Raw genomic sequence first — 265,442 nt, 5'->3', positions numbered from 1 at the left:
TCTCTACGTCTTTTGTATAAGCCTTTCGTAACCACAACGGAATGCCACGTGCGAAAAAAAATATCGGCATACTCTTGCTATAGCAATAGGAACTAGCTGTGTAAAATGATTTACACTTTTTATAATCCGTCGATATTTCATTTACATATCAAAGAAATCTGCTGAACCCTGGAAAAAATCTTTGCATTCTATTGTATTTTACATAGATCCATACAATTTTTTTTGGGGGGGGGGGGGGGGGGGGCTGCACCCCCCCCCCCCCCCCCCCCCCCCCCTCCCCCTCTTTAATCCGCCAGTGAGGCATGAAACAATTGTTTTGTTACCTGAATAATCCACAAGGTTTCAGATATAGGCTACTTTATTAAGCTGAGGAACGCGTAAAATGTCTCCAGTAAACTGTTAATTCCAGCTTTAGTGCATTTTCGAACTCTAAAGTTGACGTTCTTTTGGCCTCGCAGTACGCTATAAGAATTCTCTATATAAATGTAAATTAAGTATTTTCGATTGTTGACCGGTCAATATTTTTGACTGTTAACTGGCAAGGAACATCCGCACGCGCACAGACATCTAAATGATAACGACGAAAAATCTTTCTGGTCGCGATTGTAAACAGTTCCCATAGCAACGCTTAGCGTTGGCTGCTTATTCAACAACAGAATGTTTAGAAGAAATCTCCGATCAGGATGTATTGTATCCAACTGAAAACAGGGATTCGGCTACCACATAAAATGTCTTAAAAGGGTCTGTAAGAATTCTTACAGCGTACTGCGAGGCCAAATGAAAGTCAACTTTGGAATTCGAAATTACACCAAAGCCGGAATTAACAGTTTACTGAAGAATCTTTAAATATACAGACTACTTCCGTTCCACAGCCGATGCATCGTCGGTTATCACGATCGCTTTTGATCCATCTTTTAATCTTTAAATCATTGCCATACGACAAAAGAATAACATGCAATGATATTTAAAGATTGTCAACCAAGGTACGTTACTGAAATTTACGTGCATTTGATATTTGAATCGGTTGAACTTAAATTCAAAGTGAATCAAAGCTCACTCCCTAACTTCCGGTTTCTCGAGTGTTACACCTTAATGTTGATACAGTATCAGTAATGTCTATTTTTTCTATTAATACTAACCAGAAGCAGGCGCCTGTGGTCTGTTTTAGGGTTACATTATTGTCGGGCTGGAACCATTGCGTTTAAATATAATTTTTTATTACTTAACTAATTTGACATGATGCGCTAAAATGTCAGTACGCCAACATAAGTGTGTTTGCAGTATAAAGAAATAAACTTCCAATCAAGTCACCCCACTACCATGTATCTTGTCGTTTGACTTCAGCGACCAGAATAGTCTCGTATTTTTTTATTTTATTATTTTTTTTGTTGCTTTAGTGATGACCTTACCGAGTGGTACTAATGACGTCAGTGTAGCACAATTAATTAACAACTCCTAACGCCGGCATCGTGACTACATCCAATACAGACGAAAGAAGAAACCCTTATGTCTGTCATCATTGGAATGTGTTTATTGTGTATAAGGTATCTGTGATCAACAGATTTCAGTCGATCTGGCAGCAAAAATATAATTATGGGAAGAACATCTAATGCATGAAGAGTCATAAAACAGTGTTGTAGAATACATGTAACCAGGTTATGTCTCATTGTTAATATTCAAAATCAAAATAAGACGAAATTATTATTGTACAACGTTGTATCCTACAAGATCTCCTATTAGATATTTAACGATGTTTAGAAATGTCAAGATCATCCAAAACAATTTTAATGGGTAACTACGAAAACAACAAACCAAAATCACATGAGCGTCTGTCCCAATACACCGGCTATCCTGCATTATCGTTACCACGTAAGGTTTGCGTAGCACAGAGACTCGACAAGTTCCAGGTATATTAGATGTACCGCATATCAAATTAAAATTAATTTTCTTCTGTAGTTACAAAATAAAACTCGAAGAATAGATCTCGATAGCACAGATTGTTTAATATGTGTTCTCAAATAGAATGGAAATGTATAAAATTTAAACGAATTGGGAGATCGAGACTGAGAGTGAATGCCTTCTACCGACGGGTGGGGCCGCGGTGGCCGAGTGGTTAAGGTGTACCGACACTTTATCACTAGCCCTCCACCACTGGGTTGCTGTTCGAAACCTACGTGGGGCAGTTGCCAGGTACTGACCGTAGGCCGGTGGTTTTTCTCCGGGTACCCCGGCTTTCCTCCACCTCCAAAACCTGGCACGTCCTTAAATGACCCTGGCTGTTAATAGAACGTTACACAAAAACAAACCAAACCAAACATACCATACCGACGGATATGCACAAAACGGCAATATAACCGATCGGTGGCAATTATGCTTATAATTAGGTTTTGTATCCTTTATCGTCCTATTAACATCTATTGTCATTTAAGGACGGCTCCTTTTGTGTGCGAGAAGCATACGAGTGGCAAATGTGTGAGGTCTGTGTGAAGTTGTGGTATGTTGATGTCTGTCTCCTTGTGATATTCAGTGTTTAGAGTGCTACCCCACTGAAACATCTAGAACGAAACATCTGTCAAAAATTGTCCATCCGTCGTGCAGAGCTCCGTTATCGCAGCTATGAAACATCCTGCCGAAAACACCAAACAGAACACCTCATTTGGTCATTTTATACTGACAACAGGCGAACCACTGCCATTTACCAGTTAAGAAATAGTCAATTAAGATGGCGAACCAGTCGTCCCACTCCCAAAATCCTGAGTGACAAACTGGCGATACTAAGACATGTAACATTGGGACACAAACTGACGATACTCAGACATGTAACATTGGGACAGACACTGACGATATCGAGACGTGTAATATTGGGACAGACACTGGCTATACCGAGATATGTAACATTGGGACAGACACTGGCGGTACCAAGATATGTAACATTGGGACAGACACTGGCGATACCGAGACGTGTAATATTGGGACAGACACTGACGATACTGAGACATGTAACATTGGGACAGACACTGACGATACTGAGACGTGTAACATTGGGACACACACTGACGATACCGAGACATGTAACATTGGGACAGACACTGACGATACTGAGACATGTAACATTGGGACAGACACTGACGATACTGAGACATGTAACATTGGGACACACACTGACGATACCGAGACATGTAACATTGGGACAGACACTGACGATACCGAGACGTGTAACATTGGGACAGACACTGACGATACTGAGACGTGTAACATTGGGACACACACTGACGATACCGAGACGTGTAACATTGGGACAAACACTGGCGATACCGAGACATGTAACATTGGGACAGACACTGACGATACTGAGACATGTAACATTGGGACAGACACTGACGATACTGAGACGTGTAACATTGGGACAGACACTGGCGATACTGAGACGTGTAAAATTGGGACAGACACTGGCGATACCGAGACATGTATCATTGGGACAGACACTGGCGATACCGAGACATGTAACATTGGGACAGACACTGACGGTACTGAGACATGTAACATTGGGACAGACACTGGCGATACCGAGACATGTATCATTGGGACAAACACTGGCGATACCGAGACATGTAACATTGGGACAGACACTGACGATACTGAGACATGTAACATTGGGACAGACACTGACGATACTGAGACATGTAACATTGGGACAGACACTGACGATACTGAGACGTGTAACATTGGGACAGACACTGGCGATACCGAGACGTGTAACATTGGGACAGACACTGGCGGTACTGAGACATGTAACATTGGGACACACACTGACGGTACTGAGACGTGTAACATTGGGACACACACTGACGGTACTGAGACATGTAAAATTGGGACACACACTGGCGATACCGAGACGTGTAACATTGGGACAGACACTGACGATACTGAGACGTGTAACATTGGGACAGACACTGACGATACTGAGACATGTAACATTGGGACAGACACTGACGATACTGAGACGTGTAACATTGGGACAGACACTGGCGATACTGAGACATGTAACATTGGGACAGACACTTGCGATACTGAGACGTGTAACATTGGGACAGACACTGGCGATACCGAGACATGTAACATTGGGACAGACACTGACGATACTGAGACGTGTAACATTGGGACAGACACTGACGGTACCGAGACGTGTAACATTGGGACAGACACTGACGGTACTGAGACATGTAACATTGGGACAGACACTGGCGATACTGAGACATGTAACATTGGGACAGACACTGACGATACTGAGACATGTAACATTGGGACAGACACTGACGATACTGAGACGTGTAACATTGGGACAGACACTGGCGATACCGAGACGTGTAACATTGGGACAGACACTGGCGGTACTGAGACATGTAACATTGGGACACACACTGACGGTACTGAGACGTGTAACATTGGGACACACACTGACGGTACTGAGACATGTAAAATTGGGACACACACTGGCGATACCGAGACATGTAACATTGGGACACACACTGACGGTACTGAGACATGTAACATTGGGACAGACACTGGCGATACTGAGACATGTAACATTGGGACAGACACTGACGCTACTGAGACGTGTAACATTGGGACAGACACTGGCGGTACCGAGACGTGTAACATTGGGACAGACACTGGCGATACCGAGACATGTAACATTGGGACACACACTGACGGTACCGAGACATGTAACATTGGGACACACACTGACGGTACCGAGACGTGTAACATTGGGACAGACACTGGCGATACTGAGACGTGTAACATTGGGACAGACACTGACGATACTGAGACATGTAACATTGGGACACACACTGACGATACCGAGACATGTAACATTGGGACACACACTGACGATACCGAGACATGTAACATTGGGACACACACTGACGATACTGAGACATGTAACATTGCATTAACATTAATTTCAATGCATCGGTAAGCCGTCGGATTCTGCCCGATCCTGTAAATCGTCCAGTGTGACAAAGTACAATATTATGTGAAAATGTGTCAGTATTTGGTATCACTTTGTTGGAATTAGTTCATATTTTTTTCAGTTTTACTATTTAGTAACAAAATATTAGCATAATCACAGTTAAAGACCCGATCGTGTCTGTGAGCCGCCCGATTCTGCCCGATCCTTAAAATCGTCTTTTAGTCCAGTGCGTGCAGTGCATTTATGTGAAAAATATCAATAATTCATATAATTTTGTTATAATTAGGCAATAATGTTCCAAATATGCTAGTTTAAAATCAAACTAAATACATTACTAATAATTTAAAGTTCCGATCTTGTCTGTGATTCGTATAATTTTGTTAAAATTAAGCCAGAGACGTATATACAAGTCTCTGATTAAGCCGTAACATTTAAAATATGCTCGTTAAAAATCAAACTAAATGCATTAGCATAGCCGAAACGGTCCGATTCTACTCCGATCCTGCCCGTTTCTGCCCGATCCTGTAAATCGTCTAACCGAATTATATGCACTTTATAGCACTCTATACTAGGTAGCAAATCGCAAAATATAAAGTATCTGGATCTTCTGAACTTGAGATTTTTAAAGGCATTTTAACGCGCAGCCTTGAAAATGGGTCAAGGTCATTGGTATTAATATTCTCTTACTGCATTCTCTCCAAATAATGAAGATTTCATAAACAGAATATGTACATGTCCACACTTCTGACATAACATCTCCGTTCAGATTTATTTTACCTGTAAACCCAGGGCTTTTTACGAAGCGACTACGGTAATCACACCTAGTCGTCTATGCCCAGGGCTATTGAGACAACACTCTCAGTGAATCCCATTGTAACACCGTCATGCTTGACCGCCGACACCTTTCCGACTTCCAAACAGGTTTTGCTGGTGAGGTACTGCATGTTTTAATTCACTGTCCATTGTATAATGAAATAAGAGATGCTCTGTTTTTAAGAGCCAGTCAACTAGAATGTAATTTTAATAATTTTTGTGATACGGATAAATTTAACTTCATACTCCACAACAGTGATATGTGTTTTTACAGTGCCAAAGCCTGCAAACAAATTTTAGATAAAAGGAAAAATGTGTTTTATAGGATTTAATCGTTTACTGTATTTTTTTTTTTTTTATCTTAATCATGTTTTTATAGTCTCTCATAACTCTACATAGAGTGGCCTCTATGTATTTTTTTTTTTTTTTTTTAATTTTGTACATGTATGTTGATATTCTTGTTTATATGTAAATATTTTATTGAGGGTGAGACTTTAATAAACTATTTGAATTGAATTGGGTATTTAACGAAACTGAAACACGTTGTTACATAAGATTCCATTGAAAATGTGTACTGTACCCGCAATGGACCCCAGGTTACCTTGCACTTTTACAATCCAAGGACATACTATCTGTGTATTTCACCTATACATTGCCCAATATTAGCAAATCCAATGGCAAAATTTATTTCCTTTCAAAAAAATCCAGAGCCATTTCTGGAACTAGCATCATTACGAAAATAAAACAAGTTGTTTATCAATTTGTCTGAAAGGTACTGCTATCAATATTTTACCTGAGTATTGATTATAAATACCAAACAAGAGGCCCAGGGGCCTTAACGGTCATCTGACTCTAAATTAAAACCCTTATATTATTGTAGTATGCATTCTCTGTAGCAAGTATATAGTGGCACTGTTGGCCATGGTGGCCATCTTGGATATCTGACCGACCCAATAAATAATAACACTTGGTCTGGACCATCTAAGGATCATTTCTGGTAAGTTAGCTAGAGCTGAATCCCACCGGTGGAATTTGAGAAGAAGTTTGAAATAGGTGTTGTTCAGGAAAACCATGATTGCGCAATCATGTTACAAAATGGCCGCCATTGCTGCCATGCCAAAGTTTTTACAAGGCCGAAAAAATAACAACACTTTGTTGGCACTCCTTCCTTAACATCCTCACCAATTTCGAGCTCAATGGCACCAGTGGAACTGGAGAAGAAGTTTAAAATGGGTTTTTTAAGATGGCGGATATGGCGGCCATCTTGCATTTCAGACCAATCTAAAAAATAACAACACTTGGTCGGGATCATCTCAGGAACATTTCAGGCAAGTTTCAGCCTAACAGCACTGCTGGAACTTGAGAAAAGTTTAAAATGTGCTTTTCAAGATGGCGCCTATGGCGGCCATCTTGGATTTCAGACCAACCCGAAAAATAACTACACTTGGTCACGATCATATCAGGATCATTTCAGGCAAGTTTCAGCTCAATAGCACTGCTGGAACTTGAGAAAAGTTTAAAATGTGCTTTTCAAGATGGCGCCTATGGCGGCCATCTTGGATTTCGGACCAACCCGAAAAATAACAACACTTGGTCACGATCATATCAGGATCATTTCAGGCAAGTTTCAGCTCAATAGCAATTGTGGAACTTGAGAAGAAGTTTAAAATATGTTTTTCAAGATGGCGGCTATGGCGGCCATCTTGGATTTTGGACCGACCCGAAAAATAACAACACTTGGTCGGGATAATCTCAGGATCATTTCTGGCAAGTTTCAGCCCAACAGCACTGGTGGAACTTGAGAAGAAGTTTAAAATGTGTTTTTTTTTTCAAGATGGCGGCTATGGCGGCCATCTTGGATTTTGGACCGACCCGAAAAATAAAAACACTTGGTCGGGATCATATCAGGATCATTTCAGGCAAGTTTCAGCTCAATAGCACTAGTGGAACTTGAGAAGAAGTTTAAAATGTGTTTTTCAAGATGGCGGCTATGGCGGCCATCTTGGATTTCGGACCGACCCGAAAAATAACAACACTTGGTCGGGATCATCTCAGGATCATTTCAGGCAAGTTTCAGCTCGAAAGCACTGGTGGAACTTGAGAAGTTTAAAATGTGTTTTTCAAGATGGCGGCTTTGGCGGCCATCTTGGATTTCAGACCAACCCGAAAAATAACTACACTTGGTCACGATCATATCAGGATCATTTCAGGCAAGTTTCAGCTCAATAGCACTGCTGGAACTTGAGAAAAGTTTAAAATGTGCTTTTCAAGATGGCGCCTATGGCGGCCATCTTGGATTTCGGACCAACCCGAAAAATAACAACACTTGGTCACGATCATATCAGGATCATTTCAGGCAAGTTTCAGCTCAATAGCAATTGTGGAACTTGAGAAGAAGTTTAAAATATGTTTTTCAAGATGGCGGCTATGGCGGCTATCTTGGATTTTGGACCGACCCGAAAAATAACAACACTTGGTCGGGATAATCTCAGGATCATTTCTGGCAAGTTTCAGCCCAACAGCACTGGTGGAACTTGAGAAGAAGTTTAAAATGTGTTTTTTTTCAAGATGGCGGCTATGGCGGCCATCTTGGATTTTTGACCGACCTGAAAAATAAAAACACTTGGTCGGGATCATATCAGGATCATTTCAGGCAAGTTTCAGCTCAATAGCACTAGTGGAACTTGAGAAGAAGTTTAAAATGTGTTTTTCAAGATGGCGGCTATGGCGGCCATCTTGGATTTCGGACCGACCCGAAAAATAACAACACTTGGTCGGGATCATCTCAGGATCATTTCAGGCAAGTTTCAGCTCGAAAGCACTGGTGGAACTTGAGAAGTTTAAAATGTGTTTTTCAAGATGGCGGCTTTGGCGGCCATCTTGGATTTCGGACCGACCCGAAAAATAACAACACTTGGTCGGGATCATCTCAGGATCATTTCAGGCAAGTTTCAGCTCAATAGCACTGGTGGAACTTGAGAAGAAGTTTAAAATGTGTTTTTCAAGATGGCGGCTATGGCGGCCATCTTGGATTTCGGACCAACCCGAAAAATAACAACACTTGGTCGCGATCTTCTCAGGATCATTTCAGGCAAGTTTCAGCTCAAAAGCACTGGTGGAACTTGGGAAGAAGTTTAAAATGTGTTTTTCAAGATGGCGGCTATGGCGGCCATCTTGGATTTCGGACCGACCCGAAAAATAACAACACTTGGTCAGGACCATCTCAGGATCATTTCAGGCAAGTTTCATCTCAATAGCACTGATGGAACTTGAGAAGAAGTTTAAAATGTGTTTTTCAAGATGGCGGCTATGGCGGCCATCTTGGATTTCGGACCGACCCGAAAATTAACAACACTTGGTCGGGATCATCTCAGGATCATTTCAGGCAAGTTTCAGCTCAATAGCACTAGTGGAACTTGAGAAGAAGTTTAAAATGTGTTTTCAAAATGGCGGCTATGGCGGCCATCTTGGATTTCGGACTGACCCGAAAAATAACAACACTTGGTCAGGACCATCTCAGGATCATTTCAGGCAAGTTTCAGCTTAATCCCACTGGTGGAACTTGAGAAGAAGATTGAAATGTGAAAAGTTTACGCACGGCGCACGGCGCACGACGCACAACGCACGGCGCACGACGACGGACGAAGCATGATGACTATAGGTCATCCTAACCCTTCGGGTCAGATGACCTAAAAATCATTGACACATGTACCTACCCCTCTGAAATGGTCTGTTGATACATAGGGTAGGTGAGTTTACAACACTGAAAGTCAAAATCTAAGATGTATTTTTAGAATTCAAGCATAGGAGTACCTTTGCAAATACCATATGATTATCCATAGAAAAGTATAATTTCGTACCCGTTACCTGTTTTGAGATAGATTTTTTTGAAGTTTCTACTTATTCTTGCAATAAACGAACCAACCATTTGGTTTATTAGGAAGAGTTGGTAGGCATTTGTGAATACAAGAGTGTTCCATTTTCAAAAGAAACACAGGTAAAACCATAGCTAATCTATCAAACACCCTGGTGTTTGTACAAATTATTTCAATAGCAAATAATATTTACTGGAGGTCTGGTCATGAACCTTAAAGTACAAACATGCAGAACAGAAGGAAACTGCACAGTACTAGGTAGCAGAACCCTACTGAAGTACCTCAAGTCTTCCAGAACTCCAGGGAAAAAACGGAAATGAATTCTGAACTTTTTGACTCCTATGACCTTGAGATAGGCAAGTTCATTTATGATGAAACATAACACTCCATCCCACATACCTGCTTGCAAAAATCGGGCATTTTTGTTGTCTAGAACTGGAGAATATTCTCAAAAACTTTTCTCTAATTGACTCCAGTCTTTGGAAATTGGCTAAAAAAAACTAAGAGCACTTTTCTATAGAGCCACTGGCAAAATATAAGGATCTTCTGAAACTTAAGATTATTTTTTTTTAAATAACTCTTGTGCCCTTAAGTCAAGGTCAATTAAATGAGGAATCTTTAAAGCAATCTGTTGTTGGTACAAGCTAGCAAAATATCTGGCCTGTGGGTCATCTGAAACTTCAGATTCGAGGTTTTTTTAAAAAACATATTTGTCCTCAATGACCTTGAGAAAATGTCAATCAATTAATATTATAAAGAAGTTTTCCTGTACTCCAGACAAAGTACCTCCTAGCCAAATTCTATACCATAAACTCACTGGCACTTTTTGTGCCATGTTAACAAAAAATAAACTGGTGTCTGGACACTTTTATAAATATTTACCACTTGGTGACATGTTTGGATGGAGACCTGCGATGTCATAGGCTGTCTGTTGGTTGTACACAGGTTTCAATTTTTGTTGGTGTTGCACTTTAATCTGTTGACAGATCATGGAATTGAAGGGAACCTGTAAAACTATTAAATGTCTGATAAACAAGAATGCTCCAGCTCCTATGAAAAAACCTTATAAGTATGGTTTTAAGTACCTTGCACAGGTGACAGTGACCTAATTTCAGTACACTGCACAGCGCCTGTGGGCAATATATATTTGTTTCATGCTTCATCAAGGTATCTTTACAATTGAAAAGTTATGTCCTGGTACCTTATTAGCACAAGGTTGCATTGACCTAATTCCATTTGGACGTGAAAAAATTTGGTCACCTGCCTAATCATGTGAATTTTTCTCGGATTCTCCTGTTTCCTCCCACAATAAGACCCCTCTCACACTTCCATCTAGGCCAACATGTGTGATTAATATAAGTTGATATAACTTGTTTCCCAATCGTTGTAAAATAAATAAATATCAAGTTTAAGTTAAGGTAATATTTACCTGAATATTTACTCATGATCGTAATAATCATATATAGACAGTGAAGTGATCAAAACATATACATGTATATACTGCTGTATAAGTAAAATCGAAACACAAAGGTGCCAAGTAAATGTAATACTTCATACTTTATCAAGTGGTGATAAGTAAAAAATGGTTTTTTTTTGTTTAACCTATTAATACCAGCCGGAGTAATTTAAGGACGTACCAGGTTTTGGAGGGTGAGGAGAGCCACAGTACCCCCCAAAAAACCACTGGTCAATGATAAGTAGCAGGCAACTGGCCCATGAGGGTTTCGAACTTGCGACCCAGAGGTGGAGGGCTAATGATAAAGTGTCAGGACACCTTAACCACTCCGCCACTGCAGCCCCCAAGTAACAAGAGGCCAATGGCCACGTAGCACGATGGTCCAGGAAATTAATGTTCAATGAATGGTATTGACTGGTTTCTTGATTTATTAATTTCTCAACAAAAACGTTTGTTATAATTGTTGAAATATTCGAGTAAGTGATCACTGAAATTACTAAGGTCATTGTCAAATTAACAACATACCGAATGATACCACAGCTTTAGCTTCAAAATACTCACATTGAAATTGTAATTTGATTACAGTAGATGTGCATAACTTGAGATATCCTGTCCACAAGGTGATTTTTCAGACCAGGGGTCACACTATAAGCTACGATAGACGAATGCTCTATTATGCTAAAAAGTGAAAAAACAAACTCTGCTGTAAGTATAGATGGTTTATTGACACGGCATGACTTTACGTAAGGACTACAAGCTGAAGGCAACCATGAGATGCAGTAAAATCAATGAATAGTAACGTAAATGTCAATCAGATACCCCGAGCCTTTACGGCATAAGGCTTATACATAAACGGAAGTGACATTGAGCAGTAAAGATTAACTAGATCAGGACTACACACAAACAGTTAGACCAATCTGTGTTTACATAACACTAACAAACATAAAAAACAAATTTAGACACAGAAGACAATGACAATGTGTCAAGGTCACAGAGATGTTACCATTACAGCAAGGTCAAAATGCCGTAACCACGGAAACCATTTCACAATGATTACTGTGATCACAATGCCAGCTGTCTGTGACCTTGAAAAACAAGCCAAAATCTCGTGACGATGTTTACCGAGCTGTGATAAAATAAATCCCTTTCAACTTGTGGATATCTGAAGTGCATACGATGTGTACTTTATAAAAAAAATTACATTGCATGTACAATTAAATGAAAATATAAAATGATAAAGAACATAAAAATCTACATTTTGTTTAAAACTTAAAACACATTGTTAAGCAGGTAAAATCAAGTTGATAATCGATTTATTTACAAGACAAACAGGACATCATTCATTTATAAAAATCACAGAACTACATTTGGCGCAAAAAAAAAAAAAAAAAAAGGCAGGGAATTGACAAATTGATGTCTATCACCTCACTACTGGGCGCGACCCTTTTTACTGAAGTATCCAATATATATATATATCCTGTATCACTACCATTAAGACTGATGGTTAATGTCATCAACACTTCAAGTGTTATTTAGTAAGTTTGGGTATTCTCTATTGTGGTAGAGTATTATATTAACAAGGCTGCATCATTTTTATGTAATATTGGTCTATGTTATACCATAGTTTATCTGGTTCCCAAAAATGTTGCGTTTTCCAATTTACAACAAGCTATTATGTAGGATTAACAATTGCAATAAAACCCGCCTTTTTTCCATTTCTATGACTGAAAATCTTATTGAATTTACTACAATAAGGCAACAAAATATATACATCATTGTTATCTTCATTATACCTATCTTAAATATATTTGTAAATAGTAAACAGTTTATTATTATAGTGGACTCACTATTTGTTGTGAGGTTACTCCAATGAGCATGCAAGTTAAGCTATTGGTATTTATCAATCACTGCCTGTTACAATATGAATATATTCATAAATACAATAAATATTCAAACTGGAAAGACAGTTAGTAGTTTGCTTTTATAATAAAGAAATCGGCCAGGATCCATGGCATTTGTAGAAGAAAATTACCTTCCTACAAGTGGCATGGCTTATCCTAATTTGAATTTTTTTTTCGAAAATTACTTTTACTTAACATCATGAAAAAAATATCTGAACAACAAAACAAGCTCACAAGCTGCCAGAGTTACTAAATATTCAACATATCCAACCTAATGTTAATTAGCGAGTTAATCATTTGACTAGTGGCCGATATTACATAAAAACAGAATACACTTTACAAGTCCATTTCTAAAATGGTGTGACTACACTTAATTACAGGTTTTGTTAATGTTGGTTTATAGTGAAACAAAAGATCAACTTGGATATTTAGACATTAAACAGTAATATAATGGGGTACAAGTTGATACGTCCACTGTGTCAGTGTCATGCATCCATCCATCCCCCTTCTCTACAGATCTATAAAATGGGCATTGCCCAACCATTACTCAACCCCACCTTATAACTCCCCATCGAAATTAAACATCACAGCGAACCCCACAAGCAGATTTATACTGATTGGTGATGTAAAGGGGAGTAATCTTTAGGTATATTTGGGTATTTTAACAGGTTTTATTACTTCCTATCCTTGCACAGAGACAAAACTTTGCTTGAGCAACCATGATTTACAGACATGACCAGTGTAAAGAGTATGGAAAATATACAAAAACAAATTGGCAAGACCAGATATCAAAATTTACCAACATCGAAAACACACCTACACAAGAACATCAGGATTTTCTTTCATCTTTGTACAGAATAAGCCATCATTTGTATGACATGATGCACAGGTGATAATTGCACATTAATGTGTGATTAAGATTTCAAATTGTTGATCTTATCAGCTTTCTTTCAGTATGAAAGAAACTTTACCGCTTAAAATGATTTAGGTGAAGTTTGTGTGATTCTTTCTACCAGCCACTGTTTACACACATACCACAAACTTACAGATAGTGTTCAAAATGATGGGGATCAATAACAATGGCGAAAATGCTCAAACTGATTTTATTGAACACAGTATAACATGGGATGGAAAGGGAAAAACATACTGAACTTATTTTTTTACAACATTTAATGAAAAAGGACTTTCTGTTTTTGTATGAATATGAAAGAGTGCTGCCTCCAGGTGTAATATAGTACCTGATCAAAGCAGGCGAACCACGGACATAGTCATGTGTCAATGTTACGATTTTGTTTGTTTTTTCGAGACAGAACTACACTTAAGGGACTTACACCTGACACAAAAACTCTTTACAGTCAGTACGTACAGTTAGTATTGCAACAAGCCTGGGTCAACATTCCCCCAATTTGAGAGTTACTTCCCTTTGAACACACGAAAATCCCTACAATCCCCCCTTCCCAACAACCCCTATATGACCTTCACCTTTACTTTTTTATCCTTGTTAATAAACATGAGCATGTGACACAAAAGAATTCTTAATGACAAATTTTGAAGTCTAATTATTCTGAAGCAATCAAAGCAGAATGAAGTTCTGATTAGTTACCAGCTCGCATTATAAGCTAACAACTTCAAATAAATGCAGAGATGTCATCTGGACATTGCTGGGATGCTCATAGATCTTTCAAAGTGAAATACATATATGATGGGTAAATGAATGGAAGAACATTTTATCATTGATAAGATTTCTTTTGACCAATGTATGAAATAAAAACAAATATTAAAAATCTAATGAAATTAAGGAGATGATTAAAAAAAATACAGGGAAAGCACCTATCTCCCTACCTAGTACGTCAACAAAAACATTTCTCTCACTCGTCGAGCACAAGAATATGGATAGTGTGGTAAGGTATTGAACTATAAGCTTTGACCGGTCACCATCATCAACCACCCACAATCAGCTCCAGGTGGGCTTTCTGCATACCCTCCACACACAATGGTAAATGGTATCGCCTACAATCAGTACTTTATCAAGTGTGACCATTTCTTTTCGTTCCAGAGAGTTGGACAGATATTGCCATTCGTCCCTTGAAAAATTGCCAGGCAAAAAAGAACTGCCTTTCATTGGGATCACACTTCACATATTACACTTAACCTTCGGAAGTAAAAAAAAAATGAATTATTCTTTTTTTACATCAAGCGGAGTTGAGTGGTCACATGCTGGTGGCAAACCTGCCAACCATTCAGCAGTTGGTTCCGTAGTAGTCTATCAGTCGAACACATCTACTCCCGGGCCAAGTTCACAACATTGCTGGCTGCTCTGTGCTTCATTCTCCGTTTCAATCCTTGGGGAAGCGTATGCATGATTAAGCTAGGGGAAAGTCTGCATATACATATTACTGAGTTAATCTGTCCACAGAGAGCTAAACGCTCCATCCCAATGTCAGTTCTAAAAATTGGACCAAAAATGTTTTAAAATATTACGTAGACACGTGTTTCTTTTCCAATATTTCTGTTCTTTCCAAACACAAGCAAACAGTCAGCACAAACATATGCTTCTGCTTTGTGTTATTATAAAAAGTTTGAATCATTCCACATCATAACAGATCACATGACTAAGTCACATGTCATTTTTTCCTACTCTCAGACTAAATGGCACTTTCTTTACTTTCTTTATTCTTGGCCTTGCCAAAGGAAGGCATACGGAATTTCTTCTTCTTTTGCTTTTGTTTATCCTTTGATGGTGAAGGATGCTCTTTAGTGGGAGACCCCTGTAAAAAAAGGAAGAAATGTTTATATTTTCAAACACAAATTACTTATTTATATTATAAGAAGACATGAATTTTGTGTCAATAACAATCTGTCTTTTTGAAAATGAATTTCTAAAACCAACCAACAACTAGATTTTTCGGACGGGTATAAAACATAATCTATGATCTCCAGTGTTAAATCAAAAGCTGGTTGCTATCAAAACAACAATCTGCTATTCCTCAATTTTAAACCAACTATATTTTCAGGACATGTAAAAGATTTTACAGCGGAACTTCTCTAAACTGATCAAGCATGGTACATGAATATTTGGCCAGTTTAGAGAGCTTTATAACTCTACATGTTTTTTTAATGTTAAACAGATCAAACAGCTTTGATGATGCATGATGATTTGGCTTCCACAAGACTGTGTTAATTAGTACACAATTAAATCATGATGCTCCTTAATTGTAAGTGTTGTGTACCAATTTACCTATTACATGTCTATGCCCCAAGATAAACGTTCACCCAAAAATCGCCACAGATGTTCGCTCAGGTAAGGCTGGTTTACACAAGTAATTTAAGGTATATTTTAACCATTCTGGATACAAAATTGATTCGGAATTCAGAATTCAGAGGTCGGTATTGGGAAGTTTTCATTACTATAATAAAGAAGGATTGACTCTGTACATCGCTGTTTCGATCAGTGTCAAGAAGTGATCGGTTTTGAGAAGGATTGGTTTTCGGGAGTTACACTGTACCATGACCAAGTTCAATTAATAATTCTTTATCGACTATTTGTCTGAAATTTTTGTGAGTACACTGTGATCTCTCGACAAACTGCATCATGCCTTGTGCCTGAAGCATTATTACTGATGGGCAGACCTATATCAATGAGTAAAATTTTTTCTTGAAATCAAGGCCTCATGAAACATTCTTATGAAGCCAAATAATTTTGTCCAAGATGTTAACTACTCTGTCATAAGCGAAATGAAAACCTTCTATAAAAGAATGAATGTGATTGGTCGATTATCTTCACCTCTTTACTGCTACGGTCCTCCAGTGTTTCTCCGCCACTAGCGCTGTCTGTGGACTTCAGTGTGTCAGATTTCGCTGGGGAAGACGGCTTCTCATCACCATTCAGTTTACGATCTGAAATGAACAACAGCAAAATTGGTTTAACAGTAGACCAAAGCAAAATATATTCAACATCATATCACAGACGTTATTTTGATGTGGAGATTTTTTTGGTCGTGTCTGGATGATTCAAATAATGGAAAAATAACAATCATTACAAAATGTGTTAAGTACGTGCAGGGAAATATGATCAAACAACATCAAACTATTGGGTTGATGTAATATAACTGGGGAGTCAACAAACTACAACAATTATAACCAAACTGTATCATTCAACATATTACATCAAAATGAACAAACCACACTTAATGTTGAAAATATCAGTCAATTCTTGATAGAAATTTGCTGGAATAGAAAAACATGTCAACCAAACCAAATCCATACCCATGTCATGCACATTAGCCCAGTAGAAATCTAGGTAGTAATAGCATTTCTAAAACTGAGTATCAGTTTACAAGCCAAATCAAAAAGTTTGGCGCAAGAAAAATAGTTCACTCAATTTGTGAGCAAAATTTTATTCTCATCTGGCAATAAAAGCAAATACATCTTTTATCAAAATTAGGGAACGGGCTTACAACACCAAAATGAATATCTATTGGCATTTAAACTAAGCTGTAGTAGCATACTGGCTCAGGTAAGCTAAAAACCCTATATTCAGGATTCAAGGTATGTTGGGTGATGTTAAATGTTGAAATATATTACACCAAAATTATTCACAATGTTATTGATAAAGGTTACAAAATAAATGGTAGACTTTGGGTAAAAACAGAAAATAGCAGCCCAAGGCCAAGCATGACAGCTTTGACAAATTGAAATCAGTGATCCTCATACCAGTCAGAACAATTCCGAGCACAGTACCTTTATTTTCTATGATAAGATCATCTAATGGACTGAAATCCCTGTATCAGACGGGGATAGGTCTTCACAAATATAACGTCAATGCTTCCCTTTCAAAATAAATATCTTAACAAGATATCAACCACAACATTAGGTGAAGGATTGTTTGTATTTGACAAGAACCCAATAGCCTTATTAATCATTATACAATATTTACCCCCACATGATATGTTCATCATTACAGACTATATCAAAGTCCAGTACCTTTCAAATTGATATTTATTTGGATCAGGAGCACTACATACATGTTTTACTGGGTAAAAACCAAGTTGTGACCTTGACCTTTGTCTTCATATTTTGCAAAGGTTATTTCTTTAATCAAAATATACTTATTAATTATCTTATACAAGGTCTTTGGTAAACTCTCTATTATCATTAAATCTAACTATTACAGAGAAAACAAGCATATTGGGATATGGGGTATCGCTGTACAATACATGTCCCCTACCGAACCCCTGTTTATATAGTAACAATGACCTTGACCCAAAAACACTGAAACCCAAACTTGTCCAAGATACTATGGTCCTTTATCATTGTGTGAAGTTTGATCAAAATTCCTCAAGTAATGGAGCCCCTAGATCACTGACAAACTTTGGTGTTACGTACGTACGTACAAGATGGATGGAGAGGAAAATATCTCCCAGTGGCCAACAAGATATTAAACTAAATACTGTTGAAAAATTAAATACCCCTTGAAAACCAACAGTAAAGAAAACCAGTGATCTGCTTATGGATCAGGACGATTTTGCTATCTTTTGATTTAATTTCTAAATGCTACCACATGTAGACAAAGAATAAGGTGTGTTAGGTTGTAGAAATAAGTCAGTATTTCTATTTAGTCAGAGATATAAAGAAATGAACATTAATGTTAAAATGTTAAACAAAACTTCCTAATCACAGAACAGAATGGAAATAAAGCATGCCATATTAAGGTGGTTTTTTTTTAAATTTTATTTTTAATAATTATAAAATAAACAAGATCTTTTTTTTATTACACTTTTTAACTAGAATGATTATAACACAGCAAACATAATATTTCCATATCAAACAAAATAATTTTGAAAGGTTTAAACAATGAAAATGATTGTATCTGCATATTCTTCTTAAAATTTCTATCCTGTTAAAGACGGTCTTTTAAGAGTTATCAAAGTTAATGAGTACCCAACACCAGTACTAATACATGTCCAATCTAATGAACAGTTAATTATGCAATTAGACACAGCAACAAGATGGTAGTAGGATTCAGGATGTGAGGAATGGATTTAGCTACTGGGTAAAGCTTTTTGGCTATTGAACAAACTGTCCCATTAAAATGGGATAGTGAAATTATTAAACGATTAGCTGAAAAAGAGATCTTTATATGACCTCTGTTTCATATCACAGATTCTGAGTGGCTCAATTTTCAGAATGTATAAATGCAATTATAAATATATGCAATTAAATTCAAAATTGGATTTTAATAAGGAACAAAAATATTTTCTTCCAATTTTTCAATAAATATTCTCCTCAACCATGGATGTTTGTGAGTTTGTTTAGGTTACAGAATGCAGAAAGAATGTGATGAAATTTGAATGTTCTATATTGTCCATGTAGGCACTTTCTAATAATAGACAAGTAAGAAGCATGCAGATGTAAAAGTAAGCAAAATGGAAACAGGTTAATCTGCCATCCCAAGTGGGTAGAAAAGTCCACGATCCCCATAGAGTGTGGTTTTAGAGATTTCCGTCTCAGGGGATTGCGTGTATATCCTCCGTACAGGAGGTGTCCGCTTACCTTTGCCTTTAGCCTTACGTTCAGACTTAGAGCGTCCAAAGTTAGACTTAGTGAGTTCCTGAATTACTGTGAAAAACAGTGATCCTACGTTACAACATCTACGACTTCAGACAACTTATATTAGTGAGAGACATGGGAGAAAAAACAGAGAGATATAGCTGATCAAATTGTGAGTTACAGTGAACTGGTCTTAAAACCTGAACCCACATTATGTCTGCTGTAAACAATGCTACCAAATGTGTACTCTTATCTTAGCACTTAAGGATACTCTTAATTCATAAATGCTCTTTAAAATATTTGCTATCTCCAAATATACTTCCAAAACAAATTTCTGCAATTAACATTGCAAATAAAATTTCTTGTCAGACAGAGCATAGATTTAGGCACAAAAATAAGAATACTACAGAAATAGGTACGCTTACAGCATATTGGTTTGTATGAATTTGAAATATAAATTTCTAAAATTGCTACTTCTTGAAAGGTAAATGACTGAGTTAGCTAGAATTTTCTTCTGGTAAGTCCAGTAATCCATTAAACAGTAGCTTGTAATTAATGAAGAACTCACTATTGTCCTCCACCGGAGTGTTATTGGGATGTCAATGATGTGACAATTAAATGTGAATCACATTGTAACAATCGGTGAAACAAATTGTTAAAGACTGATCAATGAATTACAAAACTATAGACATCAACAGAAAAACAGCAAACACCAAAAAACTTTATCATATCACTTTGTTATCTGACTGTAACAGCTCACATTAACATGTACGGACTAGCAATTTTATCGTTTAATTTTACACAACACATGGGGCCTGAATTCCATTTTTGAAATATACTTTTCCGGCTTCAATTACTCAGAGTTAATAATTCCAAAAAGTTTACTAAAACAATAAATCAAAATGAATGTGCTGTACAGTGGTAACAAAGTTCAAAGGTCAAGGGGACACAAGGTCATATAGCATGCTTACGTTCCGGACTTTTGGGGGGTTCCCGTGTGGACTCTGATCGCTGCAGTACGATGGGTGCCGGGGAGGTTGGAGAGGCAGGCTCTGTTACACATGCAAAAACAACATCAAACATGCTTAACCTTTCCTCCCCTACCCAGCCAGTATGAACCTTACAGCCAAATGTTATTGACCAGTCCATTGGTGGTTGGTAGGGGTGTAGGAAAGGTTAACTATGATACACAAATAAACATACAAGATGTACTGAAGCATTTCAACATATAACTAACACACCTGAAAAAAAAAGTCACAACATCGAAAACTACATCACAAAAGGCAAATAAGAATGTGAAAAACTCAAATATCTGATAACCATATTAAATAAAACATTATGATATGTAGAATATACTTTGAATTACCTTCCAGGTAATACGTGATTTCAATCAGGCATTTACACATAAATGTACAATCATGAGGGTCAGACTTAGGACATTGAAAACATTTTTTCCCCATGAAATATTTACCTGAACATGTAATTAACATAGTGTGTCTGATTTAATCTTTCAAAAGTCATGCAATATATACATGCACAAGAGTGGGAAAATGAAGACATATTTTAATATCGAGCCCATTCAGAGTGCATCAGATTCCATGCAGTTTTTGAACTGTCCAAATGTAATGTTTCAGTGTCAATATAACGCTATCTCTCTGAAAACATTAAGTCTTTATTTTGTAGATTTGTGAATCTTAATCTGAGTTAATGACACCCAAAACCGGTATAATTCCCATCAACCCAGACATGTATTATATCTTTTCAACCTTCCGTGCAGTGATTGTAAAAAATTAAATCTATTGCCACAATCAATGTTAACTCTGCAGACAAACAAACAAGCCTGTATGACTTATATCCATTAAGCCAAGATAATGTGAGGTTTTTTATTATTCACTACTACATGCATGCAAGCCTGTGCCAGTATAAGAGGAGTTGCCTCCCCTATTACATGTAGGGTTGCCTCCCCTGAAACCTACATATCTAGTAACAACCTCCATATTATCTTGGTACCTGATCACAATGTCAACCAACAGCAAATCAAATTAGTGGTGAATGGATTAGTGATAAGAATGATGTTATGAGGTGCCACAGGAAATCTATTCACTTCTAAATGTCTCCATGTCTTGTGTATGTGAGCTGAAATTCTAAAAAGAATTACGGTGGATGTGGTGTCTTCATCTGATAGAAATGAGGCAATGACAGATGTGAATTCCAAAGACCACAGTTTCAAAGATCTTCATATCAATAGTATAAAGTGAAGCAATGTTCATTACAATTCAGCTGCCAATCTCAAATTTTTCATAAAATATTCTCTCTCTTCAAAGAATATGACTACAACGATGAAAGTAATATTTTCAAAAACATTTTCTAGTTTGGAGTATATTCTTCATTTTCACACTGGATGCTCTAAAATGGATTGTTTTCTCTGTAAACATCGCAAACATTTCCTAAAATGCTTATTTTAGTTTTCTGACATGCCTCCGTTTTTGGTGAATAAAGTTTAAACCTTGGAAATGTATATCATAAACTCTGAAGGAACTCTCAGAATCTGTGGTCAATCTACACTACAAAATGTGAAGAGGTACACAATGTGTCACTTTAAAGATGGAACCACACAATGGGATCTGTACCTAACCGCTGAGAGGGAGCAACATATGCGTCATCTATGGCCGTCTCCTTCCAGGCGCCCGATTTGGGTCGCCGACGTGCTAAAAAGGCAACAAAAAATAGGGGATCGCAATGAAACCAAGCGTGAAAAAACAAAGGAATAATGATGAAAACCAGAAAGGGAGATAACTCTAAATTATCAAAAGCCAGGGACATTATTTCTTTTAGTAAGTGAATCTTCTAGGAAAGAAAATGTGGATTTAAAGCATTTAATTAATACAGTAAATAAATCTTCTAGGAAAGAAAATGTGGATTAAAAGCATTTAATTAATACTAAGGGATCTATTGATGATCTTTTGCAAAATATGTTCTGAAAAGCTTTACAGGAAACTGACAAAATGTAAAATGTAGAACTTTTTCATTATAACTGCAATAATATATTTAGCTGTGAAGATATTAGAATTGTAGTTAATTCCAGATATAAATATATGACGTTCATCCGGCCTGTTCTTGATTACATAAAATATGTCAATAATGGAAGGATTTCATATATTTACACATGTATATACCCGTACATGCAAGCTAGATTTGAAAGCGCACAATCCTTTTTTTTTTTTTTTTAAAGATATATTCTAACGGAATCAGAATACCTCACTCTCATTAGGATAGGTCTACAAAGATAAAGATTGGTCAGTTTTAACTGTTTAATAATTCTACTCAATTTCAAATCCTTATTTTCACCTCAATGTCCAAGTACAAATAATAATTTTGCTGTATATATTCTTGGTTAGTTAGTATATGTGAATAATATTTGAGTAAAAATCCAATTAAAACTTCCATAAATATGTACATCTGTCCTGATAATCATAAATATTGGGTCTGATTAACACAATATATCCGGCCTGAGCAGATTATCAGACCTATATATATATCCAACCTTATCAAGCATCCCCTGCTCTGGTTCTTCATTCAAGGAAATCTTGTCTATAAAACAATATATGTTTTGAATTTGATAAAATATTTAATATACTCAGTAGTAGTAATCTGATTGATGGTTACAAATCATTCTTTCAAGCACATTTCTGATTACAAATATTTTCTTCTATGTATCTATTTGAACTGACCAACAAGTTGGTGGATGGGATTGGCATCCGATAAGGAGCTTACTCCATCTGCAAATCAATGCAGGATATGTCATTGAGAGGGATACAATATTTCCTCAGAATCCAGAGCACCTGACATTTTAAACCATTATGACTCTAAATAGTACTTCGCATTTGTAGACCTGTGAACAATTTGATTATACAAACTAAAGCCTGTCCTTTGCATACCTATATAAGGATCATAACCTAATTCCCTTGATAACCGATGAACACCAAATTTGAAGTATGATCTTATAATGAACAATGAAACAAAATGCACAAACCCTGCTGATGAATTAAAAACGATTAAAAACTATAACCAACTCCACAATAAAACCCTGCATACAAATATGGAGCAAGCGCATGACTACACGAGAACGAAAGTGAGGCTGTCACCCACCCTGATACTTATCGTCCGTGCTGTGCATGTTGCTAGGCGGTACATAAGGGTCTAGTATATCATCTATATTGGTTTCCTTCGACATTCGCTTCTTGCGAGGTGCTGAGACTGCGAAGAAAATGTTGTTTTTTATGTATATAGAGGATACCTGGGGCAAACAAATGTTTCACCACTGTGTGATACATGCCACACATACATTCGTTGCCATCTCAACTGATTAAATCTGATTAGTAAATGATATCTCGTATATATACAAACATGATAAACAAAACATATAAACAAAAACTTAAAAGGACTTGGATAGGAAAATTCTATAGCAAAACTTAAAAGACAGAAATTAACATGATGAATACATTAAGTTGTATACAGAGAAAGCAAATGATGAATGACAGAGGTTGCAAGGCATTGTATGTGTGAGGATTTTTTGTTTACCTTATATATGAACCTACATGTGTGTATCTTGTTACTTATGTATCAACATATATAATATGGTGGACATTTCAAAATATAGAGCGAGGGAGTATATTTCAAAATATAGAGCGAGGGAGTATATCTACTAGATAAATTAAAACAGTAAATCTCAGGTAAGTCTTTGTTTTGATCCTGTAGACCTGAAAATAAATTGATCTAAATGTGCGAATGTCTGTTGGTGAGAACATGATGATGGGTAGCTCAATGCCAACCTGTTGAAGTCACAGACATTAAACATCCTCCTTAATAAAAGTAGATAAACACATCACTGAAAAGGTAGGTAGATCTGTCACCGAGGTTATAATTGATGACATGCACTACTTCTAACAATTACATTACACTGTACATGTATGTACCACAAAGCCAATATTTTCTGGCTCCACCATGGTTAGTATATATATATATATACATGTATAATAAGCATTTAAAGCAGTGGTCTATATTACAAATGTACACAACACTTATTTACCATCCTATGTCAACCTTTTAAAATTGTCCATTTTTTTTCATTCTGTACTGACCATGTAACTTGTAATTCAATATCTATTTTTTTAACATACAATGTAGCCATGCTATTAATCATGACTACAAATTATCAGTATTTTGGGTACATTAATACCAAGATATAAACTGGTAGTCAAATATCCATGCAGTATGAACAAAATACAAAACTGAAACGTGCTACATTGCAGCATACCAGCAGTAAATTTCAACATGAAAGAGCTTTATCTTATACATATGATGAGTTTTTTCAGTAGCAAGAAATTAGTATGAAACACAACATAATCAAAACACCTAAAAAGGAATACCCTTTCAAGTTTAAGACTTAAATAGGTAGTACATTATCAGCATGAAATGGAATGTAAGACATTGTATAGGAAGTGTCATTATTAGCTTTTGATTCCATAGGGAGTATGAAATCAGCATGAAACAGAAGGTAGGACATATTGTATAGTAACTGTTTTTATCAGGTAAGATATACTGAAAGGAGCATGAAATCAGCATAAAACAGGATGTAGGACATTGTACAGAAAGTGTAATTATCAGTATAGGATTCCATAGGGAGTATGAAATCTGCAGTGTCATTATTAGTAGAAGATTCCGTAGGGAGCAGGAAATCAGCATGAATCAGAATGTAGGACATCGTACAGAAAGTGTAATTATCAGTATAGGATTCTGTATGGAATAAAGAAATCAGCATGAAACAGAATGTACATGTAGGACATCATACAGAAAGTGTCATTTTCAGTATAGAATTCTGTAGGGAGTATGAAATCAGCATGAAACACGGTACATATCACTATCTATATGGAGCGTGAAAGTACAAGTACACGCTACTAAAGACAAGAGATCCCAGAGGGATCTTGGCGCCCACCATTGAATGATCTTCATAGGTTCCATGTCAGATTGATCTTTTCTCTACTTTTCCCTTCATTTTACTAATCTGTGCAAATTGAGACATCCCTCCAGTACTTTTCAAACAAGGGAATCCTAGCTATATAAGAAATTTGAGATTTAACGATAATGGCTGTTTGTTTGCCAGGTTGTTTTCAGGACAGACTGGTCCAAAAATGCAATACAAGGGACCAAGGGGAACCTACTTATGAAATTTGAGAAAGATCCATTCAGTAATTTGAGAAATAGAGATAACAAACTTCAATTGTCAAAATCCAAGATGGCTGCCTGTCGGCCATGTTGTTTTCGGATTGGTCTCAAAACGCAATATGCATAACTAGGCACCAAGGGGAACCTTCATATGAAATTTGAGAAAGATCCCTTCAGTACTTTCTCAGAAATAGCGATAACAATCTTCAATTGTCAAAATCCAAGATGGCTGCCTGTCGGCCATGTTGTTTTCGGATTGGTCCCAAAACGCAATATGCATAACTAGGCACCAAGGGAAACCTACATCTGAAATTTCAGAAAGATCCATTCAGTACTTTCTCAGAAATAGCGATAACAAACTTCAATTGTCAAAATACAAGATGGCTGCCTGTCAGCCATGTTGTTTTCCGATTGGTCTCAAAATGCTATATGCATAACTAAGAACCAAGGGGAACCTATATATGAAATTTGAGAAAGATACCATCATTACTTTCTCAGAAATAGCGATAACAAACTTCAATTGTCAAAATCCAAGATGGCTGCCTGTCGGCCATGTTGTTTTCCGATTGGTCTCAAAATGCAATATGCATAACTAGGCACCAAGGCCAACCTACATATGAAATTTGAGAAAGATCCCTTTAGTACTTTCTGAGAAATAGCGATAACAAACTTCAATTGTCAAAATCCAAGATGGCTGCCTGTCGGCCATGTTGTTTTCCGATTGGTCTCAAAAAGCAATATGCATTACTAGGCACCAAGGGGAACCTACATATGAAATTTCAGAAACATCCCTTCACTACTTTCTGAGAAATAGCGATAACAAACTTCAATTGTCAAAATCCAACATGGCTGCCTGTCGGCCATGTTGTTTTCCGATTGGTCTCAAAATGCAATATGCATAACTAGGCACCAAGGGGAACCTACATATGAAATTTGAGAAAGATCCCTCCATTACTTTCTGAGAAATAGCGATAACAAACTTCAATTGTCAAAATCTAAGATGGCTGCCTGTCGGCCATGTTGTTTTCCGATTGGTCTCAAAATGCAATATGCATAACTAGGCACCAAGGGGAACCTACATATGAAATTTGAGAAAGATCCCTTTAGTACTTTCTGAGAAATAGCGATAACAAACTTCAATTGTCAAAATCCAAGATGGCTGCCTGTCGGCCATGTTGTTTTCCGATTGGTCTCAAAAAGCTATATGCATTACTAGGCACCAAGGCCAACCTACATATGAAATTTCATAAAGATCCCTTCACTATTTTCTGAGAAATAGCGATAACAAACTTCAATTGTCAAAATCCAAGATGGCTGCCTGTCGGCCATGTTGTTTTCCGATTGGTCTCAAAATGCAATATGCATAACTAGGCACCAAGGGAAAGATACATATGAAATTTCAGAAAGATCCCTTCATTACTTTCTGAGAAATAGCGATAACAAACTTCAATTGTCAAAATCCAAGATGGCTGCCTGTCGGCCATGTTGTTTTCCGATTGGTCTCAAAATGCAATATGCATAACTAGGCACCAAGGGGAACATACATATGAAATTTCAGAAACATCCCTTCAGTACTTTCTGAGAAATAGCGATAACAAACTTCAATTGTCAAAATCCAAGATGGCTGCCTGTCGGCCATGTTGTTTTCCAATTGGTCTCAAAATGCAATATGCATAACTAGGCACCAAGGGGAACCTACATATGAAATTTGAGAAAGATCCCTTCAGTACTTTCTGAGGATTAGCGATAACAAGAATTGTTTACGGACGGAGGGACGGACGGACGGACGGACGGACGGAGGGACGGACGGAGGGACGGACGGACGACGGACCACGGACGCAGGGCGATTTGAATAGCCCACCATCTGATGATGGTGGGCTAAAAAGTGCAATATCGGTCACCGATTCAGTACAAATGTTTTGTATCAATGCACTGCAGGGAGTATATCTGTAGAGAAAATTCTATCAGTACCTGCTACTGCAGGGAGTATATCTCTCCAGAGAATCCTGTCAGTACATGCCACTGTAGGGAGTGTTTCTCTAGAAAGAATCCTGTCAGTACATGCCACTGTAGGGAGTACATCTCTAGAGAGAATCCTGTCAGTACATGCCACTGTAGGGAGTATATCTCTAGAGAGAATCCTGTCAGTACATGCCACTTGTTTACGGACGGAGGGACGGACGGACGGACGGACGGACGGAGGGACGGACGGAGGGACGGACGGACGACGGACCACGGACGCAGGGCGATTTGAATAGCCCACCATCTGATGATGGTGGGAGACTTAAATAAGTAGTACATTATCAGCATGAAATGGAATGTAAGACATTGTATAGGAAGTGTCATTATTAGTTTTTGATTCCATAGGGAGTATGAAATCAGCATGAAACAGAAGGTAGGACATATTGTATAGTAACTGTTTTTATCAGGTAAGATATACTGAAAGGAGCATGAAATCAGCATAAAACAGGATGTAGGACATTGTACAGAAAGTGTAATTATCAGTATAGGATTCCATAGGGAGTATGAAAACTGCAGTGTCATTATCAGTAGAAGATTCCGTAGGGAGTACGAAATCAGCATGAATCAGAATGTAGGACATCGTACAGAAAGTGTAATTATCCGTATAAGATTCTGTATGGAATAAAGAAATCAGCATGAAACAGAATGTACATGTAGGACATCATACAGAAAGTGTCATTTTCAGTATAGAATTCTGTAGGGAATATGAAATCAGCATGAAACATGGTACATATCACTATCTATATGGAGCGTGAAAGTACAAGTACACGCTACTAAAGAAAAGTGCGATATCGGTCACCGATTCAGTACAAATGTTTTGTATCAATGCACTGCAGGGAGTATATCTGTAGAGAGAATCCTGTCAGTACATGCCACTGTAGGGAGTATATCTGTAGAGAAAATCCTATCAGTACCTGCTACTGTAGGGAGTATATCTCTAGAGAGAATCCTGTCAGTACATGCCACTGTAGGGAGTATATCTCTAGAGAGAATCCTGTCAGTACATGTCACTGTAGGGAATATATCTGTAGAGAAAATCCTGTCAGTACATGCCACTGTAGGGAGTATATCTCTAGAAAGAATCCTGTCAGTACATGCCACTGTAGGGAGGATATCTCTAGAGAGAATCCTGTCAGTACATGCCACTGTAGGGAATATATCTGTAGAGAGAATCGCGTCAGTACATGCCACTGTAGGGAGTATTCTCTAGAGAGAATCCTGTCAGTACATGCCACTGTAGGGAGTACATCTGTAGAGAGAATCCTGTCAGTACATGTCACTGTAGGGAGTATATCTCTCCAGAGAATCCTGTCAGTAAATGCCACTGTAGGGAGAATATATCTCTCCAGAGAATCCTGTCAGTACATGCCAATGTAGGGAATATATCTGTAGAGAGAATCCCGTCAGTACATGCTACTGTAGGGAGTACATCTCTAGAGAGAATCCCGTCAGTACATGCTACTGAAGGGAGAATATCTCTAGAGAGAATCTTGTCAGTACATGCCACTGTAGGGAATATATCTGTAGAGAGAATCCTGTCAGTACATGCCACTGTAGGGAGTGTATCTCTAGAGAGAATCCTTTCAGTACATGCCACTGTAGGGAGTATATCTCTAGAGAGAATCCTGTCAGTACATGCCACTGTAGGGAGAATATATCTAGGAAGAATCCTGTCAGTACATGCCACTGTAGGGAGTATATCTCTAGAGAGAATCCTGTCAGTAAATGCCACTGTAGATAGTATATCTCTAGAGAAAATCCTGTCAGTACATGCCACTGTGGGGAGTATATCTGTAGAGAGAATCCTGTCAGTACATGCCACTGTAGGGAGTATATCTGTAGAGAGAATCCTGTCAGTACATGCCACTGTAGGGAGTATATCTGTAGAGAGAATCCTGTCAGTACATGCCACTGTAGGGAGTATATCTGTAGAGAGAATCCTGTCAGTACATGCCACTGCGGTATATGTTGCCGTACTGACCTGTGGTGTTGGGAAGGGGAGAAGTAGGGGAGGGATCATTGAGGAATACATCGTCGTCGTCATCTTCCATCACCTGGGACTTTGAACTAGTGGTCAGTTCACCGGTCACTTTGGCTCCAGACTGACCAGATACACTGCCAGCTGTATGCACTAACATGCAATTACAACAAGCATGCAAGATATAGAATCTAAAATCTAAAGGCACATCTAGTCAGGCATGGGTTTGTTAACTCACTGATTCATTAACATACCCGGGTATGTTGTTCCAGAGAAATATTGTCAAACATCAAACTTACTATCAAAAGGGGATTTCTCACTAAATTAATTTGGTTCATAATATTGCCAACTGATGAACAATATTAAGTTGCCTTTATATTTTCTTTAGAGTAAGGCATCTCAAAAATAAAGAGAAGATTTTATTTTCATTGTGCATTTATCATAACATTACTTTTTTTTCAAAATTTTTGAATTGGTAATTGAATACTTTTTAAAAATTACACTGACAAAAACATGCCCAATATAATGAATACACTGTAATATTTGCTGCAATATCCCAGGACATTATTTATAGATTTTGGTGTTATAACTTTATTTTGTGAAATACAACTGGGTAGTATTTTTGGAAAATGAACATTTACTTTTCAGTAAGTGCTAAATGGAGGATGGAGTTATAAGGGCATTTATATGGGGAAGGGTAATTATTACAGCAAATACAGTATAGCTACTAAATTTGTTAGTATCAACCGAACAGATTAAATTAATGATAACATACTTGTAGACTTGGATCAATTACCAACTTTTCATTTAAAATTCAAACTTTGTAAAATACAAATATAAAATAAGCCAATCCAGGCTGCTAAGATGCTAAAATCCCACCTTGGTTTTTACTAAGCTTTGAATCATATAGAAAGTAATTTCTCCAAGTCAATTTTCTTAGTGAACTCTTGTTCAAAACAAAATTCATGAAATAAATACTTCATTATTTTATTACAAATAGTTCACTAAAAATATTCCCAAATATTGAACAGTTAGTAGAATCAAATACAGGTTAATACTTATAACAAATTACATCCGATATTATATCTAATAAACTTATCCACCACCAAAGTATATATTTCTTACAATAACGACTAAACTGATACAGAACTATGCAAACAGAATTATACAAAGAACTAAAAGCAAAGCCGATGATATATCTAGGAGTGTAGAACACGACGGCTGACCTATTTCTGTTTCTACATCAACAAGAAATAAAAGTCCTGCAAGAACCACAACCTGATTGTCACCCTGCCAAATCTCCAACTTCATTTTAGACATTTTAGATTAAAGCAAAAGTCTTGTGCTTTGCTTAAAGTCAATTACTTTACTATAGTATTGTGTAGTTTTATTAATCTGGTCCATTGGCATCATTCCTTTCCAGACATTTTCAAAGATTTTTTTTCAAAGATTTTGCAAGTTTCTGTTCCGACTACAAATTTGAAAGGCTGTTTATACTAGGAAACTAAAAGTTGTAGAGATGATGTTGAAAGTGTTCAGCTGACTTTTCCATCCATGACTAAATGTGTAGATATTTTTTTCACCAACAGAAATAGATCATCAGAAAATTCATACAAATCACTCAACAACATCAACAACTAAGTCCGACTCCGTACACTACCGCACAACAGCTTTAGAATAATAAGTAAGGGGAGGTAACACACCCTCTTCAGCAGGTCTTGTTTCCGTCAGTGAAGATTGCGATGACTTCTGTTGCTGTTGTATGGTCTGCATACGCTCGTCTGTGGAGATGAGCTTTCCATCTGGGCCAGGCTCGATTGTATCTTCTAAAAATAAAATTAACTAATTAGAAAGTATTTTTCGATATTGATACAAGATTAACATGAGGCCAAATACAAAACAGGTACTGCATTATGGTACATGATGTGCTTGAACTTTTTACAGATAAGTGTAGTTATGAATTGACATAGATACTTATATATATGCAATAGAAAACAAGAGCTGGTGTAGAACAGCATATCTTGTCTCACAAATATTTGTCAATAAATAATTAAACTATATAAATTAGTATTGTTTAGCATATTGGATACATAATAAATTATAAAGTAATGTGTTAATGCCTTTCAACACTTTCACCAAAAAAGTTTTTTAGAGTTTTTATCCGCATAAAAAGTCTGAGTCCAAAATATGTCCAAAAGCAGGTTTTCCAAAAAAATAATCTTTTCTATTTTGACTCCGGGAGGGGATAGTATAACCCTGCATGGACCCCAATACCAAATATTAAAATGCCTTTCAACACTGGAACAAAAATGTTAATATTAGAAAACCAACGCCAATGCAGACACCTTGGCGACAGACACGAGCAAATTATACACAAACTGCGATTAGTACATCATAATTCATTGTTTCAATCGGCATGTAACTAGCTCTTTGTATCCTTACCTGGCTCACCAGAACCTACATGTCCTCCCTGGACCTCAATCTTATACCGCTCGATCTCGTCCTCGGTCATCGACTCGAAGGGGTTGGCCTGGTACTGTGATTTGTACACTTGTACATTATGTTGCTGGTCACGCTGGATAATGCCCTTGGATGCAGCTCCAATCACAATTACACTGTCACCCACCTGACTTAAAGATCCGTCCTAAAACAAATAATTTTACTTTCATTAGATTTATATTATTATTTCTTAATGGTATGATGATACTGTATTCGAATGAGTTATTTTCCAGAAAATGTCCAAATTCATAAAACATATTTTAATGTGTAAGGATTAAAGATGGAACTTTTTCAAAATGATTAAATGAAGTTTTATTTGATGTTTAATGAAAAACACAATAATGTCAGCAAAACAATTGAAAATAAATCTCATTTCTGATGTGTTTAATTATTTTTTACAACCATATCTATCTGATGGACAGAGGTACTTATGGAAAATTGTTTGATGAAAATTTTTAATCTGGACACATTTAAAGTTGTTTAAATAATGCTCATAATGCAGATTTAGAGTTTACCAAAATTCTACTGAAAGAAATTCCTTATGAAGCATAGAATTACACAATATACTTCAAGTTTAACTCCACCATATAAAACAGTACAGAATCAGTCCTAGGGACAAAGATTTACTATCAATTGAATTTGCTGTCAGGGATGATTAGGAAGGAAATTAACTAGTGAAATGATCACATAAACGAAAAGCTCTTTTTCTCAAAGAAAAAACATTTCAATGATATCTATATACATGTATATATGAATAACTGATTGAAATTACAATTTTGTGACACTAAAACTGGTTTTGAACAGTAAAGCTAGCTATAAAAGCAGCTACCATAGTTATCCACAAATAAGCCCCTTTTTCATTTCTGCAGAATAATCAATTTCAAGATAGTAAACTGAAAAAGTGGTTCACAAATAATCACTACATTAACTAAACTCTTCATTAGGATAGAGGGCTTATTTGAGGATAAATATGATATGTAATATACATGATACAACATACATCACAAATGAAGGCAGCTATAATATTTATTACTACAACATTTCAGCAAAACTATAGCATATTTCCTGATCGTCAATCAGCAGGAAAAAAGCTGCTAAAGCCTCCTACCGGGGTCCGTCAAGCATCAAACTTTTTATCATGCTCATTTTAAATTCTATTGAAAACTTCAGACAGTTATGACACATTTCATCGTGCTCATTTTAAATTCTATTGAAAACTTCAGGCAGTTTCACAGTCCATAACACTGCTGACGTGCATCATGCTTCCATTACAACTCCTTGTTATCATAATTTAACTACAAATTCTTATGACAGCTTTAAAATTTCCAAATTAAGTGAAATCAGGTGAACTACAAACTTGCCTGTCTCGCAATATTGAAAACCTCGTTTCATTTATGATTAATCTTATTTATATTAGTTACAAAAAAATGTATTAACAGTATTAGGTATAATCATGTTAGTATACAAGGTAAACTACTGGTTACAAATATCACTACGATGTACAAAAGGGACAATATCATATATTAGTGGTCATCAACATGGGGAAACTGGGATAAAAATTCTGTGGAGATGGAAATGTTAGTTCAGACAAACGACTGCAGGTCTCTGTAACCTAGTGAACAGCACCATGAAACAACACTCCCACTCCAATGAATTTTTCATGCAGGGAAACTTTCAAACTTGTCTTTGTTTTTATGCCAAATAATAAAATATTACAAGTCAATCATTAATGAGAACTAAATGTTATAGATCATTCAGCACCAAACGAAGTTTTACTAGGACTGTTTATCTACTGCACAATTAATACAATTTCCATGTTGTACTTTCTCACATCTTAAGAATTTTTCAAAAATATTTTTTGTCATCAATTCTTAAATATGAACCTGGGTACCGTTAAGGTTCGGAGAAGCAGAAATAAAGTACATCTACAAACACCTACCACTTGTCTCCCATAGAAAATTATTACAGTATCTTAATTGATTGTACTAGAAACAGATTTACATTAATGTTTCATGTGCCTTGGTTGAATCCTACTAGAAGTACATGTCATTTCTATTATTTCTACCCAGCTTATTTTTTTACATGTCCAGAAATATATGAGATTTCATGTAACTAGGATAAGACAAACAGCCTAGCTATTCTAATAAAGCTAGGAAACACAGTCTCCTTTAAAACTAAATTTCTTACAAAAGCTGTTGTAAACATCAAGTTTATATATCTTATATCAATGGAATGGTCAAAACTGCCTAAGTGAAAGGCAAGTGTGTTACCACAGTGCCACTCGACCAAAACAGTTGTTCTTCTCTATGCCAAAATTATAAGACTCTCAAAAATTGGGATATGTTCACATAATGCATATGAGTGGGGAAAATGACAATTGTTTTTTCATTCAATATTATGTGTTCTTTTTTTCTGAATTTGTGAACTCTACAAAACTCTCTAAAATACATGCACATTGGAATTCAAAAATCTTAAGTACTTGAGAATCTAAAAGTACTAAAATATGTCCTCCACCAAACCAAGTGCCCTCCACAGTAATTTATATATATCACCTACCACAGTAATTTATATATATCACATACCAAATATATTCAATGTAGGCCTGCTTGCTGACTTTTGGACAAATAGAATAGTGTATTTTATGGATTTTTTTTTCAAACTAATAGCAATGAAACTATAACTTTCTTTTAGGTTCAATTATTCTTTTTTAAATTATTAAAAAAAGATTTTTTTGCCTAAATGTTAGGTCCACAATCAGTGTCCCTCCTAAATAGGGATGGTTGACTAGTGCTGTATAGTTGGTAATATTAGTAGGCATTTAAAATTCACTACATTTGCAGTCATTGAATATAGCTCAAAACATAAAGACACAGTGAATACTTATATAATGTTTACAAGGAAATTCAATACCCGGCACCAGGTTTGACTGAGAGAGTCTAAAATCATTAACCCTGTGATAATTAACTGTAAAGTATGTACATTACTAAATAATGTACCAGACAGTGGTTGGGTCTTTGTCATACATGTAATACTGTGTATATATTGTTCTGTCTTTATATTAATCAAAGAAGGAAGGTATGATTCAGAAAGTAATAATTTCATCACATGGCTATGTTTACAAGCTAAGTAACACCAACACCAATGGGTTAGGGCTAGGCTAAATTTAACCCTAACCTGACAATTGTACATCTGTACTTAAATAATACAATGTAGATTAAAATGATCTAATCGTGCGGTAGTGTTGGGATCATATATAAACAGTCAATTACTTACTGAGGTATCCTGTTAATAGTTATATATGTGGCTTTACCTAACACTGACACATTCTAGATACATATATGTATGGTTATAGGGATACATTGGGCAGTACCTGTTACATCTCAATTAAAAGTCAGGAGATCCCAAACATCACATCAGCTACAATGATCACTTCCTATTAACTTCATATTTTTTTGAATATTTTTTTTTTTTTGAATTATTGATGAATCATTATTTTGTAGATATTTAATTATGAGTGACAAGTCTGCCTCTTACCTAAGGCAGGTCATCAATATCTTCCTTCGGAATAACATTTTAACATTTAAAACAAATTAATCCAAACTGTGATCATTGTAGTGGATGTAATAATACCAAAGGGAGATAACTCAAACCAAGATGTAGGATCTGGACACTTACTAATTTTCCTTCAGCCTGTAGTAAAGAAAACAATGCAAGAAAAGAACTCAGTAAGTATTTATGTTAAAATGATCACGCAAGCACAGGATCTGTGCCAGCGTAATGTAAAACAGAGGCAACAAATCTGTGTAAATGGAACAACAGACACACACAAATGTACAAATTACAACACATCATAATGGTCACAAAAAATAACGAAATCCATCAAAATACCAGTACAATTAATATCCAAATTAATCAAACACAAATCTGTTTAATATCAAACACCAAAACAATGGTGCAAAGTTAATCTCAAACAGCAACTTTTCACTGGAAGCATAATAATACACCATGGTGGAACACTTAAAACAGTTTCACTACGGAGCCCGAGCAACAGAAAACAGCAGGCATGCTTTGGATGATAATACGAAAAGAAATGAGGAAATGATAATGGTAGATGTAGATGGTATGTATATTGATGATGGAATGAAATCAAAATGTTCTTAAAACACTGGTCAGATGTTTTGTTTAATTTCAAAAGTAACTCTTTTAAAACACTGGTCAGATGTTTTGTTCAATTTCAAAAGGAACACTTTTAAAACACTAGTCATATGTTTTGTTCAATTTCAAAAGGAACACTTATAAAACACTAGTCAGATGGGTTTTTTCAATTTCGAAAAGAACATTTTACAAAACACAAGTCAAAACTTTTTTTGTTCAATTTCAAAAGGAATATTTTGTAAAACACTAGTCAGACTGCTTCGTTCAATTTCAGGGTAACCTGCTCCAATATGTATATGTGAATAAGTGAAATGCTAGGAGGATCTTATACGTGAATTTAACTCTATAAAAGGTTAGAGCCAATAGGAAAGTTGTATATGACAAAGGTGTTTCCCTATAACTGGTCAGTTTACTGTCACTGCTAGTGTTCCCCCCACGGAGGGTGTGGCCTGCAACCAACGAGGTTATAATTCCACCAGGCGTGTCCTAATATGGCGGTTGATTTCTCACTAAGTGTAGTGTGTTGTGACCTACCTTCAGCTTCTGTGCCTCTTCCCACGTCATTCCCTCCAGCACTCGTGACTGAGGTCCAGCGCTCACCTTATCCTCGTAGTAATCCTTCCTAATCTATAAATAGATTTTCATGGTTTTCATACTTACTATAAATACATTTTCATGGTTTCCATACTTTATATAAATACATTTTCATGGTTTTCATACTTTATATAAATACGTTTTCATGCTCAATATAATACCTAACTTTACTTCTGTCTGTATCCTTTATCAAATTTATAATCGTTCCTTCATTATTTATATCGAATGCATTTCAAGATTAATATGTTTCTAACCATTCCTTATCTCGTGATATATCTTAAGGCTTTATTAATTATTCCAAACTTTTAGTCTGATTGTAAGTGTTGCCTTGAATGTTCACCATGAAATAAAAGTCAGATAAAAAAAATTAAGTTAGACTCATACTTTAATACATTTTTAAAGAAAATCTGAAATCCTCTCTGAACTGACCACCCGACCCATCATATCACATATTATAACAAAATTATATCTATCCAATATCTCTTGAAGTACTTTCTAACCTTTAGCTGTATACTAAACCTGTCCAACAACACTGATGTCCATTACCTGTTTTTGTCTCTGCTTGAATTCCTTTGGATTGTCACCTAGTGGTGCGAATTGATTAGGATTTTCTACTTTCATTGACATGGCCGCTCGCTTAGGAGAGTCTTCGTCTTCTTGTACCCACTATTAATGGAAAGCCATCAAATTAATTTTACACAATAAAAAAAAAATCACATTATTTTCTTTCATTTTCTGTACCTGCCATTGCATGAAATTTATATAACAAGCAATATTGATATCAACTGATTAAGCAATGATGTACTATCCATATTAATAGCATTTAAGGAGACAGTGGTCCAGTGGTAGAATGCTGGGCTATCTAACAGTCTAGGAGATATGAAGGATATGTGCAACAGGAACCATTTCCCCCCATGACGGTCAATGTTCATAAAACAGGATGTGGTGATCCCCTGCTATGTAATACAGTCTCCCCATGGTGTAGCCACAAAAGATCATTTGTGATCCAATATTGCATGACAGTTATACAAATTAATACACAAACATTGTTGAAATATGTGGACTTGGATCACTATGCCAGTATCTGATTAGGTCTCAAAAGATTTATGTATAATAACAATGTAAACAAGAAGAAATCACACGTAAAGTATTTTGAACCTGTCTGTTGACTAAGATATGAAATACCTTAAGTATTGATCCTATATCTTCTGTGATAAATAATTCTTAGATAAATTCCGATTTACAAAATACAAGACTTGGTTTATGCAACCATACCCAAATTTATCATCTTAAACTATATATGTGAGTGTACCAGTACATTTTTACATTTCGTTTTATTTCATATTATTTGGTATCATACACCATTCTTTAGGTAATAAACCTTGTCAGTGTTGATTGGCAGATAACAATAAAATAACATGAATACTGGGTATTGCTCAAGTAATACATGTTCTCTACCAGCCTGCTAAAAATAGTAACAGTGACCTTGACCCAAAAACCCTGTAACTCAACCTAGTCCTCTATTATGATGTGAAGTTTGATAAAAATCCCTAAAGGAATAAAGCGGCTGGAGTTTTGTCAATCATTGGCGTTACGCATATATATGTACAGGACTGACACCTTTAGTCCCCCTGGTTTCACCAGTTGGGGACTAATAATAACATTAGTTTACTATCTTGTTAATATGTAATCATAACATTACATCAATTGAGGACAAGATTTTATCTAACACACTAAAACCATTACGTTACCTTGGTTATTTTTTTAGGGTTTGATGTGCCAGTCTCCTCCATCTCTTGTTTGATGTAGTTATTTGGGGAGTTGAGCCAGCCAGCCTTGTAATGTTGCTTTTGTCTCTCTATTGCCACTTTGTATGGGGACCTGAAGAAAACCATGTCATTCTTAAACTGTAATACAAGTAATAACGAAACCTGGTACTTAGACTCTAGACCTTCTCTTAGAGTACACTTTTTTTTATTCATGTAACTGTTAGAGTACATTTTGTCATCCATACAACTGTTAAGAGTACGCTTTGTCATCCATACAACTGTTAGAGAATGCTTTGTCATTCATACGACTGTTAGAGTACACTTTGTCATCCATACAACTGTTAGAGTACACTTTGTCATTCATACGACTGTTAGAGTACACTTTGTCATTCATACAATTGTTAAGAGTACATTTTGTCGTTCATACAACTGTTAGAGTACGCTTTGTCATTCATACGACTGTGAGAGTACGCTTTGTCATTCATACAACTGTAAGAATACGCTTTGTCATCCATACAACTGTTAGAGAACGCTTTGTCATCCATACGACTGTTAGAGTGCGCTTTGTCATTCATACAACTGTTAGAGTACACCTTGTCATCCATACAACTGTTAGAGTCCGCTTTGTCATTCATACGACTGTTAGAGTACGCTTTGTCATTCATACGACTGTTAGAGTACGCTTTGTCATTCATACAACTGTAAGAATACGCTTTGTCATCCATACAACTGTTAGAGAACGCTTTGTCATCCATACGACTGTTAGAGTACGCTTTGTCATTCATACAACTGTTGGAGTACGCTTTGTCATCCATACAACTGTTAGAGAACGCTTTGTCATCCATACGACTGTTAGAGTACGCTTTGTCATTCATACAACTGTTAGAGTGCGCTTTGTCATTCATACGACTGTTAGAGTACGCTTTGTCATTCATACAACTGTAAGAGTACGCTTTGTCATCCATACAACTGTTAGAGAGCGCTTTGTCATCCATACGACTGTTAGAGTACGCTTTGTCATTCATACAACTGTTAGAGTACACTTTGTCATTCATACAACTGTTAGAGTACGCTTTGTCATTCATACAACTGTTAGAGTACACTTTGTCATCCATACAACTGTTAGAGAGCGCTTTGTCATCCATACGACTGTTAGAGTACGCTTTGTCATTCATACAACTGTAAAAGTGCGCTTTGTCATTCATACAACTGTAAGAGTGCGCTTTGTCATTCATACAACTGTTGGAGTATGCTTTGTCATTCATACAACTGTTGGAGTACACCTTGTAATCCATACAACTTTAACACAAGTTCTAACAAAACCTGGGACACAAGACTCAAAATCTTTTTTTTGCTGTTAAATGAATACTTTAGGTGATAATTTGCACTTCTATGTCAAATTCTTTTTCATGAGTCAAAATAAATATCATTTGACAAAAAGCTTTTATGGAACAGCTTCAATTATGGATATCCTTTTTTTTCTTTTCTGTACCTGTATCAAAGTGTTACATTGCCCTAATGTGAACCAAGTAAAATATGTAGTTATCTCATACATTGTGTTTGGTTAGCTTCATCTAAAGACAATGCAACGCATGTGTAAATATCTGATAATATGGTTAGCTGAATGAAACATACACATATTTACCAGTATTAACCAGAAGCATTTGATTTTGTCTTTATAATTAATCCTTAAGTTGGTTTGGTTTGTTTTTGTTTAACGTCCTATTAACAGCCAGGGTCATTTAAGGACGTGCCAGGTTTTGGAGGTGGAGGAAAGCCGGAGTACCCGGAGAAAAACCACCGGCCTACGGTCAGTACCTGGCAACTGCCCCACGTAGGTTTCGAACTCGCAACCCAGTGGTGGAGGGCTAGTGATAAAGTGTCGGAACACCTTAACCACTCGGCCACCGCGACCCCTTAATCCTTAAGTATCAGTAGATGTAAATACCAGAAATGCCTATATATTTATACCTGGGTCAACAATTACTCACATGTATTTAGAATTTTCATAATCTCCATCATACATGAATGCAAGGTTACTTGATGCTGGAGGTTCTGCCACATCATTTGCACGATCCCGTCTGATTTCTTGTTTGAGAATTGGCTGTTTATAAACATAGCCTGTTCTGTAACCCTAGAAACCACAAAAAAACAACATAAATGTTTATTGTATATCACAAAGTTTCTTTACTTCTCACTGCTTTTCCTCAATTTGTTACTGATCTAACATGTTCTCTGATAAAGAAACACAAGTTTGTTATGACTATGTCTATTCACTTTTTCATTTTGTACAGCCTTGAATGGTCAAGACCATTTGTGTTATCGAACTGAATGTAAAAGATCAATTAATATGTAATCTAGTACCATCACTAACTCAGGTCCATACTTTCAAGAAGCAGCCTGGAGAAATTTATATTCACTCTCATTAAAACTTCATGTTCAGAAACAATTGAATATTAACTATATCAATACACATCATTTTTAAGTTGAAATATCCTGAATTTTCACAAAAAGATATCTACTGAGTCCTGTATGGTTCCTTGTAATTTACATAAATTCTCATTTCTCATATTTGAACATGTGTACTTACAACATTATCTAGCTGTCTCATTTGGGCCTCAAACTCGATTTCTCCTGGTCGCCATTTCTTTCCACCAGTGTCCACTCCTCCGCCTCCCTGGTTTCCTAACATATATGTCTTCTTACGAACTTCAGAGTCAATAAGGACTAGGTTATCCATTCCTACAGGGACAGCCTTCACCTGGAACAAATCATAAAAAAGTGTTGTCAACAAGAATTACACCTTATTTCATGTCTCGCTGCAGGAGACACAAAAATCACCAAATCTATAGATATTTAGTCATATTTAATCAAATAGCATTAACAACTTCAGATTTAGAAAAGGCCCAGAACTAAAATTGGCCTGGTTTCATCAATTAACTTAAGGAATCTTTTCCTTAACAAGAGGCCCACGGGCCTTAAAATCTGTAGCAAAGCATCAATGTGCTTAAGGAAAAAATCATATTCAAAGAGCTTTCATTTAAAATTTGTAATGCTATTCTATGGAAAATTTCTAAATTTCCTTAAAGAATATTGAAAAAAAGTGCCTTATTGTACGTACAAGCTATTATCTTTACCGGTTATAGACACTGTATGCAAGTCTTGCTATAATCAAAACACATTCACTATAATCTATCTTTACTGTACTTGATCAAGAATAATCAGCATTTTCAGACCTGAACAGGTGAATTATCAACATCTTTATTTAAATTCAATACTGATTGAACAGGTGTGAAGGTAATATTTTACAAATCTGGCAATATTGATTTAATCTGGCTGTTCATTTCTACCTGTCACTGTAAAAGTTTACCTGTGATTCACATGCCATCATTACATTACTGGCGAAGTGGAAGGCCTCCTCTGTTGTTGCGCCGCAGGCCACCACCCCATGGTTCCTAAGGAACATCACCTGAATACAGAAAAATATTAAAACTTAATTATCAAAATCTCATCAATATAACATAATTCATATCCAGACAATAAACATGATGTAAGAAATACTCACCTTTAATCATTTATCTATCAAAACATTAAGACAAGTTAAATTTCATTTTAAAATAATTGATATTCATTATGTGTTCAATGTTTTATGTGTCTATAACTTCATTTTGTTTAAAATGCAAAAAGCTTTTTCATTGGTTTATGTATTCTCTCTATTAAGCAATAGACCAAAAAAAAAGTTAATCACATGTTTGGATGTTTGAAAAAAGAGTTTACCTTTAAGTTGTGAAATTAAAATCCAAATTTTCAACATTTTATATACATTTTTTTATTCAGAAAGAAAAATTGAAAATAAAAAATTCTGTTTTCAAAATAAAAAATTCTGTTGTCTAATGAAATTATCTCCCCTTTACCCAGTTACCAGGTGATATAGCTGGATTTTACGGTTTTGCTTTCAAATTCAAAGTACGTTTATATCAAGTTTCTTGGCACAGAATGACTGATTTGATCCCTGTTAATTCTTTCAATTGTATGTGAAACTTAAAACATTTCAATGCCTCATACCGAACTAGTAAACTGGCTAAAAGCATTGAACGCTAACATGTATTGCGAACCAGCTCTAGTTTGAATGGGTCTCAAGATATGTTATTGATTTGGAACAGGTCTCAGCGGATGGAAATGGGTAACACTATACCAACCCCCACAACACTACATGTATACCAACCCCCACAACACTACATGTATATCAACCCCCAACCTTTAAATGATGGGAGTATAAAAAACAAAGATACACCTTATAGATTGTTTATGACAGTATTAATCACTGACCTTATTTATTGGTCCTAGGTTTCTCTGTAAGGAATCTCGCTCACTCTGGTCACATAAGATACCCTGGTAATCATGGTAGCTAACGTCTCCGCAAATGGCCGCCTCTTGCGACAGTGGTAGAAATCCACATTTCATTACAGATACAGCTACAGCCTCGGGCGTGTGTAGATGGATGATACACCGGATGTCGGGGCGGGCCTGGTGGATAGCCGAATGCAAGGTGAAACCAGATTTGTTGATACCTAGGGTTGTCGTACCCTGGTCAACAATCTCACCTTGCATGTCGACCTTGACAAGTGATGAAGCTGTAATCTCGGAGTACAGCAGGCCAAACGGGTTAATCAGAAAGTGCTCCTGCTCTTGGTTAATTCTCGCCTGCAATCAAAATAATCATATATTTAATAACATTTATATGTTGTCATTGCTAGTGTTCATTTAATGCACATTTCGCCAACATGAGTTGACAATATTACAAACACGAACATAAACACAGATAAACATTGATTTCATCATGGGAAACAGGATTTTTTTTACATCAAGTAAGTCTTTAGATTGTAGTTTTTGGCCTCCCATGTAAAACACATGGGTCAAAATGTCAGAAAGATCCTTGCAGTATGTACTTTAATGCTCGAAATTCAAAATGGCATCCTGTTGACCATCTTGTCTTCCAAACAGTCAGGTAACATAAAATGTAAATCATATATAGAAAATGTCTGTAAGATTTAATGCCACTGCTGCCACTTGACACCCCGAAACACAGTTTGGTGAGGATCACATCAGCAGTTCCTGAGATTAGCTAGTTACAATGTATCGGGAGGGGAGGGGAGGGGAGGGGAGGGGACGCGACGTGACAGGAAGGTGCGGATATGGGTAACACTATAATTATGCCCCCATTTCATGACAGGGGCATAGAAATTAACAAAGATATGCCTAAAGTATTTTCATAATTTGAAAATCAACCTGTGAAAGTTTCCTATACCAAACATTAAAAGTTTTGGGGAAAATGTTTTTTGAATGTTTCCTTGGAAATACATATTTCCTGTTTCCAATCAGAGAAACAGGAGTACCTTATCCTGTGGGTTATCTCATGGGTACTCCAGTTTCCTCATATTTTATTTTGAATTTTGATTCATTGATTAGCAGAAGTTAATATAACTAATTTCTCATATGTAATATGAAAATAAAGTTTATAAGTTAGGCAGGGAAATTGATGAAATGTTGACAGGTACCACATTATGACAAATTACATCATAATTCAAGGATTGACCACTCATTTCACACACAGACTGCTGTGTACATGTGGCCAAAACTGAATGATTTACCAACACTACTGATAGACAGAACGTTAGTACAACATATACTGTACTTCCGAATTTCAGTTTACGTTATTGTGATGACTTACACTGATGTGATTATAGATTCCCTGGGACCAGCCCTTCATCTCTATAAGTCTGTAGCATGATGCCACCTTACACCGCAGCAGTTTTTCCCCTTTGCAATACTGGATCGTGTCCGTGCCATGAATATCTGATATTGGAATGACGGGGCCAGAAGCTGCAAAGATCAAAGGAGACAATAACTAATTGTGTATGCTCATAATAAATCAATTAAAATGTTATAATTTTGTCAAACAATTACATTTATCTCTAAATGATGTTTCTTGTCTACTTTTGCTTAGAAAAAAATACAGTTCCAAGTTTCTAGATATAAAACTTTCTGTAGACATCCCCAGATTTGGACACGGAGATAGTGATAGATTGCAGGAATATTTTCCAAGGAGTTGTCCTGCCAGTTGAGAAAACACTAGTGATAAGGATGTAGACTGACAGTCTCTAGAATATCAAAATAATCAATAGAAATGAGACTTATAATACTGTATCCTAAGTTTCAAACTAGGGGGAGTAATCTAGTATTAAAGTTATCTGGAACGCCAATCTATACAGAATTCATTGGCTTCCGTTTTGTGTTATTGTGCTGTAGAGACTGCCTTACACTGTCTGGCACGGCCCATGTGGTTGCGAGGGAGGAGAAGATCGGAAATCTGCTGTAGGGCGAGGAGACTGGCAGGGTGTGGCCCCGACTTGATCTGCTCGTCCACGATCTCCTCCAGCTCCTTACGAAAGGCCTCACTGTTGAGGATAAGGGATACGCGGCTCCGGTCCTCCATGTGCTTCACATCTTCTCGCACATCTGCTGGGCGCATCATGCGTTTCTGATACTCAGGGTCATCTGGATCTGTGACGAAAATTTTCGTTAACCATATGATTGGATGTTACCTTATTTTTCTTTTTTTGCATACTTTATTTTTCTTTTTTTACAAAGAAATGATGATTTTCAGAAATGATCCAGATGAAATGTGACATAAAATGATATTTGTACGAGTGAAAACATATTTATTTCAAACTAAAAACTCAGATAGACCTAAGAAATCTTTCAAACCTAGCTTATCCAAGCCAAGAACTGCTCTTGAATCAAAATACAAATATTCTACAAACAGATAATATAGGGATAGCACCCAGATTTGCCAAACATTGACATAGCCCGCCCTTCACTGTGTCCTAGATAGTCTGTAACCCCTACATAATGATAGGCTTTAACCCTGTGATGACAGGTCCACAATCAACACTGTTGACAAATGACTTTTTAGTACAGTTCCCAATATGATTCATCACACCCCCATTCAGTCGGCCAGGTAAACAGCTATATTGCAGTAGTGCACTACACAACATACACTGGTACAGAACTACCAGGTGTAATTGTTGGAAGTTAAGTCAGCTTATCAAATCAGCCAGAAAATATTTATGCATCCTTATACATCAGTATTATATTTCTTACTTTAATTTGATTCATATAATTCTTGTTAAATTATCATATTTGTATTGATTATATATCCCACAAGGCACCTAATTAAACTACCAAATATGTGTAACCTTCTTGTATCATATATACCATGACGGATGCAACATATTTTCATTTTAACACAATACAAGAAATATGACACATCTATGATATAAGTTATTGGTTAAATAAACATACAAAAGTGAAAATAACTAAATGACTAAAATGACCATAAAATTCATTCATGAAATTCCTTCAATTTATTTATTTTATCTATTTAATAATTAAGAATAATTAATATATTTATGCATCACTAACTATCTACACATAACGATAATAAGATTAGGCCAACAGTAAATTCTAAGTAAGAAGTCATAAAACATTACTTACACTGACCCCAATTAGACCAGACCAAATTTACAATAAATTACCTCAATTCCAAAATACAGAATGAGTAGAATTGTTTTATATTCAAAAGTTGCGGGAGAGAAATCATATTATTCTCCCTCTGAAACAGATATTTCGGAAGAATAAATATAGGTTTATATTAGAGGGAGACACATGCCATGATCATCCTGTCATGTTTTTGTATAAAAGCCAAGTGAATACAAGTAAAACAAGCCCTAGTTTTAAACAGAAGTCGGTTATAGAGCATGACATACATTCTTGCTCATGTCTGGTTAAACTTTCAAGGGCATCTGGCAGAGTTGTACTCTACCGGGTCAACATTCCAATACTTCTATGCTTGGAACCTTGTCCCTCAAAATAATTTCCAGAAAGATTAAAATTAATGATTTAAATTGAAAAATTGTGGTTGAACAACAACTCTAGTGCAGACAAATCCCCTTTCCTGGAGGCTGTACACCCTGTAACACTCTATCAACCTATCAGAGCTTAATTGACTGCCAAACGAGCATGTCTGCTGCAATAAACCTAAATCAACGTTGGGCACTTAAAGTGCATATGGACAAGGTCTTATTTGTTCTCTGACAATTATAACCAAACTGTTACACAAAGAAAACAATAGATTAATGAATATATAGGTTCAATAATGTCCTAGCAACGATGCCTGCTTAACTATTCAAAGACAGGTTAAGAAAGGAAGCCCTCTAAACAGTTCAAAGACAGGTTAATTAATGTCCAAGACAGGATGCCATCTAAACTATTCAAAGACAGATTGCTGAATTTCAGAATATAAGATTACCGATAAAATATCAATGTACAAAGTCTCTGAGGAACGAGGCATTTTTCCGAAATAGGGGGGGTTGCGATGGGGTTAGGGTTTGGGGGTTGGGGCTAAAAATTACTTACCTATAGTATCTATATATTTCCCTGAGGGGGGGCTAGATGGCCCATTCGTCTGAGGGCCATTCTCCGTCATCCTTCCTTACTGTTGAATATCCTGCAACATACAAAAACATTTTCATATAAAACTTGACAAGTAGCACCATAAAAAAATTTGAATACATGTATCATATTATGTCCTGTGTTCCAATTACAACTCACATGCATCAAGACCTGTATTAATTAAATAAAAGCCCTTGTAACAGAAATGTATGGGATTTTTTTCTCACAGCCAGCTAAATATAAGTTTGTTTTTTTATCATATTGGTATTTATGGAATGAGAAAAACTGGGACAGAAATGTAACCTGTTGTATAATATCTGTCTAAAATGTGTTCCTATAGTGTGTGTTATTTGTCACATAAAACCTGCTGTATTCTGTACAACAGATACACCAAGCCTTACACTGACACTACCCAGATAAGGCAATTATGCAACATGTGTTAAAGTTGCATTAAAACAGCAAATTTCCGCAGTTTAACTCCTGTTATTTGTCTTTTTAAAAAACAACATCCTATATACACCATATTTGCCCTTTATGTGAAGGAAATAGTTAAATCCAAATTGTATAACCATATTTCAATGATTACAATAATCACAGACGTATACACTTATTATACATGATGTTTAGGTACCAACAAATTCCTTTTTTTCTAAAACTCCATCCTTTTCTACAATTTGTACAGATGATTGTCATGTTAATATGACAATTTCAGCATAAGCTCACTTGCCCTTGCATTAGCTCATTTGACCTTTCATGAGCTCACTTGCCCTTGTATCAATTAGCTCACTTGCCCTTCAGACAATTGAGCTAATAACACCATCAAATATTAATTCTGATACGGATTATGCTGAATAACACCATCAAATATTAATTCTGATACGGATTATGCTGAATCATCAATATAAATCTGCATGATACAAAAGTTCTGTGCTAGTACTGTTCAGTGATGCCAGGCTTTAATTTCTTGAGATGAAGCAGATAAGACTCATTCTTAATTTTTTGTAGAATGTGTTTTAAAGCATTTATTACAAAGACTGGGCTTGAAACTAAGCATGATAATGTCAACATGACACACTCCAGTAACTCAAATCATTCAACATGCTCTGGTAAAAACTGACAGGGAGACGTGAAGCAAAGCATTAAGTACTTAGTAGTACATATGATAATGTCATTTACATAAATCATTTTGTTGACATCAATGTCAAAGGTCGATGGATAAACAGATCTGCTGACATCCATCTTGTTGATCCCAGCATAGTGGTGGAAGAGTATCAATCTTATAATATCTAGCTCAATAAACTTTGAATCAAAACATGGGATGGGCTTATGTTGGGTCAGATGGAAGTGCATGAGGTCTTAATATGGGAGAAAACCAAAGTCAACCTGAGAAAACCCATTGGGGAAACTGATTGGGGAATTAAACCATGGTCACTTAGGTAAAAGGCATGTGTTTTACCACTCAGCCACCTGACCACCATATCAAATAAATCTCCTCTAACTCCCTTTCTCACCTATCACTCCATACTATATTCCTTCTCCTCATTTTCCTATCTTTTCTGGTCACTGAAAGGCCAAAAGGCCCTAATAGCAGACCCTAAACCCCTTAGTAATAATAACATTAAATAGCATTTGTTAATATTTTTACTGAACTGTAATAGACATGGATGGGCTAAACTGCTGAATAAAAATGTACAGTATGCCTATCAGTCCTACCTAGGCAATATGCTGATCCTAAGGTCAACATGGATATCACTAATTAGATTAAACCAAGCCCATTGCACCCAACATGTATAAGTAGAAACATTTCAGTAAAATCAATTTATGTCCGTCCAAGAAAAGCAAACGTGACATTCCTATCACTGCGATAACAAATGATTCACCATCTAGTAAAACATCTGAGGCCGCATATACATTACACTAAACCATATAGCATATCACCTTCTACCTCTTATATTGGTCAGCTTAATCCTTCCTCAGATTTTACTTTTAATAGTTTCTCCAGTAAAAGAAAAAACACCCAGTTTAGACGATATTTAAAAACTTAAAAATAACTTTTTTCCTAACCTATTTCAAAAATGCAAGGACAAATGTTGCCCGTTTTCAGTGTTTCTTTATTTAACAGAATATCTTATATGGCAGATTACCATAAGTTGAAAAACATCACTGTAACCTGATGTTCACTGGCATATCTCATTACAAAACAGAAATATTTACATCCTACATATGAAATAAGTCAACCATGACAAGCTGGCACAACATGGACTATAAATAAGACGGATGTTACATTGTAGCTATATGGAGTTTGATACAGGACCAAGAGGATGCCGTGTCCATGTCGGTCCCAGGGAGCTGTCCGAGGTACCGGAGGAGTCGACTCCCACGATGACAGTGAAAAGGGACACAAGAACAGTAAACAACCAACCAACATAACTCAGCCCTATATTAAACTTTTCCATTTTCAATAATGATCAACTGATGAAATACTGAGAAAGCGCAGGCGAAAAGATGACAGTGGTAAAATGGTTAATTACACTATTAAACCTTACGCAATAAGGAAATACAATTCTAGAGCAACATACGAGTTATATAATTATCTATAGAAGTGCTAACAGATGAAATCTGCTTACAACACAGCATTTAAAAATATTGTATGTACAGTATTTATCCAAATGTACATAGCCCACCTTGGCATGTATTGCAATTCAGCAAATACACAAACAAAATGCCATTCCATTGTCTTGCAATAAGCCCACCCCCTATACTACTACCTCAAGATAAAGTTTGTGTTTCATCCCATAGGTTTATTACAGGATAATTGTAATTCAATGCTACAGTTAATTGATCAGTATTGGCCACACACACATGGCCTATCCCTTATGATTTAGTGTAAATTTACAAAACTGAATCCTGGTTCCTTAGATCTTACATCAGTCCCATTCACAATATTGACATATCATAAATAAAAGTATTCCCAATGGACTGTTTCTGGAATTTGTTTAGATAGAATGTTGTTATTGTCTGCTAATAAGGATACATTTGGTACCCACTACAGCTGAACACATCATTCATATTCCATTTTCTTCAGTCGTTTTAATAAAATGATAAGATATTAAGTCAGAAATCAAACAACTTAACCTCAACTATCTAATCTGGTTTGCATTGCCACTTATATTGAGATTGCAGCCCAAAGTTATATCTATTCGTTAGTTGTATGATCAAACAACACTTTTACTACTCAGTTCCTCGTTTGTTCATAGACAATCTTTAAATCATGGATCCCAACATCAACAATTTCTATAACATATAGTATCCCCATGTACATTTGTACTTTGAAATTAAACAAATATCTCCATGTACATTTGTACTTTCAAATCAAACAAAATATAAGAACATTTTATGCATACAGTTATATTCGTCTATAAAGCATGACAAGGATGGCATTCATAATTAAATCAATATGGAAACATACAGAAAGGCAGATTGGGACCAGTCTATATCTTAGGTGATGTCAAGTCAGATATCTATCAGGACTGGGACCAGTCTATATCTTAGGTGGTGTCAAGTCAGATATTTATCAGGACTGGGAGCAGTCAATATTTTAGGTGATGCCAAGTCAGAATCTATCAAAACAGGAACCAGTCTATGTTTTAGATGGTGCTTTGTTGTTTGAGTCTATAGCCATAAAGCTATAATCAATAAGGTTTTCTCCTACTTTGTAACATTACATGTAGTCTGGACCATTAGCCATCTGCTGAGGGGAATGACATTGCTTCTGTAAGCTTCCAGCTGATCAGAGAGATGCTGCCTGTAGCATATAACCAGCAGTGTTCTGCTGGTCTGTTCAGTGTTTCCAATTTATTTTTATTGTCTTTTCCAACAGGAAGAATTAAAACCCTAACAAGTTGGTAAACAACACAACTGCAGCTAAGGTAACTCACAGAAAACAAAGTGTTCACCTACAGATTTTCCCCCCGGTTTTGCAAAGCAGACAAATCTGTAGAAAAGCTAATACTGAAAGCCATGAATTGTTTTTTAGTTTGCATTGCACAAAATTGATCACCAACTTGAAATATCAATACACTTTCTGTTACTGCTATCATTTATTACGCTTCTCCTTGGCGTGTAAATGTCGAGTTTCTGCCAATGGCAGTTGACATCACGCTAGGACTTTTTCTCCCGACGATCTTTCGTACTTAGTCTTAATGTTGTATTATTCAATACAAATGAAACACCAACCAGAAGATTTCTAATCTACTTCATTATTTAAGGAACAGACTGCATGTTCATTTGAATGATTTTTAAAAGTAATTCTGCTTTCTTTATAAAATTGCACAAAATGGCAATGAAATATTCATAGAATCGAATGTCTATATACAGGTATCAGTATTTTGATGTGTCATCAGATTTTATTATCCTTGCCTGCTGTTCCAGTCTGAAGCTTACAAAACAACATCAGCTATATGTGTGTACTCAGGTGTTAGAATATATTCTTGGCATATATTATATATACAGTCTGTCTAAATGGGGAGCTGAGATGCAAACAACAATTATATCACAAACACTACAGAGCTAATATTCAATATGTAGATCGTCATGTTACTGAGACGTACAACACAAACACTTCACAAACACTGTAGATCGTCATGTTACTGAGAGGTACAACACAAACACTTCATAAACACTGTAGATCGTCATGTTACTAAGACGTACAACACAATCTCTTCACAAACACTGTAGATCGTCATGTTACTGAGATGTACAACACAAACACTGTAGATCGTCATGTTACTGAGATGTACAACACAAACACTGTAGATCGTCATGTTACTGAGATGTACAACACAATCTCTTCACAAACACTGTAGATCGTCATGTTACTGAGACGTACAACACAATCACTCCACAAACACTGTAGATCGTCATGTTACTGAGATGTACAACACAAACACTGTAGATCGTCATGTTACTGAGATGTACAACACAATTACTTCACAAACACTGTAGATCGTCATGTTACTAAGACGTACAACACAATTACTTTACAAACACAGTACAAAGAAACAATACTGGACAGATGAAAATGAGTGTAATGATAATTGCAGATTGGACCATCGATCCAACACCCTTGAGATATATCAATATAGACTGAGTAACACAGAATTTAATCCATTCCATTCAGAATACAGCTGATTTTAACCCATTACATTTAGGATACAGATAAATTTAACCCATAACATTTAGGATAGATAAATTTAATCCATTACATTAAGAATACAGATAAATTAAACCCTGTACATGTAGGATACAGATAAATTTAATCCATTCCATTTAGAATACAGATAAATTTAACCCATTATATTTGGAATAGAGAATCATTTTAAATGTATTTCAAATATTTTCAGAACAAATAGTTACTAGAATCTATTGAAGTGTAGAGGCACTCATTGCCTTATATTTACATATAACACTAACATTCTGGCTGTAACGTTGACTGAACTGAAGAAAGTAGTGTAATCAGACTACCCAATCTAATCATTAATCTCAGCCATATCAACCTTATCAGCAGTATGGGATCCAGCTTATTGTGAAAGTAAATGGGCCACAAAATACATTCCATACAAATTTGTTTAGCCCTATTGAATTACCAAACACAGTGAACAGCCCCCTACACAATATGCCTGCACAATAATTTACCATCAAAATTCAATCATATATCCCACAACATGTTTAAAAGCCCACAACAACAGCATGTGTGACCTTACAAGGGTCAATTCTTTTGATGGTTTCCACTCACACATACTGAAATTGATCACTTTACTGGAGAGGCCAGATCCATTTCAATATAGGCAAGATTCATTTCACACCAAACACACAACAACTGGGAAGGAAAACAGGTCTATAATAGTTATTTACACAGATCCTTCCAACTTACTCTCCATTAGATGCTATGGTCATTTCATTACAATGACAATTTATTATTTGTCTTGATTATAACTAACTGGTCTCCACATCTTTGGGATATTTAGTAAATCAATTGGAAAGCAACATTCTGAAATTCAAAACCTTTTAAATATTTTAGAAATTGTAATACAATCATATTTTACATGGAGATACTTCAAGATTAGTACAATCAACTTTTGGACTTATCAGCACTTTCAGTGGGTTTTTTTTTTTTCTCAATAAACCCTCTTTACTCTTAAACCTTCCGGGCGGGGCCCCAGAGCAGTCAGTAGAAAATCTATGGAAAAACGTTTGCAAGATCCCGGGTGTGTGGTTTGATCCCTACTTGCAATTGGGGCAGATTGCATTTCTCAGAAAGCTAACATCAGCACAAACCATCCTTTGACATCACAGTTTTGTCCTTCGACAAAACACGTTTCCCCATTATCTCTGGACAGGACACAACAGACCTATTGTATCTATAATAGTTTACATATTGTTGAACTGTTATGTATGTTTGTGTATTACAATCAAATTTAACTTATGAAATTTCGAACTGTGCAATACACATGTGAATTGAATTATATGTTGTTCAGTGAGGTAACTACCAGCTACTACCAAAACAAAATCCAATCTCAAAATAATCCATGGCTGTTAATTATAACAGGGCATGAATTTGCTGTTTTTTCATTGTATATATAATTTCTGTTAAAGCATCAATTTTCATTCAAACATCTGAATACAAGTTAGATAATCACCTAAATTTGATTAAAATATAGTTCATATATTGACAAGATCATATCTTATCCAACATTACTGCATGTCATTAAGTATGAGCCTGGTGTCTGATTGTATAGGTATATGTATTTATACCAGGCTTGCAACAGATCGGAGCTGGTTATTACATATATACAAGCTTATACACCAGGTTCAAATGCTCTCAAATGGCATGTAAATTGACAATATCATGTTTTCTCTCTGAAGCAAATTGCATGCATCACTGCATTAAAAAAACACAATGTAATATAGATATTACCAAATGTCACAACATCATTTGTATTCAGAATCTTTCCAATAAGTAGCATCAAGTGCTGAATTGCTATACAGACAACCCTAAATTGCCCGTGACCTATTACCAGGACCCAATGCTTGTACATCTCTATATGGTAATTCATATAATGATGTTCTATAAAGGTTGTAGGCTGCCTAATGACAGGATGCTATGATCCTGGACAGCTTGCAGCAGTTTCTTTAGATTGCTTCCACTCCCAGCATTAGTCTATACATTGTGTCTACACAGAGACTCTGATAAAACTACAGTAGTTTTCAAAAGCGAACATGGTTATAAAATGTTATAGAAGTCTTTTAGTCAATCAAACTTCACTACTGAACACATATTCTGTATTTTGAGGAAATTTTGGTGTATTTCAAAAACATAATCATCACTAAAACACTTGTACAACGTGACCTGGTGGGGTGTCCTGCTGGTTGCCACCAGCAGTATACTTCAGTGAGGTAGCAGGAAGTTTGTATCAGATGTGTACTAACTATCACAATGACAGAAACAGGACAAAACCATACTGTCACAATGACAGAAACAGGACAAAACCATACTGTAACAATGACAGAAATAGGATGATACCATACTGTCACAATGACAGAAATAGGATGATACCATACTGTCACAATGACAGAAATAGGATGATACCATACTGTCACAATGACAGAAATAGGATGATACCATACTGTCACAATGACAGAAATAGGACGATACCATACTGTCACAATGACAGAAACAGGACCATACCGTACTGTCACAATGACAGAAATAGGACGATACCATACTGTCACAATGACAGAAACAGGACCATACCATACTGTCACAATGACAATAGGACCATACCATACTGTCACAGTGACAATAGGACCATACCATACTGTCACAATGACAGAAATAGGACGATACCATACTGTCACAAGGACAGAAACAGGACCATACCATACTGTCACAATGACAATAGGACCATACCATACTGTCACAGTGACAGAAATAGGACAATACCATACTGTCACAATGACAGAAACAGGACCATACCATACTGTCACAATGACAGAAACAGGACCATACCATACTGTCACAACGACAGGAACAGGACGATACCATACTGTCACAGTGACAGAAATAGGATGATACCATACTGTCACGATGACAGAAATAGGACCATACCATACTGCCGTCTCCTAAACACACACATACATCATAGGAATGCATCTCGAAAACAGGAGAGGCCATCCTTCAATGACCTTTGCTGTTGATAGGACATTAAACAATACCAAACAACACTCTCAACCCCACTCTCCCCTATAACTATATTATGTCTTGGTACAGAGAAAGCACAGCAATATAGTTAGCTTTGTCAAAATGTTCAAATGAATAAGTTTTTTTATATGGAATATCAATACTGGAAGCACAAAATCGTGCCTGTGGTGTTGAGGGAATTGAGCACTATAGCGACCTGTTGTGTGGTTGTTTTTTTACATCAGAATGCTCCTGGGGAGGATGACTAAACCAGACCTCAAATCAATATCTCGGTTCTGTACCTTTCGGTGACTAATATGGCCTCGGCTCACACTCAAAATAAGGACTACATCTGATGACAAAAGGCTTTATGAATTTATACTAACAAATAAATACTCTAGAATAGAACCCCTTGAAAGGTCACCCAAGAAAATCTATAATGGGCAACAGCAGCATTGTGTCAATACATTATGTCTCCAACATGCTAGTAATATACTTTACCCTCAATTTCATGTAATCCTAACAGACTATTACTATCTTGATCCACACAAATAAGTACACGATCTCAAAGAGACTCACATTATCAGTCTTTGACCCACATTATTACTGTCTGACCTAATTTGCTTGTGCTTGACCTATATCATTATAGTCTCTGACCTATATAATTAGTCTCTGACCTATATCATTATAGTCTCTGACCTATATAATTAGTCTCTGACCTTTATCATTATAGTCTCTAACCTATATCATTATAGTTCCTGACCTATATCATTAGTCTCTGACCTATATCATTATAGTCTCTGACCTATATCACTAGTCACTGACCTATATCATTAGTCTCTGACCTATACCATTATAGTCTCTAACCTATACCATTATAGTCTCTAACCTATATCATTAGTCTCTGACCTATATCATTATAGTCTCTGACCTATATCATTAGTCTCTGACCTATATCATTATAGTCTCTGACCTATATCATTAGTCTCTGACCTATATCATTATAGTCTCTGACCTATATCATTAGTCTCTAACCTATATCATTATAGTCTCTGACCTATATCATTAGTCTCTAACCTATATCATTATAGTCTCTGACCTATATCATTAGTCTCTGACCTATATCTTTAGTTTCTGACCTATATCATTAGTTTCTGACCTATATCATTAGTCTCTGACCTATATCATTATAGTCTCTGACCTATATCATTAGTCTCTAACCTATATCATACCTGAATCCACCAACAGCATGACTTATAGTTTTTGTTTAAAGGCTGATAAAGAACGAAATACAAAGTACATTTTCCTGTATTTTACCAGATGGTGTTATAGTTACTCCAGATCTTCTGGAGGATAACAACCCTTGCTTTAAGTACCTCAGCAGACATCAAACACAAAACTGCTTACTAGTGTGTGTGTGTACATATATATATATATATATATATATATTGCTGTTTCTCGTATATATATAAAATTCAATTTTTAATTTTTTTCTTGTATATACATTGCATTTATTTTAGACTAATTCTCATCTTTCAGACTTTTAAACAAGTTTCTGAATTAAAACCCTTCAAATTAATTCATTGAACCCAACATTGAATTTAACATACACCATGTCTATGTAAACAAGAAATTATGACTACCAACCACAAAAGGCATTTGTTTTCCCAGAGATGTCTGTCACACAAAAAATCTACTTTTCAAAAAGGGATGGATTTATTGGTGAAAAATCTGTTGCCTAATGTACATCCTTATACTTGATCATGAATAAGACCCTACCATCTTGAACACTGCCCTACTGAAGTACCAAAGGTGCGTGATTCCATATCAATTTGTGTTTCTGAGAATCTGGCTGATCTGTGCTGTCGTGGTTGTGTCCTTTTGCAAGATGCTCTTGTGTTAATGCTCTGGATGGCATGTGATGAGCCTCCAGTATGTTGTTCAGTGAGGTAGTCACCAACTACTACAAGGAGTCCCCACCTCAAAATGACCCTGGCTGTTCACAGGGCATTATACCCAGCAAACAAACAAGCAAACCTTAGTAAACTACATCCTTATGTTTGATCTTGAATACCCTGCCTATCTTTCTGCTAAAATTGTTGACTGGTCTGACAAGTTTAGTGAAGCCCATCGATATGTGTTTTCAAAAAGTCTATAAAAATGCTGAGCTTGTAGCCATGTTAAAACCATATACACATCTACCTTTTTAGCTATAGAATGTTTTACAAGTGAATGAGTCAGATCTGATAATGGTTACTACATGTAGTTGTGAAGCCAGTCAGACTTACCTGTTTTTATAATTTGCATAAGCTTAACACTTTAAATTCTTCCTACACTTCTACAGGTGTGCAATGATATTTTGATGATCTAATAAGGAAATTTTAAATTTTCAGTTTAATAACTTGATGAACGCCTCATGAGTTATGTAACGCCACCCACATATTAGCAGGTGATTGACACGTACATACAATTTACATTACTTTGAATGCAATAAAATGATAATTAATAACAGACATTAAGCTAGATCATCTCCTTATATCTCAAGATCTTATGTAGCACCACATAGAAAAGTAAAATCAAGAATACCCTAATATACCCCTGGTAGGCACCTGACAAGCTGGCTAACCAGCTAGGTCTCAATATTAGTGATACCACACAATGATAAAGTAAGATAGAGGGATAATGGTAAGGAATGGGAGGGCTCTCAGTTGGTCAAGAGTGATGAATCAGTTGGAGGTTGTGATCATTAGAAATTAAAGAAAATAAAGTTTGAAGATTATTAGATGGAAGGACAGACAAAAATGCCAGCACTGTTTTCTCTAAGCACTGTTCTTGAGGTATGAACACTCTCACACCTCATAACCAAGTCCCAAGATTTATGTACAGACAGAAAATGTAAACACCTATGTCCTATCCATTAATAGCATGGTGCATGTGTAAATGTTCCAAAAACAGACCCGAGGTCTTGAGGTATAATCTCAGCATTTATCCAGCCCGTGCCTGGTAATAAGTGCACCCCATTGATATTTGCTTTTCAATAAAATTACAAGCAAATTCTTTTTTTATTGTCCTGCCATAATCTTATCTCTCGTATGATTTAAAGTTAGTTTCAATAATGCACTCTAGGCTAATTACTACAGGAAAGATTAGTTAATTCAAAAGTTCTACAGAAATTCAAATAATGGTTTAAAAACATCTTGTCTGAATGGAAACCTTCTTCATCTTAAGGTTTATTTTTACACCTATTATGTATCATTGTCTTGTTACAACTAGAAATATAACTCTGGTTCTAATGATTATTTAATCTTGTTCATAATAGTGTTTAAACAAGACAATTTGCCTCATCTTTGGCACTTAACCAGCAGTATAAAGGCTGTAACATGGCAGTATCAAATCTGTGGCAGGTTCCAGTTGGATGTCTGTGTTTTGGCAGATCAGTCATCACCATCAAGTGTGTACATATTTTCTGTACCCCCATATCAAACAGATCAGGCCCTGGTACACACAAAACCTTGGAAAATCCACACTGCACAGGCAATTTCACATAACAATACACCAAAATCACTCTAATCAACTCCCTTCTTCCATGGTCTATACATCACCATATTGGAGGATATCAGGACCAAGCTTACTGTACAGACTACAAACCACAGTATTCATCACTGCTGTCCTGTCCCAGTCTTCATACCATGTTAAGAGGTTTATAAAGATAAAATCTTCTTTTTGCAGCATACCCCCCCCCCCCCCCCCCCCCAAGGTTATATAAGTATCATACTACTGACACTAGGTTAAAAACAACCCCTCCTTCAACACTCACTCCCAAGGTTAAGTATTATACTTCTGACACATTCAACCCCCTCCCTTCACATTCACTCCTAATGTCAATTACTATACCTCTAACACATTTAAGTCATTTTCTTTTTAAAACAAGCCTTCTTCCCTCACCATTCACTCTGTACCTCTGACACATTAAGCATCAAGTTTATTATCATTTTTTATTCGAACTCCTCCCTCCCCACTCACTCCCAAGGATAAGTACTGTTTGGCTGTTGACACCCCATCTCCCCATTTCAGTCTGTCTTCATAAGTCTCTGACACATTAGCTGATTGTTATCATCCGTTGATTCACCCCTCTCTGCCAACACCTACATGTTAATCTGTTAATCGTACTACACCCCCCCCCCCCCCCCCTCCTTCTTCTCCTTTTACCCATAGTATCAATTTTCAGCATCATCCTTGCTCTAATTAATCAAACCCATCACCTTCTTATGTAAATGAAATTCACTCTTTCCCAAATATTTTAATAAAGTATCTTAAGTGAATGACCTGACCAACCCATTCTGAAGTGCTTTCCGTTTCCTTTCCTTTACATTTTGTATCCGTTTTGAGCCTGTAATGCCACTCCCCCTTCCCTGCCCTAGTAGCTATCCTACAAATAGCAATGAGTTGTTTTTGACATATACCCCAACCCCCTATATATTGTATGCATATAGATCTCTGGCTGTACGCTGCCACTCCCTCCTCCCCAGCCCCATTTTCTGTTTTGAGCCTGTAATGCCGATCCCCCCTTCCCCTGCCCTAGTTGTGTTCCATATATAGCGATATGTTGTTTAGATTACACATCTATTGATATACCCCCCCCCCCCCCCCCCCCCCCCCCCCGATCTATTAAAGTCTGTAAAACCACTCCTCCTCCTCATATGCAATACCTCTGTGTCCGGGAAAAGCATGTTTCCCCATACAAAATTGTATTGGAGGCAGACATCTTCATCAAACACATTATCAACATCAGAGTTGCATGGAGATTTGATGGGCAATAACTACTCTACCTTACGTGTCCTGTATATTTTATGTATATCTTATGCCTATAGTCAGGGTAATTATCCCCAAAACACCACTCATCTGTACCACTTATCACGAGGTTATTTCTGATCTATAAGCATGACATTTGCTATGTATAATTGGCATACAACTCATCCGTAACATATAGTGGAATACACATGCATTAAGATGTAGCATTATGTAGATTTTCTGTGGTGCTGAATACGGGAAAGTTTGAGTACTACAATACCCATCATAACTGATCTATGATAGATTAAAACTCTAACATATTTTCTCAAGCTTTCATTTAAGTGTTAAATCAATAACATTGAATATCTGCAGGGCAAACAGATGTATAGAGCTAGTAAACAACATCAAATTTAACTCTGCTTTGTGAAAACATTACCCCCTATATAGACGACTCAGATTTGGAGAAGATTTTGTTGGTGATGCATAACTCACAGGAGAGAATTAACTACAGTAACAGAAATTTCGGTGCAGGAAAAGACATCATAAATAATCCGGGGAAAACTTACAATTTGAGAAAACACTATTTCTGCACTTGTTTCTATAGCGTAAAGGAGTCCACAATATTAATAAGCAGATGGAGCACACCGACAGTGGAATTACACATGAATTATTTATAGCTGTTGTTTGGTCAGCAACATCTCTCCATATTGACTTTGTAACATCCAAGCTTGTGTTTAATTGTGTTGGAGCACTGGTAAACACAGTATACTACATATACATATCCCAGACAGAAATACCAAGGTGTCAGCACAAAGGTATCACTGATGCACTATATCACATGTATATTCTCACTGGTATAGCCGCGCCCTCCTCAGACATCTAGCCTTCCCGATGATCAGCCAAATCCTGTATGGTGAGAAATATATATGTATGTGTGTGGAGCTCAGAAAAATTAAATAAACATCCTGTTTTTGTGTTGCGTTACTCACTTGGGTCACACGTTTCAGTAAGGACTCCCTTTTTCTCCACGCCCTGATGAACCGGAGAAGCAAGCCCACGCCCCAATGACCACACGGCACTATATACTGTACACTACTACTCCAGGCAGGGACTGATCAGGGAGGAGGCATTGCTACCAATGAAGCATGCAGTGGATGTACCAGCTGTACTGATAGTAGTTAGACAGCCAGAGAGAGGATGGTGGGATCCACTACCACACTGCTGGATACATTATGCTGATGCATTCCTTGAATCATTCCCAGCTTGGCCTGATGGGAAACATAGACTGTCTGCTTCTGTCACATTTAATCAATACTTAATTCATCATAATAATATTTCTCTACTGAGGTGTAACTCACCAGGTTCTAATGGATGAGACCGAGACAGCTATATAAAATGAGTTTTAAAAAAAAAAATATATTGTACCATTTCAAGCAGGCAAATACCTTTGAAGAAAACATTTCAATGTTTCTTCAAAAAGTAAAGGCAGCATTACCGAAATAGATAACCGATATACATTTATGCATCTGTCTGGTAGGTCAAATTGGTAAGTGAAATTTGAAACAGTTCAAATTTATATTAATTGGTATGTTGTTTTTTCTTTCACAGACAGGATTTGGAAAGGCTTAATTGTATGGAACTGGAAGGGAAAGATCAGAGGTGTTCATTAAAGGTACAGCCCAGTGAAGGCTTGCTGTAAACTCCGGCCTGTACCTGCTAATGACCAATTCTTAGAATGGTATAGACAGACCACTGTTTTTCCATTATCAATACTTAATGTTGTAATGGTGTCTCATTAGATTATCATTGTAAGAATCCATGACCACAACTTCACGGCCAACAAAGCATGCAGACAAACCAGTTAATTATTGATTTCTACCGATGATGAATACTGAAGTCATGGTTAGTATTGTTCCAATAACAACTGACCCGGCCTAGGACAATGACCGGATACTTTCATATTCATCAGGATAGCCTCACAAATACTGATTTGGGAAATTACTAAACCTGTCATCCAATAGAGGATGGATGACCATTAGAGGTGTATACTGCCAGGGTAGGCATGATACGATGCATTACATAGAGAATATTTAATAGGGTCACGGAAAGTTTAGGATAACAAATATATTTCCTGTGCATGGCTAATATTTGGTGCATTTCATGTGTATTCATGCATGAAAGATATTCCAATACATTTGCCAAACCAGGGAAATACTTAAGTTATATTTCTGTAGCGAAGGCACTATTGAATATTGTTTATAACATTTTCATTATCTACAAAGCCGTGAAAGGCAACATTTGTTCAAAATTATTTGAAAATTTATAACAATGCAGATGTGGTCCATATTCTTTTGTATCAAGATCTCTGATTGGTCAATTGTCTATGTTTTGGACTTTTATTGGTGATTGGCTGTTGAAGTGTTATCATTATACTGCAGTGAAAAGAAAACACTTTTGGATTAGATATTTCTCTATATTTCCCTGGTACAAATGTAAAACAATGCACTTAAATAGAATTCATCATACTACAGTTGATAATTTGTTTCCCCTTCTACTTATTCCTGAAAAATAAACATGCTGATTGTGAGTGCACATGTACCAAATGGAGGTTTTTCACTTATCAATGTTGAAGCCATTTAAACAAATTCTTACCATATATACCATTAAAAATTAAATATTGAGCAATGAGTTGAGATATATTTTGGTGCATTGTCCAGGAGATAAACCTGTCTCAAAATACATTAGAATCTGTCTACAGCCTCTTCTGAAACAAGACACTTAAACATGATTCTGTTGTTACCGCAGCAAATGTTTCCACACGTAAAAACTAAAACTACCTTCCAGGTGACACAATAAGATGCATCTAGAGAGACTACAACCTTTTACTAATAGAATAGTCAGGGACAAAACCTACTTGCAATTTGCACTTAAAGTAGCATCAGGGCAGGCGTCAAGGTTCCACCTCAAATTTCATCATCTGTCTTAAGTCTCCAAGTAATTAGTAGTAGCTCAGTCAATGCACTAACAGTCAGGGCTCTATTTAGTAAGGCTGTAGTGCACCTTCTCACAAACAGGAGAAAACTTTATCTCTTGCTAATTAAAGTGTCTTTAATTGATTATATAATGACATACTTTCATCATTCTTAATTGTGAAATAATGCTAATCATGATTTGAAGGGAGACAACTCTTACACATTGTGTAACACATGTATCATCCTTAAGCTATCATCCTGTATTCACTTTGAATTCTATAAATATCATGTGAACTTTTAACTTTTGAATCTTTCAACTGATGAATACTTGACAGAATATCTGCTGTAACCTATACACAATACACTGTTGAACAAAACCTCAGCATCTGACCAACTTTTAACTGCATAGTCAGTGTAAGGCGGTTTAACACACGCACACACACATATTCTAGCCTCCAGATCGGAGTAAAACTGGCGACCTTCCAGTTAAAATGATGGAAAGGTACAATATCCCTTCTTGTTGCTTTTCCATCAATGATAAAGAATATTTGTTATCAGATTTCTGCTTTTTAAGTGTCTCTGGCCTCCGCTGGAGGATCCAGTGAGGGCTACAAATTGATAATTCCAGCTTTGAATACTACCAGGCAATGTTGATCTCTCTTATCTCTCAAAGTCTAATATCTATGTTTAAATCTGGTCATTAAGACCCAGGTTAAACTACAGCAGGGGGAGGGGAATACCTCCGATATATCTGGGATCTAAAACATTACCAACATACTTTAGAGTTCTCATTCGAGACTGAATGGAGATATTTACTAATATCATTTATTAGGTGATCTGTAGAATTGAATAAGGAGGCGCACAGGTGGGCGGGGAGGTAATTCAAGTATATATACTAGGGAGTGGGAGGCTATTAAAAGATATATATATTTCAAAATTTACAAAGAGAGCAAAGATATTCATGTATTTCATCCAAAAAAAATTAAGTATTTTCTGAATTCATAAACAAATACTATTTATATTATGCAATCCTGAACAAACAAATCAATTAACAACTTTTAAAATCTTGAAAGTACACTACCCACCAATTAAATTTTGCCTTGTACTATTAGATTTGTTGGCAGAAATTAACAAGATCATAAGTTTATAAGAAGGTTAAGTATTTAAAATAAAACTTGCATACTTGGTTTGTTATTCTGGCATGCAAAAGGAAAAAGGAAAAAAAATATTTGGCTTACTTTTTATGTATCTTATAATCATCAAGATTTGAAGGGCTCTTAATGTCATTGAGATGAATCAGGACTTGAAGTTTATTGAAATGACAGGAATGTGAAGTAGTATTAACAACAATAACCGTTCCCCATTATAACTCTTATAGTAACTGTATACTGTAGTTATCCAATAATAAGCCCATCAATATCCTACTGCAGTTCAGTACAAAACAAAAAACAAAACAAATGAGTTTGGTCAGTTCACTGGGGTTATCAGAGGATAAAGTTGGTAAAAAAAACCAATTAAAACTGGCCATTCCAAGTAACAGTGGAATGTTTTATCAAAGTAACAAAATATCATTTGAAGCTACACCATCAAAATCCTCAGTAGCAACAAAAGGACATTTTATCAAACTAATATATTTTACCGTAGATCCATCCCAACCAACTATTACTCAACTCCTCAATAGTAGCCTTTTATCTTAATTTAATAACAAGCTAACACCAATTACCTGGTAACACCAATTACCTGGTAACACCAATTACCTGGTAACACCAATTACCTGGTAACACCAATTACCTGGTAACACCAATTACCTGGTAACACCAATTACCTGGTAACACCAATTACCTGGTAAACCCAACTTTCACAATACTGGTAACCACAACTCGAGCAATACTGGTAACCCCAATTCAAACAATACACGTAACATCAACTCTCAAAATACTGGTAACCCAACTCCAACCCACCCCTTCTCCAAAATACAGGTAACCCCAACTCCAACAATACAGGTAACCCCAACTCCAACAATACACGTAACATCAACTCTCAAAATACTGGTAACCCCAACTCTCAAAATACTGGTAACCCCAATTCAAACAATACACGTAACATCAACTCTCAAAATACTGGTAACCCCAACTCCAACAATACAGGTAACCCCTACTCCAAAAATACAGGTAACCCCAACTCCAACAATACAGGTAACCCCAACTCCAACAATACAGGTAACCCCAACTCCAACAATGCAGGTAACCCCAACTCCAACAATACAGGTAACCCCAACTCCAACAATACAGGTAACCCCAACTCCAACAATACAGGTAACCCCAACTCCAACAATACAGGTAACCCCAACTCCAACAATACAGGTATCCCCAACTCCAACAATACAGGTAACCCCAACTCCAACAATACAGGTAACCCCAACTCCAACAATGCAGGTAACCCCAACTCCAACAATACAGGTAACCCCAACTCCAACAACACAGGTAACCCCAACTCCAACAACACAGGTATCCCCAACTCCAACAATACAGGTAACCCCAACTCCAACAATACAGGTATCCCCAACTCCAACAATACAGGTAACCCCAACTCCAACAATACAGGTAACCCCAACTCCAACAATACAGGTAACCCCAACTCCAACAATACAGGTAACCCCAACTCCAACAATACAGGTAACCCCAACTCCAACAATACAGGTATCCCCAACTCCAGCAATACAGGTAACCCCAACTCCAACAATACAGGTAACCCCAACTCCAACAATAACTATCTCAGAAAAGTAAGGTGAAATGATTTTTCTACACTAGAATTACATGTCCAATACATGCCAGCCTTGTGTTAGTAGACTGTGAAGGGAGTACCACAGTGTGTGGTGTAGGAATGCTGGTCTTTAGATCCCCTACAGCCACAATGTAATACAGAACAGGAGGGAGGCAGAACATAGTTCACATAGCTCAGGGCACTCGGCTTCCTCAAACAAAACCAGCAATCTTCAAACGAACACCTTCTACATGGAAATGAGAAACAATATCTAACTTCTGGGATGTTGTTACAGCTTACCCATAGAACCGTTCAGTAAACCTTCAAACAAACAAAATCTTCTTGGATTCTTATCTATTAAACACCATTTAGTAAACCTTTAAATGAACACCTAGCTTCCTTGGAAAAGGAGTTTAAAAAATCAACCTTCTGGGACATAATGTTATTCAAAGATAGGAAAACAAAATACTACGGTATTACCAGGTTTTCTGACAGACTACACCTTAATTCCTAAAGGACTAAATTGGAACTCCAACATATAGGATATGACAATGAAGAGGCAGTATTGGATAAAATATGACTACGCAGCAGACCTGGAAGAGACCCTTAGTTCATATGACACACCCATGTTGCAGGGTGCTAGTGCATCCCAGAACTGAAAGGCAGGACTAAAGACTCACCGAGAGGCAGGGTAAAGGCCACCCCACCCCACCTCCTGCCCTTTAGACAGAGCTTTGACAGTGAAAGGAGATGTTAAAATGTACTTTCAGGATATGAAGGTCATAAAACTTACAGCTGATTTGATGCCAGAAGTGCTGACACCTCTACAATTACGATGGTAATTTTGTCACCTGTGTATCAAATCTGTTTAAAGGTAATTAACATATTTCACATAACATAAATATCATCAACCAACTTTATTTTAAAATGTTTGACAAATCTCTGTTTGCATTGTTCAGAATTAAGTTCAATCAACTATAGTATCTATCAAAGTACATTGAAAAATAATTTAAGATTTTAACAAGAAATCAACTGGACAAAAATCATACCACCACTAGAAGTTAAATCTGAAGTTTTTAAGTGGAAGCCGTATATTAGCTGAATGAAGTGGTATGGAAATTCATATTGCTATACACATACACCCAGTCGACTTTCCCAACAGATCTGTGGGATTGATGAATGTAGATCCAGTGATATCAAACGTGATGAATAATGGGTTGTATCAGTGATCAGTACAACTGATAAGCATGTCATTAGCTGTGGTAACAGGTAAGTGTTACAGGTAAAGCCAGCGGGACTGGTCAGCTGATAGGTCATTAGCAGTCTACTACGGGTTACATCACCTGTCTGGTCTATAATGTGTATACTGATAAATGCATCATAGACAGTTTCCTGTTAACATGGAGTATATGATAGAGGGGGAAACAGCGGAGAGGAGCAGCTGGGGGTTGCAGGAATGAGAGGGAAGTTTGGGGGGATAGGGATGGGGCAGAAGAAGAGAGATGTTCAGTGTACTAAACACAGTCAGAGAACAGAGAAAGCACAGGTGAGAATCTACAGAGGTTAGCTGGGGTTTCACGATAGCTGTAGTGAGATGGCAAGAATGAGGGAATGGTAGGATTTCATGAGGCTGTACTTTGGAGTTCAGGTGAGAAATCTAATTTTAATCAATGGCATTTTGATATTTATGAACTGGTGTCTTTTCATGTTTTCCCATCATAATTTGATAGGAAACTACTCCCAGAGATCAAACTGATGCAGATACCCTTCCAATTACCTCCCCATTAGCATGGACATGTCAGTTTTCTAGTCACAGCCTTCCATATTAACATATATATAAATATAACACTTCATGACACACATACTACTACATGGTGCTAAGCTAGTCACCATTACATGTTCCAGTGACCCAGCACACTATATATACACTGGACAAAAGTTCTGAATACCACCAGCTAATATAGCCAACGTTTCAATTACCACTGGAGTCAATCAGTATCTACCTGTGGTTTATAAACAATGTACCTGATACAAACAACAGTCCTACAGGTAACTGGCTCCAGTGGAGATGCCATTGGCTATTGTATGCCATGTATATAGACAAAGTCTCTCTATCTTTTACCTGTTATCTTAAAACATAACAACTCTATCTGCCCACACAATATACAGCCAACATTTCTAGGTGGCTACTTCTGTCGTATATCAATTATCATTACAGGATCTACATATTAAAATCAGCCTGCAGTCATCATAAATTGTACCTTTTGAGTCGGTCTATGTGATGTCAAAACTATACTGAACTTATAAATTATGTACCAGTAAGTAAGCAAATTGGATGTATCCTTGTACAAGTTTGAACCTCTGCATTTCCTGGTTCTAAGGAAAACATAATATTACTCCAGGCCATATCAACATTGTCTTCATATAATATTTTTAATTTTACAAACACTGCTGCAAATATGATTAAGTCATACCGACTTTGTCAGCATACAACCTTTTTTTTTTTTTTTTAAATTTTACAAACACCATACTGCAGTGAAAGTCCTATCAAGTTGGTACAATTCATTAGCAGTATCTTTTCACTTGGCCTTGAACATGTCAGCAAAGCTATAGCCCAATATTGCTTTTATCTGGACTCCCATAATTTTATGAATGTACACAATCAATCATTGATCCCATTTGTTGACGCAGTCACTTATGACATTACTGTATTGTGTCCAATAACCCAGTTTCTGGCTAGACATAACAAGTTCAAGTAGACAGACACCATATACCTCAGTTGTAGCTTATTTTGTATAAATGCATGATTAACAGGTAAATTAATTGATTGACTGATTTACCTGGTCATCATAATATGAGAGATAAGTTACATCCTGATGATAAGTCTACAGCCATAACACTTCAACATCAATAAACAATGATACAGGCCAACCTACCTGTGTCGGAAATCAATTTACCTGTCCTACAGACAGGTGAGACTGGACCAAGGGTATGGTCAGTCACTTATCTGACCATTAACTCACAGCTATCTGACAATATCAGCGGAATACAGCCACTGTCCAGGGAAGATAACATCTATGTCCTTTCAATGCTTGGCTGGTTAATAAGAGCTGTCGATTCAACAGATGTCAAATATTCTTGTGTTCATATCAGACACATCGGAAATTACTACAAAATTATCAAGGACTTTGCTTTCCCACAGCAGCAGAAATTTACAGATGAAACATTCCCATACCACCCTTTAATTTCATCAGCAGTCATAATTCAATTAGGTACTGCATGCTTTTAAGTTTGCAATATGAACACAATCACTACAGTCATGCGAAATTAATTGCATTCAAAATAGCACTAGAATTGCACTGCCCATGGTACATTAAACTGTTGATGGTTCTAAAATGAGGACTAGCCTAGCTAACCGAAACTGTAAACAATTATCACACTATGGAATACAGATGTTGATGCTCCATCCTTTTTTTTTTTTTTTTTTGAAGTTACTTGATATGTTCTATTATCAACAGTCATCAGTATATTCTTATGTACTGCAAACAATTAAAACTCTGGTAAACAGAAAGCTCTTCAAGAGAATGTATAGACCCACACCTTGGTCCAGGTTACCTTAAAACTTGGTGGTTGTGACCTCACAGCCAGGTAATATCTGTTGTCTCCAGTCCCTACTTAACCTCACATAAACCTGTTAGGTCAGGGCTAATTTACATGGCTGTCCATAGGTAAGTTGTGTGATTATCTCACCTGTAAACATTGCGATCTAACATGTAAATATCATAAAGTGTTAGCCAGGTGATAAGGTACCCTGGCTGTAGACGAAATGCTTCAGTGTACTAGAGTGGACAGCTGAGTGATGTATATCTATTCATATCACTCTCAATGGTGTTAACTGAGCTGTGTATTAGCCAGAATGACCAAAGACTGTCCCATTTTGTCAGCGATAAGCTGGACATTTCAGGTAATTCAAGGTATCATTTCAGATCACAGACATATAGGTATAAATCAAAGTAATATAATGTTTTATCTGAAGTGCAAATTTTTTCTTTTCCTTTTTTTTTTTTTTTTTCAAATATTCCATCCATGAATTCTGTTTCCATTCTCCACTTGCAAAAAATACACAAACTTAACATTATCTAAATCTGTAGATTTTCTGCTGGTTTCATTTGTAATAGTGTTTCTCTGACTTCCTCACTGATCTGCTGAAATCTATGTGTAAGCTGTACTTAACAAGCCAATTTCAAAAAGGGCTTCAATGACATTCAAATGAACTCAGGAGAAAACTGATATGTTTCTTCAGTAATTATAGGTTCAGTTATGACAGCAGAATAATGGCCTGCAATGATTGACACCTAAATAATTAACAGCACCATTTAGCAGACTATTTATACAATACAAATGTATCATTTATTTCCATTAAAGAAATTATGTACAGCTATCTGATTATATGGATATTTTAGCATACCAGGTGAATTTTCCATCTTGAATGTCATGAACATTACAAAATTCATGGAGGTTATGAAATCTAAAACATTAAACAAACTAATACACAAGTTTTATATACATCTTTAAGACCCTCATTCGTTGTAATAGATTAACATTAAGAATTCAAGTAAACTGATAATAAATAAATCATACTATCTAAACTACAGTTACACAAGCATATGATGTCCCCTAACCCCTCCCCCTTAAAAAGAGTTAGTGACCTTTACCCAAAAATCCTGACTGAGAGGAAAACTATAGTAACCTCCACCCTCCCCTCTTTAGTTTGAAACATAGGACATATCAGAGATCAAAATTATGATTTAATACTCTACAGACAGGGGCCAGTCTAGACTTCCCTGATGGCATCACCTATAATCAAGCTGTAAAAATTACATGTACATGTTCTAAAATAACAGCAAAATTACAGTTTATATGAATCATTAGATCTAGATACCCTTGGTATACATTCTAAGAAATAGCAATGGAAAACTTGACTAAATTTACATCACTTTCAGACAAGCTGAGTGTTAGATGACTCGGGGTCCCCAGTTTCATCACTTTCAGACAAGCTGAGTGTTAGATAACTCGGGGTTCCCAGTTTCATCACTTTCAGACAAGCTGAGTGTTAGATAACTCGGGGTTCCCAGTTTCATCACTTTCAGACAAGCTGAGTGTTAGATAACTCGGGGTCCCCAGTTTCATCAACATTGGTTAACTCAACAAAAGTCCTTTAACTTAAAATTTTCCCTTGGAAAGCATCACAGAATTCAAGGAAAGTTCCTTAAATGAAAATTTTATGTTTCCTAAGGAAACTTTTTAGTTAAGAAAAATTTATGAAACCATGAGGCAAACACCATCAGCAGGACGCTGCCAGTCTAACTGAACATATCCAAGTGTATATGGCTGTTCATCGGAGATTTCAAGTTTTATGTGGTGTGCCAAATCAATATGAAACAGGGAAGAATCAACAGGCACTGCACACAAACCAAGGATGCTAACACCAATCTCTCCTTTAATCAATACCTACCAACGTGCAATTCCAATGCAACATTACACAATTCTGCCACAAATTTTCTACATAATAATGTAAAAAGTTCTTAAAACACAACAATTCATTTTCATTTCCTTCTGAACAACTTCTTGTGCACAGCCCATACACAAACTACGATTTGAAATTAACCACATAATGAGTTTCTCTCAGAAAATCTGTTCCCATTTCCTTTATACACATCAAATACAAATATTTATGCTATAAATAAATTGCACTACCATTATCAAATGATTATCTCATTCCCTCATTGATATTTGAACATACAAACCATGCTCGTGTTGAAAGACCAAATCCCATTGGATAGCATAGTTTTTAAATCTGCTAATCCAATAGCGAAGCAAATATTTCATTTGAAGGTCAAGTCTTAGTAAAATATACAAACTGTACTACAATTGTCAAAAAGAAAGTGTTTATTTGTCCAAGAAATAAAAAAAAACTTTGACATAAATGAAAGTGAAAGAAGAATTGAAGCCCATTTCTTTTGCAGTACTCTAACTAATTAGAGTACCCATAAAGTTTAGATTTGAGTAAAAATAAACTAGGTGACATCGCCTGTAAGCTGTGTCAACATTGTCTGGGTTATGAGTCATACATGTGTAGTGCGTTGGATTGCCTATACAGTATTTACTCCCAAGCAGGTATTGTTGTATCCAACACTGTCGCAGTCTCCCGCACCATGCCACATGAACGGCCTTATCGATCAATACCCCAGCTATAGGGTCTTTTTAGATGTATAATATCTCAGGTGAAAAAGAGCTGATTGCATTCCCTAAAGCTTAATTCTGCCTTGGTAACCCACTCACTATAAAACTGTAAATTACTGCATTGATTTTCAGGATCAAACTCTGTAAGCCTACCTTCCTGTTTATTGTGCACAGGAGGATCATGATAACCTGCAGTATTCCACAAATGTACAGTAGACAATATTAGTCTGCATCATTTACAATAGTCTGGAAAATCTTTGCTGGACAGTAGTATTTATATAACTCTCTTGAGATTGTACATGAATTATCAGTCCATAAACATCTGTAGACACAGTAACAACAGGAAGGATAAGATATCATTTATTTACTTTTCTTTATGTCCATGTTGCACCACAACAATATTTATAATTTATTACAGATGTAACAGTGCCTATGGTCATTGCTATAGCCAATTTTACAGGTACCTCGGGTGTATCTCACTGTATCTACATCTGAGATGTTAAGAAAAGTTGTATTCTATATTATACCCTTTTCAGTTTGGTTTATTGGTTTATTTTGATTAACGTGCAATCAACAGCCAGGAGTCATTTAAGGACATGCCTGGTTTTGGAGGTGGAGGAAAGCCGGAGTACCCCGAGAAAAACCCTGAGAAAAACTCAGCCCAGAGCTGGAGGGCTAGTGATGAAGTGTTGGGACACCCTAACCACTCAGCCACCAAGGCCCTTATCCTGTTCAGTCTTGAAATCCTTAGAATGATATTGAAAGAAATGAATATCTTGAAAATAAATGAATATATTCTTCAACAATATATTAAAAATGTGCATTCCAAATTAGTGATGTGTGATTTAATTTGCAGGTGTCATATATGATTGGTAGATATCAGGTTCTATTACAAATCATTTATAAACAGATATGTTTTCTTTACTTAATACATTGTACTGTTTACAGTAGAACTTTCGTAAAACAAAACATGTTATGTTCTTAATTTATTAAACAGAACATTCATTACAAAATAATTTTCTGATGTTTCAAATAAAATAAATATATTAGCCATGCAGAGACTCAATATTCTCTGTCACAAATGTACTGTTTTAGGGCCATTGCATTATTGAGCTTAATAATCAGGAAATCCAGCAACTTTCAATTTACATCAAATTAAAAATACCATCCTTTCAGCCATACATGATAAATGTATCAATCCTCTATAGGTTATGTATCGCTTTTCATTGGAAATAGGACTTAAGGTGACACATATTGTACGTCTGCAAAGTGAAAATAGAAGCCCAAATATACAGAGATTTTTGCCTACAACTTGGATACTTCGAACTATCGCTTATTTTCTGAAGCATAATTTCGTATAATTCTGAACTATCGCTTATTTCTGAAGCACAATTTCGCATAATTCAAACACACAAGTGTCAACAATATTTATTTCATTCTGTTCGACCTGAACGAAGATTTACCTTATATCATACAATAATTATACATAGAACAATGTTCTAATTAGGTCAACATTGAGCCAACCTCCAGTAACTTACTAAGTGTATTCCGATGGGACTGTCTTTTTACATGTAGCAGCTAATATGTTTGATGTTGAAGTGATATTACCTAAAATACCTCAAGTGTTCCAAATCACCAACTCCAGGTAAGTGTTCCAAGTCACCGACTCCAGGTAAATCACATCAAGTACAAATGATTTGTAGATTAGGCATCACAACACATTCCACAGGACGAAAGAGTATTGGTTACACTGATACCCAGTTTATTATGTGGAAGGATATCCTCCAGTGCTTGGTAATAGGTATAGGTCAGTTTCTGATCGATTGTGTAACTTGTGTCAAACTTATGTGAAGACCAATTTCCTGTTTATATATTTGCATCGAAAAAGAGAACAATAACGAAAAAGTCGAAATGCATCAAGTGCATAACAAATGTTCAGAAGTCTTTTTAAATTTGTTTAAATTTGACAAGCTGCCAATGTTAGAATCATGAAAAAAGACCTCTGTAATTAAGTCCTTGATAGCAATACAACTCTGTAACTGTAGAAAGGTAAAGAGATATTAAACACTAATGAAAAGGGACAAAAAATAGCAAGACTTGTGTCAGATCAGAAACAGAAGTCTGTGTTACACTGACAGCAGGGTTGATTGTATTGCAGTACGATATAATCACCACTGGAAATCGGATTCATGCCAATTCAAAACCATTAGGAAATTGATCCACTCGACAAAAAATAAATACCTTATAAAGATGAAAGTAGAGTCTAGAGATGTGCTTGATTGATTAAAACACTAGATTCCACTGTAATCCTGGGTTATGTCTGTCGCCTAACTACACTACCTATTCTCAATCTCTGCTCAAGTCTATTATTCAGAGACAACTTTGTAATTCAATACTTCATACCAGAATAGGACTTCTGGTTAGAATTTTCATCACATCCAGTAATGATCTAAAATACGTCCATATATAAGCATGACTTGCTTAGTCATTCAAATGTGCAATTACGTATAATTGCTAACAAGAGAAATGCATTTTTTTAGTTCACAAAGGGCAATAACTCTGTCAAAAATATCTCAAAACTCCTAGTTGTAATTTACTTGGAATAAAATTCCTGTCATGATTTTAAAATCTAACATTAGTTTAAAGAATATTGTTTGAAACAAAAGTTTGGGAACTAAAATAAAAGGATTTTTTTTTTTTAAATAATCAAACCCAGTTGCAAATCTTCATTAAAATGTGATCCCCAGATAGACAGACAAAACTAACATTTTAATATAAGATTTTCATAAAAAAGTCTTTGTTATGTGTTAAAATATTTCTCACTGTCAAACCAACTGTTTGTGCCAACGACTGTTTGAAATGCAATAAATCAATTTGACAATTACCTTGCAGTCATTCCCCCTGATATTGTTATGATAAAATAGATCAACATATTGTATCAAGCCAAGATCATCTTATATGGTATGCTTACCACATTACAGGGCATAGCTTGAATTAACAAAGTTCATCAGCATATACTACAACACTGTTTAAGTTTAGTATTTAAAAGAAAATTAATAAAAACTCAGTTCGAAAGATAGAACATCTCTTGATCAACTCATTTCCTATCTTGATGATAGTAACAATGTCATGTTTTCAATGCTTTCATTTCACACGTGGAAGGAGCTGTAATTAAAGACCTACCAATCTAAAAATTTGTTTTTCTGTGGTGTCAAATTGATACACATTCAAACTCTACAAAATACAGGAAATTCTAGAGTTCCTTTGAAATTGAAAAACAAAATTATGAATGAAGTATGTGTTTCTTTTATATCCTACACTATCCCTCAAACACATAAATATGATATGAAGCACCCCCTGGTGGGCAGAGTGGAGTTAAGGTAATTAAAGGGACATCACCTAGTTGCTAAGAATTACAACAGCACAGCAGGAAAGGAGGATGGTACTGGGATGTGTGATGCCATGATAAGTGATTTACCAACTTTTACATAATAACCACTCTAGTTTTAAAACTTAAAATGAAATATTGATATTTCAAGTCTCTTTTTACTGATGATAGGAAGGTATCTATATGTCAAAGACGTGTTTTTTCCTTGCAAGTAAAACCAAAAGAATAAACATAAAAAGAACAAAGAAAAAGAAACAAAGGCAAAGGGACAAAATAAGAATGTTGATGCAAACAGAAAATGTGGATATATGGCTCTCACTCTCATGGGGCCGTGTACAGCCTCAGGTGAAGATCCAACGTTCCTTCAGTTCAGTGAGGTATTGAACAACTACTACAAGGAGACCCCGCCCCTAATAACCCTGGCAGTTCATGGGGCAATAAACCCAGCAAACAAACACACAAACAAATATGACTCTCAAATTTACTTTAAAAGATTTAAAATTTAAAATTTCAAACCCAGCTTACTAAGTTTAGATTTAAAATAAAAAAAAAAAAGTCTCTAGACGTTTGCCATGGCTGCTCATTAGGATAAACACTGTATAACAGGCCTTGGGAGGCTACATCACCTTGTTTTCATTTACAGGGGATCTCTAGTGAATCAGACAGTTTATCATAAACAACAAACTGTAAACTGACCCCCAGAAATGGACCAGAACTGTTTACATTCTCAGAAATCTCTGAAGACCAGACATTTGGACAGTCTTGCCAGGATCACCTCTAGCCTGTCAAGATAAGATTCCATGTAATCAATATATAGTTAGCATAGGATAACACGGACTATTCCTATAATGTCCATATGTCCATCTTTCTGCTTTTAAGGTTTCAGATATTTTTTAAACTTACATGAAACTATATCTTAATCTGTGAAACCAAAGTCCAAGGTTGATACAGCCGATCATTTTACTCATTCAATTACTTTTCTCTCCATGTTTTATGGGTGTGAGAATTTTATGGACACTTAAAATACCTTATTTACATGTACTTTAAATGTTCAGTGTAAACAAATCAGCATTAAAGATGCACTCAAGCATTCTCCTCAAGGTTCCATGTGAAAACCAATGTGCACTTCCTGTGGAAGCTTATATCTAACACAACATATTGGTGGAATGTGATCACAGAGGGAATAATCAAAACAAGTACTACAAGGCTATATCTGCTAGGTCAACCACAAAAGGAAAATATTCTCCAAGTAACCTCAGACTATATCAAGTTATTTCCTGGACACATCTCCAATCACAAATGTAAAACAAGTGGAGTCATATTACGTTGGCTCTCCGAGACAAGGAAACTCTCAAAAATATTCGTCAGTTTCTAAGGATTGTTAATTGGCTACAGAAATTGGTGAAACCTAGACAATCGGTCTGTCTTTGTGTGGGGGCTGGCTCTAAATGGTCTCAGCTGAAGTCTCTACTCTGCCTTCTGTGACAAAATGTACCTTATAATAATACGTCTCTGCTAGATTCTTATTCCCAAAACAAGCAACAAAGACATCTAAATAGCAATGGCAATCAGAGTACAATAAATTTCTTTTCGAGGCTGAAAACATGATAGAGTCCTTTCCATGTAATTATTACAAAGATCTTATATAATGTCTTTTGAAATTATAAATTTGCTTATTCTACATCTAAATACTACAAACTACATATACAGTATATAGTGTAGTTATCTATAGTGAAACACGAATCATAATTTGGTCTTTTTCCGCCAAATTCTCACTACAACATTCACATGTACAATTACCCATGAAAAACAGGCACTTTCAAACTTATATGGGTGTGAAACTGTATGTGAGGGTCCTAATTGCCTATTGCTTCCAAGACCCCTAGCTAATTGACCCCTTTAAAAGCATATCAAGAAGGCTCTCTATCTCTCCCTATCCCTAGCAGGCACGACACTCATATACAGTTACATTAACTTTTGATAAGATAATTTTTCAGTCTGGCAAGACATCTCATTATCTACAGGATGGGAATTTTAAGTTCCTGAACAGCACAAATCAGACAAGCTCTCAAATCTGTCAATTAACTGACAGTTATTACATTTTTCATTCCCATTCAAGGGTCAAATACTTCAGTACATACAGATCTTTGTGGGTAGTGACAAATCCACCACAAGAAATCATAACCCCCCCCCCCCCAAAAAAAGACATCATTTCTGAAATGTCTGTTTTCTCAGTAATAAATATGAAGAAATTCAGACCTATCCTAAAACATCAGGATGCACCAATATGAAATTGTGCATTTTTCCCTTCTGAAAGTGAAAGGCAACTATGAATAATTGATTCATTTATTCCACTGATTTAGGTGCATATCACAACGACCACTTTTTAATGATATAAAGCCCAGCATCAAAGCAACAGTAACTATATCCCAGCAAACTCAGCCTACCCATGTAGAGATTGGATATTAATCAATAGTCCATATCTGGTGTCCAAAGAGGATATCTGAATATGTCAAGTCATCATGACAATTTCCCTTTAACTGAATATTTCTCTGAGGTTGTCCATCATCTGAAGATATCTTAAATGGATCATACAACAAAGAGATACTGCAACATAACCTCAGCTTTTACAAAAAGTCTTTTTTTTTGCAACCAGTCTGATCAAAATATGAATTAGTTAGATACTATATTTAATTTTTCAAATGACAGGATATTGCCTACAAATAATTATACATTACAGGCTAAAAACAAGCATTTGTAACATGATCTCATCAAAAGCAAAAGTCCTGAAAATTGCTTTTGATATTCATTTTTGATATGGCAAAGTGAAATCTGAGGACAATGTGCGGACTAAAAACGATTTAAAAATTAATACAGATTGGCGACTTCTACAAGACTGTCTACTGGTTTTATCTCTTGTCAGAGAAATAATTTCAATACAATTCTCAATTCGTTACATTATTAATTAACTTATTTCAAGCTATTACATCAATTACAGATAAAATACTTGCTTATGAAATACAGGTAAATCATGGTAACATAAATATAAAACAAGAGACAGTCTTGACGCATGAAAAATATTACATTCCTGACATAATGGGGTGAACTAAATCTGTGGGGAAATTCACATTTAAAAACATCCTGAAGTCTTTATACAACATACAGTGTAATCATGAAAATGACTGCTGCTTCATATCAAATGACAGGATGTCATTTTAGGGTAAAAAGAGATATATACTAAGCAGGGCAAAAGAGTTAAGACTCTATAGTAAATTATTACAATAATAAGGCTATGTAATGAGGTGTGTGAATAACAAACCTTGACAAATCTTCTTTTTCACTTCTATAACTCTGGGTGAAAGTTCAAGGGTCAAATCAAAGGTGAAACATAAAATACATAAAAGTTCATGCATTGTGAAAGTGACCCATATCACTAAATACTGTTTTTTTCCCCACAACAAAAAATTTAAACTAGAATCAAACTAAACTGAAGGTCCTCTATTATTGTAACGGGACCAAAATGCTCCAAATTGGCTTTAATTTCTTGTAATCTAGTCTCAATGACCAAAGATTTGAATGCCCTCTTATTTGTATTCACAATGGAGAGATAATCTGTTTTAAAATCCCAATAATATACAAGATAATGGCCTACCTGATTCCCCTCAAGCTTGCCTTCTCACAATCCTTGCTCGACGACCAGATTCAATTTCTAAGCCTTGCCACCTATGCTTGGTTGCTCATGACCTGGAAAAAAAACAAGAAACAAATGTATTTTATTTTTCTTTAACTTGCCTTTGTTCTGTAAAATTAAGAGCTGAAAATTGGACAATTTGTCACAAACATCTTAAAACATATTCTAACCAGATAACTTCTATTGAAATTTCTTGTTATCTTTTGAAAGCAAGTTACAAGAAAATGTTTCATCCATACAATGTCTCAGACAGATCATCAAAAAACATTGACATTTTCTTAAACTAAAATAAAAATCAGTTTTTATCCTACTGTGTCATGAATATATTGACATTTTAATCTGTTCCACTCCAGATACTTGACTTACAATAAATAATTTACCCAATTTCCTATATATGATTTTATTAGGACAAGTACGGTATGTTTTACTATAGAATACAATGACCGTACAACATAAAATGTCTCTAAATCTATTGTCCTTTACACTGTCGATACAGAGGATCTGGGGACAAGGTTTGTTGTCAGATGTCACCTGCCTGACACCTTATATTGCCAGTCTACATCGTTTTGATAGCTATATGACCCCCACAGAGTTATACAACACCCACATTTCATTCCTACACTCCAACCCAAAATAACAGGTAGGACTACATTTTTGTTAAAAGTGTTAACATGATAAATCGTATTCTATAAATGTAACGAATGTTTTCTGTAAAGCTTTTCATTGGTGTAATATTCGAGAACTCCAAATCTGTTATCCTCAACATGAATATTAAAATTGAGATTCAAGGGAAGCTAATCTTTAATCGAATTCTACTGATGTTAGAAAACATTACCACACTTTAATAAATGGAACCTACATGTTGGTCACAAAAAAACCAAGTTGACAATACAGTAAGGTGTTATTTTTCCCACTCCACTGAGAAGTAAACAGACCGGCCAGGTCATCATAAAATACTATCCCTTAGGTTTAATATCCTCTAAGCTCCTCCATGTCAAATCGAAGTCATATCCTTGTCAACTTGTCATACAACTTCTGACAAAAATCCTCCTTAAAACCAATGGGTGCCTGAGTTACGACTTTGAGCAACCAGTATCTGACATTAGGTCTATTATATTTTCCATGTAATTTGTGTTAACAGGGCTTTTTCTCAATGGTTTTGGATGGGGCCTTTTGGTTTACAATGTGTACATGTATACATACTGTACACCACCAAATAAAGCAGTGGACACCATAACCAACTGATTTGTGTTTAACATGGTGACCCAACAAAATTTAACATCTCAAACTTAGTGATGGGACAAATCGACATCAGACACCTCAAGTTCTAAGATCAAAAGCTGAATGAAACATACCCATAATGGTTGGAAATGAGTCCATTACACACGACAAAAATTAATGTATTCTTCAATAAATATTGTGAGTAAATGTACTACGTTCATCCATGGTGTATGTCTACATTACTCTGCATCATTTTAAGACTGATACAAGCATACAATGCCCTGTCTGTTGCTAAATATCAAAATGTTGAATGAATTATCTAGCAATAGCGAATCTGATTACCCGATATTATGTCCCGCATTACCAAAATTTTGGACAGGTTTCTGGATGTGTTTAAACCACAATAGCTCACTTATGACCAGGTATAGCATCGATTCGCTTGGACTGATGGATCTAAGATGAAGCTCGGAGGTGTGTGCATTTCGAAGGAAGCTAAGATCATGTACCATCAGTCCTGGGCAAAACACATATACCCAAATTGCTCTGAATATACGCCTACAATTACCACAAGGAGACTCCACCTCAATATGACCCTTGCTGTTTACAGAGGCAATAAACACAGCCAACAAACAAATCCTGGAGTGATTTAAAACTTGTTTTTTGAAAGGAAATGCAAGATGTCATATACTATGATAACTACAGAAAAAATCCTTCAAAGTCGTAACATTTTATCTTTAATTTTATCTCGTTCTTATTATGCTCTGGGAAGAATGATATCAACATTTATAATACCTCATAAAATAATGTATCACATTATAAATATTCATGACAAACCCTAACAGAACATTCTGTAAAAACTGCACCGGCAAACTATATATATATTTAGCTACTGGAGTGAATTTAATATACAGTACAGTTTGGTTTATAGCTACTGTTCCGATCTGGGTCATATCTTGGACAACTTGTAGTACAGTATGTTCTTGTTTACTATTTGATATAGGTCAAATGTCAAAACATATTGGTTTGAGTGATCTAATTTTAACACATAGGTGAATCCAATTGCCCTAAGTATGAAGTGCCAGTGTCAAGTATTGTAGGAGTTAGAGCCTGACAAACTTTTTATTTGATGTAGGTCACAGGTCAAAATGTAGATCACAGTGACCTAATTTTGACACATGACACACAACCTCACCTAGGTGAATCAATGTCCCAGATATAAAGCACAAGTGTCAAGTAATGTAGGAGATAGAGCCAGGACAAGATTATAATGTGCAGAAATAAAGAGAAGACAGATTGACACAACACAAACCTTTTTTAATAGTCCCCTAGGCTCCAGTTCCTGATGGGGACTCTATGATCTGGTGTATAGTTTTAAGCAAAATCATTGCCTCGTCCATTTACATATATCTGTAGGCAAATTGTTTCACATGCTTTACTGATCTGATGGATATATTCCAGGTATACTGCATGACAGTATACAGCTAATAATTTACATGCATGAACCTGTGCTGTGAGAGTTTTATTGTATGTACAGGAGAAACTGAAGACATGCTGCCACAAATGAAACACTTGGAATCCTAAATATGTTTCGCTATGTCCGCTATGTCCGTTTTACTGGGTTCCTTTCGCTGGTGTCTTAGGCCTAAGGTAAGTGAAAAAATGAGGTCATGTTGCTGCAAAGCAGATAATCTATGGTTATATTCTTAAACAGATTTGTCACCTGGGGCTTGCAGATTTTCGAAAATATTAATGAAAATCTAATGAGAAGGTGGAACAATGCCTATGGTGATTTTAACAATAGCATTGATCAGCTAAATTCTAATACTAGATTATCTCCCCCTAGTTTGAAACTTAGTAATCAGGACATATCATTATAAGAGACCAAAATCATAAAATTCAATTTCATTTATGTTTAATATTCTAGAGACAGGGGCCAGTCTACAAATATACATGCTTTAATAGTTTATAGTCAGTTCATTAAGTTATTTAATTGCTAAATTATGCAAGAAAATATATTCATACAAAATTATATTATGCATATTAGTTGAAATGTTTATTGTGCAATTCTGTTATTTGATGGCAATACAATTACAAACATACATAATGGTTTGACAATGTATGTAATGTATGTGTTATACTGGATGTAAGCCCACTCTCCTCAGTTCTAATGACTGTTTTATGAATAGACAAGTTCTTCGATAATCACAATTATTAGCTGATAAAATGGTAATAAGATTCTCATCTTCTAACATAATCAAGATTTCATTTCATTTTCCGAGAACACTGTAGGAGATCCCCCCCCCCCCCCCCCCCCCCCCCCATGAATTATTTTTATTTGTTTAGTCCCAAGGACATAAGTACTAGTGTAGTAACTAAAACTGAAAACTTCTACAGAACTTAAAGTCTCTAATAGTTTAAGGATAATGAAATTGGGATTTGAAAATATTCTTCTCTTAAATAGATCTTATGCATGACTTACCATATACACCACAGATACACCACAACTTTCTATATTAAACATTATAAAACCATAAACAGATCATTTCACCAAATTATCATCTGGAATATCAGTATCTGACTAAATAAGCTGCCTCCAAACTAGGGGGGTTTGAGCACGACGACAATGTGCCATACTGGTACAGGTAGATGTGTGTGTAGACGTGGGAGAAAGCCAACCCCTCACATCATGTAAATCTTGTAACCAACCATGACCAAGCTAAAATGTCACATGTGGATGCACTGCTGCCGCTACAAACTGCAGTAAAATTACACAGCAGTATCACATGACAGAAAACTGCATATTTGTAGACACCTTACAAGCTCCATAATACAGGTATATAAAATTCATCAAATGTGTCTAGATGTTCCACCAGTAACATGTAATTAAGCTAAAGTGAGCAACATTTTGTAATAATGCTGAAGTCCTTGAAAGGAGCATAAAAACTAAATGGAAACATTTTCAGTATAAACAAGCTCAACAGATATGTCACAATTGCATGTATACACTAAACCAACAAAATAAGTTGATGAGTGACATTTTGAAACTAGTTGACATATCAGTACAAGGCATCTTTTTTTAAAGGGCACACACATCAATTATCAAATGCTACTCATATTTGAGTTATTTTAACATTGATATATGAATAAATGTACAAAAATATTCAAAGCAAAAATGATAATAATATGTTTTATTTAATTTGCTACTAATGACCGACATATTCATTGTATATCAGGAACAGCAAGTCATTATAACAAGTCCCAAGACAGACACTACATTCACATAATATAATATTAATTATAAAACACATTAATTTCAGTCGGTAATTCAGAGCAAGAATGTTTTTGAATAAATCTGACCCCAACAGCTTTTAAGATCAATATACAATTCACATGCATACCATTACGCATGTGTCAATGCAATCTATCCAAGAAGAATGTCAACCAGCAGAAGACATTTGCAATAGATGAAATATCAACTACCAATTATCATTTCACCAGAACTTGTGTTCAACTACCCCAACCATAAATCAGTATAACCCCAGTGGCAGATCTCATTTTTATTTTTGGTTGGGCAGATGTTACAGAATCCAGTTCAGGTGTACAGTATGTATGCTCTATAGAGCCAGATATCTTTATCAGGTCAGCAGAGAGAGGAGGAATTTTTTGTTATCAGAAACAAACACATCCAGTCCCCTATATAGCCCAAACATGGGGCCAATTGAGGTGAATCATTTCATATGAATGATGGCATGTAATATCAAGTTTACACATTGTGTTTCTAATGCTTAATTTCGTTAAATTGTCATACATGCAATTTGGGAAAGAAGTAGCAATTGATTTATTGTAATTTTACTTTTTTTCAATTGTCTACCGAAGTAATCAATCTTTTTATTTCATTTATCATCATCATCGCTTGTGTTTAATTCTTATTTGTTAAAAGGAAATATGTTGTTAATCCCAGGTCTTATTTTCTATTACTATTAAACCAAATAATTATAATCTATGTGTAATAAATACTAAATTTTCATCTTAAAAATATCTAAGCTGTCATCACCTTTCAGTCCTAGATATAATATGAAGTAAATCTCACTTGTGTCGAAAACGGTTGAATCGAATACATCGGATGAGTTGAATGTTTTGTTCGGTCCCGATTTTTTCCCTTCTTTATCTTAGTAAATTAAGCACAGATGATTCGAACACTGTTGAATCGAACACTGTTGAATCGAATACTGCGGTTGTGTCAAATATATTTTGTGGTCCCTCCCTTCTAAACTATACAAAAATTTCCATTTTTGTGTCAACATCGAGGCGACATATCAAGCAAAATTTGCTGACCTCGCCTGATTGACCGAGTGTGATCGATCAGCCATAACGGTGTTACCAGAGCCTAATATTAGTTTCCGGCTGCCGGTCGCACATCATCCCATTGTTTATACAGGTGCACAGGTGAAGTAAAACATTCATGTATACATAACTTATAAAGAATAAAATGTGCACATTTTAGTCTACAAACCAATATGTGTTCTGTTTACTGTTTTGATACACATGGCCACCGAAAAAAAATAAGGAAAAAGTAAACGATAAATAACATATCTTCCGTTGAAAAATGCACAGAAAAAATACTTGTCTGTCATTGATTTATTTATATATATGCCTAATTTCTGAATACGCTGATGCAAAAGTAACAATGATATGCGGGATGTTTTTACTCTGTTCAAAAGATCGTTGGCAATGCATGATCATGCAGCTGTCATTATACGACTCCGTGTGTAAATCACATGTCTATGTCAAAGATAATTTTACGCATGAACTTTGTTTTGATCTGTAACTGCACAATATTGTTTCTACATCTTGTACAATGATTATGAAATGACACGCCCATTTTTTTTCAGGATACAACTTCTGCCAATCCCTAATGTTGGCCTCAAGTCCAGCTGTTTTCCTATCTAGAACTACACAAGGGAGGCTCTATCAATAGGGCAAATTCATTGATAAATGTGTTAAAGATGCTAGCCTTGCCTGATCAGTTTTTGTTGGTTGTAAAGAAAAACAGTGCCAGACTGTCTGGGTACAATGTGTCAGTGTTATTGTAAACAGATTTACACCCTTTATTATTAGCCGAATTAAAGATTTCAACACACCAGCCTTAAGTTATTTTCAAATTTTTAAATTCAGTCGGTGTTAACCAACATGGTTGAGTATGCATGCACTTGTAGAATTTTGCAAAAAACATTGTGTGGAATTCAATGTTTGAATTGTATTTATTAGATATGTATAAACAAAAAAATTGTTGGATTTGAATATTGCCCAAAATGTTTTACCTGTATATTTTCAAACAGGTCTCCCGAAACAAATGTCCAGTAGCTATAGCTATAGCTAGCTAATGATATAGTCATTGCATGTGTGTAGATGTGCCTGATATAGTTCCTTAGTTGTTACTTTTGTGTATTATGTGTAATTTTCTGAATCCAAATTACAGAAACTTGCTGATTGGGGATATAACAGATCTTCAATGCTTCAAATATTATAGAAGCATCAACAATCAAAACAAAAAATCAGCGATGTAGATCAGGACAACAAAACATTCCCAATTATCATATATACCAGACTTCCTCCTTTGATATAAATAGAGTGAGAGCCACTATATTACCATCCTGCACTTTGAAGCCACAACACATACCCAGCCATCATGTTATTGAAGTTTTTCATTTAGACATTGTCTATTGCCAGAACACAATGTACTATACTGACCCCAAAATCAGGCTACAATGTCGGCCAAGTTTAAAGTGATGCAATGTTCTCAGAAGTAAACTGAAGTCTTACACAGATAAGGTATGACTAATGTATTTCTTCAATAGTGAAAAAAACAAGATTGTGATGGGGACCGATTTACACTATAGCTACAATCAGTATATTGTAGGACCAAATCCTCCGAGATTGTTGAGACTTCTAGATTTATACTTGGTAACACAAACAGTTTTTATATGTCCAATTGAACTCTTGTGTCTACTGAAGAACAATGGGCATTATTATCTATACTGATAATTCACCACGTGTATACACAAAGTACTGATTGTACAGCAACACAGAAGACAAAAAATCTTCTACATTTGAAAATTGGGAAAAAAATACAGCTATGAACCATGCCCCATTGGGATGTATATCTGGGTATAGATTTAGTACAAACCTGTAGGTTTGTTACTCAAGACACTGGCCATACTGGTCAACATTACTGAAGTGCTGAACTTACCTACAGTATATATATATATAAATATATCCAACGCATCTTTTGTGCATTTAAGTAAAAATACCAAGGAGTTTCAAATTTTGTATTGTCCTCTAATATATTTAAATACAGGACTTTTTTCTGAGGTTTTTTCTGGAGGGGAGGGGTTGCATAGTATTAAATAGGCCTTAAACCAACCTAATTAAATTAATTTCATATTTTAAAAGCCTCAATCCCAAAATCTACAGATCACTTATAAGATTACCTAGAGCACAAAATGAGACAAGTTTCCAACCCAAAAGAGCAGGGGAAAAAACAGGAACAAAAGGCAAGGTAGTGCCTCAAAGACCTGTTGCATGATAGACATAACTGTCAAGTAAGTGTTCGACAAAGCTCATTGCATGATCATTAAATAAACTAAGGTCAATTACATTATATAGATAAAACTGGGTATCATATTAACTATTTCAAACTTTTAAGTGAAACATATACAATATGTATACATATATAAAAGCTGGAACTACTGAACAATACCACTGAGCAAGGGTGGTGTTAAGAAGAGTCTTCTACACAAAGTTGTTGGTCTGATTTCTTTATTTCTTATACATGTGGTAGAAAGAATATGTACCAGATTGCACCACGTTTGCACAGAGCTAGCTTTAATTTTAGATTTCAAAATACCCTAGACCACCCCAAAATGAGCCATAGCAGATCAAGGGGCTTTCAGCATTTGCATAATCGATGTGATGTGTTGGACCTGATGGGTGGGCTTAGATCTGGGCCAGTGGATTCAGGTTTTAACGGGTCCTTTAGACCAGTTCACATTTTTTTATCCAAACCCCACCACTGTTCAGTCATCTCATTCTAACTGGACCTGCTTTAATTGCAGGAAGTTATAAATTAGACAGATCAAGGTAAATCCATACTTGTATCTACACAAACACAAAGTATAGATGATGTCAGATGAATGTCTGTTATTGTAAGGTTTATGGTGAAAATGTATTGACCCAACTGACCACACTAAGTAGATACAATCATCAACACAATGAAGTCGCAATCCATGTAATTAGTAAACAGAAGATGAATAGACATTTTCATTGACTGACTGGATATGATATTATAATCCATGGCCAGTTCATGGGGCCTCTAGGGTATATACAACCTTCGAAACTGATCAATATATATATCTGGTGAATAAAGCCATCTCAATATCTAACAAATACCAAATCACTTTTTTAAGCTGAAGAATACTGTATCAATACATAAATACACATGCTTTTTCATTGTTCTGTAATAATAATATTATAGTCCACACCAGGTTATGACCACTTCATATGTATGTACCATTTTAGCAAGAATATACTCATAGCTAACAAATGCTATTTTCACTTTCTTGTAGCATAGTAATTATAAGCCCAAACCTGGTAATATCGCTCCACCCCCAGTGTATGTTCAAGTTAAGTAATTCTCTAACATACAAATGTTTTTTATTGTTCTGCAGAGCAGTTAAGCCCATCCCCAGCTTTAAGCCAAAATATATGTATCCTTCTGGACTTATTACTGGGTAATTATGGTAATTATAAATATTACCTTGTGTATTACAGCTAGCCGATGCCAGGACACCACTGTATTATGCCAGTATTTAACTCATTAACTTGTCCTTGTCAACAGTAAAACATGCCAAGATTAAAGACAATAGCATGTGTCAGATAAAAAAATATCACATCCTATGGAGACTTATTGTAGTTTTTTCAGCAATACCACCCATTCAAATCAACATACAGTCAAACCTCTATGATTCGAGCCTCGTTGATTCGAATTTTTCGCTGTATCGAACTTTTTGCTTGGTCCCGAATTTCCTTACTATATAACGCTACTAACAAACCTATGCATGATTCGAAATTTTACAAATCGAAGTTTTCGATGTATCGAACTTTTTTCATGGCCCGTTAGCTATGATATTATAGGTAATTGACATCTCATGATTCGAACAAAAATATACCTGTACTGACCACTGGACAGGTGTTTGTCGTGACCCCGCGGCAAGATTTCACACCTCTCCCCCAAATGCCCTGACTGACAATAGGGATAACGATAGCGTGTGTTGTCACTCCCGATCATGGGGTTAATTAATAATCAGACCAGATAGATAAAAGGTGTATTTAGAAGCCATCACATTTAATCACTCCGGTAAAACATTTCGGTAGTCGTCTCTGATAATCTCTGCCGCCATTGAAACCAGCGTTCGGTGAGTAAATTTTACGGAACTGTAAAACAAGCGGACCAATTTTAAACACATTCAAAGTGTCACGTTTCAAACTTATATATAAATATCCAAGTAAATCAATTATTTGTCATTCAATCATGCATTCTCCAAGCGATCGGAATTCCGTATTTTATATGCACATAACGTAAACGCACATGTCTTTAGCAGAAAAGCCTAACGACTTACGTCAGTGTGTATTGTACTTCTTATGCTTTATCTGTTAAACGCGATATAAGTGTTTTGTAACCGATACATAGTTTGTTTAATTAATAAAATGCTTAGGTATAATTAATGAAAGGTATTTTTATTTTGTTGCGTTTGAGGTATAAATTAACTTAACTTTTCGATGTGAGCCTGACAATCGACAGGAAGACACTGAGGACATGTAACGTTAACATATATGGTCATTATCAAGAAAACATCGATCTATTGTCAACCATGAATAATTCGAAGTCCCGCTGTTTCGAAGTTTTTCTGTTAGTTCCCTGAACTTCGAAACATCGAAGTTTGACTGTATTTTGAATTGACCATTAAAAAAAGTATTTTTTAATCAAAATAACATACTGTCATAGAATTTCGATTGGGTAGATACATGGTTATTTTGACCTTAGAAATATATCAACGTAGGATTCAGACTTTCCATTATTTTACTCAACAACCATTTTTCAGCTTATATATCTTTTACTTGGATTGTGGAATACTTTTCTAAAACCGACCAGAACTTGATCAAATTGAATCAAATTACTCAGGTATATGAAGCCTATAAATCTTTTCCTTAATTACATACAATTGTGATCTACACTTGTATAATACTATATATCATACTGTAACAGTGAATCAGTTTATGTAATAGTAACCGACACCACTTGTTATACATGTATTTCAGGACATTTAAATAGTTGTGGATCAAATTAACCTACACAGATTTAGTCAGCCAGCAGGTACATAAATATCAGACCTGTCTATGTCTTTTGACACCCTGACAAATCTATTAGGGAAACATTTCCATACACACACTCATTGACATCTGATCACACAAAAATAACTCAGTAACTGTCTACATGTATAGTAGTTCTAGCAGACAAATTATTGTATGCTACGTACCGAGCTGAAAAACTCACAACTAGACTCTTAATTTTGCTACACACACCAATGTCCAGTAATAATGCTGTAGTAATACAAATACCAATAAACTGATCAGAGAACCCATACAATGTCAATGAAATATTAACCTGTCTGGGGTAGGATCAACCATTATTGTTGGACAATTGATTCTGTGGTCTTCCTATAGCCCTGTTGCAGTTGTCCTAAAGTTAACCTATTGTTCACTACAAAGGTTTGTTGCATTACTTAGTATAGAATCTTACACAAGTGACCTTAGTGTCTATATGTCCTAATGAACATATCAAAGTTAAATAATTGGATATGACATGGACCCTTAAATGAGTATTATGTCAAAATTACAGCACAATTAATTTGAATATAGATTCAATACAACATGGAAATAAGATTAGCCATATTTGCTGCCTGAAAATCATTTTCTCTAATATTCCTCTTCAATGAAAACAAAAACTTACAGTGATGTAATTATCATATGCTTGGAAAATTAAGTACTTTTGGTATCTGGGCCAGGCCGGATCTCTACCGGCAATGGCAGAACTTTAAGCAATAAAAAAAATCTTCATAAACTATGAGTATCTCTAACAATACAGCTTCAAAATTTATGGTAATTATCCAGTCACTTATCTCATACAGATTACATTGCCAATATACACATAGTTTACCTAATATACAACCGACAGCTCTATAATTTGTATATGATTAAGAATTTAAAATAACTTCTGTTTAATCCAATTTAAGAATCTGAATATGTTTTAAGCTCAAAAGGCGTAAAAGTTAGCAGAAACACTAGTTATATTTTTTAGACCTTAATTTCATGACAATTCAAAAATTTAATAGTTATTTGTTAAAATTAAGAGATCACAAAAGGTGTTACCAATCAGAGAAGGACAAAATGCGTATAAGCTTATAGTGAAAAATACATTAATATTCAACTTGGGCCATGCAGCAATAAGTTATTCACACATCAACAATCTTGTATATACACAAAGATTATGAATTTCCCTTGTTCCTCTAGCACAATGGCTGATAAGTATATCACAACCAGCATTATTACAAGCCTAGTCTACTTATCCAGTTCCTGCTGCAGAACTTTGTGTAGTTATACCATAAAGTATACATGAATTTTTTTTACCTTAATCTTAGAAAAAAAATATTTATTATAGATAATCAATAAATCCATAATAAGTATTATTTAGGCTATAAATATGTTTAGCAATTAACAGCTGTCACTCCTCAAATTAGATTATTTAAACATGAAGACATTATTAAACCATTTTCTTCCTGCACTTTTGTGTCATACGTCATGTTCATTTATTGGTATAAATTTTACAGAAAGAGAAACTGAATAAAGGGTATGTTTTATCAAATAATAATTATGTCATTATACTGTCAGAAAATACTACCCACTGCAAATCTCCAAAACCTTAATGCAGCCAATGACTTTTTTTATAAGCATTTTAACTATAAAGACTGATGGTACAATGCTTTACAAAATGATATTGCCAATTTTCATTAGTTAAGCTGAGGAATTTGGGGATGGCAGTGTGAATGGATTACAGTGTTGATGACTATACACAGTGATCAAGCAGCAGCTATGAGTAACAGTACATGGCGGAGATAACATTCCTGACTGACTCCTGCTGACCCCCCCAACCAACAGTACTGAAACATGAGCATCCACTCTCAGATAACAGGGAAACTGTACTAAATATCTCCCCTAGTCTCTGTAGTATCAGCAATATCCAGGATCCCAGGAGATATATCTGACTGTATTTATATTATATTCTAGCTGTCCAGTGCCAGACTATAGCATCGATCAGCAACACAGAATCACCAAGGGATATCCCACAGAATCTGCTATTTTCAGTTAGCGTGTATAGAAGTCTACATAAATTTAAATAAAAAGATATGAGCCCATGCCTAGTAATAAGCTCCCCCCCCCCCCCCCCCCCCCCCCCCCTTTATATAAAGACAATCAACAGAACTGCCAATAAATGCAAATGCTATCACGTAATATCATATCTGAATTGAAGCCCAACCCCTGAGGTTATTTTAAATATTTAGGTCCCATGGGCTTATAACAGTGAAAATTCGGTATTTGGCTTTCAAATGGATTATAACTATATATAAGAATACATTAAACAGTAAGGGCAAGTTATGTATTCACCATTTTTTATTAATTGATGATGACAAACAAATTAATTTGCCTGCTCATTATTAGAGCAAATGGTTGATAAAAAAAATTTGAGTAATTTAAGGCTAAGTGTATAGTTAGCTCACAAAATAACAAAGCATAAATCATATGAACAATATTATACACATCAACATAATTTAATGAACAATTTCCTCTAATGAAAAATTTCCTCTAAGTGATCACTTCAGTATAAAAAGTCTGAAAAATACAAATATGCAAGTATGCATGTGTGCAAGTGACCTTGAATAAAAATATGTTGTTAGTTCAGCTGTTGGCCTGAACATATGTGAGTGTATAGCACAGGAAACCAGAGATAGGACTTGAGGTTACTCCTGCAAGGAATGTAAGCGCTACAGATTACAATGGGAAGCTGGGGTGTGGTATGTTGGATGTATTATCAAACCACCACTCAGACGACTCTTCAAATCTTGAATCTTAACGACTTTTCCACTAGTCAATATTACTAAACATATACCACTACTGGGAGAACCCGGATAGACAGGTTGAAGTTTCTACAACACAAGTATGGCTCAGATTCATGGGCGATTCCTATGATGTTTATCTCACTTCGAGCTTAAGTCAAAGTTCTAGAGCAACCAGTTTACCCTGTGATCAGCAAGCCTCAACAGAGATATTTATTCATGCAATCATCTATGATACACTAAATTCACTTGAACTTGTGTTTATTGCATGCATAAAGGTGGGTACTTAATAAACAAACAAAATTGCGTGTCTAATAATTATATAAGTGTAAAAAGAGGAGAGTATTGGTCTGGCCTGGAAAAAATAATACATCTGTGTCCGCTAATTAACATGCCAGAAAAAAGGGTAGCTATCGTAGGTAGGAGAATCTTTATATTAACGGCCACAAAAACTTCAGGGTAGACACAAAAATACAAAGTTGGTATAGGGTTAGAGGAAATATAATTACTAGCTCAGGCGACAGGGAATCCCCTTTAGCTTATAGTGGTAGGATGGTAGGGATGTTTGCCTTGAGAGGTAAAGGTAGCCAGTTCGAATCCCATCATGGGCAAGGTATATCACTTACACTAGATTTCAGAATCTGGAGAATATTTGGTTATTTCTTTAATAATTTTGTACCTGTGCGTTAATATTTTAACACAGTCCTAGAAATCTGAAACAACGGGCATGTACACTTGTATCTTGGAACATGTAGAACAAGGATTAGGGATTCTAATATATCAATACCAGACTTAGATTTCCCCATAGCTTGAGGTCTTAACTTTTATGTAACTTGTTCAGCTATTATAACAACGAAAAGCAATCATGAAGCTTCTCCTCTTCATCTGAAAAGTTCACCACACTTTTTACTGAGCCAAAAAGATCTGACATATCCTAAGGTCAGAGACTTTTTGCTGAGATTAAGGCTTGTCCTAAGGTAAGACATTTTGCCGAGATTCACACTGAGTGACTCCTTCTGAAACTGTTGATTGTGATTATATATCTCCTTGAACATAAACCATCCCATTCAAAAAACCAATCACTCTGTCAGTGATGATGTAAATTGGAATGCTTTTGTCTACATTTATGCGCCTGACCATAGTTTATGATCATGTCATTGATCATAAAGACCCTTTTCTCACATGTCCTAGATTACTCTTTTCTTGATATACAATCAAAATCATTAAATTATAAACATGTCTTAAATATTCAAAATATCATTACCAAATCTCCATCGTTTGCAGGATATTTGATTATTGATGGAGTCTGCATTAATGAACTTGAAGAATTTCACCAGGAAAATAAATCTCACAATATTCTACAGATCAATGTTGCTTATATTAAATTATTACTAGGCCTTTTGACCATATCACCGAGTAATTTCATTAGTAAACGCGTACATGAACTAATTGGTGTGGGGGATAAAGGAGTTCTGACTCAGTACGGTTTCATGAAAATCAACTCACTGGTGTAAGTAATGAAACTGTTTACCAAATTACAAGCAAAACCTGAAAAAACAGGGACACTTTTTATAAAAAAAACATTCTATCTCGTAGCTAGGAAATGTTGCAAAGCGTAGAACAGACTCAGAGCTATGTTTAACGACCTTGCGGTGAGCAAGATGGCGACGCTTCAGAGCTTCCCGTCATTTTACATGCCAATACGTTTCCACAGACAAATCAATATACCTAATTACCAAATGCCAAATGTTGCCACACACACAATTAACGATACCGATAGTGTATTGCATGTTATAATACAAACATACAACACAATAAATTCCAATGCAACGTTTTCAGAGCCAAGGCGTAGTCTACCGGTATCGATGAAGATGCACCAGCGCCGGCTACTTGCATTATCTCAACAAAGCACCGATTTTCCTAATTTATAAGCGGTTACAACATGCATTTTACCTCCGTATGTGTAAATTAAATCCAGCTATCATACCTGAATACAATCTTCGAAACATACACGTAATCCTTGGTTCAGCCCCGCCGAATAATACTGACCCAGATCACAAAATAACAAGGCTTTCCCGAATTTTGAGACCCAAGGCTAATTTTTTCTATAATTAGCTCCCCTTGGCTGTTCTATCTTGCTAACAGACCACAGTCAATTTTGAATCATAGCAAGATATTTACTCAATGCTCATGATTTTCTTCATTATATATATGTATATGATTGATCAGTTATGACCCACAGTTTATTTAGGTCCTAGTTTAAATTAGTTCCTTGAAGACAATAATTTTACAGGGAAGATTATATACAGAATAATCGGGGAGGGTGTGAAACCGGATGTTGGCTATTGCGGGGATGACATCAGACTTGCATTATGTATGATAGACAAATCATAGAATTTTTAATGAATCACTGTCTGTGAAGTGATATTTTGTCTTTTTAATCTTTGTATAAAAACACTGGTTAATGCACTGGTTAATGTTTGTATTTAACTGTTATTATAACTTCTCACTATAAGAATAACCAATTGAGAACAGGTGCCCGCCATATCAATTAGCATCAATTAAAATGTAATATTCCAGGTAAATCGAACTTAGCCATTCAGTCTAGGATTTGACACAAAATATGAAATAATTATGCTATGTAATAACTAATTATTCAGTATAACTGGACCTGCTTTGATTTCGTTGGTTCTTTTGTTTACGATATTTCGTTTAAAATCTCATAAATTATAGTTCAAAAGGATGTCACTTTTCTCAGGGTACACATGTTTGTGTCTATTATGAACTATAACGTTCAATTAAATCGGTCAAGACCATAAAATGACGCCGTGATTTGTTTTATAGTATTTGCATTTAATTTAAAGCGTTATAAAAAATAGTTAAAAATATCAGAGACATATATATATAGACATATATGTCTCTGAAAATATTCAAGAAATCAAAATTAACAAGCCCTGAAACGTTTTGGCGCTACGCATGTGCACGTAGATCGAATCAAGCCCAGTCGCACTGGAATTGACAAAATACTAACAAGTTACCATGACAACCATATAAAACAACTGTCCCTCGCTAAATGAACTGAAAGTGAAAAAAACGCCCATGTCATACTTCTTTGCAATAAACGAGCAATATTAAAATTTTGATAAAATCGGTCTTCATAAATTATACCCATTGTGTAACAGTCATTTTAATTTACTCTACCCAAATATAGTCAGATTTATGTCAAACGTCAGACTCGCGAGTTTATAAACTAACTAAGACGGTTTCAAATATCAAATCGCAATGATGATGGGTATTTGGAACAGTCTATAAACGGCTAAACCGATGTTACTTAGACAAGCGTAGGTAGGGGGGGGTATTTGTACATGATGATTCTGGCTTAATATCTTAATTGTCTCCAAATGCTTCATTTGATATATGTACCAGGAGGAGGAGGTAATATATGAATTGTCTTCCAAGCATTGGTGGAAGCAAATTTCCTTGACATGACAAGGTGCTTTTCCCAAAGAGAGGGATTTCTGATAAAAACAACAACAAAAAGACTGGATTACCATGACTTTACTATTTGTGTATTTTCGTTTGTCAATTCTGGGGTTCTCTAGGCTATAACATGACAGATGATGTTGGGCTTTGATGTGGCATTCAGGCACCGCTTTAACCCAAATCTAGATTGGTAAACGACAACGTTCATCAGAAGGGTGTACAGAAGAGTGTGCCATGAAAGCCACGGCCATGTCAGGACCGACTAACTGAAGAGGCTGTTGGAGGCAGTTTGCGTTATCATGTGTCTGTATATAGGAAGAAGTTAAAGAGTCGCCAAACCTCAATGGACGTCCTGGTATTGATCGTTGTCGGACTATTGTTTTTAATATGCAATATGAAGGCTACTTCCGAAGCCGTATAGGCTGCCTTACAAATGATCCGATGAAGAATATTGGTATTAATTTTGAACTTTTGCTTAGTATCAATGAAGAGAAACAATAACCATATCTAAACTGAAAATAAAAAAAAATATATATAAAATAAATAAGGCGTGATATTAACTAAAATCGATAAAACAAGAGGAAAATATATGTAGATCTACACGGGAACACTAAAAATGGACCAGACAAAAAAAAATAAAAAATTAAAGTGTTTTCATGTCCACAAATGAGGAATAGTGACAGCATAACCACCAGGCATATCGACGATCAAAGGACATGTCTGACGTCATATTACACACGGTAATAGGATATTTCCAATGGAGATCCTGATATCGACCATACATCTTTAAGTCCAAATCACCAGACACCTTGTATTGTTCACTGTGTCGTCAACAGTCGACATGTGTCACGGTTATATTGGAAAAAAAGTACTTCAATATCAAATCGACTGGAACATGTAAATACCGTAAGTTAGGAAGCAGCGATGTTGGTTTCAAGAAATAGAAACTAAGGGAATAGAAACAATCACGATTATCATACATCATAATTATAAACTGTCCGTTTTAGTTACGTTGTAAGTTAAGATCGAAGTAAGCAACTGATGCTGAGGAGTCTGTAGTGTCCTTGAGTTCTTTTGGTGTGTCGAATCAAACTGGGCAATATCGGTTACAAAGACAAAAACACTGTCAGTGAACTGAAGATGAAGATATAGAACTCGCCTTTCTCGGAACAGAAAGCTGTTACAAGAAGTCGAAGACGTTCATTTAGCCTTGAACGGGATATAGTAAGGCACAGCGTGTAAAAGTAAAATGTTTATAGAGACAAAGAGGAAGCGGATGTTCAAGATGGATCAAAACCTCGGTAGGAGTTCTTCGAAAACATCTATTTCATCTACTGTAACCCTGACCAAGTTTGGATAAAGCTTAGTTGAAGAGCGGACCGAGCCAGAAATAAAAGATTTGTTATGAAGTTAATTATTCCAATATCATTTACCGATAATTTGGAAGATCCCAATACTGAGAACGATTAGGGTTTCGTCGTTAGAAACACTGGGTTGTAGATAGGGTATCAAGCAATCCCCGCTTTTTTGCAATAAGAAAAGTTATAGTGTTTGTAAACGAGGATAAGGCAATTAGATGCCTAATCTGTTGGCGTAACTACATACCTATCATGTAGGTCGTTAAGTCTAGTTTTGACATAGGGACATATATAGACATATGTTCTGTTTTCATTTTGGAGTAAACTGCTAACTCTTCTGGGGAATAATTGCCTAAAGAATACACTCTGGAAGTGAACCCAATGTAGCGTGTTCTCGTTCTCCACATTTTTTTTTGCTGTAACTTTTGTACGCGAAATTCGCAAGTGTCCTGAAAACCACTTTCCATTTACTAGACAGAGTTTCTCAATACTTCTCATTATAACCTTTCACGAAATAACTCTCATGTTTACCATTATGGATAATACGAAGGTCGCCAGATACGACGTATCCAGCTGGACCCTAGTTGTATAGGTAATTGGAACAAGGAGATATTGAAGGATTTGTATGTAGGTATTCAAATTCAGCTGTTGCAACCTTTGATGTTATTAAAATGCTCCAAGAAACGGAGTTAGAATAATTTATAATAGACGACACCATTTTTTTTCATCAAAACTACGATGGTATGTTACTTTCGACAGACCTATAGAATATTCGACATTCAAAAAGTTGACGGAACATTCTTGTTATATGGAAAACGTAATTTAAGTATCCATGCTGCTTTCCAAAGTCCACCGGGCACGGTTTTAGGAGAATCCTCTTGCAACATTCGTAAGACAGGTAGAAGAAGCGAGTGCAAAATTGTTCGAACGCGGTGGACACCTATTAGGCCCTTTGAAGTCACCATCAGATCTTCAATCTTGGAGGTGTACGCTTGTCCACATTTAGTTGCGACGAAGTCATCAAAGTAGATGTGAACATCCATTATAAGACCATCCAATAGCCAAACATGCATCCTTCAGTGTACTAGAAGTAGCCACATTCCTGAAGAGTCTCCATGGAGTTAATGAACGTTTTTGATATCACATGGCAGATGAGGTCAATCAATTATCTTATGAGCGTAAGGGACACGGATATCAAGGGAACTAGAAAGATCAGTAAGTAAATTTCCGGCTTAACCCACAAAGGGAGTGATCCGATTTTCTATCCCCACCCAGAGTACGAGCCTTCTAGAAGAGAGAAAAATGAACTGACAATAAAGAACACGTGTTATCACACCATGACCTCCCCCACTTGACGACTCTTCGAGGATGAACTTTACGGAATGGAATTGAAGAGTCAGTACCTCTCAATGGTCATGTTTCAAGCCATAGCGATTACCAATTGCACGGATAGCTTGGTCATGAGGGTAGCAGATGAGGCATATGCTTCCTAAAGCGTCAAGAGGGATGATATTGATCTGCATTACAGCAGGGAGAGAAGCCTGAAAGGGAGTTGATACAAGGCAGGACAGGACCAAAGAAAGATGTTGAGAAGAGAGCTGCCGACTATAAGAAACTTTCGAAGGGTGGACTAATCCGCTGAGGCACAATTACTAACCAAGTTTGTCAATGCACCCAATATATAATATCTTGATTACTGTATATATGGGTGTATTGAGAGACGAGGCCAGTACCTGTGGTTGAGGCGAACCTTGAAAGAAAGCTGAAGGCTTGCTTCTCTTGTTCCCTGATTAGAGGAGGGCAAGAGATTGTAAGGAAACTAGTCAACGTGGCTGATTGTAAGGATGGTAAATGTGCTGAATAACTCAAAATAAATTGCAAACAAGGATGGTGTAAGGATGACAACATTTCCCGGCGACGTACGATAGCTACCACTCATACTAATCAAACAGGAATAGGATCATTGTATTACAGACAAAACACGAAGGGACCGTGATCAAAACAGACTTAATGATAGAACCTTTATCAAAACAGACGAGACAGGATGGGACCATGGTGAAAACAGACCAGACAGGATGGGACCATGGTCATAACAGACCGGAAAAGAAGGGACCATGGTCATAACAGACCAGACATGGAGGGATATGGTCAAAACAGACCAGACAGGAAGGGACCATGGTCAAAACAGACCGGAAAATAAGGGACCATGGTCATAACAGATCAGACACGGACCATGGTAAAAACAGACCAGACAGGATGGGACCATGGTCATAACAGACCAGACATGGAGGGACTATGGTCAAAACAGACCAGACAGGATGGGACCATGGTCAAAACAGACCGGAAAAGAAGGGACCATGGTCATAACAGACCAGACATGGAGGGATATGGTCAAAACAGACCAGACAGGAAGGGACCATGGTCAAAACAGACCGGAAAATAAGGGACCATGGTCATAACAGATCAGACACGGAGGGACTATCGTCAAAACAGACCAGACAGGAATGGACCATGGTCATAACAGACCAGACATGGAGGGACTATGGTCAAAACTGATCGAACAGGAAGGGACTATGGTCAAAACAGACCAGACAGGAAGGGACCATAGACAAAATAGGTCAGACAGAAAAGAACCATGGTGTCAACAAACTGGACAGGAATGAACTATGGTAAAAAAACCAGACAGGAAGGGACCATGGTCAAAACAGACCAGACAGGAAGAGCCCATGGTGACAACAAACTTGACAGGAAGGGACCATGGTCAAAACAAACAAGACAGGAAGGGACCATGATCAAAATAGACTGGACAGGAAGGGACTATGGTCAAAACAGACCAGACAGGAAGGGACCATGGTCAAAACAAACCAGACAGGAAGGGACCATGGTCAAAACAAACCAGACAGGAAGGGATCATGGTCAAAACAGACCAAACAGGAAGGGACCATGGTCAAAACAGACCAGACAGGAAGGGATCATGGTAAAAACAGACCAGACAGGAAGGGACCACGGTCAAAAGAGACCGGACAGGAAGGGACCATGGTCAAAACAGACCAGACAGGAAGGGACCATGGTCAAGAGAGACCGGACAGGAAGGGACCATGGTCAAGACAGACCAGACAGGAAGGGATCATGGTCAAAACAGACCAGACAGGAAGGGACTATGGTGACAATAGACCAGACAGGAAGGGGCCACGGTCAAAACAAACTGGACACAAATGGACCATGGTCAAGACAGACCAGACAGGAAGGGACCATGGTCAAAACAGACCAGACAGGAAGGGACCATGGTCAAAATAGACCAGACAGGAAGGGATCATGGTCAAAACAGACCAGACAGGAAGGGACCATGGTCAAGACAGACCAGACAGGAAGGGACCATGGTCAAAACAGACCAGACAGGAAGGGACCATGGTCAAAATAGACCAGACAGGAAGGGATCATGGTCAAAACAGACCAGACAGGAAGGGACCATGGTCAAAATAGACCAGACAGGAAGGGACCATGGTCAAAATAGACCAGACAGGAAGGGACTATGGTCAAAACAGACTATAACACAGGAAACACAATATAAAGAGGCAGGAGAGAAGCAGAACTCTATTATCATAACTCATAAGCTATGGAAGAGTGAGAAATTATAATCACATTGTGTAGCAAATTCTACCATGTCTCATAGAAATCAGAAGTCAGTCAGATCCCAGGAGATATTGAAAGAATCAAAGAGCACCATTTCTTTTAAAATTATTGAATTTAATTGCTGCTCAGAAAGATACAATTTCACATGATGATTAGTAGGCCTACCAAGTTTCCAATAGAGTAGTTTGAATTGAGAGAAAAGTCTTCCACATAAAAAAAAAATTTACACTTGGCAGACTTACAACTCCATGACATAATACTCCAACCAGTTTTTGACAGGCATATGAAAAGGAGAAGGTACATATAAATAGGGAAATCAGACATCAATTATCTGAAGTATCACAAGAAAAGATTTTTAATTTCAGCATTTTGTGCTATTTTCAAGGAACAATTAAATGTTTGAATACAAGGAAGTTTGTCTGGGGTCTGTCCCCCCCCCCCCCCCCCCCCCAACACACTTTTTCTTTCAGAATTAAGAATCATATACAGCAGATAAGATATGGAGTTACATGTAACTAGGGTGCTCAAGTTTACCTCCAATCCTTTATAAAATTTCTGAATCCTTACCAAAAAGGATGCTAACAGTCAAACATGAGCTGTTTCAGAGAAGAAGTTGATCATATCAATTTAGCCAAATTGACCCCTTTTAGCCCCACCCCTCAGTCCCCTGGTGGGGTCAACCCTAAGATTTGTACAACTTTGAATCCCAATCCCATGACCATGCTACCATACAAATGTGAGTGATATCCATTGCTTAGTTTCAGAGAAGTTGTTTATATCAATTTAACCAAATTTACCCCTTTTGGTCCCGTCCCTCAGCCCCCAGGGGGTTGGCCCTGTCATTTGTTCAATTTTGAATTTGTAACCCAATTGAATGCTACCAGTTAAATATTAGAGATATCCATTGCTTAGTTTCAGAGGAAAAGTTGTTTATATCAATTCTGCCAAAATGACCCCTTTTGGCCCCGCCCCTCAGCCCTGAGGGAGGTCGGTTCAACTATTTGTACAATTTTGCATCCCGACCCCAAAGGGATGCTCACAGTCAAATATGAGCAATATCTTTTGCTTGGTTTCAGAGAAGTTGTTTATATAAATATAGCCAAATTGACCACATTTGGCCCCGCCCCTCAAGACCCCTGGGGGTCAGCCCCATCAATTGTACAATTTTGAATCCCCACCTAATAGAAGTTACTAGGCAAATATGAGCAATATCCATTGCTCGGTTTCAGAGAAGAAGTCGTTTATATCAATATAGCCAAATTGACCACATTTGGCGCCGCCCCTCAGGCCCCTGGAGAGTCAGCCCCATCATTTGTACAATTTTGAATCCCCACCTAATAGTGATGCTACCAGGCAAATAGGAACAATATCCATTGCCTGGTTTCAAAGAAGTTGTTTAAATTAATATAGCCCAATTGAACACATTTTGCCCTGCCCCTCAGGCCCCTGGGGGGTCAGCCCAACCATTTGTACAATTTTGAATCCCCACCCAATAGTGATGCTACCAGGCAAATATGAGCAATATCCATTGTTTGGTTTCAGAGAAGAAGTCGTTTAAATTAATATAGCCCAATTGACCACATTTGGCCCCGCCCCTCAGGCCCCTGGGGGTCAGCCCCACCGTTTGTACAATTTTGAATCCCCACCCAATAGTGATGCTACCAGGCAAATATGAGCAATATCCATAGATCGGATTCAGAGAATAAGTTGTGTATATCAATATAGCCCAATTGACCACATTAGGCCCCGCCCCTCAGGCCCCTGGGGGGTCAGCCCCACCGTTTGTACAATTTTGAATCCCCACCCAATAGTGATGCTACCAGGCAAATATGAGCAATATCCATAGATCGGATTCAGAGAATAAGTTGTGTATATCAATATAGCCCAATTGACCACATTTGGCCCCGCCCCTCAGGCCCCTGGGGGGTCAGCCCCATCATTTGTACAATTTTTAATCCCCGCCCCATAGTGATGCTACCAGACAACTATGAGCGATATCCATTGCTTGGTTTTAGAGAAGTTGTTAATATGAATATAGCTATATTAACCCCTTTTGGCCCCGTCCCTCAGGCCCCTTGGGGTCAGCCCCACTATTTGTACAATTTTGAATCCTCACCCCATAGTGATGCTACCAGGCATATAGGAGCAATATCCATTGCTCCGTTTCATAGAAGAAGTCGTTTATATTAATAGAGCCAAATTGACCCCTTTTGGCCCCGCCCCTCAGACCCCTTGGGGGTCAGCCCCACCATTTGTACAATTTTTAGTTGCCACCCTATATGGATGCTTCTGACCAAATTTGGTCAAATTCTGATCAGTAGTTATGAAGAAGAAGTCAATTGTTGATGGACGGACGATGGACGACGGACGCAACTTTATGGCATAAGCTCACCTTGGTCCTTTGGACCAGGTGAGCTAAAAAATGATAAGTTTCATGATTCTCGTGTTGGAACAATTTATTTCAAAGAAAAAACATATTAAAAACAAATTCCAATGATAAGTTGCAGCGAACCTGTATATCATACAACAAAATGTCTTCCATGACGTACCATCACACAATGTCTGAAGTATGAAACAGTAGCCGAGATATGCCCAAGAAAACTGTATCATGCTTATTAGCATGTATAGTCAATTTCAAAGGTCAAGTAATAGTTTGCAGTGACCTCAGTTTAATACATAACACATTGCCTAGTGTACTTATTTCCCAAAGTTTATGTTTATTAATGAAGCAATGGCCAATATATGCCCTGGAGAATTCTTCAGAATAGACATGCAGGCAGACATGCACATATTCACTTAAATTCATTCATTCATTCATTCATTCATTCATTCATCATTCATTCATTCATTCATTCAAATGAAGTGAGGTATACAAAAAGTTGGATGTAGATGTTTAACTCTTTAACTCAATTTAAAACTAAATTAAGAAAGCATTATGGCAAAACTTTATTGCAAATATTAAATGCAGCATTTTTTTAAACAATAATGCAATATGTGAATATGTGACACATGGAAAGTGACACTAAACATCAAATCAATACAAATAGGCAAACATAACAATTAAATAAATAACAACAGATATATTGTAAAAAACATTTATCACCATATGTTAAAATGTGTCGGGGTTATAGCACCCCTGCTATACTGGAATTGATTAATACAATTTTCTTACACATAAATACTTTTATTTTTCATTTCATTTGATGTAGAACATTGAAATATTATCTAACAATCCATTTAAACTAAACCCAAAAAACATCACATTCCCCTTTGAAATGTTAACAGATTTCAATTTCACAATCCTCCCCAACACCTCATTCTTATAGAGTATAAGTTGTCTGATAGAGTATCAGTTGTCTGATAGAGCATCAGTTGTCTGATAGAGTATCAGTTGTCTGATAGAGCATCAGTTGTCTGATAGAGCATCAGTTGTCTGATAGAGCATCAGTTGTCTAATGGAGCATCAGTTGTCTAATGGAGCATCAGTTGTCTGATGGAGCATCAGTTGTCTGATAGAGCATCAGTTGTCTGATAGAGTATAAGTTGTCTGATAGAGTATCAGTTGTCTAATGGAGCATCAGTTGTCTAATGGAGCATCAGTTGTCTGATAGAGCATCAGTTGTCTGATAGAGTATCAGTTGTCTGATAGAGCATCAGTTGTCTAATGGAGCATCAGTTGTCTGATAGAGTATCAGTTGTCTGATAGAGTATAAGTTGTCTGATAAAGTATCAGTTGTCTGATAGAGCATCAGTTGTCTTATAGAGCATCAGTTGTCTAATGGAGCATCAGTTGTCTGATAGAGCATCAGTTGTCTAATGGAGCATCAGTTGTCTGATAGAGCATCAGTTGTCTAATGGAGCATCAGTTGTCAAATGGAGCATCAGTTGTCTAATAGAGTATAAGTTGTCTAATGGAGCATCAGTTGTCTGATAGAGTATCAGTTGTCTAATGGAGCATCAGTTGTCTAATGGAGCATCAGTTGTCTGATAGAGTATAAGTTGTCTGATAGAGTATAAGTTGTCTGATAGAGTATCAGTTGTCTGATAGAGCATCAGTTGTCTGATAGAGCATCAGTTGTCTGATAGAGTATCAGTTGTCTGATAGAGTATAAGTTGTCTGATAGAGTATCAGTTGTCTGATAGAGTATCAGTTGTCTAATGGAGCATCAGTTGTCTGATAGAGTATAAGTTGTCTGATAGAGTATCAGTTGTCTGATAGAGTATCAGTTGTCTGATAGAGTATCAGTTGTCTAATGGAGCATCAGTTGTCTAATGGAGCATCAGTTGTCTGATAGAGTATAAGTTGTCTGATAGAGTATAAGTTGTCTGATAGAGCATCAGTTGTCTGATAGAGTATCAGTTGTCTAATGGAGCATCAGTTGTCTAATGGAGCATCAGTTGTCTGATAGAGTATAAGTTGTCTGATAGAGTATTAGTTGTCTGATAGAGTATAAGTTGTCTGATAGAGTATCAGTTGTCTGATAGAGCATCAGTTGTCTGATAGAGTATCAGTTGTCTGATAGAGTATAAGTTGTCTGATAGAGTATCAGTTGTCTGATAGAGCATCAGTTGTCTAATGGAGCATCAGTTGTCTGATAGAGTATAAGTTGTCTGATAGAGTATCAGTTGTCTGATAGAGTATCAGTTGTCTAATGGAGCATCAGTTGTCTAATGGAGCATCAGTTGTCTGATAGAGTATAAGTTGTCTGATAGAGCATCAGTTGTCTGATAGAGCATCAGTTGTCTGATAGAGCATCAGTTGTCTAATGGAGTATAAGTTGTCTGATGGAGTATCAGTTGTCTGATAGAGTATAAGTTGTCTGATAGAGTATAAGTTGTCTGATAGAGCATCAGTTGTCTGATAGAGCATCAGTTGTCTAATGGAGCATCAGTTGTCTGATAGAGCATCAGTTGTCTGATAGAGTATCAGTTGTCTGATAGAGTATCAGTTGTCTAATGGAGCATCAGTTGTCTGATAGAGTATAAGTTGTCTGATAGAGTATCAGTTGTCTGATAAAGCATCAGTTGTCTGATAGAGCATCAGTTGTCTGATAGAGTATCAGTTGTCTGATAGAGTATCAGTTGTCTGATAGAGTATCAGTTGTCTGATAGAGTATCAGTTGTCTAATGGAGCATCAGTTGTCTGATAGAGCATCAGTTGTCTGATAGAGCATCAGTTGTCTGATAGAGCATCAGTTGTCTGATAGAGTATAAGTTGTCTGATAGAGTATAAGTTGTCTGATAGAGTATCAGTTGTCTGATAGAGTATAAGTTGTCTGATAGAGCATCAGTTGTCTGATAGAGCATCAGTTGTCTGATAGAGTATAAGTTGTCTGATAGAGTATCAGTTGTCTGATAGAGTATCAGTTGTCTGATAGAGTATCAGTTGTCTGATAGAGTATAAGTTGTCTGATAGAGTAAGAAATGTCAGAAATAGCAATCCTTCTGATACAGTAGCGGTTGATCATACTCAATTTCAAAATAGTTTACTCAAAGACAATAATGAGTGTGAGGATTTCTAAAATGCCTAATCCAGTCCAAGATAAAATGTCACAGATTTCATCTTAAACAATCCATCTGATCACTTCCTTACTTACCCTAAATGCCAGATGGCCATCAGGCCTATTGCACAAAAGCTATTGCATATGTAAAACATAATAATATTAATATCCTTGTCCATGTGTACTCCTGTTCCAATATTTATTGTCCAATAGAAGAATTTGGACATTTATTTACACTACACTTTTACACAATCTGCTGTGTTTGCAGGGTATGGTGACATGATAGATACAGCTAGGATATGGTTCATCAGTGCATCTAAATTTGTTTGATATCATTTATAGATTTAAAAATTCATATAAAATATCTCTGGTATAAGTAATATTGTATATGGTACCACTAAAATGCTGAATACAATATTGTCGGTCATTCACATGTCTTCATTTTCGAACTTTTCAAAATCCCCCCCCCCCCCCCCCCCCCCCAAACATATCTGGTGACATATTACCATTTTTACCACAACATAGAAGTACATATAATATTATAGTTTATATAAACTGGTTATACAATTAGTTTTATATATAAGTTTTGTATAACCAGTATTGTGATATGTTCAGAAATATAAACTAACACATGAGAGTGGTACTACATGGCTAATTAATAAATGGGAAAGTACAACAATATGATACATTTGACCTGAAATAGAAAGACATGTGATCCAGATAGTGATGACCCTGACACAAGAGTGCCCTAATTATTATTGCCTTTCATGACCTTGACCTTTCTAGGTGAACTTTCTAGATGAATTTTCCAGATGACCTTGACCTTTCCAGGTTACAATGGCCTTACAAGCTGAACTTAGCATTTATTGTACAACGCCCAGACACTTTGATCTTTCCTAACAAGAATATGCCAGTAACAATTGGACATGATTATTTTATTGCGAAAGCAGCGTATATATGTTGACCTTTCCATCCATAGCTCCAGTCAGACAGACCCGAGTATCGATACTAGGTGACCAGTCGACAGTGGTCAAGTTAGACTTGTGTCCACTCAGATCCAATGTTTTAGACAATCCACCATTTACCTGCAATGTAATGAAAAATTACTTTCTTTTGTTAAAACCACAATATATACAACTGTGACATGCTTCAATAGCCCAGTACCTAAATCAAAAATACAATCTCTGTTAATATTCATCTGAAAATAAAACCAAAACGATATACACTAGCATACTGGGTATTCCTAAAGCAAGATATGTCCCCTTCTGGCCCCCGTTAGAAATAGTGACAGTGACCTTGACCCAAAAACCCTGAAACACAAATTGCCCGAGATCTTTTGGTCCTTTATCATTGTGTGAAATGTCATCAAAATCCTTCAAGGAATGAAGCTGCTACATACATGTTAATATGTACAAGATAGACGAAGAGTAAACCTACAGTCCCCCGGTTTCACCGGTGAGGGACTAATAATAAACCGATACCACTTGGGACCACGAAGTGGTATGAGTTTGCTGACATATCATCATACCCAGATGTGTGAAATGGTTTTTAAGGGATCTGAGGAGGATAGATAAATTTTTGGTTGCATGATGCTGTCCTTGCTAATCTTCAGATAACTTAATAATGTGATCAATGTCATTATAGGCACAATCTGAAATTGCTCATGCAGAACATTATATACTGTAACTTTAAGTTCAGACTGTTATTATCCATTAAGATATTACTTGTACGGCAAAGCTGTTTGTAATCTACACACACACAATTTAAAAAGACAACAAATCAGGAACACTGAAGTGTAATTAAAATCTTTATTTACTTCATAACAAATTTAAGATTTTCAGAAAACTTGATAGAAAGACAGCATCTCATTAACTTTCTATAATCACTTGGCATCTGATTATTGGAATTCTTAAAGTCACCCTGAGAAAACTGTTCATCAATATGAGATGAAATGAACATCTTCATATTATGGATTCATGACATTCAAAATACCATTCCTAACAAGATCGAAAACTGTCGCCAGGATGACTGTCTAATAACCCATAACTCCCTCCCAAACCCCGATTCCCTCTCTACCCTAAATACTTGTCCTGATTCCCTCTCTAACCTAAATACTGATTCCCAATCTTACCTCGATACTTGCTAATTAAGCTAAAAATGGACAAAAGTATCTCTAATAATAACTTCATGGACTGTACTTACCTTGTAAATAAGGCCCTTGTTTTTGTCACAAGTCAATATATACTGGCCCTCCCCGTCAAACGCGAATAGTCTCCCCTTAGGGATCTCCTTTCCTCCGGAGAGTCCACTGGCAAGGAATGGAAGAGAGGCTCCTGGATGGATAGGCAGTTCCTGTTGTTGGACTCCGGGCTTGTGAACACTCCACTGCAGGAACTATACAGGAAGTAACGACAAGGAAGTCAAGAATATCATATCTATATCACTGCTGTAAAAACCTGATATAATGGCCAACACATTATAATGATCATCACTTATTGCCAACAAACAAGTTCATCTTTTATTACAAGTCCTGATATCATACTTACACGAACTTCCTCAGTCTCAAAATAAATTTTTTTTTAATGAATGTGGTGAGTATGAAATCTTTTTAACCTACCTTTGAGTCTGATCCCATACTGTAACATGTTGTCTCATCGTTGGAGAACTGTAGACTCTGCACTTCCCCACTATGGGCATCCCATTGTGAGATGCAACGGCACTGCTGAATGTCTGAAACACAAATATCAAGATTCAACTCCACAGACTTTTAATTTATTTAAGTAATTATATTATTTCAGTAGAAAATACATGGTAGAGAATGATTGTGAAACTTTAATCCACTTGGATCCAAACAGAGCCAAATGCAAAAAGTTCTAAGTGTACCAGAAAATGATCAAAACAACTACAATGTTCATGACTTTAAAAGGACAGAAAAAAAACATGCATACATTATTTTGTCTTGAAAAGCTAGAACACAAAAAAACCTTTTCTGTCTGATCTGGGCTTGTTAGTTCGTTTAATTTTGAAAACATATAAAACTGTTTTAGGGTGCTTCTGTAGTAAAAGAGTGGTCATATGGCATACCAGTGGGAATGAGGGAAGGGAGGTAACTCTGTTATTGCTCTTAAGTTAATTCTGGTAACAATTCACAACCAGAGAAGGAATAATGGTCAAAACGAAAACTTACCGTACATTCTAATAACACCATCAGCAGCCCCGGTCAAAAGAAGCTGACCATTATGATTGAATGAACAACAGTTGATGGCCATAGGACCAGGGTCAATGGGCAGCTGTTTCTGTAACAACACAAAACATTCTTACTGGTAAAAGTATCAACACATGCCATCTGACTCCCATAAGTTGAATAATTAAACACCAATAAAACACACGCAACCTATAAATTCAAGGGGTATGAATTTGTACATACGGTACCTTTTTCGAACGTTGTGAAATTGTACAATCCTTAACTTATTTTCTAACCAAATACTTTACACTCATATATATCTATTAGTATCTATGCAGTACTTTCATGTTAGGATGCTAAATGAAGACCCTACCTACAATTGAAGTTTATTATTTTCTCCTCTTTTTCATAAAAGGCATTTATGTAATTTTTTCAGCATTTACAGGCAGGTAAAGAAAACTCTTTTCAACTATTTTTGCTGTATTTGTTGTCACTCCAATCACTTTACATGTGCTGTATTTCTCTTGTAACAAGAGGCCCATGGGCCTTAACGGTTACCTGAGATTTGAAATATTTCAGTTAATTTAATTTACCCTTTTTGGCCCCGCCCATCAGCCCTCAGGGGTCAGTCAGGGCCAACATATGCATATTATCAAACTTTCATCCCATGCTGAAAATGTTAACCAAGTTAGAATGAATTCCAATAGAAATCAAACAAATCAGTCAAAAATTTAATTTCCCTATATAAACTATAGTAAAATTTAACCCCTCCCCAGGGGCAAACTTATGACCCCAGGGTCATTAAATTAATAAATTTTAGTAGAGCACCTTAAGACCCTTCCAACTATGAAAAGTATTTGATTCTACCTTATTTCGGTCTTGAGAAGAAGATTTTTGAAATTTCAGCCAATTTGACCATTTTTAGCCCCGCCCATCAGCCCCTCCGGGTCAATCAGTGCCAACATGTGCATACCCTCAAACTGCCATCCCAAGCTGATAATGTTAACCAAATTAGAATGAATTCCAATAGAAATAAAACAAATAAAAGTCAAAAATGTAATTTCCCTATATAAACTATAGTAAAGTTTACCCCCTCCCCAGGGGCAAACTTGAGACCCCGGGGTCATGAAATTCACAGCTTTGGTAAAGCACCTTCAGACCCTGCCATCTATGAAGTGTATTTTATTCCATATTATCCGAGAGTAGAGAAGAAGATTTTTGAAATTTCAGTCAATTTGGCCCTTTTTAGCCCTCGCCCATCAGCCCCTGGGGGTCAGTCAGGGCCAACATGTGCATGCCATCAAACTGTCATCCCCTGCTGATAATGTTAACCAAATTAGAATGAATTCCAAAAGAAATAAAACAAATAAAAGTCAAAAATGTGATTTCCCTATATAACTATAGTAAAGTTTACCCCCTCCCCAGGGGCAAACGTGAGACCCCTGGGTCATGAAATTTACAATTTTGGTAAATCACCTAAGAACCTTCCATCTATGAAGAGTGTTTGATTCCACCATATCTGGGAGTAGAGAAGAAGATTTTTGAAGTTTTAGTCAATTTGACCCTTTTTAGACCCGCCCCTCAGGCCCCTGGGGGTTGGGGACCATATAATTTACAATTTTGGTTGACCTTTAGCCATAGAAGCTTCCTGCCAAATTTCATTGAGTTTGGTTTAGGGGTTTTGGAGAAGAAGTCGAAAATGTAAATTGTTTACGGACGGACGACGCACGACGACGGACAAAAGGGGATTAGAATAGGTCACTTGAGACTTCGTCTCAGGTGACCTAATAAAACCCAGAGTCATCACAAACTCTGGATATATGTATGGGTTTACTGGAGTAGGAAGAAATAATATTGACTTTATACTCTCCATTAAACTGGAACAATATATCATCAGGCATTGGTGACAGGCCAATAATCAGAAGTATCGACCATTAATGTACAGTGTGACTAAAATGAAATAAACTGATTACAAAACCAAAATCATGAAACTTTGACCATGAAAAAGAAAGTGCTGTAAAGTATTACTTGAATTATGATACACAAGGGTTCCTGCATCCTCGATACTCCAGTAGTCACCCCTGGAGTATTGAGGATGGAGTTCCTACAGCTTTAAAGGTTTGTAGTAATTATTTGTGAGATTGTGAAAATTCATTAATACAAAGAAAATGTAAAACAGCAATCATTTTCGTTTTTGCGGTTCAAACGGTTGGATCAGTTGGACTGGTGTTGTTCGTTTATGACTAAAGACGAACCTGGTGATTTTATATTGTTTTCAGACGAGCCTCAACAAAGACTTTGAAGGCCTGTATTAACATTTGCAGGTCTGTTTAAAAACTGACGAACTGTTTTGTCCGCATAAACGAACAGGCCCTAATTTTCACAAAAAAAAAAGTTGTTTATATATTATAAATTAATTTGATTATAGACTGATATAAGATCTTATACAGATCCATGGTAGACTGGTAAACATTCACTGATCTTCAACAGCAGATAAATATTGATTTCTCTTACGTTATGACATACAATGATATAAGATAAACTAACATTGACTTTCATGGTACGTAGATCCCACAGAGTCAGCTTTCCGACCTTGCTGATAGATGAGGCTGGGCTGCCTTCCCCACTTGAGGATCCTGACCGAGCCCTATTGACTGAGGCTGAACACACGAAGGATCCACCCGCTGGACTGGTACACAGGTTGATAACCCTATAACATGCCAATGTCAAACAGAACACAGTTGTATCTTGATTATTTTTAAGTGTGTTATCAGAAAAGCTACATGACATCATAACTAGAACCTTTCACTCCTGCATGATGTAGAAGAGGAAATCTCAACTAGACAGTAAGATTAATGTTAATTTACGCACTAAGCATGAGGATTTTCTGATTTCTAACTTCAAAAATCTTATCCTGCAGTTTATTTTTTCCCCTGTCAGTATATTATACAGGGGTGATTGTTAAAGACAACTAATGAAATATAGAGGATAGATATCTCTTTGGGCACATGATAAGCCTATTCAATGGAGCAGCTATTTTTTTTTTATCTGTCTCAGCACAAAATTTGACTCAAATATAGCAAGTATACTTTTCACAAACATCTCTTTTTTAACCTTACTATATATCATGAAACATATGTTGTGTATAACTTTGTTTTTGTGGTTACTATGAAATTGTTGGCTAACCACGAACGTTTGTACTCACAAAATAAATTGAAAGCTCCACGAAAGAAAGTACACACAAACATTTCATGTTACACAGTATCCTAATCCTCACAAGAACCTTCATTTAGGTATGTGTATGTTACAAACTCTTTATATGTACATAAAATGGTGTCTTTTACCTGGGATAGCTAGCATCAGCTGTTGCTTCATAGAAGGACTTCATTTCTTTGACGTCGAAAAGTCGAATGTTTCCAGATCTGTTCCCCAATAATAACTGCAAAATCAGAAGTCATTTTATAGTCCTCTTTCGCCTAATCAATGATGGATATCTGGTATTACTTCACAAAAAATTATTTCTGTTGATAATTTCATTTTTCACTCTTTCTTTCAAAAGACTTTTCTTCATGCTAAACTTAATTGGTTGAGGTAAAAACTGTCTGGTTTGTGTATAACAAATCAACCAAACCGAGATCTATAATAACGATAGATTTGTTTATGTGAATGAATAAAAGTTTGGCTCCAGTGAATGCCAATAGGTTATTGGTGGCCCTAAACATTACACTTCACATCTTCTGTTGGTGAAACGAGTATTTTCATCAAAATATCTTAACAACCCTGACAAGATCTTACTGAAATTTTTCACAGTTACAGGGGAAAGTAAGCATGACCAAATAACCAAACTCGTTGGTTGATGCAGTTCTACTGTTCTGTACTTTATCTTTAATAGCTCAATATTTCAGTAATTTGTCTGAAAATTCTTCATTTATTTGACCCCAAATGAAGGTCATGGAGATATAAATACAGTGTTACTTCAGTGTGTGATGCCAGTATACTTCAAGTTTCAGCAAAACAACTTTAACCGTCCCAGACAAGATGTTACAAGACGTGATACTGGAATGAGACAATTCTATTCTGATGGAATACGTCTCCTTTTCATTTAGACAATTGTTGCATATATCATTCACACTCTCAAAGGTATAGGGACACTGGTTCAGTGGAAAAGTTCCTAGATATACAAGCCCATGATCTTGATATGTTACATGTTTTTAGCTTACCCATCTGTCAGACTTGCTGGCCCAGTCCAGGGACAGGAACGCAGACTTGGACATGACGGTAGCGGCGGTGGTAGGCTGGGGACTCCATGTCCAAACCCTGAACCAATACAGACAAAATGTTTACATAAAACCTGTGACACTCAAACACTCACAGGGCCATAAGGGCCCCATCCTGTAGCAATATATACCCCATAATCTTTGAGAAGCCCATATCGCTGAGATTGCTACATGTATTTGACATTTGGACTTCAAGAATGATCGCAAGAGAGCAAAATATACATCATACACCAAAGTCAGATATCCATCCGTGAAAAGACACAAAATTTGACGTTGACCTTTGCATCTAATGACTTTGACCTTTGATCTTGATTTTTCACCACAGTATGCATTTTTGTGACCTGAACATCTTGTCCAAATTTCATGTAAATTGGTCAATAGATACTAAGGTTATCAGCTGGTAACAAACTTTGTGAATGAATGGAAAGACAGGCAGACAGTGATTACTACAGGACACTTGTATCTCTGTTATGGGGCCCTGATTATGGACAGGATTTTAATGATTTACTCCTATTTTCCTTATTGCCCTCCGGATGACCCAACATGAATTTCCTTCACCCAAGCATTCTCTAAATATAATTTGGTTAAAACCCCTTTGTCTACATGGAAGGTTTGGTTTGTTTTTGGTTTGTTTTTGCTTAATGTCCTATTAACAGCCAGGGTCATTTAAGGACGTGCCAGGTTTAGGAGGTGGAGGAAAGCCGGAGTACCCACAGAAAAACCACCGGCCTACGGTCAGTACCTGGCAAATGCCCCACGTAGGTTTCGAACTCGCAACCCAGAGGTGGAGGGCTAGTGTTAAAGTGTCGGGACACCTTAACCACTCGGCCACCGCGGCCCCAGTTACATGGAAGGATAATGGAATATAAATTTCACCTAACTTTCCCCTTGTGGCCTCTTTTCCTGCACCTACAATCATTCCATTCTCTGGTTCAAAAGTTTTGTAATTAATGTTTAAATATAACGATTTCCTGAAATATTAACAGGCAAAATATTACCAACCAAAGATAACCTCAGAGCTTGAGTTTGTTAAGGACAGGGGATAAAGGAAACAAAAGAACTGTCTAGACACAACACTTACTTGACCACTCCATCCACATCTACACTGGCAACATACTGACCGGTATTTGAGAATCGACAATATGATAGTGCTGCTCTGTGTTCACAATATTCTTCCTAAAGTGCAGAATAGCAGATGTCAACAGGATATGTTTTTAAAGGATATTGAATTATAAGATAGTAACAAACTACAGTATATATTAGACAGCAAACATGCATTAAACAGAAGACAGTCAACAATAAACATTAAAAGTAACCAATTAACATTAGACAGTAAACAATAAACATTAGACATTAAACAATAAACATTAGACAGTAAACAATAAACATTAGACAATAAACATTAGACAGTAAACATTAGACAGTAAACAAAAAACATTAGACAGTAGACATTAACTAGTGAACTGTTGACAATAAACATTAGACAGTAGACATTAACTAGTGAACTGTAGACAATAAACATTATACAGTAGACATTAACTAGTGAACTGTAGACAATAAACATTAGACAGTAGACATTAACTAGTGAACTGTAGACAATAAATATTAGACAGTAGACATTAACTAGTGAACTGTAGACAATAAACATTAGACAGTAGACATTAACTAGTGAACTGTAGACAATAAACATTATACAGTAGACATTAACTAGTGAACTGTAGACAATAAATATTAGACAGTAGACATTAACTAGTGAACTGTAGACAATAAACATTAGACAGTAGACATTAACTAGTGAACTGTAGACAATAAACATTAGACAGTAGACATTAACCAGTGAACTGTAGACAATAAATATTAGACAGTAGACATTAACTAGTGAACTGTAGACAATAAATATTAGACAGTAGATATTAACCAGTGAACTGTAGACAATAAACATTAGACAGTAGACATTAACCAGTGAACTGTAGACAATAAATATTAGACAGTAGACATTAACTAGTGAACAGTAGACAATAAACATTAGACAGTAGACATTAACTAGTGAACAGTAGACAATAAATATTAGACAGTAGACATTAACTAGTGAACTGTAGACAATAAATATTAGACAGTAGACATTAACTAGTGAACTGTAGACAATAAATATTAGACAGTAGACATTAACTAGTGAACTGTAGACAATAAACATTAGACAGTAGACATTAACTAGTGAACTGTAGACAATAAACATTATACAGTAGACATTAACTAGTGAACTGTAGACAATAAACATTAGACAGTAGACATTAACTAGTGAACAGTAGACAATAAATATTAGACAGTAGACATTAACTAGTGAACAGTAGACAATAAACATTAGACAGTAGACATTAACTAGTGAACAGTAGACAATAAACATTAGACAGTAGACATTAACTAGTGAACTGTAGACAATAAACATTAGACAGTAGACATTAACTAGTGAACTGTAGACAATAAATATTAGACAGTAGACATTAACTAGTGAACTGTAGACAATAAATATTAGACAGTAGACATTAACTAGTGAACAGTAGACAATAAACATTAGACAGTAGACATTAACTAGTGAACAGTAGACAATAAATATTAGACAGTAGACATTAACTAGTGAACTGTAGACAATAAATATTAGACAGTAGACATTAACTAGTGAACTGTAGACAATAAATATTAGACAGTAGATATTAACCAGTGAACTGTAGACAACAAATATTAGACAGTAGACATTAACTAGTGAACTGTAGACAATAAATATTAGACAGTAGACATTAACCAGTGAACTGTAGACAATAAACATTAGACAGTAGACATTAACTAGTGAACTGTAGACAGTAAATATTAGACAGTAGACATTAACTAGTGAACTGTAGACAATAAATATTAGACAGTAGACATTAACTAGTGAACTGTAGACAATAAATATTAGACAGTAGACATTAACTAGTGAACTGTAGACAGTAAATATTAGACAGTAGACATTAACTAGTGAACTGTAGAAAATACACAATAGATACCGGTAGTTGACATTAAATACTAAACAGTACACAGAAAACATTAGAAGTAGACATTTTATGGTAACATTCCCCAGTAACTATAAGACAACAAACAAATCTTCAACATTATACAATAACCAGTCTTGTATAGCTTTTCCAAGCTTTTTTTCTAATACATGTACTAGATTATCTACCCAATCTGATTTAAATCAGGATTTACTACTTAACCTAGTTTGAACACCTAGGATCAGATTCAGACAGATCTCTTACAGATCAAAAGTAAACATCTTATTTTTATTTGAAATTTTGATATTCTAGAGAAAGGAGCCAGTCTAGTAATATTAGACACCAAACATCAGAGGTAGCAGAAAGAATCCATCAGAGTGTTTACATTAGACAGTAAAGACACAAATGTTCAAGACTTCACCTTGTAGATATTTATTTCCTTCCAAATGTATGACCCACTGTGTACTTTTATCCATTAAATAAGATATAGTTATTTTTGTTTTACTTACTTGACTTAGCAGTAGAAATGGACAGGATTCTGCACCTAAAAGTTACAAACAGATCTAGTTCACTGGATTATTTGTGATAAACAAGCTCAGTACCTGTACAAAAAAAATTACAAGAGGCCCAGAGAGCCTGTATCGCTCACCTGGATATCTCAGTGATTATGGCAAAGCCCTTCTCTTTGGACCCAAATGACCTAGATCTTTGGTCAGTTGACTTCTGATTTAATTCCGACAAACAAAATATTCATCAGTGAACAGATACAAAATTTGAATTTGACCTTTTGGCCTAATGACCTTGATTTTTGACCTCAATATGTATTTTTATGAACTGAACATATTGACCAAATAAATTCATAAATAAATGCTAGAGATAACAGCTGTGAACTTAATTTGAGGATGACCCAGAAAGACAGGTGGACAGAAAAATAGAGTGATTGCTACAGAGTGCATCCGTATCTCTCATATGGAGACCTTAAATTAAGACAAAATTCTGTCATTCCTATAAAAGAAAGATTTTAAAGAATTAGCCAAATTTCCTTAATTGGGCCCCACCCCTTAGGGGAACCAGAACCACCGTTTTTACAAAATTTATTTTCTTTAACCCAAGTATGGTACAGATCCAAATTAGACAGAATCCTGCCACTGAAACAGAAGAAAGATATTAATTTTTTTTCAATAATTCCCCTACTGGACCCAAACCTTCATACCCCTGGGGGTCCAGGCTCACTGTTTATTGAAAATGGGTTTCAGACCAGGTGAGCTAATAATAACTACATTATTAACAAGAGGCCCAAGGGCCTTAACGGTCATCTGACTCTAAAGACCCTCTAAAGTATGGTGGCACTGATGGCCATGGCAGCCATTGTGGATTTTGGACCGAGCAGAAAATAAACAACACTTGGTAAGGACCATCTCCAGGATCATTTCAGGTAAGTTAGAGCTGAATCCTGTAGGTGTTGTTCAGGAAAACCATGACTGCCTTTCATGTTACAAAATGGCCACCATAGCTGCCAAGTTTTTACGAGGCGGAAAAATAACAACAGTTTGTTGGCTTCCCTTCCTTAACATCCTCACCAATTTCCAGTTCAATGGCACCAGTGGAAATGGAGAAGAAGTTTAAAATGTGTTTTTCAAGATGGCGGCCATGACGGCCATCTTGGATTTCAGACCTACCCGAAAAAATAACAACACTTGGTCAGGATCATCTCAGGGTCATTTCAGGTAAGTTAGTGCTGAATCCAACTGTTGGAACTTGAGAAGAAGTTTGAAATAGGTGTTGTTCAGGAAAACTATGATTGCGCAATCATGTTACAAAAGGCCGCCGTGGCTGCCATATCAAAGTTTTTACGAGGCCGAAAAATAATCTTTAATAATTTTTTTACAATAGTTTACCATATTTTTCTATTAGCGCAACCAAAATGTGAATGTTTTACATAGATATGACATCAGATCAGTTTCTTATACCTGTTGGAGGTGATTTTGATTCAGAAGGAAACTGGATCATCTCCACCTGTTTAGGAAAGCCAATGGTTTTGGACGTCTCCACGACACTCACAGATCTAGTTGTATTAAGGGGTGTGACGGTGGGTGTGTCTGTGGTTCCAGCTGATTGGGCTCTGGTGACAGGAGGCGTGGATTTCCCCATCAAACCTCGCTTCACTGGACTAATATCTCCCTCACTTTGTCTCTGTAATCATGCATAAATCACACGTTAAAAGTATTTTATAACAGAATGCAGTACATCACAATGCATGCTGCTAACTGTGACTACATGATATTCTTTCACATGTAAAAGTGGCTATGCAAAATGTGAATGTCTCTGACACATGGCATGGTGTTTGACACTGGACTGAAGAGGACCCTGTCGCACCCTATGTCTGTTCCAGGGAGCCCTTTTGTCCTACAGTCCTGATGAATACATCAACTTTCTCATCAGAGGGAGATACACGCCACCCCCTTGTGTCGCCGAAGCACATGCTGATGGCTCTGAAAGGAAAGGAGCCAGCCAGCCAGCCAGCCATGAGTAAATTTACAACATGACGGAAGTTGATAAAAAGGAAAAATTGTGGAGTTATCACCCTGAATAAATATACAATTTACATCCCAATATAATAAACAAACATCAGAATGAATTCTGATTACCTTCTCAGTTTTTAGATCAGGGTTACCCAGGAGTTGTCCCCTTTCATTCATGTGCTGGTCAATAGCTTTCTGTCGTACACTTACTGCCAGGCCTGGACTCCCCTGGGGTTCCTCTGAATCAACCATGGTGGCCTTGGCTGGAGACCTTTGTACATTGCGGTCACCATGTTCTCCTGAATACTTCATCTGATCAGGGCCCCCATTTCCTCCTCGTGACTGGCCCTGTGGAGGGGTCAACCCTACCTGGACTTGGGAAGGTTTTAACTGCTTGGTCTGAATGTTAACAGGCTTGCTTGAGACTTTTGCCTTTGTAGTCGGCTTAGATACTGTCTTGGATGCTGATTGGTCAGTTTTCTTAGAATTATTGTTTCCCCCACTTCGATTGGTTGATTTTTTACCCAGGAGAGGTGGTGTAGAAAAATTGATAGGAAATCTTCGAGTTGTCTTTTGTTGTTTTTCTTGTTCAAAACTTTCACTATAAAATAAGGAAATCGATGGTTTGTAAGGTGATTCATAACAATTGTTTGTTGTTGACAATTTCAAAAATCTCTGAACATCAAAACAGAAATAAGAAGGTTGCCTATATCAATTATATTGTCGTGAAAATTGTAATGAAAAACTTACTGTTAATTTTATTTACCATTCCAGTCTTGAAAAATATTACTACTTTTGTAATAATGAACAACACACAAAAACAATTATAGTATATATTTTGTGGTAAATTTAGCAATAATTCATATATTGCAGGAACTGTTTTAAATTCATGATCAATAGAATCTTCCCCTACGAAGGGTATGACAGAGAAATCTCCAAGTCATGGGATGATATTCTATGTTGTCTTACCCGAGGATCTACCTCTAAGGGTAGGACAATGAAGAATATTACACTGAGGGTTAAATAAATTCTTCTGCCACTTCCTCAAGGTAGGGGATACATATTTTTCTCCCATCATTATACTGTCTCTGTGACATCATTGTATTGTCTCTGTGACATCATTGTATTGTCTCTGTAACATCATTGTATTGTCACTGTGATGTCATTGTATTGTCTCCGTGGCATCATTGTATTGTCACTGTGATGTCATTATATTGTCTCTGTGATGTCATTGTATTGTCTCTGTGACATCATTGTATTGTCTCTGTGACATCATTGTATTGTTGCTGTGACATCATTATACTGTCTGTATTGTCTCTATGGCATCATTGTATTATCTCTGCGACATCATTGTATTGTCTCTGTGACATCATTGTATTGTCTCTGTGACATCATTGTATTGTCACTGTGATGTCATTATATTGTCTCTGTGATGTCATTGTATTGCCTCTGTGACATTATACCGTCTGTTTTGTCTCTCATTGTATTGTCTCTGTGACATCATTGTATTGTCTCTGTGACATCATTGTATTGTCACTGTCTGATGTCATTGTATAGTCACTGTGATGTCATTGTATTGTCACTGTGATGTCATTGTATTGTCTCTGTGATGTCATTATACCGTCTGTATTGTCTATGGCATCATTGTATTATCTCTGTGACATCATTGTATTGTCTCTGTGACATCATTGTATTGTCACTGTGATGTCATTGTATTGTCACTGTGATGTCATTGTATTATCTAAGTGACATCATTGTATTGCCTCTATGACATCATTGTATTGTCTCTGTGACATCATTGTATTGTCGCTGTGACATCACAGTTTTGTTGCACGAACAAGCGATCTGTCCTAGGGGGAGACAGAGATATCACACTCTAGAGGGTGTCAGTAAAATCTTGAACAAGTGAAATGGGAGACAAATCTGAGAATGATGGGAGAATGCTTTAGCTTCTGACTTTATATCATACTAAGTAGAGACATAAATACTTTAAGGCTCCAGGTACTTCTAAAATGTATGCTTTTAAGTCTTTTGATCCTTTCAATGCTTGGCTTCTGAAAAAACATTTCAAATATTGACACCGAAATCAGCGGATGACAGATAACTACAATGTACAATCATACATACTCTGCCAATGCTGAAAAGTCATAGATCAGATCCATAGAGTTAGCTCCCCTGCTAATGGGCTCATTTGGTGGTTGATTTCTTAGTTGGCTTTCAGTCTCCGGTTTGTGGTTAGATCCAAGAAGCTGGAATACATAGAAAAAAAAACTTTGATTATCTGAATATAATTTATTTGTTGTACTTTGACTATACACATATATCTTTGATTGAATTTTAAAATCTATACCCTGTAGCTTTGGGAAATTAAAGCTAGATTTCAGTACATATATGATGCAAGTTTGTGTATATATAGCACTGACAGTAGATGTGGATATTGGGGGTTAAAAATAAGTACAATGGTATGTTTAAAAGTTGAACTAGAAAATGTCTGTAAGACAGCAATGCCTCGGCTGCCATGTGACCTTTGCATAAGTATTGGCCAAAATCCATGAAAGAATGAAGGTGCTAAGTGTTTTAATTGAATCAGCCGATGCTTTTCTATATAGAGCAAGTGAGACCTTGGCCTTGACCTTGGAACACTGAAACATAACAATGTCCGAAGTATACCTTGTACTCATACTGGAACTATGTTTAAAGTTTGATGAAACTCTTTGAAAGAATGATGTTACTAGGTGTTAAAATTGAAACAGTTGATGATTTTCTATATTTAGCAACAGTGACCTTGGCCTTGATCTTGGAATCCTGAAATACCAAAATGTCAACAGTATACTCATACTTGACCATTGTATAAAGTTTGGTGAAAATTTGTCAAAGAATGAAGTTGTGATTGATGTGTTAAAATTAAATCGGAACAGGACGGTGTCTATGAAGTGACTTTGACCTTGGAACCCTGAAGCACAAAAATTAATGTATTTTGTGTATAAGCTGTGTTTTGTGTATGAAGTTCCATCAAAAACTATTAAGAAATGATGATGTGACACAACGCAATGACAGGATGGACAAGGGCAATGCTATAGACCCCCCCCCCCATTTTATGGCGGGAAAATAAAAATATAGATTAGGAAAAATCAAGTTATCTGAAGTATGATAATCTCTAGCTGATGCACAATATATATATTATGTGTTGCTATTTTCATGTCACCAACAACCTACCTAGTCAAAGCTGAATTTTCTTGTAGAAGCTACATCTGTACACATACACCATTAATATTTCTAATTCTCCATAACACAGAATGACTACCGCTACTACACAAGTACACAGGGATGATAGGTTTTATTATGATCAAACAGTAATTAATGTTTCTTCTCACCCTTTGTTTCATCATCTCATTCTCCTCTTGTAGGTTTTTCATCCTTTTGTGCTCAATGTCAAAGTTTAGAAGGGTAGGAGCAGGTTCAAAAGGTCAAGGTCATAACTCGGAAATTGCTTTGAAACTTAAGATAAGAAAGGCTATTTAATAATTCCCTACATGAAACTGAATGATGCCACAAATTTTAAAAGAGAGTATCATTACACAGAATTGAGAGAATAGATTTAAGTATAAAGTTTCTATTGCAAAGTAAACTTTTATATTACACAATTCCCTAAATACTGCACACTTTTAAAATGCCCACTGACTAGACTATCGAAGTCTACTAAATCATTTTTTTCTCTTTGTTTTTTTTCTGAAATTTTCCTTGTCTTCTTTAAAATATATCATAAATCACTTTAAAAGAAAAATTACAGGAGGCCCAGCGAGCCTGATTCACTCAACATGAAATGAAATTCTGTATGTATAGCTTGATAAAAAAAAAAAAAAAAAAAAGGATTTTATTTTCATCAAATTAAGACAAAGTACACTTAACTTGAATCTCATTGAAGGGTCATCTAAATAACAAATCCTGTGATATTTTAGCCCATTAATCACTCCTATGGTACAACATACATAAATGTTAGTTACTTGATCAATTGTTAGTAAGTATATATCATGTGTAAACATGGGCATTGGTGCAAATTTCTGAAAAAATCCCCAAACTCTACGGTATAACTATTTTACTTGAAAATATCCTTCTTACGATGATCAGATGTGTCTGATCAGTCATTGGAGCATTTTTATCAATTGAAATGCCATATTTGTGTTATATTATTCACACCTGCCATTTGCATTTCAAGGTCAAAACAAATTCAGTGCTTATGCCTTAAGTCAAATCCAGTTAAACAAATGCCCCTATTGTGTATTATAGACACGTATGAGGATAACAGGATAGTTATTTTTCAGGTTTGATTATTTGTGTGACTAATTCTTGATTATTTGTGTAACTAATAATTGTTTATTGATGCATCTAACCACAAAGTAATTCTACAGAAGAAACTGTTATACAGCAAATTATTCATGAGTTAAAATTTGAGAGATTACATGCCCAGACAAACATTTTGGTATATGACTTGTTTAGTTCCAATTTGTTCATTCTTAAACAGCAGCATTATTCATAATTAATTGTCACTTGAAAAGGATATGCATGGCCTGAATGATGACACTCAGGAAGTTGTGTAGAGATAGGAAGTAGGTGTCCTGCCAGTGCTTTGTAAAGTACATCACAAATGTTGTATTCTCCTCAGGGGACTTGATGAACGGGAAAGCTAAAAAAAAATTAGATCACTTTTTTAAACATCCATGCTACATTCATCAATACTGATATTACACCTGCCTTTCATCAGATATCAAAATATTACTGTGGTATTTTAACATAGAGGCAACACAAATCACAAAAAAAGAATAGAAAAATAACTCAATGAATAAAAAACAGATATCCAATATATTTTACTTACAAAACCAATCTTTAAATTCTGGCTGATTCTGGATTTCTGGCGTCATTTTTTCAAAGAATTCCCTGACTTTGTCCTGATGGTTATTTTGTGATGCATACACTATGTAGAATTTCAGGAGTCCAACCTCCAGTTTACGAACGCTTGGCATATATCGCTGCTCCAGTCGTGAGAAAAGGCGATGATTCAGGTTGTTCCAAAATTCACGTAATGATGCAAGATCATAGGTTACTATGTAGCTATAAAGCTGTTCAACTAGCCTGTCAGCCTGAAATGAATGCAAATCATTGATCCATTAAAATGATGAATGGCTCTTTTATATTATCATTATTAACTTCAGGAAATAAAGACATAACATCTCATTAAAGGAACAGACTTATATGTAAGGAAGGGGCCATGAGGTAAAGCCCAGGGAGAAACAGACTCACAATCTAAAACCTGTACAGTCCAGACAGAATTGTCTTGTCTGTCCTATGCCAAAGTGACATAAATTCCTGTATTAAAATGCATAAAATATGCAAAAGTTAATAAAAGATTTTCAATTATTTTATAAAGTATCAAAAAATGACCAAGTTTCCACCTTTCAAAAAATTGGTAATTTGTTTATACTATAATCCAAACAATAAGAAATTTGTCAAAAAAAACTATTCAAACAAATATCTTTTCATAATAACAATTTGTAACAGAAGTAAGGCTATCAATAAAATATATACTGATATCCAATACCCGGACAGTTTTAGGGGGCACTTAACTGTCGCACAAATTGAGACTGTCTGGACTTTCTGAGGGCGTTTCGAGCCCATTTATTACCGGCCATTATTATAATGAAGTGTCTCTACTCTGTAGTAAACCTCTACTGACTGACAATTACTTCTCATCAATGTGGATATGTACAATGTGAACATTCACAGATTTTCGCAAATAACCTTGTCTGACTAGAAAACACAATACAAGTCTAATTTACAAACAAGAAAATTCTTGTTTGCCATATATATCTAAAATGCAAATATGAACATGAATATGATGATAAAGTCTGTATGAGTCATATGCATCAGCCTAATCCATAGGTTTCTGGTGTCTTTATTTTTATAAGATCACAGACTTAAAAAGATATATCTAATATTAGTTGATCGACCAATATCATATTTTTAAAGGATACCAAAAAAAATAGAAACATTTGGCAGAGTGTCAGCCAGGAAACAGTCAGCAATCTTATTTCAACAATTTCATAGGCTCAACACGTCAAGAGATAAGACCTCTATAAAACATCTTATATATCTACGTATACAGTATATATATAGAAATATATTTATCTATTACATTTCACGTTTTCGTATCTGCAATAATCTGATACTGATTGGTCTACATCGGATCACAAATTTATGCAAATAATATCAAATTGCTCTCTGTGATAGTGATAAAACATTATATTTCAAGCTGGTGCAAGTGTTCTGTGATGTAACTTCAGCCAATCAGATTTGTCAGACACATTCCATCAAGTTGTTCATGAGTGCAATGCATTGTTTTGTCGAAGATGCAGTATTCATGACGTTGTGGTGTTAGTAAAAATGACTGATTATGAGAGATATTTCATTTGCTTGCTTAATTGTTTACGTCTTATCTATGAAGTTCTTATATCTATTTGTTTTACTACAGCTTTGGTCGATAGTTCAGTGTGCATTATTGAATGTACAATCAAACCTGCTTGAACAGTCACCTTGAATAAGCGCGATCACCTCTGTTATCCGGCCAGTCTGTGCCTCTCTGTGGTCCGACTGATGGAAAATACTATATAATAAACCTTAAATAAGCGGTCACCTGTCTAACACGGCCAGTGGTCATACTGTATTGAGCAGCCATTGTGTCCGGAGGTAAACACCTGAGGTAATCAGATGACCAGATTTTATTATTTTTTGTCACATGATTTGTTTTTGTTATCGAAAATCTTCACACTCAGACCCTTCACACTTGTCAAGTCTTTGCACATTGCACGCTATCATGAGAAACTTTATGTGATATGTAACAATTGGAGATTTTTTCAGATGCAATAAATTTATGAAAACTTTGGTTTTTTGTTGTGAGCTTCTGGTGAACCTGGATTTAGCAGCCACCTGTCTTAAGCAGCCATTTTCTGTCGGTCCCTTGGGTGACCGCTTAATACAGGTTTGACTGTATGCTTAAGTGTGTGTTATCAATTTGTCATACGTATACGTGCATTATCAATGATTGCTGGGTTTTTTTTCTTCTTCTTTTTTTTTGTAATAAATTCGGCCAAACATCGTTATCGTTTGTTTTTGTCTTATTGTTTGGTCAGTGTAATTTGGTTTCTGTTTACATCAGGCCAATTCACTTATTCAGTAACAATGATTGCTATCTATGTACAATGTATATCAGTCAACGGCCTTTAATAAGATTTAACGTTACTGTTATGGACCTCCTTGCGTTCCATTCCCAAAGTAGATTCAAAACCATCGAATGTGCTTGCATTCACAACACTTTCTGGTTAGCTATTCCGCTGCAAATATTTCCTGATGTTTATCTTCGCAGTTCTCACGTTGATTTTCCGATTTACATCGTATCACTCAACCCATTCAAGTGTGAGCTACTTACCCTTAAACCTCTCTCTTTTTCATTTTTCAATTCCGCTTCAAATGCCCTGTGAGCGCTCGTAAAACCTCGATACAGCAAATAGTCTTTGACCATTTCATCGACTCTACCAGTAGCAGCCGCCATCTTCCTCCCCTTTTGTTCGTAGCTCTCGGACGATACATGAACCGCGAGCAAGAAATACGAGAGATTCCGTAAACACTTTTGCAAGGGAGACTACTCTGAATTCACAATGGCTACTTTCCGTTTAGCGCTGGTGCAGCTGGCTGTCACTGCAACTAAAGCTGACAATCTTGTAAAAGTTGCAAAACTGGTGAAAGAGGCAGCATCTAAAGGAGCCCAGGTTATTGCTCTTCCAGAATGCTTCAATTCTCCTTATGGCACCTCGTATTTTCCGGAATATGCCGAAAAGATCCCAGGAGATTCAACACAAGTTTTGGCAAAAGCTGCAAAAGATAATGGAGTTTTCTTGATAGGAGGATCCATACCGGAAAGGGACGGCGACAAATTATTCAACACTTGTACCGTATACAATCCGGAGGGCACAATGATAGCCAAGCATCGGAAGATGCATTTGTTCGATATTGACATCCCCGGTAAAATTAGATTCCAGGAATCTGAAACGTTGAGTCCTGGTAACAGGTTCACTACATTTGATACACCATACTGTAAAATCGGAGTGGGCATATGCTATGATATCAGATTTGCTGAAATGGCTCAAATCTACAATAAGAGAGGATGCAAGCTCATTGTGTATCCAGGTATGATTTTTAGATGTTCTAGTTTTGTCTGTTCAGAAGTCCACATTTAAGACATTTAAATAGATAAGCATTATTTGAATTTTTAAATAATTGAATGATAAAAGATGAAAACAAGCTTTATTTGATTATGTGGTAAAAATCGGGGAGTATTGTCTGGTTCAGGTGACTTAGAGTCATTTCTTTAGTCTTCTAGAGAGGACTGGTGTACACCAGTTTTCTCTACAATTATTTATATATATCTGTCTTTTAGCCACAGATTTAATTGTGAAGGGGGTCTAAATACGGGGGGAAACTTCATCCAGTGAAAAACCTTAGTGGCGGGCAGGAGTTAACTTTTCTTGTTCGACTGGAACTCAAGTCCTCTTCGGGAAAGCAAGCAAGTTGTATGTCAGCTGGCCTTCCATTAATTATAAATAAATATCTGGTCAGTCAAATGTCTAAAATCTGGTGTTAAAACTGGAGAAAATGGTTATGACAAAAGTCAATTTATACCATAAAGTATTAGAACAATGTACTTTGTATCATATATGTACAATAAATGATTTATCATGTCAGAAATATTTGATGGTGGAACAACCAGAGTTAGAATTATTATAAGCTTTTGGGGTATTAGAAGACCTACCTGGCAGTCATGGTACTTGAGTGATTGACAAATCCAGTTCTACTACAGTATCACACAGGGACGTGTATGTCCCCAAGTATCACCATCATTTAACTTATTTTGTTAATTTCAAAATGGTTATTATAATGAAATGAATATATGAAGAACGCAAAATTTCGTTTTTTCAAAAATATGTAAGATAAGACTGAATTACCCATACAGGTAATCCTATTATCATTAGGTAATAAAAGTTATGTTGCTATAAAATATATTTTTTTAATCATACTTCCAGGGGCTTTCAATATGACAACTGGGCCTGCCCACTGGGAACTACTTCAGAGAGGACGTGCCCTTGACAATCAACTGTATGTAGCCACAGTTTCTCCTGCCAGGGATGAAACTGCTTCTTACCATGCATGGGGGCACAGTTCACTGGTGAATCCCTGGGGGTCTGTCATTTCAACCATGGAACATGAGGAGGGCATCATATATGATGATGTTGACCCAAGCTATGTGGATGAAGTGCGAGCTCAGATTCCAATTGGATTCCAAAAGCGAAATAATATTTATAAGGTTGAAGAAATGGAGGAAACGAAAAATTAAACTTCAATTCAATTTAAACATAAGAGGATTTTAATTCTATACCAACATTTTTCACAAAATAAAAAATTGGAATGCTGTTTGGTAGATGCAGTTGATAGTATGAAGTAATGGTTGTGAAATGTATGAGGCACCAGCACAGCTTCATTAAGGCCAATAAATATGAATAATTGAAGTGACTACAATGATTCACAATTGTTGTAAACATAAATAGAATATGTATGTATATTTTAATCAGTCCCTTAAAAGTTAAAGTTGTTTTCAGAATCATGTAATCATTAATTGGAATTTTTTATCAAATTTTTATAAGGTCACCTGCCGAAGGACATGTGAGCTGATACATTGGTGCCGCATCTGTCGTCCATTACATCAATGTGTCTGGCTTCAATTTTTTAATTACATATGAATTATTTCAATTAGCTAAAAGGTCAGTGATCAGCCAGTAGCAAATTAGTGACCATGACCATGACCTTATTTGAAGGTCAGCAGGGACAAATGAGCTGAAATCTTTGAATGACTTCTTCTTAAGAGACTATGGGATACCATACCAAGCCAGCAATATGCTAGAATATGAAAGGCCTACAAAGTATGACCTTGACATTTCAGGGAAAGAGATCAAATTTGTTCTCTTTTTCCTGGTCATCAGACTTGGGATAATGAAATTTTGTAAAAGAATGGCTGACATGAAAGGCTAGAATTATTATGATCTTGGTAGACTTTAAATTTAACAGAGTTGTGATTTTTCACAAAATTCTAAAAAGTATTAGAGTCACTTCACAAGCTACAGGACAGGTGGGCAATACAGGCCTATTGGACTTTTGAATATTTTGCATTGTGACAGGGTGCCAAGTGCTCTTATGATCTATTATGTCCACCTGATTAGTAGCTACACCTACTGCACAGCCTAATTTACATGTCTACTGTCCAGGTGCTACACAGAGATGAATTAGATTTGCTTCACCTATTCTTATGTAATTATATTCCTGTATAAGTCACTTTTACGTTATATATCAACCATGTATTATATTTTACCTGAATCAATACAAAATATTGGTATTCTTTACATTCACTGCAAATGTATTAATTAATGCTGGATTTATATTATGTGATTAAACCTTATACCATTGACCTTGTTATTTATATGTATCCTACCTATCCGAAGGGCAAATGATCTTGTACTGTGGTAAAGTGTTCATTGCTTTTTGGTTAATCCAACGTCAATATTTATCTTCTAAATTCAGCTTCAATGCCATTTCAATAACCAAGACATCTAGAGTCAATATATTGATGAAGGTCTTTCATTATTGGTCTGTGCAAATGATTGAAATCAACATTTTTTTAAAAACCAAGAGACTAAATGTCATGATGTTGGCCTGAAGCATACTGGGATGAAGGGCTACCATTTGTTCAAATTAATTATACCATTTGTTCAAATCAATTACCTTGGCATACTTTCAAGGTCATGGGTAAATTGAGTTTAATTCTTCGAAATTACCTTTTCTAAATAGTAAGGGGCCGAGAGTAATGAAATTTAGCATGCTGCAATGAAGGACTGTCAATATTCTTTAAATGAATATTTTAATGACTATGACCAATCCATAACACCTTTAATCAGTAGGTGTCAAATGTGATTGAACAATCTCGTCTTGGTAACCAAGGGGCCAAGGGTCACAATATTTGGCCACTGTCTTGCTCTGATGAATGGCAGCAAAGTTTGTTCACGTAACTGACCTTTCTCAATAACCACATATTATGTGGGTGTTGGGCAAGCTAGCAGAGGGTGTCTTACATGAACCAATCATCTATTTCTTGCACCCAGGTATTAACTGCTGACTTGAAACACAAAAGAGGCGACTATCAATGCATTCCAAGTAAAACCACCAAAGCAGACCAGCTTTCAACTAAGCTACGACACTTTAAAGAAGCCTTACTTTGCTTACTAAGTATAGTCGGGATACAGTTACTGGCACATTATTAGACCACCATCATCAGATAGTAGGCTATTCAAATTGTCCTGCATCCATGGTCCGTCCATCCATAAGTAATTCTTGTTATTGCTATTTCTTGAAAAGTTGTGCTAATTCAATTTAGATTTGTGATCTGAAAAACCAAATGATGGACAGACAGCCATCTTTGATTTTGATCATTGAAGTTGGTTATTGTTATTTCTTGAATAGTACTGTAGGGATATTCCTCAAACCTCTTTTGTAGGTTCCCCTTGGTCCCTAATTGTGCTAATAGAATTTAGATTTGTAATCAGAAAAACAAAATGGCAGACAGACAGCCATGCATCTTTGATTTTGAGAATTGCAGATTGTTATTGCCATTTCTTTAAAAGTACTGTAGGGATGTTCCTCATTTGGAGGTTCCCCTTGGTCCCTAGTTTTGCCAAATTCAATTTATATTTCTGATAAAAAGATTTAAATGGTTGATCACTCTGGGATCTCTTGTCATTATATATTTAAGAGCCTTTTAATAGAATATATAGCCAAACAGTCTCTAAATTGGCATACATCACAAAAATATCAATAACTACACCTTTTTATTTACAACCAATGCTAACATAACATACATTTCCATAGAATATCTACCTGATACCATATAGCCAAACAGTCTCTAAATTGGCATACATCACAGCAATATCAATGGCTACACCTTTTTATACATAGGTGATCTAGAGTCTTACCACTGCTAACATTACAGAAACTTCCATACACTTTCTCCTACATACCATACCACACTGCTCACTTGAGAGGCTTCCTATTGGACACACGCCAGAAACACCTCATTTTACTCCCAACTGAAAATCGAGCAACTGAACATATATAGGCATACCACTTGTAATTACAGAACCACAAATAATTCTTTAGTCTACTTAAACAACTTGTTACTTTCCTAAGCCTGGTCTGAGCACATTCCCCACACAAACCATGCTATGCTGACATTTTGATTTACCCAGTCATTGATTGCAAATAATGCAATTGTACAGTCTTCAATAAAATGCTTCATCAGCAAAAAACTATTGTACATTTGTACATACCCAGGCAGCAAGGTAGCTACATTCTCCAGTCCTTATTGACCTGATCACCTGCTCCAAATACAAATAATACACTGGATTAGATTCTTAGATTCCATTTCTTTAAACAATTCAACAGTAAAAAATCAGTAAATCAGAAAGCTCTACTTAGATCTTTCTTAGAATTCATATGTAGGTTCCCTATGTTATTAATTGATTAAAGGAAAAGGGGAAAGTAGGGAAAAGATCGGTCAATAAAGATTATTCAATGGAGGCAGCCAAGACCCCTCTGGGATCTGCAAGATCAGTCTATCATAGGATTATATTGCATAACATTCAATGGTGCTAGCTAAATAATAACTTTGACAATACTCGGTTAATGGATAAGAATCTAGAAAACAGCATGCAATGATGTTTGGCCAGCATGGATGGGATAGAGTGTTTAATTTTCCTCATGTAAGTGATTTTTAACAACTTTCAAGGTCACAAGGATAGATAAGTTAAATAATAACAATATTATCTGAAGATCCATAGGGTTGAGAGAAACAGTACTTGGTTATGTTATATGTAGGCTAGCATTATTGCATATTGCATAGATTGGAGGTAAAAACTGAGTGTAGGGAAAGGCCACAAGCTAACATTAAATGGTGAAAATCTTAAAGTATTCAGTGTTAATAATAACAAGAGATCCCAGAGGGATCTTGGCGCCCACCATTGAATGATCTTTATAGGTTCCATGTCAGATTGATCTTTTCTCTACTTTTCCCTTCCTCTAAGTCTTACTTTAAGATTTAGCGATAATGGCTGTCTGTTGGCCATGTTGTTTTCGGATTGGTCCCAAAATGCAATACCAGGGATCAAGGGGAACCTACATATGAAATTTTAAAAAGGTCCCTTCAGAACCTTCTGTAAAATAGCGATAACAAACTTCAATTGTCAAAATACAAGATGGCTGCCTGTCGGCTAGGTTGTTTTCTGACTGGTCTCAAAATCCAATATGGATAACTAGGCACAGATGGCAACCTACAAATGAAATTTCAGAAAGATCCTTTCAGCAATTTCTGATAAATAGCGATAACAAACTTCAATTGTCGAAATCCAAGATGGCTGCCTGTCGGCCATGTTGTTTTTTGATTGGTCTCAAAATGAAATATGCATAACTAGGCACCAAGGGGAACCTACATATGAAATTTGATAAAGATCCCTTCAGTCCTTTCTGAGAAATAGCGATAACAAACTTCAATTGTCAAAATCCAAGATGGCTGTCTGTCGGCCATATTGTTCTTCGATTGGTCTCAAAATGCAATATGCATAACTAGGCACCAAGGGGAACCTACATATGAAATTTGATAAAGATACCTTCAGTACTTTCTGCGATTTGAATAGCCCACCATCTGATGATGGTGGGCTAAAAACCTACAAGAGGAGATTGAGATGATGAAACAAAGGGTGAGAAGAAACATTGATTACTGTTTGATCATAATAAAACCTATCATCCCAGTGTACTTGTAGTAGCGGTAGTCATTCTGTGTTATGGAGAATTAGAAATATTAATGGTGTATGTGATACAGATGGGGGAATTGTGAGAACAAGGTTATCTTGTAACTTCTACACGTAAATTCAGCTTTGACTAGGTAGGTTGTTGGTGACACGAAAATAGCAACACATAATACATATATTGTGTATCTGCCTATCATATTTCAGATAACATGAATTTTCTAATCTATATTTTTATTTTCCCGCCATAAAATGGGGGGGGGGGGGGAGGTGGTCTATAGCGTTGCCCTTGTCCATCCTGTCATTGCGTTGTGTCACATCATCATTTCTTAATAGTTTTTGATGGAACTTCATACACAAAACACAGCTTATACACAAAATACATTAATTTTTGTGCTTCAGGGTTCCAAGGTCATAGTCACTTCATAGACACCATCCTGTTCCGATTTAATTTTAACACATCAATCACAACTTCATTATTTGACAAATTTTCACCAAACTTTATACAATGGTCAAGTATGAGTATACTGTTGACATTTTGGTATTTCAGGATTCCAAGATCAAGGCCAAGGTTTACTGTTACTAAATATAGAAAACCAGCAACTGTTTCAGTTTTAACACCTAGTAACATCATTCTTTCAAAGAGTTTCATCAAACTTTAAACATAGGTCAAGTATGAGTATACTTCAGACATTGTTATGTTTCAGTGTTCCAAGGTCAAGGCCAAGGTCACACTTGCTCTATATAGAAAATCATCAACTAATACAATTTTAAAAAACACTTAGCACCTTCATTCTTTCATGGATTTTGGCCGAACTTTGTGTGCAAAGGTCACATGGCAGCCGAGGCGTTTATGTCTTACAGACATTTTCTAGTTCAACTTTTTAAGATACCATTGTAGTTATTTTTTAACCCCCAATATCCACATCTACTGTCAGTGCTACATGTACACAAACTTACATCATATATATTGTGGTTGTGATAGCACCACTCAGCCCATCAGGATCAGCTGAATCAACCTCACTCAATCATCACTATATTCACTACATGTATGTGTATCTTGATATTGACAGGCAGGCCTGGTAGAGAAATGGGATTTCTTTGCTATAAATGATATCAATAAATATCTTATACACTTTTGTTAGATAATTAAAGTTCAAAACGCAGTATCAATTTATTTTTTCCTGTTTTCTAGTCAGAATAAATCTGCATGACATGAAATTTAAACCAAACCGAAGGTACTAAGGTATAAAACAGGCAAAAAAATAAATAAATGAACAAATAGAATAAATAAATAAATAAAAACTTTGTGTTTTCATCAAAATAAGTAGAAGCTATATAGGCTATAAACAGTTTAGCAAGCCGTTTGGGGTTTTACCGTATTTGAATTAGAGATATCTCTATCTAATGTCTGTATTTGAATCAAAGATAACCGTTGGTGAGCTGCAATAATAATACGAAATAAATCAAATGAAAAAACAACGAACAGTGTCCAAAAACATAGCTAAACCGCAAAACCTAACCGCACATATTTCACTATATTAGAACAGTCAGTTTATGATTCGGAATGTTTCTCTGGAACGTCCGTAGATTGAGACAGCTGCATATAACACACAAACACATACATCATTAACACGGCTCTTCTAAGTCAATCGTCTCCCTAGAGCTACGTGAAACGACAGTCTCCTATTTTCGGATTCCCACAGGGTTGATTCTGTGGTTATTCTGCTCCACCGGAAGTACACAACCACGGCCTTGACCTTCTAACGTGGAACGGAAGTGGAACATCCTATTGTCAGGATTTCTGGTTTCTCCTGGACCGGACTCGTACCGCCAGCTCCGTTAGAGTCTAGCCTTTTAGCTTGTTTGCCCTGGTCTTCAAACGTTGGGCGCCATTTGTAACCGTTGGTGAGGAATTCAAGGAAACACCAGGTTCAGTATATTGGTTCTTTATTATGCATAAAGACCTACAAAACATATAACATGGACGTAGTACATTGACCGGAACAATTACAATATATTTAAGCGACAATAGTACACAACGCGACCACGGTTACAATTATGCAATAGAAATTTACATTTATATAAAATATACATGAAGACAGACTTACCAGGGCTAGCTACAATGTTGTCCGATCTGTCCAATGGCATGATGGAGAATGAACAGGGAGCGGGGAACAGGAATGATATGTGCAGGGAATAGGACGAAAAGTCCGTGCAACACTCTCATCCAATCGAACCTCTCTCATACGATGACGTTTGAGAAGAGTCCTTGCACGCACGGGACATACATGTAGTTGACACATGCATGTCCCGAGCGCCCAAGGGCTACATAGAGTAACGTTAGTATTTAAAAACATATATCTGAATTAAACATATAAATATCTGCATTTATAAAAATTCCCATGGCACTGTACACTGCTACATTAGTCTCTTCAGACTACTTTCGATTTCTATTTTTAACCGACCAATAAGCATAAACGATACAAGTATCGGAAAAAAACAGGCTACTTTCGATTTCAATTCAACTGACCAATGAGCTTCGGCAATAAATGTTGTTGTTCAACAAGAGAAGGAGACGAGATGGCGGGTACCGCATCAGATATCCCGATCAAAAGACGTCGTATGGATGACACTGACTCAATATTTACAGACTTTCCGGGAAACATTAAAAGGCAACTTGCAATAAAACTTCACGACTTATGCGACACTCATGGCCCTGCTTTGGAATCACTGAAATTTAACAATTGCAATGCATCGGATGACAATGGTGGAATCGCATTTTCTGATGCATACTGCAGTGTAACACCTATGAAAAATAAACTTTTCTTTGGGGCGATATTCGTGGATGGTTTGATTATGATTTCAAAATTCTTAGAACAAGGAACTGTTCCAGGTAGCAAATCAGAAAGACATGTTCTTGCTAAATTATTGGACTACATTGTTGACATCGGTAAGTATAATCAACGAAACAAGGAAAATCATGACGGAACATTTGTTACTAATAAGTAACAGTCATCAATAAAATTACTGATCACATCTTAATGTACAGTTTAATGATGATAGATAAATAAAAAGTACGTGATGCCCAAGATGTGAGTGAAATGATAAGTGTAAAATACATTACAGTTCTCTTATAGAGGGTCAATTAAAGTAGAACTACCAAACTGCGGCAAAACTTAAAGAAAAGTGTGGTAGGTTTTGATATTGTACATATAGTGATATGGTCGCCTTCTAGCTTCGTGCTAGGGGGAATTTCCCTAGCTTTAGCTCAGTCGGTAGAGCGGCTGGTTTGATCCCCGGTGGAGGCACACTACTCTCTTTCCTGTTACATTTGGTGCTGCGACCACTCCAAGTGTAAGCTATAGGAGATTGAGATGCTTCGTTTGAGATAGACCTGGGTTGTGTGTTCAGGGGCGAACACATTTGAAAGGTGGGGAGTAGTGTGGCAGATTTTAATTGTACATTTAAGCATTGAACGGCTTTCAGTTGGCATTCATAGTCAATATGAATGCCAACTGGACAGAGGCAAATTGCATGAAGCGCTAGTGCGCTAGTGCGCTTCATGCAATTTGCCTCTGTCCAGTTGGCATTCATATTGACTATGAATGCCAACTGAAAGCCGTTCAATTCTTATATTTACCATCTGCGATTTTTTATTTGTCATGCGATTTTTGTTTTGAAATTTTCAAATTCAAATTTCCCGCGCTTACCAGTAGCAGAGATCACTTCCTGTTGGCGGTTCATAGGCTGGTGAACACGCAACTGAATTGGTAGGGTTATATAGTGGCAGTGCCATACAATGGTAAATATAGTGATATGGTCGCCGTCTAGCTTCGCGCTAGGGGGGATTTCCCTTTAGCTCAGTCGGTAGAGCGGCAAGCCTGTAAGCCGACGGTCGCTGGTTCGATCCCTGGTGGAGGCACACTACTCTCTTTCCCATTACAAAAGCAAAAGTAAAATGCAATGTGATGTCCCGTACTGTATGTCCAGTGGTCAAATTTATATCATACTTGCATACATGGTGTACATCACACAAATTCAATCTTTGGATACTCACGAACATCGCATACAAAACGTACAAAAGAACAATTACCTAACTCACGTATGATATGATGCCAAAATCACACAACTACATTATATAAGCACCCAACACATATCAGGCCAACAAACACATGCACACAAAAATTGGAGTGTACTCTTAAATAAACTGGGAAGCAGTTGATGATTAAGAGTAAACTTTGTTTTTTTTGTGTTATAGCTCCATAAGAAAAAGTATTTTCAAGTTAATCTTTATAACTTAATATATTGTACATCGTACACAATCCCTGTGAAATACACTTATATTGATAAGCTCTTCTCTTACAAATTATTACGTCGCTGTATTAACCAGTCCAAATTGACATTTCTTTTTGCATTATGGGCTGATAACAAAAAAAAATTAAGCCAATGAAAATGCTTGTTACAAGCAAGGCTAGATTATATAATACAATGAGTAATCTTAGTTTTAGTTGACACATGAGACCATCCACTAAAATGCATAGGTGACTGGGTGGGTGTCAAATGCAATTGCCAAACGTAATAAGATACAAAAAAAGCGACCAGACAGGAACTCGAACCTGGGACCTCCAAACTCACATGTCTACATTAAATGCTCTAACCAATTAAGCAAACTAGCCTGAAATACATACAATAATACTGTACATATCAGTCATATTCTAATCAACTTCTGCTGCACTAGCTTTGTTTGTCCCTTCCTGCTGTACATTAAACTGTCTCACTTGAGTTGCCCTTTGGCCAAAAATCCATAATCACCAAGTCCTGCTGAAGTCTCCTTAATCAAAATCAGAATAAATCTACCTTCCAAATAACACAGCCCTAAAATCTCCAGATTTCCAAAAAACAAAAACACATAAAAATATATACAATGTAGCTTATTATCTTCTAGAAAATATAATACAAATGCCTCCAATGCAAGTAATGACAGAATGAATGATTCCCCTTAAGATCAATTACCATACCTATTTGTATTTAATTGTAATTCGTGTAAATCAATATTGAAATGTAAGTTACATAACAACTGTAACCAACTTGAAAAAGAGCTTAGTAGCTGCCTAACAGTCCAAATATCTAGGCCACAATATATGTGTACAATGGATGTTTGTATTAGGGGCCTCGGTGGCCGAGTGGTTAAGGCGTCCCGACACTTTAACACTAGCCCTCCACCTCTGGGTTGCGAGTTCGAAACCTACGTGGGGCACTTGCCAGGTTCTGACCGTAGGCCGGTTGTTTTTCTCCCGGGTACTCCGGCTTTCCTCCACCTCCAAAACCTGGCACGTCCTTAAATGACCCTGGCTGTTAACAGGACGTTAAACAAAAACAAACCAAAAACAATCCAAAGTTTGTATTCAATTGTTTATTGCAGTTAATGTTTGCACTTAATTATAATATCTGTCCATATTTTTCATTATTTCGCAATTATGTGCACCTATTTAACCTATGAAAAATTTATTACTATGGTTTTCAAATTTGTGGTATTTTAATGGACAGCTGTCAAAGTAATAGGAAACTGAAACTGATCAGGACCCTGGCCTGATTTCATTCAAACATGAATATTTCAGAAACGCAAGCTGCTCTACTGAGTTTGGAACACCTTGGAGAGACAGAGCTTACCATTGTGCTAGCAAATCATTTGTTTGGAAAATTAGCAACATCTACAAAGTATGTCATTGACAAGTATTGTACTGGGAATAAACTCAAGAAATGTCCCTGTTCCTTGGATTGTGATTTATCTGGCACATATGGAGATACAAGTATAGGTAATGATAAACAATAATTACATCTTTATTACTATAAACATGTTATGTATAATTAATGGTTTATTATATCATATTATTGTGCTGAAGGGAGTTTATATAGCTGTCAAGTCAGTTCAAGTTTATGTACTTGGTTGATATGGAAGCACATGCAGTGTAATTGATATGGAATATGTGTTGTAAAGCATTCTTAGAGCCAAAGTGAGATGGAGCACAAAATGAAGAAATGTTCTTTGGCTCCTGTATATTGCTTGTAACTAACATTGCTTGGCATGACTGCACTCACCACAAACATGCATACCGCACGCACGGGAGGCCGTCCTTAAATGACCTTAGCTGTTAATAGGGCGTTAAACAAAATAAACCAAACCAAACCAAACTGCTCAAATATCCAAGTGAATGATATCTTATACATGCCCTTTAGGCCTCTTGTCATTGTTTAGCGTTAAGAACTTGAAATTAAGAACTTGAAATTATATGTATATGTATATGAAATAAGAATTAAAAACTAAACTTATTTACAGGAAATGAGGAGGTGTGGCATGGACGATTAGATATCATTGTCAACCAAGATATAGGTGTTAGCGCTGTGGAATGCGACAACACTGAGAGTCTAGGAGGGAAAACATCAGCGGAAGTATCAACAGGTCTGGAAAGAAATCAGCAAATAATTGCTCAGACTGTAGTTTTTTCATTTCTTCAGAAACAGAATCAGCCACTGAGTAAGCATTTTCTGTTTCCATGTTTCGGCATAGAAGGAACAAGTTTGGTTATTTACTTCTATGATTCAGAATATGACGTTCTCCTGCAAAGCTCTGTTATTCCTTTACTTGTGCCAGGCACCAGTAAATCACATCCAAAGGTCAATCTAACAGCAATATTAGTGTCATGGTTGGCTGTTAACTGCAAGTACTTGTCTAGCGGTTTGCAGGAAACATTGAAATATAAAGATGAAACAGCAGGGTTTTTTCTCCAAGCCAAAGACAAAATTAAGATTTATGAAAAAGAATTAAAATCTGGAGATGTTGGAGTGTTGGTACATTCAGTGTCCGAGGCTGAGGATTCCTATGAAGTCTCCCCACATGGTTTGAATGAGGCTAGACGTAGACTTTACGAGGTTGTGTGGAGAAGAATGGAAGACAGTTGATGTGATGCCAGGGACAATTAAAGTTTAAATAAGATATTAAGAGTCAATGAGGTGATCATTCAGTGGTGATGTTTTGACACTGCCTTCAGTAAAGATAAGAATGAACAATTTCCTTTATCATGGTTAGGTGGGCATGAAGCAAGGAAATGTAATCCTGAAATTGCTGAATTTAGATTCGGCAGAGAATGATAACGAGACAAAAAAGTTTTTAGAGAATTATTTTGGTGAATAATGTATGCTTTTTTCAAAAAAGGATTGAATTAGTTACCAGGTGTTAATAGTTAATTACAATTGTTGTGTATTATACAGGTGTGCTCAGAATAAAGTCTGTACCCCTGATTTGTTTTGTATTGGTTTGAATTTAGCACACAGCACTTCCAATACAGGGAAGCAATTTTAGCACACAGCACTTCCAATACAGGGAAGCAATTTTAGCACACAGCACTTCCAATACAGGGAAGCAATTTTAGCACACAGTACTTCCAATACAGGGTAGCAATTTTAGCGCACAGCACTTCCAATACAGGGAAGAAATATTTAGCACACTACACTTTCAATACAGGGAAGCAATTTTAGCATATACACAGCACTTCCAATACAGGGAAGCAAATTTAGTACACTGTACTTCCAATACAGGGTTGCAATTTTAGTACACCGCACTTCCAATACAGGGAAGCAATTTTAGCACACAGTACTTCCAATACAGGGAAGCAATTTTAGCACACATCACTTCCAATACAGGGAAGCAATTTTAGCACACAGCACTTCCATTACAGGGAAGCAAAGACGGATGATAAAGAAAGAAAGCTAAATCTAGGTGTTAGTACAAATGTAGACAGGACTTTTGAGAAGAAGTCTCTGTCAGAATACCCAGGGTTATGGGCCACACACTGTGGTACAATACACTGTCTCTTGTCCTGATGGTCTATACATCAGCTTTTCTTTAAACTTTGTCTTGAAAACTGACTTAGGCTTCTGATATTTGGCTGTCAGGTACAGAGATAGATAGCCCAAGTTTCCACTGGTTCTGACACCAGACTTGGACATTCTGACAGATAAATGTCTGGTGTGCATTAAGAAGTCGGGAGAGGATATGGCTTTCCATTTGTACAAATGTTTACCTGTTTATTAGCACTCAAGTGACTTCATTTTAAAACAGATTTTGATATAAGTTCATATAATGGTCAAGTTCGTATTTCAGGTGAAGGTGAGTGCTCAGGTGAAGGCTTTAGTTACTTTTTATAGAAAATGTTTGCCAAATCTCTAGTGACTTCATTCAAATTGCCTTTGGCTTTGTCCATTTATCTGTAAATAATTCTTGTTAACACTATTACTCATAGAGTACTGTATGGAACTTTCTCAAATGGTATATGTAGATTTCCCATGGTCCTTAAATGTGCATATTGAATTTTGAGACTGATCGAAAACAAAATGGCCGAGAAGAGGCCATTTTGAATTTTGACAGGTTGAAGTTTGTTGCCACTGTTTCTCGGAAAGTACTGAATTGAATTTTCTATAAATTTAATATGTAGATTCCCCATGGTCACTACATGTAGTTGTGTTTATTGAATTTTGAGTGATCTGAAACAAAATGGCATGAGAAATAGTCATTTTGAATTTGGACAGGTTAAAGTTTGTCATCGCTAGTTGTCAGAAAATTCCTTATACATGTAGATCATTTTCAATTTTTAGCCCACCATCATCAGATGGTGGGCTATTCAAATCGCCCTGCGTCCGTGGTCCGTCGTCCGTCCGTCCGTCCGTCCGTCCCTCCGTCCGTAAACAATTCTTGTTATCGCTATTTCTCAGAAAGTACTGAAAGAATCTTTCTCAAATTTCATATGTAGGTTCCCCTTGGTGCCTAGTTATGCATATTGCATTTTGAGACCAATCGGAAAACAAAATGGCCGACAGGCAGCCATCGTGGATTTTGACAATTGAAGTTTGTTATCGCTATTTCTGAGAAAGTACTAAAAGGATCTTTCTCAAATTTCATATGTAGGTTCCCCTTGGTGCCTAGTTATGCATATTGCATTTTTAGACCAATCGGAAAACAAAATGGCCGACAGGCAGCCATCTTGGATTTTGACAATTGAAGTTTGTTATCTCTATTTTTGAGAAAGTACTGAAGGGATCTTTCTCAAATTTCATATGTAGGTTCCCCTTGGTGCCTAGTTATGCATATTGCGTTTTTAGACCAATCGGATAACAACATGGCCGACAGGCAGCCATCTTGGATTTTGACAATTGAAGTTTGTTATCGCTATTTTTGAGAAAGTACTGAAGGGATCTTTCTCAAATTTCATATGTAGGTTCCCCTTGGTGCCTAGTTATGCATATTGCATTTTGAGACCAATCGGCAAACAAAATGGCCGACAGGCAGCCATCTTGGATTTTGACAATTGAAGTTTGTTATCGCTATTTCTGAGAAAGTACTGAATGGATCTTTCTCAAATTTCATATGAAGGTTCCCCTTGGTGACTAGTTATGCATATTGCGTTTTGAAACCAATCTGAAAACAACATGGCCGACAGGCAGCCATCTTGGATTTTGACAATTGAAGTTTATTATCGCTATTTCTGAAAAAGTACTGAAGGGATCTTTCTCAAATTTCATATGGAGGTTCCCCTTAATGCCTCGTTATGCTTATTGCATTTTGAGATCAATTGGAAAACAATATGGCCGACAGACCGCCATCTTGGATTTTGACAATTGAAGTTTGTTATCTCTATTTCTCAAAGTACTGAATGGATCTTTCTCAAATTTCATAAGTAGGTTCCCCTTGGTCACTTGCATTGCATTTTTGGACCAGTCTGTCCGGAAAACAACCTGGCAAACAAACAGCCATTATCGTTAAATCTCAAATTTCTTATATAGCTAGGATTCCCTTGTTTGAAAAGTACTGGAGGGATGTCTAAATTTGCACAGATTAGTAAAATGAAGGGAAAAGTAGAGAAAAGATCAATCTGACATGGAACCTATGAAGATCATTCAATGGTGGGCGCCAAGATCCCTCTGGGATCTCTTGTCATCTGTAGGTTTCCCTTGGTTCATAGCTGTGCATGTTCCATTTTGAGACTGCGTGGAAAACACGATGGACATCAGGAGAATATTTTGAATTGTAACAGGTTGAAGTTTACTACCACAACTTCTTAGGAACTATTTAATCAATCTTTTCAAATTACATAATTATGAAGGTTCCCCTGGGTCTCTAGTTATGCATATTGAGTTTTTAGTTGGAAAACAAAATTGCCGACAGGCAGCCATTTAAAATGTTGACAGATTGAGTCTGTTTCAGCGTTTTCTCGGAAAGTGTTTAATGAATCTTTTTCATAAGTAATAGGGTTCCCCTTGGTCCCTAGTGCATATTGATTTTAGAGGGTGACACCCTTATATTCCGAATGACCGTCAGTCCGAAGGCTCAATAGTCCAAAGGCCCGAAAATAGATTAACATCAATTGCAATGCATGTTGTATGGTAATGTTGATAAATAGATTTATGTCAACATTACTGTTTAAATTACTGAAATTGTTACTTAAATTATCTTTTTGACACAAACGTAAGTTTGAGTCTATGTCAGCGCTTTTGAGGTGTAGCTGACAAAATCTACGATGCCCTCTGGCGGATACTGCCTTGGCCAATCTAACCGTTGCTTTACAGTAACTCCGTAATGATATGCAGTAAATATTTGTAAATATCGTAAATATTCACGATAAAAAATGACGTATAGTAAAGTTCAGCTATAAAAAAATCACCTTTTGTTTTGTTGACACAAACGTAGACACAAACGTAAGTTTGAGTCTATGTCAGCGCTTTTGAGGCCTCTGGCGGATACTGCTGTTGGCCAATCTAAACGTTGCTTTACAGTAACTCCGTAATGTTATGCAGTAAATATTTGTTTAACTTCACGATAAAAAATGACATACAGTGAAGTTCAGCTATTAAAAAAAATCACCTTTTGCTTTGTTGTATTTTAGAAGCTGACAGGGCAATGTGGGTTTTTTTTGGCATTTTCGTTCGCTCTGACACAACTTCCACTGCCACTTCACAATCATATTCTATCGCAAAAAAAAAATAGTCCCGTGACTTACGGAGTCAAATGCAACACTGCAGTTTCGTTAGATATATGACAAAACAACAGAACCTCACAAATAGATAGTTTTAAAAGTATTTAATTAAGTATGTTCTGTCGATGATACGTAAGAATATTTTTCCGCGTTGAACGCATTAGATTTCACGCGGAATGATACAATCGACTTTTCGCTGGCGCCATATTGTTGCTTACCTGTGACCCGGAAGAAAAATCTACTAACATCACGCTGAATTTTCATCATCGACATCTATGTTTCTGTTTTTCTTTGGTGGCATGTTACTGAATGGGTTATAATATTGATAAAGTTTCGTCGGAATATCGTTGTTATTTTGTACATTGAAAATCACTCATCCAGCATCCGATTTCGTCCGCCATCTTTCAGTAATGTAAACAATAATAAAAGCAAGAGTAGGTGATCAAACCCAACTTTGACTGTCATTTTCTCACTGAAATATTAACTTGCATGTGATTGATGTAGTCTGCAGATGGTTAGATTATATAGATGTTTTTTTACGAAAGAAAAAAAGTTGTCTATTCATCATGACAATATCACAACAACGGCAGTCGAGTACCATACGCATGTTTGCAAATAAAAAGTTAAATTCTCACTGAATAGGGTTTCGAAATGTCAAATGGACTTGTGAATATTAATATTGACTTCGGATCTATTGATTATATCCTACGTAATGCACATGAAGTTTTTCGTTTACAGAACGCGTACCGCATTAACGTGGCTGTCTGCATGCAGATGTAGACGTCACTGAAAATTTCATCTCTAATTATAGCAGAGACATATATACATCTGTATATATGTCTCTGATTATAGCGACTGATTCTTTTTTTTTCTAATATTCGTGATGGTTTAAAAAAAAAATAGAAAATGATCTATCATTATCATTTGAAATATTACATAACAGTCGAAGCATATTATGAAAAAGAAAGGGGTCTACGATGTACATCTACATAGACCTTTATCATGTTTGGTGGAGTTTTGAACGCTTCAGGGACGGTTAAAGGGCAGTAACTCTTTAGAAAACACCATTTTTCATGGAAATGTACTGATTGCTAAATTTAACCAGAGATATTTAAAGGCAGTGGAAATGTTATATTCCTACATCTGCGTTTTTTTCTGTCTTAAATCATTTCAGCTTCTGAATTAAATTAACCTTTAAACTAATGCACAGTAAAGTATTGATAAATCAATGCAAATAATTTATTATAACTTAGATTTATTATTATTATTTAATCTTTTTTTCTTTACAACACTAGTACATATTATTTGAGAAGAACAGCAAAAATAACTAAGTTCATTATTCTTCTAAACAACAAAAATGTGTAAAACATATATCCTATTGTGAAATAACTTGGCATGACTAAAGATAATAGTATTGTCTTGATGGCTGTTACATACTATATCATAGGTTGAGTTAAATAATTATTTTCTTCTTATCAATTATGGTCAATGGTGAAAACACATTTTTTTTCATTTAAATTGTTAAGTCGGTTTACTGTTCAAATTCAGATTAATTTAATTAAAGCAACTATTGATAATGTATATATGTGTTAACTTTTCTGACAAAGTCTTCAAGTAACCTGATTATATTTGACAGAGAATCAAAATAAGTAATTTTGTTGTTAAGAATAGTGGGCTTAGCCATTTACAACTGTTTAGATTCTACTTAATAAGGTTTGATTTTTAACATTTTGGCAAATTTATCTTATCAATATCCAATTTAGTTTAAAAGATAAGCAGTACTTCCATTTTTATGGAAATAAAAATTACTTCAGTGTTCTAATAATTTAAACACATGAACAATTGAAAGAAATATATTTGTATGAAAAGCATTTATAATGGACTTTGAAGAATGCTACTACATGTACAGTTCATCCAGTTTGGGCATTCGAACTACATTTTCATCTGACAGATGCTGCAGATTAAAAAAAAAACTGATTTTGAAATCGATGATATCAATACATATAGCTACATTCACATCTCACTAACATTAATTAACATGATATATACCATACACATATATATGTATCATGCAGTTACAGTTATGTATATGGTACATATACTATTGCGGAGAATATTTGATGCAATGTACATAAGTGAAAAACAAAATTCCACTTCAAATTGATTTGAACTGTACATGTGAATGAATGTGTTTTTGTTGTATAGATTATTTGTAGCTACACAGTATGGAGTGTAAACATATAACGTAGAGTGCTATATGAAAATCATGTTCACTCTAATGAGCGATTAAGAAACTGTCTCAAGTCTGAGCTGATATGAGCATGTAATTCTAAGTTTTGAATATAGTGCTTAGTTTAATGTGCCTGTCGTGATGGTATACCCTGCCCTGTCTACATCTGCATTCTACGCCTCTAGAGTCTGTTTATCAGACCCAGGTGTTTTTAACCCACCATCATCAGATAGTGGGCTATTCAAATCGCCCTGCGTCCGTGGTCCATCCGTCCCTCCATCCGTAAACAATTCTTGTTATCGCTATTTCTCAAAGTATTGAAGGGATCTAAAATTTCATATATAAGTTTCTCTTGGTTTCTAGTTATGCATATTGCATTTTGAGACCAATCGGAAAACAATATGGCCGACAGGCAGCCATCTTAGGTTTTGACAATTGAAGATTGTTATTGCTATTTCTCAGAAAGCACTGAATTGATCTTTCTCAAATTTCATATGTAGGTTCCTCTTGGTGCTAACATGAGTTATGCATATTGCATTTTGATACCAATCGGAAAACAATAAGGCCGACAGGCAGCCATCTTGGATTTTGTCAATTGAAGTTTGTTATCACTATTTCTCAGAAAGTATTGACGGGATCTTTTTCAAATTTCATAAGTAGGTTCCCCTCGGTGCCTAGTTATGCATATTGCATTTTGAGACTAATCGGAAAACAACATGGCCGACAGGCAGCCATCTTGGATTTGGACAATTGAAGTTTGTTATCGCTATTTTACAGAAGGTACTGAAGGGATAGAACAATCTGCCACAAAATATCATTCAAAACCTTGACATAACATCATTCAAACCAGGGCTCACACACACGATAAAATCCTAAAACAATCACACAAGTGTTTTTAACCTGAGCTCTCTCTTATCTAAAAGCTGGTAGCTAGATGGGGCGCTACATCAAATGTATAAATATCTTTTCAATGGCTAATGATAATGATAATTTGTGAAGCGCTTATAGGCATGGGATCCTCAAAAGTTTGAAAAGAAAGGCCTCATTAATTTTACAGGTAATCTAGGACCTTCATATTACATCTACAACTACGTATACATTAACCCATTGAAGATGTCAAATAAGATTACCTGAGTACCTATTCTGACAATTAGCTGCCAAGACGCACTTGCAATCAAAAGTAGATATGAATTTCTTTTCTTGCCAATATTTTGTCCTAGTCAGGTATTGGTGATGTTCCATACAAAGTTGACCATGTCCCCACTAAACAAAAGCAGTTAAAATAATTTGTTTTCGTTTGTGTCTTCAGTACTTTAAGTACTTTGATTTTCTTCTAAATGTTCTTTTCAAAAATCAGTAATTAGTTAATTACAGATTCAATGTCAAATGCTTCAGAGGAAACTTTCAAAAATAAAAGGCTTGGCGCGAAAAAAATTCAACAGAAATGGCGCGATCAAAAGAGAAAAATCATGCGTGGCATGCGAAAACAGCCTAAGTTGCTGTCGCGTAAACACAAGAAGTAAAAAATGACGCACGTTATGAAAGGGAACCCATTCGTACATGTATATAGCCATTTATCCACGTGGCAATATAACCTATTTTCGGACTATCTGGCCTTCGGACTATAGGAAGTTAGTACTATAGGGCATGCGGAACATAAGGCGGTCACCTTTTAGACTGTTCAGAAAACAAAATGCCTTACAGGTGACAACAATTGAAGTTTGTTATCACCATTTCTCAGAAAGCTCTCCATGAATCAGTCTTAAATTTTTGTACGTTGGTTCACCTATGTATCTAAGTTGTGCGTATTGAATTTGGAGACTGATTGGAAAACAAAAAGGTTACTATCTTCTATTTTGACAGTTGTTTAATATCACTATTTCTTCAGAAATACGTTATCACTTCAACTTATATTATTGTGGTTTTGTCTTTCAGTTCCAAAATACATGTACTTATAAATCTATCGTGAAGTTTGTCGAATTGTTGAAATCGTAATTGAGGCGGAATCTGCCGTGATAATTTCCCGATTGGTCCATTGTTAAATAATCCATGTTTTGGAAACATTTACCGCCTGTGATTAGCGGCGTATCAGGGATACTCTAAGCGTACAGCTTGTTTCATAGAGAGGACGAATCGTATTATCAATTTACCTCCACGTCCAACACAACCAATCGGAACACCATAAGTAACTAGATTCGGTTTGACCAGCAACAGAACTCTCAAGCTCCAGATGCGAACAGACATAAAATGGATGGTGGTAGCTCACTCACAGAGATAGTTTGTTTGTTGGGTTTATCGCCAGGGTCATTTTGAGGCGGGGTCTCATTGAAGTAGTTGGTAACTACCTCACTGAACAACATACGCGAGGTCCGTCGTATGCCTTCCAGAGCAGATACAACTACGACAACAGATACTGGCCCGTTTCTCAACTTCCCGGGAAACACAAACGGACTCGATTAAGGAGCGTCTAACCACGCACCTCAGGACTTTATCTGAGATTACGAGGCCGGCGCTTTAACCGACTGAGCTATCGCGGCCCCCAACAGGGATAGAGCTCAGACAATGGCAAGTAAAGCTTAATAGGAAAATACACCATGGAGTTAGAAGGAAAAGTTCAATGAACTTGAACAGACCATTCAAATATCAAAGATATTGTGAACGACAGAAGAGAATAGAAGGGACCACATGTGGACTCCCCTGTATGAGACAAGAGAACGCTTCGTCCTCAGATGCTCTAACCTACATACGACGACCATAAACATAGGTAATGTGCAGTGACTTTACACTGCCTAAAGAAATGGTGGAGAACGAATTACTACTGCAGCTCATTATTGATGGTGGAGAACGAATTACTACTGCAGCTCATTATTGATGGTAGAGGACGAATTACTACTGCAGCTCATTATTGATGGTGGAGAACGAATTACTACTGCAGCTCATTATTGATGGTGTACAACGAATTACTACTGCAGCTCATTATTGATGGTTGAGGACGAATTACTCCTGCAGCTCATTATTGATGGTAGAGAACGAATTACTACTGCAGCTCATTATTGATGGTGGAGGACGAATTACTCCTGCAGCTCATTATTGATGGTGGAGGACGAATTACTACTGCAGCTCATTATTGATGGTAGAGGACGAATTACTACTGCAGCTCATTATTGATGGTAGAGAACGAATTATTACTGCAGCTTATTATTGATGGTGGAGGACGAATTACTACTGCAGCTCATTATTGATGGTAGAGAACGAAGTACTACTGCAGCTCATTATTGATGGTGGAGAACGAATTATTACTGTAGCTCTTTTGATGGTAGAGGACGAATTACTACTGTAGCTCATTATTGATGGTAGAGAACGAATTATTACTGTAGCTCATTATTGATGGTAGAGAACGAATTATTACTGTAGCTCATTATTGATGGTAGAGAACGAATTACTACTGCAGCTCATTATTGATGGTGGGGGACGAATTACTACTGCAGCTCATTATTGATGGTGAAGAACGAATTACTACTGCAGCTCATTATTGATGGTTGAGGACGAATTACTACTGCAGCTCATTATTGATGGTGGAGAACGAATTACTACTACAGCTCATTATTGATGGTAGAGAACGAATTACTACTGCAGCTCATTATTGATGGTGGGGGACGAATTACTACTGCAGCTCATTATTGATGGTGAAGAACGAATTACTACTGCAGCTCATTATTGATGGTTGAGGACGAATTACTACTGCAGCTCATTATTGATGGTGGATACGAATTACTACTGCAGCTCATTATTGATGGTGGGGGACGAATTACTACTGCAGCTCATTATTGATGGTGGGGGACGAATTACTACTGCAGCTCATTATTGATGTTATAGGACGAATTATTACTGCAGCTCATTATTGATGGTAGAGGACGAATTACTACTGCAGCTCATTATTGATGGTAGAGAACGAATTACTACTGCAGCTCATTATTGATGGTAGAGGACGAATTACTACTGCAGCTCATTATTGATGGTAGAGGACGAATTACTACTGCAGCTCATTATTGATGGTGGAGGACGAATTACTACTGCAGCTCATTATTGATGGTAGAGAACGAATTACTACTGCAGCTCATTATTGATGGTGGGGGACGAATTACTACTGCAGCTCATTATTGATGGTGAAGAACGAATTACTACTGCAGCTCATTATTGATGGTAGAGGACGAATTACTGCTGCAGCTCATTATTGATGGTGGGGGACGAATTACTACTGCAGCTCATTATTGATGGTGAAGAACGAATTACTACTGCAGCTCATTATTGATGGTAGAGGACGAATTACTACTGGAGCTCATTATTGATGGTGGAGAACGAATTAATACTGCAGCTCATTATTGATGGCGGAGGACGAACTACTACTGCAGCTCATTATTGATGGTAGAGAACGAATTACTGCTGCAGCTCATTATTGATGGTAGAGAACGAATTACTACTGCAGCTCATTATTGATGGTGGGGGACGAATTACTCCTGCAGCTCATTATTGATGGTGGGGGACGAATTACTACTGCAGCTTATTATTGATGGTGAAGAACGAATTACTACTGCAGCTCATTATTGATGGTAGAGGACGAATTACTACTGCAGCTCATTATTGATGGTGGAGGACGAATTGTTACTGTAGCTCATTATTGATGGTAGAGAACGAATTACTACTGCAGCTCATTATTGCTGGTAGAGGACGAATTACTACTGCAGCTCATTATTGATGGTGTACAACGAATTACTACTGCAGCTCATTATTGATGGTTGAGGACGAATTACTCCTGCAGCTCATTATTGATGGTAGAGAACGAATTACTACTGCAGCTCATTATTGATGGTGGAGGACGAATTACTCCTGCAGCTCATTATTGATGGTGGAGGACGAATTACTACTGCAGCTCATTATTGATGGTAGAGGACGAATTACTACTGCAGCTCATTATTGATGGTAGAGAACGAATTATTACTGCAGCTTATTATTGATGGTGGAGGACGAATTACTACTGCAGCTCATTATTGATGGTAGGGAACGAAGTACTACTGCAGCTCATTATTGATGGTGGAGAACGAATTATTACTGTAGCTCATTATTGATGGTAGAGGACGAATTACTACTGTAGCTCATTATTGATGGTAGAGAACGAATTATTACTGTAGCTCATTATTGATGGTAGAGAACGAATTACTACTGCAGCTCATTATTGATGGTGGGGGACGAATTACTACTGCAGCTCATTATTGATGGTGAAGAACGAATTACTACTGCAGCTCATTATTGATGGTTGAGGACGAATTACTACTGCAGCTCATTATTGATGGTGGAGAACGAATTACTACTACAGCTCATTATTGATGGTAGAGAACGAATTACTACTGCAGCTCATTATTGATGGTGGGGGACGAATTACTACTGCAGCTCATTATTGATGGTGAAGAACGAATTACTACTGCAGCTCATTATTGATGGTTGAGGACGAATTACTACTGCAGCTCATTATTGATGGTGGATACGAATTACTACTGCAGCTCATTATTGATGGTGGGGGACGAATTACTACTGCAGCTCATTATTGATGTTATAGGACGAATTATTACTGCAGCTCATTATTGATGGTAGAGGACGAATTACTACTGCAGCTCATTATTGATGGTAGAGAACGAATTACTACTGCAGCTCATTATTGATGGTAGAGAACGAATTACTACTGCAGCTCATTATTGATGGTGGAAGACGAATTACTACTGCAGCTCATTATTGATGGTAGGGAACGAATTACTACTGCAGCTCATTATTGATGGTGGGGGACGAATTACTACTGCAGCTCATTATTGATGGTGAAGAACGAATTACTACTGCAGCTCATTATTGATGGTAGAGGACGAATTACTACTGGAGCTCATTATTGATGGTGGAGAACGAATTAATACTGCAGCTCATTATTGATGGCGGAGGACGAACTACTACTGCAGCTCATTATTGATGGTAGAGAACGAATTACTGCTGCAGCTCATTATTGATGGTAGAGAACGAATTACTACTGCAGCTCATTATTGATGGTGGAGGACGAATTACTCCTGCAGCTCATTATTGATGGTGGAGGACGAATTACTACTGCAGCTCATTATTGATGGTAGAGGACGAATTACTACTGCAGCTCATTATTGATGGTAGAGAACGAATTACTGCTGCAGCTCATTATTGATGGTGAAGAACGAATTACTACTGCAGCTTATTATTGATGGTAGAGAACGAATTATTACTGCAGCTTATTATTGATGGTGGAGAACGAATTACTACTGCAGCTCATTATTGATGGTGAAGAACGAATTACTACTGCAGCTCATTATTGATGGTAGAGAACGAATTATTACTGCAGCTTATTATTGATGGTGGAGAACGAATTACTACTGCAGCTCATTATTGATGGTAGAGAACGAATTATTACTGCAGCTTATTATTGATGGTGGAGAACGAATTACTACTGCAGCTCATTATTGATGGTTGAGGACGAATTACTACTGCAGCTTATTATTGATGGTAGAGAACGAATTATTACTGCAGCTCATTATTGATGGTAGAGGACGAATTACTACTACAGCTCATTATTGATGGTGGAGAACGAATTACTACTGCAGCTCATTATTGATGGTAGAGGACGAATTACTACTGCAGCTCATTATTGATGGTGGGGGACGAATTACTACTGCAGCTCATTATTGATGGTGAAGAACGAATTACTACTGCAGCTCATTATTGATGGTTGAGGACGAATTACTACTGCAGCTCATTATTGATGGTGGAGAACGAATTACTACTACAGCTTATTATTGATGGTGGAGAACGAATTACTACTGTAGCTCATTATTGATGGTGGAGAACGAATTACTACTGCAGCTCATTATTGATGGTGGAGGACGAATTACTCCTGCAGCTCATTATTGATGGTGGAGAACGAATTACTACTACAGCTTATTATTGATAGTCGGTTGTTAATTGGCGAAGAATTAAAGTGCCTCGACAGATCAGTTTAACTCTCACTCTCACCGACTATGCTACTACTTTAGTAGTAACTGTCATTGTCATTCATAATGACCATAAAAGACATCACAGGCCTGTTAAAATTTCAAAAAAGATCAATTTATTTTATTATTTAATCTTTGAACTATTGTCACTATCAAATTACATCGGCACACTGGGAATAAAACACATCTTCAATAAAATTACAATGCCAGGCACTCTGCTACAAGAAATCTTGTTGAGTGGAGTTTTGGACTATTGAGAGGAAAATAAAGAAAACTACACCGCACGGACATTTGTAACTTTGTATTTGCACAAATTTGTTGTGACATCTGAAGAACACTGTAAGTGCACGAAGAATAAAAGGACAATCCAGCCGCATCGGAGGAAAGTGTTGATGCTGATGCTGCACAGAGTAAACAAATTACATATTCAACAAATCTTCACATTCCACACACATACTCACACCCCTACACTGATCCACACACACCAAATACCGGACGGTTACAGTTACAGAATAGTGTAGAGAAATATCTCACTTTAATAACACAAGAGGCCTGGAAATAACTAGTCAGAAGCGGGGTGATGGTGCTCTCTCCATAGTTTTTGGCTCCACACATGCTTTCCCTGTTGTAGACGGGAGCGATAGTTCCTTCCGTCAATCAGGTAGGAATGTGCCCCGATTCTAAGATGGCATTAATGATGTCACATTAGATGATTGCGGTTCCAATCTCTGCTTTGATAACATGTTTCGCAGCTAATCCAAATGTGCAAGTCTTTGATGCGAGAGTGGAGAAGTAGGGAAACCCATCATAGTGAGGACTCTCTATCTCCGCTGTAGGTTTTGTTCCCAACACTTACTTCCCTGAAACCGCCATCTAGCTTTCCTCTATGGTTTCCCATTTTCCAGGCTATCCAATATTCCGCTCTATCCTCTGTGCTATTCCGTATAAGTCCCTTAGGTTGGATCTTTGGGCTTTTTGTGAGCCAAGAGGGAGGGGGCAAGCGGGTTGCTACACCGGTGTTGTTCTTTTCACTACTTTGAACCTATGATGTCGTTTGTGGCCGCCTGCTTCAGCACATTATTTACATCGTTCACAGCTTTGTCGATAGAGAACTTAGAATCAGGGCTGACTGTGTGACCTTCAGACAGTCTGTTACTAGTGCATCTTGCATGTCCGAACCTACCGTTTTCCACTGACTTTTGCTGCTTGATGTTTTCCCACTGTTGCAGGAGTACCAGCCAACTTTTCCTTACACTCTGACTAGTACATGGTAGTGTTCCGACACATGAGTGGTAATATTATCCTAGGATGGACGAAATATTCCGTGGAAGTCTTTTCCGTTAGGGTGCACGAACGTCTCTCCAGCCTTTTGTACAGTGTACAAAGTCAGTACTAGATATCTTCAGTTTAAGTGGCCTTCCCATTTTCCTCCGTACCCCCCGGCCCCACCCCCCTAAGTTACAGTACGCGTACTTTCTTATATCTCCAGTAGCTTGTTGTCTGGATCCTCCATCTTTGATTGGAGGAATGTGATGGCTAATGATTTTACTCCATACTCCATAGGATTGCAATTCCCCCCGTATCAACAAGGCACTTGTGCAGGAGACATTGCTCTATCTACTGACTTTCCTACTCCTGTCAGTGTGTCGCAAACATCTTCACAGATTTTCTCACTTGAAACAGATCATTGACCGCCAGAGATATTGTCTCAATGTACATACAGTTGTCGGACACAATCAGGAAGAATTTGGTTTCATGATATCCTCGTGTTTTAGGTGTGTTCTGATGGTTATCTCAGATCCTTATCCTATTGGTGGTGATATTGTTGGATGGTAAAATACCTGGCCTCCCCATCAAAACGGATTCTCGGGAGAGACGGTGTTCCTGGGTAGTGGAATTGTTCCCAGCTGAGGTGTACGTAATTTAGTGATGCCTTGTTGCGTGTGGAACAGACTAGCTGGGAGGATTATAGGCCCTGTCTGTTCGACTAGTATCGGATGGGCGCCTTCAGAAGTCTCCAGGAGTCGGATACTCGCTTGGGTGAGTAATGGTGTTTGGCATGTAGCCCCCTGTTGTTGGACGTTGCTAGACTTAGACTTTATAGGGAATTCCTTGTGGATTGGTATATGACGTGTAGGGTGCACGTCAGGTACATTTAGGCCAATGTCCATCTGATAACCGTTCACTCTGCGTAACCCATCACAACCAGAGACAAATAATGCAGTAGGGCGAGTTGTACGCGGGTCAGTGCGCCGTTTATCTTGTTGGACTGTGGACCAGTTTTCGAAGGAGATTGAAATTTCTGTTCCGGATTCTCCATAAAAGGGAGTTCCGTATCCACTTGAGTTATCAAGTCGAGTGGCGGTGTTGGGGTTGATTCCAGCAGATGGACTTATAGTAATCTTTTGGGATTCGTCAAATCGTTTCAGAATTCGGATAGTTTTTTTCGCTTCTTCTATAGCCTATTGTTTGTTGTTTTCTCTCGTGTTTTATGCTTTGTAGTGTAATTACTTTAGCACGTACATTTATATTGCCTCTGAAAAGTCTTCTTCTTCTGACTCGCCTCCGTCAATGATGATGATTATGGGAGTGTGGGGGTGCACAGGGGCGCTAATAAAAAGATTTTTTTTATTGTATGGTTAAAAGGATAAAAGTTTATTGTGACCTAGTGTTTGTTTATGAGGGGTTCAAGGACTGAGTGTGGTATGTGTGCCTTGAAGCCCTCTAGTGAGGTGCATTGTATACTGCTGCTACCGGGAGGAGGTTCCATTGTGTAATTGTGTGAGGAAAGAAGGATAATTTATATGTGTCCTTGGTAACAGATATTTGTTTGTAAGTGTAGGGGTGTGCTTGTATGGTTCTAGAGTATGTTGGGTGAAGGATGTTGCTGTATTCTATGGATACACGTTGGTGTATGATTTTGTAAAATAGAACGAGTCTTGTTTGTAGTCTTCTTGTTTGTAGTGATGGCCAATTTAAGTTGTCTAGCATATCTTGTGGTGTCTGTTTTCGTACGTATCGTGCTGTTCTGCGTTGTATTTTTTGTAACTGGTTTGTTTGACTTGTGTTGTGAGAGTCCCATATGGAGGAGCAGTGCTCTAATTTGGGTCTAACGATGATGTTATGTATTGTTTTGTAAATGATGCTGTCATATGCAAATAGTCTGAGGGTGCTGTGTTTGATGTAGTCTGGTAAATCATTGATATAAATGAGGAAGAGTATGGGGCCCAAACAGGTTCCTTGAGGTACTCCTGATGTTACTGGTATTTTATCCGAGTGTTTCCCTTCAAGTACTACTGTTTGGGTGCGGCGTGTTAAGAAGTCTGTTATCCTTGCGAGTGTGTTCCCTGTAATCCCATAAAATTTGAGTTTGTACTGAAATCTTTTGTGTGGTACTTTGTCAAAGGTTTTTGTTTTGTTTTTGTTTAACGTCCTATTAACAGCCAGTGTCATTTAAGGACGTGCCAGGTTTTGGAGGTGGAGGAAAGCCGGAGTACCCGGAGAAAACCCACCGACCTACGGTCGGTACCTGGCAACTGTCCCACGTAGGTTTCGAACTCGCAACCCAGAGGTGGAGGGCTAGTGTTAAAGTTTCGGGACACCTTAACCACTCCGCCACCACGGCCCCTCTTTGTCAAAGGCTTTGACAAAGTCCATAATGATGATGTCTGTTTGTGTGTTTGTGTAAGCATTTTGTGCAAGGTCATGGATGAATGTAGTAAGTTGTGTTTCACAAGATCTTGAAGGACGAAATACGTGTTGTAAGTTGTATAAAATGTTATTGCTCTCTAAGTGTTTCATTATAGTGCTTATTATGACATGTTCCATGAGTTTACATGTGATGCAGGTAAGTGATATGTGACGGTAGTTTGTGTGGTTGTAATTGTCTCCTTTCTTATAGATGGTGCTGACATGTGCATGTTTCCAGTCGTGTGGTAGCGTGTTTGTGTCAAGTGATGTGTTGAAAACTTTGGTGAGGATAGAAGCTATGGTGTGCCTAAGTTCTTTAAGGATTTTGCCATGGATTTGATCTGGTCCTGACGCTTTGTCGGGATTTATGTTGTGAAGTAATTTGTCTATACCATTGCTAGTGAGTTGTATTTCTGGTATATAGGGTGTGGTGAGGGTCCTTTGTCTGGAATGTTTTCGTCATGTTCTGTGGTGAAGGCAGATTGGAATTGTTCATTTAGTATGTTTGCCTTTGCGGTAATGTCTGTGGTGAGCTGTCCTTCTTTGCGGAGTGCGGGGATGTCAATGTTTTCTTTTCTTATGGTTCGTATGTATGAAAACAGTTTCTTTGTGTTGAATTTGTTATTAGTGTGAGGTTTGCCTGTTTCGTTTATTGGTATGTCTGTGATCATCTTCAATATAGGTGCGGTGTGCGTTGCGTATTTGGCGTTGTAATTCAGCCTTTGTGTTTTTGTGTTTTTGTGTCAGCTGATGGTTTGTTCGACGTGGAGTGAAGGCGTTTTGACAAGTTTATGAGGCGGCGAAGAGGGGGTGTTATCCAAGGGAGTCGATGTTTGTAAGTGAGGAGTTTTTGTGGTATATGTTTGTTGACAGATTCTTGTAATGTAGATTTGAATATATTCCAGTGATTGTTTGTGCTTTGGTCGGTTTGTTCGTCAAGTGTTTTGTTCAGGTCGATGAGGTTTGTTTTTATATTTTCCCAATTGGCTGTGTTGTAGATATAGATGTTTCGTGGTGGTTTTCGTGTTCTTTTCATTCTAACGTCAATTTCCGTGTATACTGAAATATCGAACAGAACATTCTTATGAAAATGCTTGAAAAGTGAGAAAAAAAAACCACCAAAAAACTGTGAAGGGCTGTTGACCAATTATGGCTTTGTCCATTGGGGTGCGATTTATGTCACTGTATGCTCAACTATAAAGCCGAAACAAGGTATCGTCGAATCAGGCATTAGGAAAGAGAGAAGAGATTACGAATAACCGATTCTACCAGGATTTTTTTTTCACGTTCTTCGACCTGTATATGGATTGCTAATAAGTTGTGATTCATTATTATTAGCTATCTATATGTCCATTCATATTACATGTACTATTTTAACCTTTTTTCTGCAGGTAGGGACGTAATTATTAGTAGTTATTGCTCCTGCTTAACGCTCAGCATTTTTGGAGTGGGATTCACCCGTTGTCAGTACAATGTGACTGGGTGTGGTGGTCTGTTTGATTTCTTCGACAGTATGCTTACATTATGGGATAAGCAATACTTTTAAAAATACAGACAGGGGTTATATATCCTTATTGGAGAAGTGTGAGGGGACCAACCAAGTTTCGGTACAGAACAATGGTTTGAATGACTTTATAGGTATCTCCATAATGTAAATTGCGAAGTTGCCTTAATTTATCACACTTAAAATGTTGCATAGATACAATGTGTATACACTTTAAGAGATTAAAATCCCAGAACTTTTAGGCAGCGCAACCCAGTTCCCGTTTAGTGCAACAGTATGTATAGGCCTATCTTATGAACGCATCACAATTTCTACAACACTCTTTTATTATCGCCAGTCACAATACATTTTCAATACTTGATATTAAGGTCAGCCGAAAAAAAAAGTATAAAAAGTGAAAATTCTTAATAAGCTCACTTGCAGTGAAAAATGAATATAACATTATTGTGGGTCTCACCTGTTTAATTGACTCGAACTTTAAAAAAATCAATGAAATTCACCACGCTTCATACTTTGAATCGAGAGAATCGAATAAGTAATGGGGGAATTGAACAAGTAAATATGTATGGATAGGATATGGAATGGTGGAATGGGCATTGGGATGCTTATTAATTAGTTTTGAACCATTTAAAGTGTTAATTAGTAAAGAGAAACGAATAAGTAATGGAATAAGGAATAAGTAATCAACTTCACGGAGGTGTGTGAACTCGTGTAGGCGTGTTCATACAAATGACGTCCGCGTCACGGTTTTTACTTGATTTCTATCCTACGTCACGTGTAGTTAACGAAAATGAAAGTAGAAAATTTAAATGCGATCTTTAATATGCCTGAATACTGAAAACTCTATTATAGAAGTGTCTTAAATATGTTACAGTAATTCACATAAAAATATATCTGTAAGCATGCAACAACGAAACCTTCTCCGTTTTGGCGAAAACGAAAGTAAAACTACGTGCACTTAGCACGAAAATGACGTCATGACTAAGGGTTTTCCAGCTGGACTTGATGAGTAGATGGGTTTTCGTTGAAACTGTCAGAAGTGAAAATAACAAGATGGCGACAGCAGAGATGTCTGTCGACGAGCAAATCGAAGAAAGAGTCAATTTATACAAAGCTCATATTGCAGAATCTGTTATTGCCACCGAGCTGTTGGGGTTATTAGACTTAGGACAAAGGTAACGTTACAACTACGTAGTTGAACCTTTTGATTTCGTCACATATAGTTTTTTTTTTACATCCTCTCATATGATTGTTGACGAATACGTGTTGTTGTTGATATTTCAACGAACACTGAAGATATATATGTAATTATATTCTGTAGTATCACTCAGGATGTATTATTTGCATGTGAAATGATATATTTGTTACACATTTTGTAATACATTGAACATACAATACATGTAAATCAGAGACGTGTATATCACGTCTCTGTGTAAATGTAAATGACAGAACTCGAGCCTAGGAGAGACTCAGCACCGTTATCCTTAACATTACATTGATGTACAATTATATTACAGTTTATATTAGCACGTTTATAAGTAAAAGCTTGACTAATTATAAAGACTAATGTCGGCCTTTGACTTATAAACATGCTAAGCACACAACTAGTTTTGGCCTATAAATTATAATTTGTTTACAGTAGTAATACGTACTAAATACGTACATGTATAACAGGTGACTACATATATGTACTGAAACGTACGGGTTGGTGTAGCTAATTGTACATTGTACAGTGTTAAAGACAGTCTCTGTCACTTTGCTGACTGAGCAGACTTCTATGGATCAAGAGGTAAAGTTCTGGATTATCATGCTGGATACGAGGTCAATTCCACTGTCAGAGCATTTGACAGGATTGTGTTTTCCCTGTTCTTTCAATCATAGATGTATTTTTGACAAAAGGGTTCTGTTTTCATTAAGGATAGATGTGAAAATCAAACCTAAGAACTGATCATTGATGTTGAATTATGCCAGCCCATGTGTTTGAGCTGCAATTCATCCTTCATTTCTTCATATCTCTTGACAATGAGAAAATCAGCATTTCTAGTATATGTAGAAAAAACCATCATGTGATACATTTATATTTCATACTAATTCTTTTAGCTAAAAAACAAGAAATCAGACAAATAAAAATATCCATAAGTATCCTAAAGTGAACGCCCCCATTGATAAGATGTGGCCCTCGATTTAAAGGTTATAGTCAGCAGTTTTAAATGTTTTGATCACCCATGGTAATTTTGTATTGGAAGTGTGGTGTTAAAAACAACAGAGCATACCTACGTCATAATGAAACCGAAATTATACCTCCAAATCGTTAAGTTAGCTTTGACAGACTGGTGGTTTGGGAATTCATCCTTCATTTCTTCATATCTCTTGACAATGAGAAAATCAGCATTTCTAGTATATGTAGAAAAAACCATCATGTGATACATTTATATTTCATACTAATTCTTTTAGCTAAAAAACAAGAAATCAGACAAATAAAACAGCAAACAGGAGATATCAAAGCAACAGAAAAACTTCTTGATGTCATCAAAGAGACCAACACAGTGGGAAAGTGGTCGCAGTTTGTCGACAGCCTAGCTCGAGCAGGTTTGTATATAAAAGATCCTCACATTGACCTCCCTTATATAAATTTAGGGGTGAGATAGAGAGTTCTCTTACCCTGGACAGAGATATCCGCAGTTTTACCGCGGTGAGATTTTCTTATCTCACCCTAGGGAAAAGACAAGCTACATATGCTCTTTGAACATGCTCTTGTTCTCTATAGGGTGACATCACTATGACCTGACCCGGAACATTTGAGTGTTAATATCAGTATTATTCACAAAAGAAATAAAAATATGTATTACTAGAGTTAACTGAGTGTTTGGTGTCCTTTTTGACAAGCTTATGGGAATTATATTTGTATGAAATCAACATTGTAAGGTGTAAAACATCTGCTGCAGCCTTATCACAACAGTCATCCGCCGTCCACATGTTGTTGTTTACATACATTTGGATTTGGTTCACACTACGATTGGAAAACAGGGTAAGAGAAAAATAATCATTCACCCCTTTTTGGGATGAGATAGGGGGATCTCAACCCTCGGGGAGAGATTGTTAAGTTCCCACACACTCAGCAAGCCCTCGTGTTTGGCAGCTTAATTATCTTACCCCAAGGGTTGAGATTCCCCTGTCTCACTTCCATGGGGGTGAATGAATATTTTTCTCTTACCCTGTTTACCCTCTTATGTATCTAATATTGACGTTACATCTATGCAAGGAAATGTTGATGTGACGTGATTGAATTGTCAACGTCGACATCATTGTACTGTTGCTGTGACGTCGTGGTATTGTTGACGTGACAAAATACAATTGTTGAGAACATGAGAAGAGCGTGTGTAGCTTGTCTTTTTCCTAGGGTGAGATAAGAAAATCTTACCCCGGTTAAACTGAGGATATCCCTGTCCAGGGTAAGAGAGATCTCATCCTGATGTTGATGGTTGAGATAGAGAGATCTCATCCTGATGTTGAGGGGTGAGATAGAGAGATCTCATCCTGATGTTGATGGTTGAGATAGAGAGATCTCATCCTGATGTTGATGGTTGAGATAGAGATCTCATCCTGATGTTGAGGGGTGAGATAGAGTGATCTCATCCTGATGTTGAGGGGTGAGATAGAGAGATCTCATCCTGATGTAGAGGGGTGAGATAGAGAGATCTCATCCTGATGTTGAGGGGTGAGATAGAGTGATCTCATCCTGATGGAAAGGGTTGAGAGTAAGAGATCTCATCCTGAGAGGAAGAGGTGAGAGATCTCATCTTGATGTGGAGGGTTGAGATAGAGAGATCTCATCCTGAGAGGGAGGGGTGAGATTTATGAAATCTTTCACTTCCTTGGGAGTAAGACGGGGATCTCAACCCGAGGGGGAAGATTCTTAAGTTGCCAAACATGTGGCTTGCCAAGTGTTTCGCAGCTTAAGAATCTTACACCGAAGGGAGGTAATTGAGTCAAATTGAATAATTTGAATTTGGAAATAATAATACATTCTTGTAGTTTATATTGTTTTGACTGATTTTGATCATTAGTGTAAATAATCTTTTTACCTTAGTATCTAATACAACATGCATGACATGCATGTTACTTACGGTATTCAATGCATTTTTTTATTTCCTTCTTCTGTACTGTTACAGATTATGAGTATTTAGCCAAAGCTTTAAGAAAAGGAGACATGAATATTGCGAGTGCAGACTCAACGTATCACAGCCAGTTAATAGAATTATTTAGTCCAGATATCATAAAAAAGCTTGACCCTGTAAATTTGGTTCAAAGTTTGGTTTGCCACCGTGTCATCAATAAACAGGATAAGGAAGAAATTGAGGCAGAGAAAACCAGTCGTGGAAATATCGCAGCATCGATTGTTCTATTGGATCGAATTCCAAGGAGACACAAGGACTGGTCTAACTTATTTCTGCAGGCATTGCATGAGGCTGAGGAAGGGAAACAAGATGAATTAATCAACTTACTTGATCCCTGCTTCCTTGAAAGTAAGTTATCATACATGTACTTGTATATATATGTAAACTTTATTCATTTGCTGAATTGCTAAACAAGTTATACCAACATATTAATCACACCTATTGGCCTAAATGGAAGCGACCAGGGGTCTTACTGTGGGAGGAAACTGGAGTTCCCGGAGATATGTTGTCATGTCATATCAGTTAATTCATCATTTATACACGTGGGATACCTGTCATGTCTGGAAACGTAAATACATTTTTTAGCTCACCTGCCCGAAGGGCAAGTGAGCTTATGCCGTAGCGCGGCGTCCGTCTTCCGTCTGTCTGGCCGTCCGTCCTTCTGTCCGGCGTCAACTTTTCCATTCAAGCAACTTCTTCTCAATAACCAAAAGGCCCAGAGACCTAATATTGGGCCTGTAGCATGCTGGGGTGAAGGGCTACCAAGTTTGTTCAAATGAATAAAGTTGACCTTCATTCAAGGTCACAGGGGTCAAAAAGGCTAAAATCTGTAATTGACTTCTTCTCAATAACCAAGAGTCCCAGGGAGTTGATATTGGGTCTGTAGCATGCTGGGGTGAAGGGCTACAAAGTTTGTTCAAATAAATGACCTTGACCTTCATTCAAGGTCACATGGGTCAAATAGGCTATAATCTTCAAACGACTTCTTCTCAATAACCAAGAGGCCCATTGACTTGATATTAGGCCTGTAGCATGCTGAGGTGAAGGGCTACAAAGTTTGTTCAAATAAATGACCTTGACCTTCATTCAAGGTCACATGGGTCAAATAGGCTATAATCTTCAAACGACTTCTTCTCAATAACCAAGAGTCCCAGGGACTTGATATTAGGCCTGAAGCATGCTGGGGTGAAGGGCTACAAAGTTTGTTCAAATAAATGACCTTGACCTTCATTCAAGGTCACATGGGTCAAATAGGCTATAATCTTCAAATGACCTCTTCTCAATAACCAAGAGGCCCAGGGACTTGATATTTGGCCTGTAGCATTCTGGGGTAAACGGCTACAAAGTTTGTTCAAATAAATGACCTTGACCTTCATTCAAGGTCTTATGAGTCAAATAGGCTATAATCTTCAAACGACTTCTTCTCAATAACCAAGAGGCCCAGGGACTTGATTTTGGGCCTGTAGCATGCTGGGGTGAAGGGCTACAAAGTTTGTTCAAATAAATGACCTTGACCTTCATTCAAGGTCACATGGGTCAAATAGGCTATAATCTTCAAACGACTTCTTCTCAATAACCAAGAGTCCCAGGGACTTGATATTGGGCCTGAAGCATGCTGGGGTGAAGGGCTACAAAGTTTGTTCAAATAAATGACCTTGACCTTCATTCAAGGTCACATGGGTCAAAGAGGATATAATCTTCAAACAACTTCTTCTCAATAACCAAGAGGCCCAGGGACTTGATATTGAACCTGAAGCATGCTGGGGTTAAGGGCTACAAAGTTTGTTCAAATAAATGACCTTGACCTTCATTCAAGGTCACATGGGTCAAATAGGCTATAATCTTCAAACGACTTCTTCTCAATAACCAAGAGGCCCAGGGTCTTGATATTGGGCCTGTAGCATGCTGGGGTGAAGGGCTATCAATTTTTTTCAAATTAATGACCTTGACCTACATTCAAGGTCACAGTGGTGAAATCGGCTTAAATGTGTAAACAATAATTTTGCGATAGCCAAGAGCCTCCAAGACCTGATATTAGGCCAATAGAATGCTGGAATGAAGGACTAGAAAATTTTTAATATGAATAAAACTAGCTTACAATGATATTTGAATAAAGAGGTAACAACATAGTATCTTTAGAAATGACCTCAATCAACTTCAAAGTTGCTGTAGAGCCAGGTGAGCGATACAGGCCCATTGGGCCTCTTGTTAGCTCACCTGGCCCGAAGGGCCGGTGAGCTTATGCCATGGTGCAGCGTCCGTCGTCCGTCGTCCGGCGTCCGTCGTCCGTCGTCCGTCAACTTTTTCTTTAAATTGCTACTAGTCATAAAGTTATGAATGAATTTGAACCAAATTTGGTCAGGAACATCCTTGGCAGAAGGGGAAAAGAATTTTTATAAATTTTTACTCTGAACCCCCAGGGGCCTGATGGGCGGGGCCAAATAGGGGAAATAGGGTTACTCCTTTAAATATGAATGAATTTGAACCAAATTTGGTCAGTAACATCCTCGGCAGAAGGGGAACAGAGTTTGTATAAATTTTTACTCTGAACCCCCATGGGCCTGAGGGGCGTGGCCAAATAGGGGAAATAGGGTTACTCCTTTAAATCGCTACTAGTCATAAAGTTATGAATGAATTTGAACCAAATTTGGTCAGGAACATCCTTGGCAGAAAGGGAACAGAGTTTGTATAAATTTTTACTCTGAACCCCCAGGGGCCTGAGGGGCGGGGCCAAATAGGGGAAATAGGGTTACTCCTTTAAATCGCTACTAGTCATAAAGTTATGAATTAATTTGAACCAAATTTGGTCAGGAACATCCTTGGCAGAAGATGAACAGAGTTTGTATAAATTTTTACTCTGAACCCCCAGGGACCTGTGGGGCGGGGCCAAATAGGGGAAATAGGGTTACTCCTTTAAATCGCTACTAGTCATAAAGTTATGAATGAATTTGAACCAAATTTGGTCAGGAAGATCCTTGGCAGAAAGGGAACAGAGTTTGTATAAATTTTTACTCTGAACCCCCATGGGCCTGAGGGGCGTGGCCAAATAGGGGAAATAGGGTTACTCCTTTAAATCGCTACTAGTCATAAAGTTATGAATGAATTTGAACCAAATTTGGTCAGGAACATCCTTGGCAGAAAGGGAACAGAGTTTGTATAAATTTTTACTCTGAACCCCCAGGGGCCTGAGGGGCGGGGCCAAATAGGGGAAATAGGGTTACTCCTTTAAATCGCTACTAGTCATAAAGTTATGAATGAATTTGAACCAAATTTGGTCAGGAACATCCTTGGCAGAAGATGAACAGAGTTTGTATAAATTTTTACTCTGAACCCCCAGGGACCTGAGGGGCGGGGCCAAATAGGGGAAATAGGGTTACTCCTTTAAATCGCTACTAGTCATAAAGTTATGAATGAATTTGAACCAAATTTGGTCAGTAACATCCTTGGCAGAAAGGGAACAGAGTTTGTATAAATTTTTACTCTGAACCCCCATGGGCCTGAGGGGCGGGGCCAAATAGGGGAAATAGAGTTACTCTTTTAAATCGCTACTAGTCATGAAGTTATGAATGAATTTGAACCAAATTTGGTCAGGAACATCCTTGGCAGAAGGTGAACAGAGTTTGTATAAATTTTTACTCTGAACCCCCAGGGCCTGAGGGGCGGGGCCAAATAGGGGAAATAGGGTTACTCCTTTAAATCGCTACTTGTCATAAAGTTATGAATGAATTTGAACCAAATTTGGTCAGTAACATCCTTGGCAGAAGGGGAACAGAGTTTGTATAAATTTTTACTCTGAACCCCCAGGGGCCTGAGGGGCGGGGCCAAATAGGGGAAATAGAGTTACTCCTTTAAATCGCTACTAGTCATGAAGTTATGAATGAATTTGAACCAAATTTGGTCAGGAACATCCTTGGCAGAAGGTGAACAGAGTTTGTATAAATTTTTACTCTGAACCCCCAGGGCCTGAGGGGCGGGGCCAAATAGGGGAAATAGGGTTACTCCTTTAAATCGTTACTAGTCATAAAGTTACGAATGAATTTGAACCAAATTTGGTCAGGAACATCCTTGGGGGAAGAGGAACAAAGTTTGTGTAAATCTTTATTCTCAACCCCCAGGGGCCTGAGGGGCGGGGCCAAATAGGGGAAATAGGGTTACTCCTTTAAATCGCGACTAGTCCTAAAGTATTGAATAGGTTTTCACCAAATTTGGTCAGGAACATCCTTGAGGGGAGAGGGAACAGAGTTTATATGAATTTTTACTCTGTACCCCTAGGGGCCTAAGGGGCAGGGCCAAGTAGGGGAAATAGAGATTAGTCTTTTAATTGCTACTAGTCATAAAGTTTTAAATGGATTTTAACCAAATATGGTCAAGAATATTCATTGGAGAAGGGGAACCGAGTTGGTATGATTTTTTACTCTGAATCCCCAGGGGACTGGGGAGTGGGGTCTGATAGGAAAAATAGGGGTTAATCCTTTAAATCGCTATTAATTATTAAGTTACGAATGGATTTGAACCAAATTTGGTCTGGAATATCCTTAGGGGAAGGGGGAAAGAGAGTTTATATAAATATTGACTCTGACCCCCAAGGGGCCTGAAGGGAGGGGCCAAATAGGGGAAATAGAGATTTGAGTTTTAAATGGATTTGAACCCAATTTGGTCAGAAACATCCGTGGTGATGGGGGAACAGATTTTGCATAAATGGTTACTGTGACCCTCAATCCCATAACTATGTATATCATCGCTTGGCATTAAGAGATAAACACAATTCTTATGTAAAAATAGGCCAAAGGGGTTTTCCCCACCCTAAGGGACTTAGTTTCTTTAAACACCATTATGGTGTAAAAATAATCCATATGGTCTTTCAGTGAGTACATTTTTGTATATGTATTGACAAATTGAACATGCACATTATTTTGACATTTGGTCAAATCCAACCAGGTGAGCGATACAGGCCCCATGGGCCTCTTGTTTTTTCATCACACATGAATTTTGCAAATGATTTGATTAATTATCTAGGCCATCTTAGAAATAATTTTTGTAATTTCCCATGACAAAGTCACTTCAGTCTCAGATGATTTTTCCTTTTATACATACAAATATAATGAAAATATTATTACAACTTTCAATTAATCTATAAATTACCTTAGGCATGTACAACTGGATAAGCCTATCCAATGCATTGTACTGTACCCTAATCTTCTGTACATTATCATCATGATGTCATAATGCTGTAAAGTCATAGTTATTGTACGTAATAAGATTCAGTGTTCCGGAAGAGCAGCATTTGAACAGCTGCAAAAATTCTTGGGATATTAATTCTCTAAATAAACTGAGTAAAGTATGTATGCGATCATTAAATGTATGTGACACATATAATCTGTTACAGAATATGAGGCAAAGAAAAACGAGAACCCTACAATGCTGAAATATCAACCTGTCCACTGTAGTCTTGGATCATCTGTCATTTCAGATACAGGTACAATGGAGCACTATGCCTCAGGTATGTCTATATTGTTACTGTAATAAAACTAAAAATTATGTGTCATCAAAGGAAAGGGGAACTAAAGCAGGAGGAATGTATGAGGCAAAGAAAATAAGGTGAGAAAAGGAAGAAAGGATGAAGGCAGGAAGAAAGGATGAAGAAAGAAAGCAAGGATGAGGGATGGAAGTATGGGTGAGGGAAGAAAGGTAGAGAGAGTGAATGAAGGAAGAAATGGAGGGGGCAGGTATGAAAAATTAAAAGGAAGGAGAGGGAGAAAGAGTGAGAGAAGACTGAAGAAAGAGTGAAGGCAGAAAAGTTAAGAAAGGATGAAGGCAGGAAGAAAGGATGAAGAAAGCAAGCAAGGATGAGGGATGGAAGTATGGGTGAGGGAATACAGGTAGAGAGAGTGAATAAAGGAGGAAATGGAGTGGGTAGGTATGAAAAATTAAAAGGGAAGGAGAGGGAGAAAGAGTGAGAGAAGACTGAAGAAAGAGTGAAGGCAGAAAAGTTAAGAAAGGATGAAGGCAGGAAGGAAGGGTGAAGAAAGAAAGCCAAGATGAAGGAAGGAAGGAAGGAAGAATGAGGGAAGAAAGAATAAGGGAAGCAAGAAATGGTGAATGCAGGAAGAAGTGAGGGAACAAAGAACTGGTAAGGGCAGAAAGAATGGGTGAGAGAAAGGTGAAGACAGGAAGAAAAAATAAAAGGCAGGAAGAAAGGGTGAGGGAAGAATGAAAGGGTTCATTAAGGCAGAAAGAAAGGATGAGGGAAGAATGTAAGTGTGAGGGAAGTATTAAAAAGATGAGGGAAGAAAGAAAAGAATGAAGAAAGAAAGCAAGGATGAAAGAAGGAAGAAAGATTGAAAGCAGGAAGAAAAGGTCAGAGAAGGAGGAAGAATGAGTAGAGGATATATGAAGGGTTGAAGGAGGAAGAAAGAAAGGGCAAAAGAAGGAAGGAAGGGTGATATAAGGGCATGAGCTAGAGTAGGCAGGAGGAGTACAAAAGTGTAAGGTAAAACAAGAACTGTGAATTGGGAATCGGATATGATGGATGGAGGAGACTTTTATATACATGTACATACCAGTATGTATATTATACATGTAATCTTTTACCCTAAAATAAAGCTAAGGGCAAAATTAAAAGTTTAATCCTGGGGGATATAGACTAATTGAATCTTTTATCCCCTGGGATTGAGATAGGACCCAATCTCAACCCTGGGGTAAGATTCTGAAATCGACAAAAACAAGGCTTTCTGGGCATTTGGCAGCTTAATAGTCTTCCTCTGAGATAGGTTTGAGATATACCCAAAGGGGAGTCAATGATTATCTTTGTCTTATGTCTGTTGACCTCCTTATATATATATGTATATGATATTGACTTAATATCAAAGAAAGTTGCTATTGATGGGACATGACTGAATTGTCGAAATGACTAAGATAAAATTCACCTGGGAGGGAGTCATCCTTCATAAACAATAAACATTTTCAACTTCTTCTCAATAACCCAGATGCCAAGGGTCATGATATTGGGCTAGTAGCATGCTGGGATAAAGGGCTACTAAAGTTGTTCAAAAGAATGACCTTGACTTACTTTCCAACTCACAGGGGTCAAATGAGTTAGAATCTTTAAACAACTTCTTCTTAATAACAAAGAGGTCCATAGCCTTGATATTGGGCCAGTTTCATGCAGGGATGAAGAGCTACCGAAGTTGTTGAATGATCAGGTACTTTCAATGTCACAGAGGTCAAATGTATTAAAATCTTTAAACAACTTCTCAATAACCAAGAGGTTCAGGGTCATGATATTGGGACAATCACATTCTTTGATAACAGACTGAAGGTTTTTTTCAATTAAATAACCTTGACCTACCTTCAAGGTCACACTGGTGAAATGAGTTAAATTCTTATTTCATAAACAAAACCATTACCTGTCAGTATGTATTTCAGAGCTCAGGTGACTTTTAAGGGCCACAAGCCTCTTGTTTATATAATGTCAAAGTATTGTGTCCGTGTACTCATACAATTGTTATGAAAGGGTAGTCCCCCATCTTAATGGTAGGGTGTGGTATTGAAATCTTACACCAGTAATAGTGTTGATGATACATCTGTCCAGGGTAATAGAAAGATATTTCCAACTGAGGATATGATTTTGATAATTTTTTCCCCAATCTTTCCTGTACATGGGAAAGAGTGAGATATGCAGTGCAGGATAGAGGCAGGTTCTTAAGATGGGCAGGTATTAGCTGTCTTTTCACCAGGAAGGGAAAAACAAATACATTTTTCACATTCCAGAAACAATTTACCTGTGAATTGTGAGAGGTGTATTGTCGGAATTGAGGGAAAAGAGAAGAAAGAAATTATCTTAATTATGAATACAATTGTAGTTTTAAATTTTTTTTCTCAGGATTTGGTGGAGCTGTCTCTATTGGAAACTGTAATGCACCACCTTCTTTAGAAAGTAATTCATTCAACAGTGAACTTTCTGATCAACATTCAATGATGGGCAGGTTCTTAGACACCCCTTCTATGAGTGGCGCTCTCTCCGACCAACGTCACATGATGTCAGATATTCTAAAAAGTGATAACTTAAATGTTGAAAACCAGGAGGAGGAAACATCTGAGAAGGTGATTTACTCTCGTGTCAAGTCTGACAGTATGAACGGTCCAATGGCTCGACTAATGGATATCTCGTCAAGACATGCTGGCCCCAGTTCAATGTCAACAGTGTCCCGGGAAAGCTTGACTTCAGCAGCATCTTTCAATGGTCAGGGCAGAGGTATACTACTGAACACAAGAAACACAACAGGAGCAGACTTGGAGAATCAGCTGAACGATGTTCATGAGAATGTAAAGAAAACTCTAGGACTTAAGGAAGAAAGGAACATATCTGGAAACACAGAGAGTATGTCTTCATCATATGTGTGGGCAGAGTACTGTATAGAGGGTTGCTGTAAATAGCATTTTATTGTCAAAATTCATGGGTTAAATTTGATTGGTCAGCTGTCTTCTGGCCATTGTTTGGCCATCGTCCATCCATAAACAAAATTTCTTATCGCTTTTTCTTGAAATGTTCTGGAGGGATATTGCTTCTCTTGGGACCTAGTTGTGCCCATTCCATATTGAGATTTATTGGGAAAACATGATGGCTAACAGGCAGCCATCTTACATATTAACAATTGAATTTATTATTGATATAGATATATATCAGGAAGTTCTTCTCAGATTATTTTTAGACTGAATATGTAGGTTCCTCATCATGTTATCAAACAATTAAGAAGAAGAGGGAAAAGAAAGAAAAAGAAGAGAAATATCAGTCTTTCTTAGGACTGATAAAGATAACTTAATGGTGGGCACCAACATCCCTCGAGGATCTCTTGTTAGGACTAATAGAATATTTCACCCCTTTTGGGGTGAGATAGGGGTATCTCAACCCGAGGGGGGAGATCCCCCTATCTCATCCCAAAAAGGGGCGAATGATTATTTTTCTCTTACCCTGTTTTCCAATCATAGTGTGAACCAAATCCAAACGTATGTAAACAACAACACATGGACGGCAGATGACTGTTGTGATAAGGCTGCAAGCAGACGCTTTACACCTTGCGATATGTTTTTTCATACAAAACTCTAATAATTAATACTTATTTCAATTTCTTTTGTGAATAACATTGATATTTAACATTTAAACGTTCTGGGTCAGGTCAAAGTGACATCACCCTATCGAGAACAAGAGCACGTTCAAAGACCACGTGTAGCTTGTCTTTTCCCTAGGGTGAGAAAAGAAAATCTCACCCTGGTAAAACTGTGGATATTCCTGTCCAGGGTAAGAGAAAATAATTCTCTTACCCTGGACAGGAATATCCGCAGACATTCTATTAATCTCACCTGCTCGTCCGTCTGTCCATCTGTCAATCTGTTTGCTCAGTTTTCTTCACTTTCTCAGCCATGCTTCAAAGTATGTTGGTGAAAGTTGTATGTAACTTCCATATGAGTAGCTACAGTTTAAGTTCAAGTTTTAGGGTTTTTAGGTCAAGGTCAATGTCATTGTTTTTAGTGGGGGTCAGTAGGGGACGAGTATTGCTTCAGCAATATCCAGTGTGCTTGTTGCTTTTTGCTTATTTCAAGATTTGAATCTTGTCTGGAGATTTTGTAGTTTTCTTCTGATTTCTTTGAAACTTTGTAGGCTTTATAATTAAGTTATGTTTTATTAGTTATAGACTAACTCCTGATTACTTGTATTCCTCAAACTGTAAGAAAATCACACATTAACTCAATAGTGGAAGGTGATGAGTATAGTATGCCACCTATAACCACTCAAAAGGTGATATATAACCCATACATATGGTATTCTACAGGCATACATTGTTCCTTCCCCTGGTACTCTTGTAATCAAGTGCAATCATACCAAATGAATGCATTTTCTACACAAACAGTACCGAGATATTTATGTTGACATCAAATTGCAAAAGTTATCTCAATAAATTTAGATTTGATATCCAAGAATTTCAATGCAAATATCATGTGAAAATTCACAAACAAACAAAATATTTCAAACACTCAACCATAACTTCATGATATGTAGACCTATGATGACTCCATATGTAAAATGAGAAGGGTATGGAATGTGTACTTATGGATTTAGAAACCTTTGATAAACTTTAAAGTAGGTTATGATGCAAATCATGATGAAATCAAAAATATTATCACAAAATATTTTCATTTTGTTTGCTGTATATGATACACACTGATTAACCTGCTTGTGAATTATTAACTTCAGTGGCTGAGTCCTATGTTGACAATTGTGACTACCAACTGGACCGGGAACCTGAAGACTCTGTCCCACATGCATCATTGACGTTGCGTGACTACCAGATGGAGCTAGCTGATTCAGGATTAAAGGGACATAACTGTATCATAGTGGCTCCTACAGGAAGTGGAAAGACCCATGTGGCTCTAAAGATCATGGAGGTAAACAAGGTGTAATGTTATCACAAGTTCGTTTCCAGGTTACACATCTTTAATGGCAGGTCATGTGTAAAAATGAAACTTTCGAAGCAATACAAAAATTACCTGATCTTTGCTAGTTCTGCTCCTCAAATTGTAAGCTCAAAGTAACTGGAAGCTCAGGGAAAGCAGATGGCCTACCTTTGAAACCACAGTGAAAAATATAGTTTTGTTGTGATAATAATTTACATGCATAACGTTGAATAATTATAATACCATGCAGTTTCCATATTTTTAGGTTGTCTGACCTGAAGGGTCAGGATGACCTAGAGTCATCTTGCTTTCACTTTTCAAACTTTCCACCAAAGGGATTCAGCTCAAGTCGGTCCAAAATCAAAGATGGCTGCCTTGGCTGCCATCTTGAAAAACCCATATTAAAATTCTTCTTGGTCATTCGTAGGTTGGTAGGTGGAATTAATTGTCACCTATTTTACCCAGGAACATTTCAAGAGGATGAGAGGGAGGAGAAACCCTAAGGTGGCTTTCCTGGTAGAACAGAGTGCGTTGGCTGAGCAACAGGGCCAACAATGTCGTCAGTACCTTTCTAAAGAGGTGAAAGTAATCACTGGAGAAACGCAGAGAACCGAAAACTTCCAGGAACTGTCAGAGTGGATTAAAAGGTAAACACATTGATATCTCAAAAACTACCAGTAACTAACAGAATGGATTAAAAGGTAAACATATTGATATCTCAAAAACTACCAGGAACTGTCAGAGTGGATTAAAAGGTAAACACATTAATATCTCAAAAACTACCAGGAACTGTCAGAGTGGATTAAAAGGTAAACACATTGATATCTCAAAAACTACCAGGAACTGTCAGAGTGGATTAAAAGGTAAACACATTAATGTCTCAAAAGCTACCAGGAACTGTCAGAGTGGATTAAAAGGTAAACACCTTGATATCTCAAAAACTACCCGGAACTGTCAGAGTTGATTAAAAGGTAAACACATTAATGTCTCAAAAACTACCCGGAACTGTCAGAGTGGATTAAAAGGTAAACATATTGATATCTCAAAAACTACCAGGAACTGTCAGAGTGGATTAAAAGGTAATCACCTTAATATCTCAAAAACTACCAGGAACTGTCAGAGTGGATTAAAAGGTAAACATATCTCAAAAACTACCAGGAATTGTCAGAGTGGATTAAAAGGTAAACACATCAATATCTCAAAAACTACCAGTAACTAACAGAATGGATTAAAAGGTAAACATATTGATATCTCAAAAACTACCAGGAACTGTCAGAGTGGATTAAAAGGTAAACACATCAATATCTCAAAAACTACCAGGAACTGTCAGAGTGGATTAAAAGGTAAACACATTGATATCTCAAAAACTACCAGGAACTGTCAGAGTGGATTAAAAGGTAAACACCTTGATATCTCATTGAAATAGTTTGATATTCTTGTATTATCCCTGGTAGGACATTGTAATATTCCAGTAAGTGTATGTTATTGCAATATACATGTAAGCGTATGTCGATGTAATATCCTGGTAAATGTATGTCAATGTAACATTCCAGTAAGTGTATGACATTGTAATATCCCAGTAAGTGTTTGACATTGTAATATCCCAGTAAGTGTTTGACATTGTAATATCCCAGTAAGTGTATGACATTGTAATATCCCGGTAAGTGTATGACATTGTAATATCGTGGTCAGTGTATGACATTGTAATATTCCAGTAAGTGTATGTCATTGTAATATCCCAGTAAGTGTATGACATTGTAATATCCCAGTAAGTGTATGACATTGTAATATCCCAGTAAGTGTATGGCATTGTAATATCCCAGTAAGTGTTTGACATTGTAATATCCCAGTAAGTGTATGACATTGTAATATCCCAGTAAGTGTATGACATTGTAATATATCCCAGTAAGTGTATGACATTGTAATATCCCAGTAAGTGTATCACATTGTAATATCCCAGTAAGTGTTTGACATTGTAATATCCCAGTAAGTGTTTGACATTGTAATATAGCGGTCAGTGTATGACATTTTAATATCCTGTTAAGTGTATGACATTGTATTATCCAAGTTAGTGTATGACATTGTAATATCCCAGTAAGTGTATGACATTGTAATACTCCAGTAAGTGTATGACATTGTAATATCTCAGTAAGTATATGACATTGTAATATTCTGGTAAGTGTATATCATTGTAATATCCTGGTATTTTTTTTAAAATCTGTGATGTACAGTAAATACTTTTAATTTCATTAGGAGGGACGTTTTAGTGGTAACAGCCCAACTACTGGTGAATGCCCTGTTTGAGAAAAACGTGATGATCACCGATTTCTCGCTGCTTGTGTTTGATGAATGCCATCACTCCAACCTCAAGCATGCATTCAACAGAATAATGCATCATTACATAGATCTCAAGCTCGACGATACGGTAGACGGTAGAGCCCTACCACAGGTTTGTACCATTAATTAATCACATCAGGACCACTATATCCCGGTCTAAACAGTTTTACAGATTAGATCAGAGTTAGGTGAGACTTAACAAAGATATTCAAAGCCTGTATTAGTATCTGTAGGTTCGTCAAAGTTTACGCTTGAAATGTTATATTCTGAAAATTGAAGAGGTATGCCTATTAGTTTGTCCGCATTAATGAAAAAGCTCCATACCAACTACTCTAACAATGTTAGAGGATTACTCAGAGAGAAACTTAATGAAAAAAAATTGGACTGAAAATGACAATCCACTAAAATTGAAAAATGGAATGTAAAGCAAACACAAATGAACTGCTATTTTCTTCATACTTCTTATTTGTTCTGCTTGGCCTTGCTACACACATTCTGTATTTTTAACCGCCATTTTCGAAATAAATCAATGAAGCATTGTAAAGATGCAGGAAGGTGTTTTGTGGCAAATTATTATTACGATAATTTGGTGTGAATTAGTGATTGGACTGTTTAAATGGGATAAATGATACCTGAACTGTAACCACATCAAGGTTAGAACTTATACTGATATTGTATCTTTCCTTCTGCCCTGATTTCAGCGCGGAAATTACGCAGTGTCAAATAGTGTTCGGTTGCTAAATGTCGGTTGGCGTCAGAACAAAAAATAGCCCGAGACCTTTAGCTAGCTGATGTACATGTCACCTAGATGGCCCATTGGGCCTCTTGTTGTTGTAGGATGACCTGTTTTAATTTGTACTTGATCGTTGTGGAAATGTGAGATGATTCTATATGGAACTCTGTTACAGGTTGTGGGATTAACAGCCTCGGTCGGGGTCGGCAAGGCAAAGAAGAAGGAGGATGCCATTTCCTGGATAGAAAAGATCATGGCCCACTTGGATGCACAGGAATTGTGCACAGTACGACAACACACATCTAAACTCCGGCAATACGTCTCCCTGCCAGAGCAAAGTCAGTGCTTAAAATCTTAAATGATTTTTCTTTTATAGTTTTAAGTTCCATCATTGTCACAAGGCATGACCTTAATTAAGAATCTTACATGGGTCTGTTCTGTGGACAGGGATATCGCAACCTGAGGGTAGGAGTTTGGCTTGCAAGCATGAGTCTCGTCAAGTGCTGGAGAGCCAAATCTTACACGAGGGTTGAGATACCCTGTGCATGGTAGGCCAATGTTTGATTTGACTTGAAAAAGTAACAAATTGTAAGGTGCTTGCCAGGTGTCTTTCCTACCACACTGGTGTCCGTTTTGGAAGTCATTTGCGTATGAGTGTTGTCCTCAATGAAAAAATCCTGACTGCTTTTTGATATATAATAAGTGTAACATCCATATATAGTACCACACTTTGGGATATCATGGCGTTTTTTGCTCAAAATAGGGTGGTTAAATATTGGTGTGTTAAATTTTGGCACTTACCTGTAGTTATGTAATTGATATGTTTGTTCATTAAGCTATGAAAGTCTTGTATTTCGTCTCACCTGTGCTTGTACAGGAAAACAGTCTCTGCTTTGTACACAAGTTAATTGTTTGATCAAGACGCGACTTATCCTTGAACACAGATAATACAACAATCAATATGAAAACAACCCGAATGAATTTTATGACACATTTAGATGAAAACATACCTTTATTGACGTGTTTTTATCAAAAAACTAAATTCCAATACACGTCAACACAGATCACGGAAGTTAGTAATGGGTATGTAGTAAATGAACTGTAAGACGGTTGCTATAATACGGATATTGTTCCGACGATTTTTTTCGTGAAATTTTGGTGTGTTTAATTTTGGTTCATTCACCCCAGGCGCCAGATAAACCAAAATATAACCACATCCAAAATATCCCAAAGTATGGTATGTATAAGAATTTATAATAAGTGTAACATCCATACATTTTATCATTGTCATTTCTCAATGACTGTTTCAGGTACAGAGAAAGTACAAGGTCGAGTGAGCAATGTGTTTGGTAAAGCAATTAACAATCTGATGGCCAAAATAGAGCAGTACATGCAAGCCTCTCGACGTAAGTTTTTGATGTTGATACTGGTTGAATATCGTCTATCAGTTTTCTTTTTAAGGATATTTACCTAAGCATAACAGCTTACTCCATACCATCAGGCAGTAAATATAAGTTATTAGCCCATTGAAAAACTATTGAAAGATTTGTGAAAATCAAAACTTTTATGTGATAAAAACAAGTGATTTTGTATTCCAAAAAACACAATCTTTTCAGAGTAACAATTATTCAATTTCAAAATAGAAATTCCTAACTACAATGTTACACCCCTAAGTCAGAATGCATTGCTGCATTGCTATAAATCAGCAGAGTGCCTTCAAGTCAACATGCTGAAAAACTTTAACCAAATGTTATTATTAAATTTCACAATATCTGTTGGGACCTCAAAGTGATATAAATGCTAGAAATTAGCATTATAGAACTTGCTAAACAAGAAGCCTATAGGGATTTCATTGCTCACCTTGATACTGCAAATTCATTGTCTATATTAAAGACAAAGCACTTTTAAGTTATATTAAAAATACTTTTCCCATTTGGGAATCTGCCTCTCAGTACCAAGTATTGCAGTTAACACTTTCTTTTAACTAACATTTTGCTCTGTCTGTTTCCAAAGAAGATTTACTGCAAATTAAGTAGAAAACCACTCACCTTTAATACCCAGTTGACCTTTTATTTGTATTGCCCTCTGCCCCTGGTAGATAAATTCAGGTGATGTTCCCCAAAGGATGCTGCAGACAAAATTGATTGAAATTCTTTTGTCCATACATCAGCAGAATGATTTCAAACACATTCCTCTGTTCCCCTCCACCTCCAGTGGAGACAGATCCTCCATTTATTAAACTAATTAATCTGACATACAAAATTGAATCAAAATCCATGAGGCCATTCAGGAAAAGTAGGTGCTCTAAACAAATTTAAGCACATTATGCCCCCCTTGTGGGATCTGCCCCTCAGGCCACTGGAGGGTCAGACCCACTGTTTATACAAAATTGGTTTCCAGTTTCACCCTAGGATGCACCACACCAACTTTGGACCGAATCCTTTCATTCTTATAGAAAAAGGATTTTAAAAAGTTTCTTATTTGTTTTCCCTTTTTGGACCCAGGTCCTTCCAACCCCAGTGAATATAATCCCGCCATTTATAAAACATTGTGTCTCCTGCACCCAATGATCTACCTCACATATTTCACAAAAATCCATTGTTATTTAGGAGAATTCATTAATTCATTCAAAGGATTAATCTCTAATATCCCTTTCATGATTTTAAAGATATTGCCTTTGGACCAGGTGAGCTAAATTTTGCAAATTTTTTTTTTTACCTATAGTACAAGTCCAAAATGTTAACATATTTTTTACAATATTATAACCCCTAAGCATATATGAGACATGAAAAGTTAATAATTCAATAATTGCTAAAAATTAGTATTGCAGTTCCTCAAGAAACTCAATTGCAAGTCACATGAGGCTATAAAATCTTGTATCATAACTCTTAGACATAACAGATTCTCTGTATATTTTTTGCCCTTAGTTACTCAATGTAAAATGATGACGTTACGTTATTGGGAGCAGCGCCATATATCGTATGCTGGATGTCTTTACCCCCCTGTGTGAGATTGATTTATCTTTTCCCTAGCAACAGTGGGATAACCCTGTGAAGTATGTGAGAAAAGACAGACTCTCTTATATCGTATGCCCCAAAAAATTCACACAGGGGCAAAAACATTTATCATCAATCTTATTATTGTACATGTACCTCATGTTTGTAACAGTGGCTGTGATTAGTTGAAACGCATCATGTGACTGAGATATAACATAATGTACAGATATATCCCTCTCGTGAGGAAAATAAAACTTAATATACCCCCCTTGCATAAAAAGTACCCCCCTACCAAAAATCTTTAATTTTGACTTTATCAATCTGAAATTGTGAAGATATGATAAGAGGACACAGAAGGAAAGCTGTACCTTTATAAAACTGTGGTCTAACATGTCCAACAAACACAGTTCCAGAGGGAATTCTATAAAACTTTTTTCCATGAAGAGCAACTTCATACACTACAAAGAAATAACTATTTCACTGTGAGAGCAGCATGCGTTTGGACCAGTCCACCAGAAACGGTTATATCAGCCCCAAACACGAACAGCTTCAAAAACAGATTAGATACATTCTGGGAAAACCAAGATATCTTATACAATTACAGAGCCAATGTATTAGTATGAAATGTTTCACTAATGATTTACGCAACTGAACACTAAAAATATTTTAATGTGATTTGTACTTACTATATATTATTATATGATATATCATGTATACATATTGTATATTTTTGAGTCCAGAGTAGAGGATTAATATATCCTGGTCTGGAAAATAAACTGAGCTTAACTTAAATGTAACTATCAACAATTGTACTAATCACCTGTTATCAAGAGTTTCTAAAGGAAGCTGGTACATGTAATAATACCTCGACTTCAAATAATCTTAATCCAGCAACTTGGATCACAGGGGTTTCAATCAAAAATAACATTTATATATCTGGACTGTATTATTTTTATGTCATCATTTATTATTATTTTTCAGTATGATAAAAAATGTATGGCCTCCTGCAACCAAGGCAATCAATGTATATAGCGAGGGCAAAGTCATGACAGACTTTGTATCAGATGAATTTAAGTGTATTAATCCCCTGATGCCAAAAAAAAGATAATGCATACATGCAAAATGATTAAAAACAAAGTTATTAAGCTCTGGATTATTATTTCATGATGCTTCCTGTTGCCACAAGTAGCCTACAAAATTCTGAATTTTTTAAGCTTAGTAGGGCATACCTGTAATGGACATGTCCCAAAAAAGACTTATAGGAATGTCCTCCTTATGCACTGATTCACTCCTGTGATTGATGCAATCTGATGAAATATACCTGTGTATTCTGCAATATAGAATTTCACCTTTACACATTCCCTGTTAACAAACGTGTGTATGGCTGTTGACTGATTTTGATTAAACATCACTGATACCTATTGTAATACTTGATAGTGATATATTGTAATACCTGACAGTGATATATTGTAATACCTGACAGTGATATATTGTAATACCTGACAGTGATATATTGTAATACTTGACACTGATATATTGTAATACTTGACACTGATATATTGTAATACCTGACAGTGATATATTGTAATACCTGACAGTGATATATTTTAGTAATACTTGACAGAGATATATTATAATACTTGACAGTGATATATTGTAATACCTGACAGTGATATATTTTAGTAATACTTGACAGAGATATATTATAATACTTGACAGTGATATATTGTAATACCTGACAGTGATATATTGTAATACTTGACAGTGATATATTTTAGTAATACTTGACAGTGATATATTGTAATACTTGACAGTGATATATTGTAATACTTGATAGTGATATATTGTAATGCCTGACAGTGATATATTGTAATACCTGACAGTGATATATTTTAATAATACTTGATAGTGATATATTGTAATACCTGACAGTGATATATTGTAATACTTGAAAGTGATATATTGTAATACTTGACAGTGATATATTGTAATACCTGACAGTGATATATTGTAATACTTGACAGTGATATTTTGTAATACCTGACAGTGATATATTGTAATACCTGACAGTGATATATTGTAATACCTGACAGTGATGTATTGTAATATTTGACAGTGATATATTGTAATAGTTGACAGTGATATATTGTAATACCTGACAGTGATATATTGTAATACCTGACAGTGATATATTGTAATACTTGACTGTGATATATTGTAATACCTGACAGTGATATATTGTAATACCTGACAGTGATATATTGTAATACCTGACAGTGATATTTAAGCATTAAACTGTCTTTTCATGGATTATATGGTCTATATAGATGCCAGAGCTTTGCAGACAATCTTCATAATGCACGCTAGCGCATTATGAAATGATTGTCTGCAAAGCTCTGGCATCTATATAGACCATATAATCCATAAAAAGACAGTTTAATGCTTATATTTACGTTTTCTATATTGGTTTCTTTTCGATTTCAACTTTAATTTTCATTATAATTTGAAATCTGACTTTTACCGACGTTTCCACTGTCAGAGGTCAACAAATTGAACAGCCTATTGTGATTCACGTGCTGATTGGCAAAATTTTTTTTTTTAAATAGTGCGTGGAAATCATTAAAAAAATACTGAAAACATCATCAGATATTTTAATAACAATATCAATAATATTGGTAGTCAGTATTTCAGAATATACGGATGAATTATTCAGTTTGTTAACGATTTCGGATTTTTTTTTTTTAATTTACCATTCGGAACAATTATGCGGATGGAAATTTCACCCGTCACCACGCGCACGCAACGGCTGACAGCATTGACAGAGTTTAGCTATGAAAGTTGAATGTGCAGTGGGAGAAAGTGGAATTCGCCAAAAAAACAGATGTAAACATGTTCTTTGATTGCATGGAAACCTGATTACAGTTTATAGTAGCTACAACAGCACCGGTGTCAGGGATACGACCAATGAGAGAAGTGACAGTGGCCGAGGGAGTTAGACGAGCTTCAGCGACAACGTTGCTTGTGACGGGTACCATGGCTGTTTCAAGTTTAGGATGCGTTAGACACGATAATGCACCACTTGATGCTTTCTTTTGTGAAGAACAAACTGTTCTATTGTACGACCGGAGAGAAGCCTCGTTCTTATGATTTGACATAAACATGATGTGTCGGGTTTCAAAATTTTTGTCATTCAAACACTGGATGGCGTCGGCGCGCAAACAATGTGGTGTGTACTGATTTTCCACTCTGGCCCCGAAACAAATATCTGTCAACATATGTGTTTATTAAATCTTGTTTTATTTCCATTTTCGTGATTGTTAACCATTCTTACCTTTATTTTCGTTTTACATTTTAAGATTTGTTTTCTGGTCTCGTACTCTATCCGATAGCATGATGAGCAATGATAAGATGCCATTTGTTTACATTGGTTGCAAGTAGTTCCCGGGGATCCCATCCGTAAATCCGGTCGCGTATGAATAACACCCGAATGCACGATTTGGGTGTCAGTTATGCATAGAATGGTGTCACGCTTTGGGTGTCAGTTATACTCTCATAGACTGCAAATTTGTTTAGTTTGTTTATATCATGGCTTTGCCATCCAAATGTAAATATATTGTAATACTTGACTGTGATGTAATACCTGACAGTGATATATTGTAATACCTGACAGTGATATATTTTAATACCTGACAGTGATACATTGTAATACCTGACAGTGATATATTGTAATACTTGACAGTGATATATTGTAATACCTGACAGTGATATATTGTAATACCTGACAGTGATATATTGTAATACCTGACAGTGATATATTGTAATACTTGACAGTGATATATTGTAATACTTGACTGTGATGTAATACCTGACAGTGATATATTGTAATACATGACAGTGATATATTGTAATACTTGACAGTGATATATTGTAATACCTGACAGTGATATATTGTAATACCTGACAGTGATATATTGTAATACTTGACTGCGATATATTGTAATATTTGACAGTGATATATTGTAATAGTTGACAGTGATATATTGTAATACCTGACAGTGATATATTGTAATACCTGACAGTGATATATTGTAATACCTGACAGTGATATATTGTAATACTTGACTGTGATATATTGTAATACCTGACAGTGATATATTGTAATACCTGACAGTGATATATTGTAATACCTGACAGTGATATATTGTAATACCTGACAGTGATATATTGTAATACCTGACAGTGATATATTGTAATACCTGACAGTGATATATTGTAATACTTGACAGTGATATATTGTAATACTTGACTGTGATGTAATACCTGACAGTGATATATTGTAATACATGACAGTGATATATTGTAATACTTGACAGTGATATATTGTAATACCTGTCAGTGATATATTGTAATACCTGACAGTGATATATTGTAATACTTGACTGTGATGTAATACCTGACAGTGATATATTGTAATACCTGACAGTGATATATTGTAATACTTGACAGTGATATATTGTAATACCTGACAGTGATATATTGTAATACCTGACAGTGATATATTATAATACTTGACAGTGATATATTGTAATACTTGACAGTGATATATTGTAATACTTGACAGTGATATATTGTAATACTTGACAGTGATATATTGTAATAGGCGACAGTGATATATTGTAATAGACGACAGTGATATATTGTAATACCTGACAGTGATATATTGTAATACTTGATAGTGATATATTGTAATACCTGACAGTGATATATTGTAATACCTGACAGTGATATATTGTAATACTTGATAGTGATATATTGTAATACTTGACAGAGATATATTGTAGTGCCTGACAGTGATATATTGTAATACCTGACAGTGATATATTGTAATACCTGACAGTGATATATTGTAATACTTGACTGTGATATATTCTAATACCTGACAGTGATATATTGTAATACTTGATAGTGATATATTGTAATACTTGACAGAGATATATTGTAGTGCCTGACAGTGATATATTGTAATACCTGACAGTGATATATTGTAATACCTGACAGTGATATATTGTAATACCTGACAGTGATATATTGTAATACTTGACTGTGATATATTGTAATACCTGACAGTGATATATTGTAATACCTGACAGTGATATATTGTAATACTTGACTGTGATGTAATACCTGACAGTGATATATTGTAATACCTGACAGTGATATATTGTAATACTTGACAGTGATATATTGTAATACCTGACAGTGATATATTGTAATACCTGACAGTGATATATTATAATACTTGACAGTGATATATTGTAATACTTGACAGTGATATATTGTAATACTTGACAGTGATATATTGTAATACTTGACAGTGATATATTGTAATAGGCGACAGTGATATATTGTAATAGACGACAGTGATATATTGTAATACCTGACAGTGATATATTGTAATACTTGAAAGTGATATATTGTAATACCTGACAGTGATATATTGTAATACCTGACAGTGATATATTGTAATACCTGATAGTGATATATTGTAATACCTGACAGTGATATATTGTAATACTTGATAGTGATATATTGTAATACTTGACAGAGATATATTGTAGTGCCTGACAGTGATATATTGTAATACCTGACAGTGATATATTGTAATACCTGACAGTGATATATTGTAATACCTGACAGTGATATATTGTAATACTTGACTGTGATATATTCTAATACCTGACAGTGATATATTATAATACTTGATAGTGATATATTGTAATACTTGACAGAGATATATTGTAGTGCCTGACAGTGATATATTGTAATACCTGACAGTGATATATTGTAATACCTGACAGTGATATATTGTAATACCTGACAGTGATATATTGTAATACCTGACTGTGATATATTCTAATACCTGACAGTGATATATTCTAATACCTGACAGTGATATATTCTAATACCTGACAGTGATGTATTGTAATACCTGGCAGTGATATATTGTAATAGTTAACAGTGATATATTGTAATACCTGACAGTGATATATTGTAATATCTGACTGCGATATATTGTAATACCTGACAGTGATATATTGTAATACCGGACAGTGATATATTGTAATACCTGACAGTGATATATTGTAATACCTGACAGTGATATATTGTAATACTTGACTGTGATTTAATACCTGACAGTGATATATTGTAATACCTGACAGTGATATATTGTAATACCTGACAGTGATATATTGTAATACCTGACAGTGATATATTGTAATACCTGAGAGTGATACATTATAATACCTGACAGTGTTATATTGTAATACCTGACAGTGATATATTGTAATACCTGACAGTGATATATTGTAATAGACGACAGTGATATATTGTAATAACTAACAGTGATATATTGTAATACCTGACAGTGATATATTGTAATACCTGACAGTGATACATTGTAATACCTGACAGTGATATATTGTAATACTTGACAGTGATATATTGTAATACCTGACAGTGATATATTGTAATAACTGACAGTGATATATTGTAATAACTGACAGTGATATATTGTAATACCTGACAGTGATATATTGTAATACTTGACAGTGATATATTGTAATACTTGACTGTGATGTAATACCTGACAGTGATATATTGTAATACTTGACAGTGATATATTGTAATACTTGACAGTGATATATTGTAATACCTGACAGTGATATATTGTAATACCTGACAGTGATATATTGTAATACTTGACAGTGATATATTGTAATACCTGACAGTGATATATTGTAATACCTGACAGTGATATATTATAATACTTGACAGTGATATATTGTAATACTTGACAGTGATATATTGTAATACTTGACAGTGATATATTGTAATACTTGACAGTGATATATTGTAATACTTGACAGTGATATATTGTAATAGGCGACAGTGATATATTGTAATAGGCGACAGTGATATATTGTAATAGACGACAGTGATATATTGTAATACCTGACAGTGATATATTGTAATAACTGACAGTGATATATTGTAATAACTGACAGTGATATATTGTAATACCTGACAGTGATATATTGTAATACTTGACAGTGATATATTGTAATACTTGACTGTGATGTAATACCTGACAGTGATATATTGTAATACTTGACAGTGATATATTGTAATACTTGACAGTGATATATTGTAATACCTGACAGTGATATATTGTAATACCTGACAGTGATATATTGTAATACTTGACAGTGATATATTGTAATACCTGACAGTGATATATTGTAATACCTGACTGTGATATATTATAATACTTGACAGTGATATATTGTAATACTTGACAGTGATATATTGTAATACTTGACAGTGATATATTGTAATACTTGACAGTGATATATTGTAATACTTGACAGTGATATATTGTAATACTTGACAGTGATATATTGTAATACTTGACAGTGATATATTGTAATAGGCGACAGTGATATATTGTAATAGACGACAGTGATATATTGTAATACCTGACAGTGATATATTGTAATACTTGATAGTGATATATTGTAATACCTGACAGTGATATATTGTAATACCTGACAGTGATATATTGTAATACCTGATAGTGATATATTGTAATACCTGACAGTGATATATTGTAATACTTGATAGTGATATATTGTAATACTTGACAAAGATATATTGTAGTGCCTGACAGTGATATATTGTAATACCTGACAGTGATATATTGTAATACCTGACAGTGATATATTGTAATACCTGACAGTGATATTTTGTAATACTTGACTGTGATATATTCTAATACCTGACAGTGATATATTCTAATACCTGACAGTGATATATTGTAATACCTGACAGTAATGTATTGTAATACCTGGCAGTGATATATTGTAATAGTTAACAGTGATATATTGTAATACCTGACAGTGATATATTGTAATATCTGACTGCGATATATTGTAATACCTGACAGTGATATATTGTAATACCTGACAGTGATATATTGTAATACCTGACAGTGATATATTGTAATACCTGACAGTGATATATTGTAATACTTGACTGTGATGTAATACCTGACAGTGATATATTGTAATACCTGACAGTGATATATTGTAATACCTGACAGTGATATATTGTAATACCTGAGAGTGATACATTGTTATACCTGACAGTGATGTATTGTAATACTTGACTGTGATGTAATACCTGACAGTGATATATTGTAATACCTGACAGTGATATATTGTAATACTTGACACTGATATATTGTAATACTTGACAGTGATATATTGTAATACCTGACAGTGATATATTGTAATACCTGACAGTGATATATTATAATACTTGACAGTGATATATTGTAATACTTGACAGTGATATATTGTAATACTTGACAGTGATATATTGTAATACTTGACAGTGATATATTGTAATACTTGACAGTGATATATTGTAATACTTGACAGTGATATATTGTAATAGGCGACAGTGATATATTGTAATAGACGACAGTGATATATTGTAATACCTGACAGTGATATATTGTAATACTTGATAGTGATATATTGTAATACCTGACAGTGATATATTGTAATACCTGACAGTGATATATTGTAATACCTGATAGTGATATATTGTAATACCTGACAGTGATATATTGTAATACTTGATAGTGATATATTGTAATACTTGACAAAGATATATTGTAGTGCCTGACAGTGATATATTGTAATACCTGACAGTGATATATTGTAATACCTGACAGTGATATATTGTAATACCTGACAGTGATATTTTGTAATACTTGACTGTGATATATTCTAATACCTGACAGTGATATATTCTAATACCTGACAGTGATATATTGTAATACCTGACAGTGATGTATTGTAATACCTGGCAGTGATATATTGTAATAGTTAACAGTGATATATTGTAATACCTGACAGTGATATATTGTAATATCTGACTGCGATATATTGTAATACCTGACAGTGATATATTGTAATACCTGACAGTGATATATTGTAATACCTGACAGTGATATATTGTAATACTTGACTGTGATGTAATACCTGACAGTGATATATTGTAATACCTGACAGTGATATATTGTAATACCTGACAGTGATATATTGTAATACCTGACAGTGATACATTGTTATACCTGACAGTGATGTATTGTAATACTTGACTGTGATGTAATACCTGACAGTGATATATTGTAATACCTGACAGTGATATATTGTAATACTTGACACTGATATATTGTAATACTTGACAGTGATATATTGTTATACCTGACAGTGATATATTGTAATACCTGAGAGTGATATATTGTAATACCTGACAGTGATATATTGTAATACCTGATAGTGATATATTGTAATACTTAACAGTGATATATTGTAATACTTGACAGAGATATATTGTTATACCTGACAGTGATGTATTGTAATACCTGACAGTGATATATTGTAATACCTGACAGTGACATATTGTAATACTTGACAGTGATGTATTGTAATACTTGACAGTGATATATTGTAATACCTGACAGAGATATATAGTAATACCTGACAGTGATATATTGTAATACTTGACAGTGATATTTTGTAATACCTGACAGAGACATATTGTAATACTTGACAGCGATATATTGTAATACCTGACAGTGATATATTGTAATACTTGACAGTGATGTATTGTAATACATGACAGTGATATATTGTAATACTTGACAGTGATATATTGTAATACTTGATAGTGATATATTGTAATACCTGACAGTGATATATTGTAATATTTGACAGTGATATATTGTAGTAACTGACAGTGATATATTGTAATACTTGACAGTTATATACTGTAATACCTGACTGTGATATAGTGTAATACCTGACAGTGATACATTGTAATATTTGATAGTGATATATTGTAATACTTGACAGTGATATATTGTAATACCCGACTGTGATATATTGTAATATCTGACAGTGATATATATTGTAATACTTGACAGTGATATATTTTGATACCTTACAGTGATATATTGTAATACCTGACAGAGATATAATAAAATACTTGACAGTGATATATTGTAATACTTGACAGTGATATATTGTAATACCTGACAGAGATATAATAAAATACTTGACAGTGATATACTGTAATACCTGACAGTGATATATTGTAATACCTGACAGTGATATATTGTAATACCCGACTGTGATATATTGTAATACTTGACAGTGATATATTGTAATACTTGACAGTGATATATTTTAATACCTTACAGTGATATATTGTAATACCTGACAGAGATATAATAAAATACTTGACAGTGATATACTGTAATACTTGACATGTGGATGAAATTGTTGACTCTGTCTGTCAACATTGATCTTTTAATGGCTGATATGATTGACAATTAATTTTTTTGTTGACAGATGCTGGTACAGTACCAGATGTTCAGGCAACGCTCCGTGCACCAGCTGAACGAGGAACAGACCCTTATACACAGTGGTTAAGCCGCTTGTGGAAGGAGACAGCCAAGGTGTACGACCAGGCAGCTCGCCGATTCTTCACAACCTGTAGAAATTATCTAGATGTATGTATGCATACAGACAATTTAAACACGCCCTCACCCAACCAACACATAGACATGGACACTCACACAAACATCCTAATCTCCTAATCCAGCCACTCGATTGGAGGCCATGTTGGATTTTGACAGTTGAAGTTTGTTATCACTTTTTCTTGATAAGTACTGGGAAAATATTTCTCAAAGTTAAGGTTCCCCATGATTCCTAGTTTTTCCCATTGAATTTTGAGTCTGATTGAGGAAACAGAATGGCCAACTGGCAGCCATCTTGGAATTTTTGACAGTTAAAGTTTGTTGTTGTTATTTCATGAAAAGTGCTGGAAGTATACTTCTTAACGTTCACATGTAGGTTTCCCTTGGTTCTTAGTTATGTCCATTCAATTTAAAGTCTGAGCAGAAAAATAAACTGGCTGACAGGTGGCCATCTTGTGTTTTTACAGTTGAAGGGTGTTATTGCTATCAGTTAAAGAGTGTTATTGCTATCAGTTGAAGAGTGTTATTGCTATCAGTTGAAGAGTGTTATTGCTATCAGTTGAAGAGTGTTATTGCTATCAGTTGAAGAGTGTTATTGCTATCAGTTGAAGAGTGTTATTGCTATTCCTTGAGAGGTACTGGAAGGATACTTTTTTAAAAGTTGTTATGTAGGTTACCCACTGTCTCAGAAGTTATGCCTGTAAAATTTATTTTAAAGTAATTTTCCAATTAACAAAATTGCTGACAGTCATCTTGGGGTTTGTAGACTAGAAATTTGTTATTGCTATGTCTTGAAAAATACTTGAAACACGTTTCCTAAACGTTATACCTTTTATGTCAGTTCCAGGAAAATGACAGAGCAATGTGGTTAAGTATATAGGGGAGATAACTCTCATTTATGTGATTAAAAAATCCACAATGATGTCTTGTATTACTTTTATTTCTGTGGTAAGGTCATGTTTTTATTCTTCAGTAATCTAATATTTATCATGACCTATTACTGCAAGAAAGGTTATGATTTCATTCATGACAAAATATCATTTGCAAAAAATGTTCAAATTTTGATATTTTGCTGAAATAAAAAATGCTCCAAAATAAAATTCTTACTTGAATTGTGGTATTTTTTTATTCATTATTTCCTGGTCATGATGTATCCACTTCCATATTATATAAACAATAAACATCTTTCAAGGGTAGGTGCATGTTAGCATTTTTTAAGATAAGTTGTTAATCCTTGCAGATTGAAATAATAGATGAGGTCGAGTGACTTGCATTATACTTGGTTTATAAACCTTCTTTAAATGTTAGACTGCATGGTTATTAGCTCACCTTTGTACAAAAGGCTGGTGAGCTTATATCATGCCACAGTATCTCTTTGTCGAAAATGTTCTTGACAAAATTTGACCTAGACAGTTTTGGGTAACAAGTAAGAAATATCCATTTTATGAATGGAAGATCTGTCAAAGCTTTTGGGAGGAGGGGCAAGACCTGAAGGGGGAAATAAAGATCGCATATTAAAACAAAGTGCTATCAACAGAATTATCTATCAGCCATTTTCAATATCACCATATTAGTGAGCATGATGAAATATATCAAGCTGATGAAAACAGACCCATTTGGTCTCCTGTATTCTGATTGGTAACTTGAAAAAAGGGTATAAACTAATGCATTATTTGCATATACAGACATACCCGGCTGAACATGCATAAGGAAACATTGCTTACACAAAGTGTTATGGTTGACATACTTCTCCTTGACAGTTGTACAATAAGAGCCTGATCATCTACCAAGATGCTCGAGTCAAAGATGCTCTTGACTTTCTTGACAACGGTATCCAAGCTATCAATGAACATAGCATCAAAGATGAAACAGACAGGAAGATGGAGTTAATATATCAAGGTAAGACGTGAACCTATCACTACTGCCAGTACAGTAAATGCCTGTGGAGTTGTTAGCACTTGTAATAACTTGGTTAAAGTCACTATTGAACCAGCTGAAGAGGTTCAAACTGATCTTTGTCCTTGACCCATCCTAGATATGTAAATGTGTCACTTTGTCAATCTTCTAAACAATCTTGCTGGATCACCCAAGACAAAGTCACAAGTGATCTATTACCTTCATCTTTTGTCTGGCGTTGTGTATCGGCCTTCATTAACTTCAATAACCAAGAGGTCGAGGGTCAAGATATTGGGCCAGTAGCATGCTCAGATGAAGGGCTACACATTTTGTTAAGATCAATGACCTTGACCTACTTGCAAGGTCACAGGGATAAAAAACTTCAAATGATTTCTTTTCTATAACCAAGAGGCCCAGGGCCATAATATTTTGCCAGTAGCATGCTGGGATGAAATGCAAAGTTTGTTCAAATAAGTGACCTTGACACAGTTTTGAAGTCACAGGGGTCAAATGTGTTCAAATCATTAAATAACTTCTTCTCAATAACCAAGAGGCCCAGGGTCATAATATTGAGCCAGTAGCATGCTGGGAGGAAGGGCTACAAACATGTTCACATGAATGACCTTGACTTACTTTCAAGGTCTCATGGTTTAAATGAGTTAGAATCTTTGAACAATTTCTTAATAACCAAGAGGTCTATAGTAATCATTTTGGTCCAGTTTCAAGCCAGAATGAAGGACTACCAAAGGTGTTCAAATGAATGATCTTGATGTACTTTCAAGGTCACAGAGGTTGAATGTATTAAAATCTTTTAACAACTCCTTAATAAGAAATGGCAAGAGGTCCAGCATGATGATACTGGGACAGTGGCATGCTTTGATAACAGAATGAAAAGTTTGTTCAAAAAATGACCTTGACCTACCCTCAGGGACACACCTGTCAAATATGTTAAATTTCTAATTTAAAAGCAAAAATATCAACTATCACGATGTATTTCAGAACTCAGGTGACTGTTAAGGCCCATGGGCCTCTTGTTTAGTTTAATTGTTATTTATTGAGAAGCACTATATGGTTCTTAAACTTCCAATATTTGTTTCTTCTGGTCTCTAGTTGTGTATGTTGTATTTTAACTGATTAGAAAAACAAAATGACCAACCTGTAGCTGTTTTAGACAGCTTAAATAAGCACTATTTCTCTGGAAGTTATAGCCATATTTTTCAAACTTCATTATATCATGTATTGTTTTCTTTGGTCCATAGATTTTGTATGTTCAAGTTTGGGACTGATCAGTAGAAGAACAATATGGCTGACAAGCTTTGATCTTAGGTTTCATTACTGAATGTTGAATAATTACCTCATTATAGTTCTGTGTAAGGTATCGCCGTGGTGTAGCGTTCATCGATCGTCATCAATCTGTCAATATTTCCTTTAATTCACTTTAATGCGTTACAATATAATTCACTGATTATGTATCAATTAAATGCCCAGGATCTACAATATTTTATGTATTCATCTTTAGAGATGTTTCTCTGAAATCGGACATACATTTTTCGCATGAATATCTGATGACTTTAAGCTGAGAGTAAAGTTCAAACTTATCTAGAATCAGTAACGATCATACAACTTATATCCTGCTGGTATCACTTGACTTGTTATCACAGGTAGCCGAAGTTTGCTGGAGAACTGCTTGTACAATGCAGAACAAGTAAACCCAAAGCTTAACAAGCTCAAGGAGATGTTGATGGAGGCATATAAGCAAAAAGAAGATTCCAGAGGGATAATTTTTGTGAAAACTCGTGATCTTGTCAAGGCCATTGAGTCATGGATGAAAGATGACAATACTTTGAAGAAATTGAATCCAGTCAAGTTTGTTGGGGCACAAGCATCTATTGAGAAAGGAGGTAAGATCTGGTGATGTGGTCAACACCTGCCTAATTACTGTACATGTGTATACCTCATTAACCTGAGTGAATACCTCATTAACCTGAGTGAATGTTAGAAATTGAAATCAATCCTTATTTATATAACTGCATTAAGCTATCATTAAGTCACTACAGCTATTAACCTGTCTACCATTTATATTGTATAATTTGTATATTGTTTGTTATATTGACTTCTTGTAACACACGTAAGAGAGTTATACAGGATCTGATCTGGTAAAGATAGTGTAAATGTTATTAATTTAATGGAAAATTTCAATTTTCTGTATAGAATTATACTATATATTCATCATTGGTAAAAAGAGGTTTCACCTATTAAGCATGTACCCTTAAGCTTCCTTTATAGGCGGCCGCAGTGGCCGAGTGGTTAAGGTGTCCCGACACTTTAACACTAGCCCTCCACCACTAGGTTGCGAGTTCGAAACCTACGTGGGGCAGTTGCCAGGTACTGACCGTAGGCCGGTGGTTCTTCTCCGGGTACTCCGGCTTTCCTCCACCTCCAAAACCTGGCACGTCCTTAAATGACCCTGGCTGTTAATAGGACTTTAAACAAAAACAAACCAAAGCTTCCTTTATACCAACTACTTAGCTTGATCTACCAACCCTGTATAAAGCACTCGTTACATCTACCAAAATATTTTTACAGGTATGACCAAGAATGAACAAGTAGATGTCCTACAGTATTTCCGTGATGGTCAACACAAGGTCATCATTGCGACCTCGGTAGCTGAGGAGGGACTGGACATACAGAAGTGTAACCTTGTCATCAGATACGATTATGTAACCAACGAAATAGCCATGGTCCAGTCTAGAGGTGAGATAGCAGTTGGTCCATGTACTCATAGCAAGGCAGTTCAGTTATGATTTTATTCACATTTCCTTCTCTTGATTTTAGCCAAGACCAGATATTTGATAACAACAGCAGCACTGTTCTATTATAATGTATTTAACACTTACAGGTAGAGGCAGGGCTGAGGACAGCAAGTACGTGCTACTGGCTGCGGAGGGAGGGAGGGCTGCCCAGAAAGAAGAGATCAATCTCATGAGGGAGGCCATGATGACCAAAGCTATAGAAAAACTCCAGGAACGTATACATGAAGACCAGGCAGGATTTCAGAGGAGGATTTTAAAAATACAAATGGAGGAAAAGCTTGCGCGTGATATGGACGCCTGTAAGGGGAATAGGAGAGACATACAGGAGGGTCAGTTTGAGCTGCGATGTGGAAAATGTCAGGACTACATCTGTATGGCTTCTGATGTCAAAACCATAATGTCAGCCCACCACGCAGTCTTATGTGAGGACATTACTAATCGCGTCGCTGCAAAGAGACTTAACCGAGCCCAATTCAGCGACCAACAACTACAGTCGGGTGTTGGCAAAATCACGTGTCGGAAGTGTGGTTCTGACCTCGGCAATGTCAGTATCTTCAAAGGAATCCAGTTTCCCATCATCAAGATTTCCAGCTTCAGCATAGTTGATGCCTACGGAATGGTGGACTGCAAGAAGAAGTGGAAACAGGTGCCGTTCCATGTGGCTGAACTATCCAATGAGGATCTCGTGGTCTTGATGAGAAGGGGAACTCAACTTATCAATCTTCTTCCTGTTTAATGCAAATATAACATGATAGAGAGAGACACACACATACAGAGAGAAAGAGAAAGGAAGAACGTAACTGCTTATCCTTTATCATTTTCAGCTCTTTAACACTTTTTCAATGAACGTAATTTGTTTTATTAATCAGATTTACTGAAGAATACAAACAAATTAAACTCAAACACAGGTTTGGGCCAGAAATAACCAATATTTAATATTATGTAATGTTATGTAACAATATACATAATATGAAGCTGTGGACAACATAGTCCACAAATTATGAAATATTGGTCTTCTGCTAAGAGACAATTACAAACTACTAACTACAAAAATAAAGGATACTACTCACTAAAATAAGATAACATAAAAATATAAGGGATGGGTGGGATGGGGTTTTCTGCCGTCAGGACAGTCAATATCCGGTCAGAGCTGGCATCTGGACCTTACACTCACATAGTGTTTTTGAGACTGTAACTGGGCAGGTCAGAGCACATGTACTTCACCCCTCTGCTTGGCTGCTATTGGCTGAAAACTGCTGAGCCTATGAGGTGATTGGCTAACCAAACAAATCCTCTTCCTCCAGCAGAGGGGTCCCCAAGGTCCCATTGCCCCCATCTTGACTTACCATGCTTGGCTGGGCAAAGCAGGCAGTAGGAAGAGGATGAAAGGTGACCCATGGATGACCTAACAGGTCATGTACTGTGGCAGCCTGACATGACAAACATTTACCCCATCCTATCTTATTAATATTGTATTAATTACTTAATACCTACAAAAATAAGTAACAGATGTAGAAGTCCACTGTTAGCTTGTGAAAATGCACTTATTTATTTATTAAAAGACATGCCTTGATCACAATTATGTCTTCTTTGAATGAAGGGGCGACAATTGTATATGTATATACAATAAATGTATATAAACAAAAAAGATTCAACATGACAAACAATTGCAATCAATGACACTATAGCGCTTTCAGGCCTTCCTGGTCATCTTCTGTGTTCACAATGTCATCTTTTTGAACTATATATATATATATATATATATGTGTGTGTGCTTTAATATTGCTTGTCCTTGTAGTTGTCATTGTAATTCTCCTTGTATTTGGTCTAAAGCATTCTTTGTCTGGAACAGGCCATTTCTTTTGAACGTTAAAGATATGTCTTGATGAAATATAATGTAAGCATCTCCCAAAGGTGCTGTGCATTGTACTAAACCAGGTAATTGTGTCAGTCTCACCTTCATTTCAAGGCCAAAAGTCGGTTATAAGTCAGTCATTTCTGGAGGGCTTATTTTTCAGTTCACAAAACAAATCTCTAGTTTAAACAAATGCCTGTTGACTTGTCACTACTGCAGTGAGAGATATATATCATTGCCCAGTATTCAGAAATCATTAAAAGTTATTGGTACTTGAAACTATAAATGTTGCCAAGGCCGAGGTTATTCATTTTAACAAAATTGATAGCCTGTTAAAACTTTCATTTCCTTCTATGCTGGGGGCCAAGATATAGCTGAGTCAGTTGGAGTGCCAGCCGTATGTAACCTAAGGTGGACCATGTTGGTTTGTTTCTTAGGAAGCTGAGAAATGGGACAGTCTATGCTGTCATGGTTTTGTCCAGGCATGGTCAAGTCGACACTTTACCCTTATTGCTTTATAATTAGATGGTATGCAAAGGGCCTCCTGTATGTTGTTGAGTGAGGTAATCACAAGGAGACCCCACCTCAAAATGACCCTGGCTGTTGATGGGGCGATAAACCCAGCAAACAAACGAACCTTCTATGCCAGAGTATTTGACCTTTTTGTTATTGAGATGTTTCATGACTCATCACTCAATTCACTGCGTAACTTCCCTTGTCATACAATGGTGCGCAGGTGAGTTAAAACTGGCTGATATACACAACAAATAAGAACATATTGAATGAGTACCACCAATTTGCTTGTTACATTCATCAGTATCAAATATTGATTTTTCTGTGCCATATAATATGTAATATAATTTTCCTCTGAATTTTTAGACTCCTTTCAAATTTTGAAGGGGTATGGGCTTGTCTGTTTGTCCATTCATTGCTTATAACTTTTGTTAGCATGGCGATCTCTTTTTCCAGTTTTTGACTCATTTCTTTGGACTTTGATACTGGGCTTTATATTAACAGCATAACTGATCATTAAAAGCCCTACATGTGGGATGACACATCAGTGTGATGCAGTTTTATATTCACTATTTGGCATATACATTATTAAATTGTATCAAAAGGTGCTTTCTCCTATATACTATAGGTGTCTATTACATAATTCTGTGTGTCAGTGTGTGTGGGACGAGTCTGACCAGTTAATCAGGATTCTATATGTTGAGAGCTGTTAATTAGGGTAATTAATCCATTTAGTACAGCTAGACTAAAGACTGTTTTGTATAAAGATTTCATCAGAAATTGTACATACCATGTTATTTTAAAAATTATCTACAATGCCACATCACAATCCTGTAAGTTGTGCAGCATAAGATCACATTTCAGTCACCGGACCAGACGTAATATAACCAATACATACATGTATACATGTATACATGTATATAGCATTATGTTCTGTGTCTATATATCAATATATATGTAATCTATTTATCAGATAATTGGCCAGCTATCCAGTGAATTTGCCCAAGTATTAAGTTTTTTTCTTTGGTTGTACCAGTCGGAAATCGATTGTGACGTCATAATGTGGACAATGGATGTCATGATTTGTGAATGGCGCAACAAAATGGCCGTCTCTGCTTAATTAAGCTCTCCACATTTCAATGTTAAAACCTTGCCAAATGGCAGTTCTGGCTTCTCTATGTTTTGTTATAAAAAGTATCTTAAATTTGTTTTCATTTCATATAAAATTTTATGCAACTTGTCTCGAAGTTTAAATTTTTGTGTGCCTTAAATAAAAACTTGTAAGACTTGTTTCATAAAATCTCATATGAAATGAGAACAGATTAAAGATTCTGTATTTATTATCAGTGTTTTGTGTTCAGAATGATAAATGAATTTTAATTCTAGTTTGTATTTGTTATTTATGTACATCATAATTGTATACATTTGTATATATAATTCTATCAAATAAAATTATATAATTGGTTTATTTTTATGATTATTTCATGCATTGTATAATATATATGGATTCCCCAGACAGATTCTCCACTTCAGGCCAGATCTAAAGGTGTCCCCAGGGATAGGGACTTTGGTGACACTCCATGTCGTCAAGGAATGAAATTACAACTCGATCCAAGCAGATTTATTATAAAATTGCCAAAGTCATTGATTAAAAGTTACTTACAAATTATCTATAAATTTTGATTTCTAGATGTCAGATGTGGAAATATATCGTTATTCCTTAATTTTTGCAATCTCAGCATTAAAATCTTTCACAATTTGAGAGACGTAAAAAATCCTTTACCAGAAAATCCCTGGAGAACCCGACTGAGCACAGAATCAAATTTCTGCCATCGTCATTAAGTGAATATTAACCCATTACAAAACTATTATTAATACCATGAGCTTTGTATAGACACAAAGCAGACACAACCACAGCCCCTCTGCATGCACCCATACAACATCATAGTTAGATAACTGTATGTGTCATATACATATACAAGTGTATCATATACATATACAAGTATAAATTGATGAGTGAATGTTCATGAATCCTCCCTGCGGGAATTTTCGTCTTTTTCCAAGATGGTGGACATTGAGATTAGACAATTTTTTCTGTAAAAAGAAACTTGAAAACGTCTCCATACCTGTGTCATTTGATCACAGTACAAAAAAAAATCAATATTTCACTGGATTGTATGGTACTACACGATTGTTAACCACTTCTGATACCAAGATAATATATGACCACCTGCCCATTTTTCAAATTTGGCAGAGCAGTTTTGGAGAAGTTGTGAACGTGTTTGCAGAGAGATAAAATAGGTCATCACATTATCTGAAACTTTTAATTCATCTTCCTCCTTTAATTTTACAATTTAATTAAAATTATAAATATATATATATACACTTATATATAATGTAATTAATTTCAAATCAATGCATTAAAGAAATAATATTAAAACTAATTAATATTGCAAAGGCAACTAACCAAGTGTTCTTCATGTAATTGTGCTGGTCAGATTGACCAACTTTGCCCAATAAATTAAATGATTTAAAATGACATTTTTGATTCTACTTTACATAGCGGAACATTATGAAATGAGAATTACACAAAAAATGTAAATTGAAACAAAGAGATTCCACAACACAAAAGATATAACACAATAACACAAAAGACTTAGAGGACTATTAACTTTTGTTATCAGCTGCAGTCTTTTATATACATGACATACACTTTGTTATAACCGAATGTTTAGTTGGAAAGGAATGTGGAAGCCAGGGCCATAGGACAAAGACTTTAACCATTAACTTACAAAATATGGACAATGAAAGTCATCTTACAAGGCTATTACACAATATATATTATATATTGTTATGCAAGGCTTACAATACAAAAATTTAACTAAATCTTTTGTTTATATTTCAACATTATAATAATTATTATGTGTTGATTACTACGAAGTGGATGTGAAAATAACTTTAACAGTAATCATTCAAAGCCTTTATTCCACTCAACATGCAAATAATGTCAATCTAATAGTATTACTGCAAAATATTATGTAAAATTTAGCATGAATCAACAATTTGACCTTGACTTTTTTTACATGACCTTGACTCACACGTCTAAGGAACATGCAATCAATCACAATCATATTCAGGGGGTTACAGTGTTTGGCCTTGACCTTTCACTACAATCGAAGTAACCTTGACCCAGAACCACATAATCTTTTTATACTTCTCACTGTTGAGATGTTTACAACCTTAAATTTTGATATTGACCATAAAGGGGAATGTGTATATAGTTGATGAAGATCTAGTGTTTTTCACAAACATCAGTGACACATTTTGATCCTGTGATGTACAGATTAATGTGATGTGAAACAATCGAGGACTGGAACCCGTGTACAAACTTGATATGTAACAGTAGTAAGTAGTAACCTCCTGATAGCAGCAACTATATTGTTACTAGCTCATACAGATCTATAGGCGAAAGTGATGCTGTTCAGCAAATGAACTATTTGCATAAATCATCAAATAAATAATATATAATAATCAAACATGATGTAATGTTATGGGTAAATATATACCGTAGCTAGAGTGTTAACCTCGGAGGAAAGCAAACTAAACTGACCGGTTTATATAAAATCAACAATTACATTAACCCCTCTTCAGTATTGATAATACTGTATCCCACACGGCAGCTACAAAAATTCTATGGGTAATATGGTGTAAGTGATAATGGTTCTATGGGTAATATGGTGTGTAACTGGTAATGGTTCTATGGGTACTAAGGTGCAGGTGGGTCTCCAATTCCACCAGCCATATTGTACACTGCCTGGCCAACCTCTTGTGCTAGTTTGTCTGCATTTGCCTGCAATATGAAATAAAAAATATAAATGATTAGAATTCAGCAATGAAATAACAGGTCTATTCACTAGATTATTTGCAATTCCAACCATTATATTCATTTCATGTATTAAATTTCAAGGTGATTTTACCCATGAACACCTTATACAGCTGTTTTGTCTTTGAAGATGCATGTGATAACAGGGGCGGAAAAGTGTGAAAATCCACAACAGAAAATTAAAATGAGGCCTGAACAAATGTCAAACCGAAAAGAGGAAATGCTCAAACACCCAAATTTACAGCAATACTGTAGAGACTAGGTGAATATCAAGGATGAGCCATTCAGGCTAGCTATGAACAACATGTTCAGCACTATATGCACAGAATATAGACTTTATTTATCTTACGATTCATTTTACAACAATTAATTGTGAAACAAGTTATATCAACTGATATTAATCACACTTGTTAGTCCAGATGGAAGCACACAAGGGGTCCTTACTATGGAAGGAAACTGGAGTACCCGGGGAAAACCCACATGGTCAGGCAAGTGACCCCATACCTTTCATGTCCAATCAGATAATTGAACCCAGCCGCCTAGGTGAAAGGCAAGTGTATTACCACTGTGCCACCCGACCTATCACAATAGAACGGTACTCTCCTCTATAAACATCACAGTTGAAGTAATTGTGCAACAGTTGTACAACATTTCCACACTAACCAAGCTCATTACAGAGGACAACCTGCAAGGCTCGTCGGGATATGGACATATCAGTATCATGAAAATGATTTTATTTATTTTCATTTTTTTTGGTTTAGCATCCAAAAGAAAAGCATTCCTAGCCAGCACTACCTTTATAAAACAGGGGGAGGATCTGTTAGTCGTTAAGATTCTCATGAGTGTAAACCCCTTCTTAGTTCTTTACCTGTGTGTCAGCCTCAGCATAAACTCTTACAACATCCTCTGTACCCGAGGGCCTAGAAATAATCAAGTGACATGTAATTAATAAACTCTTACAATATCCTCTGTACCTGAGGGCCTAGAAATCATCAAGTGACATGTAATTAATAAACTCTTACAATATCCTCTGTACCCGAGGGCCTAGAAATAATCAAGTAAGATGTAATTAATAAACTCTTACAACATCCTCTGTACCAGAGGGCCTAGAAATAATCAAGTGAGATGTGATTAATAAACTCTTACAACATCCTCTGTACCTGAGGGCCTAGAAATAATCAAGTGACATGTAATTAATAAACTCTTACAATATCCTCTGTACCCGAGGGCCTAGAAATCATCAAGTGACATGTAATTAATAAACTCTTACAATATCCTCTGTATCCGAGGGCCTAGAAATAATCAAGTGACATGTAATTAATAAACTCTTACAACATCATTGTGCAAAGGCCTATAACAACAAAAGTCTCAATGGGCCTGCATAGTTCACCTGGTATTCTAATAATTCAATGTGTGTAAGAAGTGTATCAAGGTGAAACTTGATTGAATCCTGGGACTTTAATTTCAAAGAAATCCAAGGTCATTTTTCCCCCTCAAAACAACCCAAATTTATTTGATAAAGAAATGTATATTTCCAATATCAGTCAGTACAAGTCATCTGAATGACACAATGAAGTTGACTAATATAACCTTATATATGTCATTGTGCAAATGTGTTAGCCCACTTTGACTGGCTTGATCCTCAGAAGCTTTTCGATTTATGAGAAGTTGTTTGAATGTTAATTCTAACAAAGATGACTCCTGTGACCTTTATATATTCAGGTCATTTCCTTTCTGAATTTTTTTTTCAGGCTTATAGTACCAGGGACCTACTAAAGAAGTATTATGACTTTTTGAAGGGGAAAATTCTTTAAATACTTTTCAACAAATAGGGATGACAATAATCATTTAAGGAGGACTGGCAGACCAGGAATGAACAGTTTGAAAGGACAACATCTAATTATTAGCTAAACATCTGTGTAAGATCCATTGAGACGGTCCTGATAAAGACTTGGACAAATGGACTGATGGATCAAATTTGAACAGCTATCTACTGATGGTGGTGGGTTAGAAATACAAAGTGGCTAATGGCAGCCATCTTAAGCTTGAATATACGATCAAGTCTAAAATCTTGTACACACTAAACCTGAGTTCCTATAAGTCAAGGAATGAGCTAATTCTATTTTTTCTTGTGAAAAAGTGCAGTGAAATAGAAACATTTGAAGATAAATGCAAAAGTCCACCATTTACAAATAAGCATTGTTCCTTATACATTTTTTGGCTGAACTACAAGTAAAGAGAGATGGGCTTAAATGAACTTAAATATCTAACCAAAGTGTTATGAGCTGGAAGACAGATTGAGACGAGGAAGATGGTTGTTTATACCTGACAAACGATCTGCCGTGTTCGTACTTGACGACCAGACTATCTACAGCCTGTTGTAGACCATCGGGAGTTAAAGCTGTCCTTTCTGCATTAGCTGTTGTTATCACAGTACGATCTTTCACCTGTCAATACAGACAAAATATTATTCGTTTTTTCCTCTCCATTTTTGTGATTCTTTAGTATAGAACAATAGGTCAGCAAGGGCCCTACAAGTCTGACCGTTATCCCTCCTAATCGCTCAGTAGTGCATATTGATTTGTTTTGGACAGAAACTCAAGTTACTTTAACTTTTGATCTGATAACCTTGACCACTTATTTGTTGGTTTCTTCTTTAGACGAGACAAACTTTATGCCATCAAAACAAAATGTTGTCATTTACATGTGTACCTTGACCTCTGTCCTGTTGACCTTGATCTTTTGTCAGTCGACTTCATGCTTGATTCTGATCTTTAATGTTGTTAGATCAGAAATAAAAGTCTGAACCTTTCATCTATTGACAACGGTCAGTACAACCTTGACCATTTCATTTTCAACATTTCATTATGTTATAATGTTACCTTGACCTTAAATCAGTTTTTTTTTAGAGACTGACCTTGACCTTGAGCTGTCTGTTTGGGAGATCAATATAAGCACTGTCCCAGTCATTTATTTCCCATCCATATGTCGCCAGTATCAGCTCAACAAGAAGCATATCTGATATAGCATCACCCACAGTCTGAAATATATAGTGATATGACATCACGAACAGTCTGAAATATAAAGTGACATGACATCACAAACAGTCTGAAATATAAAGTGACATGACATCACCCAGTCTGAAATATGAAGTGACATGACATCACCAACAGTCTGAAATATAAAGTGACATGACACCACCCGCAGTCTGAAATATAAAGTGACATGACATCAGGAACAGTCTGAAATATAAAGTGACATGACATCACCCGCAGTCTGAAATATAAAGTGACATGACACCACCAACAGTCTGAAATATAAAGTGACATGACACCACCCGCAGTCTGAAATATAAAGTGACATGACATCACCCACAGTCTGAAATATAAAGTGACATGACACCACCCGCAGTCTGAAATATAAAGTGACATGACACCACCCGCAGTCTGAAATATAAAGTGACATGACATCACACACAGTCTGAAATATAAAGTGACATGACATCACACACAGTCTGAAATATAAAGTGACATGACATCACCCACAGTCTGAAGTATAAAGTGACATGACATCACGAACAGTCTGAAGTAGAAAGTGACATGACATCACACACAGTCTGAAATATAAAGTGACATGACATCACGAACAGTCTGAAATATAAAGTGGTATGACATCACCCACAGTCTGAAATATAAAGTGACATGACATCACGAACAGTCTGAAATATAATAATAAAAGTGACATGACATCACACACAGTCTGAAATACAAACTGATGTGACATACAATTTTTATCAAAATTAATTTTGTGAAAAAGAATATAAAGTTACGTTAGAATATAAAACATAGAATATTGAAGTCTATATATAGCTAGCAGATGATGACGGAAGACGGTTATAGGTGTGGAAGGCACCTGTGTTGGAAGCAACAGAATATGAGGTGGTTAACGAGATCTTACCTGGTTGATGAGATCTTACCTGGTTAACGAGAACTTACCTGGTTGATGAGATCTTACCTGGTTGACGAGATCTTACCTGGTTGACGAGATCTTACCTGGTTAACGAGATCTTACCTGGTTAACGAGATCTTACCTGGTTAACGAGATCTCACCTGGTTAACGAGATCTTACCTGGTTGACAGGATCTTACCTGGTTGACGAGATCTTACCTGGTTAACGAGATCTTACCTGGTTGATGAGATCCATTACTGTACACAGCTGGGCAGCAGCATCTCGCTGTATCTCTGACAAACTGAGGAATGAAGAGTACTATGGTGAGACAATTTAATATTCACCCGTCAAATGTCAAAGTGACAGATTCCTGTATCTGAATACATAAAATATGTCCAATCAAAATCCTGAATCAGGAACCATAACTATAACTAGGTAACAAACCTTATCTGGCCCCGCATGTTCCTTAATTAACTTAAAATTTTCCATAAGAATGCATTATTGGATATAATAAGGAAAATTGATGAAACTGCTTTTAAACAAGTATGAAGATTAAAATGCTGAAATAAACAAAGATCATGAAGCAGCTACCAAAATGTCAATTAAAGGTGATCAATCAAAACCTGAGGGAGGAGACCTCCGGACAAACAAAAGTTTACTCCATAGTGGCTTAAAGCCTATAAATTACAGTTTAATTCAAATAAATAAAGGAAATCGTCCTTGGTTATATTACATAATACATGCTCATATATCCAGCTACTACAATACTCCAAAGTTAAGTATTTTCTCAAATCAACATGCTAAAGTAGAGGACACGTGGCTCTGTATTAAAACTTTAATCACTTGGTATCATACAGAAAGGCGAGTAAGGTACCTGCTATCTTTGGCTGCACTTTGTATCTGGCTTGAAGCATTCTCACTGAATATAACCTGAAACAGATCAGTGTAAGGGTTGAATGTGAGTTATAACACTGCTAGAAAAAAATCCCACCTCACAAATGATTACATTTACTCTGTTGTCTGTGTAATCCCACCCCACAGATGATCACATGTTACACTGTTGTCTGTGTAATCCCACCCCACAGATGATCACCTGTTACACTGTTGTCTGTGTAATCCCGACCCACAGATGATCACTTGTTACACTGTTGTCTGTTTAATCCCTCCCTACAGATGATCACCTGTTACACTGTTGTCTGTGTAATCCCTCCCTACAGATGATCACCTGTTACACTGTTGTCTGTGTAATCCCTCCCCACAGATGATCAACTGTTACACTGTTGTCTGTGTAATCCCTCCCCACAGATGATCAACTGTTACACTGTTGTCTGTGTAATCCCGTCCCCACAGATGATCACTTGTTACACTGTTGTCTGTGTAATCCCTCCCCACAGATGATCACATGTTACACTGTTGTCTGTGTAATCCCTCCCCACAGATTATCACCTGTTACAATGTTGTCTGTGTAATCCCACCCCACAGATGATCACCTGTTACACTGTTGTCAGTGTAATCCCACCCCACAGATGATCACCTGTTACACTGTTGTCTGTGTAATCCCACCCCACAGATGATCACCTGTTACACTGTTGTCTGTGTAATCCCTCCCCACAGATGATCACCTGTTACACTGTTGTCTGTGTAATCCCTCCCCACAGATGATCACCTGTTACACTGTTGTCTGTGTAATCCCTCCCCACAGATGATCACCTGTTACACTGTTGTCTGTGTAATCCCACCCCACAGATGATCACCTGTTACACTGTTGTCTGTGTAATCCCACCCCACAGATGATCACCTGTTACACTGTTGTCTGTGTAATCCCACCCCACAGATGATCACCTGTTACACTGTTGTCTGTGTAATCCCACCCCACAGATGATCACCTGTTACACTGTTGTCTGTGTAATCCCTCCCCACAGATGACCACCTGTTACACTGTTGTCTGTGTAATCCCTCCCCACAGATGATCACCTATTACACTGTTGTCTGTGTAATCCCTCCCCACAGATGATCACCTGTTACACTGCTGTCTGTGTAATCCCTCCCCACAGATGATCACCTGTTACAATGTTGTCTGTGTAATCCCTCCCCACAGATTATCACCTGTTACACTGTTGTCTGTGTAATCCCACCCCACAGATGATCACCTGTTACACTGTTGTCTATGTAATCCCACCCCACAGATGATCACCTGTTACACTGTTGTCTGTGTAATCCCTCCCTACAGATGATCACCTGTTACACTGTTGTCTGTGTAATCCCACCCCACAGATGATCACGTGTTACACTGTTGTCTGTGTAATCCCTCCCCACAGATTATCACCTGTTACACTGTTGTCTGTGTAACCCTAACAACTGAAGGATAAAGTCAAAAGAGAACAAGTTTCCATGAAACACTATTGCTCACCGTTCCATGTCCATTAGCTTCAAAGTAGACACCAAGGTCAAACTCAAGGGCACGATGGTGGAGGTGTTTCACACCTGTTGCTGCACATGCCACTGGCACCTTCTGCGTATCAAAGAGTAACAAGTATATAACATTCATGACTTCAAAAATATTCAACAACAAATTCATGACAAACAAGTATGTAGTGATTCACAGTGTTCAAACATCTCTCATGTTCAATCATTGCCCCTCATGAACTTTTCTTATGAATTCAATGCTGCATTTTCATAGAAAATATAAATTGCTATATTTTAGCAACATTTATTGTGTAAGATGTACACGTATATATAAATATATTGAACATGTAGTACAAGACATTCCAATCCTCAATATATCAACTTGTAGCATTGTGATTTTTTCGTGAAGAGTTTTTACTGACCAGATTTTTGGTGATGTACGCAGTTGAACTACCATTCGCATAAGCTGTCTGGACCAGACCCAAGTTGAGCGTCAGACCTGATCTGCTTAGGAGTTCCTGTAGGTAGCCTGCCACCTGGGTGGATAAAACAATGAAAACCATGAATAATTGTCATGTCATGGAGAAAATCACCCAACAGTGTGTCCCTCACACAAAGCACAGCCAGCTTATATACAGCAGCTAACTGCAGCAAATATATATTGTTTGTAGCAATATTTTAAATCAAGATTCAAATAAAGTTGTTGTCACTAACTGTATATAATATGTAAATAAAGATCTACAGGGGCTTGTCACAGAGCTAAATATCCCTGGTGTGTGAGGTAATGATGTACAGATTGAGGCTTTTCACAGAGATAAATAACCCTGGTGTGTGAGGTAATTATGTACAGGGGCTTGTCACAGAGCTAAATAACCCTGGTATGTGGGGTAATGATGTACAGGGGCTTGTCACAGGACTAAATAACCCTGGTGTGTGGGGGTAATGATGTACAGAGGCTTGTCACAGAGCTAAATATAACCCTGATGTGTGGGGTAATGATGTACAGGGGCTTGTCACAGAGCTAAATAACCCTGGTATGTGGGGTAATGATGTACAGGGGCTTGTCACAGGACTAAATAACCCTGGTGTGTGGGGGTAATGATGTACAGAGGCTTGTCACAGAGCTAAATAACCCTGATGTGTGGGGCAATGATGTACAGGGGCTTGTCACAGGACTAAATAACCCTGGTGTGTGGGGGTAATGATGTACAGAGGCTTGTCACAGAGCTAAATAACCCTGATGTGTGGGGCAATGATGTACAGGGGCTTGTCACAGGACTAAATAACCCTGGTGTGTGGGGGTAATGATGTACAGAGGCTTGTCACAGAGCTAAATAACCCTGGTATGTGGGGTAATGATGTACAGGTTAACAGTTTTACACAATTATTCCACAACAGAACTTACCAGTGTTGCTATCTTATCACCATCCATTAAGTGAAATTTACCATCTGAAACAAAAATCATCAGATATCAAAATGGAACAAAATGTAACAGTAGCATTATTGTGATAGCATTGTTATTACAGGCCTGCTGTGTATCACTCACCTGGACATTAAATAATCATAGATGTATGTCTGCAATATACCATAGACTCTACCCCAACACTGAAAGTCTCCTTATAGTACAGCAGAGAAGAGAAAAATACTGCATTTCTTGAAACTTGGTGTGAACAAAGTTCATTAAGGTATAATCAAAGATGAAAACTCTGATTTTATTTTAACAACTTAACTAAAGCATTAAAATTCAAAATTGAACCCAGGGACCTGATTTTAACAACTTAACTAAAGCATTTAAATTCAAAACTGAAACCAGTGACATATCATTTCAACAACTTGATTAAAGCATTTAAGTTCAAAATTGAAACCATTGAACTTATTTTAACAACTTAACTAAAGCATTAAAATTCAAGCTGTCACACTTGTAGTGTAATAATTTCTTGTAAAATGATCTAAATATAGTAACAAATGGTGTCGTCTACCTTTATCTGCATAGTAATATACTATTCTGTCAGCATCCCCATCAAACGAAGCACAGCGGGCATTACAGTGAAGAGTCATCCCATCTGCTGGTTTCTGTTGGACCTTGACATAGTCAGCCCCACACTGGGAATAAAAAAATAAAAGCCGCTGCTAGAGAAATCAACCACGAAGCAGATCTTTCGATGACCAATCAAACAACACATGGGACATAACTCTAAAAGTTTTTTCTTGCATAAACCAACCTATGAACTTCAGGTGAAATTTATGCATAAAGATGCTTATTAGTGATTATATGTACACATTTCTAATTTTTCATCAACACTGTGGATATCTTCATTTGTTTACTATGTAATGATAAGGCCATCCCATACAGAAATGTCCACTGTCCTAAACCTCCATCCCATCAACAGAGATTTCTACTGTCCCCAACCTCCATCCCATCAACAGAAATTTCTACTATCCCAAACCTCCATCCCATCAACAGAGATTTCTACTGTCCCAAACCTCCATCCCATCAACAGAGATTTCTACTGTCCCAAACCTCCATCCCATCAACAGAGATTTCTACTGTCCCAAACCTCCATCCCATCAACAGAGATTTCTACTGTCCCAAACCTCCATCCCATCGACAGAAATGTCTACTGCCCCCAACCTCCATCCCATCAACAGAGATGTCTACTGTCCCAAACCTCCATCCCATCAACAGAAATGTCTACTGTCCCAAACCTCCATCCCATCAACAGAAATGTCCACTGTCCCAAACTTCCATCCCATCAACAGAGATTTCTACTGTCCCCAACCTCCATCCCATCAACAGAGATTTCTACTGTACCCAACCTCCATCCCATCAACAGAAATGTCTACTGTCCCCAACCTCCATCCCATCAACAGAGATGTCTACTGTCCCAAACCTCCATCCCATCAACAGAGATTTCTACTGTCCCAAACCTCCATCCCATCAACAGAAATGTCTACTGTCCCCAACCTCCATCCCATCAACAGAGATGTCTACTGTCCCCAACCTCCATCCCATCAACAGAAATGTCTACTGTCCCCAACCTCCATCCCATCAACAGAGATGTCTACTGTCCCCAACCTCCATCCCATCAACAGATATATCTATTGTACCCAACCTCCATCCCATCAACAGAAATTTCCACTGCCCCCAACCTCCATCCCATCAACAGAAATGACTACTGCACCCAACCTCAGTTCCATCAACAGAGATTTCTACTGTTGCCTAACAGACATCGATCTCATCAACAGAAAATTCTACTGTCCCAAAACAGCCATCCCATTAAGTGAGATTTCTACTATGACCCAATCTGTGTATCTTGTCTGGCATACAACATTGAATTTGCGATACTCACTTACTTCAAACCTCACACAGCATACTTACCAGATAATTCAACTTTCCAGATGACCCATCATTGCATATGTCGATAGTAAGATAGTCAGCCAGGTAACTAGTGAGCTTGTATGCTTTCGGAGCCCCTATACCATTGGCTGCGTCCAGTGTGAGGGTGGATTTGTACATATTGTCTGTTTTCTGTGCTATCTGAAGACAGACAAATCTATTGTTATGTATAAGGTCAGATCAATAATACAACAGAATATCTATAGGCTGGGAACAGAAACAAAAGCAAATTGAGTGGGGTTCAAACAGATATACCCCACTATAAGCTATAAAGAGCTTGTTTCACTCAGCTATAAAGAGCTTGTTCCACTAGGCTATAAAGAGCTTATTACACTAGGGAATAAAGAGCTTATTTCACCAGGCTTTAAATAGCTTGTTTCATTATAAGCTTCCAAGAGATTGCTTTACTAGGCTATAAAGAGCTTAAGAGCTTTTTCAGTATAAGCTGTAGAGTTTATTTCACTATACTATAAAGAGCTATTAGCTAGTTTCACAAGGCCAGCTATAAAGAACTTGTTTCACTATAAGCTATAAAGAGCTAGTTTCACTAAGCCAGCTATAAAGAGCTTGTTTCACTAGGCTATTTAGAGTCTATTTCACTATAAGCTATAAAGAGCTAGTTTCACTAGGCCAGCTATATAGAGCTTGCTTCACTAGGCTATTAAGAGCTTATTTCACTTTAGGCTATAAAGAGCTAGTTTCACTAGGCCAGCTTTATAGAGCTAGTTTCACTAGGCCAGCTTTATAGAGCTTGCTTCACTAGGCTATTAAGAGCTTATTTCACTTTAGGCTATAAAGAGCTAGTTTCACTAGGCAAAGCTATATAGAGCTTGTTTTACTATGCTATGAAGAGCTTATTTGAATATAATCTATCAAGAGCTTCATTCACTAGTCTATAAAGAGCTTGTTTAACAAGCCTATGGTAAGAGCTTGTTTTACTAGGCTATCAAGAGCTTGTTTCATTTGGCTATGAATATTTATTTCATTAGGCTATAAAGATCTGATTTTACTAGGATATCAAGAGCTTGATTCACTAGTCAATAAAGAGCTTGTTTCACTAGGCTATGATAGCTTACTTCACTAGGCTTTTAAGAGCTTATTTCACAATAAGCTATAACAAATGCAATCAATGATTGCGAAAGTTCACCGGCGGCAGCAATCACACTATGCATTTATTTTTTATGTATGTATAAGCATGTCATTTTGAACTTGTCCGTCACATAATATCGCCATATTATGATTTTGCCATAACATTACTCCTAGACCTCTAATGAATGTATAAACCATATTAGAACGGTGTGAGATGTATACTTTTGGACTTAGAAGCTTTCCAAAAACTGATCCCAAAAACTTTAAAGTGGGGTGGGACGCCGACGCGGACACCGTAACCGGCGAGCTAAAAAGCTTGTTTCACTACTCTATATAAGAGCTTGTTTCATTACCTGTTGTCTTAGTTTACAGAATGCTGTTGTCAATTTCTGGAAATAGCCCTCCTCTGTAGCTGTACCATACTGGTTGTTAGTGTTTACACACCGAACCATGAAGTGTAGCTGTGGTGTTGTCAACAGGCCTACAAACACAAAGAAAATCAGTAAAATAAAAGTTGTATTCCTCAGAAATAACGGTAAAGGAATGATGAGGTATACAAAGGTAGGATAATAAGTGTACATCACATCAATACCAAGGTTGTTTGATTACTAGAATTTGAACATGAGTCCATGTGTTAACCAAATTTTTGCACTACAAATATTACCGTAGTCTTTACACGTGCCCCAAGCTGTCTGTACTCCACATTACAAATATTACCGTAGTCTTTACACGTGCCCCCAGCTGTCTGTACAGTACTCCACATTACAAATATTACCGTAGTCTTTACACGTGCCCCCAGCTGTCTGTACAGTACTCCACATTACAAATATTACCGTAGTCTTTACACGTGCCCCCAGCTGTCTGTACAGTACTCCACATTACAAATATTACCATAGTCTTTACACATGCCCCAAACTGTCTGTACTCCACATTACAAATATTACCGTAGTCTTTACACGTGCCCCCAGCTGTCTGTACAGTACTCCACATTACAAATATTACCGTAGTCTTTACACGTGCCCCCAGCTGTCTGTACAGTACTCCACATTACAAATATTACTGTAGTCTTTACACGTGCCCCCAGCTGTCTGTACAGTACTCCACACTACAAATATTACCGTAGTCTTTACACATGCCCCCAGCTGTCTGTACTCCACACTACAAATATTACCATAGTCTTTACACGTGCCCCCAGCTGTCTGTACTCAACATTACAAATATTACTGTAGTCTTTACACGTGCCCCCAGCTGTCTGTCCTCCACACTACAAATATTACCGTAGTCTTTACACGTGCCCCCAGCTGTCTGTACAGTACTCCACATTACAAATATTACCGTAGTCTTTACACGTGCCCCCAGCTGTCTGTACAGTACTCCACATTACAAATATTACTGTAGTCTTTACACGTGCCCCCAGCTGTCTGTACTCCACACTACAAGTATTACCGTAGTCTTTACACATGCCCCCAGCTGTCTGTACTCCACACTACAAATATTACTATAGTCTTTACACGTGCCCCCAGCTGTCTGTACTCAACATTACAAATATTACTGTAGTCTTTACACGTGCCCCCAGCTGTCTGTCCTCCACACTACAAATATTACCGTAGTCTTTACACGTGCCCCCAGCTGTCTGTACAGTACTCCACATTACAAATATTACCGTAGTCTTTACATGTGCCCCCAACTGTCTGTACTCCTCACTACAAATATTACCGTAGTCTTTACACGTGCCCCCAGCTGTCTGTACAGTACTCCACATTACAAATATTACCGTAGTCTTTACACGTGCCCCCAGCTGTCTGTACAGTACTCCACATTACAAATATTACCGTAGTCTTTACACGTGCCCCCAGCTGTCTGTACTCCACACTACAAATATTACCATAGTCTTTACACGTGCCCCCAGCTGCCTGAACTCCACACTGCAATGCTTCCGAAAGTCTCTGGCTACTCTTTCTGATAAACAAAAAAAAACAATATTGACAATTTCACATAGAAATTTTGAAATACAACTCTACATAGATTGTTAAACTTTGTATTACAGATAAAAAACTTGGTTTTCATTTTATGCACCAAGTGTGTAATTCTGCAAAATTTCCACAATACATGTATTTTCTTTTTTTTCTACAACATTTCCACAATTTTTTCTGTATTTGAAAAATAAGCAAATGTTGAGTATTCAGAATAAATGATTTCAGTGAATGCGGTGAAGAAGTACCAAAATTATAAATGATGTAGCACCCCGATACATGTGTATTTTTTATATACAAATATGTGGAGAAATTTTATGACCTTTTGTAAGGCCTAGTTCAGATGTTATATATATTTGGAATAAGTATGTTTAGTAGATCTATTGAATTAGTGAATATATGTCGATTCTTTGGAGGAATGTACACCTAACGTGTTTTCTGCTCTATCTCGGTTAATATATACTGTGACCGAGCTAGGTGCATGTTTTTTAAAAACAGGTCAAAGATGATGGTCAACTTGTCAGAAGGTCAAAAACTGTAGTACCAATGGAAAGGTCTTCTGACAAGGAACACATATTCAAGTAAGATTTCCTTATCCCATACTGTTTTAAAATATGAGTTAAAGTTTTTTAAAAGTAAGTCAAGGTCGGCAGGTCCACCAATATAGTACCAATGGAAAGTTCTTGTCTCAAGGAACACACACGTGACATATCTAAGCTGTATCCTCATTAGTACTGACAATACTGCTTCATCCGAGTGAGCTTAAAGTCAATTGGGGATGAAGTTTAATTACTTGAATGAAGCTTTATTTGTATACATTTTGACCTGTGAACCCGAAAGGTAACTTTTTTTTTTGCAAATTTTATCCCAGGGACCTACCAGCTAATAGTAATCTGAGGCTTTTTATTGAATTCAAAAAAGTTAAGTGCTTAACAAATTTGACCCCTGTGAACTTAAATATAGGTCAAGGTTGTTTTTTTCCCACAAACTTTGTCCACCATCATTATGCTTAAAGTTATCTTCAGGAAGCTATAGTTTAATCATATAAAAGTTAGGTTAATGAATCACTGGACATGTCCATTTTTTGGATCGAGGATTAGAACTTCTTTCTGTCTACCCAAGTACTGAATTTCGTAGTCCATTCTGAGGATAATAACTAAAGCATATTGTAGGATGATCCGCTATCCAAATATTGTTATTAACATTCATAAGAATGGGAAACAATACTATTTTGTAAATATAAAGGCTGTTGTTCTTAAAGGGAACTGAACTGTGCTGCCTAAAACTCCTGGGATTTTAATTGTGTATACAAGTACCTATATACATTTGTACATATACACTGTATATGTATATGTATACACATCCTTTAAAGAGTGACCAATTACATAGCCTTTACCATTTATGTATATTATGAAGATAGATGATATGTTTGTAAATATAAATGAGGGTCTTTTGGGAAGTGTAAGGGGACCATTGGAGTTAAGTTATAATTATGGTACATGATAATAGTATTGATAATTGAAAGAATGGCTCAATAATAATCAGATACGAATACTGTCTAATGTGACTATGGAGCTACTTTGCTAATCATTCTCCGATGCATCAATGTCAACCAGAATGCTTTGTAAACAATTTTTTTTTATCCAGATATAGCTTCAAATATCATTTGATATGCATTTTACACAACAAATATTATATATTATGCATGTGATTTCATTATAGTCTAAGATATAGCTTTAACAAACTTTCATATAACATGAACATAACATACAGAATAGATATCACATAGCACTACAAAACAAGTAATACAACTGTCCCTTCATGCCATGGGTTAGAAACACATGTAGTTATCCACTACATACTGTCATCACTGTCCTACCCGGTAACTGATCTATGTAATCTATTTGTTGAGAGGATCCCACATTGTACACACACTGATCATTTACACACAGCCTACTACAGAATTTAGTACAATGATGATCTACGACTTCAGTATAACAGCTCATTGACAACTGTCCTGTTGTAGTAGGTAAATTAAAGCAGTGATGTTATAATTATATAGGGCAAAAAAAACAAAAAGACAAAAGTGATGAAGCTAACAAAGCTTTATATACAGTATATACATGTGTACATGTATAGGGTGTGTCAATTTAGCCGAAGAAAGTAATTGACCATATATGGAGATTTGTGGTGATACTGGGAGTTTGTATGCTACCTTTCTCTATTAAACAGTCTCTACTTCTTGATTTTGTACATTAGACAAAGCTATGGTCAGACAAGCTGACAATCTTATACATAACCTCTTAATAATCACTTATCCATAATTACACCCTGTACATGCATATTATATATATTTATTGATCTCCAACACTAGCTGGCATCCATATCAATTTTTAGACAATAAAACCATATATCTTATATGAATTATTAGAAAACTATACAGTTAAAATTACCTGGTATCCATGGCGACATACACTGTGGCTGTAACATCCATTGACACATTCTCCTTTGAAACAATTGTTTTAATAGCAGAAGCAAGGTCTTCATCTCTGGAGGTAAAAAGTCAGCATTTTTATGGATGTTTTAGTTTCTTAGCAAAATAAATATTTAATTTTTAGAAAGCAATTTGAATTTCATAAGCATCAATTAATATTTTATAACATTTTTTCAGTCTGAGTGAAATATCAGAAATTATCAACTTGATAAAAACTTCTATCATCACTGTTCATATCATCAATAGAGATGACATATATAAGAATCTACTTTTGTTTTTGAACAATCAGAATGTCGCATTTACTGCCCTGAAATCCTCCATTTTTCATGTTCATATCCAAATGAAGCGAAGGTAGAATTTAATTGGATATCCTTTGCCAAATTATGCTCCAGACCAGTTTTCATCAAAATCCCTTAGTTTAAACATATTTGATTTGAAAATATCACAGTCCCTTAGGACTATATGTGGTTTCTTAAAGGATTTATCGACATTTCCCTTATTGGGCCCTGCCCCTCTAGGACTATATGTAGTGTCTTAAAGGATTTATCTGCATTTCCCTTATTGGGCCCTGCCCCTCTAGCTCCGAGGAGCCACACCTGCCATTTACACAAAACTTGATTTACTTAGCCAAATAATGATCCAGACCAAATTTCATCAAAATTGATTCAGTCATTCAGGACTATCGGCAATTTAAAGAAATTACATCTATTTCCCCTTCTTGACCCCGCCCCTCAGGCCCCAAGGGATCCACACTCTCTGTTTATACATTAGATCTCCTTAGCCTAATAAATTATAATGCTCCAGACCAATCATCAAAATCAATTCAGTCATTCAGGACTAGTTGCGGTTGATGATGTCAGATGTCAGACGTTGGGTCGACAACGGACGCTGCTCCCTAGCATAAGCTCACCAGTCCTTCAGACCAGGTGAACTTAAAATGATTTAATATCAAACAGTTTACACTCCAGATAGTGTGAAGACTGGGGAAGACTCTTTTGGAAGATTCTAAAAACATGAAACTCTTTGTACCCCTTCAATTTTACAGTATGTTACATCGGATGTCAAATATCGATATATGTATACCCAAGGGCTGCCTTGGTCCTTAAAAGTAGGTAAAGATCCTCTCAGATGAGGTCAGCATCGCTGAGTTATTGAAATCCAAACATGATAGTCATTATAGTCCAGGTGTACTTACTCCACATTGGCCAGGAACGTAGCATGGGACTCCCAGGTAGCCTCTAACATTTCCCCCGCGGGGTCGATGAGTTTGATACCATTGTCTTCCTCGGGGTTGTGGGATGCCGTAATCATAGCACCAATTGTTGCTTCAATGATAAACAAACTGTCTACATTTCAAACAAACCACATCAAAATACTTACAGTCTATAAAAGATAGAATTAAAATATTGGAAGTACTGATGGCACTGTGCAGTCTCTATCTATGAGCTGGTGGATTAAATGATCATGTGGAATGATATGACAAAACCAAATCAGTAATTCAAAGGTGATTATTGATTCATTTAAGTTTGTAGATGAGATAGCAATTAGAAACATCAAACAGGTGATGTTTTACTGTTCTGTAAGATTAGTTTTCTGTTACAAGAGAAGGCATAAAAACTGGGGACCAATAGAATCTTTCACCCCCTTGGGGGTGAGACAGGGGAATCTCAACCTGAGTGGAAGATTCTTAAGTTGCCAAACACGAGGCTTGCTGAGTGTTTGACAGCTTGATTATCTTACCCCGAGGGTCGAGATTCCCCTGTCTCACTTCCATGGGGGTGAATGATTATTTTTCTCTTACCCTGTTTACCCTCTTATGTATCTAATATTGAGGTTACATCAATGCAAGGAAATGTTGACGGGACGGGATTATACTGTTGCATGACGTCATGGTATTGTTGACGTGACAAAATACAATACAATTGTTGAGAACGTGAAAAGAGCGTGTGTAGCTTGTCTTTTCCCTAGGGTGAGATAAGAAAATCTCACCCAGGTAAAACTGTGGATATCCCTGTCCAGGGTAAGAGAACAATTTATCTTTTCCCTAGCAACTGCGGGATAGCCATGTGAAGTCTGAGAAATGTTACGCCCAATCATGTCTGATATATTTTGTGAATCTTTATTCACATTCAGACTTTGCCATGGTCATATACAGTGTCCATAAGAACTAGACCTCAATCAAAGTTAATAGCTATATGTATTTATAGTTCGCAGCAACACGTCCATTAGGTAGAGCTGTCTGATATAAATTACACATTTACAACATGTATACAGACACACTGTTCAAACAATACCTGTCCACATACAGCACAAACAATCACAATAAATTATGTTCATCATAATTTAAAACCAACAAATATTGACTTTGGCTAAGTGGACTATAGTGCCTCAGGAAGATCAGAATACACTGTACATCTCTAAGAAGTGTGTGGTCTATAAAATAGTGTGACTGCATGGTGGAAGGTTAGGTACATTCCTGAGAGGTGTGTGGTAGTGTGACTGGGGGAAGGTTAGATACATTCCTGAGAGGTGTGTGGTAGTGTGACTGGGGAGGGTTAGGTACATTCCTGAGAGGTGTGTGGTAGTGTGACTGGTGGAAGGTTAGGTACATTCCTGAGAGGTGTGTGGTAGTGTGACTGGGGGAAGGTTAGGTACATTCCTGAGAGGTGTGTGGTAGTGTGACTGGGGATGGTTAGGTACATTCCTGAGAGGTGTGTGGTAGTGTGACTGGTGGAAGGTTAGGTACATTCCTGAGAGGTGTGTGGTAGTGTGACTGGGGGAAGGTTAGGTACATTCCTGAGAGATGTGTGGTAGTGTGACTGGGGGATGATACATTCCTGAGAGGTGTGTGGTAGTGTGACTGGGGGATGATACATTCCTGAGAGGTGTGTGGTAGTGTAACTGGTGGAAGGTTAGGTACATTCCTGAGAGGTGTGTGGTAGTGTGACTGGTGGAAGGTTAGGTACATTCCTGAGAGGTGTGTGGTAGTGTGACTGGGGGAAGGTTAGATACATTCCTGAGAGGTGTGTGGTAGTGTGACTGGTGGAAGGTTAGGTACATTCCTGAGAGGTGTGTGGTAGTGTGACTGGGGGATGGTACATTCCTGAGAGATGTGTGGTAGTGTGACTGGGGGATGGTTAGGTACATTCCTGAGAGGTGTGTGGTAGTGTGACTGGTGGAAGGTTAGGTACATTCCTGAGAGGTGTGTGGTAGTGTGACTGGGGGATGGTACATTCCTGAGAGATGTGTGGTAGTGTGACTGGGGGATGGTTAGGTACATTCCTGAGAGGTGTGTGGTAGTGTGACTGGGGGAAGGTTAGGTACATTCCTGAGAGGTGTGTGGTAGTGTGACTGGGGGAAGGTTAAGTACATTCCTGAGAGGTGTGTGGTAGTGTGACTGGGAGATGGTACATTCCTGAGAGATGTGTGGTAGTGTGACTGGGGGAAGGTTAGGTACATTCCTGAGAGGTGTGTGGTAGTGTGACTGGGAGATGGTACATTCCTGAGAGATGTGTGGTAGTGTGACTGGGGGAAGGTTAGGTACATTCCTGAGAGGTGTGTGGTAGTGTGACTGGTGGAAGGTTAGGTACATTCCTGAGAGGTGTGTGGTAGTGTGACTGGGGGATGGTTAGGTACATTCCTGAGAGGTGTGTGGTAGTGTGACTGGGGGATGGTAAGGTACATTCCTGAGAGGTGTGTGGTAGTGTGACTGGGGGAAGGTTAGGTACATTCCTGAGAGGTGTGTGGTAGTGTGACTGGGGGATGGTTAGGTACATTCCTGAGAGGTGTGTGGTAGTGTGACTGGGGGATGGTTAGGTACATTCCTGAGAGGTGTGTGGTAGTGTGACTGGGGGAAGGTTAGGTACATTCCTGAGAGGTGTGTGGTAGTGTGACTGGGGGATGGTTATGTACATTCCTGAGAGGTGTGTGGTAGTGTGACTGGGGGAAGGTTAGGTACATTCCTGAGAGGTGTGTGGTAGTGTGACTGGGGGAGAAGGTTAGATACATTCCTGAGAGGTGTGTGGTAGTGTGACTGGGGGACAGGTACATTCCTGAGAGGTGTGTGGTAGTGTGACTGGGGGACAGGTACATTCCTGAGAGGTGTGTGGTAGTGTGACTGGGGGAAGGTTAGGTACATTCCTGAGAGGTGTGTGGTAGTGTGACTGGGGGATGGTTAGGTACATTCCTGAGAGGTGTGTGGTAGTGTGACTGGGGGATGGTTAGGTACATTCCTGAGAGGTGTGTGGTAGTGTGACTGGGGGAAGGTAGGTACATTCCTGAGAGGTGTGTGGTAGTGTGACTGGGGGATGGTTAGGTACATTCCTGAGAGGTGTGTGGTAGTGTGACTGGGGGATGGTTAGGTACATTCCTGAGAGGTGTGTGGTAGTGTGACTGGGGGATGGTTAGGTACATTCCTGAGAGGTGTGTGGTAGTGTGACTGGGGGATGGTTAGGTACATTCCTGAGAGGTGTGTGGTAGTGTGACTGGGGGAAGGTTAGGTACATTCCTGAGAGGTGTGTGGTAGTGTGACTGGGGGATGGTTAGGTACATTCCTGAGAGGTGTGTGGTAGTGTGACTGGGGGAAGGTTAGGTACATTCCTGAGAGGTGTGTGGTAGTGTGACTGGGGGATGGTTAGGTACATTCCTGAGAGGTGTGTGGTAGTGTGACTGGGGGATGGTTAGGTACATTCCTGAGAGGTGTGTGGTAGTGTGACTGGGGGATGGTTAAATACATTCCTGAGAGGTGTGTGGTAGTGTGACTGGGGGAAGGTTAGGTACATTCCTGAAAGGTGTGTGGTAGTGTGACTGGGGGATGGTTAAATACATTCCTGAGAGGTGTGTGGTAGTGTGACTGGGGGATGGTTAGGTACATTCCTGAGAGTTGTGTGGTAGTGTGACTGGGGGATGGTTAGGTACATTCCTGAGAGGTGTGTGGTAGTGTGACTGGGGGATTGTTAGGTACATTCCTGAGAGGTGTGTGGTAGTGTGACTGGGGGATGGTACATTCCTGAGAGGGTGTGTGGTAGTGTGACTGGGGGATGGTTAGGTACATTCCTGAGAGGTGTGTGGTAGTGTGACTGGGGGAAGGTTAGGTACATTCCTGAGGGGTGTGTGGTAGTGTGACTGGGGGATGGTACATTCCTGAGGGGTGTGTGGTAGTGTGACTGGGGGATGGTACATTCCTGAGAGGTGTGTGGTAGTGTACCTGGGGGATGGTACATTCCTGAGAGGTGTGTGGTAGTGTGACTGGGGGATGGTTAGGTACATTCCTGAGAGGTGTGTGGTAGTGTGACTGGGGGATGGTTAGGTACATTCCTGAGAGGTGTGTGGTAGTGTGACTGGGGGATGGTTAGATACATTCCTGAGAGGTGTGTGGTAGTGTGACTGGGGGATGGTACATTCCTGAGAGGTGTGTGGTAGTGTGACTGGGGGAAGGTTAGGTACATTCCTGAGAGTTGTGTGGTAGTGTGACTGGGGGATGGTTAGGTACATTCCTGAGAGGTGTGTGGTAGTGTGACTGGGGGATGGTACATTCCTGAGGTGTGTAGTAGTGTGACTGGGGGAAGGTTAGGTACATTCCTGAGAGGTGTGTGGTAGTGTGACTGGGAGATGGTACATTCCTGAGAGGTGTGTGGTAGTGTGACTGGGGGATGGTTAGGTACATTCCTGAGAGGTGTGTGGTAGTGTGACTGGGGGATGGTTAGATACATTCCTGAGAGGTGTGTGGTAGTGTGACTGGGGGATGGTACATTCCTGAGAGGTGTGTGGTAGTGTGACTGGGGGAAGGTTAGATACATTCCTGAGAGGTGTGTGGTAGTGTGACTAGGGGAAGGTTAGGTACATTCCTGAGAGGTGTGTGGTAGTGTGACTGGGGGAAGGTTAGGTACATTCCTGAGAGGTGTGTGGTAGTGTGACTGGGGGATGGTACATTCCTGAGAGGTGTGTGGTAGTGTGACTGGGGGATGGTACATTCCTGAGAGGTGTGTGGTAGTGTGACTGGGGGATGGTTAGATACATTCCTGAGAGGTGTGTGGTAGTGTAACTGGGGGATGGTTAGATACATTCCTGAGAGGTGTGTGGTAGTGTGACTGGGGGACAGGTACATTCCTGAGAGGTGTGTGGTAGTGTGACTGGGGGATGGTACATTCCTGAGAGGTGTGTGGTAGTGTGACTGGGGGAAGGTTAGGTACATTCCTGAGAGGTGTGTGGTAGTGTGACTGGGGGATGGTTAGGTACATTCCTGAGAGGTGTGTGGTAGTGTGACTGGGGGACAGGTACATTCCTGAGAGGTGTGTGGTAGTGTGACTGGGGGATGGTACATTCCTGAGAGGTGTGTGGTAGTGTGACTGGGGGAAGGTTAAATACATTCCTGAGAGGTGTGTGGTAGTGTGACTGGGGGATGGTTAGGTACATTCCTGAGAGGTGTGTGGTAGTGTGACTGGGGGATGGTTAGGTACATTCCTGAGAGGTGTGTGGTAGTGTGACTGGGGGATGGTTAGGTACATTCCTGAGAGGTGTGTGGTAGTGTGACTGGGGGAAGGTTAGATACATTCCTGAGAGGTGTGTGGTAGTGTGACTGGGGGATGGTTAGGTACATTCCTGAGAGATGTGTGGTAGTGTGACTGGGGGATGGTTAAGTACATTCCTGAGAGGTGTGTGGTAGTGTGACTGGGGGACAGGTACATTCCTGAGAGATGTGTGGTAGTGTGACTGGGGGATGGTTAGATACATTCCTGAGAGGTGTGTGGTAGTGTGACTGGGGGATGGTTAGGTACATTCCTGAGAGGTGTGTGGTAGTGTGACTGGGGTAAGGTTAGATACATTCCTGAGAGGTGTGTGGTAGTGTGACTGGGGGATGGTTAGATACATTCCTGAGAGGTGTGTGGTAGTGTGACTGGGGGATGGTTAGGTACATTCCTGAGAGGTGTGTGGTAGTGTGACTGGGGTAAGGTTAGATACATTCCTGAGAGGTGTGTGGTAGTGTGACTGGGGGATAGTTAGGTACATTCCTGAGAGATGTGTGGTAGTGTGACTGGGAGATGGTACATTCCTGAGAGGTGTGTGGTAGTGTGACTGGGAGATGGTACATTCCTGAGAGGTGTGTGGTAGTGTGACTGGGGGATGGTTAGGTACATTCCTGAGAGGTGTGTGGTAGTGTGACTGGGGGATGGTTAGGTACATTCCTGAGAGGTGTGTGGTAGTGTGACTGGGGGATGGTTAGGTACATTCCTGAGAGTTGTGTGGTAGTGTGACTGGGGGATGGTTAGGTACATTCCTGAGAGGTGTGTGGTAGTGTGACTGGGGGATGGTTAGGTACATTCCTGAGAGGTGTGTGGTAGTGTGACTGGGGGATGGTTAGGTACATTCCTGAGAGGTGTGTGGTAGTGTGACTGGGGGGACAGGTACATTCCTGAGAGGTGTGTGGTAGTGTGACTGGGGGATGGTTAGGTACATTCCTGAGAGTTGTGTGGTAGTGTGACTGGGGGATGGTTAGGTACATTCCTGAGAGGTGTGTGGTAGTGTGACTGGGAGATGGTACATTCCTGAGAGATGTGTGGTAGTGTGACTGGGGGACAGGTACATTCCTGAGAGATGTGTGGTAGTGTGACTAGGAGAATGTTAGATACATTCCTGAGAGGTGTGTGGTAGTGTGACTGGGGGATAGTTAAGTACATTCTTGAGAGGTGTGTGGTAGTGTGATTGGGGGGTGGTACATTCCTGAGAGGTGTGTGGTAGTGTGACTGGGGGAAGGTTAGATACATTCCTGAGAGGTGTGTGGTAGTCTGACTGGAGGATAGTTAAGTACATTCTTGAGAGGTGTGTGGTAGTGTGATTGGGGGATGGTACATTCCTGAGAGGTGTGTGGTAGTGTGAATGGGGGATGGTACATTCCTGAGAGGTGTGTGGTAGTGTGACTGGGGGAAGGTTACGTACATTCCTGAGAGGTGTGTGGTAGTCTGACTGGGGGATAGTTAGGTACATTCTTGAGAGGTGTGTGGAAGTGTGACTGGGGGAAGGTTAGGTACATTCCTGAGAGGTGTGTGGTAGTGTGACTGGGGGAAGGTTAGGTACATTCCTGAGAGGTGTGTGGTAGTGTGCCTGGGGGATGGTACATTCCTGAGAGATGTGTGGTAGTGTGACTGGGGGAAGGTTAGGTACATTCCTGAGAGGTGTGTTGTAGTGTGACTGGGGGAAGGTTAGATACATTCCTGAGATGTGTGTGGTAGTGTGACTGGGGGAAGGTTAGGTACATTCCTGAGAGGTATGTGGTAGTGTGACTGGGGGGAGGTTAGGTACATTCCTGAGAGGTGTGTGGTAGTGTGACTGGGGGATGGTTAGGTACATTCCTGAGAGGTGTGTGATAGTGTGACTGGGGGATGGTACATTCCTGAGAGGTGTGTGATAGTGTGACTGGGGGATGGTTCGGTACATTCCTGAGAGGTGTGTGGTAGTTTGACTGGGGGAAGGTTAGGTAAATTCCTGAGAGGTGTGTGGTAGTGTGACTGGGGGATGGTTATGTACATTCCTGAGAGGTGTGTGGTAGTGTGACTGGGGGAAGGTTAGATACATTCCTGAGAGGTGTGTGGTAGTTTGACTGGGGGATGGTACATTCCTGAGAGGTGTGTGGTAGTTTGACTGGGGGATGGTACATTCCTGAGAGGTGTGTGGTAGTGTGACTGGGGGATGGTTAGGTACATTCCTGAGAGGTGTGTGGTAGTGTGACTGGAGGATGGTTAGGTACATTCCTGAGAGGTGTGTGGTAGTGTGACTGGGGGATGGTTATGTACATTCCTGAGAGGTGTGTGGTAGTGTGACTGGGGGAAGGTTAGATACATTCCTGAGAGGTGTGTGGTAGTTTGACTGGGGGATGGTACATTCCTGAGAGGTGTGTGGTAGTTTGACTGGGGGATGGTACATTCCTGAGAGGTGTGTGGTAGTGTGACTGGGGGATGGTTAGGTACATTCCTGAGAGGTGTGTGGTAGTGTGACTGGAGGATGGTTAGGTACATTCCTGAGAGGTGTGTGGTAGTGTGACTGGGGGATGGTACATTCCTGAGAGGTGTGTGGTAGTGTGACTGGGGGAAGGTTAGGTACATTCCTGAGAGGTGTGTGGTAGTGTGACTGGGGGATGGTTAGGTACATTCCTGAGAGGTGTGTGGTAGTGTGACTGGGGGGAAGGTTCGGTACATTCCTGAGAGGTGTGTGGTACTGTGACTTGGGGGTGGTACATTCCTGAGAAGTGTTTGATCTTTACCTTTTTTGGTTTGAGATCGGATTGCAGCAAGGATCCCCATCCTATATAAGACATGGTCCAAATACTCCTCCCTGTAACACAGCATTGAGATTGAACATAGAATACATTAGCTACAATGCAAGTCATATGTAATACCGACTTCTGCAACCAGGGAAACAATTATTGTAAGGTTTTAGCTCTTACCCTAGCCTCAGGGGTCATCTAGATAAACTGTTATAAACTGTATCAGCCCAATTTCGCTACTTGGGACATTCATAGAAATAAATAAGCATGCATCATGTCTAATTGTGGATTTTGCTTTTGTCATGTAATTGTCTAAACTGTTTGTCAATTTTGGCAAAATGTGTGAAAAATGCAGATTTCAGGAGAGCAGAGTTACCTCGTGTGGATCACATATGTTGCACGAAACAACAATGCCATTACACTATTATGTACTTACAGCAGACATGTATAATAGAGGCTATAAATGCTGTACGTTTATTCTATTTGAGCATTTTCTGACTGTTGTTCTATATAGATGGCTGATGTCAGATTTTCAAAATCTTTGATTCCCCCGCCTCAACTTCATATTTGCTAAATATTTCAAATCGTATACCTTCTACAAATTAAGAAGTATGATCATTATTCTTATCTATCTATCTTTTTAGAAGAATCTTAAAAGATTGACCTCTTCCTCCTCTATTTGGCCCTGTCCCTCTGTCCCAAGTACGATGGCCCATATACCTCTACAAAATATGCATAAGCCCTAAATGTTTGTCCGCAGTTTCCTAAAATGTGTCGTCGAAAAACTGCATATGCAGTTGTTTTTTGCCCAGTGTCGGACACATTTCATCATCAGATTTTGCTTTGCTTTTTGTTTATTTTGACAACGCAGCGTTGGCCTGTAACCGCCTTGGCACTTTTCGAGCTTTGCTACACACCATTTGATAAATCCCGACAGCCTCATCAAGCACAGGTGGCCCACTGAGATCATGGATGCACCATTCAATTCTTCATACATTTTGACTGCATGTATTGTTTTCCTGTGGTCGACAATCAAGGTTGCCCATGCAACCTTTCATTCTTTGAATCCAGTTACATGCATGTCCCCTCCCCTTAACCTTTGTACCTTATGGTTTTACCCACACATTACACCTAAGCTTATAAGGTCAAGTGGGCTCTCTCAATAGGCCACCTGTGCTTCATCAGGCAGTCGGGATTTAGCAAATGGTGTGTTAATTACCTGAGCAAAGCTCGAAAAGTGCCAAGGCGGTTATGGGCTAACACTGTGTTGGCAAAATAAACATAAAGCAAAGCAAAATCTAATGCTGAAATCGGGCTGACACTGGGCAAAAAACAACTGCATATGCAGTTTTTCGACCATGTTTTTCAGGAAACCTCGGACAAACCTCGATTGCTTATGTGTATATTGTCCAGGCGTATATGGGCCGTCATACCCAAGGGAAGCCAGAACAACTATGCAATAATAATAATAAAGTATATAAAGCGATATACATTTGTACCTCTATTTCCCATAATATTATTGAAGCCTACCAATTGACCCCATTCACCTCATCATCGGCTACCCATATTAGTATGGTTATGTGTCGTTTCACTTACAAAATTACAGTGCAACAATTAGGTAGACATATTAAGAGTTTACAAAACGATACGATAGTGACATGGCCCTGTGCCTTGACTGAAGTATGAAGTTCCAGTAACATGTAGAGTAGGAGATAGAGACCAGACAAGATAAAGTGTGGAAGGATAGACACAATGCAAAACTGTGACACAATTATGATGTGTAGAGCTTTCACTACGATGTCACTTAAAAGGGAACAAATATTTTGTATATTGGAGGAAGTCCAACGTGTCATTATCGGTGGTATGACCTGACATATATGCATCTCGAACCAACACGCATGTTTGCATTACATGTACATTGTAAGCTTAGATCTGTCAGCATATCAATTACCACGGACTTAGATATAGAAAGTAAACTGACAATGACGTTTTGCCACGAGGTAGACAACACCACAGAAAACTGTATTAGCTTTGCCCTAAAAAATCAGAGACCTATACTGCAGTACACATATCTGTCATATTACCGAAGTACTCGATACCGTAACAGTAAAGTGAAAGTAGAGTTGCCCGGATGTTTATACAAGGTAGGGCCTAACGTGTCTCGTTTCGGCCACGTAACAGAATCAAGTCACATGTAGATATATACGTCATTTCTAAGCATTGAGTATAATGAAACAAACCTAGTTCTGAATCCTGCTGTACCATACTGTATTTTCCGGTTTACTTTACGGGGATATTTCTCTACGGCGGCCTTCCTGACGGCTTCCAACATTCCCTCCATCGCCTCACTGTATTCGCGATCGGCCAATTCCGCCAGAGATCGGAATTAACGGACGCGGAACGGTTTGACAGACGGAACCGGACTAGACCCAGAACGGAGTGATGATTAGAAGGATAACTGACGACAGGACATTCTTTTCCCGACAAAACTTTATTCCCTTCATTTATACAACGTCATAAACTATGCAAATGATTAAATTTAACATGAATGTAATCAATTCATATATTATAGGATCCTTTGTTCTTATTTTGATCATATATATTAGTCCTGATCTTATTCTACTAAGAATTTTATTTATCAGATATCATTATTATTCGAATCAGAAATTGATCTTATTCTGATCAGATATTGATCTTATTCTAATCAGAAATTGATCTTATTCTGATAAGAATTGAACTTATTCTGATCAGCTATTTATCTTATTCTAAGAAGATATTGACTTTATTCTAATCAGAAATTGATCTAATTCTGATCAGATATTGATCTTTTTATAATCAGATATTGACCCTATTCTAACCAGATATTGACCTTAATCTGATGTTATCCACGATTGGATTCTGCATTGGATTCAGCTCTTTCTGAAATGACACATTTCCTCTTTCAAAAGAAGTATGCAGGGTCCATGTCACCTAGAAAATCCGTAATTCCATTCCAAGTGAAAGCCAAATTATGAAAAAAAAGTATGCAAAATACATAAAATATATAATATGATACAAGTAGGTTATAAATGTATAGTTTATTCGTTTTTTAGATATAACCCACGTGGCACTTCGTGTATTGTGCATTATATCCTCAAGAAGTCGCAAACTATGATGTAACCAAAAATCAGCCAAGATTTTGTTTGTTTGTATGTTGAATTTTTTTTTTAGAAAAAAACATCACAATATATGTACCAGAGTTAACATGTACAAAATTCACTGGGTTTCTGGGTTTTTATGTGATGGTCATGCGTTGTATTACTATTATAATGTCTACTAAAATACGATTTATTTGTTTATCAAAGTGAAACATGTTTTTTACGATTTTTATGGGCGCATAAGTCCCTGTGTCAAAGATAATATACAGAATGTTCAGAAGTGAAATTGCTGACAGGGACCCGAATTGTTACAGTCTATGTGTAACTGTTTCTTCCCAAGTGTATGTAATCTGGAAATGTGCTATACTCACTAAGGAAGGTCCAATTCAATTACACATACACTGTAAAAAATTGCAAGGTCCCTGTGAAATTGCTCATATGGAAATGTTTGCAGCTTTGCCTGCATGTGTTCCGGCCAGTTTGTAAATAGATAAGTGATTTTGTAGCTCAAAGTGCACCTTTACTTTTTGTGATCATCTTAAATAGACTATTCCCTAACGGATACTTTAATTATGAATTATAATAGTACAACATCTGATCACAGGGACCTGGGAATTTTAAACACATTAAAATTAGCTAAAAATTCGCCACCCCATCCCACCCCACTGCCAAAGTTACTATACACACTCTAAGAAGGTCCAGATACACATAGACGTTAACAAATTTTCAGGCCCCTGTGCATCTGATCGCGGACATATGATCGAAGGGAAACAACTCTTGTTTAACGACAGCTTGGTTTAGTATTGTTTAGGACATCGTCACAAGTGTTTCGTAGATCAAGCATCCGTGGGTATCCGACGATTTGTTTAGGGCGACATCCCCTTTGCGCGAGATGCATGGTGTAGAGTATGTGTGGGTGTTTTAGGGAGTTGTGGTATTTTCGTTATTGTCTGCTTATAATAGCGCGAAACTGATGGCGACTTTATAGTGCTACCTCACTGAATCATACTGACGAATACTCCATCAGGACACTTCTCTCGGTCACATGAGCAAGGGCAAACGCTGAAATAGACATCTATCCGGAGTCCCCCAGGGCACAGTTCAAAGCCTGGCTCGGACCTCAGATATTCCTTTGCCACATCAACGATTTAACAGACGCCTTTAGTCCGACCTTTTGCCGTAAAGAATGTGCTTTTAATGCCAAGAATTGCTACATGTATGGGTAGGTACAAAACAAACCCAATTAAATGGACCACACATTTAAGTAAAAGTAGCCAAGAAATTTTAAACATACGTACATAACATGTAGAAACCTCTTGAATCGCTATCGAGAAACACAGGAAAAGAGCATTATTATACTTCCTTGTAAAGATCGGTAATGGAATATGGCAAGAATATGGGCTCCCTATCAAAGATAAATAAGATCCACGCAAGACATTTTTGGCGAATGAATAAATAAAACAATAGTATTAATGAAATAAAAGATGAATAATTAAAAAAAAACAAAAAACAAAATACAGGACGTCCACTCAATTTTTTTTACTTTACAAGCAATAAACTTTTGTCTGTGTTTTCAACCGGACTAATAAACGAGCAGACAATATTGAATGTGTTTTGATAAAAAAACATCATTTGATTAAACAAGTCAAGATAAGTCAAGATAAGTCCAGATAAGTCAAGATAAGTCCAGATAAGTCCAGATAATACAAGAGGTCGGACAGTGAACAGACATGCAAGGCTGCTAAGTTACATGTTTACCGCCTACATGACTCCGCCTATTGATAGATTTCGTCTCAGTGGTAATGATCAGTGCTATGTTGCTAAGGCGGATTCAACAATCATACGTGTATGAGCCGTAGCCAAGGGCACTATCCATTACCTGTATGGGGGTTTTACTAGTCGCACCTGATTGGCATCCGGAAGTCCTCGGGGTTTTTTCCAACCCGTGGATAATCCGAATGACATGATTGGATCTAGTGCATTTAACTGTAAGAACCATCAACAGAGAATATCAGAGGGTGCAGTCCTACCAAAGTAGGGAACTCCGATCAGAGGTACTTAGCACCAGGACAAGTATAAGTTCTGCACCCAAAGCTGGAACGAAAACAAATCTGTCGCTATCGTGTACATGATTTAAAAGGATCTGCGACAACGAAGGATGATTGATACTGCATGTTGTGAGCCTCGTATTGAAGGAGGTACTCAAGGATGTTCTTTTTAAGTCCTACTATTCTCTGACTATATAGGGTGGAAGTGGCACTCTAAAGTAAACAAGACAAGCGGCTTTTGCAAAATGGACAAAATCGGTGAAAGGATAGTGATCCAATATTTGCATAAAAAAGTTTTAACATCTTAGGATATCCATAACGATATGATAGCAACACTAGGGAAAGATGCCGCTTCATATACTACAGCGAAAAGGTGAGCGGCGGAATTTAAGCACGGCCGACAGAGCCTTGAGGATGACCGCCGTCCTGGAAGGCCTTTCAATGTTGCAACACCAGAAATGTCAATAAAGTTCATGATATTGGTATGACTGACAGACGAGTCACAGACAATATATAGCCAGTAGTAGAGTTGGCATTTCCAGTAAAGAGTACATTCCATTCTGACCGAGGATCTTGCAATGAGAAAGCTTTCGGCCCGATGGGTACCAAGACTTCTGACAGTTGATCAGAAGCACACCAGGTGCACATCATCGCGTGCTAATCTTAACCTTTTTGAGGAAGATCCTGCCAACTTTCTTCAGAGATTTGTCACTTTGGATGAAACATGGGTCCATCATTTTAGCCCAGAGGCCAAACAACAATCGAAACAATGGAAGCACCCGGGCTCTCCCCCGCCAAAGAAGGCAAAGCCTGATCCACCAGCTGGGAATGTTATGGCCTCGGTTTTCTGGGATGCAGATGGTATTCTGCTGATAGATTACCTCCAAAAGGGACAAACAATCAATGGCACATAATATGCTTCACTTCTGAAGCAGTTACGGGAAAATATTAAACTTAAGCGTCGCGGAAAGCTCACTAAAGGTGTGTTATTCCGTCAGGACAATTCTCCTGTTAACAAGTCTGTCATTGCCATGGCTGCCATTCACGATTGTGACTTTAAATTGATTGAGCATCCGCCTTATTAACATAATCTCGCTCCATCAGACTTTCATCTCTTTCCAAAACTGAAAACAGGTATTTCAGGCACTCACTTTCAGTCCGATGATGACGTCATACATGCAGTGGATGACTTTCTGAAAAGCCAAAAAAGGAGTTCTATAAAAGTTGCACGTAGGCCCTTAAACACCGCTTGCAAAAGTGTTTAGATACTGAAGGGGATTATGTTAAAAAATAATACAATACGTCCGGCAAAATTCAAATCCTTCAATAGTAGGCTCACAACTTATCAACCAGCCATTGTATGAGATAGCCACGGAGCCAGGTAAGGAAGATAACACCATAAGAACTGCTATGTTTTGACATGTAGGGCTCGAAGCCATGAAAATTAAAATCAAAACAAAGGCCATTTCACAGGAGGTGCAATTGTTGCAAAGAAAGGAAACTTACAAAAAGAGATTGCAAGAAAGCTACGCAATCAGAAGCCTGAGTGTAGGTCTTGATGAGGCACGAATGCATTCATAAAGGATGCATGGCCCGTGTAGGAGAAAAATGTAACAAATGTCACAAGACAAATAACGGAGTGAAATGTCGTAGTTTCCGGGCATACAGAAGACAAGAGACAACTAAGACAAAGAAAACTGCTAACTTTGTCAGAGATGACCGAGACAGACGCGAGTGAGGACTTTCTGCTCAGTGTTACAGCACGCGGTCACACAAGAGAATGTGAGAATGTAAAAGTTTAACTTGGCCGTGGAGCTACTGTCAACGTACTGCCTGCATCTTTGTACCGTAAACTCTATCGATTCCAAAAGTTAAAGAAACTGAGTGAATCGACAAAGACATTTGTTGTGCATAAGAAAAGCCAGACAAAATCTGTAGGGAAACTTCGAATGAAAGTTGCGAATCCACATCATAATAAATGTGAATTTGATTTATGGTAGTAGACGAAGATGCTCACCTGATACTAGGGTCTCAAACAATACTGGAGATGCATGCTATTATACTGAACAGAAAAGGGGTCACACTAGGGTTGGGACCACTTAGTCATATCAGTGATAGTGACACTCCAGCTGCGACCACAAAGCAGAACGTTACTGAGAGATACCCGAAAGTCTTCAATGGGAAACACAAGGTTCCAGGTACATTACACCTAGAGGCGGACAGAAGTGTACAGCTAACGAAAATACCTAAGAGAAGAGTGTATGTAGCCTTATATGAAAAGTTGTTAGAGCAGAACCCGACAGGCTGTAAAAGAAGAATATCATCACTAATTGGTTCATAGCCTTACCTCGATGGTTGCGGTTTCAAAACCTTCCAGTAATATCTGCCTCTGTATCAACCTGAGGCCTTTTAATAAGTTTCTTCGGGGGACTGTAGTGTGTATTTTTTAAATTGAAATATCACCAGATCTGTTCGTTTAATTGTAATAACACTTTACGTTTGTTTTGCTTAAATAACACATGTATAGATATCAGAAAAATGGATCTAAGGAGATTGAAATGCAAAAACATTCAAGAGATCATACAACCAATTAAATTATTACTAGTGACGCTACGATAATAGCTCTGTTATATTCCTCAGTTTTGAATGACCAGTATTGCGTGTTTACACTAAGGTGTGTATGCGATGGTAACAATAAGTGTGAACGAAATGGGAATAATTGTCGATCGATAAGCGATATTGTAAAGAAGTCGGATCGTCTACTCTAGTGAGCGGCCGAGTTGACTTTAGATGGACTGTCGATTCGGCTACGCTTTGTTTGATACCTGGTCATAGATGTGCGAACGTATAACGGCCCCCTCATCCCTATTAAGAACGTGCCCGTTGTCGTATCTGGATAGCTTCTTTCACCTACGACTGAAAATGTGGTCCCCTCTGCAAATCACATGACATGATTTTGTTGTGCGGCATGTAATTGTCCAATTGTTGATCTGGGATTATGATTGTTTACGTTTTGACCTGGTGAATTTACTACCTACTTGAGCTTCAATGTCTCTGTGATGTTCCCGAAGACTGACTCCAAATCCTCTCCTAGTTTCTTCGATATATGATGCGTCGCAGTTCTAGGATCCAATTTTTATATACGCATTCCGTGGTTTATACTTTAGGTGTTTTATCCTCGGGATGTACGAGGGTATTTTGGTGTCTGGAGTGGCTTTATAGCTGTTGTAATGGTATGCGCGCGATACATTCTCTGAATGGTTTCATAAAACCCTTTATGTATATAATGGCTACTTGTCCTTTCTTGTGATTCTATTCTTTGGTGTTCCTTCTTTTACTCTCTCTTTTGCTTTCTTCTCAATGGCAAATTTGGGATATTCACATCTCTATATCTACGGACAACACCCAGCTTCTGGTGTAAGGGGTGGTGGGATTGGAAGTTGAGATACGGGTCTTTTACGTTAGATCAAGACTTTGAGATCACCGTCCTAATTTCTAACCAAAAAAGTGTGAATGAAGGGCATGGTGCCGCTATTTTTCTTCCTTGCATGTAAATTTTATACTGTTGGTAGTGGAAATGGTGTTAATTTTATCTGTTAGATCCACGTGTTAATATTATCTGTTAGATCCTATTGTGACCCCCCCCCCCCCCCCCCCCCCCCCCCTTTTTCACAATTTTTGAGATTCCATCCACGTATCACTAAGCTTGCATTCTACTGGGGCAGTGGCTATGGCTTCATTCTCCAAGTGCTCCTTGAATAGGTTTGCTACGATACTGGGCTGCTCATTGCAGTCCCGCAGCGTTGTTGGTATATTGTATCGCGGAAGATGAAAAACACAAATTATAGTAGCTCCATTACGTCTTGTATCTGACGATTTGCGCTCTTACGCCAGGATCTATCAAGTTCTACGCTGTCACGAATTATCAACGACGGCAATTATTATCATCTCGTACACACTTTAGTGAACACACGATATTCTGGCCATTTAGTTATGAGGGGAAGATGACAGAACTGTTATCGAAACGGCACTAGTAATAACTTTATTGATTGTGTTAGATAACCTTATATATATATATATATATATATGGGTCAAAGAAGTAATATAAATAGTATAATCCAGATAACACTGGATCCTTACATAAATGTATGGAGGATACGAATTACTTGTAATGATTATATGGGACAAAGAAGTAATTCAAACAGTGTGGACAATGAGGCTTGTTAAATTAGCTCTCCTAACCAGCCTGGAGAATATGTGCGTTACAGACTATATATATTGCTAGTAGCTAACACTGATTACAATTTTAACCCCAGGTGATTGAAACCCAAATTTGCACAAAAGATGATATTTGTAAATTAACTTCCAGGACAATGAGTAAATTAACGAAATTGGTAGAGCAAGGACATCGGAAATCTATTTATAGTAACAGTGGCCTCAATGTTATCCCCAGGTTGGTGAAATCTGAACTCTCAAGTTTCTTATCAGGGCAATCAAGTAATTATTCTTTCAAACAAAGTTTTGGGACATATTGTTTTATGCTCCGTTTCTTCTCCTTTTTGTTATCATTTTTACATTTTTGCACTTTTTCGATCGGTCGAAATCTAGATATTGTTCTATTAAGATGAAAAGTGCTGTTTCCAGCAAAGCTAATTTCCCATAGGGGTCGGCCTAAAGATTTTTTTTTACACTACAAGACCACTCACTGATATATTGCTCTGTGCTATTAAGTTGGTTGCCTTGGCTATACATTTAGCCCGAATTATAGTGAAAGAGTAGTATACCGCCGATGATATTTATTTTTAAGCATTTTATGAAAAAGGTCAAATATTTATGAACAAATGGTATGCTTTATGTCTTCCATACTCAGTCTACTCATAATTATTTAACATACAAAGAGTTTTATCAATTACCATAATCCTGCCAAAATATCAAAACTTTACCATTTGTGCAAAAGTATTGATTTTTGGCTTTGATGGGCGTCAATCCATTGACTTTTTGAACGATAATGGACATAACAGACCACCCTGTAACACTCCAGACCTTAATCCACACGTGTGACTTTCCTAATATAAAAGAACCCGTAGCACGAATACAAGTAATAATGCCGACATGTGTAGGCAACGTTCTTAAATGACTATCGCTATCAAACATAATTAGTACGTCAACTAGATTATATCAGTTTACATGACCGATAGTGATTAACAAATCCTAGTTCATTTGACATTATTTTTTACATTTTTATTCAAGTAAATAGCGTCTATGTTCTATCCTATTTACATAAATCGCATCTGATGAATACTTTAAACAATTAATACATTACCATTCTCAAAATAAGAGATAGGTGTGTAGGTGCGGTTGTGATGTTGTCTTTAGGAGAAACATGAAAACCGAGAAAGCTGCTAGAAAAAGACTTCCCCAGCACAATTGGCACGTTGGTGTTGATGATGGCGGAACATACAATTATTTTCAATAGAAGATCTATGTTATGGTCAGTCTTCCCACGCCAGATATGTATGAATAGTTTTTATCAAATGCCCAAGCGCGTAAAACACCAACTCATCTTTCATCACAAACTGGGGTGTCCTTGGTCCTCACGTATTTGTTCACATTATCTCACATGGAAAGATGTAAACCCTAACGTTGAAATTAGTTCTGATGAAAGAGAAATGTTGACTTTTGTCTACCTTCTGGATATATCACATATGCTAATTTGATATCTCACATGTTATTATCAGCATGTTCATGTTAAGTTTTCTAAAAAAAAATGAAGAATTGATATTGTAGCATTTCTCCCCCGAGACCATACTTTTTTTTTTCATTTTTGGCACAAAAAGGGCTCTGTAATCTTGCGTATGTACATGTAAATATCTATTTGTAATCATAGGACTACGGAGGCTACCAGTAACACACACAGGCTATTGTATTTGCTTCCTTGGCCATTAGGTGTAGTATGACACAACAAACACTATTGCGATATCAATTGATTTATTTTCGACGGCGGGGTCGGTTTGTGGGACATACGTAACGGTACCCGCTATAAACAAATGTAGCACTTGTTAATGAAGTCTGTTGAGCATGGATTTCAGAAATCTATTTATAGTAGCGGTGACCCCAATTCGACCCCAGGTGCTGGAAATGCAAACTCGTTCAAAAGTTGACGAATGTTAAGTGTTTGAAATGTTAGAAAAAATGGAACATCAATGAAGTCGGCAAAGCGAGGAAATCGAAATCTATTCATGGTAACAATGGCCAGGTGGTTGAAATTCGCACTCGCATAAGAAATGATAGATGTGAGTAAACGCATGGAGTTTCAGTAAAATCGGGTCATTAATGAAATTGAAACGCAAACTTGTAGAGGTGAAAGTTGTACGCGTATAAAGTTCCAGAAAAAAATGTATCAATGATGAAATCAGTAGAATGATGACATATATGTATAGTAAAATTGATCTTTATTTTTAAGGTGTTTGAAACATAATATCGTAGAAGAAATGATAATTGTGAGGACGTCGTTTGGTTACGTAAGTATGAATCTACCCTATATCCCCTAGACGACGCGCTGTCAGGTTTGTTTGTTATTGTCCTATCCCAGTTTGTTGTTGTCCTACTCCAGTTTGTTTGTTGTCCTAACCTAGTTTGTTTGTACTGTCTTATCCCAGTTTGTCATTGTCGTATCCCAGTTTGTTTGTTGTCCTATCCCCGTTTGTTACTGTCCTATCCCCGTTTGTTATTGTCCTCTCCCAGTTTGTTGTTGTCCTATCCCCGTTTGTTACTGTCCTATCCTAGTTTGATGTTGTCATATCCCCGTTTGTTACTGTCCTATCCTAGTTTGTTGTTGTCCTATCCCCGTTTGTTACTGTCCTATCCTAGTTTGATGTTGTCATATCCCCGTTTGTTACTGTCCTATCCTAGTTTGATGTTGTCATATCCCCGTTTGTTACTGTCCTATCCCCGTTTGTTACTGTCCTATCCCCGTTTGTTACTGTCCTATCCCCGTTTGTTACTGTCCTATCCCCGTTTGTTACTGTCCTATCCTAGTTTGTTGTTGTCCTATCCCCGTTTGTTACTGTCCTAACCTAGTTTGTTGTTGTCCTATCCTAGTTTGATGTTGTCCTATCCCCGTTTGTTACTGTCCTATCCTAGTTTGTTGTTGTCCTATCCCCGTTTGTTACTGTCCTAACCTAGTTTGTTGTTGTCCTAACCTAGTTTGTTGTTGTCCTATCCCCGTTTGTTACTGTCCTAACCTAGTTTGTTGTTGTCCTATCCTAGTTTGTTGTTGTCCTATCCCCGCTGGCTACTGTCCTCTCCCAGTTTGTTTTCCTATCCCCGTTTGTTACTGTCTTCCCCCCGTTTGTTACTATCCTCTCCCAGTTTGTTACTGTCCTCTCCCAGTTTGTTACTGTCCTATCCCCGTTCGTTACTGTCCTATCCCAGTTTGTTACTGTCCTATCCCCGTTTGTTACTGTCCTATCCCCGTTTGTTACTGTCCTATCCCCGTTTGTTACTGTCCTATCCCCGTTCGTTACTGTCCTATCCCCGTTCGTTACTGTCCTATCCCCGTTTGTTACTGTCCTATCCCCGTTTGTTACTGTCCTATCCCAGTTTGTTGTCCTATCCCCGTTTGTTACTGTCCTCTCCCAGTTTGTTTTCCTATCCCCGTTTGTTACTGTCCTATCCCCGTTTGTTACTGTCCTATCCCCGTTTGTTACTGTCCTATCCCAGTTTGTTACTGTCCTTTCCCCGCTGGCTACTGTCCTCTCCCAGTTTGTTTTCCTATCCCCGTTTGTTACTGTCCTATCCCAGTTTGTTGTTGTCCTTTCCCCGCTGGCTACTGTCCTCTCCCAGTTTGTTTTCCTATCCTAGTTTGTTACTGTCCTATCCCCGTTTGTTACTGTCCTATCCCAGTTCGTTACTGTCCTCTCCCAGTTTGTTTTCCTATCCCCGTTTGTTACTGTTCTATCTCAGTTTGTTTGGTGTTGTCCTTTCAGAGTTTGTTACTTTCCTTTCCAATTTTGTTTGTTGCTATCCTATTCCAGATGGTTACTCTCCTATCCCACTTGTCTGATGTTGTCCTATCCCAGTTTGGTACTGTCCTATTCCAGTTTGTTCTGTCCTTTGCCAGTTTGTTCTGTCCTATCCCAATTTGCTACTGTTCTATCCCAGTATGACTGTTGTTATTCTTTCCCGGTATCTTTGCTATTGCCCTTCCTAGCCTGTTACATATAACGCCACTGTGAATATATAAACAGTGTTATGATTTGACGGGTAAAATTATTTGCCATGATTGACAGCGTGTCCCGGGGCTGATGTATTAAAGAGGATCGGACAACTCACGGTGTTACCTGGGTTCAGGTAAAATATTTATTTATAGGAATGTAACTATAACTGCCAGTTTATATAATAATGTAGTGTGAATTCATTGATATCACCTCAGCGGAAATATATGATCCTATATGATCCAGTGTGTAGTAGGAACCCTTTAAGTACCACACTATGTAATCAAGGGCCAGTCCTGATTTAAGGTACAAAAACATATCACATGACGCATGTGGTGCGGATAAAAAAAGTATGATTCCATAGGCGTATTACAACCCAAACTTCATAGAAGGAATTTTACTGATTAATGTGTCGGCTAACGACGGAACAACACGGGAGCTTGAAAGATGTATGTAGAAAATCAAAGGAAACTGGTATGGTCGACATTGTGATATAAATGAGAAGCATTCTATTTGCTTGTGCAATTTGTCGTCAGACGTGTTAGATGCTTTCGGTTGATATGACTGATGGTTCCATGTTAACCGCCTGGTTCTCGTTTTAAGGACGTGATATAACCTTAATTAGACATAGATTTGTATGACGGGTATCGTCGATGAATCGGAAGACGCTTACCCTACATGAACGCCTGCTCATATACCCCTTAATTTGTTCAAGCGTCTGACTAGAAATCTACATTTTACTCCTGCTCTGTTCTTGTTTTATCGCGTTTGTGTTTGAATTTACTTGTTGGTATTGTGTGTTTTAGAACATTTCATCAAGTTAAGAATACCTGGTGTATTACCTGCACGTTACGACTCCTTGGATAAAAACTGAAATTACCATAGAAATAGAAACTTGACCGTAAGTGACGTCTCAGTTGGAAACAAACAGATGAGAAGCCGATTTGTTTGTTCTCACTTGTTTGAAGTTCTTAATTACTGAAATCGAAGGGAAAATGATCATATCGGAAGTGCCGTTTAGATTGATGTTTCAATACAAAATGTATTGTTATCATACTCCAAAGACGGTTTGGGTTCTATCATGACATAACTTGTCCCTGCCAATTTCGAATCAGAAGCTACCAATGCTTTACGAATTCTACAGGAAGCTATCAAATACCCGTATGTAACACCACGTGTACTTAATACACCTGCTACGTGTACCCAAAGTCATTCCTTCTGCGTTATTTTCCCACTACAGCATGGCGACCCGAGAAATACTCATCCAGATATGCCTGGTCATTACCTTTATACACTGCGTCGATAGCCAAGCGTTTTCATCAATCAGAAATCTGGAAATTATTTACGCCGAGGAAGGCAAATTGTTGGAAGCTTTAAGAGACTTCGTGAACAGGTCGACAAAGGAAGGACTGTCTGTGGCTGACAACATCACCAGGTATGTATTCTTTTGGATGCCTGTTTAGCATAGATCTTTAACGTTCTACCTGTTCAAGATTCCTCTGCCACCCCTAAGGTCACGGCAATAATACAATTATATCACGGCATTTCTTTGATATTTGAACACCTGGACTCTGCAGGCAGGATAAAAATAACCACCCCTACCTTGAGGACGTCACAGAGAGAATTTTCCCAAACATACCCTCAAAGTAAGGGAAGATTTTATTAATATTAGTATGAGAAATGTTCGTGTCTGTTAGATACATAAACAAAAAAGAATACCGTCATGATAATGAGACACTAATTGAAAATAAATTAAATGAAGGCCATATACTAAAGCGAAAAACAAAAAACGGAACCACTATCCATATCAACAAGTATCAAGCACGTCTGGCTTCATATCACATAAGTAAATAGATTATTTCCAAATGTGATCATGATGTTGACCATGAAACTCCCCATTGTCGTCATCCATTTGCATCTCTCGAAACCTTGTCTTATTAATTTCACCGTCAGTAGTCCGCATCTGTCCTAGAAATTTTGATTGTGGGACCAAGCCCTTGAATATCGAATCTTGAACTGGGACATGTAAGCACCGTAGGTAGATGATGCAGGTGTGTTGCTATCTAGAAATGGGGAAAATAGCAATTGGGAAAATAAAATAACCACGCTTATTATACAGCTTAGTTGTCAGCTGTCCGATTTTGTTACGTTTTAAGTAAAGATCGAGGGAAGTACATTATGTCGAAAAGTCTGTCGTGTCCTTGATTACACGTTGTTCAGGATATATCATATCGACACGGACAACACATAATTGATAACACATCATCAATATACCTATGAATTGAAGGACTTCGCAAAGTCTGTATTACCTTTTCTTCAACGTTATCACCATCGTATTGAATCAATAACAAGTCGGTCAATAGAGTTGCACTGTTTGTGCCCATTGGTATGCCAATAGTCTTTTCGAAAATATGGTCACCAATCTCACACGTTTGGATGGCAGAAACTTTATTAAGGAGCGAATATTCAGGTTTGATCAAAGATATTTGGCGATTGATCAAAGTCTACAAACAGTATCCCAATAGGACTGCAGCCCTGACTTTATTGTACGAAGAATATAGACTTTGTTTATAAGGATTAAACGAGGTAGATCCGCACCCTTCTTACTATCAGGTATTTTGAAAGAGTTCAATACTGAAGAATGATTGGACAATATTTCATCTTTAGAAAAAAGACAATATGTAGGTAGGGTTAACATGTATATCATAATATGTGAATGTTAAATTTCTATATGCATTATTGATATCTTTAAATTAAATATTCCACTAGTAATCTTTTAATGATTTTTGTATATAAGATAATATGTATGTTAAATTGCTGTATGTGCATTCTTGATAACTTAAATGAAGCATTGCATTTGTAATCTTTTAATGAGTTTTTTGTACATAAGAAAATATGTACGTTAAATTTCTGTATGCATTCTTGATATATTTTTATCAAAAATTCCATTATCAATCTTTTAATGACATTTTTGTATATCAGAATTCGTGTATCAGAATATGGGTGTTAAATTTCTGTATACATATATTCGTCTTAACTGTAAAATATTAATTATCTCTTTAGCTACGCCATTCATTAGTATTAATCTATTTCTATAACATTCCCTGATGAATATTGTCTCCGTATATATTCTCATTAAACTGTACAAAACAGAGCGTTTTTAGAATGTTGCTTTTTACTAAATCTGCCAGCCTTTATTTGCTTGCTAATTCCAACTTAACAGAACATTTTTTCCGAAAACGCTTTGAGTACATGGTCAACCAGGTAGTATTTGGAGGTCCAATTTCTAGGTATTTAAGCACCACGTGATATTTCTTTGTTTAACATGAAATCAGGACGGATACCTGGATGTTTAAATGGAGTGTTATCAGTCACGTTGTATTTCAGGGTACAGAGCTAGAAAGTGTTTATTGCGTGAAAGGTTAATTTGTGTTTTTAGTTATTTTTATTATGAATTTATTTATTTTACGTATACAGACTGGTATTCATATATTTCTTTTACGATACTGTTAGTATATTTTTAACAGCAATTACACTACCAGATGATTAGGCACAGAAAAAACGGTGAGTATAACATACAGATACTTTGCCAACTGGTAGGAATAGTTTTGGTTTTGGTTTGTTTTATTTAACGTCCTATTAACAGCCAGGGTCATTTAAGGACGTGCCAGGTTTGGAGGTGGAGGAAAGCCGGAGTACCCGGAGAAAAACCACCGGTCTACGGTCAGTACCTGGCAACTGCCCCACGTAGGTTTCAAAATCGCAACCCAGAGGGGGAGGGCTAGTGATAAAGTGTCAGGACACCTTAACCACTCGGCCAACGCGGCCCCTTGACCCCTGGTAGGAATAATCAAAATATTAAATAAGTTAACTTAAAGCATTATCATTGTTGGATTTGAGGTAAATTAACGTATGATAAGCAGACGAAGGTTTTTTTCTTGAATTAACAAGTAACGTTTATTTTCCTCCAGCTTTTTGAATAATGTAGAAGAATCAAGATCTCATGTTCAAGATGTAGAGCAGTGGATGGGAACCCCTATTAATGCCCTGAATTTCGTTTGTCGGGTTGTGACGAGATGGGAAAAGACAATGGCGTCCCTGGGATGTGATGCATATCGGGAAACAGAGGCTTTTCAAGGTACAAAACACAAATGATTTATACACAACTATTCACAAAGAATAAAACACCAACAATATTACAACCGTTCGCAAAGAACAAAACGCCGATTTATACACAACTAAACTAAATATACAGACTAAAAATGTGAACAACTACACGCAAAAAGAAGTTTACACTGAAATTGTCATGTTCGATATTGACTAACAAAACAACGTCAAGCACATATGTATTCGTTTTATTTCAGATCTGACCCGTGTTTGGACGGCAGCTAAGAAAAATACAAATTATTGGCCTACATTATTAGACAAACAACAAATCTATAAAAGTATTTTGAGACTTTGGAAGATGTACGATCTTAATCACGTGGATATTCTGAGTGGGAAAATAGGGAAATCACAGACAGAGCCATTGTCATCTTCCCAAGTAATAGAAATGGTGAAATATTCGAAATACGGCAACATGGTGTACAATGGCGTTGTGTTGATCCAGGCGCTACACGACCGACGAATGAATACTAAACTCGATATAGACAATAGTGTTTCGGAACAAGAGCTAGACATTGAACTCGCCTCGGCATACGCAGATGTAAGTAAAACAGAACCAAAGTCTTAAGATCAGTAGACTAGATCTGACAGGTCGCCAGGACCAACATTTGTTATACATTGGTACCGTTTTATAGAGCCACATAAATTCCGACCCTACATACAATTATAGAATATTTCCAATTCTGGTACTTCATATGTACATATAGTATTTAATGTGTAAGGGATATTCAAAAATTACTCCAATATTTGTCTTTTATTTTTGTGATAAAAGATTTTAATTTCATATGAGATTTTATGAACAAGTCTATTAACTTTTATTCGTGCGTGTGTTGTTGAGTAAAATTTAAACTACTGTCACGAATTAATGTACTACATAGCATTATGTTGCATTTTCCATTACATGTCAGGAATTAATTGTGATTTCAAAATTCGAACAAGCTGCGTGATGAATTGAAATTGTGGTTTCATTTCATTCCGTTTCATATTGTCTCCCACATTTTGACTTTTAAACACATCAAAATTCAAACTTTCGTATGCCATGAGATTTTATTACACATGTTTTTTTCAACCTTTTTTCGAGTCTTGGCGATAGATACATTAATTTTGTAAAATGAACAAACACATTTTATGTATGTCATTAAATGCACATTTTTTTTCGCAGTATAGGTACCCCGAAAAAGTCATCGACATAATGAGTAAATATGAAGATTCCGGTGAGTTATAAGTATACAGTTTGTTTGGATTTATATTGGTTAACAAGCTATGTATTAACATCTAGGGGGGGGGGGGGGGGGGGGGGGGGTGTTTATCGGGCTAACCTGTCGTCCCACTCCCAGGTGTAGCGACCGCTCTTGTATGTCTTGGCCGGGATCAGAACCCAAACCCTGCTTCAAGTCAACTTAAGGCCAAAAGTGATGCAGTTTCACGTAAACAAAAATAGTTTCGTTTATTTATTTTTCATCCAGCAAAGAATTTGTTGAATCACTAGCGCCATCTATTATGGGAATCCGCAAATATGTAATGGTCAGAGTGAAAAAAGCAGATATACAAAAAAGGTTTCTTTTTCATTAAGAAAATAACGAACTATTGAACACGAATTAAATCTAGCTAAGTTCTGTACACTTACACATTTAGAGGTGGTTACCGCTGAGGCAAGTGGCACATTTCTGATAAAATTGAACAAATTACAAATTCAAAAAAGGTGCCATTACTCAAATATTTATACAAATCCTTCTCCGATCAAAATCGTCCGGGTTACAGCTTGATAAATGAGACCTTTATACATAGTTCTCGAATCCCATAATTTAATGCGAAAAATATTATCTGATGTAGAATCTATTGACCTGACCGATGGAACATGTGTTCAAAAGAAACAACAACAGATAACGTCATAAACAAAGGAGAAAATAGTCATGGAATAGACAGCATTCAAAGATATCTTTCAGAAAAGAGTTCAATCGTTGGAATGACATCATGCCTTCGATATGCATCGTCACTATACAAGCTTTAGACAGGGCTATTTTAAACATGTACATTGTTTTGTTATTCCTTATCAACCTGGATACTAGATCGTCCAATAAAGTCAGAGAAAGTAGGAATAGAGGCAAAAGAATATCTATGTTTGAAATTTATAGTTTTCAGATACTTAAGAATGTATATATATCACGTTAGGGGCTACCACATTTAATGTAATAGCTCACATTAGTTCTTTTGTAGTGGTCGGGCATAATTCACACAGATGTAGTGGCCGGGCATAAAACTCCTTTCAAGAACGTAGGGTATGAAACACTGCTATGGGAAAAGGCTTGAAGCTAGTGCTGTTGCAGTGGTCACCATTATGAGTTTGAATCTCGCACTGTTGTAATGACCATACATCATAGACTTGTTCTTCTTTTACGGTTATTTTTTTGGTTCCTTTTCTAAACCAATCTTGTTTTACGTTGCCAGATGAAAGACTGGTACAGCTGCGGTACAATAACCTAGTAAGAAGGGCGTATGAACTCCCCGTTCGACACCGACGGAACGAAGTGACGCCACCAAAAAGGAATTGGGCAAAGGATAGGATACAGCACAAGCTTCTCTGTAACGGAGACATGAGGGTAAAACACAAGCTTCTCTGTAACAGAGACATGAGGGTATAACACATGCTTCTCTATAACGGGGACCTGGGGTATAACACAAGCTTCTCTGTAACGGAGACATGAGGGTAAAACACAAGCTTCTCTGTAACAGAGACCTGAGGGTATAACACAAGCTTCTCTGTAACAGAGACCTGAGGGTATAACACAAGCTTCTCTGTAACAGAGACCTGAGGGTATAACACAAGCTTCTCTGTAACAGAGACATGAGGGTATAACACAAGCTTCTCTGTAACGGGGACCTGATGGTATAACACAAGCTTCTCTGTAAGAGAGACCTGAGGGTATAACACATGCTTCTCTATAACGGGGACCTGATGGTATAACACATGCTTCTCTATAACGGGGACCTGATGGTATAACACACACTTCTCTATAACGGGGACCTGAGGGTATAACACACACTTCTCTATAACGGGGACCTGATGGTATAACACAAGCTTCTCTATAACGGGGACCTGAGGGTATAACACACACTTCTCTATAACGGGGACCTGATGGTATAACACACACTTCTCTGTAACAGAGACCTGAGGGTATAACACAAGCTTCTCTATAACGGAGACCTGAGGGTATAACACAAGCTTCTCTATAACGGAGACCTGAGGGTATAACACTTGTCTATAACGGAGACCTGGGAGTTTTTTTAATTAGATATAGCCTGTAAAAAGGACTCCGTCAAGCCGGCATATTAAAGTAAACCTTATAGTTTAGTAAAATAAGTAAAAACAGTTAACCCCACCCATTGCGTCTTCTAGTATCCCCAACGTTTACCAACAGAAGAAAAATATACATTGTTTGGAGTTTTTGTTTTTCTGTTTATCATATTTGATTGTGGTTTATATATATTTCACTTACACATGTTTTGTTTGGTAGCGGGCTGTAGAATCGCCCTCAATGAAGTGCCTATATAGGAACACCAGGATGAAATATTACACAGTGAAAGAGGAGATCGTCCACGAAAACCCACGAATATCCATATTCTACGACCTTATATCAGAACAGGAGATATGGCAGTTACGTAACTTGGCCGATAACCAGGTACATTTCGGTGTGCATGACGCCACATCCGTTATGTCTATGTTTTATTTTCATTTCAAAATAATCTCGTTTTTGAAAAATTGCAAATTTCCCCACAAAGGTATAGATATCAAGAAAATTAGCAGAAACGTTTAATTTTTGCCGCAACGCAAATGCTGGCACAAAGATCACTCGCGTTAATTTTCATGATAATCGGTTCGTTATTTCCTGACCGTGTCGTATTCCTTTACTCTTCTGTGAACCATGACAATAATAGACTTGAAAAATAAAATGCCGTCCATTACACAGTATACTTGAAGGTATGACAATTCTGAAGTTTAGGAGGGGGAATCGCTATTAAAATGAAAAATTTGCTATAGATAGTTGTTTCATTTCGCATAATTACCGAATTTACTAAATGAACAATTTTACTAATCACTGAAAAGTTGGATATATGACTATCAAACATGTCTTACTATTGAATCCTCAAATATCCAACTGACCAATTTGAAAGTAATGGATATTCTTAAAAATAACTTATGGAAAGCGATATATTCAGTTGACGAATTTGATGCTATGGCACGCCTGTTTAGATAAAGATTAAATCGGTGGAAGGATTACGAGGAAATATATTGTACACAAGCTTGCGTCGGACGGACGGACCCAACCACAGGCAAAGTCATTGCTATATATTACTATTGTCATATTGGTGTTAAATGTTTAACATAGTCCACTACAATATCAATATGCCTTGTGTTAAGTATATATCGCTATCTATTATATACAATGGTGTGTGTTTCTAAAAAAGTGATGACTGTCATGATTTAACATTCAGATGAAGCAGTCAGTATCGTCTGAGGAAGACAGGAACTGGGCCAAACACCGAGTCAGCCAATCGTACGTAGTACCATGGTATACTATACAATGTCATTATCCATTGTGTTTTATATATAAACAGTCTGTAGTTGGGAAATAAGCTGTAACCTACAACATTATCAGAGACGTATAAACGTATTACAAACTGGTGAGGCCAAATTTTGGGGAATAATGATGTTTGATTTGAAATGTACAATAAGTTAGAGATATATATCCAGATACATATTATTAAATGTGTTAGCCGGTTTGTATGAATATCGTTGTTTTAAGTAGGCAACCAAAAAATACGTAATGTCTTGAAATTCTGAAAAGGCTGATAATATCGAAGAAAGCACATAAACGTATAGTCCGAATGATTCTGACTACCATCCGACCGGTCCCTACCACTAAAACGGATAACTAGTCAAGATCTGTTTGACTATGTCACTGTAAGGAAATACATTGTTTACATTATCGGGGTTAAAATACCACTTAATCTGGTAATGTTTCTCAACCCAATCCTGAAAAAATAACATATCCAATATATCTAAAGAACCTTAAATATTATCAGTAAAATATGTTTAAATTGTTATAGAGCTTGGAAGGCTGGTTCTGAAGACAGCTTACTGGCTAAATTAAATCGAAGAATACATTTAACTACTGGATTCAAAACCGGGCATGGTGACGCGAGCTCACAGATGGATCAATATGAGGTAAAATTTGTTATACACGCAAAATTGTACAGAGAAGTTTCAAATCGTTCGGTTGAACATTTGAAATAGGTCTCCTTTTACTGTACTCTTCGAATTGTCTGCTTTCTGCTTCTACTTTGTGCTCGCCTTCAACATACTGAAGTTTGTCTTTGCATTGTTTAATGTCCTTTTAACATTTAAGGTAATTAAGGTTTATGTAATAGCATGGGTGGATGTATGTGTATGTGAGCGTAATTAAATATATTTCTATACCGTGGGTGTCATTTGTTGGTGTTATTTAGATATATTTCTATACCATGGGTGTCATTTGTTGGTGTTAATTTGATATAATTCTATACCGTGGGTGTCATTTGTTGGTGTTATTTAGATATAATTCTATACCGTGGGTGTCATTTGTTGATGCTAGTTTGATATATTTCTATACCGTGGGTGTCATTTGTTGATGCTAGTTTGATATATTTCTATACCGTGGGTGTCATTTGTTGATGCTAGTTTGATATATTTCTATACCGTGGGTGTCATTTGTTGATGCTAGTTTGATATATTTCTATACCGTGGGTGTCATTTGTTGATGCTAGTTTGATATATTTCCATACCGTGGGTGTCATTTGTTGCGTTTTTATAAGAAGCCATATGTATACACTGTCAGTGATGGCATTTTTGACAGAAACACTTTTAAACCATGAACAAGAAACAACAAATAACTTGCTTTAATATTTTCTTGTAATACTAGTATAATGATTTCATAAGACTTAGTATAGTGTATGTTTATGTAAAATCAATCTTTCAGATCACAAACTATGGAGTGGGCGGGATGTATGAGAGCCATTTCGATTGTAGGGTAAGTACTATATAGTCAGTCTACGTATTTCTGTTGAGTGAAGATTTGTTGGTTTTCTGTAGTCAATAAAAAATAAACCGATTTGATATTTTGGTTATTTAAACAAAGGAATAACTCCCAGTGACAGGTTTATCGTACAGTTTGTTATGCTTCAAGGTGGCGAGATATTCGTCTCCTTCTAAACAAAATAAGTTTGATTTCCACAGCATCATTTGAGAAATGCCAGGGTTGGGAACCAGAGATTTTCCTCATACAAAGTGAACATATTCGTCTCTTTGTCCACAGACGTCTGCTTCTGATTAGTATTTATAGAAAAAATATCTTCTCTTACTATACCAACGTTGATATCGTAGGTGTAGGGGCTACTTTTTCGGCATAGCCGTATAATATTCTTTTGCTCCCGGATATGACGTGACAGGTGGCGTTACTGGTCAAGATGAAGTATGTGATTGGTCAATGTAGCGGTCAATACAAAATGCAGATATGCAGTTAAAAACGAAACAAAGTTAAGATTGAATGCAAGCTGAAGAAGTGGATGTATCTTTTCAAATGACACATTGATAAAATTATATTCCTGATTCAAATGCAGTCTTATTATCACCAAAAATGATTCAAACTGATATAATTTTGTTATCCGCGCTGAAACGCACTAGTTCGTTAATTTTTGTTCACCAGCAGTTTAACATTATAACCACCAGCATTAAAACTATGCCGTTTATCTTTTTAAAAGATATTTCTTGTTTTCCATTAATACTTACAAGAAGCAGACGCCTGTGCTTTGTCAAACAAATGATTGCTTTTTGAAAGTTATTCTTTCGCAGTTTTGTTTTTTAGAAACTTAATAAATATTCATTGAAGCCAGTTCAATAACATTTATAGATGTCGTTCATTTACATCTGATACAGTTAAAGTGTCACAATGACAGAAGTGGTTTAAACTGCAATAGTAAACTCAGTTTATGGCTTGAAATCCTTACCATGTTTATATATACATTCAAGGTATTTGCCCGCCGTGGGAATTATATAAACAATGCAATAAAAGTCGGGGCGACTCGTCAATCATTCACAACACTATATGTTATAATCATGGTACAAGCATATAATTCAATGGTAAAGAAGACGACTGGATACCATGGCATCGAACTACCCTGCAATAGTATTTATGGTCGTTAAAAACACTTCACAATGCCATTTACCAGCAGATTACTGTCCTTTATAGTTGTTCAAAATATCACAGATTTGTTGAACATGCACAAGCAGATAAATTGAAGCTCTATTAAAGAGTTCATTCTAACTGCCGGTCTTATTTTATTAAGTTTTGTATTGCTAACGGACGCATATGTAATGTGTAATGTTGATTTGTTCTTTGTAGTCAAAGTCAACATGGGTCAATATTGAACAGGTTCCAGAAACATATAGGAAGCAAGTCAACACAGAGACGGATAGAATGGCTACGTGGATGTTTTATGTAGGTATTGTTTGTTGGGATGATCCAGCATGGCTGTTAATAGGACGTTACACAAAATAAACCAACCAATAAACCAAGATTTACACCTAAGGATAGCGGATTTGTTCAAACTACATTTTACGGGTATTAACAATAAGCCAGTGTCGTTGGTGTAGTTGAGTGACGACGTGGTGATTTTGTCTCGCATTGAGTAGTGGCGCACTCCCGTATCTCTCGTCTCCAATTGGGTAATGACGTGGTTCTTCCATCGCCCATGTGGTAATGGCATGGCTCTCGTCTCTCATCAGTGCGACTTTCGTATCTCCCATTGGATGATAATATGACTGTTGTGTCGCCCATTGGATGATGGTGTGACTGTCGTGTCTCCCATTGGATGATGGTGTGTCTGTCGTATTGCCCATTTGATGATGGTGTGATTGTCGTGTCTCCCATGGGATGATGGTGTGACTTTCATGTCTCCATTGGTTGATTGTGTTACTGTCTTGTCTCCCATTGGATGATAGTATGACTTTCGTATCTGCCATTGAATGATAATGTGACTGTTGTGTCGCCCATTGGATGATGGTGTGACTGTCGTATCTCCCATTGGATGATGGTGTGACTGTCGTATCGCACAATTGATGATGGTGTGATTGTCGTGTCTCCCATTGGATGATGGTGTGACTTCCGTGTCTCCCATTGGATGATCGTGTTACTGTCTAGTTTCCCATTGGATGATAGTATGACTTTCGTATCGCCCATTGGATGATAAGGTGACTGTTGTGTCGCCCATTGGATGATGGTGTGACTGTCGTGTCTCCTATTGGATGATGGTGTGACTGTCGTGTATCCCATTGGATGATGGTGTGACTGTCGTGTCTCCCATTGGATGATGGTGTGACTGTCGTATCGCCCATGGGATGATGGTGTGACTGTCGTATCTCCCATGGGATGATGGTGTAACTGTCGTGTCTCCCATTGGATGATGGTGTGACTGTCGTGTCTCCCATTGGATGTTGGTGTGACTTCCGTATCTCCCATTGAATGATGTGACTGTTGTGTCGCCCATTGGATGATGGTGTGACTTTCGTGTCTCCCATTGGATGATGGTGTGACTGTCGTATCGCCCATTTGATGATGGTGTGACTGTCGTGTATCCCATTGGATGATGGTGTGACTTCCGTGTCTCCCATTGGATGATGGTGTGACTGTCGTGTCTCCCATTGGATGATGGTGTGACTTTCGTGTCTCCCATTGGATGATTGTGTTACTGTCGTATCTCCCATTGGATGATAGTATGACTTTCGTATCTTCCATTGGATGATAATGTGACTGTTGTGTCACCCATTGGATGATGGTGTGACTGTCGTGTCTCCCATTGAATGATGGTGTGACTGTCGTGTCATCCATTGGTTAATGGCGTTGCTCTCGTGTCACACAAGGAGTAATAGGGTGGTTCCCGTGTCGCCAATTGGATAAGGGTGTTGCTGTCGTTTTGCTTATTGGATAATGATGTGGCTTCCATGTCGCTCATTGGGTAATGATGTGGCTCTTCTCGTCTCCCATTGGATAATTGTATGGCTTTCGTATCGCCTAATGGGTAATGTTTTGGCTTTCGTGTCGCCTATTGGATAATGGTGTGGCTCTCGTATACCATTTGATAATGGTGTGGCCCCGTATCACCTATAGGTAATGGTGTGGCTCCCGTGTCGCCCATTTGGTAAAAGTATGGCCCCCGTATCGCCCATGGGGTAAAGATATGGCTTTTGAGTCGCCCATCGGGTACTGATGTGGTTCTCGACTCCCATCGGTTAAGTGTGTGGCTTTCGTATCGCCGTAATGGGTAATGTTTTGGCTGTCGTGTCGCCCATCGGATGATGGTTCGGCTCTCGTACCCCAGTGTCAGTCAATCGATAATGGTGTGGCTCCCGTATCGCCCATTGGATAAATAAAGATGTGGCTCCAGTGTCGCTCATTGGGTAAAGGTATGGCTACCTTTAAGGACTGTTGCTGCTCTCGTGTTCTTCGTATTGTTCTGTTTCGGTTTGGTTTCACGGAAAACCGCAATTTTGTATGTAGGTAAATCGAACAGGGTCGTAAAAAATTACAAAATTGTTTCTCAAGCTTAAAAAAACCTTACCGGTGGACTAGTTGACACACGTCACCTGTTAGTAGATAAAACAACCACAGTTCTGCTTAATTGTCGTTTCATCTTTTGGAGTATAACCGTGTTCAGCTCTATCTAACATTACATGTCAGAAAGAGGCTCTGTTGGAGCTGGTATCCTTAGAGAGAAAATGATGGTGTTAAAGTCCCTTCAACTAACGCCTCTACTAATACATATAGGCAATGTGTATAAAGCTTTTGACGTGTATGATGAAATGTGTGGGAATGGCTCTACGTGGGGATATGAATGTAGATTTATCTAAACTTGCGAATATAGCAGAATGTATTGTGTCATAATTTATGTATTGAATTCGTATAGAGGAGATATGTGTGAAGTAAGATCAGTCTCATATAAGAAATTAAGTCCACATACGTAAAACAGATCTAGAGGGTCGGTCAAGGACAAATGTCATCGTGGATGTGTTCTCTATTTATAGATAATCTTATACATTGTATACGGGTTAGAAAAACAAAAAAGTGGAGTTGTTATATGTTCAATTATTTATCTCTATTAATACTACTAGCTGATTATACAACTCTTGTATATTCTTTCGAAAACTTATGGTGCCAATTGGGTTGTGTTCTAACATGGGCCAATATGTATAAACTATAACATATGGAAAGAAAAGCAATGCGATTTTACCAAGAAATATAAATAAACAACTAAGTGACAGTGTAAACCATATTAATTTTATATGATAAATGTGCATGATACATTGTGATTAGCGGAAGTAAATCCCACAGAAAAAGTAATGAAACGGAAACTGCTCTCTTTGAGAGAAAATTGGTGGTATGGCACCTATATCATCAAAAAGTGTATGAGAACGCGTCATACTTCCGGCCGCTCTATAATGTGTATGGGAACGAGTCGTACTTCCGGTCCCTCTATATTCTTCTGAAACTGAGGACAAATTACATTGTACCTTTAGAGAAAAAGAAATTCTTCAACGTTCACAAAGATATTTTCAGCTAACTTTGGGTTATGGAAAATACGAGGGCCGATTGATATGGTGTGGGCCTCATCAATCAATCAATCAATCAATCAATTCTTTTATTCCTCTTGACTAGAGATACAAATTTTTAAACATGCTGAAAAGTTATTACAAAATTTATGTTACATTAGCTTTAACTGGCAAAGTCTTTTCTTTCTTCATCATATTTACATGTTACAGATATAATATTCAGATAGTTGAATATCACATATATAAAACTGACATTTACTTATTTTCAAAGTAGAATTTGGCTGCCTTGAATACATATTTCGCACTTTCTAGGTAAAATGTATTTGTATCTTTGATTGGTGATGACTGTACAGTCTTTTTACCTAAGATGCACCTCAAGAAATCCTCGTGAGGCAGATTGTTTAAGTACACACCAAAATAATCCCCTTCAGTATCTATACACTTTTGCCAGCGGTAATTAAGTGCATCAATGCCACTTTCATGGAACCCTTTCTTGGCTGTTCAGAAAATCATCCACTGCATGTATGACGTCATCATCGGACTGAAAGTGGGTACCTGAAATAGCTGTTTTCAGTTCTGGTCAGATGGAGCAACCATTTCTGGGGTTGCAACATTTTGACAGGTCTTTCAGGAAAGGGTTCATCGGCAAGGCTCTGTCGGCCGCGCTTCAATTCCGTCACCCACCTTTTCACTGTAGCATATGAAGAGGCATCTTTCTCTAGTGTTGCTACCATATCATTATGGATATCCTTGGGTGTTAAACCATTTTAATGCAAATATTGGATCACTGCTCTTTCGCCGATTTTGTCCATTTTGCAAAAGCCTCTTGTCTTGTTTGCTTGAGAGTGCTACTTCGTCGATACAAACTAACCAAATGAGACCAGTCCTTGGGTACACGGTCATATACAGTCAGAGAAAAGTAGGACTTAAAAAGAACATCCTTGAGTACCTCCTTCAATATGAGGCTCACAACATATCAATCATCCCACGTAGAAGGAAATATAGATAAATGCAGAAAGACTGTAACGCAAATACAAAAATATAAATCTATACTCGATTATATCATTGGAGCTACACTTATAAATTCTGATATGCAATTCATGGGACTGCGGGGGTGTCAATGCCGAAATCACTCGCCATAGAAATGGAATATAAAGTGATGATATACAAAGAAGTTATGACGCCATAGTTGAATAACATGGAACCTACATTTGGTTTATTTTGTTTAACGTCCTATTAACAGCCAGTCATTTAAGGACGTATAAGGTTTTGGAGGTTGAGGAAAGCCGGAGTACCCGGAGAAAAACCACCTACCTACGACCAGTACCAGGCAACTGCCCCACGTGGGTTTCGAACTCAGGGGTGTAAGGCTAGTGATAAAGTGTCGGAACACCTTAACCACTCGGCCACCGAGGCCTCTTGAAACCTACAACCAATCAGTGCCGCTAGCAAGGCGACACATGTGTCCATAGTCCGCTAAATCTGACCATATTCGCAGGCTCCAAAATTCTGACCGGTCGCCCGTTATTGTCAGATTTAGAGAGCAAGTGTGTCCATACATGCAACATATATTCTATAAACTGGTGAAATATAAGAAATTATTGACTTTGTTAAAACTTGTATCGTCACTGCTTATATCATCACAAGATATCATATATAGTACATCCTCTTTTTTCAGCTTAGTTCTGTCGAAGAAGGAGGCGCAACTGTTTTTCCGAGACTTGGAGTCCGAGTGCCAGTGACAAAGGTAGAATGAGATTTAGAATATACAATGCGATCATATTGTATCAATTCAGGATAATTTTTCCATCCGATTCCGTATTGCAAACAGCTCTACGGTTATAAGTGTTGTTTTTTTGTTTTTTTTTTAATGTATCGGGGTATGGTGAAGCGAGCCTTTGAGGACCACTTTTACATTGGTCGCATTTTGAGAATAGTTCAACTCGATTATGTCCAGAACAAGAAAAGGCCGGGTATGTTTAGGCCAGGGGACAGAACTCAAAGCAATTTCATAGGGGCGAACGCTCATCTAAAGATCAAAAGTGAGGCAATGTCAAGGGAGACATAAGGAAAAAGAAAATTGATTAGAAAGAAGATAAAAATCAATATCCCATATTTAGTCGCCTCTTACGATCATCCAATGGGGGCAGCAGATCTTACGTCTTATCTGTAGGGCAGATATGTAGATGAATTTAAAATCAATGTTTGTTTCAGAACCTTATTATATAATTAGACGAATAATATAACATACCGGGTACTTTTCTCCAGCTCAGATTTCAGCCGTTTATCAACTGCCGTCGTCTTTTTAAACATTTTTGAGGTAGTGGGTTGATAGTTCAGTTGTGTATTTTTTTAATCCGTAGTTAAATGACGCCATGTTTGTTCCTATACAGGGTGTGGCGTTGTTCTGGTCTAACATGGATAAAACGGGGTCTGTTGATGAAAGACTGCTTAATGCTGAGTGTCCAGTTATTCACGGATCAAAGTGGAGTAAGTATGATATTTCACTGTCAGGCAAGAGTATATAAACAGTTTATATGTGAAGAGAGATGGGGACATACCATCAATTAACAATAATAATATAGTATATCGTATTACTTGAGTCTATTGTTATCTTATCCGAAAGTTAATAACTCTGACGTGTTATGGTGTTATTTGTTGGTGAGACACAAATATTAAGGTAGAAAGAAGCAACATTGATCTTTTAAGGGAATATTACAAAGAAACAATGATTAAATCACAGGTTTATTTAAGTAGTTACATGTTTTATTTATTTATTATTTATTTCCAGCCGCGAAGAAATGGATTAGTTATGAAGAAAACTTCCCTGCCTCCAGCAGAACTTCATGAAAGGCAGTCTACAACGTATCATACTAAGGCTAATTTCATTGAACACATCTTTCATCAAATTAAGAATGATTCACATCACAATTTGTTTTTTCAAACACGGACAATAATGAAATAAACAGTGTTGATAAATATATCGAGAATACCGTAGTTCTGTGCTTAATTGTGAAGAGAAACTCGCAGCATCCGAGTCATCAGTTGGCTAACCACTTTCTGTAGCTTCCTGTAGCTCTTTAACCATGTGTTTATGAAGTGGTTAACAACTTCCTGTAGCTGTTTAGCCACGCGTTTGTGAACTGGTTAACCACTTCTTTTAGCTCTATAACCACTTCCTGTAGCTGTTTATCCATGTAGCTCTATAACCACGTGTGTGTGACCTGGTTAACCACTTCCTGTAGCACTTTACCACGTGTGTATGAAGTGGTAAACCACTGCCTGTAGCTGTTAAACCACGTGTGTGTGTGTGAACTAGTGAACCACTTCTTGTAGCTTCCTGTAGCTCTATAACCACGTTTGTATGAAGTGGTTAACCACTTCCTGTAGCGCTATAACCAAGTGTGCGAGACCTGGTTAACCACTTCCTGTAGCGCTATAACCAAGTGTGCGTGACCTGGTTAACCACTTCCTGTAGCTCTTTACAACGTGTGAGAACTAGTGAACCATTTTCTGTAGCTCTATAATCACGTGTGGGTGAACTAGTTAACCACGTGTGTGTGTGTGTGTGTCAGCTGTTATTCACTTCCTGTATATCTATAACAACACATGTGAATTGGGCAACCACTTCCTGTAGCTGTTAAACCACGTGTGTGCGCACTGGTTTTCACTTCCTGTAGCTGTTTAACCACTGCATAGCTCTATAACTACATGTGTGAGCTGGTTAACCAATTCCTGTGAATTTGATGGTTTAGAATGTCAATTATTTTACATAAATTAAATCTTCATTCTTTCTATATTTATTATAAGAGGACCATGTGCCATAACTGTCATCTTACTCTAAAAAAAAACCTTGTACTACATAAAGTATACGTTCTCATTAGCAAGTATATATAGGTACTGTTGGCCATGGCAGCCATCTTGGAATTTGGACCGACCAAACAAATAACAACACTCGGTCAGGACCATCTCAGGATCATTTCTGGTAAGTTAGAGCTGAATCTCACTGTTGGAACCTGAGAAGAAGTTTGAAATAGGTTTTGTTCCCTTTCTTTCCTTTTTATGGCATTAGAATTATCTGGTCCAAATAGGATTGGTAACAATTTTTTTTTTGCTTTCATTAAAAAACATTGAGACACTCTGTTATTATACAGACTATTAGGACCATGATATTGATTAAAATGCAGAAGGAGTAGGATTCAAAATCATCTAGTTTACAATAACCAAGAGATGGCTCATCTTTCAACCTGATGCATTGGATATGACACAAAAGGCTACATACAAGTGTATATATCAAAATAAATGAGAACAGTGATGCTTAACTACACATAGAAAATGAAAAATTCCACATCACCTCTTTAGTACTTTTGTTGCATCTTGGTGATTCTTCAATTATGACTATACATATACATGATCTTAAAAGAGTTTTTAATTTCATATGAAAATTCATGAAACTAGTTACATTGTACATGTATATAGTCTTAGAATGTTTTAACATTCGGCTTGACAAGCGAAATTAAAAACTTTGAGACAAGTTTTACAAATTTTCATATGAAATAGAAACTTAAAGATAATTTTTATCACATAAATCAGAAAACTTAAAATTTTAACAGGTTTTAATGTCAAAATATGAAGGATAAAATCAAACGGAGGCAGCCATTTTGTTGCAGTATCTTCAATTTATGCTGTAATGTCATCGCCCAAATTATGGTGTTACAATTCATTTCTGACTAACACAGATAATGAAAAATGTTCCAGGTTGTGTTTTACAGTTTTACAAACATCAAGAAATGGTCAGTGACATTTGTACAATAAAGTCCTCACCATGGTAGCCCTACCATTGTGTGGAAATTGCCTGTAATCAGTGCCATTGGTGAATAAACAAAGCTTACTTAAGGTACTACAGCAGGATGGCCTGCATTAGCATTATATTCTTAGCTGGCTGCAACCATAACTTTGGGGAATAGATCCACTATTTCCCTGATATGGGAAAGTTCCCAAGTGGTTCCATTGTATCATAGATCCATAATTCTGATCGGGAATATTGGAGAGGTATATCTCATCATTTTTATGTCAAATATAATATCAACACCATATTCTCAATTTTTGTTAAGTCACTTTCACAAATTCCTCTGTGTTATGTTCTGATTTCCCATCTCCCTTCTGGAGATTCACAGAATCTTGTTTTCTGTCTCTGTCAACATTAACATCACTTTGTTTGTTTTCAACGTCATCATTAATTTCTTCAGATTTCACTTTCTTTTCCTCCTCCTCCTCCTCCTCCTCATCATCATTCTCATCTTCCTGTTCCTCCTCATCCTTGTCATCCTCATCTTCCTGCTCTTCTTCCTTCTCCTCTTCCTCCTCATCCCCTTCCTCCTCCTCCTCCTCTGACGAGCTTTAACAAAGTATGCAAAAATGAAACCGATAATTTGGTATGTCATTGATAATCAGTTATTGTGTTTTAATGTAAACATTGTAAATATAACTACATTTAATGGCACTTGATTTTAGATAATCCCAATAACTTTACTCGTACATATCAAAGTATTGTCCTGTGTAATTGTACACTGTATCTACAACAATGTAACAGTAACATACATACATACTGTATAGAGTATTACTTTTGCCAACCCCAATTTTCGCAAATTTCACTCAAAATGAGAAACTAAATTTTCAAAGATTATCATTCTGTGACCCTGTCTTATTTTTGTGGCTCTTGTTCCTAATGCCATGTTAAACATTAAGTCCCAAGCGTTTACCCCGATGTCAACCTGCAAACATCCTACAGTTGTATTAACACTTAAGAAGTATTTCACAAATACAAACCACACCATAGCAACATGTAGGTAGGGACAAAATAACAGAACTTAAACAATGATTTAATTGTTCCATGAGAAATGACCTTTGAACTATTTAAGACAGAGTTTAGCCTATTGACAATTACAATGAGAGCATTACACAGTATCGCAGATAATATTCAGGTATGCTTCATTATTGCAAAACTTTTGAAAGTTTGGCAATCCCAAAAAATTCCTTACAAATTAGCAAAGATATCATCTTGGTGAAAATAACCATGAATAAATGAAGTAACAGATTCACTTTTTTGTTACAGTCTTAATTAACCAGTAATCTTTGAACAAGAGGCCCATGAGGCCCTTATCACACACCAAGATATCTAAACATTGAGATATATCTATCAACATACCTGTCACTTGGCCAGTTGTGTAAGGGACGGTTTGGGTTGTACCCTTCTAAGGTCATGTCTAAATCGGTCAAATCTGTAAAACAGAACCACATTCATGCTTCACTCACACAAAAGTTACAATTATTAATGAAAGGAAAATGTAACGGCTATACTTGGATACTGACATGTGTTATAGTTATCAATGAAAAGAAAATGTAATGGCTAAAATGGGATACTGGCATGTGTGTTATAGGTATTGAAGAAAGAACTAGAAAATGTATGTAAGACATAAATGCCCCAGCTGCCACTTGTCACCCCGAAACAAGACTGGGATATGAACACATGTGTTTAAGTTATTGATAAAAGAAATATATAATGACTAGACTCGGATACGAACACTGGACCTCCAATCTGTATACAGAAGTCTGAGCTTCCCGAACATCAAGGAAAATTCCACTTCACATGTAAGACAGGACCATATTCTGATATAACTGTGTACTGACATTCTGATGTAAGTAATACTAAGTATATATAAACCTGTGTTGTGTTGTGAGCGTCGCTCCTCCTGTATTTTATCCAAGTATTCCTGCTGGGCGAGTACGACTGCTGCTCCATCTTTACATGCAGCATACAGAGACAACAATTCCTTGTTTACTTTATAGAATGAGCTGCCCCATTTAAACTTTGCCAGCAGTGCCTCACCTAGTTCCTCAAGACCTGCAAAATAAACCTTATCTGTGAAACCTGATACATGTAGTTAGAATTGTATACAGCAAAAGATACATACATTGTTAACATCAATAATGAACTAATATTTTGGAGATTTTCTTCTAAGAATATTGAAAATATTTGATAATAAAACTGTCAAGAAAATTTACTCTGATCTTTAACCATCATACCAATAGTCTCATTTCTCACAAAGGATTATATAAGATACTAATTAACCTACAAGGTAAAAATCTATACCTGTGATATACAGAGCAGCAGCGTAGGCCTCCACACACGACAGAGTACATGGCTTGCCATAGTTGATAGGGTTTGTCGCTATAAGGTATGGTAATAGACGTGGGTAGCCTCCCTTCATCTTTTCAAAAGGTGTTTCTTCAAGCTTCGCCCAGGAACAGTCAACAACAGCTAGACCATAACTCACAATGATGTTTCTGTAACATAATCATAATTTTTTGTCAGGGTTTTATTTTTCTTGATATCATTGGTACCATTAGTCAATGAATGAATATGTCTACGAATTTATAAACTGTGGAAATTTGACATGAATTTCTAAAATTAAGTTGATTATGTTTAGGTAATATATTAATCAACAAAGTAAAGTGTCCATGAAAACAAGAGGCCCAGATAGCCTGAATCACTCATGGCCAGTTTGGAATAATGGCATAATGACTATTTCCAATTTTCATGTTGACTGTAATATGTTAGTGATGTTTCAGGAAATGGTGTACAATATTTCTAACAGAGGTGATATTGAGAAGATTCATGAAGTTTTCCTCGTCCATGTGTATTTGACCCCTGTGACCTTGAAAATAAGTCAAGGTCATTTAATGAGGAAACTTTAATTTACTCTTCTCCATGTACAACCTGGTCAAATATTAATTCACAATTGCTTATAGTTTTCTAGAAAACGTTAAAAGTTGACAGACAGATGGATCAAAGGATCAAGTATTGTATCCCAACTTGTCATCATTTACTTGAAACAACATATAGTTATACATATATTTTTTTTTTATAAATTCTCTAATCATTCTTACTTTTCAAGATTACCAAGCAGCCAAAAAAGTGAGACAGCAGAATCATCAAGCAGGGTAATTCATGTGACACAGCAGATATGTCAATGTCATTCATATGGCACTGTATATTGGTCAAGGCCATTCATGTAACACAGCAGATCTGACAAGCTCATTCATGTGACACATACAGGAGATTAGTAAAGAACTTTCATCAGAACAAATGGAAAACCCTTTATCACACTGGCCTAGGTTTTTTTTATTATTCATGATCAGATAAAACAATTTGAGTTTTACACACGTAGCTGTCACTGGTGACTCTGAAAATTGCTCAAGGTTGTGGATAGTAACAAACTTGGTATTAATTAACCCTTTGTATTTGACCAATATCATCACCCTAAAGAAGAAGTTAATGCCTAACAGAATGACAATGCAGGATGTAGCATCACAAATGTTCATTTGGCCCTTCAGGTCAGTTCAGTGAAAAACAAATGCTACAGAGGCATGCATTATCAATATCAATCAAGTACATGTATATCAGACAATATTAGCAAGGTTTGAGATTTAATAGATAATATTGGATGTTCTAGGTTTCTAACTGGTTAAACACCTGGCCAACATTTAATACATGAAGTACACAACACGCATATCTACCGTTGTCACACAGAATGATTCCAATGACAATTCCTGGAGAGAAATATCAACACACACTACAATTTTATCAAAAATCTCTACCTGTCCTCTGCAGAGACGCATTTCTTTCCCATTGGTGAAAGAATCAGGCCATTAAATTTTTGTTTTAGACTTAGTGTTCGAACATATCCCAAACGACAAAGTTTCCGACCGCTACACTTTTTGGGATCGCATTGTTCCAAGTCCCACATAGCAAGGCTGAGGGGGAACCTGCCTTCCCCAGCTTCTTCTGTAAAAAAAAAAAAGTCATTATATAATATTCCCTAGCTTCATTAAATCACATATATCCAGAAATGTTAAACATAGATTATTAAGCAGAATTGAATCTGTGCTAGTAACAGAATGCAACATTTTAGCAAGTAAGATTTAAATTTGAATTTTCTAATCTCTTTTTAAATTTGGCAAACTATGCATTTAACTTAAAGTGACTTTGTATGCAGGTAAAAATTATGTAGTTGAAGAGAAGAATCTATATTTGGAAACAGTTTCAATGCCAATTTTTTAAAATGAAATAATATATTGGCTAAGTTGGTGATTGTTTGCTGGGTTTATTGCCCTTAGTATGGGTTATCAAAGTGAATTTTTTCATTATAACTGGAATTTTACTGAACAACGTATTGCAGCTTGGAGTAAAATATCTTGCCCAAAATCAAGGATACAGCCACAGTTTGTGATCTCTGATGATCTTCCAAACAGCAAATCAAACCACCCATATTTTAAGATCTACATCTGAGGTTGCATATTTATATTGATACTCTACAAGCTATCACATCCAATTTTATTGGTGAAGAAATCATGACAGTATAAAACCTAAAACCATGACAACACTGCAAAAATTTTGATCATAGACATAAATTATAGAAATCATATTGGCAATCACGCATAGTCCAAATCTCACTTGAGAAATTGTAAACCAAAAACAGATTTTAAGTGTATAAAAGAAGTCTTTGTATACAATAGTTTCTGATTCACGTTTCTGTGGGGAGAATTTTACATGTAAACATACATGTCTATACTATTATATATCTTGTAAGACAATGATAGTAATTATTCTATAACAAGTTATACAGCATGTCTAAGTAAAACACGATTTATTCCTACCCAGTGCCTGTGACATATCGGATAAGAAGTCTGCACATGCCTCATCCATCTTTTTCTGTCTCTGTTTTGAACGGTCATGTTTGTACGAAGCTTTGCCTTTTCCTCGGTGGTGATTTTTTTTCTGATGAGCCATGTTACCTTCAACTTCAAAATCTGAAATTCAAATATCTTCAATTTGCTCATATTCCAAAAGATCACAAGTAACTATATCCCTCCAAACATTATAATCCGAAGTCTGAAGCCAGCTCGTCCAATTCAACAACAAGAGTTGATGATGCAGACCAATTACCGATCATTGTATCAGGCTGAAAATCTAGTATATCACCTTAGACCAAAGACATGAATATATCCCAATTTATGAATCATTCATAATTACCTGGTACATACACATGTATCTAGAGCTCCCTGTCAATAAGCTTAGCAGCTCAAGCTAATCCTTAATATTGCTAAGTTTCTTTTTGACTGTTGTACCACTTGATTTTTATCTTTACAATAGGTATTGTGATCAGACATCACTCGTTTGTTTACATTCGCCCTAAGTGACCAGTAAGTGAACATATACTGACCTTTACATCCACAACTTGTCAAGATTTAGAGTATATGGGTTCCGTATACAAGACCCATGCCAAATAGTCGATGGGCAATAAAACCCTCATACAGATTTAAAGGGCACTGCATATGCACTATCCGTGGTTACCTCAAATAACTGTAGCCTACATTTACTACAATTTATTCCTCTTGTCTAGTACAGGTAGCCATTGTCTTATATTGCATAGGAGTGGAAAATGCTTCTAACAAACCATGCAGTACTCAAACCTGGGACCTCTGAAATACTGCGATATGCTTTACTGGATCTGACACCCTCCTACTGTCATTTATTCTATCTAATGCCACATTGTGATGACCCCATGAAAACAAAAGTTAATCCGGTGGCTTATTTGTCAACTAAAAACTGTCAATACTTCAAAGAGTGTTTCAACTTTTAGAGAAAATAATAAGTTGTCTCCCTTAGACCATTATATAGTGTAATTAGTATTAATTAATACATGATGCTAATTTCTACATGTATGTTTATAACTCAAATGTTGACATTTTTTTGTTTAGATCTTTACATGTTTTGTGTATTTATGACTGCACGCCTATGTTGGTAATGCCAATAAAAAGAAAATTAAATTGAATATCTATAATCTAATAGTTAATATACGCCTAGTCTACCAGTTTCGGGTTTTGATACGTTCGCATCCAGGCTAAAATACCTACCTCTAAAATATATGAATAAGTTCCACGTATTCTTGATTGGAGTTACATTTCATATAGTTATCTAAGACGTTAACAAAGATACATTTAAAAATGACATTTATAAACGTGTCGTC

The 265,442-nt window shown here is 37.0% G+C and overlaps 9 protein-coding genes and 1 long non-coding RNA gene across 33 annotated transcripts in view; 6 read left to right on the top strand and 4 right to left on the bottom strand.

Moving 5' to 3' along the window:
* Window positions 1-11,823: 11,823 nt before the first annotated feature.
* On the bottom strand, window positions 11,824-94,962 carry LOC117339469 (alpha-adducin-like). Of its 19 annotated transcripts, none has more exons than XM_033901058.1 (22): window positions 94,851-94,962; window positions 79,374-79,465; window positions 47,290-47,380; window positions 45,133-45,375; window positions 44,543-44,694; window positions 43,141-43,515; window positions 42,182-42,280; window positions 41,402-41,572; window positions 40,803-40,945; window positions 38,794-38,923; window positions 37,589-37,708; window positions 36,983-37,075; window positions 35,969-35,983; window positions 32,237-32,438; window positions 31,498-31,620; window positions 29,798-29,947; window positions 23,719-23,826; window positions 22,200-22,277; window positions 20,541-20,621; window positions 19,573-19,638; window positions 16,805-16,917; window positions 11,824-15,788 (listed from the first exon to the last, which is right to left on the bottom strand). In XM_033901058.1, the coding sequence occupies exons 3-22, from the start codon at window positions 47,357-47,359 to the stop codon at window positions 15,666-15,668; spliced, it is 2,655 nt and encodes an 884-aa protein (XP_033756949.1). In that variant the 5' UTR covers window positions 47,360-47,380; window positions 79,374-79,465; window positions 94,851-94,962; the 3' UTR covers window positions 11,824-15,665. The 19 variants fall into 19 exon arrangements, with proteins under 19 accessions (XP_033756949.1, XP_033756952.1, XP_033756954.1 ...); XM_033901061.1 differs by having other exon boundaries at window positions 29,798-29,938; XM_033901063.1 differs by lacking the exon at window positions 19,573-19,638.
* On the top strand, window positions 49,647-66,749 carry LOC117338943 (uncharacterized protein DDB_G0287625-like). Its single transcript, XM_033900306.1, has 3 exons — window positions 49,647-49,734; window positions 65,331-66,109; window positions 66,633-66,749. Exons 1-3 carry the CDS (start codon window positions 49,647-49,649, stop codon window positions 66,747-66,749), a joined length of 984 nt encoding a protein of 327 aa, XP_033756197.1.
* Window positions 81,737-85,776, top strand: LOC117339470. Its single transcript, XR_004535220.1, has 2 exons — window positions 81,737-82,280; window positions 85,526-85,776. It is a non-coding gene; the product is annotated as an uncharacterized LOC117339470 (long non-coding RNA).
* A 12,356-nt stretch (window positions 94,963-107,318) lies between the features above and the next one.
* Window positions 107,319-127,541, bottom strand: LOC117339549 (WD repeat-containing protein 91-like). 2 transcript variants are annotated; one of them, XM_033901228.1, is made up of 16 exons: window positions 127,328-127,541; window positions 124,721-124,985; window positions 124,409-124,531; window positions 123,222-123,304; window positions 121,975-122,096; window positions 119,974-120,448; window positions 119,296-119,518; window positions 117,835-117,869; window positions 115,381-115,475; window positions 114,243-114,339; window positions 113,367-113,461; window positions 112,570-112,732; window positions 110,026-110,134; window positions 109,456-109,568; window positions 109,041-109,232; window positions 107,319-107,923 (listed from the first exon to the last, which is right to left on the bottom strand). In XM_033901228.1, the coding sequence occupies exons 1-16, from the start codon at window positions 127,448-127,450 to the stop codon at window positions 107,774-107,776; spliced, it is 2,463 nt and encodes an 820-aa protein (XP_033757119.1). In that variant the 5' UTR covers window positions 127,451-127,541; the 3' UTR covers window positions 107,319-107,773. The 2 variants fall into 2 exon arrangements, with proteins under 2 accessions (XP_033757119.1, XP_033757120.1); XM_033901229.1 differs by having other exon boundaries at window positions 120,058-120,448; window positions 127,328-127,539.
* Window positions 127,530-130,412, top strand: LOC117339550 (omega-amidase NIT2-like). Its single transcript, XM_033901230.1, has 2 exons — window positions 127,530-128,085; window positions 128,979-130,412. Exons 1-2 carry the CDS (start codon window positions 127,557-127,559, stop codon window positions 129,287-129,289), a joined length of 840 nt encoding a protein of 279 aa, XP_033757121.1. The 5' UTR covers window positions 127,530-127,556; the 3' UTR covers window positions 129,290-130,412.
* A 5,939-nt stretch (window positions 130,413-136,351) lies between these two features.
* Window positions 136,352-141,101, top strand: LOC117339548. Of its 2 annotated transcripts, XM_033901226.1 has the most exons (3): window positions 136,354-136,752; window positions 139,421-139,618; window positions 140,140-141,101. In XM_033901226.1, exons 1-3 carry the CDS (start codon window positions 136,383-136,385, stop codon window positions 140,760-140,762), a joined length of 1,191 nt encoding a protein of 396 aa, XP_033757117.1. In that variant the 5' UTR covers window positions 136,354-136,382; the 3' UTR covers window positions 140,763-141,101. The 2 variants fall into 2 exon arrangements, with proteins under 2 accessions (XP_033757118.1, XP_033757117.1); XM_033901227.1 differs by lacking the exon at window positions 139,421-139,618 and having other exon boundaries at window positions 136,352-136,752.
* A 19,208-nt stretch (window positions 141,102-160,309) lies between these two features.
* LOC117339546 (probable ATP-dependent RNA helicase DDX58) lies at window positions 160,310-199,157 on the top strand. Of its 2 annotated transcripts, XR_004535261.1 has the most exons (16): window positions 160,310-160,483; window positions 161,763-161,897; window positions 163,481-163,834; window positions 168,873-168,986; window positions 171,369-171,866; window positions 173,739-173,929; window positions 174,404-174,585; window positions 176,192-176,387; window positions 177,184-177,346; window positions 178,319-178,414; window positions 190,489-190,649; window positions 192,377-192,515; window positions 194,174-194,413; window positions 195,099-195,266; window positions 195,412-196,185; window positions 196,820-199,157. XR_004535261.1 is itself a non-coding variant. In XM_033901222.1 (15 exons), exons 3-15 carry the CDS (start codon window positions 163,519-163,521, stop codon window positions 196,059-196,061), a joined length of 3,114 nt encoding a protein of 1,037 aa, XP_033757113.1. In that variant the 5' UTR covers window positions 160,310-160,483; window positions 161,763-161,897; window positions 163,481-163,518; the 3' UTR covers window positions 196,062-196,186. The 2 variants fall into 2 exon arrangements, 1 of the variants encoding a protein (XP_033757113.1); XM_033901222.1 differs by lacking the exon at window positions 196,820-199,157 and having other exon boundaries at window positions 195,412-196,186.
* On the bottom strand, window positions 196,820-228,509 carry LOC117339547 (phosphoacetylglucosamine mutase-like). 3 transcript variants are annotated; one of them, XM_033901224.1, is made up of 18 exons: window positions 228,383-228,509; window positions 226,140-226,210; window positions 218,079-218,208; window positions 216,843-216,938; window positions 214,302-214,375; window positions 212,770-212,897; window positions 211,310-211,468; window positions 209,910-210,033; window positions 209,336-209,379; window positions 208,353-208,466; window positions 207,935-208,036; window positions 206,399-206,454; window positions 205,762-205,825; window positions 204,494-204,616; window positions 203,902-204,023; window positions 202,445-202,496; window positions 201,439-201,543; window positions 196,820-201,404 (listed from the first exon to the last, which is right to left on the bottom strand). In XM_033901224.1, the coding sequence occupies exons 1-17, from the start codon at window positions 228,481-228,483 to the stop codon at window positions 201,460-201,462; spliced, it is 1,644 nt and encodes a 547-aa protein (XP_033757115.1). In that variant the 5' UTR covers window positions 228,484-228,509; the 3' UTR covers window positions 196,820-201,404; window positions 201,439-201,459. The 3 variants fall into 3 exon arrangements, with proteins under 3 accessions (XP_033757115.1, XP_033757114.1, XP_033757116.1); XM_033901223.1 differs by having other exon boundaries at window positions 196,820-201,543; XM_033901225.1 differs by lacking the exons at window positions 196,820-201,404; window positions 201,439-201,543; window positions 202,445-202,496 and adding an exon at window positions 202,755-202,806.
* Window positions 228,510-240,634: 12,125 nt separating this feature from the next.
* On the top strand, window positions 240,635-257,339 carry LOC117339455 (prolyl 4-hydroxylase subunit alpha-1-like). The gene is made up of 13 exons (XM_033901040.1): window positions 240,635-240,978; window positions 243,515-243,681; window positions 243,908-244,248; window positions 244,870-244,921; window positions 246,156-246,307; window positions 247,223-247,387; window positions 248,202-248,263; window positions 248,817-248,934; window positions 249,725-249,775; window positions 251,147-251,242; window positions 256,028-256,096; window positions 256,743-256,839; window positions 257,141-257,339. Exons 1-13 carry the CDS (start codon window positions 240,785-240,787, stop codon window positions 257,197-257,199), a joined length of 1,623 nt encoding a protein of 540 aa, XP_033756931.1. The 5' UTR covers window positions 240,635-240,784; the 3' UTR covers window positions 257,200-257,339.
* Window positions 257,340-258,947: 1,608 nt separating this feature from the next.
* The window catches only part of LOC117339456 (ribosome biogenesis protein TSR3 homolog), a 6,534-nt gene continuing 39 nt past the window's right edge, over window positions 258,948-265,442 (bottom strand). The window contains exons 1-8 of the mRNA XM_033901041.1: window positions 265,330-265,442; window positions 264,070-264,222; window positions 263,011-263,197; window positions 261,503-261,696; window positions 261,074-261,253; window positions 260,558-260,630; window positions 259,427-259,747; window positions 258,948-259,380 (exon numbers count right to left, since the gene is read on the bottom strand). The exon at window positions 265,330-265,442 is cut by the window's right edge and continues 39 nt beyond it. Of these exons, the coding sequence (XP_033756932.1) occupies window positions 259,459-259,747; window positions 260,558-260,630; window positions 261,074-261,253; window positions 261,503-261,696; window positions 263,011-263,197; window positions 264,070-264,202 (1,056 nt within the window). The 5' untranslated portion in view covers window positions 264,203-264,222; window positions 265,330-265,442 and the 3' untranslated portion in view covers window positions 258,948-259,380; window positions 259,427-259,458. The remainder of the gene's footprint in view (window positions 259,381-259,426; window positions 259,748-260,557; window positions 260,631-261,073; window positions 261,254-261,502; window positions 261,697-263,010; window positions 263,198-264,069; window positions 264,223-265,329) is intronic.

This window comes from Pecten maximus, chromosome 12 (assembly GCF_902652985.1).
Source record: "Pecten maximus chromosome 12, xPecMax1.1, whole genome shotgun sequence".
Taxonomy (NCBI): domain Eukaryota; kingdom Metazoa; phylum Mollusca; class Bivalvia; order Pectinida; family Pectinidae; genus Pecten; species Pecten maximus.
The sequence above is the reverse complement of the archived record's forward strand: the minus strand, read 5'-3'. Positions and strand labels throughout refer to the sequence as shown.

Excerpts from the sequence above, each read along its gene's own strand:
- LOC117339469 (XM_033901058.1), bottom strand. The coding sequence starts at position 47,359 with ATGACGGAGAATGGCCCTCAGACGAATGGGCCATCTAGCCCCCCCTCA. Across the intron at positions 38,924-40,802 it reads TATGAAAATTCTAAATACAT|GTCCCCATACAAAGTGGCAA; the intron begins GTGAGTAATTGT and ends GGTTTTCTTCAG. Across the intron at positions 16,918-19,572 it reads ACGTAAGGCTAAAGGCAAAG|ATCGTAAACTGAATGGTGAT; the intron begins GTAAGCGGACAC and ends TGTTCATTTCAG.
- LOC117338943 (XM_033900306.1), top strand. The coding sequence starts at position 49,647 with ATGCCGTGTCCATGTCGGTCCCAGGGAGCTGTCCGAGGTACCGGAGGA. Across the intron at positions 49,735-65,330 it reads TGAAAAGGGACACAAGAACA|GTAACCCCAACTCCAACAAT; the intron begins GTAAACAACCAA and ends CCAACAATACAG. Across the intron at positions 66,110-66,632 it reads ACAATAACTATCTCAGAAAA|GATATGACAATGAAGAGGCA; the intron begins GTAAGGTGAAAT and ends TCCAACATATAG.
- LOC117339549 (XM_033901228.1), bottom strand. The coding sequence starts at position 127,450 with ATGGCGGCTGCTACTGGTAGAGTCGATGAAATGGTCAAAGACTATTTG. Across the intron at positions 122,097-123,221 it reads ATGAGATGATGAAACAAAGG|CTTCTTGGATCTAACCACAA; the intron begins GTGAGAAGAAAC and ends TATGTATTCCAG. Across the intron at positions 113,462-114,242 it reads CCAGCAAGTCTGACAGATGG|TTATTATTGGGGAACAGATC; the intron begins GTAAGCTAAAAA and ends CTGATTTTGCAG.
- LOC117339550 (XM_033901230.1), top strand. The coding sequence starts at position 127,557 with ATGGCTACTTTCCGTTTAGCGCTGGTGCAGCTGGCTGTCACTGCAACT. Across the intron at positions 128,086-128,978 it reads CAAGCTCATTGTGTATCCAG|GGGCTTTCAATATGACAACT; the intron begins GTATGATTTTTA and ends TCATACTTCCAG.
- LOC117339548 (XM_033901226.1), top strand. The coding sequence starts at position 136,383 with ATGGCGGGTACCGCATCAGATATCCCGATCAAAAGACGTCGTATGGAT. Across the intron at positions 136,753-139,420 it reads GGACTACATTGTTGACATCG|AAACGCAAGCTGCTCTACTG; the intron begins GTAAGTATAATC and ends TGAATATTTCAG. Across the intron at positions 139,619-140,139 it reads ATATGGAGATACAAGTATAG|GAAATGAGGAGGTGTGGCAT; the intron begins GTAATGATAAAC and ends ACTTATTTACAG.
- LOC117339546 (XM_033901222.1), top strand. The coding sequence starts at position 163,519 with ATGAATATTGCGAGTGCAGACTCAACGTATCACAGCCAGTTAATAGAA. Across the intron at positions 173,930-174,403 it reads TGGCTCTAAAGATCATGGAG|GAACATTTCAAGAGGATGAG; the intron begins GTAAACAAGGTG and ends TATTTTACCCAG. Across the intron at positions 192,516-194,173 it reads GATGGAGTTAATATATCAAG|GTAGCCGAAGTTTGCTGGAG; the intron begins GTAAGACGTGAA and ends TTGTTATCACAG.
- LOC117339547 (XM_033901223.1), bottom strand. The coding sequence starts at position 228,483 with ATGGAGGGAATGTTGGAAGCCGTCAGGAAGGCCGCCGTAGAGAAATAT. Across the intron at positions 210,034-211,309 it reads CTGGAAAGTTGAATTATCTG|TGTGGGGCTGACTATGTCAA; the intron begins GTAAGTATGCTG and ends TTTTATTCCCAG. Across the intron at positions 204,024-204,493 it reads ACAGACAGCTCAAGGTCAAG|GTGAAAGATCGTACTGTGAT; the intron begins GTCAGTCTCTAA and ends CTGTATTGACAG.
- LOC117339455 (XM_033901040.1), top strand. The coding sequence starts at position 240,785 with ATGGCGACCCGAGAAATACTCATCCAGATATGCCTGGTCATTACCTTT. Across the intron at positions 240,979-243,514 it reads GTGGCTGACAACATCACCAG|CTTTTTGAATAATGTAGAAG; the intron begins GTATGTATTCTT and ends ATTTTCCTCCAG. Across the intron at positions 256,840-257,140 it reads TATTCACGGATCAAAGTGGA|CCGCGAAGAAATGGATTAGT; the intron begins GTAAGTATGATA and ends ATTTATTTCCAG.